At 37.8% G+C, this 288,358-nt stretch overlaps 1 protein-coding gene across 3 annotated transcripts; it reads left to right on the top strand.

The window, feature by feature from the left end:
• The first annotated feature begins 136,619 nt into the window (after window positions 1-136,619).
• Window positions 136,620-266,998, top strand: CBLB (Cbl proto-oncogene B). Of its 3 annotated transcripts, none has more exons than XM_071561638.1 (19): window positions 136,620-136,770; window positions 137,605-137,763; window positions 147,481-147,731; window positions 203,065-203,211; window positions 214,377-214,533; window positions 218,338-218,459; window positions 220,799-220,936; window positions 222,481-222,568; window positions 224,825-224,956; window positions 228,723-228,926; window positions 235,450-235,635; window positions 238,182-238,547; window positions 240,944-241,038; window positions 247,898-248,041; window positions 252,403-252,491; window positions 252,591-252,722; window positions 253,957-254,094; window positions 256,632-256,751; window positions 263,186-266,998. In XM_071561638.1, exons 2-19 carry the CDS (start codon window positions 137,617-137,619, stop codon window positions 263,446-263,448), a joined length of 2,919 nt encoding a protein of 972 aa, XP_071417739.1. In that variant the 5' UTR covers window positions 136,620-136,770; window positions 137,605-137,616; the 3' UTR covers window positions 263,449-266,998. The 3 variants fall into 3 exon arrangements, with proteins under 3 accessions (XP_071417739.1, XP_071417748.1, XP_071417758.1); XM_071561657.1 differs by lacking the exon at window positions 136,620-136,770 and adding an exon at window positions 137,377-137,432; XM_071561647.1 differs by lacking the exon at window positions 252,591-252,722.
• The last annotated feature ends 21,360 nt before the right edge of the window (window positions 266,999-288,358 follow it).

The raw sequence follows: 288,358 nt of genomic DNA, 5'->3' as shown, positions 1-288,358 counted from the left end.
ATATAATTTTAAAGAAAAACTATTACAGTTGATATACTTAAAGTTTGTGAAAATGTTGCTTGATTCCATCTGAAAAGCTTATGTTTCTTGCTACTGTATGTCCCAACAACTCTGTATAACACAGCTCAGTACTCTAAGAATGGTGCGTTAATTTTCATAACACATTACTATCTATTGAGCATTTGTGCCACACTGTACTTTATTATCTCAGACTTTAAATACTACAGCAGTCCCTAAGGGCCCATTTCTTTAGCTATGCCTGTCAGTACCCTTTCCTCACACATTTTGTCTCATTAAGGCCTGTTGGTTTAATTTTATGGATAAAAGTTTGCAAGATGAAGCTAGATTACTAAAGCGATGACAACCAGCACATGGAGAGCTCAGAATATTTACAAAATAGTCCAAGCTGAACATAATTGCAATGAAATGTTTATCACTGCTGGAACAGAAGAGTGCACTGCTATTGCTAATTCTCCCCGTTCTATAGCTAAACAATTTTACTCTCCAGGACAGAGAGTAAAGAAATATTTACCAGCACAACATGCATGCACTAAATACACAACAGAGCTGCAAGCACACCACATGCAAGATACTAAATGTCAACACTGCAGCCTGGAGCAGGTGCTTGCATTCAAAACCAAGCACACTGATAACCTTTCTGCTACGTGTATTCGGCAGAAAGCTCAATGTTCAAATATGAGCTGCTCTGTAGCCTCAAGAACGGTTCCTCTAAACATTAACTAACATCAGGGATGTAGAAAAATGTAAACAGCTTCCTTAACCACTTTAGGCAGATACTGCTTTCCCTTTGGAAATAGTGTGCATATAAAAGAAAAAAAACACACCTTTTTAATATTAAAAAAATAGGAAGGTTCAAGAAAGAAGTACTACCTGATGGTTGAAAACAGAAAAATCCCAGTATCTTCAGTTTTATGTGTCAACACCAGCGATCATGAAATACCTGCTTTTTGCATATTCCTGGCTGTATTCCCTAACTTTGGTTTGCTCATGAGTACTTGGTCACTTGACAAAGGCAAACACCTTTTTCATTTGCTAGTGTTTCCCCTTCCCTATATCCTGTATTTGCTAACCACCTCCCAGTTTGTTGGCAAACATTAGCAAAATCCAACCAAGTCAGACAGCTCTATGCCCAGCCTCTCAGAGAAGGTCTTGCCTTGCATTTCTGGAATATTTTATTCCTCCATAACATTTTTGCCTTGTGCTGTATCAGTCAGAAGATATGATTCAGTTCTCTCTAACAGATGTCAGGATTTTTCCTCTTTTAGATTCTTGCACCTCATCCTACCTCACTATTCTCATGAATGATGTCTTCACATAGTCCTTTAGTAAACTTTTCTAGATGTGCTTTGGACCTGTCCTTAGGTTTAACAGCAATAGAGCCAAGTTTTCCTTCTCCTGACCAAAACTTCTTGTAGCACATATAAAGGAGAAAACTGATTCAGATTCCTATCAGATGTAATTTCTATTGTGATCAGCAGGAAGGTTCATTAGCATTCACAATCCTGGTATACAAGTAACACCACAGTTAATAATCAGTACTACACGTGGCTTACCCTTGACGCTTTACAAAACTTGACTCAACATATCTTCACTCACAATGCTCTCAATGCGATTACGTGACCTCTGATATCACACAACAAAATTAATATTAGTCACAGTTTATTTACCCATATACCTGAAATACATGGGAGGTGCCATTTCAGTTAAAAATCACACATAATCTTTCTTCCCTCTGCTTCACCAACAGGTGGTGGAAGACAGCACCTTATTGGTGGGGTCCAGACTACAGGCTTTCCTGTGGGCATGATTGGAAAACCCAGTTAGGCAGAGAGAATGTGAAATAGCAATGCAATTTTCTTCTTAAGAGTCTGTATCGATAAACACTGCTTCAGACTCTCATGGGGATATGTGACTTCACTGTGCCTGAGAGATGAGGCATCCATACACAATTTACAAGGTAGAAGCTTGGAAAATTTTCTAATGGAGCAGTAAGTCCTCTACTTCATCAGCGTGTGACCTAATGGTGCTAGGAACATCTGTGGAAGAACATTGGGGAAGTATATTTGAAAAGCAGATCCTCAACCTAGAGACACATTCACAGAGTGAAGAGTTCAGATTTCAGTACTTAAACTGACTGCTTCAAAGACACTACACTCCGAGATCCCTCTAGACGTGGAACAAAATGGGGCTTTTTCAGCTAACCTAAGTACAGACAGGATTGTATGGCTGTGTGTGCTACTTATGGGTTTCTGCCCTGAACCCTCTACACAGTTTAGAATAAGATCTTTTCCAATACTGATAACTATATCAACTCATTTTATAAGCTAAAAGACTCTCAGAGACCTGGGCATCTGAAGTAATAATAAATTATATTAAGCATTAATATCCCAAGAATATAAAATAGTTAAGAACTGTGGTTACCTTTTTGTTTCCAGTTTTCAACAAAGAACAATAGGCTGTTTTCTCACTTGGTAGTCATGAGTTACAACTCCTTAGTCACAGAGTAAAACCCAGTCCACTACATTTGAAGGGACTGGAGCATAAGTCCTATGGGGAGAGGCTGAGGGAGCTGGGGTTGTTTAGCCTGGAGAAGAGAAGGCTTAGAGGTGACCTCATCCCTGTCTATAACTTCCTGAAGGGAAGTTCTAGCCAGGTGGGGGTTGGTCTCTTCTCCCAGGCACTCAGCAACAGGACAAGGGGCCACGGGCTTAAGCTCTGCCAGGGGAAATTTAAGTTGGATATCAGAAAACAATTCTTTCCAGAGAGAGTAATTAGGCATTCCAATTACTGGAATGGCCTGCCCAGAGAGGTGGTGGATTCCCCATCCCTGAAGGTTTTTAAACTGAGATTGGATGTGGCACTGAGAGCCATGATCTAGTAAACAGACTGGAGTTGGACCAAGGGTTGGACTTGATGATCTTGGAGGTCTTTTCCAACCCAATCAATTCTATGATTCTATTCTATGATTTTCTTGATGATTCAGGCAGACCTCCATGTATTTTGCTTCACTTAAATATTTTGAGTGATGATAAGATTCATTTCAATTTATAGTTTCTTCCTCCCCTCCCAATAAGTTTCTAAAACTGGTGTTAAGGTGAAAAATCATGACAATTCATAAATCCCACTTCTTATTACTTGTTAAATAGCTCCCATGTGACTGTCTTGGTTTTTGTAGAGTCATCATCTTTCACTGCTTTTGTATCCAATAAGTTCCCCCAACCATACATCTACTACTACCCCTGCTATATCTTCTATCAGTTTGTCATCCCTCCCATACATAATATGGTAGTCTCCACTTTTTCCATCCAGTGCCTAGTGACCCAGCATGTGTTTTATTTGTGGTTTAAAAAAACCAAAAAAACCCAAAAAAACCCAAAAAACATCTCCCTCTGAATAAGGGAGAGTCACAAGGTGCTGCAGATGAGGGAACTAAAGATATACAGCCAAAATAAGGGGAATGTATTTCCCCAGTATCTTGAAACACGCACAAAAAAAGCCTGTACTGCAATGGAGTGTCCATTACCACCCTCCACTGTGGAATGCTGCCTTCTGGAGGCTACAGACCACTGTGTCATAGGACGTAAAGAGCATGACAAGCTCAGCAGATCAGCAACTATGCAGAGTAAAACGGATTTTCTCTTTTCAGTCTGTCATCAACTTGCTTTCCAGCCCCAAAGCCACTCAGCTTTTATGGTTTAGCACACACTTTTTTGTAAAGCAAGTAAAGCAGTGCCTTTGTGAAATGCTTTGAGTAGGAAATATTTGGTAAGTCTTCTCTAGAAGACATACAACTAATCAGAAGCCCTCCCTTTTGACTTCTGACAATCAGATTGTACACTTTTGTGTGCAAAATCATTGGTCTACTAAAACCCTGTACAGCTACAAGTACACTGAGGCAGCAATCAATGGTGACTTGCAGGAAAGTATGGTTTTGTTTTGTGTACTCTGCAAATACAGCAGTGACCAGATCTATACAGACAGTTTGAGAAAAGTTTGGGGCTCAAACTCTCTATTAGAGCTTCTACTGCTTCCAGAGATTCTCATAAGTTTATTCTCATCTGTTCTGTGAAATGTTACATGAATCAGAAGAATATAAGGGTAATGATTTTTGGTGAATTCACAGAGTAATTATGCTTTTATTTTCAGAATAGACAATTCAGTCATCTGTCCCATTAAATATTCCCCTCTGAATTCAGTTAGTATCAAGGGTTTTTTGCTCCCAAAATCCACTTTCTTCATTCTCATCCCTTCTTTCCTCAGGCACAATGGATTTCTGCTTAGTATGGGAAATGCAATCTCATTTTTGTCCAGGATGATACTAATGAAGCTCACCAGAGTGATTAGTTTATCTTCTTGATATATTTGCTCATGTCAACTTCAGGAAGGATTCTGTCAGTCAGGTTAATGTTAACACTACAGTATCAACTCTTCAAATCTTTAACTAGATCAGATATGATATAGGCATGACATGGGGAGGATTTTCATCTATCTGACTCAAGGAAAGTGAATATCAGGTGTAGAAGGCTTACTTTCTTCCTCTGTCTTTGTATGTCCATTCACTCACTCTCTCACATACTTTCAGACAATTTAGGAATACGCCCTGACAACTGGGAATGCACGGGTTTCTCAGATCCTCTTTAAATTGCCAAAGTGAAAATGTTTTGTCCCAGCACATCCATTGATCTTAGAATACAATAACATTAGAATGGCTAAAGAATGAAGAGTGACATAAATGATTTACAGTTCTTTGCAGGCATACCCAATGGTAGAGCTGCTATTCTCTTTAAAAGCAAATATACTTCCCACTTTAAAGTGGCAGGAGACATACAATGAAGAGCAAAAATATTTTTAAAAATATTAAAAAATATATATCCCTGTTTTCCCCAGGCATAAACATCCTTCTGTCTTCTTATTTGTGTTTCAAACATCTGCCTATAGTTCATTAGACTCCCAACACAGAAGGTAGCAATCATGGAGAGCACCAGCCAGGAAAAGCTGCTTCTTCAGCTAGCTACAGATACAAGGTTCAGCAAGATGAAGAGGCAGGATGCATGCTTTAAGAGAGAGGCACATACAACACTTAGGTGGGCGCAAGATAGAGATCACGTAAAAAACCCTAACAAATAAATCAACACATCCCATCTCTGTCTCCCCTCCCAGCACCTCTTATCTTCCTCTTCCACAAATCAAGTTGGGGTCTGTGAACGGCAGACATTTGATAACCCTTCATTTAGCAACACTGAAAACTGTATCTCCTCTTCCCTGCTATTTCCTAGTTGTTATTACCTGCTGCTGGAAATCACTCCCCAAAAATCACAAAGTGTCTGTCACAAACACACGCTTCTGCTGGCAGAGCTGCTTCATAGGAGATTTCTCTAATTCACCTCAGAAATACACAGCAAGTTAGTTTCAAATGTTAACTGGGTGTTACATCAAACTCATCTAATGTTCCCTAATGTGCTATTTAGGGAGTGCTCACACTAATCCCTGAGCTAGAGGCAGTAATTTCTCATTTTTGGGGTAATGGTGAGAAGCCTGAGGCAAATGCCCAGCTAACTGGGATGGGACTGAAAGGAGTCTTTTGTCTTAAAGCAGAGACAAGGTTTAATATCTTTGAGATATGTTTAACAGATCATGGTCAGATATTCAACACTTTCTGAAGTGAAAAATTCAAACCATATCTGAGACAAACACAAAAATATTGTCTAAAAATCATTGACTGGAGTGTACAAATTAACATACCACTTTCTTTATCTTGACAAAGTTCAAGACTGTCTTCTGCACTAAATCCCAGGGTTCCACACACCCTCCCCAGCTGAGTCTTCCAGAAGCATCTGCCATCATTTATCACAGTACTTTGGCTAAGAGTCCAATGCATTGATTACCTTAAATACAAGTTAACTCAGTCTTTTTTGTGTTGCCTTCACCCTCACAAGGTTTGTCCCTTTCTGAGAGAAGTTAGTAGAAACAAAATTTTGGAATGGATTTGTTAGTTTGATTTAGAAAGAGAATAAAGATATCTGAAAATCCAGGAAGATGCTAAAAGATCCTTGCAAACCACACTGAAACACTAGTCCTTTTGTAGCCTCATCTCATCTACAACAGAGAAATATGGCATGAATCTCTACCAAAGATAGCAACATTCCTGAACAAGAGAGGACTATAAAGACCCTGTTTTGGATTACCTAGACAGTATTCCTACCACAACAAGCAGTAAAAATACAACTACTAAAAAATTTATCGAAAATGAACTTAGCCTTTTAATCATGGTAGTGCATTTTAAACTGCCTCCTCCATCATCGCAGTTAACACAAATGGTCAAACTCTGTGTATACCTCAACAGAAGTCAGTAGCACATCATCTTCTGGGTCAGCAGCACCATGTCCAGCAGTATGCAAAATCACCATTCCTTCTATATTAAGATGAGAACTAGAGCTGGTTTAGTGGTTGGTGAAGGCTGCTGAGACCAGACTCCTGATTATGCTTCCCTAGAGACCATGGGAGGTTTTGTGGGATAAAGGCTGGTTCTATTTAAGTTTCCTGCACAACATGACACCACAGCTGCACTGTCATTATGCAGCGTAGGGTCTCAGGTCTAAATGACACTTTGAGTTAAATTTTATTTCTTTTTTTAAATCTGTCTCATCTTGTATCAACAATCTCAATGAAAGAAAAACTTGGTTTAAAAATGAATTTTCTATTTTACAAATTGTAAGGTCAAAGGATGTCTTCCAACATACAGAAGAGGGATTATGTCTTTACTATTCAGGAGCTTTGGCCACTGAATAATGCACTGTCAAAATCAAAATACCTATACAGCACTGAGAAATGGAACAGAATTTTCGGGTTTGAGTTTCAGCAAAGCTCCCAACTGAAAACCAAAATTCTTGTTGACAAACACAATGGAAAAGCGAATCTTTTAGGATAATTGTTGTCCTACTACTTATAAGGTGTGGTTGCATGTTTTTTTCCAAAAGGGGAAAGTATTTTTTTCTACACGGTGCTTTAAAATGCAGTCAACGCAATACATACAGAATCAAAATCCACTGTGTCCAGGATATTGAGGAGGGTTGAGACTGTTAGGGTTTGTCTATCTGAAACTATAGCTTAAGTCTGTTTCTCAGAGTTAACTATTTCCAGGTAACTGCTTTCAGATCTGAGAATGTCACACCAGAGCTGCAATTCTAATTTGAAGTTTATTTATAAAGGATCAAATGGCAAAAAAATAGAAGGTGAAATCAGCAAAAGTTACTGTTTCCAGTGATTCAGGGAACACTTGACTTTGAGACTAATTCCTTATCTGTGTCACATGGATCCTTAATTTATCCCCCTCTGAGCACGAGATAAGTCTCTGTTTTGTTCCTGGAATGTAGGGAAATCGCGATTGCTGTGTGACAAAGGCACACATGAGCCAGCTCTCTGCTGACCAGCTCATAGGAACAGATGACAAGCGCAGGGAGCTATCGGTCTATCGCTTCTGGTGGGCGGCTTCCAACACTGTATGTACCTTACCTTAGAGCAGAAATTGCAGCCTGGGCATACTTTTAGCGTGTCTCAGCACGAACAACCCTGGGCTACACCCTCAGGTGTGTTGCAGATGGATACCGATAGACTGCGGAGGCGGTGACACTAGAAGGTCTTGGCAGAGAACAAACATGACGGCAAGGCTGGGCTACTGCGGTTCCTGCAGCCAGCCCACATTAACTCTGCCCTGTACAGGCGAAGCTCCAAATGCTGCATGGAGAGGTAATGGAGCTATGTCAGGATGCCCTTAGCTTACTACTGACAAAAGCAAGGGCTGCCCAAATCTGTTTCTTCATCGGAAAGTTATTTTCTTGACTCTTTGTGTAGCTAGGCCAACTTAAAAAAAAATAAAAAATTCAAATGGACAGATGGCAAGACCTGAGCAAATTAGGGATCAGTTTAAATGTACTGTTAGTACCTACTGGTGTTTTCAGTGGGAAACTCACCATTAATCACTATGCATGGCCTGAACATTTGTATGCAAATCTTGGTTATTTTAACTACTTTATTGATTTCCCTAAGCTGTCATCCTGAAATCTCAAAATGAAGCACAATGAATTGCAGAAAAAAATGCAAAGTTTGTTCTTTGCAAACATAGGTGTTTAAGAAACGACTCCCTGAATATCCCAGCTGTAATGAGCACAGCTAGGTGCACATCTGTGTGTCTATTCACATGTGTTTTCATTAATCTGTGCTCTTCTACAAACATTATGAAAATACTAAGTACTGTAGATTTATGAAGCTTCTAGAACAACATACATGCACACTTGGTATGCAGCTCAAGTAAAGCAGCCCCTGACCCAGCAAAGCACTCCAACACATGCTTTATGTTAAGTCTGTGAATATTGTCACTGAAAGCAAATGAGACCACTTGGTGCTGGAAGTGTTTTGCTGGATTAAAGCCTAAAGAAAGAGGGAAACTGAACAAAAGACTTTTTATGACAAGTAGGAGAGAGAATTCCCACCAGTACTGTCAGAAACAAAAAATGTGTAGACACCTTCTCCACCGGTTACTAGGATATGTAGCTTCCATTTACCCATGTCACATAAACTACAAATTCCCAGGAGTGAAGAAAAAAAATAAATTTAAGTTTTAAAATCATAAAAGAGTTAAGGAAAAAAGGAGGAAGCTATTTTCCCTTAAATCATGGTGAGTACTCCGTGACTTCAAGACAAAAACCCTACTTTTGCAATATATCACTACACTTTCAGATGCCTAGAAAACTATGACCATAAAGGAAAAACTCTCACTAGTTATAGAAAGCTTTAGAAGAGTGAAGAGCTTACAAAAAGCAAAATAAAAGATAAAGACCTAGTTCTTTCTAAAGCAAATGATCTTATATATTACCTTGGTAGTGTATAGGCATCTTGGGAAAAATAAAAACTAGTCCAAAGTTACACAGAGGTAAGTACATGCAAAACCCACTAGCCAGGTTAAGTTTGCATTTAGAGATATACCACAATACCAAGCAGCCAAGCCAGGGAGAGCAGGTCACAGGGATGTAGCAAAATGGATGTGATTTTAGTGCATCTCAGAGCAGTAAAATTGTTCTGGTCTCCTGAAATGCAATCCCCCACCTCTTTTTTCAGAGATGAGCAGATCTGTCCTGTCCCTTCCACTCCCACTCTGAGACATAGGTAGATGTCAGCAGTCAAGCAAAACAACATATCAACATGTCTCATTCAAAAATGAAGAATAAAGAGTGGAAAAAGATCAATCTTCATATGCTTCAGCTGCACTGTATCTCAGCTACCTCAGTTACCATGTGTAAATTGAGAGTGTGAGCATGACTGCATCATCGATTATACCTAAGGAAATGATTCTGCAAACAGTGGCCTTATGTCAATAGTTTTTAGATTTTCTGTGCTGAATCACAAAAGCTTGGTATAAAAACATAGTGAGAAAAACAGCAAAGATGTCTTGACCAATTTGGTGATTAAGCCCTGGTGAAAAGTTGCTCATCCTAAATAAAATCTTGCCAACGACACTCTCCCCTTCTTCTGTCAGAGTGTTCATCCATTGGACTGCTAAAAGTTTGCAGGTTTTGAGTAACTTTGCATTGATGCATTCAATACTTTATTTCTCTGCTTTGATTCCCTGAAATATACTTGTCACCTATCATTTCACTCCCATGGAACAAAGCCCTGGGCTGTTGTCAGAGTCCCTCAGAGACATAAGTCTTTGATGTGGATGGAAGCAGTAGCTGGTATATTGGCAGCTCATGTTCATAGCATGCTGTCTGAAGCTGGTTTGGGAGGTTTTTTCTTCTCATCTCATTTCTATAGCCTACCAGTAAAATTACTTTCACTGCGAGGATTTATTCAATATTGCATCAGAATGTGTTATTTTTTTCCAGTAGGTCATTTTCAGAATATTAAGGAAATTTGGAAATAAGTGATTTCAAAGATGCATATTTGGTACAACCCATACCCCTCTGAGGTAGATTTCATGCAACTGAGGGCAGTGTCTTGCACAGAGTGACATGCACCCCTCATGAGAAACCCAACCACAGGCACATCTTGACTCATGTGCTGGAGACTCTCTAAGCTTCAGATATCAATCTCAGAATAATCATACTGAAAATGACAACTTTCTTGGTGTCAAAGATTACTTCCCTTGAGGCTTCTCAGTTCCTTCCTCTCAGAATATTTTCCTTCCTTCATATTCACGTCTTATTTCTCACCTACCTCTCCCCTTTCTCTTTTTTCAACTATGTTTTTTCTACTTTATTCTTTCCCATCCTTCTGTCCTTCTTTTCCCTCTCAACCCTTCAGCAAAGAGAAGAGAATCTATCTCCACTATTTGTTTATATGTCTCCAATTAGACACTCATCTGGGACTTGATTAATGGACATTTCTCTTAAAATTCATACTGACACATAAAAGGGCAATAACTACAGCAACAAACTGGTTTCATACTTGCAAGGAAAGATTAAATAGTTTTTGAAGGTCCTTCTCAGAGAATCACCAACACTTTAGACAATGAGTTAGGGAACCAATTAATTAAAAACATCTTTATTTCTGTGATTAAGGGGAAAAAACCAAAACCCCTTAGTGCAATTATTGCTGAGAGTGAATAGTGATCAGTTTGAGTAAGGGTGAATAAAGATGATGGGTTGGGGTTTGGTTTGTACATATATAAAATTGGTTCTCTTATCTCAGGACTGTTCTCTTACCATTAATCTTTTCCATGTATTGTGTGAATTATTCTTTCTTTGGGCACTTTTTCACATCAATTTTGTGTGAAGAAAGAAAGCAGACATATTTTACTGCTTAGCTATCCTGTTGAGTCCAAACAAACAGTCCCATTAGGTGACATCACCCTTACTAACCTTTAAGTAATTCCACCTACACAAAGCTCCTTCAGCAGCACTTCCACACAGTGAAATGGAATGTAAAAAAAACAAAATCAGAAAATGTTGCCAGTTGGATTGAGTCATCTGTACTTGTGAACATCGCATGAACTATAATGCAACTCCAAGTTGAAATGAGACACATGAACCTGCACAACTAGAAAACTATGCACAAACAATTAAATCTCTTCCTATAGATACATCCTTGCCCTCACAAAACCATCCTGTGTGACTGCAGTGACATTATGACTATATAATACATAAACTGAGCAAGTAACCAAACAGCAGTGACCTCCTTAGAGAAGTTCTGTGAAAAGGTTACATTTTGCAAAGTGATTTGCCTACGTACCTCCACATATACAATATTTAAAATTAAGATACATATTCCACATTGGTTTCTCACATCACAGTTGCTGGATGTTGGCATCTCCATCATTGCTGTCTCGAGATATCTGCTGGTTATTGTAAAACTATTTATGTGCATAAGAAGATGTGCATAGGGTCACCAAAACTGAAGGAGAAAGAGTTTATCCTTTTGTCATTACCTTAGGAGAAGGTGCCTGTAGAAGAATCTTCAGATGCCTCTTCCACTGCTGCAGTTACTGCCTTTGGGGCAACCCCTACTTTTAGAGAACTTAATGAAGATGTCCTTAGTTAAATGAAATCTAAATGAAACTTCAGTATTCTTTCCCCTCTGAAGTACAGTACAAGCATGAATGGAGATATTCCAACATAAAAATATGAGCATTTCTATTTCTGCTCTTATGTTGGCTTCTTACACAAGAAAAAAATTTGAAAGTAAAATTCTCAAATGTAGTAACTTTACTTCTTTAAATAAATCAAAATATAAGCAGTTTCCTTGAATTCTCTAGTAGTCTGGGTTTTTTTAAGAAGATGATATATGCTAACTGTAATGTACTAGGACACTACAAAGTAAAATAAGACATAGATAAGAAGTCAACATTCAAGAAATGTTAGAGTACTGAAAAAGTAACTTTGAAAATGAGGGGGGGAATAGCATTTTCAGAAGATTTTTTTCTTTATCTTTTTTCTCTTTTATATTTTGTTTTTTAACCCAGCAGATTTTTTTTTTCAATTTTTATTTTTTTTTCAATACAGCTCTCATAGCACAATGTCTTTTGTCATTGATAACCTGACAGGGCATCACAGAGATGCTCTTGCTACATCACTGCCTTGCTAAGAAGAACATAGCAGTGATAGGAATTCATGACCACAATTTCACTACTGGGCTGTCTCACGTTTTTCCCAGCTCTGGAATTTTGCTTATCTAGTCACCTGTTTGTTTGCAACACATTTATACAACTCTCTTTTCTGGATTTTCTGAAGCTCCACATTTACAGAGACAGTTAAACTAATATAGATGGAGATAGGCTGTTAGGCAGTTGAATTTTTTTTACAATGTCCTAAATATCTAAAACAAATTTATATTTTCACCTTTAGGCACTTCAGCCCGTTCCTATAAAGTCCTAAGCATTTTATGGATTAATGACTCCTTGTAAGAAGGGGCAGACACTGATCTCTTCTCTGTGGTGACCAGTGACAGGACCCAAGGGAATGGCCTGAAGTTTTGTCAGGGGAGGTTTGGGTTGGATATTAGAAAAACCTTCTTCATTCAGAGGGTGGTTCGGCACTGGAACAGACTCCCCAGAGAAGTGGTCACAGCACCAAGGGTGACAGAGTTCAAGTCACCTTTGTAAAATATTCTCATGCACACAGTGTGATTCTCAGGGATGGTCCTGTGCAGGGTCAGGAGTTGGACCTGATGATCCTTGTGGGTCCCTTCCAACTCACCATGTTTTGTGATTCTGTGTGATTCTGTGCCTTGAATACATAGCTGTTAAACTGCTCTTAAATCTGCTCTTAATCCATCTAACCTCAACTGAAACACATCGCTCACATACCACACTCTTCCTGTCAATGACTTTGTAAGTATTTAGACAATATTTGTTAAGATCTGTATGTAAGGTCAGCGCAAGTTTGCTGGAGGAAACCAAGGTGAAGAAGAGTTTATTAGATGGCAGCAATACTACAAAAGATAGGTTGATGAGGACGCGGAAATCTGAGACCCTGTCATCCTTAATCAGGAGGCCCTGCAGCAATTCAACAAGGACTTTAATGGTTTTAGAAGTTACATTGATGTTTCCCCTGTTTAGGTTTACACATGTTAAGATGGCTACCCTATGTATTTTCCCCGTAGTCATCCTGCCCAAGTTTCTTCTTCCCATAACCCCCTAGGGCATTTTCCCACCACTCCTCCCCTGATTGGCCCAGTTTGGTGCAGTGCACCACTTTCCGTATAAGGATATCTTCTGATTCCAGCTCTCCATTGGTCCCTTCTCCATCCCTCCCCTCAATTTGCATACCAACCAATGAGATGCCTTGCTCCTCCCTTTCTCCGCCCTTTACCCCTCCCATGTTCTAGAAAGTTCTGCTATACTCTATATAAGGCCGGGCATTCAACTAAATCTTGCTTCTCCTCGTGGACTCCTGAGCTGTGCAGTTGCCATCCTTCGGGGGATCAGGTCAGGAGCGGGAGGAGCCATCCTGGGCTTCAAGAGGCTTGGCCTAAGAGAGCTGATATCATTGGAGCTTATCGCCATCTGCCCCTTGGAGCCGAAGACCCGATCCACTGTATCAGTGGATATCACCCATCCGCTGACAAGTTTCTGCAGTTTCTCAAGCCATCCTAAGCACAGCTTGCTGTTTCTTCAAAAGCCTCTAAAAGTATGTTTACACTGCAAGTCAAGCCCAAATCTGAAGCTGTTCTCCAAGTCGAACCTGCTCGCTCTGTTTGTTGCTTATATGCAAACATACACCCAAGTACAGATTGAGGATAAGCAGTCTCAGGAACCTCCTAAGGTGGAGCCTGAAAACTGACAGCAAAGTAATACAGGCTGACCCTTCTGTTCCTGGTAATGTGGGTAAATCTTCTATACCCATGACCAAGAAGGCTCATCTTATTCTATACAAAGCTCTTCCCAAGCACAGTCTGAACATTCCAGGTCCAAGGCAGAGCCAGTCTGTTTAGATGGATTAAGAGCCAGCAATGGGGAATCACATAGGCCACAGAAATCACCACGATTAACCTCCTCTAAGTATGCTCTTAGTCTCCTAACGCATTTAAATCTAAACAATTTAAAGGCAATAATAAATCAGGGCAAAGGTCCTTCAACATTCCCACCAGAGTTTCAAAATTATACAAAAGTAAATTCAGAGATCACGCTTGGGCAGCCAAGAGGACTTCCAAACAGAAAATAACTTTGCAAAAACTAAATCCATGGCATGTCCTCCTTTTAGGTAAACTGGCTTAACTCCGCTGTGCACACACACCTATTGAAAAAAGAGCAGAACTTGCCCTTTTCCCTGTTTTAAACCAAGCCCTTTAAATTCAATTTGTAAGTGACCCTTGCAACAGTCCTTCTTGTTAGCTGTTGGGAACAAAGATAAAATACAAGGACGGCATGGTCAGTGTTCTCCAGGAATACCTTCTTCCACCTACCCTGTCAAATGTGAATGAGCTCCAGCAACACAGGACATTCCAGATGCTGCCAGCTGTGTGAGATGTACCAAGCAGCTCCAGGGTCAGGGAAGAGCACATACAGAGAGAGAAACAACAAGCATGTGTTTATTAACCCCCTCTCACTCATCCTAGCATGAAATTCAATGAACAGAGCTTGAGGCAGAGTGCTGTAAGCTTAAGATCTTTAAAAGCAAAGGGGAAAATCCAAGAACGTTTACAGAGAACAAGCAAAATCAGGCAGGTGCCCATTCTGTGGGGGTAACCAGATGCCTAGCGGTGATTACTGCAGACTCTTTCATCTAAATAGACTGCAGGAAAGGAAAAGATTAAAACAATTTTACTTCATCCCCTTATTTCAAAAACATAAATGCAAATGGATGAGGTGTGAAATATTAATAATAAAGCCCCCACTCAGACTGCTCATAGGATGTCAAAAAATCCCCAGAAAATACAACAAAACAAACAAAACACCCAGTCTTTTCACCTGTCCCTTTGATGAATGTCTTTGATGCTATTTTCCAGGCAAGGAATTGACAATTCCTTGCTCAAATTCTAAGATATTTATTTAGCGATGTAAGATTTCCAGTTGAGCCCTGCCTGGTAGCCTCCTCACCTCACCTAAGAAAGACAAAGACAGGCAGAAAAACGGAGAGAAGAAATGAACTATCTTACTCGGATTTTAGCCTCCACTCACTCCCTCATCTGTCACTATTTTTTTAAATCTCATTGGTTTCCTCTTACAAATTATCTCCTTATTATAGTGCTTCAGTTCAGAGCTACCATAGCTGAGTTTTAAACACCATCATACCAGCAAGGTTAAGCACATTTTAGGAAAACACTCACTTTAGACAAGATGAGTTAATTATGAGGCTGTTTACAGTGCTATTCATTCATTTTGAGAACATCCAGTACATAAGAGTTTTCTCCTGGAGGGAGAAAGTCTGCAAAAGGGTATGCAGATAATGCAGCACTTTTTGGCTGCTGAGAAAGGCTTAAGGCCAAGTACTGCTCTGTTACTTCCATACAGCTACTGTTTTCAATAGGAGCAAACACACAGTTACAACAGAATTTAACCCTTTGCTCTTCTGTTGACAGATTATCTGCAGACTCGGGTGACTGATGCTAGCCAGGCAGAGTCCTAGAGGCAATGCTCCTGCTGCTAAATTTATTTGTTTAACTTTTCAATGACTGTGTTAACAGAATACACAAAATTCCAGGACAAGAAACAAGTGCTTTCTTGAACTCATTAAAAATTGCTAAGCTGTTAGCAGCATGAATCATTACTACAGCAGGGTTTCCCAAAAAACATTGAAGGAGTAGGGGAAAAAATAAAAAAAAAGTATGCCTCTCCTAATCTCATTGGATTTTAAATAGGAAAATGAGGCAAGTGGTATCAGATTTTTTAAGTGTACAAAAGACAAAACCATGTCCAGCTCCTTGTTTCTTGAGCACATAATCACTTTATCACAACTTGACAAGCACAGTAAGAATTTTGTATTACACTTCCAGACAGCTCTTCACATGGTTTGTAAATTATCTGTACCTTTGCAGCAGGCTGAGCTTCAGAGAGGCTGAAAAGAGTAAGTACAGACATTGCTAGACAGGCAATATCCCTAGGTACTCGACCAAAGCTAAAAGAACTAGACGATATGGTAATTGGCAATAGGACTTACACACAATATCACAATGTTGTATGACCTGCACAGACTGAGAACTACTGTTGGGCTAAAGAGACAGTAGGTACCTATGGTGTTCTTTGTTTTAATACTATTCTTACTTCTTCTCCTATGAGATAAATACAATAATAATATGATTGCCTTGGAAAGATAAATTGGCTGTACACACCCAAAAGAATTAAAAAATCAGAAAGCAATTTTAGAAAACTGTCACAGGAACTGCTCACCAGAAAGAAATCCATGTGGCACAAACTGAGCCCTGGAATTTGGCACTGGTATGTTCAATGACCCATGGATTAAGAGGGATAAAACCTGCCAACTATATTGTCTGGTCATTGGAATGAAATGAGAAGTAAATAAAACTGGAAATCTGTGCAGCGTTGGAGGGAAGGGAGAGGGGTCTCTGCTTTCACCTTTGTCTGAGGGGGCAGAGAAGGGATAGAGAGACAAGGAGTTCAGACAAGTCCAGGCAAAAGAGCGTTTATTCAAACGTTCCCTGAGGTTTTTTAAGATCTCGGGGGGGGGGGGATGATCCCAGATCTGGGACTGGATTGGGTGAAAACTTAGGAAGGGGGAGGGTCTAAGGTCCATTAACCAATGGATTTAGGACGGGGCAGGGCCGGCTGCACTCCCGGCCCCGCCACCCCCCCAGCCGCGAGGCACAGGAATCCTACACACGGGGTCTCCCACCTTGGAACTGCAGGGCAGAGAGGGGAGAGGAGGCGTGGCTGGGAGCCGTAGGAACCCCGGGACTCCTGAGTGAGGGCGGGCACCCCCAGCCCAGGATGAGGCATAGCAGCTTATTGGGTACTCATCAAGAGAACAAAGAAAGCTCCACGGATACAATAAACAGGGTGTGGTGCTTGTCAGCACAGCACAGACGAGGTAACAGAACAAGGCAGGGAATTGCAACAAAAAAGACCTTATTACAAGTAAAACTACACTTTGAAACTTCAACAGCAAGTCTCTTAGTTGTTTCAAGGTGTTTTTCCAGTGCTGTTCTCCTTGGGATTCATTCCAGCATTTTCCTACAGAAATCATGTCTTATGATTTTATTTATAACTTCTTTTTCTTTGCTACATATATTTGGCATAAATTTTACCGTTTAGAAACGGAACAAGTCTTAATAGACCCTCTGATACATCCTTCTGTAGTTTCCTAATTGATGCCTGTGAAGCATTCACTAGTACACTGGCCTCTGTCTGTCTTTATGTGCATGGAGTTTTCCACCATTTTCTTTGAAAATCATCCTACATCTAATACATAAATTATACAACCTGGAGCAAGCTGGGTTACAATCTGTCTGCCCTTCTTACCTGGCCTCTTCTCTTTTTCCAGTCTGTTCTTCCCAGGAGAAGAGACTGAGATGCTAGGAATTCCTAGTATGAAAAAAGTTGGGACTTGCTGATCACGTAGCTCTTTCTCTTCATAACACTGGCTGCTATTCACACTAAATGCTTCCTACCTCCAGGTTTGTCTCATTTCACATGCCCACACTGATTCTCCTCATTTGTCTTCATCTGCCACTTAACCAGCTGCTACTTAGCCAAGTTAGGTGCATTACACATTTTCATCTTTCTTTGTAAGCCGTCATGACAACCCCTCTAATCAACTACGTTGCTGTGTGCTGAATTTCCTCCAATACGCCTGTATCCAAACATCAGGAACTTCCAAACACAGTATCTGAGACTCCATCAAAATCTTATGCAGGTTTTGAACTGCACTTGGGCAAAGTACAGAAGAGGGGAATACACAAATTTAAAATGGCCAATTACCTCAGCAGCTGCATTCAAGGTCCTCACAATTCCACTCCTACAACATACACATCTGAACCCAAACTACCCCCAAGAACTGAGGATGGAAATGATCAATTCAACAGAGCTCTATACACTCGGAATATCAGAGGCAAGAGCTCCCTTTAAAGACCAATAAATGAATATCTGTACTCTTGGACACACCAAGAGATCTCAGATGTTGCAGGACTATCAACTTTGAGCTGAGCTTCTAAATGAACTGGAACTTCATTCAAATACCAGTCATGCCAGCATTTTCACCCTGTAATAGACACAGTGTTGCAAACAGGCTGTTTTCTTTCCTTTAGGTGGTGCATCTAGTAAGTCTTAGGTAGAAGGCAGTGGGGTGGATGTCTCCAACTGCGTTTCAGCAAGACAGAGTGGACACAGTAAAAGCATGGCTCATTCTTTAGAGGCTACAGCTTTAAGAAAATGACTGAATCTCCTCTCACCAGCAAACACTGTCTTCAGCCTCTTTTTTAGATCTCATTTGAAGACAAATGAGATCTTTGGTTCATGACAGTGAAATTCTGTCACTGAATTACTGAGAATAAAAGAGCATCTTAGCTGGTGTATGATGAAAGGCACATACATACACTGAGAATATTTTCCTGTGTCAAGACTGAAAATAATTCTTTTAAACCTGCTTAAAGTGAATAGAAAAGGAAAGGAACCTTGTAGTTTTGAGCATTTATATGCTGTCCTCAAGAAATGCTCAGCTCAAATAATGTCACCACAGCTCAGAGATGCCAATGAAAAAAAAACCAAACTGGCATATAAATCTTGTTGTTTTATGGTAGTAGCAATTTTTTTGCCAAAAGGTGACACTTAATTTTCTTTTCTACTCCACTTGTGAATATATATGCTTCTCCCCATTAGAAAACACTAAAACAACATAGATGTCAGAGTGTTCCCTGTGAGGAACCACACCCAAAATCCTTGGTGATTTCCTGCTGGCTTATGTTAGTGTAAATATGCGATAACAGTGCCAAATCAGGTCTCACAGCCAGATCCTCAGTGAATATAAACTAACACCTCAACCGACTGCTGTGACTGAGAATAGGTATCTGTCAATAAATTACTTTCTATTATGCCTTACAGGGCTCTGCCACAGAGTCCCTTTAAAGCCCTGATTAATATGGGACTTTGTTTTCCCTACCTGTGGAAAAAACTTATCAGCATGAAGCACAGTAAGCATACGAACACATCGACCACTTCATGCTTATTATTCAATGGCATGAGAAGGAGCACAAGGTTTATACAGCTGTGGTTGGAATTGCTTTACCACCAAAGAAAGGATCAAGAGATAAGCTAGACTGAAACTAATCTGACAATACTATTACCAGTGTCATGTTCTATTAATTGGCTGCATGAGCACATGAATTTCACAATTAACACCAATTCTGGTCTGTTCTGAGTTAGCCTTATCCCAGACCTACTCTATTCCTAAATATTCCAACATTACAACATTTTTTGTAGGACTGTAATGCCATTTATTGCATTTTTTCTTGCAAAAGAGAAAAGGGATGTGAACTTTGTGCAGGGCCTGCTAAACTGTCGTAGTAATTCTGGAATACTGCCTAATGGAAATATTTCCTATCAGCCGAAAGATAGCCAAGATACTATGCGAAGCTGACTCACCTCACCGTTTCTTTCAGAGAACTATGATATCTCCAGCATACACATCCACGAGACCTTTAACACACTCTTCTTAACATGATCTTTTTCAGCCTCTTACCTCCTCCGCTCTGTCCTCTCCATCTTTCCTCTCGCAACTAAATTTACTGTTTTCTGTACATTCTACACTCCTTTGAAGGCAAAACGATACTCGCAGGCCCAGGAAGGAGGTGTGGATATTGCAGGTATCCTAAGCAGAGAAGACACCTCTTCCAGCCTTTCTGCTCTCCAGAGGTTTGTAAGGGGAAGATAACTGTCAAGGACTGTAACACTTTTTCCATAGTTAGCTTTTTCTTGCCTGGTTTCTCCCTCTGTACTGGAGATAAGCTCCCTTAGGATTTGCAGCAGACATATTAAGGGACATGGGCTACATGGCTCTGTGACAGTCCCCAGGGATACCCTAGGCCTGGGAAGGTGAAAAGGGAATCTTCTCCAGTCCTTCTGTGGGTAAGCAGGCACAAACCACCTGGGCTGTGATTTACACAGACACACCTCATTCAGGGAAAACACAGGCTGTCCTTTACCACCTGGCTGTTTCCCTGTGTCATCCCTTCTCTTTCCACATCAGATGGCAACAAACTTTGATCAAGAATTTGGGTGCCTGAGATGACACATTAGTGCTTTCTGATTTATTACTTTCCATTCTTCTCATTTTCCCAGCACTTTTTTTTATCTGCACTCTTCTCAGTACTTACCTTTCACCCTTTCTTCTCACTACTTAGAGCACAGCCTTATTAGTGTGAATTACCAGTTTTCACAGATTTTATGATTTAGGTCACATAGACAGTGGCATAATGATTTTAAGAGCAGAAAAGATGTTTCATGTCTTTCCTATGAATTTTCTAGAGTTCTTACTGTTTGCGGGAAGAATGAGATAGGGATAGAGAACAAGCAATTTCTGATTAGTGGTGACTTACTTAAAATCTGTCCTAAGCAATTCATTAGGGCCTGTCCAACCTCTAATGAGGAGACTTGAAGAAGTGGAAAGAGTCTGAGAAACCTCAGCATCCTATTGTTTCCCCTGAGTGTAGGCCAGGTCCAGAGACCTAATGTCTGATGTGGACGCTTAGCGTTCAGGGATCAGACTCCTGGCAATCCTCTTCTGCCCTGTAAGACATAAATTTTTATTTATGATTTTTCCCAAGCTTTCCCCTTATTTTCATTCTCTTCATCCTGCTGCTAAACAATATTTAACATTCTCTCTTTAAGCAGAAGTCCATGTAAACAGCCTTCTCCCAAAGTTTTCTCCTTTGCTTTTCTCCTCAGTGTCTTCTCAGTTCAGCATTTTTCTGAAGCCTCTTCACTCTTCAAAAAAGGCTCAATATTTTTGTTTGCCAAAGACTCTGTGAGTCATAGAGAACATGACTCCTGTGATATAAACAAAGTTCAAGGCTGAGGTTACTTAGTCTATATGAGGAAAACTCCCAGGCAGTGGAAACAATGGTAGGTCCAGCTGCCAGACCTCCCTCAGCAGACACTGTCCCAAAAGCCCTGCATGCAAAAGAGGTCACATTTCAGCCTCCTAATCTGAAAACAGCATGGTTCAATTTATAGTCAATATTTCTGGCTATACAGCTTTTCTCTCAGAAGTAAATGTAAACTAAAGAGTTTACATTTTATTAGCTAAGAATTTAATCATGGCAATAATTTTTGGTTTACCGCATATTGCTATAGGTTCAAGACACATCAGGGTTGCATGAGTGGTTCTTGGGAGGCAAGGGAAGTCAATGGGAATATCAATATGAATATCAAGGGAGGTGGTGTCTTTTGTTACATGAATACATGTGATAAGATCACACCAGCTGTTTACTGTCAGGAGCACTTACAGCATGGGGCCCTGACTGCAGCAGTTATGAGATGTGATTGTTCCTAACAGAAAGTTCTAGACAAAATAATGCAGTAGTGTATTTTGCCAACAGAAATACCAAAATACATTTTTTCCTCCCCATTTTCCCAATAGGGTTTCCTCAATATCAAGAGGAAAATATTAGCTCAAGTATTGGGTAGGGCATTGGGTTCATTATGATGCCTTGTACATATTTTAGTGAAGATAGTTTTCTATGGACATATTTTAATCTTGAAACTGGCAACTTAAGCATATACCAAAATTAAACAAAAGAGATCAGCTCTTTTCCAGTAAGCTTTAAGCTGGTTTCCTCAAGGATATAATTTTAACATATTTTTGGGATAGATGCCAATGAGACTTACAGAGAAAGCTTTCAAGGCAAATGAGCAAAATGTCACTGCTAAATATTCTGTATTTAAAAGCAAATATTTCAGGAAAATGTACCAAAAATATCAATGAGAATTTTTCAAAAGGGAGAGAGCCCACTAATGCAAAACCCCCCCCCGCCCCTATTGAAAAATAGCACACTAGCAATGTGGATCAAGGATAAAAAGCTTTGTTCTGAACACTCCCTTGTATGTGTTATGGCCATGGCTGTAGCTGTGACATGGCAATTATAGCTACATAAAACCCATTCTGTAAATTGTAGAGGTTATGATAATTTTGATCCTCAGGCCAGCCTGTGGGTTTAGTGGAGCAGATGGGATCTGAAAGACACTGGTTAACCCTTTCTCTAGATTAACATGTAATTAAAAATTAAAGAACCCTTGTGGCATCTCTTGTGGACAAGGCAGATCTGTTTCCCACTGACTAGTTTGTGACAGGGCAAAGCTCTGTCATTCACTTTTGTTCTGTTTCTAGTGTGGATCAGAACTGAAAGCTTGGTAGATTGTTTGGGTTTGTGGTGGTGATGTTTTTCCCTCCTATAACTTAAGAGGAAAAACACAAGATGCAACTTTTCTCTAAATTGGAACCATGGGCTGAGTACATAACAGGCTCTGTTCTCTCTGGCTTAGCTATTCATTAAAATGCATTATTTAGATTAAGACAGAATCTCTCACAGTAATTTTTTTTGGTTGAAAAATTGTTGTTATGGCCCCCTAATATAACAAAAAACTTCCTTTTAATTATCTTTTTGCCATACCAAGTTGGAAGCCATTGAAGAAGTACTGAAAGTGAACTTGAAGACAACTAATCAGGTCCTAATGCAGCTTAACTTCCCTTTTCTCTGATGCTTACCTGACCTGTTCTTAAAACCCTTTAACTATATAGAGACTCTATAACCTTTGCTGTTGATTTGTTCTGGTGATTCACTTATTGTAAGGAGTTTTTTCTCATCAGCTAAATTAATTTCTCATACTTCAACTCAAGCACATTGTTTCCTGCTCTACCTAAGCTACACTATGTAAGAAAAATATTCCTTTTCACTTCACAGCAGCATATATGAAAAGTTGCTTTGTCCTCATCCTTCCTGACTCAGTACTTTTTTCCTCTAGACTAAGTTACTCCATTCTTTCAAACTCTTCACACGGGTCATTTCTTCAGAAAGAAAAGATGTTGGAATTCCCTCATGGGAATATAAAATCTCCATTGGCAAGGATGGTTGAATTAGTAACTCTACATCTTTTTTCAGTAAAGACGGCTTCAGAAAGCAGTCTTTATCCACAGATTTTTTGCATTTACCAGTAATACAGTTTTCAAAATAAAATCAAAATGAAGACACAGCTTTTAGACTTGCTCAGCATGTTAGATTTGGCATCTTTCTCTGCCACTGGCTAAGCATGGTTATGTTACTGCTTGGCTTTGATTATGTCTAAGATAGCAGTAGCTCTACTACATGAAAAAAGCAAGAGTTTTTAGAGCTCCACAGCATAAATATATCAACACTGGATCAATCTCCATCTTAGAAGTAGTCCTGGATTCTCCAGAAAACAGTAAGTTGGTCTTGGTACCATCCATGAATAACACTTTATACAATCTCCAACTGGCTGGAGAGTCAATCCCAAATGGACAAATGCTTTGACTCTTCTTATCAAGACTGCAGTACAGGGACCTGGCATCAAGCCACAGTCCTTGAGAAACTCCAGCTAAGAGAACTCCATGTCTCTCCAGCAACATAGCTGCCAGGAATGCATCAAGTCTTCAACACATTGCCCTGGGAAGCTACACAAAGTTCAACATTTCCTTCATTGACTTTGAGGTGGTCCACTGACACTGGCAATTTTAGAGGAAAGATAGAGAAAAGCAATAGGTGCAGGATGACTGGGCATTCTTGTATGTTTGTACATATATGAACACAGTGCCTCCAATAGACTCTGAGGAGAAGAAAACCCACCACTCTTCCCTGCTTATGTCACTCAGTGACTTTTAGAGTGAACAATTTTCTTGGCAAGTATTTCCCTCAGCTTCCTAGTAAGTACATTTCTGATCTCCCCTGCTCCAGGATGTCTCCATAGATAATTGCAATCCTTTGGAGCAGCAGTGGGGGTAATTGTGCACCCTCACCTTCCCATGGCAAACATCATAAATACACCTTCACTCCTCTACTCATACTGGGTGAGTACTGTATGCTTTCTTGTTTTGGAAATTAACATACCATAAAATTTTGATGCACAAATCAGAAAAGTGAGTGCCTAGCTACAAAGTCTTAAAACAGTATGTCTTTTGATAAGTTGCAAATACTGGTTGTTTCCATTTTAAGTTATGTCTTAAGTTGATACTTCCAAATTGCTCCTTTTGCTACGGAAAAAAAGTTGGGGCAAAGTAAAAGATTCATTTCACCTATTTTCTTCCTGCAACAATCTCCAACTTTGCTACTAAAGTCTTCCTGGACAAACAGCCTGCCTAATGAGGCAATCTGGGTGAAGAATACTGGAAACTAATCAAAAGAAAAGTAAAGGAAATGTTCTGGTTTATCTTAAATTTTGGACAAAGACTTTAATAAAACTGCAGTCTCACAATGAAGCACATTCCAAAGGGATCTGCTAAGCCTGAGCATGCCTCTTGGAAAATAATCTGATTTAGAACAATTACAGTTCTACTATATTTTTCCAGAGTTTCTCTTCTTCTCTGCCATGAAAAACTCCAAGTTTCTTCTGAAGTTAAATCATCTGCTCCTGTGGCTTAAAGAATATCTGAAGTTATAATGCTGTAGTTGGTAGTTGCACTTAAAAACACAATTTGGGCTCTTTAACAGTCAGCGCGATCAAGAAGTGGAAGATGTTCAGGGTTCATAAAGTGACTTTCAGCCCAGTATAAGCACTTACACTTCCCAGGCACCTCATGGAATTCGTGGTTGGCAGTGTTCGCTTGACAAGCAAAAGCCCAGCAAAATCAAACAGTTAATACACCTAATATTGCATCTTCTAGGTCCATTTGGAACAGGAAAGCAAATGCTCCTAGTACCTCTTCTTCCCTGGCAAACTTTTTGTGGTTCACAGTGTTAGTGGCAAAGGTTGGTAAGACATCTTCACATTATACCCTTGGGGTTCATTATTCCAATGAGGCGGTCCTGTGGTGTAATGGTGAGCACTCCGGACTCTGGATCACAAGGTCATGAGTTCGAGTCTCAGTGGAGACCGTACCAGGCAGTTCCCTGCCATCCGATCCCGTCAGATCTCGGATGCTCAGCAGGGTCAGCCCTGGTTAGTACCAGGTGCTGTAGACAGTCCTGGGGATTTCACTGTCACTGCCTGAGCTTGCTCGGCCGTGGCAGATGGACCTCAGGACTTAAACGGTGGGGCCAGTTCTGCGCACGCTGTGCCTCACCTAAAAAATCCACTGCGCAGGCAGGAAGGGCACACCCATGTGGGGAGAGCCCTTCCCAAATCTTCATTCACGAAGTTTGGCTATATATATATATATATATATATATATATATACACACAGATATATATATACACACACATATATGTATATATATATATATATATACACACACACACACACACATATATATATATACACACATATATGTATGTATAAATTATTCCCATGCAAAGTCAACCAGCCTCTGCCTCTGAGTTCTCTGTAGAGGCCCATGTAGAAAAGAGCTTATCATCTCCTGTTATAGAAGGCTACAGAAGAAATGTTTCATTTATTAAAAGGTTTCTTTTACAACTTCTCTTTTATCATGAAGAGAAATAAAACTAGAGTAAGGCAATCAATTATAACAGTCTGTCAGCATGTAAAGCACTTCACAACAGACCAAGATTCCTGTTCCTAGGATTGCCAGCAAGGCTATGGTAATGGAAAAACATAGCTGCAGAAGTAAGATTAGCCCAAGTAAACATCTAATGCATAGGAACATTTTTAGTTATATATTTTGTTACATCTTTTGTATTAGTAAAACTTACTGAAATGCTTCTAAATTATACTATTTTAAATGTTCCTTTTCTTTTATGCCTTCACAGGAACATGTTGTCTTGGAACTGTAAGACCTCTGATCTCCCACTTGTATCCTAAATGAAATCCGCTTGTAGCAAGCATTATTTCTCCACAACACAGCTATTAGAATTTGTAACCAAATGGACAAAAACCCGTTCAAGAAATTCTTGATTACATGACTATCCTCTGGCCAAACTTTTCTCCAGGTAAGCCTGCACTTCAGTAACGTCAGTAACACAATGTTGCTAACTTTACAATAATTAGCTCAGGATCCTACCAGTGTAGCCATGACAGAGTGAGCCACAAAATCCAAATTCAGTTAACCTATGTGTTCCATGCTGCTGCATTAAAAAAAGGGTGTGGTAACAGGAAGCTATTTTGAGTAGGTCTACACCACTTTCAAACTTACTGGGATAGTTTTGGCATATTCTGGACTAGCCTTGATTTTTCCCAAACACATAGTCCTTAAAGAAGACTGGAGAGCATGCAATTTATATTTTAACTACATATTCATGCAGAACCCAAGCACTTCTTTTAGGTAGTGTCAATGGGGAATCTCAGTTAATGATTTAATGATGGAAGTTTTTCAGGCTTTTCTACATATAGAAAGACCTTTCCTGTGTAGGAGAATAGAGCTACAAGATGTGACCTGTATATCTCTCCAATATCTTCTCTAACATTTTTCAAGAGCTGGCAGTGAGATGTAAGCTCATCTTATCACTCCTTCAGACAAAGTTATGTTGTCATAGCAGGAAGCAGATGGGATCTCTAGTGAATTTTTTAGAGGTCAGTGCATGGAACTGCAGGTCCCAAGCAAACTTTTTAGCATAACCACATGTGGCATTCATGCCTGAGTCTGCTGTTAGCAAGGTTGGGATCTAACTGTTAAGCTAGGCTTTGATTGTTTCCATAGATCCTTAAAATTACATGATCTGGCAGCTAACATTCAACCTGGGAAAGCTCAGAAGGAAAGGGTTTCCCCCTTGTTTGCTCTTGTGCTCTCTGGGCAAGCCTACAAAATTGTCATTCTAAATGAAAGTGATTTGCAAGGGTGCAGGACTCTACAGACTCATTTGAAACAACTCACAATCTAAAAATGGTTCAGACAAACAGTAATTGAAACATTCAGAAACAAGATTAAGGCAGGGGTAACCAATCGGCAGAATTGTGAGTTCTTGCAGCCACTAGAAAATAGTCAAATACAAAATACCTTGGAAAAAGATGCTTTATGCTAAGCCAAAGGTCCATGCTAGCCATCAAGCAAGCTCTCAAAGCACAGCCATTATCTAGTTTGATCATCATTCTTTTTATTGAAAAAAACCCTATAAAATTAAAATAATAAAATTAAGAGCATATTAAATTTTAGGAAGAGGGATGGAGCAAAATCTATATTTATGTAAAATTGTCACTGATTTCAGAGAACTGCATAAAGGTTGAGACACCTACTCGGAGAACTACAGTTTATAACACTATCTGAAGGGTCAGACCCTAATCCCACACTCTTTCTCGCCTGTGCTACTGCTGTGTCCCAGCATAAGGGCAGAGATTTCCTTCCACAAAGCGATTCTCAAGCAGTATAAAAATAATAATGTTCCTACCTAAGAACAGTTGCACTGGATGTGGTAGGAGATTGGGAATAGTTTGAACATGAAGTATTTGAGAGCAGAGCACAGGGCACTGTTTCAGCTGATGTGAGATAAACAATACCTTTTGAATGCTCTAAAATATGCCAAGAACCAATGCAATTTCCAAGCTGTCCCAGAAAGAGGGGAACAGACTGATTACCCCTCTCCGCCACACTGACTGCTGTACTGGGCTTCATAAACCACAGGATTTGGCTTCAAGTCTACGTGGGAAATTCCAGACAGAAAGGTAAGTGTGTCCTGATGTATCTGACTTCGGTGAAATTGGGAAATCATCAAATTAACAGGTAGTGTCTCTTAAGTTGGACTGGTGATTTGTGGCCACAGGGATCCCAAAGCTTTTGTGAGATCCATAGCCTTGAACAATGCTTCCTGTGGTGATGCTTTCTCCAACAAGGGCCAAAGTCTCAAATCTCAATTGATCCTTAAAATAGAAATTAGAATTACTCTCATAAAATGAAGAGCCTTTACCCATAACTGAGACAATTCAAATGAAAGGCAGTATCTTTTAACATTTCTTCTAGACTTTTAACTTCTTTGTATCACACAGCCTAAAAAAAATCTCTGTGTGAGAAAATGAGACTTGTGCTTTTGTCTGCGATGCCTTTTATGGTGGCATTCAAAGCCATGTTCTAAAGATCAATAGCAAGGATGATTAAGAAGATTGCTGTCTGTGTTTGATTTCTTTTTTCTGAGGAGAGGGAAATCTAGACTTGGATGGGCATTTCTGCCATTATTTGACAAAAAAATCATGCCAACATTGGCTTCTGTGTACCCCAAACACAGACAGCAGTCCCACCTTAAGGCTGAGGACAGACTACAAGCCCTCAGAACCACTCTAATAACATTATGCACTCCCCAGGTTTTGCTCCTCCCAGTGTAGGTTGGTGTGGCAGGTTCTTCAAAACAGAGTGGTTTTTAAAACCACTGACATAGTCTTGTTTCCAGTTTAAGCCTGACTGAAGGCTCTGGTCCACAGTGGGCACTAGTGCCTTCCTGTACAGGGACAGCCACGAAAGAGAACACTTTCCTTCAGTCCATACACAAACACATGCAATAAAAAAAAGCACAAAGCTCCTCAGGAAAAAACAGGCAAACTCTACTGTGGAACCCACTTGCCCAAAGGGTGGAAGGCCAGTAAGTCCTCCTTACAGCTTGTCAGGCTTTCCATAGAGGGAAGAAAAGGAACTCTGGGAAACAGAATTGCTGAGAGCAAGGATTTCATGCACATTTCAATAAGGAACTTGGGTAGGTTTTGGTGTTGTTTACTCTGCATTTGCCTCCAGAATTTCACCATGGGAAAAAGCAAAACATCAATACACTGGTAAATTGCTGCTCAGTGCAACATATCTAGAATGATGAATTTTATAGTAGTTAAACACACCTGCAATAGGAAATTTGAGATAGTGTATGCAACTAGTGGTGTAAATGTATGTCTTTGAAACCAAAGCATCTATATGCAATAATGGCAGGTTACATAATTCCACTGTTCCATTGTGAAGGTGAGCACAGGTTGCAGGACAGGTAAATACAACTTCTCTGATCCCTGAAACCTTAGCTGACACCAGTAGTTCTTCAAACCATACAGGCATACACTCTCTCACACAGTTAACCTGTGAAAATCACCCACTCCTTGGATTAAATGACCATCTATCAGACAGATTTCTTGATGTCCTTTCCCCCCTCCCTGCCCTACCTTCTATTTCTTGTTGCATTTGCTTTCTCTGGGTGAGCTGACCTTGTTGGGGCTGCTGTACCACAGAAGCACCTGCTTTTGTAGGGTTGTACCAAAGCTCACCGAGAGTCTCACTTTCCATTTAAGAATCCTCTCTCTGTGTTCATGTAGCCGTAACAGAATCTATAGGGCCCATCGCTGCCTGAGACAAAGCTGTACATGGTTCATAAAAGAGGGCAGAAGATGAAACAGAAAATCACCAAAGGAGCAGAGAACAAAGCTGCAGAAAGCCACAGAGTATTATGTGATTTACATGAGGAAGTAGGAAAGATGCAGCTCCTGTCCCCATTTCTCAACCCTCACTATTACTTCTCCTGCTGCTCCCTTCAGCAGCACCACAGCCTGATCCAAGACATGACACTCTCTAATCCTCAGGAAGACAGCACACTCTCAGGAAATGTGGCCCAGAGAAAAGCCTATGAGGAGAAAAAATCCAAAACACACTCTGATGAGGGCTGGCTAGGAAAAAAAGTTGAATTATGAACAAAGCCACCATGAATATTCATTGTAAGCAAACAGGATTATATGCAAGGAAATACCTCACTTCTAACATAAACTTTTTATCTTACCCCAGATTGCTGTGAATTTTGACAAACTGCCTACTCAAAATAGGTTAGATCATTTCTCTTTTTATTACAGGAATTCCCTATGCTTCTTGAACTGCATATCTACAGAGATCTACACTTTCACACATTCAGACTTCCAAGAAAATAACTCACTTCAACTACTTTGTATGCAATTTCTACCTCACCAATATGCCACCCTGCGCTCTTGCTTCACTCCACAGCATGCTCTTGGTGATACCGATCCTTTTCCAAAAGCAGGCAGGAGCAGCTATTTATGGCATGTGAACTCTTACACAGACCCATCTTTAGCATTCTACCTACCAACCGGATGGTGACAAAAGGTAAACAGAAAGAAATGAGATAGCTGGCAAAAAAACCCATCTTTTTCATTTGCATGCATCTGACCTCACTGGTATTCGCAACTGATTAACGTCAACTGCCATGGTCAACACTTAATTCACACTGAAAGCCACTGCTAGTTTCAGTTCATTATACTGACATCTGAACTCTGTAGCTACAGTGTATTACTATTAATAATTATTTATGAGCAGCGATTCGCACAAAGCATGCCTGTCTATTGCTGCGGTGATGAATCTTCAATTCGCAGGCTGTCCAACTCTGCAGCCAGGTAATGTGCTGCTTTACCTCACCTCTGTCATGCTACCAACACTCACACTTGTCCTACCACCAGTGCAAAGTGTTTTCACATGTAAAACTCACAGTTCTTTCACACTTCTGGTTAGGGTAGGAAGCTGTAACAGGCTAATATTCCTTCTTGGATGAAAAATGCCATGACAGGGATGTGAGAAAAGCTAGAAGGTAACAGTAAAGGTCAAGATCGTAAATATGCAGGTGCAATGCATTTTATTACTCTAGGCTTCTGGTTCAGAAAGACACCTATAAGTCCAGCTCCTCTCAGATGTGTAACAAGAAAAACTTCACTTTTCCTCTGTACTTAAAAGTGGAGCTACTGAAGTTTTATGCAGGGTACAAAGTCTTTATCCTCCCCCTTCAGCAGTGAGTGGAGCTGAAAATTAAAATTCACACACATACTGAAGTGTTAGGCTCAATTAAGGCACCTTTCAAGGTCAACTTGATATGCACCATGAAACATCTTGAATCTACCATCACACACAGCCCCCATGAGCAATGCAGCCCTGGGTGATTAATAAAGAAATAAAGCGACATCGGAGGCGAATGCGGTTTTTGTACCAAATCAGACCTCACAGTTTCCAGCCATCATTACTCAGTTCAGGCCTGACTAGCAGTGTCCCACACAGCTCTCCACAACTCACAAGTGGAAAAAGTGAACCAATTCCCTTCATACCCATCCACAAATTGGCTCTCCAGTGCCAGAGACTACTGCTGCACTGCCAGTTATCTGGCACTGCTGGGGGCAGCTCCGTCAGAGCCACTTCTCGTGCAACTGACTTGAAAATTACTAAATAACTATGTTTTAGTGTGCAAGATTGCTGCCTATTCTCTGCATCTTTTAGTTGCATTTTAGTTTGATTTCTCCTACAAAACTGGACAACCCAGAGATGTTGACAGGAATGGCCTAGTGAAACAGAAAGGAAAAAAGTGGAACCTCTGGCACTAATGTGGTGCCTGTGAGAATGAAGTCCTTAGGACACTTTATAGTTCCACAGGTCATTACTTTTCACTTTGCATCCTCACACTGTCTTCCAGATGGTGAAAATCCTCAGTTACAGGAAGCTTCAACTTGCTTTTAATATATTTTCTTTTATAAACCTTAGCCAAAATTAGGATTATTTCCCCTTAACAGTGCACTTTATTCCTTCAATGCTAAATATATTGAACTGAGATTAACCAATTTTCAGTGAAAAAAATCTTCCTTCTCCAGTAGAGAAATTCAGCACATCTTTGTTATTTCAGTTTTCAAGTGACACTACAAAAATTAAGTTGCTATCATTGCACCTGTTTCTAAAGCTTCAAGAAAGAGAAATCATTGTATTTTAGAAGATTACAGTGCCTTGCATTGTCATCATCACTTCTTTGTTACATACAAGACCAAATCAAAGCAAACTTCACCCTGTTCAAGATTTTGCACCTTTAAAATTTCTTTTAGCATGGACTTAACACTTGTTTGTACCATAAAAATCTCCAAATTGCAACAGATCTTTGGAATTTGGGAAAGGAAGGAAAGAAAGAAGGAAAGAAAGAAAGAAAGAAAGAAAGAAGAAAGAAAGAAAGAAAGAAAGAAAGAAAGAAAGAAAGAAAGAAAGAAAGAAAGAAAGAAAGAAAGAAAGAAAGAAAGAAAGAAAGAAAGAAAGAAAGAAAGAAAGAAAGAAAGAAAGAAAGAAAGAAAGAAAGAAAGAAAGAAAGAAAGAAAGAAAGAAAGAAAGAAAGAAAGAAAGAAAGAAAGAAAGAAAGAAAGAAAGAAAGAAAGAAAGAAAAGGAAAGAAATACCCGAAACCCAAAACTTATTGAAACTTGCCATGTCAATGTTTTTCCTCTCTATACATAAGTGTTCCTCACTGTTACAACTCCATTAAAAAAATCTAAAGGAAGAAAAGAAGAATGCATTTGTACAGAAACACACTTTGAATTGAGTTGAGAAACAAAATCCTGATAACAGTGATATACTTATCAAAGCATATGTTTCAATCAGAAGGAAAAAAAAAAGAAATTGGAAAAAATTAACTAGTCATCCTATACATGGGTCGGTGGCTGCATTCCCAGAATTTAGCAATAACATCTCTACAAACTTTTTCCCTCTCTCAGCATATATATTTTTAGATATGGAAATAGCCTTTTCAACTCATGTCCAGTGGCATACATAAACATACATACAAAAAGATAAAAGTAATCAAGTTAGCATTCTTTAGTCTAAAAAGTTTGCTAGACCTCCATCATAAATTCATTAAATATAAGGTATAAATTATGTATAAGGAATTAAACATGTTGATAGCTAAGAGTGCTGAGAAAGGAGACTCCTTATGGCCATAATGGTTCATTGTGGTAGCAATTACAAACTAAAATTGTGATCTACAGGAAATTACAGCTTTCTGAAATTTATTTTTTCTTCTGAATCATAAAGAAACACCAATTTCCTCATGAAATCTATATTGACCACCTCTGGGCTTATCAAAAAGCTCTGCTTTGTTCAAATTTAGAAGTTTTTCCTATATTTCTCTCTTTCATAGAATACAATGCAAAATACATTGTAAACAAAAGACAAATGTCAAGGCAAACAAGGCACAGTCTTACTAGTATTTGCTTTACAATATTTTTTGCATGCAATAGCACTGAAAAAGACAGGTGTTTCAGTTAAATAGCATGTTCCAACAAGAAAATGTCTTGTTAATTTTTCTAGAGTCTCAGTTCTTTTTATGACACACATTTAGGGTGACAAGGATAGTAATTTATTGCATGTTTGAAAAGGCAGAGGCTGAGTTCTATCTCCTTGCCTCTCCCTTTTCTGCTTGTTCACAGGAGGACAGCTGCCTCACAATCACTGTGTTTTTAAAAGCCAGGATTAACTCCTCAGCCACCAGATCACAAGCAATGAAAATCTGGTTTCCTATCACTCTTTGTCTTGTGATTGGCTTCTCTCGTGTCTAAGGAGGTAAAAACTGACTGAGAGTTTCCTGATGTTTCTCTGTCTGTATCATGTAAAGTCTCTGACATCCCATGGAAAACCAGAAAACTTACAGGCTTTCCCTCAGTGGAAATAGTAACTGAGTCTGTTTCCTGAATTTAGTCTCTATTTCCCTAAAATTCTGGGGAAATTTGAATCTAGTGCCATGTCATAGTTGGCTGAAAGTGCCCTGACATTATTAGGCAGGCACACAAATAGAGATGTACAGTGTGGTCACAAAAGCATCATCTCTTAGGGACACAAGATAAAAAGGAAATTGCAATAGCTGCCTGTATGTGTGACTGTTGGAAAGAGCCTTGCACTCTTTCACAGCCACATTCAGGCAAGGAGCTGTCTATGTTATGAGACAATTAGCAATCTGATGAGCAATTCATACATGGAAAGTGCTACATAAATCCCAACATCATTTTAGCTAAGAACAGGGTAATAATTACAGCTAAGACTCCCTGAATAGTTTCATTCCCAGTTTGGAAGATTATTATTTTTTCCCTAAACACTCGTAACTCCACTTAGACCGATCCTACGCTCTTTCCTCTGGTGAAGTCCACTGCAGTGAGACCACTGATGCAAAGTATTTCCCCCCTGCTGTCTGCCTGGAGCTGATCTTGTAAAAGACTCAATTAAAGAATTCAGCTGCTGTTAGGAGGAGTTTATTGTGGTGGGTGCAGCAGAGAGCTACATGTTCAGCTTTAAGAAGAGCTCTTGCTTTCCCCTATAATAAAAAATGGAAACAGATAAAGCATAGCTATTGTAAAATGTTATCTGCAACCCACCCTTCCAGAAGAATATCTCCTAGCCTTTTTTCAGAGAACAGAGTATATATGAAGGTAATTTGCATTACAAGCATAACAGGAAATGAACTTTAAAATACAAATCAGGAATACATCCAGTATGCAAATCAACATCTTTATGAGCTGTAAGAGGAATAAGCAAATTAGTACCATCCTAAACTACCTTTTAATGCTTTCTGCATTCTCTTAGCATCAACAGATAAACAGGGCTAAAGATCTCACTAATTGCCACATACAGCAGCACAGTCAGTATATACATATGACTTAAAATAACACAGTTACTACATACACCATTTAACTTCACAGAGGCTACCTGATTCTGACCTCACTCTTGTGCAAATTACAAATTTCCTGAGCCACATACACATATTTGGTTTCACAGTGATGTAAAGCTAGTGGAAACTACACCCTCACCAAACCCACACCACCATTTAATGCCATTCACAATTTAAAAATGAAGCAATCAAAACTCAGCAATTTTGTAAAATCAAATGCAGTGGTCAGGAGCCATCTTTTAAGTCTTTCATCAAGGACTTTCATCGGCACATCTTTTGCATTGCTGCGCACAAAACTCAGGCTACAGATTTATTAGATTTCTGCCATGTGCACAAGGTACCATGCACCAGCAGCTGGAAGGTTTTAGTTGTAGCAAGTCAAGGGTTCCCTGACTTCTGTCCAGGTAAGGCCAGACTGCCCCAGCTTTCTTTCACTTACTGATGATTGTTGAGAATCAGAGCATGCACACAGACTGTTTCTGTGGAGGAGATGATGACAAGGTTTTACCCTGTGCCCACTGAGTCATGTGTCACATTACTTCAATAATGTCAATGCCAACTGCTGGTATGAAAGGTGTTCTTGCTGTGAAAATTTAGCAAAAGGTGGTACTTTGCTGCTCACCCATATTATGTAAAGCTTTACACAGAAATGCTGGGGTTTGGAGATGAAGCTGTGCATGCTACTCAAGAATTAGATTACCCTGTAAATTCAGTTTAGAGTCAGTTCTTGAACCAGACTTGCTTACTATGATCAATTTGGAGCTCATGTTTCTGAGAAAGTGCTTGCACTTTTTTATGTCTTCTAAGAGGGGAACTGGGCATTCCTCAGGCAGACAGTCTATACTATCTATTCTTGGTGCTTGTGAAGTCCCCAGCTGGTAGCTGAGATACATCTGCAAAATCATGCTGAGGCACTAAAGCTGGCCAATGGATGAGGTTTTCATCAGTATAGGAAGAAAATCATACCTTGTAATACTTTGTAAGGTCCTATCTAAAAAGCTCAGTGCAAATTTAGAGGTCAACAAAATAATTATGGCACATTTACATTTGCAAATAGACTAAATATCACACAATCGGTTTAGGAATGGTGGAGGTTTGCTACTTGATTTTAAAGCCAGTTTTAGAGACCTAAAGGAAACCATGTATTCTATTAACTCATTCTTATAATGTAAATAGGGATAGAATGAAAAGGACTGGGAACTGTATTGTTTTTTCATGAAAAGATGAAGCATGCATAAAGCTGGTATTCCATCCTCTCATCTACCGTAATTATGGTAATACATGAAAAAAATACCAAAAAACCCAAACCAAAACACAATAATCTTATTCAGCCCTGATTCTTCAGACATTTGACCAAAAGCAGAATGTGTCAGCTGTCTTCCCCAAAGCAAAACATACTATTTTTGTCAAGTATACAAAGGTCCAGGGGTCCCTGTGTCCTTTGCAAATTTGCAAAATACCAATAGAAAAACTTGCTCAAGTCAACTACTCTCAAAAATAAGGTATGTGTGTGATGTCTGCATGTGGGTATTTCAGATTTACAACACATTATGTTGCCAAAGGCCCAAGAGGATGATCTAGTTACCCCCTTGCCTGAAAAGCTGCACTTTCCCTATCGTGGGAAAAGCAAAGAAGGAGGTAATTTTCAGAGAATGGTAAACTTTCATTATGATTTTTCAAGGCTATAATTATTACTATTCTACTGCTAATTTTTAATTATTTTGAGTAAACAAATTATTTTTTATTTTTTTATATCAGACCTTTTTAGAACAAAGTAATATATCAGCTTGAATCTTAACCTCCGACACCAAGGACAGATAGATTGGCAGTAGCACTGTTCATTTTAAGAGTCTTAAGTGGTTTATGAAGTTTAATATAGAGAAGATTGTGAAAATACTAGGGTTAAACACCCAAGGGACCTTGGGGAAGAACCAAGAACTGTGACCTTTTGGATGTCTGACTTTGCAGACAGCAATTGTTTCAGTGGTTTTCTTTCTCTTTCTCGTCTTTGGTTTTTGGTTGTTTGGGGTTTTGGGGTTGTTTTGTCTGCTTATGTCTGAAATTTAATCAAGACAAGCTTCCCAAATGCTACTGCTTGGAGCTCATAGCAGAGACTCCTGAGAACTCTTCTGATATCTTACAGCAATAGTTTTATGTGTAGCTTGAAAACAGTCTTCTACAACGTCCTGTAGTTAACTGCAGCTGTTCAAGACTCCTTTTATAGATAAGATGACCATCAGTAACCTTATATTCTATTGCTTGGTAAAATTGCTTTTCTCAGAGCTGACAGGAAGTATTGTTCAACAGTTCTGGACAAGTCAGTTTTACTTCTCTATTTTAATGTTTTATTACAAGTTTTGCCTATGTTTTTAAGCTCAGCCCTTGGGTCTTGCTGCGTGACTCCCCCATGAACAGACTTTCGCTGCCTCCTTTCACAGTTCATGCTTTTAAAAGGGTTAAAAAGTTCTTATTTTACCTCTTTAACTAGAATCATCTGAAAGCATCATAGTTAGCCTAGAAGAGCTAAAGAAAAGCAAGCAGTGAAGTTATTGATTAAATATTGAAATCAATTGTCTTCTTGCCCTGTTTCCCTGGGTGCCTCTAACCTCCTTTTAATAAACAGAGAATGTTCTTTCTGAGCAGTGCCTGCACTGAAAGCACTTCAGCCACCTGGGAAGTGCAGCTCCCTATTACAGTAATCATTGAGCAAGTAAAGCTTCTCAGAATGCCCTCTCCACTCCGTGGTCAACATGCTAACCAGGAACCCTGTCCTAAATGCTCTCTTACTTAGCCCAAATGATTGGAAGCCAGGTTTAGAGACATGATCTAACTACCTCCAGAGATGACACCATCAATGGACTAAGCCTGAAATATTTTTGTAAAAGCAAGAAGGAAACTCTGAGCAAGTTTGGGCACATAAACACACAAACACAGAGCATTTGGAGAAATTCCAATAGGCATTACCTCAGAGACTTAAGCTTTTGCTTGGTGTCAGAGGAAATTAAAGTGCCAGTGAGGATATGGGACAACAGAGTAGAAGCTACCACAACAACTCTCAACACATTTAGTTCTCATTGACAATTTTGATAGGCATGATCTAATTGCCATTTTATTGCATTTTATTGAAACGTGGATTCCACAGGGTGCTAAGCTACTAAGCCTGGTACTTTTCTCTAGTTCAGCTTCACTGAAATCCAGTGAGCTTGAGCACAATTTTAAGTTCTTACTGCCCAGGACAACAATTGCTTAGCACTCCTTTCTTTTAAAGATGCAATTTATACTTGTCTGCTACTCATGAATCATTTCTCTCAGCTTGGCAATGACCAACAAGAAAGTGATAAAATGAAGAAATGTAACTTGTAATTCATTCAATATACTTTGTAAAGCTACAGCTTCACAACTTCCTTTCTTCATGTAAATAATTTGAAATAGTATGAGATAGCATAAGCAATGATAATGGATGGAAACAGAATCCCTCAAAGTCCAGCAAGACTAAAAGATACCACAAGTAATGACGTATTTTGTTTTAAATCCCCTTTGTCTATTTTCAGACAGTTCTGTTTGTGCTGGCTTACCGGCAGCTTAGTGAAAAGCAGTGAAATACAGACAACATCTGTGCAGGTAATAAAACTTCCACACAGACTAAAATACCGGTGTGGTTGTATACCTACACATAAACCAAAAACAGTAATGTGCACATTAATGTAAGCCAAGTTTTTATTGCAGATGTGCCTCTGATCTGTGGATGTTTGTGAGGTTTTAATTTAAACCACACATGCTCACACTTAAGACCTGAAGAACAAGAGAGCTGAAATCTCTAGCACGATGGGTTACAATGCTGCCTTTCTCAAAGTACGGCTCTCCATAGAAATATTTGGGGCAAGAACTGTGTCTTAATAGTTCCTAATGTAGCTAAGTATTTACCCCAAAATGATGTATATTAAGGAAGGATACTCAGAACATACTCAGATTCTTGATTTCTGTTCAGTTTTGGGTTTTGTAAAATGTTGTATCCCTTTAGCTGAACTCCTGTAGGTGATAGTGTTGGTATAATACGTTACAAAAATTTACTGAGACCACTTGGGACACCACCCAACCCTACAGAAGGCTTCAAACTAACTCATATTGACTCTTACTGCCAGGTTATACTTCCTGTAAGGATGGTATTCCCTAGTCTTAGGATCTATAACAGTTAACTAAATTACATTTGTATTCATATTTGTTCAAGAGTAAAACCTGTAGTGTCAGAACAGGTAAGGAGGAGAATACAAACACAGTCTATAACCAGGACAGCCTGATTATACTTGAAGTTTAGCCTACATTTCTTAAAACAGTGAACAAATAATGATGCTTTTTTGTCTACCTCGGTCCTCTACCTTTGGCTAAAAAAACAAAAACCTGCAGAGAGTTGGGTCATCTAGATTTGCTATGGATTTTTTTTTAAAAAGTGAAAAAAATCCCAACACTTTTCAATTAAGAAATTTAATTTCAATTTTCTTGAAAAAAAAGAAAAGCAAAAGTTAGGGCTTTACTCAAAAGCAGATGCAATTGTTTTTGATGGAAAATGTATTAGCAAATTGATAGTTTTGTTCTTTGCTCGGATAACTCCCATTATTCGATGTTGAGTCAAACACACAGAAAATATCTTTCTGTAGAAATGTAAAACTCAGTTTCTTATTCTGTCATAAAAATACTTGGTAGTAATTATAAGTATACCAATGGAACTAAGCTTCAAGTCTGGGTCATGCAAATAATAAGAGAGGTTTTTCCAGAGGGTAGGTAAGAAATAGTCATTCAAACAACTATGAACAGATGGAAAATGGCATTAAGAATTCCTTATCCCATTAGAAAGAGAAGGCTTAGAAGAAAACCTCTCTGATAATAAACCAGCCTAAAAAGTCCATCATAAAAACTTTAACAGGGTCAGTCTGAGATAACATGAAAATAAAAACATGTCTCAGGAGGTGTTTGGAAATCAACAAGCCAGCAGAGCATACATCAGCACCTCTGGCTGAAAAGTGGCTCCACTGCAATGATCTGAGTTCAGCTCAGCACAGGTTCCTCTGTTGCTCTTGTCGTGCCCAATGACTATCCAAGACAGCGTCACTAAGCAAAGGTCGTTTCAGGCTCACTCTGGATTTGTCTCTTTGGTGAGCCCAGTAAAGGCTACAGGCCATGTCACCTCTCTTTCTTTACCTGGATGGTTGCCACTGCTTGGTCTCCTTAGCAGTGCAAGTAGTAGTGGCTGTTGCATCTGCAATTACTTGTTCCAGCTAAAGTTGTCTTTTAATTTAGAAGGAAAGTCAATTTTAGTTGCCTTTTTCCCCTCCCTCTCTTTTGGGCAAATTCAACTGAACTGTTAAATGTCAAACACAGCAAAGATAAGCCAGTTCCACAAAGCAGCAGAATTAATCAAATGCCTTAGTTTCACAAGATTAGGCTGGCAAGTCTCTGTTGAAAAGCCCACACAGTAAATTTAGAGCTTGTCTTTTCCTCTGCTAATGAAATCAACTGTTTGACAGTATAATGTCTGTGCCAGAATAATCCAAGAAGAAAGAACTGCCTTCAGATACATTCATGAGACCTGAAGATTCATAGAACAAAAATGAAGACAGAGCTGAATATCTACAGAAATCTGTAAAACATTATTTTAGGAAGTGTTAAACAACTTCTAGGTTTCCAAAATTCTGCTTCACACAGAAAAGTACTGCAGAGTCTATTCCTTGTAGCTCGCTTATGGTTTTGAAAAATCTAGTCCTTGTATATTACCTGACAAAGCACAAAGAATGTAAACCTGGAAGGAAGGAAAGCTTAAAGTTAGAATTAGGTACATATCTCTGCCCACCTGTCTCTCCAAATAAAATTCAGTATTCAGGGTTTTTTTCCCAGCTTTTGTATGCAGGTCAGAAGCAAGCCTAGCACTTCCCCTGCTTAGAAGTGCCACATTCCTCATTTTACATATGAGGTTACGGCATGCAAAACCTTACCCTCTATAATCCATAGTTCAGCTCTGATTGGTGGTAATTCAAAATAATATTTTTCTGACAGAGGATTTCACAGCAAGTATAAAATAATTCCATCTAGTGCTCAGAGACCTGGCACAGACATCACAAATGGTACTTGTTACCTGAACCGTTGAAGCCATGGGGTCCTAACTACCCTTCTGCAGTAGTGGCAGAGTTTTCCCAGAAGAAGAAAAGAGAAGAGAAATGTTATTCTGAGCTTACCCTGAAGGTTATTGATATAGGGAACCCTAAGTTTGAATCTACAAAATGGAGTCTCCTGAGGTGAATTGCTATTAAGGAAATACTAACAAGCCTCTGCTGGAAAAGCAAGAGTGGGATGGGCATTCCTTGAGATACATGTAATGAATTCTGTTCACCCTAGATTGACATACTGCCTAGGAAAGATTATAAAACATGTGGTTGTCACTATTAGTACTGAACTTTTGTGCTTTCAAGACTTTCTGGGAAGCTTTAGCCTATCCATTACATATAAAACACTCAGCAATTTCTCTTTCATAATCTCAGTCTTCTAAAGAAACAAATTAAGTGATAGGTCAAATATAAGCCTAACAAATCACTTGAAATCTGAATTAAAGATCCTGCTGCTATCACCAAAGCAGTTGGGTATTGCCCTTCTGTTTTAAAAAACATAAGACTGTGTGAAACTCAAGGAGCAGCAGAATAGCAGGAAAATAATATCCAAAGATCTAGTCATGCATTCCCAGTTCTAATTTGTTCTGGCCTCCTTTATTCCCCTTTTGTTATTTTTCCAGGAACTTGAAGATGAGTAGTTACTACACATGGAAACACTGAGCTTCCATTATTTGCAGGAATACTCACAGACTCTGTATGGAAAGTCGTGCCTGAAGAAGGCAATATGCTAACAATTTCAAAAAGCATTAAACATGCATCCAGGTAAGGAAGAGGTTCAGTCTAGTGTTTGTTAGGGAAATAAACTACAGAGTGGATGAACACAAGATTTATTGAACAAACAATCCATCCTTAACGATTTGCAGGTACAACAAACAAATTGTTTCTTACAAATTGAATGGATACCTACTAGCAAGATCACTTACTCAGAATTAAATTGGGGGAGCGTGCAACTTAAAAATGAAAAAACACATCATAAGTAGAGCTGCCTAAGTAGAAAATGTTTTCAGCAGCTAATTTCTTAACCAATTTCTCAGTTGCTAAATAAGTGGTCACACTTCATACATATTCATTCAGCTGCAAATGTGTTGTGTGACAATTATAATCAAGTCTAGGAAAGTATTGAAAGATTAAGGGAACTACTAAAGGAAAGCAAATCACTTCATCTCTGGTCTGATGGTTTGAAACCAATCCATTTTAGCAGACATGAAGTTGTAACCCTCCAGCATCTGACTGTGAACTGCCCCATGTGAAATGAGTTGGCAGACTTCTCCTGTACTTCTAAAACCTGTGAATGCCTGTATGTAACTGACTTCTGAGCTCTTAGACATCATGAACACAAGAATTAGAATCAGCACAGCAAAAATACAAAACCACTGTGTATTTTCCTGTGTACTCTGTTCCTTACTACAGTTTACTTGCCTGGTCTGACCATCATTTTCCTGTTATTACAGAATTACTGTCATGCTTTGAATGCTAATATCTGGCCAGTTTCTGATTAAGAATCCAAAATAGTATTAATCTCTCAATTTCAGAAGCATTAAGAGTAAATGCTGAACTAGAGAAAGATACCCTGTCCTTCCATAACTAAAAATGAAGGAAAGCTGTAATATCTAACATTAGAAATATTTTAAATTTTTCCAACAAAAAGAGTATTATAAGTTTTGCACTGAAAATTTGAAATGAGCTTTTTTCCCTCTCAGGCAAGTGTTAACTGGCTACAGTTTTCATAAGCTCTGTGAACATATTTATGGGACTCAGATCCAGCTTTAAAATAGCTATAAAGTACTCTAATTTGGCATCAACCCTTCAAAAAGACAGAAGATATGTACAATTTTCTTTGCTGCAATAATCATACAAGATTATATTATTTAAATGGCAACTGTAGTCTAAAGCATGCAGGTTCAATGTTAAAGACACGTGCCAAGCAGAGTCTGAATTTGACTTCATGTGCTGTGAGCCAGGAAAGTTCAACATGAGCACAAGTTATGACCCAGTTCTGACGACCTTAGAGTACTAAAGAGCAGAGCACACTTAGTGCTACCAGTTATCAACATTTCTGCCTTGTCAGAGGCAGTAAAACACAGTTTCAGTATAACTCAGTATTTCATGACACTTTGGAACAAACTTCCAAGATCTGCTTTCAAAAAGAAAAGACAGGAATTAGAATTAGCAACAACCACTTGCAAAAACAAGTTTCCCAGTTTCCTGATAAAATAAAACAACAGGAATGATAAATTGCACTTACATTCTGTCTAGTCCTACCTTATTGCAAAGGCCTTCTTGGCATGCCAGGAGGAAAAACTGAAAAAAACTCACTCGTCCAGCACCAGCTGAATGGAATTCATTGAGCCAAACACAAAGTTATTTTTTCTTGCTCTGTCTTCTGGCAGTACTCTCCTTTCTGTGAAGGAAAAGACCCAAACAAAGCAGTGGTGTATCTACAGAATACACACATGTGAACAACTGCCAAAATGCAGCAATACAAGTCTTGCTAATTTGGAAAGTGAATCAGCCCCAAAGTGTCTGGATTAGTTTCCACCACAAATAGTTTGGTAGCAAGATTCACCTTGCTGAAGAACAATGGTTCGTGCAGCAGAAGCATGGGTACTCTGGGATGTTTGAGGATTTTGTAGGTTTATTTAATTTGGTAGGTTTTTTTCATGGAAATCATTACAGTCTATTTTGAGATTCACCCTGCTTCTTCAGATGCATGAGCCCTCAGTGAGGTTCAGGGATGCCAGAAAGGCAACAGCTCAGAGTCCCTCTGACCTCCAAGTCCTGCTGCTCAATCTAAGCCCAGGTCCCAGCTTCCTTTTTTTTCACCTTTTTTCACACTGGCTGCAAACTAAAGAGTTGATTGAAAAATGATTTAGTTTGCAATGGCAATACTTGACCAGTTTAGGGAAACTAAGTCAGTACAGGCCCCTTCTGTGTAGCTCTCGTAATCCATTTTTAAAGTGTCACATAACTGATAGAGGCTGAAGCTAAGATGCCAACAGAACTTATGATTAAAGACTGTATTGCAAGTGCTCTCACGCACCAGTAGTCTCCAAACTAATTTAGTCACATCAGTAGCATTTTCATATTGGTAGTGGCTGACCTTGTTTACCCAGTGTCATAATTTCTAAGGCAACAGCAGAATTCAACAGCTTGTAGACCTCCCTCCCACACACATCTCATTGTGTAGGTGTGGAGGACTTGGAGGTGCAGAAGCAGGAAGGAGCTGCCTTCTGCCTTTAATTCTCCCACACTATGATGGTTGCTTGGAGAATTAAATCTTTACACACAAACTACACACTCCAGCCCCTCAGCTCTCCCCTGCTCATATCAGCATGTTTCTGCTCAGAGAGGGCTGTAAGAGAAGCATATAGTATCAAGATATAAATACATTAACATTACTGCTCCATCACCTGACATCACATGAAACATTCAGCCTAAGCGTGTAGATTCAAGTGCTTTGAAATGAGCCACCAGAGGCTGTGAACCTAAAGAGAATCCACGTGCCTAACCACTTGAATTTGGTTTTGGCTTGTTTTTTCCTCTCCTTTTATCTTCTTTAAAATGCATATGTTTTAGCTCCTTGAGTCAGTCTAGTTTTCCTTGCAGAAAGTGTCTGAAGTAGGGTGAAGCCTCTCCAACCAAGACTTAAAGCTTGTGTGTAGAAGGGGGAAATGAACTGCAAAGGCATCAAATTTTTGCCTGAAGCTGGAACATGCTAGTCTGTAGGTAGCAGGCTTGGTGGGACACACATTGCCATCATAGTGAACAAGGAGACATTTTTGTATTAAACTGAGATGCAGAAGATCTTCAGAATAGTCTTGGTATTTAAAAATATGGCACAATGCTGACATACCCTGCGTTAGGTACTGGACTAAAAATGATTTCAGTTTGTCTTCCAAAAAATGCATTGAAAGCAGTTTGAGGATTGGCAAGTTTCTGCCAGGACAGCTTTGCTGGAAGGGTTGAGGAACTTCCTGAGTACTTTTGTCTAAAATAAACAAGAGGCTTTCCAGGAAGTTCTGAGTAATCATCTGACCTTGTGTGTAACGTAACAGCTACAGAGGGAAAGAACTATCCTGAGATGGAGAGACAAAGATCTAAGTAAACAAGAAAATGCAACAGCCTGCTTGGGGAAATTAAGAAAGAACAGACTGGAACCTGCCATGGGAATTTTAGCAAAGAGCCACTAATCCTGTGAGACTCATGAGAGAACTCTAAAGAATGAAATGTCATAAAGACAGCCTACTGACTCCACACAGGGGATTTCCTCTGGTGCGTAACACCAGGAGAGGCTTCCCTCCCTTCCAGAGTTTAAAGTTCTCCCTGTCTTCATGTAGGCCTCTTACTGCTTTCCCCAACTAAACCAGCTTCAGTCTTTAGAGACAATGGGGGTGTCTATATTCTCTACAGAGCCCACTCCATCATCTTAACATAGAAGAATTAAGAGACCCTGAAACCTTCATACTTTCAACAGAGATCCAATCACAGCCCACAGAAGTCAAACCAACTCCTGATAGCAATACTATTCTGTAGCAGCTTTTCCACTCAAACCTAAACTAACCAGAGATAACAACACTATGACTTTTCCAGTTAGGCAATCCTGCTTTTTATGCTTAGATTCTCTTGCACAAGGAAACTAAAGGTACTAAAACAAAGAGCAAAACAAGTCAAAAAAAGGAGATGAGCAGTTGCAGAGAAAATGAGCTTTATCATGCCTATGAATAGACACTGTGGGAATCTTAACACTGAAGATCTCTCCAATTTAATTACAAATACAGTGTCAATCTTTATTTGTTTGAGGTATATGCATGCAGATAAATACATGCCGACAAGTGTCTATTCATGTGCTATAGCTCTCTTCTCAGGTCTTAATATTGGCCTTCGTTATTTTAGGAAGTATTAGTATTAGGAAGTATTATATCTTTATAGCTGTGCAAATATGTCTACACACCACAGGAAACAGAATTACATGCCTGGAAATTTAAGGGGACATACACATAAACACCCCATTACAGGTCTCTGCTGTTGCTCTATCATTACATAATTTATAATAGCAACATTGTAGGTTAGCAATACTTTTAGGGCTACAGACAACACAGCATCTAGTCCATCCTGAATCCCTCTCTACCACTGCCTGTGAGCCATCAGTATATCTATGTAGAAAACTTAACTGATGCAACATGTAGACCACACTCATTGGGTTGACCGGCAAACGATTTGTCATGCTTTCAGCTAATTTTGCCTTGTGTGCCAAAAAAAAATGAGCACACATCCTGTCACTGAGATAACTTTATTTAACCTTTTATATCAGCACAGGAGTATTTCAGTGGCTCCTCATGTCCAACACAATCTACTGAAGGATATGAATAAGAGATGAAAGAAAGAATAGATTACAAATATGAATTTAAATAGTAGCATTCTGGGCTTGTTAGAACTTAGTATTTGTATTTGTGCAGATGTCTGAAAATACATTTTTTTTCACTTTAAAGTGGTAAATACCACCAATGATTTGGTTTTTTTCCAATCTGTAAAATTTTTTAAGCTGAACTGATTCCAAAGTATATGTTGCCCATTGTTCAAGACTGCCAGCAAACACAGTTTTTGAGTGGACTGTGGGGCCTGTTTATTTTTAGACATTTAAACCTAAGATTGCAAACAGACACATGTACAACTACCCCATCCCCCTCCTTTCCTGCAGAAGAAAAAATAAACAACCAATGTTGATGATTTCTTTAGAGCAAACATCAAAATGCTTGAGACAATAGAAGTTCTATTTCAGAGTCAAGCTTACAATCTGCAAAACACTCAGTCTTGCTATGCTGAGGAGGAGGAAAGGACAGCTGTGTGTCAGCATCAATCTCCTCTGTGAAAACACAAACCTAATTCTGTGCCCTTTGATCTTGATGGTGATAAACAGTAGAATGACTCAAGATACCACGCTTTTCCACTACAGCTTAAAAAAAAAAAAAAAAAAGAAAAGGCAGCAGGAAATATTTGTAGGCTACATCAGTACTAACACCTTAGCAGACACAAGCATCTGCTAACTCTTAACACTGGTCTTTCTGTCCCTTCCATTTCCATGTTTGTATTTGGGTTTATATTCATACAAACATCCGCCTTTTGCACAAGTCACAGGCATTATCCTGGGGAAAACAAACTGTAGACTGAAAGGTAGGCTTGATTTTTAATCTCATGACTGCTAAGAGAACAGTCAAACACAATGATGTTGCTCCAGTGCAAAAAAGAGAAAGATGTCCAGTCAGGCTCAGGACTTTCATGTCCTCTGGCTTATGTCACTAATTTGACAAACTGAGAGCTAGCCAGGTACTCAAGACAAGTTACAAGTAAAGGAACAGGATTTTTTCTTTTTCCTTTTTTTACAGAATCTAAACAAATATAATGTATTTTTATCAATTATATATTTTTGTATAATACATTCAGTGTTGATACTGCAAATTGGAGAAATTCCATTGAAACAAACTGAAAAACAATGCCAAGATAATTACTTTTCTCCTTTCCAACTCTGGAGTTGGAATACCAACACCTGTGATAGCACAATTGGAATGGATTATGATCTATCAACAGCAAATACTTTCATCTACCAACAGCAACTACCTTCCATGAAGCACCCAGGGAATATGAGCTCATGGCATGAGGGACTCAGTGTCAGGCCAGAGCAAGGAACTACAGTTCACAATGTAACTCTATGATCCTCCAGATTTCAGTGCATCCCCACATGACAGTGAGTATGAGCCACGGGTACTATCGTGATCTAAGCACCACTAACATATGGATCTTCCTTGAAAAAAGCAGTTGCATGATTATTCTTGAGAATGGAGACTGGAGCAATCTCTGAAGAACCAATTAATCAAAGCTATAGATAGAGTAAAAACCACCTTGAATTTTATCTGGAAAATGCATCATTCAAGGATCACGAAGTATTCTGTACACAAATCATACATTGCAATACCTATGTAAACTGTAGGCATGACTGTGTCCATTGTACAAGATAAAACCAGATCTATAGAAGATAAAGGCGGCCTTCTCAAAAGTGTCTATTAATTTTGGAAACTGTGGGGCTTAGGGACTGCAAATCTCTCCATATATAAAAAGTACAAGCTGCTTTGATACCTTTGCTCCAATAGTAGTTTTAAAAGTTCATAGCACTTCCAAGAAAAAAAAAGACTGAGATTTTTCAGATGTTGAGACCTTCAAAATGGACGGATGTTCTTTGAAGTGTTAACCTTATGACTGCACTAAGAACATATGCTGAGTAACTGACAGAGTTAGAAATGAAATTTCTAGGTCCTTACTGCTTGGGAAACTAAAGAGTTGTGCTTTCCCCTCTCACCCTCTTTGGAAAGCATATGGATTTGATCTATCATCTAGGCTGACCAACTCTATAACCCAGCAGCTGACCTCCAGCCAGCAGGCAAACTTTGAGGCCACATTAGAAATTGGGTGCGTAGTTTTGTCAGTCTGATTTAGTGCACTACTATAGAATGCAGATAATAGACACTACAGTATTTTTCTTCTCAAATGTATTTATTCTCAAAAAGAAAGGCCTCTCAAATATATTTTTTAAAATTCCAAGCACAGACAAGTACAAGTCTGCAACATATGCCATTCCGAATGTCTGCCTTGGCCTTTTCACTTCCATTGCTTTAGACATCCTTTTCTACCACACCTGTGAACAAGACTGTAAACAGGGTAGAAAGGCACAGGCTGGTAGACAATCCCACATAGCCCAAGGAAAAATCTGACGTTAAGTAAAATGCTGCTACAGACTGCATAAGACAAAGATTACTGTTAATTCCTAAAATATAAGCTTGCAGCTCTTACCTTTAATGGACGCTTTAAACAAAACATGAATGGCAAACACAGCCTACAGCAATAATGAATATGTTCTCAGCACATTAGGAAGGAATTTTTTTTTCACTTTATATTCAGATCCTTTTTAACTATGCTTACTATTAGGAAGAAATTTATTAGCACAGTATGAGAATTTTGTATAATAAATAAGTGTTCCACAGATTATTCCTTCACATAAATGAGTTCAAGCCTGATGAAAATGAATGTGGCAACTATACTGTATCCTCTCCAAAAAAGTTCTGAGACAAAACTGAATGAAGAAAAATAGGACACTTTATAACACAAGTGCAAGCAGGGACTTTACCCTGTCATAATCTGACAATACTCTGGAAGAGCAGAAGCATGCAAACTAAAGCTGCCTGAGGGACTGCTCCATCACATGCTGGCCATTTACATAGGGTCAGTTCCAGAAAATTGTTTTCCATTTGATATTCACCCTGAAAATCAGAATAGCACGTAGCTTCACACAAAGGATTTTGATGAAAAAGAGTTAGTGAAGGGGCAGTCTGTCTATCCTAATTATCTGAGAAGCAGAAAACACTGCTTCTGTCCATGGTCCCTTGCCACTCCTTCATTTCCATTTGAGCCTCAGGTCTCAATGCTTCAAAGCCACAGAGGGGTTTCTCAAAGGGCAGTCAGCGCCACTCTATTACAGTGAAGCTTCTGGCTAATGGTAAGGGAGATTTACCTAATGGGAAATCCCATGTGCAGAACACCTTTCATCAGCTGTAGTTGTGCTGTAGTTGAATGTTTAATGGGGAAGTGTCTGGACTCCCCTCATGAGCAACAAATGGAAAATTCCTTCACAGGAGATGGGAGGAAAGCCGGCACTAAAGTTGGGTGAGTTGTCCCTGTAGCAGAAAGCCCTGTCTCTACTACAGTGGAGGTCACATGATGTAAAGTAGGGATTTGGCTTCCTGCAGGATTCCCTGCAGGCCATTGGGAATACTGGCAGCAAAGCCAAGAGTCCATCTGCTCTCTTCATCCACACAGATCACACACAGCTCACCTGCTGTGCCAGATCCCACAGCTTGTGTTAAACAGCCTTTTGTTGCTAGTTTTCACCAAGTTGGGTCAGTCCTGAAAGAGAAGAACATTTCCTATCACAGACTCATTGCTGTCTTCACTATGAGTTTCCCTGGGTGACACATCATCCAAAACAGATGAAGCTAAACTCAACAGCTGACAAAAATCACAGCCTGCAGTAGTAAAGCTGCAATGCCACTAAGTAACTGAATAGCAGGATAACATGATATGATTGCATCCTCACAGTTCTTGTTTCCAGTGCTGTAAGCTCCAAAACTAAAATCTCACCCTACACTTCAAATATGAAATATTGTTCCCACTGCCTTGCATGTTCCTTTCTTATTTTCGTGAAGCTGGGGAAAAATCTCACTAAAAGATCAGAATTTGCTAATTAATTGAAATCTGTTGGCATTTTCTATCTATCCACTCTGTGCAAATGTCAACAGCTACACATGGCTGCAGAAAATTAAGATCTTCCTACCATAGTTCTTTAGATCACAAGCTCTTTCAGAGATAGCACAGCTTTTGTGCCAAGAGAAGCACTCAGCCCAACAAGGTTCAGATCCAGAGGTGGGCCTCCAGTAAGTGTAAATGAGAATTTATGTAGAATTAGATAAAAGCTTTAAAGAAGAAAAGGAGTGGAGCTACAGACAATACTTATTCAAAATAAGCAATAGTCTAATATAAAATTGATGCACTATAACTGAACTCCACTAAGATGGGCACCTAAAAAGCCACTAATTTTCAAAAATTTAAAGACAACTTGACTTCCATAGTTCTGAGATTTATTTTATACATCTCTCTTCCATGATCCTGTCTGTTTTGCTACAGGCTTCTGGAAGCTAACATCTCCTTCTAAAATAGCAAATCCAATTTGCAAAGCAAAACAAATGAGGAGAGTTTGAAGTTTGGAGTCTGTAAACTGTACTGTATTGCTGACCAAGCCTTTTTCCCTTCTGCAGCACTCCCCACATATATTACATGCTTTCTCTGACTAAAAGCATAAAGTCAATGCTTTTAAATTAATAAAAACGTGCTTGGGAGAGGCAGGTGAAGGACGATAAAGATTTAATCATCCTTGGTCCCATCATTTTGAATATCACACTATGCTGAAGAAGAAGCTGAGATGTATCTTATACATATTTTCTGCTCTCAACAGTGTGAATAAACTCATTGTAATTCATTATATACAAAACTGCAAAACTTAGTTTTCTGTTTAAAGTATGAAGTTACAAACAAGTGTTCAATCAATTCTAAGAGTAGTGAATTTAAATACTCTATCAATTTTGAAAGGAGTTTCTTTGCGTCAGATCAGGGCTACAAATTTACTAAGCATGCTTTTACTCCCTTTCCCTGGAGTAGATGTGTAGTGTAAATCTGAGACTGTCTCAGTCAGAAACATTTAAAGTTATCATCTACATGTGTTCGGCAATTTTCATTTCACATTACTGGAAATGGAGATGCTAAGTCACTCAGTGAAGGTCACCCAGCACATTAGCTGCATCCCCTCCTACTCATCTTTTTGATCACTGGGAAGTACAGCTAAACAACAGTCTAGGTCACAGTGCCTGCCCTGTTTCAAAGTTCGCCTATCACAACACTCACTTCAACTGAGGCATTTGGGACCTGAGCCCTTGGTAAGAAGCAAACTCTCCAAACAGGAAGCACCAGGGAAGGGGACTGAAGCGACGTAGGCTGTGGTCAAAACTTCTCAGCCTCTTGCTCATTGACTCACTTAACATCCTGTCACTAGAAGTGTCCTTCAGAACTCACCATTACCCTCTGATGGCCAGACCTCTGCCCTTCATCTGTCATACACATGCATTGGTACTTTCTGGTCATCACTTTCAAACTGGAGCATGAAATCCAAATTATTAATAACTTGGCACAAAGAAAAGCCATTATAGCTAGGTAGAGAAGAAAATCATCCATCCTGATACCAATGGCATATGTCTATTTCCATGATGTAACATGTACCTAAAACCTTTAGCAATAGCTAAGTTAGTCTTTTTTAATGGCTGTGTTTTACTCACTTTTCCTTTCAGTGACAATAATATTATAAATTCCCAGCCAGCTAGACTACAATAGAGTGGTAACTTGCTGAAATAGTTTATTTTTGCACTGTTACCTATTTATCATACTATCATCTTTCATTGCTTCCTCAGTGATGCTTGGATTGGTATCTTCCTAAGGCAGCAACACCCATTTCGTATGCACAAGGTGCACGCAAACTGGGCAGTTATCTAGTCAAGTATGGTTGGAAATTGTAACATATGAGTTGTGCAAAGTGGCAAAGAGAAAGCAGAGGAGTGTGCAAGACAGTAATTTATATCTAGAAATACACACATGGCTGCATACAACTAGCTTTGATTTCCTTTTCTGACATAAAACATTTTATAACAAGGATACAATTATTTTCAGCATCCGAGGATCTGATTCATGGGAAGAAATGTAATAAAGCAGGTTTAAAGCAAATACATCACAGGCCCATTACTTCATAGAAAAACAGTCATGCAATGACCCTGCCATTTTCTGTACACTGAGAACTATTACCATGAAAGTCCACCAGAAGAACATAATAGGAATAATGTACCCATCTGCTGGATCTTAATACTAAAATTATTTTCTGGCTACTTTCTTATCCTCCTTACGCGGAAAAATTGTTGAAATATGAATGTTCTGTCTCTCAATTTTTTTGTGTGTGTTTGCTGAAACTGAAAAAACAAATTCTCAGAGCATTATGCTTCTAGATCCTTGTAAAGCCAGTATTTCTTTTACAAATTGAGTGTCAGAGTGATGCTGAGAAAATACAGATGAGAACACTAAAAACTTATTGCTCAAAGTCTGTTACATATCCTTCCTGTCATAACTGCCCAACTGAATGGGTTTTGCTACAGATGAGGGAGGCAAAACCTTCAAAATAGAACTCAGAAGAGGCTATTTCAAGATATTTGCTAATGGACTCTAATGCGATTAGGGTCATGCATAAGTCACTTCCCTCATTGTGTTCTCCTTTCCAAGGAAAGCCATCAGGAAGTCCTCACATTCATTAGGAATCTCCTAGCACCCCACCGTATTAGTTTGTTAATTTCTCAGGATGTTCCAGGAAAAGATTGTCATCACTTATAGTCTGGTTATGTTTGTCATAATGTAGCAAACAGAAAAAAAATGACAAAAGATGTCTGTCTGCCTGTTATCATTATGGACCTTTTTGCTTTGGTCAAGAGGTACAAAATAAAGGAACCAGCAAGAGGTGGAAGGGTAAGAATGTTTCTGATAAATTCAAGTATGGTACCTGCAATTAGGATAGCTCATCTTCACATCTATCCTCATTTCTACACAAAACTTGATTTCTGATGCAAACCTAGATACAAGTTCTCTGTTGCCCCCAGCTCACCCAAACTCTTCTCAATGCAGTACTGTCTTTGATTAACATGGGCTTATTTGGTCACTAAGGCTTCCCCAATCCAATAGGATCATACCTGCTGTGCTCACCCTCACCTGTGTTTGCCTTCTGAAAATTCATAATTCCCAAGACGCTCTTTTCTCCTTAAACACCCACATGACATTTTTAAGAATGTTTCCTTTGTTTTGGTAAGGGTGAGGTTTTTTGTTTTGCTTTGATTTTCTATGTCTTTAAAGCCTAAGGCTGAAATAATGAAGGAAGGTCACTCCAGGGCAGCACCTGCCAGCAACACTTTGTGCTCTGGGATCTCTAGAGTATCCCCTAAGTGAGACACGAGTCATTGAATCTTGAGTCTTGTTCTCTGCTGTGGTGTTTTCTGGCTTCCATCAGGCAGAGCTCCGCTCCTGGTGTTCAACCTCATCAGTTTTGTCATTCCTACCCCCTGTTTAAAGATAACACCTGTGCCCAGAGGGTCAGGAAAATTGCCAGCACTCCTGTAAGGCAAGTTTTATTGCCTGATATTTCAGGAGATGGCTTTGAATGGAAAATCTCTACAAATTACTTGAAGACAATCCTCAATCCTTCTGTGTTCCTGTAATTCATCACTCAGCACAGGAAGTCTGAGAGACACACTGTCTTATGAGGGGTCTCCCTTTTTCTTACTGATGATTCTGACATCACAGTGTGTCTGCAGAGAGTTTGTGTATGGAAATTGCAGACATGACATAAATCACCTCAGATTTCCTAGCAATAACGTGACCCGAAGGCAACATATTCAGTAAATTAAAAATAAATTACGTGATGGCCTGATGTGACTTCAGCAGACCTCATGTCAGACCTAGCCTGAGGGAAGAATGTGCCTTCTAGCTTTTCCATAACAACTGTCTTTTTACAATGAGTTAATTATCTACAGATCTTGTGTGTTTAGAAGACATAAAACAAGACCAGCTGACTTCAAATACTTTAAAATAGACTTGGAAATGCATCTCCTGGGCCTCACTTACATGAGTGTGCAACACATGAGTCTAGGTGACATCACTGCTTACAGCAGCCATGAGGGGACAAAAAGGATGGTACTGTAAAATCTCTGAGGTGTTTGGGAATGGTCATATTGCTTAGATGAGAGCTCACAAATGAACAGTGACACTGCAAAGCACTTCCAATCACACTTGTAGGCTGTGTGTACACCCCATCTGCCTTCATTTCTATAGCACCGTGGGGGTCCACCAGACAGAGCTCCCACCTTCCAAAGCGGTCTGCAGGGGTTCGTGTTGGCATCTTTACACTAAAGAGATGGATGATGAACCTAATCAATCAGCCAAAACAGATTACTTTCTGATAAGCCCGCTGCTACTCAGTTATCCCATTAGAATGAAAACTACACATTTGGATTTAAAATCAGTCAGTGTCTCTGTTTCTATGACGTCCAAAATCAGAGTCCCAAAACTTCAGCTAATTTAAGTCAGAATGGCAGTTTTGATCCTGAACTTTACAAGATAATTCTACTTTTTATAATGCATATTCAGCAACCCTTTAAGATCACAAGCTTCTTGTGGAGTAAAAAAGGGGAAAAGAAATTTTGGACTTTCAAGCTCTTAGATGTGGGTGTTCAGTTCGTTTCCATATCTAGTTTCTCAAACCAAGTAAGAGCTTCCTAAAAGGTAGAGGACAGCTGTAATACAGATGTGTGGACTGAGCTGTGGAACTGAGATTTACATGCAAAGTCTGCCATAGCACTGTTCCTCCTCTTATGCTTGCATCTGTGCAGAAAAAAAAATGAAAAAATATTTACAAATCTGCATTATACACCTACTCATCTTTAGTATGCACTCATAATTGTACAGGTGTATTATGATTTCACAGAAAACCAAGGGTCATAAATTCATATGCTTAGTTTCTTTTCTTTCAAGATAGATGACAGAGCTCCAAAAGAATAGGTTTGCATCTTCTAATGATTTTTGGGTGGTATGGTAGTTTATACAAAGGTGAAAATAAATAAGGTTCAGCTTCCTCAGAATAAAGATAGATGTCAGCTCCAGTTCTTGTTTATTTACCAAACCTCTCTTAAAAATTATTATGGAAACTTTTTCAAATGTGCTGCTTCTCTGTTTCTAAGCTTTTATAGAAGCAACTGAGTTTAAAGGGGTCAGATTCAAAGTACGTGTTTTATTTTCTGAAAATGTCTAGCTGATGCACCCAAGAAAGTGTGTTGTCGTTATCCTCATGCCAGGTATTATATGTCTTCACACATATGACAAACCAAACACTCTTACCTTAAAAATGTAGCTCACCTATACTTTGAAAATGCTCTGATACGGTCTCTACAATACAATATAAAGTGGAAATAATAACCTCTTTGCCCTGGAAGAAATTGCTTTATATCTCTACCATATAATACAATCAGACAGCTTTTGCAACATTCAGTTTAAAATGTAGTTGTCCCCTTCTTTTTTCCTTTCAGTCTGGTCCCCAGAGGAGTCTCTGATCTGCTTGTACTTTGTATTTGTACCCTTCATCACAGCATCTAATTCTGTCCTCTGTTCTCTATACATTGGCTCCTCGACCTCTCCAGTGCTTCCACAGGACTCTCTTTCAGGCAAACATCTCACACTAAACCACTGGCCCAAATGGATCAAATATTCTCCTTTTATACTCTGACCTATGATTGCATTGTCAAAGCACCAGTGAAATTCAGCCCGTCTTCTGGTAAACAGTAGGTATTTAACCCCTTCAAGGAAACATTTTGACACAGTAGAGGAAAGTATGAGAAATGCCATCTTGAAATGAGATGCAATAAAAAGTCTATACAGTCAGGAAGATGTATGCACAGACTAGGTAAGTCATTGGGTTTGACCAGCATGTCACGATGAAAAAAAATGTATACAGTTGGTTAAGACCTGAGATTTAAATTCCCTGTAAAATCTAGAGGAAAAAAATGGCAAATTGTTTCAGCTCAGACTTCAAAAAACCCTTTTGCTTCTGCCTTGTGTTTTAAGAACAATGGTAGGAAGACTACCTGAAAATAGGCCTAGCACAAGTCACATGCAGGAAGAGCACAAAAGATTCCTTTAAGAGGGCATGGAAAATTCCTATCCACAGGACATACACACAAAACTTACATTATCAATTGAGTTTATGGGTGAATTCAATTCATGTACTTCTGAGTGCAGGACTCCTACAAACAAAAGTTATAACAACCAAATAGTTAATAGCTCTAAGGTCCCTCCAATTAGCATAAACTCATACTATTTTTTTTTCTTTTTCAAAACAGTGTAGTTCTGAGTCTTCAATAGGAGCAAAAAGCACTTTTCCATGAGTTGGCCAAAACAGAAGAAAAATCAAGATGGATAAATTTGACTTTCTACACCAGTAGGCTCAAATCAATTCTTACCTTCACCATCAAGACTTTTTAAAGGTGTTTGAAGGAGGTGAGGTAATGGAAACCAATAAGAGTGAGGAAAAGTTTACCAGAACTTGCAGACTTTAAGGAGAACTTAAGCTACTAAGCAGGTTCTCCTTATTTTCAGGTTGATAAATTTAACTTACAGTTCATAGATTAGAAAAAAACCAACCAAACAAACAAAACAACAACAACAAAAACTTCCCTTGTTGAAGGAAAGAAGGTGGTGTTTTTCTGCCTAAACTTTTTGGAAGTCAATTACACCAAGCAGGCGTCAAACCCATCAGAGCAATGCCCAGCCCTCTCCTTCCTCTCATGAATGGCCTAATACAGGCAACAACACACCAAAGTGACTTCAGCTTTCTCCTGAATGCAAAACTGCCTGACACTACATTTTAGCAGAAAGCAGTTTTGGACTGAACATTAAAGTGATTCCGATGTTAATCAATACATTTTTTGTTTGTTTGTTTGTTTCAAAATCCCTTCCCCAAAAGCCATTACCATTTTTTTCTGCCTGACTACATGCCCCAGACTACCTATCTCTCATTCCCTCTCTCCATACCCCCTCAATAAAGGAAATAACTTTTCCCTCTAGATTACTATGTCATCACCTTAGTACCAGAATTATAAGCTGTTGCTTTAAGTGCTGGGCAAACAAGTATTTCTCCAGAGTTTCTCAGGAGAGCCAGTAGACAGAAAGCTGATCCAGCTTCAAAGTTCTGCCAGCAACTGGACTTCAGGCTGTAACTATGTCTGGCTTACTGCTTTATCAGGCCCTTCTCCAACTAAGCAAAAGGATACAAGTGTCCCATTTGAAAAGCTCTCCCACTGAAAACCCAGAAACGTGGACTGCAGTGAGGCAGAATAACACATAGCAGAGGAATAGAAGAAAAGAGTGAAAAGTCTGGAGAAGTGGAAAGTTTTCAGCCACACCAAAGTCCCCCTGAAATCCAGGCAAGCTGAGAAGACATAAGGAGCTAGTTAGTTTGCCTGCTCTTTCTGCAATTCAGTGAACTTAAAGGGCTAATTTAGATCCTCTGAGCAAATGTCCTTACAGGGTCCAACACCACTGGAAAGTTGCCTGTGCAGAGTGTTGTTCTGCCTAAACAGACAGGTAGGAAAGGTTAAAAGTGAGCCAGCTGGCCTTGACCCCTCCCTCAACCACACATCAACAGGAATTTTCCATCTGTAAGAGGACCAATTCTCTGCCTCAAGCCTTTCTGTCTATTGGACAAAAATGGCAGCAGACTGAATCTACCAGAGAAATAAGACAGAAAGAAAAGGAAGAGGGGAGAAAAGGAGGAGAAAAATGAGTCTGACACAGCAGCAACTGCTATTCTTCTTCCTGTTGTTCTGTTCAGACAGAGGAGATGATACGTCTGTATCCTACCACAGCTGAAACAGAGTCACGCCTACAGCTGCTTTGATGCTGACAGATTATTTCTGGTTGGCACTGGTTAGATCACTGCCTCCTTTGTGTCAATTATGATCACCATGATATTCATTTATGCAATGACAAACCAAGCTTTCCCGTGCTTGTAGCTCTATCCTAATACTAGTCATGTGTTGCAGTCTTTGTGAACAGGGGCTCTGCAGGGCAAAGATTAATGTAACAGAGTCTAGCACAGTGAAGCCCTTATTGAAGCCCTTATCCCTGGCCATTATCACCACTAAATATGACAAAAGCAGGTTATACTTGCTTTCCTGCACAGACTTATTATTCTTTTGCCTGAAGGAAAAGAGAGGCTGGTCTCTCTGTTCAGCTGTAACAGAAGACCTCACTGATTTTTGTTTTAACAACCTGCAGCCTAAAGAAACGTCTTGAAGGCAACTTTCACCCCACTGAACTCAGAGTGCTTTCAGAGGACTCATGGAAAGGACAGTGAAGTCAGTCATACGTCATGATATTAAGGAGGCAGCAAGTACATTCTTTCCCTTCCTCTCAAGCAAACTACTGCCTATTCTCAGACAAGTCAGCCTCTGGAAATGGCTTATTTTCTTAAAGCTGTCACAGTCCTGGGCTGATCTGAGAGCACATGTTTTCTCTAGGAAAAATAAAAAATAAAAAATATGGGCACAATATCCAAACTGTTGAATACTAACAGCTCTTTCCACTTCCTGAGATTTTTCTCAAGATCCTTCAGTCAATCAAGATTAAAATCAGCTTGTCTGTTCATCATGCAAGAAATTATACAAAACACAGCATCCAACTTCCAGCTGCATACTTGTATACTGTTCATTTCACCAGACCCCTCCCAGACAAGGCACAGCCCATCCTTGCAACACACAAAATGCATGGATGCTCTTTAACACAAGCCTCAACAAGAAGTCCTCTTACATAAAGCAGGAGAAATTCCCTGTATTCAGATGCAACGTGCCTCAGTCGTCTTTCTGTAAAGGTGTTTCAGCATGGCCAAAACTCAAGTTAGGCCATTGGATTTCTAAGTCATGACTTTGGTATTCTCATTTTCCTTTTAGCTTTTGAATGGTGGAGAATGCAGAAACATTTGTCTCTACTTCACCTGTGGCCTGAAATATCAGTTTCTTAAAGAATGAAAGAGATTCTCAGATTGTAGCAACAGCTTTGAGACCCAAGGCTTCATTCAAGCCTCCACAAAAATCTGAAGACCTGACAATACTACTGCTTCACTGCCTAATGGTGCTTAACAATGTCTGTGTTAGACTTCAGCAGAGGCACTGGTAACTTCCACAGGGACACATTCATGAAGAGTGCCAAAGGACTTACTCTGCTATGCCCAACACGGACTTCATTTTTTGGGTGGGATTTGTTTGTTTGATTGATTTTAAGCTGTTTCAGAAGCAGCAGAGATAAATAAATGGAAAACTGTAGATATGTCAAGTTTTGCTGCTGTAAGAATTCAAGTCAATACATCACATTTCTCCCTCTGGTTGAGAGGACAGAGCCCGGTGTTTTTTCCAAATTCCTTCCCTCTCTCTAACACTTTATGTTTCATCTATTAGATAAAATCTGTTTCTTCATGTATACCCCTGTAGCATAACAGTGACATACATTAGTCTTAGCTGGGCTAGGGGAGCACTGGTCAGGAGAAGTTGCTACCAGTTTCTCCTAGAGGAGGGTGTTAGCTGATATAGCACACACATGTTGCTCCTGCTGCTTTTTCAGCCATGATTTGTTGACAGCCTGTCCTATGACATTGGAAAACCTCTCTTTTCTGGAGTAATCTCTTCAGAGACATACTAGGCTCAAGACCACACTGAACAACCAAGAATGGAGAATTTGGGTTTGACTGTATAATCTATAGGACAAAGTAAAATTTGTGGCTGTTAATAAACTTTTTGGCAGGATCATGGAATTCTGAATACATACATAAACACTTATTACAGTAAAGGTTAATCAAAGATATATAAAAAATTGGAACTGTTCTGAAATAGATTGTCTGCATCTCTACTTCCAATACTAATGTAAAGATTAAAAAGAGGAAAAACTTTAAAGACTTTCTGTAGCTGTTTCTTCTCAGTTTTAACTCATGGTTCTCCATATCAGAGGACTCTGCAGAGTCCTTGAAGTGTCTTGTAAATCCTATTGCAAATACGGATGTACTACCCTTTCAGTTCCTATAAAAACTTGTCAAATCTCCAAGTCCTAAAACAGTTACATCTATTATCTAGGTCTCTTCATATAATTTCATCTATAAATTCTTCATGGCAAGAATTCTCTTTCACTTAGATTGTTTATAGAAGGGAAAACACTAGGGAAGTAGCTGTTTATTCTGTTGACAAAGGAACAGGTGACTTCAATAGTTTCATCAGTGTGGTGCAGTCTAATTTGGGAAATCAAGACACCTGGTCTCAGTTCTCTGCTCTGCTATTGAATCCCTAAGATGGGACATCCAATTCTTCTCTATGTTCCTGCTTTCCCCCATCTCTAAGACTTCTTTGTTTATTCCTATTCACCTTTTTACAGTGCTTTCAAAGCTGCAGAAGTATAAAATTCTATTATTCTAGAAACCATGGGTAAAATAAAATCAGGGTCTCCTGTAATTTTAGTCAAAGTCAAATCTCCTTTGGTTCCAAAACAAGGAGATTTTATTCTTTTTGACTAAAATTTACTTCTGTAGTCTTCATGACAATAAAGGTAAGTATTCAGTGTATGCCTCAGCTTTTTGGCAGGCCTAGGCCTTTGTTTATAAATATAGGCCAGTAAAAAGCAAAGATAAATGTATGTATAAAATTAGGTTAACATTTCTTCTGTGCTAAAAGGATAACTAGATGTGGAGAGCATTTTATTTTCTCCCTAAACAGCTATTTCATTTCCCCAAATTACAGTATATCTTATTTCTCTTTCTGCTGAATCTGTTTGTTATGAAAGTGCATGCAGTGTGTAACAAAGTCTCAGCTCAGTCTGGGCAACCAAGGAAGGGCTGAAGGAAAGCAATAATCTGCCTTCAGTAAGGATTAACTCCCCCCTATTGTTTCTCTCCCCAGGCGAGATCAGACAGAAATTCCCTGCTTTATGCAAGGTAGTAAAATACAGGATCTGCACTTATTTTACTGAATTCAATATAGATATAAGATGACTTGGCTTCCCCCAGAAATTCCATTTTATTTACTTTAAATAGGAAAAATCTTAAAAGAGGATATTATGATTAATCACGTGGACTGTTTAGAAATCCTTTGAGTTGTTGTGCTGCATATTCACTAAGTAAGTCTTGGGATCCAGTCCAGTTACTCTGTGGCTCTCTGAATTGCTTGGCAATTGCTTCTCAGTCTCTGCCTTGCTGCTCTGCAGTGGAGAATATCAAGCGAGACCAGAAGGCAAGGAGTGTTATCGGCGTGCTTTGTCCTCAAGGGAAGCATGTGGTAAATGCACAGTTGCGCTCGTGCAGCCCTGCAGCACCCAGGGAACTGTTGGAAAAAAAGAGCTCTGCACATTACTGAGAGTCTGACACATCCCTTCAGACCTACATAGAATGCATCACAGATGATACAGGCCCAAATCCATGAAAGCCAGTGAAGATGTGTCACTGTCCACAAAGTTGGATTAAGTTTAAATGACAAAAGTAAGTTTTTGAGGACTAGGGAGTAAAAAACAACAAAACAAACCCAAAATAAAACAAAACCCCCCACGAAAATCAAACCCAACACACACAGACAAAGGCTCTTGAGTCTCAACATTTTTAGTGATAGAGGCATTAATTCAATTTACAAGCAAGATCAGCCCTTGAAATGATGAAATATGCTGCAGTCCAGGTCAATAAACTGTTGTGGACTGAGACATGGTCATGTTTCCATGCCCTTTTACTTGTATAAAACACCAAACTTATGGGCACCGTCTCACCAAAAGCACACTGTGAGGCAGCAGAAACTGCTGGGGTAATGGTAATGAGCTTTTCTCTCTCCAACAACACTCAATAGCTTCACCATACCACCCTCAAGGCTACAATAGCAAGTCTTCCTTTCTGTTCCCCTCCTATTTCTAGCTTGCCCTCTCCTCCCTTGCAAGAGGAGCTTTATCTTCTGGCAGTAAAATTAAATGTTGCCTGTATGGCTGAAAATTTTATTCTGTTAACACCTTTGTGAATTACAGAAAATGATGGTATTCTACTTTGAATATTGTTAAAAGAAGAACAAAGGTGGAACAAGGTCACCCACAAACTTCATGTGCCAGGGAAAAATTCTAAACCTTTGCAGACCAAAATATGTAACATTATAAAAAGAATCAAGCAAATGGAGAATCTGCAGTTATGTTTTCTCTTTTACAAAAAACATATAGTATAAGCCTACAAATATTCTGGTGTGTAGGATGATATAGAACATATTGTCATTTTGCTTCTCCAGTGAATAGACCATAAAAAAGCTAAAGACTTGACTTCCTGAAACCAGCCAAAGAATTTGTGGGGAACAAGATGAAGAACATTCAATCCATCTAGAGTTCATAGAACGATAGTATGCAAAGATCTGTCTTAAAGCATGGGACTGAAGCATGCTGGTTTCTGAGACAGTAGACAGTGTGGCAATTCTGATTCCATCACAGATTCATCAATGCAAATTCTAAAGCCTGAAAAAGCCTGCAATATTTTTCAGCAACTGTAAGCTGAGCTGCTCAATGAACAGTCATCAAGAGACCAGCAATATGCAGGCATGTCACAGCTTTGTATTATCCTTCACTCTATACAAAGGCATCACTAAGATGGTCTCGTACTCCTACAAATGGAAAAACAACATGTCAAAGGAGGACTTAAGGTGTGCTCTTATTTTCTACTACCTTTGATCTTATATTTTTCTTCTGGCCATATGAACACAGTGAAGAAAACTGAGCAGAAATCTGAGTGTTAATGACAGAAGAAAAGTTGGTGAATGCCAATTTGTCTGTCAATTAAAAAGTTTCTCTAGGCCTTTACAAGCTATTAAAATGCTATATTTTGCCACCAGGAGTGAGTCAAAGCAGTAATCTATTTCACCAGTGCAGTAAACTACTTCATCAGTACTCAGGTAATATAAACATAATTCTTTAGAAATATAACAGCAGAATCTGCCACTTTTTCATAGAAGAGAATACTGCATTAAGAAACTTTCTTAAAAAGCAAGAATCCTTTCAACTAGTATCTGTCAATCACCACATCTTAGGCAATTCAGTACATACATTTATCCAAGTCCAAATCTCAGGAACACAAGCCATTCCCTTTCCCAAAAAGCACATATGGATATCTATAATGGAAATAAGCCAGTGCACCAGACAGCCTTCTCCTGTCACCTTTCAAAATGAACTATTGTGACTCTGTTGACAATAAATCTCTGCATCCCCACGGAATAGTATGCTTATTTCTATTTTGCTTTGGAAAACAGTTCACTCCAATTTTGGTTTCATTTCAAATTCAAAACCTCTCTTCAAACAAAGCCTCAACCCTTCACACATTTCTAATAGCAAGCACTACAGCACAGCATTTGCGCACTGCAGTTTCGTATTTCCTGTGGTTGCTGTCTTTATGCTACTTAGTGCCTGTAGCCTTTTTCTCCCCTGACTACTGAAGATTTTAAACCATGCGTTTAAATGACTTGCTGAAATAAGGCCAGGAAGAATGAGTAATTGAGGTTTTCTTCCCTCCCATTTTGCCACTGTACTATTAACATATAATTAGGAGTCTAATTTTTAGTTAGGTGTTTAAAAAAACTTGAAGCAAAGGGTTTTAAATTATTAATGAACCATTTTTTAAGAGGCAAACTGAAATAAGCGTACCCTCCTCTTCATATATTTAATGATCATAATGGTTTAACACATTATTCTTCAATTACTAAGGACAGGTTTGCAGTGAAAGGCAGTATTTGCTCTAATTAGAGGTACTAAATTTCCCTTATAGCCATGGTGGTCTACAGCTACAAAAACTACCTTCACTAAATGTCATTCTTAAACTGCACAGGGGAGGACATTTTTCAAAAGCAGAAATGTATCATTAAGTCTGTGCTAGTGCTTTTTGACTCTTTGTGCCAGGGATGCTTCTTGTTAAAAAGATCTTGTTATCAAATATTTAATTACTAAGGCATTTATTAAACACAAATCTGACAGAGACACAGATCAAACACAAAAATATTTCATGCAATCCTAAGAGGTTGCTTGTTTGATATCCTGTAACCAGTTTGGCAGCTAAGTACTCATTAGATTCTACTGGCAGCAGGAAATTTCATCATCAAGAGAGGGCCTACAAAGTCAACTGACGGCTGCTCAGCAGGACTTAAGGCCGACTAAGGACAGTGATCCAAGAAGTTGAAAATATTTCAGCCTGTAAGCACATCACGTGGTTGTTGGCTGTGGTACTTCATGTGCTCAGAGGGTTTGCTATTTGCTTAAAGCACATGACACTCCTTTCTCAGTCCATCCAAACCTATGCAAGTCTTCTTGCAAAGACCTACCAGCTTGGGTGAGGTTAATGGAATCTCACTTCTTCATAAGGACACTTCTTGCAGATAGGCATCAGATGCCAGTTTTCATTAACAGGGGTTGCAGGCCATTTAATAAAATGCAGAATAGCAAACTTATGATTTATTTTCTGTATGTTTTGAGTCCAAGACTGGTACATGGCTCACTCCACACACAGAGGTTATTCTGCACCCTGACACCATACTTAAAAATACCTATAAGATGAAACAAAGTGTCTGCTTTTCCAGCATCTTTCAGATCTGTACTTAGACAACATCAAGGGTGCCTAATGTCTGATTGTACCAAAATATCAGCTTTCAGTTAAGAAGTGAGGTTTTAGCAGCAAGCAAAGGTAAACTTTGAAGTCTCCCTTTGGCTGACCTGAGGCATCAGTGTCAACACGTATGGAATATGGACAGGTGTATGCTGCTGATTACAGACAAACCAGAGTAGTTGAAACAGAAGCATGAGTAAAGCAGTGTACACATGCGAATTGGTTGGAAACAACAAGCCTATGTCCAGATATTGACAGTCACGTGGCATCAAGCCCAGCTAAATAGATAAAATTTCCAGTGCTGCTTTCAGACCCTTACTGGTAACTGTATTGCACAGTACTGGATGGATTTATTACATCAGTGTCCTCTGCCTTTTATAGTACCTGCATGACTTCTGGTAGTCATGGCCCCTTTAATGAGTTGTGAGAGGTGATTATTTCCATATTTGCTTCTCTGAGGCTCCTGAAAATACATTCTCTTGAGTTTCTCTGAGTACAGCAGTAAAAAAAATGAAAAATAACATCCTTCCTATCCAACAACTACTGGAACTCACTGAAGAAATGTTATTAGCATAGGGAACCCTGCTAAGGTAAGTGGAAGATCCCTCTGTAAAACAGCTATTCCAAGTTCAGAGCAGTTCCAAGCCATCAAAGAAGAGTCATAAACACTTTTATCATCATCAGCCCACAGGACCGGGTGAGCATAAATCAGCCTAATTTTACCATCTGTGATGCAGCATGTATAATTGCAGATATTAGGGGATTTTTTGATATCATTGTCACTCTTGTAGATAGAAGCATGCTTCTTCAAGTGTTCCCTTCACTTGCAGTGTCCTATGACCAAAAGGGCCTTGCTATCAATCTTACAGCTGGTTGTGTTCTTAGAAGGTAAAAAACCCAAACAAACAAACAAACAAAAAAACAAACAAACAAAAAAAACCAAGCCAAAAACCATTCCAAAAACCCAAGTAAACTTCTTCAGTCAAGCAAACTCGAGAACTAATTGTTAAGGTAGTACATTAAGTCATGAAATTTATGAGGAAACCACATATTAGAGCTCCCAAAGCAATATGAAAAGTAATTTCAAAAGGTTTATTAGCCAATATGTATAGTTCATTTTGGGAACTGATCTTGAAACCATCTTTGGAATACATGCCACAAGGTTCCACAGGGACCTATCCTAAGTACAGGACTATTTGATGATTTCCTTAATAAATTGACTGATAAAAAGGCAGTAAGATTATTAATTTTGCAGGTAGATCTAGCTGGGAGTGATTGTCAGTAAGCTGAGGATACAAATAGAATTTAAAATGATCTTGAAAAAAATGCATAGGAGAACTCTGCAAAAAAAAAGAGAATGCAAATTCAGCTGATAATGCAGGTTAGCGAAAAAACAACTAGACAAATACCTAATGTGAATAAATGGGTTAAAAGGGCACTGAGGTACATTTCTGAGCAAAAGCATCTCAAGCTCCAGATGGCTCAAAACACTTAACACCCTCCTCCATGATGGCAGAGACTGCCAGAAACAAAGTAAACTTCAAATAAGTAATGCAAAGTAGTCATCACTACTTGCTCAATTACACCTTAAAGCATTAGATTGTGAACCAGATCAGGCATGTGACACCCTTCAAGTTACAGTCCTTGGCTGTGAAACATTCAGAGGTTAAAATATGGTTGTTCATGGCTTCCTTAGAAATACACTGAAAAGCCTGCCATTTTCAAAAACATTCACCTAGTGACCAAGACTTCAAAGAGCAACTAATAGCTAATCCCCGCAGATGTGCCATTAGAGAAAATTCTAAGTTATGTAGCAGAAATAAGGAAATCATGGCCAGCATAGACAAATTCTCTTCTGGATCTGAACCTAAGACAGCAAAACATGTGATAAAAAACTGAGATGCTGCTTAAGGATGGTGTGTTTCTTTCTTTTTTCTTTCAACTTCCAATTTTAAACATAAAATAAGTTAAAAATACTAGAATTTTTCCTTCTTCACTTTCTGTAATAAAGAAATGTACCATAAGTACCATAACCTGGCAAGCATACTGATTTATTCTGTATGGTGACACAATTCTAGCAAAGAATTAGAATTCCTAGTAAACACAAATTACGGATGGAGCGATGATCTACTCATCTCATTGTGTGGGTGTTTGAGATCAGCACCAGATGTCATCTCTCTTCCCTTCTCCAATATCTCAGCACCACATAACACATGAAGGACTAACTTAATCCCTCCCTCTCTCCCCCCTTGCTCCAGGAAAAGCAGCTCATACCACATGCATGCCCTAAATCTTGTTCTTGGAAAGATGAGCTGGTAAAATATGAAGCATTAACCAGCAGTTGTTTTAATTCTCTCTCTCCTCTTATTTACAGCTACCATGCATTTACAAGGAGACTCTATGGCACATTCCTGCAGCAGAGCACAGTCTGGCTCACTTAATGATGAATGAGTGGGATGTCCCCCTGCTCAGGTCCAGACCCATCCTCCTCCCCAGTTATTACTGTAATGGTATCCTGCTGCCTTTATTTTCAATTCACTCTACTGTAAACTATCTTCATCGAAACTATTTTTGCCTCATTCCCCTTAAGCAAATGCCAGGAAAGAAAGTCACTAATTCTTCAGAAGCCTGGATTTCAAAACCACACTTGTCACCTTCTCACAAAGATTTATTTTTCCTGTAATCAGTGTCAAGTAATTTCTAGGCACATTAGTACAGAAGCTCATTGGGATTCATATGTTAAAGTAATGGGATGTTTAATAATTTAGTTAGAGAACCCTGTCATCTCTGTAAATGTTTCCTGAAGTCCTTGATTATCAACATTTATGTTGTTGCAATTAACGATAAACATTCTTGAGGGTTTTGCTGACATAAATATGAGCTGTTTAAGCAAATTACTCCCCAAAAGCAGAGATTTCAATGGTGAGGTTTTGTCCTACAGATGTTTTATCTTGGCACTAGTCAAGCATTCACCACTTTCTGCCAGCTTCAGTGATCCAGAGCATCTGCTCTCAGCTTTTGGCACAAAAAAAATGTATAACACTAAAATTCACTGGGAATCACAAAACTGTGTTACCAGCTTTGAAAGGTTAATGTTATATTAACAGTTGAAGGTATTCCACTATTTTGGGATATTGCTTTGGCCTTACACCTCCTCAGATGAACACAATTTCTATTCCAAGTAACAGCTGCTGCTTCATTTCCTTGAATGAAAAGCACTTCTATGTAAATAAATTCAGCAAAATCATATAAGGTGAGCAAACACATAAATCTTTTCAGAACCTCAGCAGCTATACAGTGTTCATCCAAGTTCATGTTCTTGGCAATCGAGAGACAAGAAATCTAACCTGTCTATGTACACCTGTGGGTAAAAAAGTGTGAGGCTTATTACAGTGGTTACTAAAGTTCATCATTCTTCTATAAACTATGATTCATTCTTTAAGCTGAGTTTTATTACAGACAGTAGTCTAATCAAATAGTAAAAGGTATGATGCAAGACAGCTATTTGACTTCTACCAATTTTAATACTCTGAAGTAGGGAGGGAAAAGCTTATTTCTCCAGAACACTGGTGGTTAATGACATTGCAGACATCACTAGAAATTGAGTAATGGTCCCAGCCCTTCCCTCTTTTCAATTCTCTAGCACAGTTTTAACAAAAGAAGCACCAGGCACAACATGTGGACCCAAAGGGATCTGTTGGAAAATGGACACACTGCTTATTTCACTGACTGTCACATGCAAATAAACACAAGCATCAGTTGGACCTTCAGTTCTCAAAAAATATAACATTTACCTCTAATCAGATATATTCTGGTAGTTTATACCAGTCAAAAACATGCATCTACAGTAAATTCATAGCAATGCAACTCTTAGTCACCCAAAGTTCTACTGAGGTATTTAAAAGGCTCACATAATTTCTAAATTCTATGCTAAAAAGTCAACAGTCCTTTTCATATATTATAACAACCAAAAAAATTATAACAAACAAATAAAAATACAGCTTTGTTTGTAGAAACAACAAAAGTACAGCTACAAATGTAACCCAGAATCCTTAAAGAAACTACCTTATTCAAGCTCTTTCCTGGTTTGGCATCTTACCAGCTTAGCATCCAAACTGCTCTCAGTTCTTGGGACTGTGTTCAGAAGAAAGCCAGGGTGTTGTAACTAAATGAAACTAAAGATGGATTTAATAGATGAGCTCTAGCAAATCATGCTGTTGCAGTTCACAATGTCATTTTACCCAGCAGTCCACTCATCCTTAGAGAACAATGGGAAGAAATACAAGCATGTACCTCAATGGTTTCATTTTGTGCTTTGGCATCTTAGGTTGAACTTATCATTTTCAAGCTGTCAGAGTCGTGCATAAGGATATTCAGCTAAACATAACGTGGGGACGATAGTCTCTAGCAGAGAGCTGGTGTAAGCACCTGAAGATAATAACTCCCAGTGACCTCTTCACAACTCTACATCAAAGCTCTAAGGCAACTTCAGCTGAGGTAACAGGTCACAATTTTGAGGTTTGCTCCCGTGTTTCCCGAAATCCATACAAAATCTCACTGGCTTTAAGGACAGGAGCAACCCACCAGCCCCTAATATTATAACAGAAGTTGTTCAAAGCCACAGAAAGCAGATGTGATTTTGCTTAACTGTTGATCTTGCTTGTGCTGCTGCTCCCCTGCATGCTTTGCATAAATAAGTCATTATAAGAAAGTCCCACATAAATTTAACTAATTAAATAATAAACTTGCCATCCCAAACTTCAGTTGTGTCTCAGGTATAACTACATTGTCCAGTAGAAATAATTGGACATTACTGATTGAGGAATAACAAATTAGTACCATTACTGTACATCATATTCCTTCATATGGTAAGTATTGCTTTAAGATTTTATCTCTCACAGCTTAAGCCAACATTTTGACTACTGGAGTCACTGAATTTTCCAAGAAAGCTGTTAATGTTTCTCTGAATATTTAAATATATGACTTCCATTGCAGCTCAACACATTGGACTATAAGACTTCAGTATTTCAACAGTGGGGTGCAGCTTTTCTGGAAATGAGTTTGGAATTGCATACACCATAGTAACACTGTAGTTCACTAGCCATGTAATTTAAACTCCATCAGTCATTATGCTCATTCAGCAATGTGCACTTCCTAGGTGGTCACCAGAGAGCTCAGTGCTTGGATCCAAGTAACTGTGATACAGTTTAACAATGCTTATGTGCTCAGCTTGATGTTTCAAATACAAGCAAATATGTTGGAGGGAAAATGGGCAAAGAGCTTGGGTAAAATACAGACACAAATCTGAGTTCTGCGTTTGGCCTTAGATAGGAGCTGAACCTTGGATGTTTATATACAATTTTGTTGATCATTCCTGTCACAGCATTCATGGTTTACTTTCATGCATCTCTGTACCTGCTGTAGCTGCTGATTCAGCTGGGGGAAGGAAATACAGCCTTCAAATGAGAGAACACACACACACACACACACAGAGGATTATGTCCTGGTTGCCAGTCTATCTACTTTGGTTGTAGTGATACTGTGCTGTTTACCCATGCTGTGCTGTTTACCTATGTTTGTTACCACAGAAGTTGCAATAGATACCTTAATATGCCAAGAGATCACTACTAAGACTTTTACTGCAGGACTTTATTTTAGAAAGAGAGCATAAACACAGGAGCCTAGCTATGCAAAGATTTAGTCATCAGAAGAAGAGTTAAATAATACAGTCACTGTGTTTCTATGTCAGAGGAAGCAAGGTCACATAAAATGAGTGTATATTTCTTGATGACGCACTATACAAATGTCTCGGTTTGAGGGGAAAAACCAAAATGTTTTACCCACAAGCAGGGGAGGGGCCTCCTCCTCAATAATCACACCACTCTTTATCAAATTTAAGAAAAGGAATTTTAATACAAGAAGGATAACTGCTATATATATATATATATATATGTAAACAGACTAGTGCAACCCACTTCCCCAACACCATAAGAGGAGAAAAAAAAAAACAACAACAAAACCCAGCAGGTTTTCCTCCGGGAGAAAAGGTTATACTTAAGTGTCCTTGTCACAGCCCGCTGGCTGCAGAGTGAGTTTCAGTCCCTCTCCAGCGAAACAGACGAGCAGTGGGCTTTCAGATGGACTCAGTCTCTTTCCCTTGTGTTCCCCGTCCAAGAAGCAGAAAAGGTACGAGCGACCAGCAGCAAATCCAAGGCAGGTAGCAGCACGGCAGGAAAAAGTAATCCGAAGTAGGCAGCGGCAAGACAGCCAGGGAAAACCCCAGCAGTAACCAGCAGGGCAGCCTGCCTCCTTGGAGCCCCCACTCCCCCGTTCCGCCGAGCCAAGACTGAGGAGAATATCCAAACAAAAACCAAAAGAGACAAACCTGCCCCCACCCCAGCGATCACAGTTAACTGCTTCTTTTGTCAACCGCTGGCCTGGGCAGTTAAGTGGCAGGGGAGAGAATTTACATAATAATCCCAAACTACAACAACAAACAACATTGTGCTCGCATGTTAGTCACATTTATGGGATTCCTTGTGTTAGTGGGAAATTTTGTGGCTTGCCAAAAGATATTTCCAAAAGATCCTCCTCCCAAATCTTAGATGCACACTAGGTAATTCATCCAGTGATGTTTTTCATTAAATTTCATCCTAAAAATGACTCATGACAAAAAGTACTGGAGCAGAATGCAAGAATTACAGCTGTAAGGAACATCCTGGAACTCATAATAAATTCATAGGCTATATTCATAACCTGATGATGGAAAATAAAAAAAATCTCTTTAAGGAAAGGGATAGAAGACAAGAGTCATATCCTGTGTGCATTTATTTCTAGAAAGGTTAAAAGTAAAAAAGTAAGAAGTTAACAAGAAAGCTTAGGCAATTACATAACACCTTTGAAGTGTTTGTGTATGTAAAGGGTGAATAGGAAGACAAAAAAAGTGAAACAAAGAACTGGTGTAAGTGATGGGACACTCCAGTCAGCAATGGTTTACAGTATGTGAGACTCCAATCTGTTCTTTCAGCTTTGGAATCAAAGAAACCTACTACAGGTACTGATTGAGAGTCTCAAGACTTACCATACATGCACTAGTGCTGTAACTGAATTCAAGACCTTGTGCCTATTCAAACATTAGTGACACACCTAGAAATGAAACTCACTGTGAATCACTGCTTTTTCCTGTAAGAAATTCTAAGATTTTTTTAATGAATTGGAATGTAAACTTGACATACTGCTAAGAGAAAAGGTGAAAATACAGAATATTTCCAGAAATACATAAATAAAAAGATATGCCAGCATTTCAAAATTAACTAAAAGATTTTTTTCAAATTAAACAGAAAACATATGTTTTTAATAGGACACAAAATTCCCTCCACCAGATCTACTGCACTAGCTTGAAAATTTATTTTAACATTATTTACACATTCCTTCTGTCTGACTCAAAGTAAGTAGATAGGGCTTTGATGTATACATGTAAGGATAGATAGAACCAAGCACAAGCTGGTAAACAAAGGGTCATGAATATTGTAGTTCAGAGGGAAAGCCCAAAACATGGGGTTAGCAGGACTTTCCAGACAACAAAACCCTGTCTATGTGCTGCAGACAGCTCTAATGGTGTCTTAGGCTGGAGACCAGTTTGGTACCAAACTCAACTTGTCTGTGATTTTTGAAGCCATATGTTCAGACTTCACTTAGACCAAAATATTTCTTTTCAGGTTTCATAGCACACAGTTTCTCAAACACAGAGTTTGAGAAAATGATTGCTAAATATGTTCTCCAGTTGCAAATTTTCATTATACAAGAACTTCAGAAATTTTGCAACCAACTATAAATTAAAGTTACAGTATTTAATCCCAAAATAACTTTAAAATATGGCAGTGTAAATGATGTATAATACATAAAAACCCTAACATTTTTTAATTTTCAATTGTCCTTTCATTCTAAAATTAACAGTTGTAAGCATATTAAAGTTTAAATGATAATTAATGTTGCAAGAAATATAGTCAATTTTGTAGCTCATCTACACTTTATCGATGTTTTACAGTGAGTTAATGTGCTGTTAGGGAATATCTTTAACATGAATTTGATCATAAAAATGATGCTACTCAAAAGATCTGAAGCTACTCCAGCTTGTTCTAATTAGCATAAGATCCGGTTAAAGTTTCTGCCACACAAAACCCTTGACAGTTTATTACGGTTCATGTTGTTTGAAATGAACTGACAGAAGACTAGAAAAGGAGAATCTGAAGAAAGTTTTATTCATGTATCGGTGAACATCCACTTATCACAGGAGCGGGATGTTTGTGTTTCATTCTTACTGTCTCTGGCCTTTGGCAAATCACTTCACTGCTGTTGACTTCCAGAAATCCACTCCATCCCCATCAACTTATCTGCCTTAAGCTCTATAGATCAGGGATATGACCAAACAAGGATCTGACTGTGCAACATTTGACAGCTCCTGCAAAGTTGTATATTTCTAACCCTTTCTGTTTGATTTTACTCCATGGCAAACTTCTTGAACATGCCCTATCTCCACTGTGATATAAATTCTCAGTAAGCTGCTATACTAACTGGGATGTTTGTTGAAACAGTCAAGGATTTAACTGTTGACTCAAGGGGTCATGGCTCCCATTTTCTCTCTTTTGGCATGTTGAACTCCATTTATAGTGTAATGGGACCTGTTATTCATACCCATGAACTGTTCTTCCTTCTCCTTGACAGTTGCCTTGCAAAATGAGGGATGCACTAAGTCAGGGCCTCAAAATACTGCTGCAATGCTACATATAAGCAGTGCTAAAAATTCTCACTCACCCCCATCTTCTTGACCCACCTACAGAATTCCTCCAAAAATTGGTAAGCTTGAGTGGTTCCTGCATATGTCTGTAGTGACTGTAATCACAAACCATTTGGTAGCAGTTTGTTGATACTGTATGAAGATTAAACCATTAATCATCAAACTAAACCAGATGACCAATAACAAGCATTTCAATAATGATCTGAATTCCCACTATGAATAACTCAATCAGAAAGTGTTTGTGTAAAGAATTGGTTTTAAGCTTGCAAATATTTTTGAATCTGTACAAAAAATGGACTCAAATATGCTGTATCATTTCCAGACAAAAGCTTGATTTAATGTTTTTATTTTTCTTTTAATAGAAAGCTAAAGATTTTTGCTCTTTATTCAAGAATTCCACTGGTGACAAGAATATATTGGGGGTACAGACTTCAGCTGAGGAAAGGCCTTCAACAGAGAAACATGGAGTGAAAAAAAATAAGATTAAATAGTGCAATATAAGTTTTAGGTATAATCCAATGTTGATTGAATATCGCAGAAAGATTCACCTTATGGGTACCTTCTTTTCCTTTTGATCTCAGATGGAACAAATCTATTCGATTTAATTATGCAACTGAAAGCTTACTATCTTAAAGTATTTGGTTTATAGCCCTAATTCCCAAGCCTTTAACAGATTTGTGAAGTATTATCAACACTTGGCTACAGTTTCTATCCATTCATTAGTTTGTCTCCTGTGGTAATTTGTATGCAATTACTAAGAAAAAGCACTAGATGCTCTTGAAATGGCAGCAGACAAAAACTGAGGTCAGAAATTATTGGTAAATATGAAAGCTGTGAAGAAAGCATCAGTATGAGAGAAGGCGTGAAGCGATAGAAAATCACTCATACACAACATTCATCAAGGTTGTACTCTAAAAAGGACAAAGAAAGTAATTCATCTTGGTAAGAACATAAAGCAAGAAGGATGTAAACTAAATACCAATAAACTAAATTGTGATTACAAAATCTGGACCTTGGAAAATAGCCTGTTTGAGAGATAAAGTATATCGAAGCATGACTTCTGCTAAAATCTAGAATCAAGATTTACAAATCAGTCACATAAATCAGTCCATTTTGATTAATAAAATAGATATTTACATCCAAAGTATAAAGTATTGAATTTCAAACCATCTCTATGACAGTAATGCTACTTATAAATCAGGTAGATGAACTATTCATTATTTTCTACATTTATAAATCCATCATAGTCACAAAGCACTTTCCTGACTGGAAAATCATTCACTTGATTAATAAATCAGGTGCCACCAGACACATATATTACTGATATGAATCATATATCTTTTGACCACTAGGCCCATTTAATAAATCAGAGACTCGGTATATACCAAGTGCTCGTAAATGCTCAATTATGAACAATTTAGCAATCCAACACCAACATAGCATCCTCTAACACAGACACACACAAAACTGTAAAGCCATAGAGATATGATTTGTTTGTTTGGTTGAGTCTTTTATTAAAGCTAAAGCTTCACTCTATCCCCTGTTCTACTTGCCACTGTGTAATAAATTAGGATTTTGTTTACATAAAACTAGAAAGTCATTTCATGCATTGTGGGTTGTTGAAGGAGGGTGGGGGGGGGCAGGTAGAAAAGTGACGGAGATACTAAGAAAAGTTCTTGTTCCTGCTTTTTTATAATTCACACAAAATTGGAAGTCAAAATCTCTGCTACCTCATTATAAAACCTCCTGTGGATTTATTTTGCCTTTGTCCCCCACCTTTCTCTGAACTGTTGTATGAAAGATATCTAAATTTTTTTAAATTGCTATTATGACTGTGTTATGTTGATGCCTTAAGGTTTTTATATATTTGTAGATTTTAATATTTTATTTTGTATATTTTTACATAGCTGCATATCTTCTCACACTTGAGGTAGCAGCTAACAGTTTGTAACAGTTTCTCACAGTTTTTGCCACATTCCTGAATTTCTGTTTAACTGTCTTTTCAATGGACAAGATTGCAGCAAGAACTTCTTGTTTGGGACACATGCACCTGAACCAGAATAACAAGGCAAAACAAGATAGAAGGCCCAGAACCCTTGGAAGTGCTCCAGTAGGGCAGTTCTGATGATGATACCAGGATGGTGCCAGGGGCAAGAGGTTCTTGGGTTGGATAAACCCACTAGACATGATAATTAAGTAATGTTATTAATCTGTAATACTGTGTGTGGACCTATATGCTTTGTGCACCTGAAAGCTTTCATTAAAGAACTGTTCTCTACTTTACCTATGCTGTCTAAAAAGTCTTTTTTCCTCAATTTTAGGCAATAATGTCACTAGAAGAATTCATTTAGCTACCACTGCATTACGAGGCATTTATTTTAATCAGAATTAAATATAAGGGGAATAAGTTTCTCTAAGCTTAAAGAAGGATGTGCTATGACAAACTGTACCTCTCTGATGTCCTCAGCAGAAAGGTGAAAAGTAGTTCTTAAACTGAGAAGGGCCTCTGTTACACTGCATTCATTTAGTAGATCTCTATTGGGTCCAAGTTCATAAATAAGGCTGTTACCATCACTCTACAAACACTTGCAACAAGATAGAATAATAAAACCAAGTAAACACATTATTTGATATATTATGAAAATAAGTAAAAGTGTAATTTGAAGTTGTTAACTTGAAGTTTACAATAGCAATTCCCACAGAGAATTACAACAGAAAAAATAAATGTCTACAAATCTAAATGCTGTGTTCTAAAAAAAAAAAAAAGAAATAAATGTCAAAAAGATCTTATGTGATCTAGAAAAAAAATCAGAAAACCTTTTAGATTTAGGTAAATGGTGTGCTTTGGTAGATTTGAAATTATTTTATTCTAATGCAACTTGGCCACTAAACTAGATGAATTATTACTCACACAGGCTCATTATCACACTCAAATCCTTTAGATGAAATGCATGGATGTTGTTATAATTACTAAAATAAGAAAAACAGATTTATTATGTGATAAAAGTATAGCTAAAAATCAGTGTTTGCTTTTCCAGCATTTATTTCTGCAAGAATGAATAACCGTGTTGGTGACATCATTAAATGGACATATTCCTACAGATGCCACCTGCAAGAGTATGAAACAACTTCTGCTGCCTACATTATGCTGTCCATAGATAGTAGAATGCAGGCATAGAACATAGCACTATATACATAGACAATGGGAGTATGGGTAGGTAACAGAATAGATGGGAAATACAGCTGAGAAATAAGGGTTCACAAAAGAACTTCCCATTAAAAACAACCAGTGTGTTTACCTCTACATAGAGTTTTGCAGATGTGAGGAAAACATCTACATACCATGGTACAGAAGAAATATTTCACAGCCATCTGCAGTGAAATAAACTGCAGATTTAACCAGGTACCAGCTTGCAGTAATAATAGTTAGTAATTAACTCATGCATTTCTGTGAAGTGCTCAAGAGTAACAGTTGAGGTTACACATTGAGTTTTGGCTGTTATTGCAATGGCTTGGGAAGAAGTCTTTTCCATGCTAATAGTTAAGACTAGTGCAAGCTTTTGACCACATAAAGAGAAAATCATACTTTACTTCTCAAAGATAAGAAAAGCCATGTCCCCACACTGCATTTGGCTCTGCCAGCCAGGAGGGATGGAATCACAACCAGAAGATATAAAACAGCCATACTTTCCCTTGGATTTCTTTCCTCACCAACATCTGAATATTTTCAGTAGAGTTCTGAAGAAGGTTCAATGTGGAGGCACAGCAAGGACAGAGCCACAGAAAATATAAAGTATCTACCTGTAAAAGAAAAGCTGTTAAAAATCTTCATGAGTTGGCAGAAATTTTGAAGACGAGAGAAGATTAATTAGGCCACAGCTTACAGGTGTCACACTCAGAGACAGTTTTATTTAAGAACTCCATGGAGAGACAAAAGACAGGTAAAAAGCCCTAACTAACTTGTAATTCCAGAGTATATCCTAATTTCCTTCCCACCCATAGCTGCACCCCATAGGTTGAAACCACAGTGTCCATTAAACTCATCACAGCTTTAATTGGATGACACTTTTAGCACCATTGCCATGATCGTGCTATTTTTCAAGATTCCTTTGCCATGAGCAGAATAACTCAAATCCTTCTTATTTTCCTTGGTTTTGCTAGCAATTGGTCTCTTTCCCACAGAATTAACTCGTACCTGTTAGGAGGCCCCAAAACTTTGTCTGTTATTCTATAAACCCTTTTTCTTAACTCAAAAATCTCTTCTTATTCCTACGTCTACCTATGGTGGTGTAAAAAAATACAGTTTTAACCTGTTGCCCTGAATCTCTGGAGGGCTGAGTTTGAACTCAGTGTCATTAGCCATACAGTGAAAGGGTGCCTGCCTTGAAGAATGATTTTGCTGTGACTGCAAATTGAATCAGCTCACTTTCACAGGGGAGGACAAACCTTGTAACACTCCCATTCTTAAGGACACGCACACAAAAGTATTCTTACGGTGCTCTTTCTTAAAGTTATGATCCTACTGGACAGTTGTCTGTCATAAGTACCTGTCTATGGAAAAAAGGCCAGAATCATGGGAATAAAGCCCTTTCTGTTTCAGGAGTCTTTTATCTCCCCTGTACCCAACTGCCAAACTCTACAATAACTATAGCACAATCACAACAGAAACAACTATGTTCTTGTCTGCTTAGAGAAAGATCTTTTTGCCTCTGTTGACACCCCTCCTGCCCTTTTTTTAATGCCTTCAATTTTACAGAATCTGTTTTCTCTGTGGAAACCAAGGTATTAAAAAATGAACATTTTCAAAATCAAAACTTATAAAATGACTGTTGTGATAACTTTTACAGATAACAACTATAACAGCTATTAGAGAAAGCACAACAAAACTAAGACATAGTGGTGCATGAGGCAAATAGCACTAATTAAAATAAAAAAACAAAACAAAACAAAAAAATATGTGAATAAAAAGAAAGTCCTTTTTTATGTGAGGGTGATCAAACACTGGCACAGATTGCCCATAGAGACTGCAGAGTCTCCATGCTCTCCAGCCATGGAGATATTCATGTTCAGCTGGGCAACCTGGCCTGTCTTGGAAGTTTTTTTAAAAAATTCTTTCTATTTAAAAAACACTCTGCCAAATTTGAGGGAAATCCTCATTAGCAAGTAAATAGTTTTGAAGCTCTCTCAATATTGAATAAATTTTACTCTTTCCTATAATACCTATTTACTCACAGTCCAACGCAGGTAATACTCTCTCAACAATTTTGTAGGAGTTTGGAGTTTTTCCAAGTATTCTACTTAAGAGTATGTATTAAATTATTGACATTTTCTGAAGAATACATAAGAAGTCATAAAAGTGTGGGCTGCTGTGGGTTCAGATTCAACTAGAATATTCTATTACAGTAAATTTGGCATTGTATAATAAAATTTTGTATAATAAAGGCACATGTTTGGGAAAGATTAGGAGAGTCTGACACTTGCCACTGGATCTAGGCAGATATTTAAGACTACATGACAGTTTTGGAGGACAATACATTTCCTGAACCAAATATCTCTGTATTGTAACACTTTCAACTTGTTCTAGACAGGATGCAAGTTTTTTGCCAAATGTATAATTAGAGCTACGTTTGCTTACAGACATGCTGCAGTCTAATTCATTATTGCACAGCATTCTGCAGTACCTTGGATACAAAAGGCAATGGAAAGAAGCAATTTTCTCCCAGTTAAGTACATCACAGGAATACTACCTCTGAGCAAATTACTTTTTCCCTGCTGGCAGGTACATTACCATTGCCTCTTGTAAGCTATTCCAGTCCTATCCAGGCATAAATCCAAATTTATTTATTTCTTCAACACTTTGAAGCTTTTGTTCATACTCTGCTGATGAGAGGGGACAGGATTCTGAGACCTGAGGAAGATCAATCTATAATGACTTTCTCCAAAGACTTTTGAATCATAATAAGGACAAAAGTACTGAAGATGGTCTATGACCCTCACAACCTCCCTTGGGAAGCAAGTTGAACTTATTAAATCTTCAATGTTGCAGATCTAAACACAAAGCAGCTCTCCCTGTTGCTCTCCAACAGCATCCTACCACAGGTCAATTGAGGATCTGCCCACAAATTCGGCAATTGCAATCTGGCAGCAGGATACCTTGACCTAAAGGCCACAGGTCAACAAGCCTCAGATAGGAAAAACATGCCAGTCTCTTGCCATGGTGTTTCTTGCAAATGTCATTCAAAACTGGTCCATGGTTTATTGTCAGCCAAGCTTTACTGAGCACCTACCACAGATTAGAGTCTCACTTACAGTCATAGAGCAGAAAGCTCAAGGAAAAAAATTAAAAATTCTTCTTTTTCCCTAAGAGCCAGCACACAGCTACTGCCTTTCTTAGACTCTGTCCCCTCCCCAGTTCAGTGAAACACAATTGTTCACCAGAGGACTGCATGGTTTGCCTGCATAGAAACAATTTCCTTCTTTATAAAAAAGTCTACAAATACTGACAGATGAAAAGTATTAAATGAAGTGATATTTTACTATTATTAGTCTGAAATTTGATTATAGATGTCAGTTTTTTGTTGCAAGAACCACACTAAAAGATAGTCTCTGTCAAAATAAGGGACAATAATGGTTAAAATTGTGGAGGTTTTGAAAGCTTGGAAGTTTATTTGACTAAGTATGGAAAAAAGTAAAACAGAGAGAATGCATAATTTGAACATTCAAACTGGGATTTCAACCTAGATTCTCCATAAAAATTAAAAACTATTGTCATGTGGCCCCTTATTAGAAATAGAATCTCAATCTGCATCTCCAGGTGCAGAATAATCAAGAATGAGGTTGCATGTTGTTCAAGTGCTGGATTTCTGTTCTGTCCTGAACATGTTTTGTATTAAAGAAAACCCCATAACTGAGTGCATTTATTAAATTGTTCACTAGAATGATACCATGAAACAAAACAGATAAAAGAAATAGAAATTGCACCTGATTTCCCAGACAATAAGGATGAAACATTGGCTTATAATCAGTATGATCAAAGAATTTTCCTTACATGTGAAAGATGACAGGGGCAGCAAGCACTGTCAGCTTTCTCTGTCTGAGCTGTGAAAGAGCCTATGAGCTGACCTGTTGTCAGAAGGCATCCTCTAAAGACCTACCATCATATCTGTAGTGCTTTAGGACCAGATATTGATATCTTCCTTGATTGTGAAAAACACCTGATTCCACATTCAATTACCTTACAGAGAAATGCTAAGAAAACAAGAAAGAGACTCTATCCAGTTGTTTGTGCAGAAATTCAGCATTGTATCATCTCATGAACAGAAACAAAGGAAGCAACAAGAGCTAATTCCTCCAGAGTTATTAGCACAGCATTTCATCCTGTGTAAAAAAGCTGGCAGAGAGGAAGATATCATTCTGCTTTCAACTAACAAAAGAGAATAGTAGTTAATAAGGACAAGAAAATTCAATGAGAGACTTTGTTCCAAGATCCAGCTATTCTGTACCATTTCTGTGGCCAAACTATTCTCTATCAGTACAGTGACAAATGAGAGTAATACTATTATACCCAATGTTACTTCTTCCACAAATGTAAAACTATACAGTGGAAAGCAGAGATTGGTCCTGGAGCATGCAAATTCCAGAGGGATTTAAAGAGAAAAGGTTATGAGTTTGCAAAGCAGGAGTATTTTTAAAGAGACTGAGAAATGTCGGAAAGAATCTGCAAGTTCTATTTTGTATTGGTCTTCCCTTTTGTGTTATGAGCCAAACAAAATACTACTTGTGCTCCAAAACAAAGTTCGGTAATAGAAAACACTAGAGGTGTTCATCCCTAAAAAGACACAAACAATCAAGTCCAGGAACATCAACAGGAGTCAGGCATCAACCCATCACTGTGAAAGATGGATTTTCTGACCAAGATAACATAGGACCTCGAATGGTTGAATCTTGATTTTGCTCCAACAAAGTCATCAGCAGATTCGCAGTTGAAATCAAGAGAAGAACCAAGGCTTTAGACTTCTAAAGGCACAAGTGGCAACAAGACAATCAAGTTATCAAGTTACCCGTGGCTTTTGGGAGCACCATATATACTTGTTTCTTTTGCTCCATGTCTCTTCCAACTGGGTTGTGCCCAAATCCACTTTATCTTCCTTTATCCCAGATCCTTTGTTTCTTAAAGCTGTTGTACAACTTTGTTGCTTTCACCACTTTTATTTGAGTCCGTAAATTTTCCTTACTGAGCATGCATCAGCTAAAGCAAATTAGGGCCAATAAGATAAAGGAGGGTCAAACCAATGAGGTGCTGTTAAAGCTCAGGCTGATACTTTTGAATTTTAAAGTCAATGCAGGATGACCAAGCATATTGAATTCTTCACACAAATCTATAGCAGCTGTATAAAATATTTAAAAGTCTGAATTAATGGCCTGATAAAACTCAGTTGTTAATTTAGGTAAGATTGGAGTTTCAGAGTGATTTACTGAACATGCAGATTTTTAAAGAACATAAAACATTGTGGAAAATGAGTCAGCAATTTCCATAAGAATCATTCATGGCCAGTGTTGGAAATCCTGCCAAACAATCTGTGCTTCTTTTTTATGATTTAGAAGTGTTGGATGTTTCTTGGAACTATAAATGGGATATATATTTTCACCTCTTATTCATTAGCTCAAACTTCTCTTAGGCCATTAATAGGAGAGGCAAAAAATAATTAGTCGAACTATCTTTTGATGAGCTAGAGGGCTCTAAAATTATTAGTCAATTAATTATCTCAATAAACCTAAAAAATTTGGTAACCATAATCACCCTTTACTGAAAATGGAGAAAACAGAAGTGGAAGGACTTGTTAAAGATCACACATTAATGGAGCAAGAGAATGAGAGACTTCCTTAACCACATCTTCAACAGACCAAAGATCCACCACTCATTTCCAGATATTAATCCATTCTTTCCTGAATTCATCAGGAATCCTGACATTAAATCCAAACAGAAATGTTCATTCTCAACTGTAAGGGTAGAAAAAGACTCAGGTTGAGGCCCTATAACTTTAAGAGATGTTGTCCTAGTTCAGCAGGTTGGACCAGTTATCACTGTGTAGGGGTCATCAAAGCTGTGTAATCTACCCCCTCTATTCATTCCCCAAGGACAATGGACCATTAGCAGCAGCTGCCCAGGGAGTCATTAGCACCTTCTCACCCAGCCTGAGTGGGTGTGGCTGCTAATGGGCCATCAACAGTTCAGGGATACCCCATGACTCCCAGAGTTAATCACTCATTGTGTGAGTCCCCGCCCTGGGGGAGGGACTGGGTGCTCCCTGAGGGTACATAAGTGGTGGGTAAGAAGACCTCAGGAAGCCCTTGTCAGATCCAGAGTAGCAGCAGGACCTTGACAGGAGGAGACCATCGCTCTCGACCAGACTACAGCCATCACCTGCACCCAACAGGTTTTTCACTTCCTTTTTGGTTTGGACTTTGGGGAACCACGCAGGTCTCAGCACAAGGGCTAACAAACCCCTTTGGGTTTGTGCCCCAGGGCACTGGGTTATACTGCTGGGTTTTGTGGGTTAAAATCCATTTCTCCTTGTACCATTGTATTTATTGTAATATTGTTATTAAAATTGTAAGTCTGACTTATAATCTCTTTTGTGTAGAGTTCATTTCTCTTGCTGGTTTACCTCTAAACTAGCACAGATGTGAACTGTGATAGCCATGAATACTTTAATGAAGCTACAATTTGAATTTGAGCTTTCTGTCTACTCTCCGTAGAAGAGGAGGTTCACTAGTCAAAGCATACTTCATGTTAATAGTATTTTGGACTGAATAATTTGGCAAACACTATTATTGGAAAAATAATGTGGGAATTTTGCTAACCACAACTAGGCAGAGGGATTTTGATTCACACTTCATACAAAGACAATTTGTCATCAGCAGGAATTTCTTTAGTAGTCAGAAAAAATAAAATCCAGTAAGCCAATACAACTTTTAGAAAGGCGGGATCTTCTAATTAAATGAGACAATGGTGACATTCCATGGAAAAATGGTACTTCCAGTAAGTTCACAATCATTTACTTGTTTGTGGAAATTCAATCTAGGCTACAGATGAAGTTCCACAAGGTTTTTAGCCTGAAAGTATTCAAATTTCAAATACTCAGAGAATTTAGTATCTCTGCTTTACTTTTCTCAGAAGGAATTTTTGTAAACCCACTCTGATTCAAAATTATTATCATTAGAGAGATCTCTTTAGTGAATCTTCCTGAACCTCTCCCACAAGTTGAACTCCTCAAAATACCGCGGAAGTGTTTTGAAAACTTGGAGCATAGGCTTAAATACAACAGTATATTCATAAGACTATATAGATACATGTAAAAAAAAAAATTGAGTATAGACATACTGTAACAAAATATGCCCATCTTCCGGTAGGAAGGATCCCTTTTTTTAAAGTGTGTTCCCTTTCCAACCATAAGCTCACTTGGATTTTTTTGCTGTAGCAAACTCTGTAAAGTCCTCTTGAGGATCCTGTGAAAAATATCTTTTTTTTTTTTTTCCCCATCTCAAAGGCCTAATTTTCACTTCACCAGTCCCCCTGTCACTCATGCATGCTCTGAGCTGGGTATACCTCTGTGAGAGACAGCACACCTTTCCTTCCTTGGTCTTCCTTCTCATGCCTGAAAGGTGCATTTCTGTCCCAAAGATGTTTGCTGAACACCAGGGGAGGAGACATCTTTCTTCCTTCCTTATAGTCCTTTGTAACTGAGTAATCAGGAAATGTGTTTTTGTGTGATCTTAAAAATACATTCTCTTCTCCCACCACTGTAATTTGAAGCAAAACAGTCCTAGCATTTATGCAGTCATGTTTTATCCACAGGTTTTTGAGTATGTTATGGAAAAATGGATATGTATCATTACCAGAGTATTGCCACATTATGAATCAAGCTTAAATATAATAGAAGCGAGGTTGCCAAACCCCATTTGGTTTATCCAGTGTATTTGGATAAAGTTGAGGTCAAATGATCAGCAGTCAAGAGAGGATGGAATTACAGAGATTGTTTATAAATGGAGGTTTGAATAACTGGAAATTTACTGTATGTAACCATGCATTAGTCACACAAACAGCATTACTAAATATGTAAGTTCACTCTTACATAGCAGTTCCAGAAAACCAGATGTGGAGGGGATAGGTGCTCCTCTCAGACTTGAAGGCATGTCTTGACCTTCCAGCTGGTTAGAACAAAAAATAGTAAGAATTAACCAAATCAATATCCAGATGAGCCAGTAACAAGCAAAACCAATTTTGCATTAATATTCAAACTTGATGAGGGTATGAAATTGCTTAGAGTCAAAGTATTGGTGACAGTGGTAGAGACACAAAAGTGTAGAATTTTCCCCATGACATGAGAATGAGATGTCTTACACCTATAGGAGATTTCAAATTAGGAAAATATACAGGAAGGGAATGTAAGAAGAAATCACATTTCTGAGAGGTGGAAGATGCAAAGCTTAAATTCTGCAGCAGAAGAAGGAACAAAATATGAATGTCGTAAATTTATTAGTGCAGACTCTTACTTATCTAAAGCCTATTTTAAAACACATATATTACCATTACTATTTCCAGATGTTTAAAAAAAGTCCAGAGAACCCTCCTTGAACACATAGAAGAGCCTCACAATTAAAAGGATGCAGACAAGAAAAGTCACATTTTGATACTTCTTTTTGCAGACAATGTCTTTATGCAGTCATACAGAAGAGATTTGGCTCCAACACCACTTCCTTTCCCCATATCAATGCCCACAGATGCAGAAACATCTCTGTCTACATGTGGCCAAGTATTTAAACCCAGCAGTGTGGCCTAGCTCCCCAAGTAACCTTTTACCTCCTGCAAGGAAAACTACAGACACAAGAAAGTGTCCCTGTGACTAGACTCAAGACAAGCATCACCACGTTGACCATGCTGACCAAAATGTTGGCACATCAGTTGATACTAGAGTGTCATGTGCATATCAAACAGTCCTCAGTCCATGATATGCACATGAAAAAAATCAAGTTTAACATTAAATTTATTTTATCACCCATTATGTGATACATTGTTTTAATTCTTTTGTTTTAACTTCTCTTGCTATTTTCAAAGAGCCTATAATGAGAATTTCTGCTGTAGCTACAAACGAAAAAAAAATCCCTAATGTAGGTAGGATGTCTCTGATGGGGTGGAAATTTTTACCTCTTGTCTTCAAAGTGGTTGCAATGTTGCCAGCTCTGCAAACTATTCAGTCCATCCACAGGCACACATTGGGACTCAGCTATTGACAGAAAAATCAGGATATCTATTCATTCTTAAAAGTATGGAAACCCCATCATTTAGTTTTATTTATAACTTTATGTTAAAATGCTATGAATTAGTATAATTTTCATGAGACTTCAGTGGGGTTCTGGTTCCTATGATGGTCATATTTCATCTTGTTCCTGCACATTTGGTCTCTGTATTCATCCTAGGCCACCTGACCTTTTGAACCTTGTGTTTTTTTCTGTTGTATGTTTAATTTTATAAGGAGATTGTTGTTCATCCAAACAAATTTCCTACCAGCTTGTCTTGGTTTGAGCTGGCAAAATGCCAATTGCCCAATACAGAGTCAAAGCCTCCCTCCCCCTGCCAAGAAAAGGGAGAAAGGGAAAAAAAAAACCCTGGAGGCTCAAAGATTTAAACTTAAACTATATATATTTATGCAGAAAAGAGAAAATTAAAAGAAAACTACAATATAACACACACTTACACAAGTTAGAAATAACAACAATTTTCTACCTTCCACCAAAAACCAGATTTCATTACTCTAGATCCATAAGCACCCCAATAGACACGCAGCAAGGCAAAAGAGAAAAATAACAATAAAATGTTTCTACTTCCCTGAACTTAAACACAATGCAAAGTAGCTGCAGATGCAGCAAGGCCCAGGACATCAGAACAGCTGCAGGGTGTCCTGCCTCCACTGCAGACCTGATGGCAACTGAGAAACTCCTTCTGCTTATCTCAGGTTTACGTCACCTGGTATGAAATATTTCTTTGGTTACTTAAGTCAGCTGATACCTGTCTCTCCTAATCTATGTAGATTCTCTGAGCTTGCTAATTTGAGGCCTAGCTAAAACTACCACACACCTTTACTTCATTTTTTTGTTTGCTGGAATGGATTATTCTTGAGCTCAAAGGAGAAAATCCTTAATAAGAAAACAACAACAAACCACCCAAGCAGCTCTTCTGGACTGTATCTCACAGCATTCTTCCAAGGAGACTCCTAAACAGGACAAAATCTGCTTTTCTAAAGTCTAGGGGTTGTAATCCTGCCTTGTGTCATTCTCTCAAGTGCTTGAATTCCAGCACCCCATGCTCCGTGCAGTCAAGATTGCCCCTACCTTCTTATTTCTAACAAGTTCTTCCTAATTTGTAAGTATCAGATGCAGCAAATGTCACCTTTTGTTAGGGCATACAGCAGCTGCATCAGGAAGTTGCCATCAATGCTTCCAGAAACTGTGCCCTTCTGTGTTAACCACTCAGTAGGTGTCAGGATGGCTAAAGTTTCCATGAAGATTAATATCTGTAACATGAAGCTTGTTTCAGTTGTTTGAAGAAGGCCTTGTTTATTACTTCTTCCTCCTTCTAGACTGCCTGTCCAGATGAAAAATACCAACATTTTCATTGATAGGCACACAGGGTAGTGTTCAGTATTGAAAAGGTTCTTCACTTTGCATCTTCAGCACCTTCTATCTGTGGTTCACAGAACACTCTCCATGCCTTTTATAAAACAGACATTTCCAAGTATTACTTACTCACACTTTAGGCAGAGGAGAGAATTTAACTTGTCACCTCCAAGTACATTGGTACAAACCATGGGGAGTGGGGGTGGTGGGAGGTACCGGTAACTAAATCTTCCTAATGGGAAGGAGTTATTAAAATAGCCAGGCTGATGAATTACCTTTCAAGAAATACAAGATTTAAAACATGTATGTGACTTTCGGATGTAAAAAATTAGCTACGTGCCAGATATATAAAATGTCTTTTCCATCTGATCTGTCACTCTCATTTTCTAAGCAGCAGAAGGGGTCCAACTGTGGGTGGGGAAAATAACTGAATAAAGAATATATCAAATCTCTCATAATGAATCTTTAACTTATGTTACATATACAGACATATTCATAGGTTTTTGGAAAATTTTTACTAGTCAGCCTTTATGAGCACCCCAAGACACCTGCAGTTTTAGAGCAGCTGAGAGACTGGCTGTTACACTCTTGCCAGATGAATAGACGTGTATCACAATCCTACTTACTTCCTGTGCTTTACTAGTATTTCACTCCTGAAGCAGTCAGGTAATAGCCATTTAGTCATTTCAGCTTAAAAATATAGTGGCAGGACAAGGAAGTGTGGAGGTCATGAGGAAGAAGAACTGATGCACTGTCCACAGAAAGAAGCAAGTCCTCCTTCCTCCACCCACCCTCTCTTAGTTCCCCCTAGCCTTCCAAGGCATTCATCTTAAAAACAAATACCTATAGCAGTGGTTGCATTAACACCTCTCCAAACCTTTGTATTAATCTCGTCCCAACCTTTACTTCTCTCCTTCCCACTACTCTAAGACAAAAAGCATTCACTTTCTGTCTCTATTGTGGTCCTGTTTTGACAGGACAGCCTGCAGGACAATGACCACCTCTGAATAGCTTGAAGCTTTGTTGTTCAGACAGTTTCCTGTGGGCAGGACCTTTAATTCAAGACCTCTTCAGAATCAAACATGGTTAGATTTGATTTCAAGTTTTGCACAGCCTAGAAAGCTGAATGTCATGTGCAAATCATTACTTTAATGAAGAAACTCAAATTAGGTTTCATTCACTTTCATTCGCAGAGGAAAATCTATTCACACTTCTACTGCCTAGTTTTTTCCCCTTGATCTGAATGCCAAACTGCTTCTCTAATTCAAGTATCATCTAGGAGAGTTCTACCTGCAGTTGCCTTTTTTACGCTTGCAAGTTCTTCCTTGTGTCCCACCACACTGAAGATTTCAGAAGTATTATCTAATTTCACATGCACTGTCATGAAAAATTTCACTGGTGCATGAAGCAGGTAAGTGAAGATTACTCTTGCCTAGCATTGCCAATATCAAAAGCATTACAGCGAAAAGAATAAAGTTTTTCATTTTCCAAAGTTATAACCCTGAAACAGCAAAGGCAGCAGAATGCTCCCCCCAACCACTCCCTCCTTCTTACAAATCTGTTGTACCAAAACTGATTATAAAGCCCCGGGCTGTTATATAGTTTATATATCCTGTTTTCTTACTGCTGAGAGCGGAGATATATTCTAAAATAAATGTCTGTTTTCTTGAAAAAAGTTATGATTACTTTAAGATACCAGGGAAGCACCCATGGTTTTATTCTAGCACTTTTCAGAATTCATTATCTTGTCCTAGCTATTCAGTCATACCCCACGTCACATATGTACATGCTGACAGCAATAAATAACAGCATGAGTTTTAATGCACTGATAGCTAAACTTTGGCTATTACATGCATTTAAGGTACCTAATGACTCGGGGATTAACTATAGAAATTCCATTTTTTAAAGCCTCAGCAGCTTGTAATTGTCAGGATTATGGCAAAAGAGTCTATGGATGTCAACAAGAGAATTGGTGAAAGGCCACACAACAGAATCAACTCCAAATTTGTGTCACCTTGATTTGTAGCATACTTGCAAGTCCATACTCCTACATGTAAGAGGGGGGAAAAACCCTAAATTAAAGCTTTATCAAGTTTTAGAGAAATCCAGAGCTATTTACTGCCACAGTACTGTAGGCTTGGATTTAGACCTATAGCTAGATCTACTTATTGGATCACTTCATTTAAGCAAAGAGAAGTGTTGCTATGTCTTTGTGGGGTGCATTAGGTCTAAATTAAAGCAGAGCAACTTAGAACGAGGATAAGGACTGATTCCAAAACTTAGGCAGTGATGACTAGTTGCATTATTTTCATGTGGTTTGCTTAGTTAGGAAATTATCATTGCTGCAAAGAACCTCTAAGTAAATGCAAGTGCAGAAGAGTAGGCATGTTGCATGCACAGGCATATGACATAGGCTTGTAGTTTCAAAATAGTTCTCAGTTTTGAGTTACTGAGCAAAGCATGTGATGAGTACAACCTCCCTCAGAGGGCAGTTTGTCTTGAAAATTCCCAAATGGCATATTCGTCTTCCCCCCAGGCTTCCCCTCTCTCTGATTTTCTGCTGTTTCATGAACTTCACTTTCTTTCCCCTCTAACCCTGTCATGAGCCTTGTTAAGAGCTCTGCCAGAGCTATTAAAAGAGTATGCAAATGAGACAGCAGGGTCAGACACAAGAGTAAGTCCTTGGAAAGCTTTCTTTCCTCAATATATAGGATAAGGCAATAACAATTGTCTGGTACTGCAACCCTTTTTCGACTATGTCAGTGATACCATTCCACCAGCACAGTGCTGCATGAAGATCTTTCCGTTTCCAGTTATTGAAGCCAAAACTGCTGATGTACAAATTTAAGCAACACATGAGCAATATCTGTACTGCCACTATTCTGCCCAGAGCCAAATTGGTGCCTGTTACGGTTTAGCTAGGTAGGCCTAAATTTAGGCTTTTGATTTCAGACTAGGCCTGAGACTATTAGCTGACTTGAGCTGGGCTGGTCTAGCTGACAGCTGACTATGGGCCAGTAGTATTCCATACCATATTCCAAAATCATCTCAAAGTGTAGGAGCTGGTGTGAGAGTGGCTTGGTCAGTTCCTTCATGGCTGTGGTCCCAGGAGGATGCACCATGCCATCCCAGGAGAGACGGGAGGCCCAGGCCCAGCACTGGCTCATCACCATATTATCTTAGGGAAGTAAAATGTTTGTTCTTAGTCTTTCTCTCTCTCTGCTTGGGTCTGTCTCTGGGGAATTGAGTTCTCTAGAGTGATTTGTAGTTAGAATGCTGGGATTTGTGTTCGATGGAGAGTGGGGAGGTATTTCTTGTTATTTGTAACTTGTGTAGGTGTATTATATTGTAGTTTTCTTTTAATTTTCTTTTTTCTGTATAAATATATATAGTTAGTTTAAGTCTAAATGAGTTTCTAGGTTTTTTCCTTTTTCCCTTCTCTCAGCCAGAGGGAGGGAGGCTTTGACTCTATATTGGGCAGTTGGCATTTTGCCAGCTTAACCCCTCCTCTTTCTCCTAAGTCCTTGAAGAATATAGGGCTGAGAAAGAATAAAATAAAAATTCACTCTTGATTATTTCAATAAAAATAGAAAAACCCAAACAAAGAGCATATTTCTCTTTCATTAATGTTTTTCTATACACGAACTCCAGTAAGAGACCAAAAAGCAGCATATAATTTACCTTCACCACTCCACTCAGGAGGACACTCCTCTATTTATACAGAAAAAAGCAATTCCAGGCACAAATAGTTACCATGCAACAAAGAACTAACACTACTTTTGCTTATGACCAGCTTCATGGCTACCATAACCACCTCCTTCTGGCCTAAGATATTCCAAGTGTGTTTTGGGATGGCTTTGTTATATTTGGTTGGTTTGGGGGGTGGGGGTGTGTCCTAGTTCAGCAAGTCAGGACCAGTTTATCACTCTGTGCATGTGACAAAAGCTGTGTATTCTACACCCTCTAGTAACTTCTCATGAACTGTTAACAATAGACCATTTGCAGCAGCTGCCCAGGGCACACCAGACCCATCAGGTTGTAAGCTCTATGTTAAAGAAGCCTGTGAGATACAAGCTGTGATAACTCCCTTCCAGGAAGTTATTAGAACCTTCACACCCAGCCTGAGGGGTCATGTCTGCTAATGGGCCATCAACGATTCCAAAAATATCCCATGACTCACAGAGTCAGATCACCCATTGTGGAACTTCCCATCCTGGGGGAGGTACTGGGCGTTCCCACCTGAACCAGAGGGTATATAATCTTGGGGTTTGGACAATTAAATACCATTTGTTGGATTCAGAGGAGGACCAGAACCTCAACAGGACTGTGACCACCACTCTCAACCAGACTGTGACCGTCATCTGCACAAACAGGGGTTTTTTTTCCCCCCCTTCCTTTTATACTTTGGACTCAGGGGAACCACATTGGGCTCAGCACAGGGGCTAACAAACACCATTGTGTTTGTGCTCAGGGATGCTGGCTTATACTTCTGGATTTTGTGGGTTAAAACCAATTTCTCTTTGTATCATTGCATTTATAAAAATATTTTTACTAAATTGTGACCCTGACTTAAAATCTCTTTTGTGTTGGGTTAATTTGTCCTGCTGGTTTACCTTTAAACCAGCACAGTGGGTTATGTTGAGTTGGTTTTTTTGTTTGTTTGGGGGAGTTTTGATTTGTTTGGATTTTCTTATTGTTTTTTGTTGTTGTTGTTAGGGTATTTTTTTTGAGGAGGAGGATTTTGTTGGTTTGTTTGTTTGCTTGTTTTACAAGGAGCAATTCAGAAGGTACAGATCCTGAAGCTAACAATGGAAATGTTTTTTTCAATTCTGTCTCCTTTGCACAAATCAGGACTCTACACATACTTCCTGACTATTTTAAAAGAAAGGGACATAGTCTGGCAGCTCAGATACACAACTTCCCACACTACTGTGCAATCAGAAAAAGAGCAACTCGAACTGAACACATGGCATCAAAAGCCACATAATGTATCTGAAATAATTATACGGGGCTTTGGAGGGTAACAAAAAACCCCAATCAATGAGTATATTGATGTAGACAAGGATTATCACACTTCCTCCTTTTTGCTGCATATATATCTCCTTACTGCTTAACCTGCTTCAGCTGTTTCCCTGTTTTTCCTTGAGGCTTTCATGTCACCATCTCTGAAGACTTCGTGCCTAAAGCTGAATTACCACAGGGATCCGACAGGAACCAAAACTCAAAGCTCTGTAATGAGCTAGTTGCAGCTGTTACTAAATCCACCATCTTTGTTGCTTCTCACTGCTCACTTCCCCACCCATAAGCCGCTGCTTTGCCTCAGTAAAAACAGTTTCAGATTTTGTAAGGTATTAAATGCTTTGCTGCAGTATGTTGAGTTAGAAGAACCAAAGACAGCAATAGCCAGTGGCACTACAAAGAAATAAAACTGTCAAGTCAAGCAAGGAAATACAAACTTATCAAAATGATTTCTGAATCTTTTTGAAGATATTCTTTTTCCATCTTCTACTCATGCTGCCTCAGGCACCCCACTGGAGTCTAAAGATGGAACCAAAAGCTCAACCCACTTTGGCTGTCAAAAGCAAACACAAATCATCCTTACCACCTAAAATTCTTTCCTTTAAAAATTACAGGCAGATAAAAAAGACACAAAGAAAAAAACATGTGGTTTTGTTTATTTTTTCTTAAATATCTACTTTATGGCAGTGTGGAAATCAGGAATAATTTACCTTTAATCCAGATCTAGAGCTTGGCGTTAAAACCACTAATAAACAGATGACCATTAGATTTTATTCAGTTAAGAGAACTTTGGGGGGGGGGAGGGCAGAGCGGTTAACACCAAAAGGACGAAATTTTGTTTTCAGATACACCAGTGAACATGCATGATAAATTACACCACTTATAGACGCAGCTAATTTCCAGCTGCTCAAAGTATGAATTTGACTATGTATCTTTGTTTCTCTCTTAAATATTAGAAAGCCAAAAGAAAAAAATTAATTGCGGCTTGCTTCATAAAAAACCACACATTTAATGCTATGCTTTTGATTTTGAGCAGTTAGAACATTATTATAGAATGATACGGTGCCTTGTTCCACTCCTACCTGTATAAACTATTTATTGCATGGCCTCAGGCAAGATGCTCATACTATGACCCAATTTGTTCTAAAAGCAGTAGAGATCCTTCTTGTTGGCTTTAGTAGGGATAGCTTGGGCTTTTTTTCCCTCTTTTAGCTTCAGTTTATGGATCAATAAAATAGGTAAATGTATGTTCAAACTGCAAAATCAGGGGCTAGGTAAAATTACCTCTGACCATTACAGATACATATAGTGAGTGTACAGCACTTGGAAAATGAAAAAGGAGAGAGGTGCTTGTATAGCATAGTTTACTAACTCTCTCTAATTTCAGTCTATGATTGCACACGGGCTTATAAAATCAGTACAGATGCCCTGCAGATTTACTACAGGAAATAGAAATCCATCATCTCCTCTTACATCTTCATTTCAGGGATGGGGTCATGAAAAATCTATATTGTTGTTTTATCCCATCAATGACATTAACTTAAAAGAGCCTTACCTGTTTTGATACTTTATCCTTTAAAAAGGCAAAAGGGGAAAAGGTGGTTTTAGCCAGACAGTCTAAAAGGACAAAATGGGGAAGGGCTGTAGGCAATCAAAGATGACCCAAAAACACCTCAAAAGAACATGGGCATTCATTTAAATAAAATGCATTATTTGTGTTACCTGCTGTTGTTCAGGGTCTTTCTCAGGAGCTCATCAGTCAGTAATGTCTGTTTTAAGTTTTACATCACCACCAGGTACATCCAAGAAATGGATGGGTAAGGGTGGCACTGCCTTTGCTCTCACTCATTGCTTTGTTGAAAGATATATGGCACAGCAGAAGTGCCATGATCTCCTTATTAGTACATCTGTGTCTGATTCACTGACCTTCTACATTGCCTATCTATCCCTCACAATAAACAGATTTTTTGGGGCTTTTTGTTTGCTGGCGTTTTACACACCAAAGAGACACAAACAATACATAAATTCTTAGCTCTTGATGGCAGGTGGGAGAGAGAAGAAAATTATAACTAACCTCCCATGCAGTGGGTAAATCTACACTGAAATTGGCAGGCAGTTATAGAGAGGGTATTCTCTTACAGTATAAAGTCCTAATACAGCACTTTATTTCCTAGAGGTGCTATCATAACATGACTCATAAGTGCAAGTAGGACAAAAGTTCAAAAGATACTGAATGAATTTGTAATAGAAGGTTTAAATATCAGGTCACACTGGATTTTCTACCCTTTATTAGAAGTAATATAATATTCAGCAAACCTTCACCAAATCACACAGATAAACAGAACTTTTTTGTATATTTATAAATAAAGTAGAACTGTTTAGAAACAGTTTTAATTTCAACAGCATGCACTGATCCAGAAATCAGATTAGTATCTTATACAAGTAATTTCAAACAGTTTGGCATCTTATACAAGTAATTTCAAAGAAAGACTAAGGTTAAATGTTGGCATAGCCAGGTTTTCCTTGTACTCTAGGAGTTTTACCACTGACTTTCCCAATGGCAAGCTAAGACGAATACCAAAAAGATTTTTGCAACCTCTCCTCTTCATTCAGAAAACTATGCTATTGCTTTTCAGATGTGAATCTGTCCAACGTTCGAGGTGTTTTGATTCCCATCATTATTCATCCCTATCTTTCACAAGGCTGACCACAGAAGAAGGAAAGAGTGGAAGACCTTTGTCAAAGAAATAAAGTAGATACTACACCTGGGGAACTATATTGTCATTTCATGAAATGTTCCCTTCGAAATATATTTTCCTGCAGCACAGATGAGACTGGAGAGAAAAAATGGGCACCTTAAACATTCATTAGTAGAACCAGCTGCTATTTTGTCAAAGCCAGCAGAAACAATAGTAGTATGAATAATAACTCCCCAGCCCCTCTGCAACATGAACACACACATATACACATGCAAAATTAATGTCCCCTTGAGTTTTATACCAAACCCACCCACTTGTATCTACTACTAGGTAACAGTTCAATTTTAAAGTGGATGAGGGCATTTCCTATGAGAGAATAATCTCCAGACAGACATTCACAAAATCATGGCAAATCAGTTATTAGCTCTAAAAGACAGTTCACTCTCCAGATTTAAAACTGTCATAGGAATGAGAAACCAAAAGAGAATGATTAGATATGACATTTAATTACTCTAGAAATTATGGTTTCACCTGGTATCTTACCATCAGATGTCCACTCTCTGAGCCCACTTGTCCTAATACAGTTTTTGACTGAGACTGGAAGTACATACTCAGCACCAAAGACAAAATACAGTGAACAGTTTTACAGGCCGGGTGTGGAAAAGTACCATGTCAGGAATAAGTATGCAATACTATTTTTGATATCCATGGTTTCCTTATAAATGTAAAGTTGTGCTGCTAAGTTCTATATTCAGTTGTGATGGTTTTCTTTTATTGTTTGGGGTTATTTTATTTCCTTCCTTCAAGAGATGAGGGGGAAGCTTATTAGAGAGACATCTTGTTGCTTGATATTTAAAAACACAGAATGTTCTTTTAGATCAGCCATATAACACCAGAGACTACTATCACTATCAGTTTCAAAGGCAAAGGTTCAAACTTAATTTTAAGAGATTGGGAACAAGATAATATGGAACCACTACTCTCCAGAGTAGCAGTTTTTGACAGAACAGCAGTGGTAACAAGCAGAAGCTGCTGGAGGTGTCTTTAAAATGTAGTTGATGCACCTATCACTGCCTTAAGGAACTCGTTCTATTCAGCTGCCTCAGGCAGAGCCCTTGTAAGTGCCCAGGCACAGGTTCCGAATTCTGTACCTGCCACTAGATGTAATTATACAAATACATCACTCCATTATGGCTGTTTAATGGTTTGAAATATGTGATATCCTGTGACTAATGCACCTATTTGCTCTAAGCACAGAATAGCATATTACAGTATGTGTTATTAGCCTGCAACTCTGCTTCAATTTACTATTGCCAGTTCTCCTAGGCTTAACAAAAAGTGCTGTAAAGGATGCACATCCTGAATTATTCCCTCTGGGTAGGACCTAACATCTGCTTCTGCTGTGATCAATCACACCAAAGACAACAAATAAAAATAGGTTGCAGCTGGTGTTCAACATAACAAGCAGCTACTTATCATAAGATGTGCATTACCAATGGAGAGGATAATTATTCCCATATTATAGATATGGAAACTAAACTCCATGCTCAACACATTGTGTAGATGGCAACAATGGAAGCAAATCCACAGTCCCTGAATCTACACAAGATCATAGTTAATCTAGTGCTTGAGCTTTTATTGCTATAGCAGTGTTAACCTTGGGCAACCAAGACACTCTTCTGACAAATTCTTTATAGAATTTCCTTTACATATACATTGTTATTAAGTAATTTATGAAACATTTATTTGTATTGATACTACTAGATCATTTTATTTTTCTGCAAGAAAACAAAAGCTATCCCTTAAATGGTGTCTTTCTAACAAGACTCCTCCTTCTGTCTGACAAGGCTCTTAGGGCAAGGCAAGAACAGTAAATCTTAGCTAAGGACACACACACAGAGACTCACAGAAACTGGTTACTGAGGTATATCCCATACAAAGTAAAATTAAATAAAGTACAACAACAAATTCATTTCTACTTGCAAGGATTCGCATGTACACAGTAATTCCTAAGAACTACTTTAGAAATTAACCACAAATTCTTTATGCACGAGCACTCCTTGAGGCGAGTACTCTACAAAGTAAAGGAATTTAATAAAGAAACACTTCAATGTCTTGAATAAACAATGACACAATAGATCAAGCTAAACATAAAAGACTTGGATTGTTACCCTTCAAATTATTTTAATTAAGCAATACTCACTCTAACCAGTGTGCGTTGTCACAGTCTGATATAATAAAAACACAATCTTTTCCCCCAGGTCTGTACTCATTCATACAAATGAAAGAAAGGATTTGTCACTGTAACGCCTTGGAAATAAGTAATTTTTAGCCCATTGCAATTACTATTCTTATGTTACTTTTTAATGGCAACATTTTTTTTATTTTTTTTAATGTTATACAAACAGAAAGTAATGTAAACACAGGCTGGATTTCCTATCACAACTGAGCAGCTATGTAAAAGCTACCTAGTGTTCCAGGAGCATCGCTACTAGTGGCTCAAAACACAATTGATGGGATGCTTGCTTTCATTTAAGATATTTAAGCATGTTGTATCCCTCATAACCCAAATATTTGAAAACAGCTTGTGAAGAAAACAAAACCAGTTTGACTACTAATGAAATAACTATTGTGGCCCCAGAAGCTCACACTGATAAATATACAGTTTTTATCTGATACTTTCTAACTAAAGATAAGTTCTAGCATGTTTTCTACATTCTACTACTAAAAAATTTTTTAAATGCCAAGAGGATCAAATAGCAGTGACTGTAACTTTTTCCATCTCAGAACCCATTCTTTTTTGTTCAAATTTTGGAAAAAACTTTTGGAAAAAAATCAAGTTTTATCACTTCACACTAGCATATTACAAAAATAGCAAGGTACAAGAAATCTGATAAAAATCCTAAAAATGACACATTGTCTGTAGAAATAGGATACTGATCTACTTACATAAATTTCTAAAGTGGTAGATTTAACTGAGGAAAACAGGTGCAGGTGACAGATGACTGCAAATGTAGACTAATTGTGGAAAAAATACTGACTCCCACTTCAATACAGTGCCCCATTTCAGTGTTTGGCAGTTCTGATTTTGGGAGTGTAACACCAAACATACTAAAACTCATTTAGCTGCTGAAGAACTTTAAAAGACAGTAGTTTGAATATGCCTTCATTAGAGTAACATCAGCAAGAGGTAGAACCATGGGGTGATCTATACCCCTAAAACATAGAATTTGCTTGCATTCTCTGCATCAATGAACTTTTGTTTGGATTTTCTCACAAGAGAATAATTAGTACTGAATGCATTTTACACGCACTCATATTGCTTCTGGACTATTTCAATAGAAGAGATAGTAGGAATACATGGCCAAGAGGAAGGACTGGAAGTAATTCTCTAGTTCTGCTCTGTCTGAAAATTTTCCTCTCTACCTTCCAGTCAGAACTTACAGCATAACTTTGTTGTTATTCTGTTACATTAGCTAAAACTTTGCCTTTGTACCTTGCCTAGTATGTACCTTCCAAAACAGGCACCCAGAGAAAAAGCAGGAATAAGACTTCTTCTGACTCTTCCTCTGACTTCTGCAGTGGCCCCAGATGAAAGTCATCATTTAAGCCACAGTGATGGCCTCTGCTTTTTTTTTATTGGCCTCTGGACATCTTTCAGTATTAAAAAACCTGTGTTTTTTGTAGCAAGCTGTCAGAGTATGTACTGAACTGTGCTGTGAGATGGTAGATACTGTCTGGTTTGAAAAGAACAGACCAGATTCTCAGCTGATATGTTGATTGTAGAGGATGCATTCACTGATATTGAACTTTGGGTGTTTTTACAAATTTTAAAACAAGATGAAGGTCTTGGGAAAATGCAACATCAATATTATCCAACAAATGCAACTAAAAGGGATGAATATGCTATAGAAAAATGCTACATATGCAATTTTGAGTTTTTGTCAGAGAAGAATATCAAGCTGGTTATAAATGGTATAAGGGACTAAAGCTGAACCAAATTTGTAAATATTTTGAAAAATAATGAACAAAGACATCTACGGTTTCATTCTTCTTAGTGACATGATTACCACTTGGAGAATTAATATAATTTTTTAAGTTTCTTGGCTTTTATCTTTAATGCACTTATCCAAAAACTGAACAGGTCTGCAAAGAAAAAGCAGGTAGCTTTGATTTCATCGAGAGAGATATTTTTATATTTTTTTTAAGTATTACATAAATCACAGACTAGCTCTAGTTTGGTACATTTAATAGTTTTCACTGTGATGTGTTCTACTTCAGATCTCTAAATGTACAAATTCAAATATTTCCTCATTCCCTTCTGAATCAGCTTAAATTTTTTTTTACTATTTTGTGTTACTGACTGCCAATGCTCCTTTTCCTGATCTGCAACTCTTTGCCCTACATTAGCATTCCCAATCAAATTCCCCTACTATGTGCTACCCCAATCTTAGTTCATTGGTGTTTAAAGGTGTCCACCTTCTCAATGGTATCTGTGCAATAATTTCCAAGTTATGTGAATGAACACAGCTGACAACTGGTAGCAGGGACCTTTCAAAATCTGACTCTATGACTTCTACCTACAGTATTTATTTAGGTTGCATATCAATTATACATATCATCATCATGGCTAGGCTCTGGGAATGAAGATTTGGGAAGGGCTTTACCCAGGTGCATGAACCCTTCAAGCCTGTGCAGTGGATTTTTTAGGTGAGGCATAGCGTGCATGAAACTGGCCCCACCCTTTAGCTCCTAAGGTTCATCTGCCATGGCCAAGCAAGCCTGGACAGTGCCAGTGAAGTCCTCAGGACTGGAACCTACAGGCCCCGGTATTCCCAGGAGTTCTCCCATCCAAGTACTAACCAGGGCTGACCCTGCTTATCTTCTGAGATCTGATGAGATCGGGCATCAGGGTGGCAATTATACATATACAAACATACAAACTTCTGGGTCCTGTTTCACCTATCATTCAGGTAAAGAGCCTGGATAGAAAGTTATAGCTTTTATTTGATTATGTGCATACATTTCTGATTTGTCAGGCCATGGGAAGTTTGACTGGCTTGTGTGCACCAGACTACTAGATTGCAGACAAACTTTTTATTTACTATTCATCTGTATCTGGAAATTGAGGTGATCAGAGTCTGCAAGTTCAGATACAGTTTAAAATTCACTGTCTCAACTGATTTTTGTTTTCATCAAATTAACTGTTCTTTTGCCTCTCTTCAGATACAAGGAATGCATCTCTCACATTTCTTCATTCATTTCTTCATCTGGGATAAATTTAAGTCCCATTCTTCAAGTCAGTAAGATTCCTACCTTGGTTTGAGTGAAAAGCACAGACCCTAAAAAATGGAGGTAGGCAGTGGAGTATAATCTCATTTCCCTTTTGAAGCTTGACAATGAAGTAAAAGATAGTACCTGAGGCACAGGCTATTCTGAACCTGCAGCATACCGTAATCATGGATTTATCACTTATAACATACATATAAGTATAATATACATAATGTGAAAACATAGAATCATTAAGGTTAGAAAAGATCTCCAAGATCATTAAATCTCACCTTTGACCAAACACCCCCATGTGAACTAAACCACAGCACTAAGTCTTGCATCTAGAGATTTCTTGAACACTTCTAGGGATGGTCACTCCATCACTTCCCTGGTGAGCCCATTCCAATGCTTAACCACCCTTTCAGTGCTGAAATACTTCCTGATGTCCAACCTGAACCTCCCCTGGAGTGGCTTGAGGCCATTTCCTCTTGCCCCATTGCAAGTTTCTGGGAGAAGAGGTTTGACTCCCACCTTGCTACAACTTCCTTTCAAGTATTTAGAGTGATAGAGCCTCCTTTCCTCCAGTCTAAACAACCCCATCTCCCTCAGCCACTCCTCATAAGACTTGGCTCCAGACCCTTCACCAGCTCCATTATCCTTCTCTGGACTTGCTCCAGCACCTCAATGTCTTTCTTGTAGTGAGGGGTCCGGAACTGAACACACACATCAGTGCCGACTACAGGGGGAGAACCTCTTTGCTGGCCCTATTTGCCACACTATTTGTGATACAAAACAGGATGCTTTGGCTTTCTTGGCCACCTAGGCACACTGCTGGCTCATGTTCAGTTGGCTGTCAACAAGCATTCACAGGTCCCTTCTTATTGGGCTGCTTTCCAACAACTTTGTCCCAAGCCTGGAGCTCTGCATGGGGTTGTTGTGACCCAAGTGCTGGACCCGGCACTTTGCCTTGTTGGACTTCATATCACTGGCCTTCACCCATCAATCCAGCCTGTCCTGATGACAGCACAAATGATGTTCCAGTATGTCCTCTGTATCCAATTGCCCAGAACACCATGCAAGCTGCTAAAGGCCAGAGAAGGCCAGAGAAGTGACCTTCATTTTAGGACTGTATGGCAAAAAAACCCAAAACAGTGGGGTGGAGAAGGGGGGGTGGGGTGGTGGGAAAGAAAGAAAAGGAGAAAGAGCTTCTCAACTAGTTTGGAATTTTGTATTAACTACAAATCTGCAATTCTTTCTGATGTCCATAAGGTACTGTGAAAAAGGAAGATGCTGTAGCAGGTAGACCTGGACTAGTCTTCCAGTCCAGGCTGAAAGATATTCATCTTACTGAAGTACAGCAGGGACCACAAAATACATACAAAACACCAAAAAAGTTTATTTACAAGTTAATTTGACATGTTAGCATTATTTACCTGTCTGGTCTCATGCTCAGTACTTAATCTATTTTGGGGGTAACACATAATGCAATGAATGATTGATTAGATGACTGACATCATAACTCTAAAAGTTTGTTTGTATAGAAGTAAGGTACAGAACAGCACATTCTCCCCAAATATTACATCAAAACTACCTACTGTTTTTCAGGTTCTTTCCCCACCCCTACCTCACCTTAAAAGGTTAACATCAGTGACTTTAATATATTTGATATGTATGTTACAACATTTTCCTCCCCAGCTTCTAAGTAGGAGTACAACAGTTTATTATAGAGTTAGATCAGAGTGCTAATTCTAATAATGGTCCTTAATGCAGATTTACAGTGCAAACAGAAGCAAATCAGGCCTGTCTGCTTTGAATGACATGCAGGTAGGAAACACAAGTCAATGAGGAAAATAAACCATTAGGAATACCTTCGGATAATTCTCATTATCCAAAAGCTTTACATTGGTTAAATCCTTAAGTTAGTTTATGTAAACTTAGGCTGCATTGCTGATTTTGAAATAGTGACATGGGCTTGCATCATTCCAGAGCCTCAGCCATGGTTTATATTGGCACTGCCTTGACCTTCACAAGCGTTAAAGAGAAAAGTGTATTTTTCTGCCTTGTTTTTGGCTTAAGGCAATGAACATCACTGAAAGCATTTTTTTCTTTTGGCTGTTACTCCTGGATAGCACTGTTCCAGTACAAATCAAAATATGCCTTTGCGGGTGTGGATGAGTTATGCTAACACAGGCTACGCACGGGGCAGCACTAGGTAAATGTTTCCTTGCTGCATTCACACTGAGGAGTACAAAGAGAGCTTTCGTAACACAAGAATTTATCTTATGAGGTTCCTTAAAATGCATTTCTTTTCTTTTTGGTCTTTCAAATGATCAAATCTTCCTTGGCTGCTAGGCCTCTACAGATAAACAAGGACAAACATTCACCTTGAATTTAGGCAGCTATATAGAGCAGTTCTGCCCATCTCAAAAAGAGTTTTCCCAAAATCTGACTGACATTGGAAAGGAAGACACCTTATATTAATGAGAAATTATATCTAGATTGCTTTTGATATTTCTATGTTTGTTTTGTATGATGCCTTGATAGACTGCAAAAACAGGACTCTCAGCCAACTTGGTATGGGATAAGATAAAAAGCAAAGGTCCTTTAATGTCCAGGCCTAAGGCCCACAGGAATACATATTCGATGCGCATGCCCGAACCCTGGTTTCTATGGTTTTTATATTGTCCACCCAATCCCCAGTTCACACATCCCCTCGGCCCAGCCCCATTCCACCCCCAACACACCCCATCAGGAATTGAGTCTTGGGGAGAGTGGGACCCTCTTTTCATCATCTTTGTCTTCCTCAGCACACGTAGGGCACTTGAAGATCTTCCAGTGGTCTGGCTTTGAGGTCAGTATGCCCATGTTTCTTGCACTGCAGTCTTTGAGATATTTTTCAGCCTTCTACCTTGAAAAGAAGACTAAATAGCTAATGGAATTTGAGGCATTGATATGAGATAGGGGCTAGAATGCATAAACATTGAACTTAAGTGCTAGAAATACTAATATACTAAAATCTGCATTTTCCTACAGTTACTAGTACTTTTAAAGTCTATAAAAATATACAAAAATCAAAAAAACCCACTATAGGCATCAGCCCCCCCCTTTTTAGAAATGACAAAACTCAAAACTTTGTCTAGTTTCTACTACTTACACTTAATATTACATTAAAAAGAAACAATAATTATAGCATTAAATTATACAGCTAACTTATGCAAAACACTAATGATAAACATATCTAAACAGTTCTTTTATCCAGGTTCAGAAACCATGAAATAAGTTTGTGGAGACATTTCCAAAGCTTAATGAGACATTGATATAGAATTACTTGATCTAGAATTTGAGTTTGTTTCCAAATTGCAGCCAAATCTTTATTAATTCTTCCACTTTGGTCTATGTAAGAACAGCAACTAGTGTTGATGACCTTACACACAACGCCCTGTGAGGCTGGTAAGAAATTGAGGGCTCTTCGGTTTTGTAGTACCACATTAGGCAAACTATGGACTTCTTCTTGTGAAGCTGCAATTGCATATGAGGTCTGATTTTGGATGATTTCAATGGCAGCCAAGATGTTAACAATTGCTTTTTTAAATTCACATACTCCTGGAGACAGGATCACAGCCCCGACTATACTGTGGAAAAGTGTGGGACGATCAACAAGGGGATTGTTGGTTCTTTTTACCCTTTTTGGATGTGTTCTTTCCCATTCCTGCTGTTCATCAATTTGGTCGAGGACTGTTTGGGATTACCGCCCCCAAGGCATAGGCCCGATCTTTATCAAGGGGCAAGACTTTCTAGGCTTCATTTTCACAGATCCAGTACCACCCTGAACTCCGTTGAGGAGCTATTCTCCAGGGTTGCCCTGCCATTTTTTTATCATACTTGGGGTTAACCCTTTAGTAGATGTGCTTTTATCATAATAGGAAGGAAGAATGATCTTTCCTGAAGCATTAACAAACAGGCAGGGAACAGCATGAAAGTCTTGATTAAGGATTACACTGCATAGGGATATTGGATAATAGCCTTTCTTAACTGGTCTCCAGGTCCCTGGGATTCCATAGGGCTCTTCAAAGTTTGTCTAATTCATCAAAATGCCAGTTAGGGGCCAATTGCTTTCCTCATCATCAATAGCTGGCATTCGAGTACAAATCCAGCAGTCAGTTTTGTGAAGGGTTTTAGATATATTTTGGACTAGGGTCACATGCAAATTTCAGCTAAATTTGTAATACAAATTAAACAACATTTTGGTGTTCGACTAAAGCTAAATGTAACTGCAAATTCTGGTTCCAAACTTAATTTGTGGTTACTAGCAAGGCAAACAACGCATACAAAAGAGTAATTTAAAACACATTATCTATTTATAATAGTCTTTGCTGGTTGCCCTCATTCCAAGGGTAGAGGACTTCTGCCCAGTAGTAAGTCCAGGAAACCTGCTGTGCAAAGAAAACAGTCTATTTTGTTGCTTAAAATGACATCAGGTTGCTAATCTTCTAAGTGTTTTTGAAGTGTGAATCATAGGGGTGCACCCTTTGACTATGGGGTAGTTAGTTCACAGTACTTGAAATTACTCTTTCCAGTTAGCATGTAGGGGTCAGTATCCCATCATCCAACAGTTTTTAGTCTGGAAGAGGAATGTTCAATTTTATGGGTGGTCTCTGAAGTTTCTGCAAAGTAAAATGAAATCTAGAAATTTAATAAATTTTGAAAACCAAAATTTTCTTCTGTGAATATGAGGAATCAATGATACTGTTGTCCCTCTGCCTTAGCTATAGGCAAGGCTTGAATACATAATATAGGTGTCTCTTATGTCTCTTGAAAAATTTTGCTTATTGGTGTTTTAGGGGTGTGCAATTTTGCATAACCTTAGGCAATTTTCAAAGGAATCTTGAATTTTGTAATTCTTGCATTTTGACAATATAAAAAGGATTCAGCTTTTATAATATGAAGCGGTTGACTGCCATCCACAAATTCATGGTCCTACCAGGAGCTTAACACAGGCAAGGTGTGTTTGGAGTTTTTGCAACACCAAACAACATCTTGGCTCTACCAATTGCTCCCCACAGAGTGCTTGCATTCTCTGAATAGATTTCAGGCCTCATTGAGGATAGGCTACCCTGCCCTAGTCTGCCTTCTGACTGCAGTCACTCTACCTCATGAGGTGGCAGTGCAGGAGCCTCTTGCCTTCATGTATAAAAGCATTTTCCTTGCTGCCAAATTGTATATGTTTATGTTAACATGTTAAATAAGAATGGCTTCTTCACATATCATTGTCTTGGTTTGAGATAAGCAACTGCCAACCCCTCCAAGCACAGAGAGAAAAGCCTCCCTCCTAACACCAGGGAAAGGGAGGAAAAGAGAGGGGAAAGAAAAAAAACACTTCAAACTGCATTTATACTATATCTACATATATTTTTCACAGAAAGAAAGAGACAATAACAATTAGAAGAGAGTACAAATATACACTCACACAAGTCTGCAACAACAAGTTCCCCACCTCAATTTCTTAACGAACACACAAATTCTACTGTCCTAACTACACATTACTTAAGAAGAAGCTTATTCCCCAGGGAGACAAACTCAAGCAGAAAGGAAAGACCCAGAACAACACATTTCACTTTCCTGAGGTACCCTGTGAGCCAGTGGTGGGCCTGGTCCTCTCCATCCCCCCTGGGACAGCATCGTGCGTCCTCCCAAGAGGAGGGCTGAGAAGCGACTGCCTTAACCACTCCCACACTGGTTCCTACTTCCCTGGAGATGATGTCATAATGTGGTATGGAGTACAAAATTACTGGCTAGAAGAGATCAGCTGTCAGCTCAGCCCAGCTCAAGTCAGCTGACAGCTTCGGCCTAGTCCAGACTTCAGAGCCCAAATCTAGGCCCACCTAGGTGAACCCATAACAATCATGAGCCATGTTATGGGTTCCTAAACCAGGGTTTTGCTGAAAGAAATCAAAGAAACATAAGAGCATGAAGAAAGTATCCAGGACCTGAATGAAATTCACTTGATTCGGTTAAATAAGGAACAAGCATCATTTAAACAACTTAAACGAGATATCCAGCTAGGATGGTTATTATGTTACCAGTTCATCTTAATGATTGTAGGCTAGATATTAGCCAATGTCCATGAGAGAGTCCATCAAATCAACCTTTTAGCTGCATTGTTGTAAACCAGCTACCTTCTTGTCTTCTAACACAGGACTTTTTTCTTCCGTGAGGCTCAGTACCTTACACACTGTGACAGAAACTAGATGATAAGACATGTTAAAGACAAGTTCAAAATACACAAGCCCCTGGGTAGAATTTTCAAAGCAGATCTACAGAAATCTCTCTCTCATGCAGCAGAAATCAGAGAGGAGACATGGTCATTCTAGAAGACTAAATAGCTAATGGAATTTGAGGCATTGATATGGGGTAGGGGTTAGAATGCATAAACATTGAACTTAAGTGCTAGAAATACTAACACACTAAAATTTGCATTTTATTACAGTTACTAGTACTTTTAAAATCTATTAAAATTATACAGTCAAAAATAAAAAAAAAAACACCTTAGGCATCAACTGAAAGTAGTAATGTCTTTTTTATCCTAATTTCAAGAACAGCTTTTGCATATGCAAGTCTTTCTCTCTGTGCAACACAAGGCTTAGGAAGACAATGGTCACAACATTTTGCATCCTTTACCCCAGGTACAGTAAAATAGACAGCCAGATAGGGACTTCCACAGTCCGGTCACACTGAGGGCAGCTTGAACTCCTTCAGGAGCTCTAATTTGAAGAATTTGGTTCCATAGTAGCAATAACTGCTGAGACACTGAAGGCAGTATGGATGCACATTATTCTTAGTGCATTTGATTACTTGAAGGAGAAGGCAAAGGAAAGAGAAAAAAAAATTAAAAAGCCATTTCCTGATTCTTCCTGCACCAGAATTTGGGGTTCATTAGTGCCCTGGTTCATTCACCTACCTTGTTCTCTAAGGATATCTATTTGCCTGGTCATTTTGCCTTCTCTCTAGGCATGCAAAAATTCCCTTGTTTCTAATAAAAATAACCCTGAAATCACAGAGGGGAAAAGCCATAGCTTACACTCTTTCCTGTAATTTCCCACTTCAGCTTTTTTTATTCCTTATGAGTCATCATCACTTATTACTTCGGTTGCCCTACAGCTCCTGGAACTCATGCAAAAAACCTCCCAAAGTTACACTTAGGCCATTTGCTGATATCATAGAGACTTTAACAACCACTTCAAGCAGCAATTTGCCTGATCCAATGTGCATATCAAAATAAAAACAGCTACTAGTGGACTCACAAAAAAATAAGTTGTTTAAATTAAAAAGCAATGTGTCATATTAGGACGTTTCACCAAACATGTAACATTTAGTAGCAACCAGATTGCAAAAGAAAAGCAAGACAAAATGGCTCATGGCATTAGCATGGATTTCATTTTATTTATATCAATGAAGGGACAATTGAGCACTCACTTTCTGCAATAATTTAAGTGCCTGGCACCTGTGACAGCAAAATGGGATCCCCATATCAGTTATGGGGAACGCAGTCACTCTCAAAACATGACAACCTGTGGTTCAGTATGAGAGTCTTGAGACCAGGTAGCACTGAAACCAAATGAGAAGGGAGGAGTGTGAGCCTCATTAGATAAGCATGTAACACATCTGGCCACAACAAAGATCCCTCCCCTGGGCTCCTTCACAAAAGAAAACTAAAGTTTTAGCCTGAAGCAACTGTTTATAGAGACAGACCGGGAACTAGTTCTTTTTAACCCAGAATCCGTTTTAACAACATTTTAGCTAAAGAAATGGTTGACTGCTCTGTTGAATCACATAGCATGAGAAAAACCTTTCTTCAAATTAAAAGAGAAAGTATGTAACAAATAAGTAAGTAAAAACCAACAGACTCCTTTTAAAGGAGAAGGGAAGTGAGAGAGTGCATGAGGTTGCAGATACATAAAAGGGCAAGATACCTTCCAAAAATTTGCTGCATTGCTACAAACCCATTTTCTAAAAGGTATTCCGGTCAATGCACACTGTTTTGAAACCACCAAAAACTAGACATGCAGAGTTATAAAGCATGCAATTTGCCATTTAGCATCTTCCTGCAGACTTTAAACTTTGAGAGCCAGACATGCTGAGATCAGAGTTTGAACCCAAGCTGTGGCTTAGTATATGATGTACACCACAGAATTTAGGCTCTGTAAGATATCTTATTTAGGAAATATGGGCTCTGCAACCACCTGATTTTTAAAGTCTTTAAGTTCCCATCTCAACCTCTATGTTTGGTTTAATTTATTTGTTTCAAAACAGACAGTACTAGGCAGCCCAAGCATTCAATTATCACAGAGTTTTATTTGAAGCTGCCATTTTTAGTAATCAGTTGCAAGAATGAACTGGCTTTTGTTGTAGGAGTATTCATGGGACGTACTTCCAAGGTGTTTCTTTGCTGTTGTGACAGGAGCTTCTTCTAAAAGTGAATTCAGATGTTCCTGAGGTAATCACATGAACGAGCACAGCTGGACCTCAGATAAAAGGAATGATAGAAAAGGAATAAAATTAAAAGAGAAGACAATACTGCTCCTTGTATAAGCAGGGAGAGATCTACTTTCTCGCCCCCCCCACCCCTCCCCCCCCCAAAAAAAAAAAAAAATCAGACAGGACTCCCTGTCCTGAGAAAATGCAGTCTGACTTCTACCAAGTAAAACCAAATGCTTCATATGTTGCTATTTCCTTCCTCTTACCACACAAATTAGCCAGGGTTTCTGAAGATTCATTAGTGTTCCCTGCAATGGACAGTATGATACAGTCCCTAGTAATTTTTAAATGGGGAAAACCAGAAATGTGAAGTCACTGTCCGACAAAGGATGATTCAGAGGATTTGTTTTAAATCTTTTTAATCTACTTTTAAAAAATCATTTGAATTTAGGGCAAAGAATATTACAAGGGTGGAGAAAGAAAAAAAACTTCAAAACCTCCCTAGAATGAAATACAGTTGCTGGGATGTCACTTAAAAATTCCTGTATTAAAGGATGGAATGGCATTTAACTAAACACGACCTGTAATATAGTCTTTTTATTACTCTGATGGAATTAATTCAGATGAAAACCTTTAGTTTTCAAGGCATTTTTATTATTGATACTGGTTGAAATACATTTTAAAAATAAAACTTGAAAAACTGTAAACACTGAATTAGAATTGAAGTGACAGTCTAACATAAAATGTAACTATGCAAGTTTAGTATAATAAATTACTACAGATAAATAAGTGATAATGTAAGTCACTAGGTTCTTTTACTAATGAAAACCTAGCACAGCTTAGAAATGATCCTTTTAAACAGCTTGACTGCTTTGTTTTAGAGAGGCAGTGATAAAATACTGTTTTTTGAGTAGCTTCCTATCTGTTACTGATGCAGTTTGATTCATAAATTTTCAAATTAGGAGCAGCCTAACTTCTCTATGTACACAGAACTGCTGTGAAAAAAGTATAAAGTTGTAAAATTTGAAAGTTGCAGGAAATAGAAATAACAGTCCACACTAGCAAAAACTTGTTGGTCAACAAGAAAGAACTCATGACCTTATAGGGTGCTGCAAGTAACTACTTTTTCAAGGAGGTAAAACTGTAAAACTTTTCAAATTGCCAAGTGACATACTCACTTTCATGGCTAGGAAGTCTGTCTGCAACAAAACAAAACTTCAGGCTCAAAGCACTAATAGCATTTTTGCTTCTTTTTCCTGTAAATATTACGAAGGAACTAAAATATACTCATTTACCAAAAATAGCATTAGAAATCTACACCACATGGGAATTAACCACACTGCTGGACAATTCCAAATGCTTAAAAGTTTGAGAAATTACTTAGTTGTCTACATAAATGGAAGCTTTAATTTTATGTTCAGGATGATTCATTACGAGCTGGAATACATACAGGGTCACTTAGAATATACTAGTATAGTTTATAATGAAAGTGCTTAAGAAGAAACAGGATTACTGTAAAACCTGAATTTCTGCTGTCTTCACATATTATTCTCCAGGAGCTCTTAAAACTATACATACTGGTAAAATGAGTTCACTTGTATTATTTTACTAAATAAATTAAATGTTCATATAGCACCATAAGCATTCATACCTGTTACTATCTATTTAAGACTAGAATCTGACTAAGATCCTACATTTCAATAGAAGAAGCAGACTAATATGACCTAAAGTGTATAAAAGTATGCCAATACTTTTTCCAATATTTAAAAGTCTACCAGTCCTCCAGAGCTTACAAAGTCACTGCAGATTTACTTACTGCAAAGGAGTTAAAGTGATGAGGGTATAGATAGGTACTTAGTGACTTCTTTATGCTGCATCTTTACTCAAAAGCACTAGAGACTTGTACAGTGTACATATTTAGGAAGATTAATCTACTTTTTACTTCTTTGTTACAATTCAGAAAACTAAATGAATGTGTCCAACTCCCCTTCTTCCTTTATTTGTTAGAAATAGGCACTTGTCAAAATTAAGCATGAAATCGCCTCCCTACACCACCAACACCAGTTATTCTAATACCACCACCAATAATTCTAAATTAACTTTTAGATAAGCACATCAATATTGGCATACAAAGCATTTCTACCCAGAGGTCACTAGTTCAAATTTCTGCAAGTCTGAAAGAAAAAGCTGCTGTATGTAAAGTTGGTGGTCATTGTTCAGTTTCAAGTGATTGGTGGCTGCTATGACAATGCTGCGAAGACATTTTGCATAACCTTAGAAAAGAGTCCAAGAATTGTGTAAGTACTGACACCAAGTTCTCCACGTTCCTAAGTCAGTGGTCCCCAAAGGTCAGAGAGAAGTATAACTTCTGGAACAGTCACAAGAAAACACAACTGCAGCTGTCTGTTATATCTGCTGTGTGAATAACCAGAGGTTGAATTTCAGCATCCAAGCCTGTCAGCAGCATAAAAAATTATACTGCAGCAAAACAAAGAAAGGCCCTTTGTAAGCAGCTTCATGAAGAGCACTAAAGACTGAACATAGATCTTAAATTATCTTTGTCTTGTTAATTTACGAAGGATGTGCACCAATGCCTCAAGTTCCCATTTCCTTTTTCTGAGTACATAGAAAAATGAGTTTGCTCCTGCTGTCATTTTGATGCCAGCTACAGAATTTAAAAAACCAAAACAAAAAACCCACCAAAACCCCCAAAACTAAAAACAAAGGGAGGGAAGAAAGGAAGGGAAGGTTTGCAGTTAATTCTATCTGTGTATACAAACTTGTACTTACTCTCTTCCTGCTTAAATTTGGAAGGAAGTCCTTTTATACACATCATACTTACTTACAGCATTACCAAAGAAGGAACAAAGAGATATTTTTATTGGAAAAGCATCAGTTCTGTTTTCCAGGTCATATTATGCTTAAGGTATTGGAGCACTGTGTAGTCCTTGAAAGAAGCAAAGACTTTAGCAATGGAAATGACTCATAAATGTTGCAGATGGATTGAGTTTGGAGGTACAGGCTGCAAAGTTCCTTCACTCACCTCTGTCACAGAGAGACAGACATGCTTTGTTTTACTGGATGACTAGGAGAGATAGGCAACATTCACTTCACTGTAAATCACATTGACATGTTAATCTATAACAAGAGCAAACCAGCAAAGAGCTAGAATGATGTTCACATGTTACCAATTTTCTTTTTCCCTCTAGATGTCAGTCCTGCAAATACATTAGTGATTTCCTGCATCTAAGTCTCCCAGTCTAAACTTATGCACACAGTTGGAATACAGAAGATAAAACTGTTTTATAAGGTTAGCTAGTAACACCCACTCATGAATTCCTATAAATAACCAAACAGAAAGGACACGATAGGGGCTTCTAACTTCTATTTGTTAAAGGAACCTGAGGCTCTGACATTTAAGTAAACTCTTGAAAACCAACCACAGTCATCTTTTGGAATCTAAGTCAAGATCTTTGTGAAGCCACACTGCCAGAGAGTGATGAATTTCTTTAGAACATGAATATACAATGACTACAATATTTATTAGGGATACTGTCCAACATATGTGGTAAAAGAAAATATAAGATTTCCACAGCTGTCAGATATTTTAAGATTTTCAGAGTCTCCAAAACACTATATGTCTATATCTATCATCATCATGGCTCGGCTTCGCGAACGAAGATTTGAGAAGGGCACTACCCACGCTTGCTGCAAGCGTGCTGGTGGCTGAAAAGGCCGATACAGGATAGGCAGGTCCGGTCACAAAAGGCACAGTGGAACGTCTCCCTAGGTGACACTGGCAAGGAACGGTTCTTTCTGCGTTGTCTTTTCTCCTCAAGACTGACTCTCCGTGCATTCTCAAAGGAAGCAGCAGCGTCGTGAATGGTGTGTCTCCATGAATCCCGATTGGAGGCCAGAGTGGACCACTGGTGGCAGTCAATATGGCCAAGGCTGAGGTGTTTCAGGCAGTCCTTGTATCTCTTCTTCGGGGCTCCTCTCTTGGCGGCAGGTGGTGGCGAGTTCACCACAGAGCACAATCTTTGGAAGGCGGTGATCCTCCATCCTGGAGACGTGCCCTGCCCAGCGCAGCTGCGTTCTCATCAGCATGGCCTCGATACTGCTGACCCCTGCCTGTTCAAAAACAGACACATTGGTCACGTAATCAGACCAGTGGATGTTTAGGATTGAACGGAGGCAGCGCTGATGGAAGCGTTCGAGAAGCCGCAGGTGGTGGCGGTAGATGACCCAGGATTCAGACCCATATAAAAGAGTAGACAGTACAATGGCTCTGTAGACACTGATCTTTGTACTTTTCTTCAGGTGTTTATTGCACCAGACTCTTTTACGGAGTTTTCCGAAGGCTCTGTATGCCTTTGCTAGCCTGTTGCCTATCTCTTTGTCAATCTTACCGTCTGAGGAAATGATACTTCCCAGATAGATGAACTGCTGGACTGACTTAAACTCTGAATTGCCTATGGTGATGTGAGGATGATGGAAGACTTGCTGAGGTGCAGGTTGGTAGAGAACTTCCGTCTTCTTCAAGCGGACTTCCAGCCCAAAAATCTCAGCAGCCTCTGCAAAGCAGGATGTTAAGGGCTGCAGAGCTGCTTCTGTGTGAGCAACGAGGGCGGCATCATCAGCAAAAAGCAGCTCATGGACAAGGTGATTCAGGGTCTTGGTGTGGGCCGTCAGTCGCCTTAGGTTGAATAGGCTTCCATCAGTACGATATCGGATGTAGATGCCGTTTTCTTCATCAAGGTCTGCTGTGGCTCTTTGGAGCATCATGCTGAAGAAGATTGTGAATAGAGTTGGTGCAAGAACGCAATCTTGTTTCACACCATTGGTTATTGGAAAGGGCTCAGAGAGTGCATCGCCATATCTGACTTGTCCATGCTGGTCCTCATGTAGCAGGATGATCATTTTGAGGAACTTGGGGGGACATCCTAAACGTTCCAAGATCTGCCACAGGCCTTTTCTGCTCACAGTGTCGAAAGCTTTGGTGAGGTTGATGAAGGTTACATAGAGACCTTTGTTCTGTTCCCTACACTTCTCTTGCAGTTGTCTGAGAACAAACACCATGTCTGTGGTGCTCCTATTGGCTCTGAAACCACACTGGCTTTCAGGTAGAAGTTCTTCTGCAATAGTGGGTAATCTTTTCAGAAGTATTCTTACAAGGATTTTACCAGCAATGGAGAGCAAAGTAATACCTCGGTAATTTGAGCAGTCTGATTTTTCTCCTTTCTTCGTATACAGGGTGATGATGACTGCGTCACGGAGATCTGGTGGTAGTTCCCCTTGTTCACAGCAATGCACAACAAGCTCGTGGAATTTGGCATGGAGTGCTTGACCTCCATGCTTCCAGATTTCAGGTGGAATTCCATCAACCCCAGCTGCCTTGCCAGTTTTCACCTGTTGTATGGCCTTGAGTATCTCTCCCATAGTAGGGGCTGCATCCAATTCATGTTTCACGGTTTGTTGTGTAATGTGCTGAATTGCTGAGCCTTGGACTACACGGTTGGCACTGAAGAGAGTCTGAAAATGTTCAGACCATTGGTTCAAGATGGAGGTTTTATCTGTTAGAAGCAGTTGACCATCTGCACTGAGTAGGGGGCTTTGAACCTGGTGTGTGGGTCCATACACTGCTTTCAGGGCCTCATAGAATCCTCTGTGGTCACCCAAATCTGTGCATAGTTGTGTCTTTTCTGCTAGGTTGAGCGACCATTTGTTCTGGATGTCTCGAAGTTTCTGTTGGAGCTTGCTGCATGCAAGATGAAAGGCGGCTTTTTTATATGGCAAGTTGGCTGAGCAAGGTGTGCTTGGTGAGCAGTTCTCTTCTTCTTCAGCAATTCCTGGATCTCTTGATTGTTCTCATCAAACCAGTCTTTGTTTTTCTTGGAGGAGAACCCTAGGGACTCTTCAGAGGACTGCAGGATGCAACTTTTAATGTGCTGCCAAAGCGCTTCAGGAGAGGGATCTATGGGATTATCTTTAAGTCTAGTTTGAAGGTTTACCTGGAAGCTGTCTCTCACTGTGGCTGTTTGAAGATTGCTGACTTGGAGCCTCCTCCTTGGAATGCCGCCTCTCTTAGGTTTGGGCTTGAAGTGGAGGTTAAGTTTGCAGCGCACAAGGCGGTGGTCTGTTTGACATTCTGCACTCGGCATCACTCGAGTATGACGGACATCACTGACATTTCTCTGTTGTACTAAGATATAGTCAATGAGGTGCCAGTGCTTGGATCGAGGATGCATCCAGGTTGTCTTCAGGCTGTCTTTCTGTTGAAAGATAGTGTTGGTGATGGTGAGCTGCCATTCTGCGCAAAACTCTAGCAGGAGGCGTCCGTTGTCGTTGCAGTTTCCAATGCCATGCTTGCCCAGGACTCCTTTCCAGGCTTCAGAATTCTTACCTACTCTGGCGTTGAAGTCACCAAGGATTATGATCTTATCATCTGCAGGAACATTTTGGGTGAGGCGGCGCAGGTCTGTGTAGAATTTGTCTTTTTTCACTGGGTCAGCTTGGAGAGTTGGGGCATATACGCTAAAAAGAACAACATGTTGCTTGTTGTGTAGGGGAAGGCGTAAGGACATAATGTGATCGGAATGACCTGTCGGCAGATTTTCAAGTTTGGAGGCAATGGAGTTTTTGATCATGAAGCCAACTCCTGAAAGGTGTCTTTCGGTTTTGGGTTTGCCTGACCAGTAGAGTGTGTAGCCAGCACCATGTTCTTTAAGGCTGCCTTCCTCATGAAGACGAACTTCACTGAGAGCAGCAATGTCAATGTTGAGCCGTGACAGTTCGTGGGCAATTAGAGCAGAATGACGCTCAGGACGTCCACTATCCCCAGTATCAAGCATGGTTCTGATGTTCCAACATGCGCGCGTTAGTTTGAGCACACCTTTGCAGGCAGGTGTATGCCTTTGAAATCTCTTTGTTTTTTTGACCGCATGGAAGATGCCAGTTGGCCGCGGTTATCCAACCGGGTGTGGAGATGAGCTTTGTTTAGGCCACCTTTGCTAGGCCCCTCTCCGTGTGGAGCAAGCAGTGCTGTCCCTAGAAAAGGCTGCTTGGTCATTCAGGATGCTGCCGCAAGAGACTGTCATCTCCGGGGTCAAGTCTCTAATGACCAATATCCTGAACCGCCTGCATGCAGGGTTGGGTCTGCGGCTTCCAGCTGCTTCCTATCACCTGCCATTTTCGACCCTCGCCTGTCGCTACAGGGCTTTGCAATGTGGGTGAACCCTTCAAGCCTGCGCAATGGATTTTTTAGGTGAGGCACAGCGTGTGCAGAACTGGCCCCACCCTTTACTCCTAAGGTTCATCTGCCACGGCCTAGTGAGCTTGGACGGTGACAGCGAATACCTCAGGACGTAGGTTTGGTTAGAGTATCCTTCTCTTAGATGGATGGCCTTACAGGACTAAGTGAGCTCCATCTGCCTGGGTTTGGGTTTGGAGTTGTCCTTCTCCTAGGATGGTGGCCAGACGGCTAGCGAGCCCATCCTGCCCGTGGACACACTTTGTCTGACCCTTCAGCTGAGACCTGTCTGGCATGGGAGACCTACTGGCGGCTCAAACCACCTCCAGCATAGCTCTCAACCTCATGAGGGCACGCAAGCTCCTCCCCCGCAACAAGGAGGTGTCCCCGGAGAAAGTCTATATGTATATATTTTAAAATATGAGCTACCGTTACTTTCAATGGATTACTGTTGCCACTTTTTAATTATTTAAGATCAAAAGTCACCTCTGCAGAGACTTAAATTTCCAAATGTAATAAAAATCAGGGTTTTTAAACATATAGTTGTATTTACCTATCCTGAAAATGATGCATCCATGATGAAATAGTTTCTAGTAGGTAAGAGTTTGTCCCAAATATTTGGTGGATCAAATCATGGAGAAAATCATGCATAAGCTCATTTCAAAAGCACATAAATAAATTATAGAAATAATAATAATACAAACAGGAAAACATGCTTGGGCATTGAAAGTACTCTTTGAACCTTTGGTAGAGCAGAAAAATATGTTCCTATTGAGCTGCTACCATTTCCTGCTTCTGAAAATAATTCCTTCATCCATTAATGGTCTATGTAATGTAGATTACAGATCCTGGGAGGCTTATTTGAAAGTAGACTGGTCAGAAGGCAGTAAAAAACGTATTTTTGAGGTGCTTATCAAACATCTAAATTATAGTGGTAAATATCAAAAAAAGGGGAAGAGAAAGAATGGGCTATCAATCCCACTCCTACTGCTGGTTGATGCAGCTCTTAGTTTAACAGAGGGTATAAGCTCAGGTGTAGAGACAGTCTGTTAATAATACAAACAGCAAACAGCAATAACATAGAAGAAAAACTATTAGAAATAGCTCGATAAAGGAAAATAATCTGATAAATTAATATATTTATGAATATCCAAGTAAAATGTATTCTTTGACTCCTTGTAACTGAACCACACTCATGGTTTATGCTGCACTTGACAGAGTTCTTGCAAACTCATTACTCACCTGACAGAAAAAGTTCTTAGGAAGAGGTTACAGATGATAATGATCTATAACTACATGTCACTTGCCATTAGTATTTCCACCTACACTTGAAGATTGAGTATGTTGGCCTTTAAATTAAATGTAACTTAAAAAAAAAAAACAAAAAACAAACTCAACCCAAGATAAAACTAATGTAATGACTACTCTCTTTCTTCCTCTGAATTTATTTCTGTTTCACACTTTTTGAGTAGCTGGCCTAGCAGATTTTTATGGCTTATGGCAAAATACCCCAACCAAAACCAAACCAAAACACTCTTGCCTATATATAATACAAGGAGGTAAGAAAAGAGTTTCTGCAAATGCCAGGAGCTTCTCATAAATATCCATTTTGATCATAGAATGTAACTCAGACAAGTATCTGGTAGTGGACTTACACAGAATAAAGATCCAAACTCTGTCCGAAGATGGAAATACAGCAAATTATATATATCTGTAACACATATTACCCTGTTTTTCTTGCTGCAGTGCACAGTTTCATAGTGCACTGAAAGCCTGTTACCATTAGCAAAAGTGCTGATCTTTTGTTAGTAATCAGATTAAGAGGCTTTTTTGAAAGCTTTCATTGAACGTCATAAAGATGTGACTGGTATCCACTCAAAGAGCACTACAGGAGTAGACAGTTTGCTGCATTACAGAAACCACTTTTGCTCTGGGATTTCTAATAGCTAAATCTTCTGGCCTTTTTACCTTGAAAACATGGTAGCATTGGTTTATTTATCTTGAGCCTCTTCAGTGTGTGTCATGGGTTGCAATTACCCTGCTTATCAAGTTATGAATAAACTGTTTAAAATGAAAAATCTGCCAAAGCTGTACTCTCTTAATCTGTATTTTGAACAACAGCCAAATTCAGACTTGGTACTGAAACAGGATCAGAGTTGTTTCAGATCTGCCAGGACCAAACTCTCAGACTGTCAATACCAGATTTTGGGTTAGATGACAAAATGATTTCTTGCTTTTTTTAACAAGATTTTTGCTCTCTTCATCTGACGCAAAATCAGATCCATAACATATTCTTCTTTTAGTTCTGGTTTCACCTCAAATTTAAATGTCTGTGTATAGCTTAGAATCCAAACCACACTAAATTTTTAGAAATTAAACTTGCCTAGAACTCTCTGATTTTGTCCCACTATTCTCTTAAAGCATTTTAACACCCTTGCTTCTTGTTCCAGTATTCCCCAGCTTGAAGCAGTCTGTGTTCAATAAAAGGAAAGCAAAAGACAACTTCTGCACAAGGTTTGACACTCATGTTACATATGCTGTATTATGTTATAGAGCAGTTCTGATAAAAATTTAAATCTCTAAGAAGTTTCAGCAGCTGTACTTTTGAAGATTTAGTCCAATTGTCATTGTTCAGACATAACAGTCTCCCATATTTCCTTTTTGTGAGCAGAACAACTGCAGGACTGAAATAAAAACTTGCAAAGGAAAATGATTAGTGGTAGATATTCCTGCTACTGTTGCTTAGGGGTTGTCCCCGTCACATCTGAATAAGCCTTCTAAAACTTGATGATTACTTTTTTGTAGCAAAGGAAGTGATCAAATTAACCACAGACCATTTGTTTCTCCTGTTGTTAACTCATTTCATTTCTTACTGATGTCTAAACATATTGTAGGCTGGACCTTTTTTTTCACTTATTAGATATTCTGTGCATCTAATTAGGTATCCTACCATTACAATAATCAATGAAAAGACATAATTTTTCTTCTGAAATTATTTCTTACTTTAGCTATGCAGCTTGAAGGATCTCATCAAAATAGGTAATTCAGCACTTCTATCAGACCCCCTCAAAGAAACTAAGGCAGACAACCAAGAAACAAAAGCCCCAAAATAAATGGCTCATATTTTTTAAAAAATAAGCTTTTAAGAGGACAATAAAAATCAGTAACAAATTGTGCTCTGAAAAGTAAAACTGTAAAGCAACAGCAGAGCCCCCTGAACACAGCACAAGTGCCTGTGAAACAAGAGGAAAGGAAACTAATTTAAATAAACCACACGACTATCCTCCAGCAAAGCAGCTTGTGTAAGAATCTCCACTGCATTTAAGAAACATCTGACCTTTGATTTTCTTCAGTCCAGTTCCTGTTTATGTAGCTTATGACCTGGTTACTTATCAGTTCAGAGAAAAAGAGAAGTCCCTTTATAATTCTTTATTGTCTACTGAAATTTTGTGCTCAGGCACAGAGGAACAGAGTACTTTTCTGACTGTTAGCTGGCTTTTCAGAATAGATGAGTTGGAAGAGGACAGTAAGAGACAGCTTAGTTTCACTTCTGCTGCCTGTTCAGATTAAGAGAGACAATGCAGATGCTGAGAACAGCAGCAAAGGTTATAGGTGAAATAAGAGGCAAATTACTACTACCAGGCTGCAGGAAGGAAGCCAAAGGAATTCTGACTCACAGGTGTGTCTGAGTCAGTGTTTCTTGTGACGATGGCTGGGAGAGGTGGTAAAACTATGCATTTCCCTTTGCTTGGGCTATGATTTCAAAACACAACCACAGCACTATGATGTCTCTCCTCCAGCTGCAGTGGGAAGACTTGCAAGCACCAGGACTGCATTCCAAATCCTTTACAAATGTGTAGGATAAAAGAAGAAACAACCTCCTTTCTCGAAGCCCTGGAGTTACAATTTAAAATTAAGTGAAATGAAAAATTGATTTTAATATTATTCTTGAACAACACCCCACGGTTATCCTTTCCAGCTGTATAAAGATCCATCCCCTTTTCACTGCTTTTGCATCCCAAATGACTTCCCAATTACTACCTCTCACCCAACATTCCTCTTAAATACTAAATTTCAATCATGAAAGTATGTGTGCTTCTTTCACAGAGGTAATTAACACATGCACTGCAGTGTTAGTTCTCTCTCAAGGGAACCACGAATACACTTGGGAACCTTGTTGAACTGAGTCATTTCCACTTTTGGTATGCACTACATATAGCTTAGCCTTATTTTCCAGCTGTAGCTGAAAGTTGATTTTTAAATATTACTGTGTGGGATTCTTGTAGTCTTTTGAAGAGGTCAGGATTGCAGGAACTACAACCCTCTTCCCAGAAGCTGGAGACTAACATAAGGGTTCTCCTAGAACAATAAAAGCCAAGTGATTACAACCCTTATACCCCATTTCCTACATGAACAGAGTCAAATTGTTTGCATTACAACATAAATGCACTGCATATTAGTAGTAGGATCCTTCTGAAAAAATAGGGAATGCTTTTTATGTTACTAATGACCTCCACTTAGTTCAAAATTGATCCAGAACTATTATACATATAAATATTCAAAATTTTTATACCTTCATCTAAAACCTAACATGAGGGAAGAAAACTTTTGGACCATTAATTACAAAGGATTTCTGCCTTCAAAGCTGCATGAGTCCATCTTGAACAAGAGATTCTTTCAGGTCATTTGGGATCTACCTTTGACTGACACGTAGACAAGAATACTCTTAGTGACTATCAATCAGAATAACTTTGCCCTTCCCCTTTTCCTCTATATGATAATGTACTAGACAGCTTAAATATTTTCATGATGTCTCAAGGCTGGGAATTGCCTCTTAAAAGTTACTGGAGAGAAAGCCTTTTTTATTATTTGCTGTATGCTCATCCTTTTATTTAAAGGAGAGTCATGTGAATGGACAGGAAATACATCTGGAGCAAATAAAAATATCTGCTCCTAGACCTAGGTCTGATGCCAAAACAAAGCATCAGAACTTGGACTGACAATTTGAGAACAAAACACGAGCAGAGATGTCCACTAACACTTGTATTATGTGCTCACTCTGTAAGGAGCAGCACTTCACTCTTAGAAGCAATGCTACTTTTCATACTGAAGAATGATAGTTAACCAAAATACTCAAAACCACTTTTGACCTGCTATATGTCATAGTCTGACCAACAAAAGATTTCAGAGCCACATGAACCATCTGATTACATGCAGTAAGACATTAAACAGCGATATGATACAAATAGTATTGAAACTACTGTGGAAAAGAACTCCATGGACAAGAAAGCAGCAAACACTGATGAGCTGAGCTTTACCAGTAAGTATTAGTGATTTATTACAAAACAGCTGCACTGTGACATTCAAACCACTTCCCCAGCCCCCTCTTCCCCCTTGCTAGCTGTCTATTACACACTGGAAAGAGACTCTTGGTTCTACTTGCCTGCTTGGCATTTAGCACCGTTCTCCGCCCACACAGCCTACTCAAAATGGCACCTACACTGGAAATTTTGCGCTTTTCAACTTCTATTTTCCATCTGTATCAAATTCCACAACACTCCAGCTGCAATTCCAGAAGTCAGCTAAATTTGTTGTCTTCATGCCTGCCCTGCTGTTCAAGTTCATTCTCTTCTCTCTTCTTTTGCCCTCCTTTTAAGCAAGTTGGGCAGTTTGAACACTGGCATCCTCATGGAGGTTAAAAGTTAAACAGATTGCATCCAGTATGCAATACTTGAAAAAAAAAATCGAGCAAAAACCACTGAAAAAGTAAATGCTGGCAAGTTCCTGCATTCAACTTTTACCAAAGTTGAGATTTCACAAGGTTAGTGTCCCAAATATTTAAGAAATTTTACAGCTCTGGAACATGCACTGCATAATTCCCTAATTTGGGAATGCACTTTATCCTTATTTATAGTCTTCATAAAAAATAAAATAATTAAAATCAAAGATAGCAGTTTAGCTTAGTATGCAAACTTCAATAAAAAGCAGGTCTCTCAAGACCATCTTCTGTTCTATTCCTGCATAACTAGGAGTGACAACACTGGTAAACAAAACTGAGCACCTCTCATACCCACTCTTTGCCTGTATATGGCACTAGTTCCTGTCAGGGATAATGTGTTCCAAAAATGCCTTCCAGGGCCATCCAGTTGAAATCACACCCATGTAGGTACCTTACCAGGGGCTGCTTCCCTCCTCACAGAAGTCAGCCACCCACACACCAGCCTTTGTTACAGAGCAGCAGTGATGAAGATAGTTACTTAGAAAATTCTTGCCAGCCCAGAAGGGAGTGAAAAAAGGCTCTCCTGGAAGTGAACTTTGCCACAACTAAGTGAATAGAAGGCACTCATATGTTTCATAACTGCAGGAACAGATGCACAGCAGACTAGCAACATGATGCTAAGTATCTGGGCTTTTTTCATTTTTGTTATCAGCTGTGGTTTGTTCAAAGATCCATCACCCACAAAATAAATGGATTAATGTTGAAATGAGCAAAGAAGTTTTGTTCCAGGAAATACTGAACTCATGCTGGTGGAGGATTGTAGAGTTTTACAGGAAGGAGTTCTGGAGCAGTTCTCAATGGACAACACTGTATTGGCCTTGGAGGGGGACACAGTGCAGAACTGCAGACACAAACAGAAGAGCCGTTTTTTGTTCCTGTTTTTGATCAAGTCATAAGGTAACAACTAAATGGACCAGTGAAAGCAGCAAGCAAGAAAACACAAGACAAGCACCCCCACCTCAGGCAATCTATTTACAAGCTCTTTCAAAGTCAGGAAATGGAGGCAGACCTGTTTGAACATGGCTTAGAAATAGCACATCTATACAATCCTTTTCTATTAGTAACCACACGCGTTAATATGGTTAGATTATATGAATTTCAACAGTTCTTGCCTTCAACGTGAAGGAAATTTGTTTCTAACTTTATTTTATGGACTCCAACAGACACTTTGCTGTGACAGTTTGCCTTCATGTTTATAGCATTTATTTCCAATGCCTAAAGTGCCTGGGAAAGAGGTTCAAAGTCTAGAAAAAAAAGTGGTACTTCCAGTCTCACACAATAATAAGCAACTTCTGGATCCAGATGCTTCTGTATGATGCAACACCTCATCTTTGCATATTCAACTGTATGAAAATGTCACCCACAAGGATAAAAAAAGGTCTTTCATTGCCTCTGAAGCTGAAGCATTCACATTGGAACTAGGAAATACTGAATAGAAATATATGCCCACTGAAGAGACCAGTATATTTTGGAAGTTTTGACTACACACAAAAAAATAAGCAGTAAATGTTGGACATGAAGAAAGTTCCCAGAATGCTACAGTAAACATCTTTTGTGGACTAGATTTTCTGTCTAAGTTGTCCTAATAGCAAATTGATCTGAAATAATCAGAGACGGGAGGCTTTGCAGAGTGAAATTCTCACACCAAGTTTGACCATCATCGCTTGTCAGTCCACCAGCAGCATACGTTCCAGCAGCTGCAAGCACACAGCAGGGCTTCACCCAGGAAAGGTGCTCCAGATCAGTGCTCCGTAGGAGAGCTCAGTTCTTCTGCTTATTCTTGTTTTTCATTAGACATATTGCTGTGGAATCCAAAGCCCTGTGAACACAGAGAGACAAGTCCATCCACAGAAATGTCTTTGGCTACAGTTGAGTCTCTTGCTTCCTATTCAACATTATCAATACAGTATCTCCTTTTCAGCAGGTGCACAATTTCATAATGTAGTTCAGAGAACCGAAGGCAGGAAGATGATAGAGTAGAAGTAAAATCTGAGAACATTTCTCCATGAAACATCAATAGGAACCTGACAGGGACTGTTTCAACATTCCGTTTTTTCTGAGTGAATTTTTTTGTCACCTTTTGGAAACAAGAAATAACAGAAGCTCAATATGGCACATAGGTTCCTTTTCTATCACATTTGTCCTTCCAAGCCTTCCAGTTACCAATAGCAAGGTTAAGGGAAGAGAGCTCATAAATCTGTGTGGGCACTAGGAACTAAGATTACAATTGAACTACTGTATTTGCTTTTCTGTGATACACACCATGTCACTATCACACTGTAAGCAAAGGCCTCTGGGGAGCAGAGAAGAAAAGGGCATAGAAGGAAAAAAAGAACGGTGACAGAAACAAAGGGCAGACTTTCCTTCTGTGCCTTTTCCAATTCTTCAAAATGGATTTAGATTTTTATTGGAAGTTTTCTCATCTAAATAGTTTAATTCTTTGTTGCCGAGTCTAACTTTCTTAAAAAAAAATCACCTTGATGGGCAATTATTTCCCCCTTGCCACTTGCATAGTCAGGTAAAATAGGTTTTACTAAAATCATGAACAAGACAACCTAAGAATGCTGGTGGGGATTTGACAGAGACTCAAGATCTTAGCAAATTATGCAGTTCAAAAGCATATGCAAAAATTAGATGCACTTTAAACAAGGTATTTTTCTGATCTGTGTAAAAATTAGGCATGACTGTATAGTCAGTGAAGTCATCATAGAGAACACCGGGCAAATACAGGAATACAGAACCCTCAAGATACACTTAACCTCCTCACCTTAAAAACAAGATGTGCATAGTGATGATTTCCATTCTTACATGATTTGTATATTTATAAAAAAGGTTCATTCATCTTTTCATGAGTAAAGGTTTTGATGTCAAGAAGTATCAATGATTGGTTGTTAAGTCTGATAAGTAAGGAGTTTTTAAAATTTAAATTTAATGGTGAACACACAGACTCGAGTTCTCATGCCAAAATAATGTGGAACAAGGACAGAATGTAGGGCACTACCACTAAGACTTTTATGCCATGGTCTAAGTAATTTTCTCTTTACTGTAAGTTATCACACTACTAGTCATTGTTGTCTCTAGTCTTTTTCCCAATTAATTTCTTTGATTTTCCTCCATCATTCACCCTTTTGCAATCATTATGACTTTCATGGCTATTTAAAAAAGATCATTTCTTTCTGTCACACCAACTGCACATGGAGATGAAACTGACTCATTTGCCTGTATTGGTTAATTTTAAGGCAAAAAGAGAAAAAATTCAGAGACATGGAACTGTTTTTATTTGTAGGCAGTCCTTAGTGTCTACTCAGTCCTCATACACATAAGTGGACAGAGAGACCCCAAACAATTGAGGATTTCCCATGGAAATCATGCATGTTTCGCAAAGATATATTTTTACATTTATGCTGGTAACCACCCTTGAAAATTTAGCCTTATTATAGCAACACACTTGGATACGGATGAAGCTTAAGCATACATAAGCACTTTAAAAATGAGAGAATGAATACAGTACTAAACAGAGAAAGTGATTAAGCACCACTGAAGACATAAATCCACAAAACTAAGTAAACTTTATAATTTAGAAGATGATCTGGAGAGCTATATTTCACATTCTGGTTTAAACCAAAACAGTCCCACTAATGTTAATTTATTCTAATTTTGTATCTGTCACAAAAAAGGCTCAATATATTTTAAAAATATTATACTGTCATTACATTATAAGACCATCTTTTTTAAAAAAAAAAAGCTTTGAGAACAGATATCTCAGACTACATGGTGCTTTAATGCTTCATGCAATACAGCAAAACATTTGTCATAATTAGTGCCAGTGGTTTTCTTGCTGATTTTACAAAGTTATCATTCTGAAAAGTATCATCAGCTGAGTGAAAACCAAAACTCCCTAACAGTACTTGCACTACTATGAACCTGTACTAACTTCACCTAAAAGAATATTCCTTATTTGTTTTAACTAATCTGACATGATTATTTCAAAGATTACATTAAAATTCCACTAAAAACAATAAAATTGCACAAGCAAGAACCAAATGAAGCTTCACATAACAACTGCATTTGTGGGTACATCACTTCATAGAAAAGTTGTAACTGCAGCAAATTGATTAGATTCTAAATTATTGCCAAAGTTCTGACTAATTCTTATCCTACTTCTTATTCATAAGCAGCTCATACAGAGTATTTTCTAATTTTAAATTCTGACTGGCAGGTCCAATTGGGAAAAAAAATGCAACAAACCAACCAAAGAAGTCTATGACATTTTTCTATTCTACTCAGTTTATGAAGGAGTTACAATCAAATATGCACAAAGAATATAAAATTTTTTGACATCATAACTCACCTCCCAGGCATTGCCTCCAGTATTCAGTCAAGTTTCACTATTTCAGCAAACAAGCCTTCTTTAAAAGTAAACTGCAACTTCTTTAATGCCAAACACAGAAACTGTTCAATGTGAAAATTAAGAAAGCTTGAGTGAGCAACAATGTAGAGTATCTTGTAAAAGAAGCTCAACGACTTGGCAGATAAGCTATGGAAGTAATTGGAAATAGATCAAGTGCTATTTGCATAAACAGTGAACACAAATTTCTTTCATACAGAAATAAATATCTTAGTAAACTAACATCTTAGTATATACAATTTAGTTCTAACTGCAGTACCTACCAGGAAGGGCTCAGAAACTCTGGAAAATGTGATAAATACATTTGATTTAACTACATATCGTCTTCCACAACATATTGGTTTCAAACCATTGCTTCTATCAGCACAGAGCTGAGATATAATAAACCATTCACATAGACCTTTATAAGAAACAGGTGCTATTTCATTTGTTTGAAGACAACTCTACCCATTTAGTCTGGCTGAGGAAGGGAACCCTCAACTCATCCAAAATCATGGACACAGGAGAGTGATTTGAATAAAATCCAAGGATGATGTTTGTATGACAAAGTCACTGGAACGAAGGCATTTAACTACAGCCACAACCATGTATTTTAAACAGATTTCAACCTCATCTTTCTGTTTAGAGCATTTTCTGACTGCTCTCTCTGATTATTTTGCCTTGTCTTCAACTCCTTTCTTCCACCTTCAGAGGTCATTGGTACAACTCCATATGAAGATAAAAGCCTTCTGCTAGTTCTGCCTTTACACATAGGACCTGGAATTGAACATATTTTCCAAGAGGGTGCTTATATAATCACTACATTCCTTGAAGATTTTTAAAATATTTTATTTACTGTCCAAGTGGTCTTATTTCTGAGTAGTTTACCTGCTGCATTTCTGCTTTTTTTGGCTCAACCAACTACACTCTTCATAGGCATCACTGCCTTTTTTCATTTTTTCCAAAGAAAAAAAATTATAGAAAGCCAATGAGTCAAGGGAAGTAAGTTCATGAGAGAATATTTTCAGCCTTGACCAAAGGAAAAAAGGAGATGCATGTTATGATTTTTTCCCCTGTACAAAGTGTTCCACATTTTTAAAATATTTGAACTGGCACACACTGTCACACACATCACAGTACCTACCATGCTCTGCTCTCTAAAGGTGCTGATTTGCCCAGTTTCCATAAAAGTCACAACAGCCTGTAATTCCAGTGCCAGTAAGTTAAAATAGATATTCTAAACAGGCAGGAGATATGGCAATTGTACAAAAACAGACACTCTGCTGAGCTAAGCCAAGGTAACTCTGTAGACTTTACCATGTCACAAGACTGTGCAAGATTAAGAAACAGGGTTGAAAAGCTTTGGGAGTTAAGTGTCTTTGAATTTAAAAGTAGCAGAATGCACCTTTATTCAGGGTCTACAAAGTTAATTACTCCTGCCATTATAGTGCTTAACTGATTACAGACTTAAGAAGAATGATAGTGAGAATTCCCACATATCTCTAGAAGTTGCAATGAGATTGTACAAAAAAAGTGACACTACACTTTGCTTCTGTTTGTCACCAGAAGGAGAAAGCTCCCTGAATATATTCACTTTTCTATTTTAAAGCATTCATCTCCTTCAGAAGATGCCTTTTAAAGCTCTCTTGTGTAAGCCAAAGACAAGTTTCAATCAAGCCTTACAGCATATAGTCTTTGTTCCCTGGAAGTTATATAATCTCTTCACCTGTATTAGTGAAGCCAGACAGCAAAGAAAGGAGCAAATAAGTTCTATCCACATGAATAGTATGGGGAGAGTGTTGCTGAGGCTCTGTGCACATGGACACAATCCCCCCAGCACTCTCTCACATGTCAGTACTGCAACTGAGCCCTCCTCGAGCACATCGCCAATTATCAGTTACAGTCTTGGGTTAAAAAGATAATCTAAAAGCCTATTGACAGTTCAAGTCCAAAGCCAATTCAAAAAGTAGAACTGGGAAGTTAATGAACCTATAATATTTCCCTTCAATCTGACATAATTTAAGTATGTTTCATATGAAAAATAACCAGACTGAGACACACCTATGGCAAAAGTGAAGAGTTTATTCCAGATCAACTCCAGAAAACCAGGCACAAGAAGATGAAAGAATTCAGAAGCAGATGAAAGCAAAGAACTCTGCAATTCAATGCACCTTTAAAAAGAAAAAGCTTCACACACAGTAAATTTTCAGAAATTACCGAGTATCTGCTTTTACAAGATAAATCTACCTTTTCAAAGATTCATGAATAGGCATCTAATCAGTTAATGATTTTTTTTCTTCAAAATTCCAGATACATTTGCGATAGATGAAAGAAAAACACATGAAAAAAATTTCCAAGACAGAGGACTTTCCTATTTCCTCCAGCCTTTCTTTGTAGGCTTGGACAAAAACATCAAACATTAAAAACTCAGTAGCTGATATTCCCTTCTAACATGACTGAGTAAAGCCTGACACACTCTCTGCACTAATATGTAAGGATATTAACAATATTTCTTGTTAAAAAAGGCATTTAGACACTCCTTCTTTCAAAAAAACAGTAAAATAAGTCAGCCTTCAAAATTAGGGAAAACATAGGAAATATTACAAAGATTATCTCTTTTTTGTATCTATATAGAAAAACCAGAGAAATTTTCATTTAATGTGGCCGAATGAGCGCCAACCATGTATTGTATCTGGTGCCAAAATTATACAGTTGTTCAGAGATACAAGGCTTTAATCATGAACACTTCATTCCCTCAAAAGTGAGCACTGAACAGTCTGGCTAACTTGCACAAAAGCAGGATAAAGCCTATGAAGAGCTGTCATTGAGCATGATTAACTGGTGGATAGGTAGAGAAACTGTCTTAGCATCGTCGGTTCTGATGAAGAGTTTGAGAAGTACTGAACTACGTAAGAAGACATTTTTGTTATCCCCTATGGTACTACACTATTTCAAGAAAAGTTGTAAAGTATAAGATCCTTTTTTTAAAAAAAAGAGCACAGAAAGGAGAGAGGAAAATACTGGCATGACAGGCTTGTAAGCCAGTATAGCTGGTTTTGCATTTACCAAGAAGTGAATGGGTAAGTGAACAACATAAAAACACAGGTAAATAAAACTGCAGAGGTAAAAAACCAAAACCAAAATAAAATCACATTTCTAGTCATTAAAACTTCTTTTGTGCAGTCTGATACAAGGTTCATAATGTTCTGCTGGACATTTCTGAGTGCCTAAACAATGGAAGCATCCATGTAAAACTGGGTACACTGAAAACTAAACAGGAAAATGAAAAATTCAGCAAAATACGTTAATTCAAGGTTCGCTTCATTATTAGTTTCACTTTGACTTCTTTTTATTTCATTTGATACAACATGCCTTAATCTGAAACTTAGTAGAAACAAATGTTATACTCTCCCACACAACAGAATTATTAGCATAATGAAAAGCACACTTCATTGTAGTATTCACTGTTGCTCAAAATATGACTTCTTCAAGCACTAAAATTAACATTTCCAAATGGCAAAAATCACTTATTCCTCTCTCCAGAAGTTTGATTCACTGTTTTTCATTTTCCTCTTAAAAAAACCCAAAACAAACAAAAAAGTAGTCCTGTAATGAAGTAGAAAAATACAGTCATCAATTGCATTATGTAGAATGAGCAACTGATGCAAAAATCTTACAAGCTCAGTCTGAGAATAACTGAATGCTTTGAAGCATGTAGGAAATAATTACAAACTTCAAAAGCATCCACTTTGTGTTTGCAAATGACCTATGCAAAAGGTCAAAAATTACTCAGTTTTATGAAAATAGGGACTCGCCTTCTGAAACATATGGTGTCCTTTCAGTGTGGAAAAAAATAACCTATTTTAATTAAGGTAAGTAAGCAGAGTAAAAAAAATAATCCAAACATGTTTACCCATCAAAGACAAAAGGTTCCTGTCTTTGCTCACAAACAATATCGGTAGACCTTGAAGTATACAGGAAACACAAAATACATCACAAATTCACAGTCAAGAAGTTGAACAGATTACAGCACAAAAAGTCTTGTTTTAGGAGGATGGACAAGAATATTAGAAGCTCCAATGAGTGGCAGAGAAGAGTTTCCTAGCACTGCATTATTTCCCTGTTTAACTATAAGACAATGTCTTACTGAACTGAAAACATTGTTTACTGAAAAAAAGCCTATATGACAGCATCTCATTTGACTATTTCAATTAAAGCTGTTAGCAATACAGTTCATATCTCCTTTAACTGAGGCTATTTCGACTTGCAGAAGTTCAGAGGAAGTGTTTTCTATGCTAAACCGTGTTCAATAGACACAGGCTTGTTTCCTGTCAAAGCATAACTACTACTCCAGAGAAAGATGGCAATGCAAAGTTCCTGGGTGTATTTTACAACCACTTACCACAATTTGAAAAACTTAGAAATTTTAGTGAAAGCAAAATTGAAAAGAACAAAATGCTCCTAATTTGCAAGTCAAACAAGAAAACCCAGTTGTATTTTGGCAGAATAGTATATAAGATATTGGAACTAAAGGTTGTTGCTATTATTTTATCAAGTCAAGATTGGGAAGAACTAAGATCAGGGCACTTAGAAGGAACAGGGGAATAATAATAAAAAAATGAAAAAAAAAGATGTAGACTTTGATTTTTTTTTATGCTATCACACAGTTGGAGCAAATTCAAGAGGTAGTGCTAAAATGATAGGACTTAGTTAAAGCCTTTGCACCTGCTCTGGCAGATGGATGCAATTAATAACAGAAAAGAAACAGAACAACACAAGAAAAATTGCTCCCTGAGGGTTAGGTTGTTTTAAAATTAAGCTGACACACTTTTTTAATACAATATATTAAGGTGGAGACGTGTTTTGAAGTGGGCTGTTTAGTTTACAGAAAATGAACTCATTAGTGAGGTGTACAGACAAACACAGGCCTGGCCCCACAATTAGTTTTCATACTCATTCTGCAGACAGATAATGCATTTTTTAATTACTCATAGTCAAGCAAATGTTTGTGCTATATTTTGCATGGGAAACAATATCATACTTGATTTGCTCCTAGTGCAAATGAAAGATTTGAAAACGTGAGCATAAGAGCCCTAGTCAGTAAAATTCTTGCCAAAGTGCCCTTTAAGGAGTTCACTCCTTGAGAAGCCAGTTGAAAGTAGACTCATAGAATCTTAGAATCGATTGGGTTGGAAAAGACCTCCGAGATCATCAAGTCCAACCCTTGGTCCAACTCCAGTCCCTTTACCAGATCACGGCTCTCGGTGCCACATCCAATCTCAGTTTAAAAACCTCCAGGGATGGTGAATCCACCACCTCTCTGGGCAGGCCATTCCAGTGCCTGATTACTCTCTGGAAAGAATTTTTTCCTGATATCCAACTTAAATTTCCCCTGCCAGAGCCTGAGCCTGTGCCCCCTTGTCCTATTGCTGAGTGCCTGGGAGAAGAGACCAACCCTCACGTGGCCATAACTTCCCTCAAGGTAGTTCTAGACAGTGATGAGGTCACCTCTGAGCCTCCTCTTCTCCAGGCTAAACAACCCCAGCTCCCCCAGCCTCTCCCCACAGGACTTATGCTCCAGTCCCTTCACCAGCCTCCTTGCTCTTCTCTGAACCTGCACCAGAGTAATTGCATTATTTGAAGCCCAACCAAAACTAATGAAGATGAAACATCCCCTATTGCACCGTGCATGTGCACCTGTGTGCTCATTTACACACACAAACTCCAACTGTATCAGTGTAGTTACCACAGCCATAATGACCCAGGCACACCACCAAAAATGGTGTTAAGCTTATTAAGATACTCCCTAGTGGTTTTGGCCCATGTCAGCTGGTGTTTTCCCAAACAAATCCCAGGGAGGTCCAGGGTCAGCACGGGTCACTCCTTGGATGCAGGTGTTTCATATGTGGGGTGTGAGGGGGTGGTGAGGATGGTGCAATTGCACTAAGAATGGTGGCCACAGGCCCTAAGCCAGCCTGCCTGGCCTCAGGGCCTGAGAACAGGGCCTGGCTCATTTTATTTACAGGTACAGACAGAGCTAAATTTAGCTTGTCTTTCCAAATCAAGGATAAAAAGAGGATTTAATTACTCAACAGAGGGAACTAATAACAGCAACACTGTATTATCTTCACTTCTACTGCAATAGCCTGCTGGAGCAGTTATGGATTTTTACAATGCACACAAACTTTGAAAAGCAGTCTTTTTTATTATTTTTTACTTCTTACAGTAGTTCAACAGTAGAGTGGGTTAAACTGTAAAATTATTCAGATTTCATGAGTAAAAATAATATTTTTTCATTTTGAGAAACCAGTAATAAAATCTTTAAAAAGGTAAGCTTGACTACTTGATGACCATGAAAAACAGATGCTAATAGAGGAAAAATAGTTAGAGGTAGCCAAATTAACCAGAGAATAATCTGACAACAAAATGCCACTGTTATTACCAGTTCTCTGTAAGTAACTATCCACTAAGGCAGGAAAAACAACTATTATTATAGCAACTTAAATTCTCAGGAAGAGAATACCTAGTGCCACAGATGATTGGTTTTCCTCTCTCTGTTTGCTACAATAAAAAAGGTAAATATGTTGCAATGTACTTTAGACCTTCCTCAGGATGGTGGCTTGCAGCTTAACAACTGCTGTAGGGTTTTTTTGTTTAGATCTGAAGAGGCTAGCATCCTTGAGGGCACTGTGAAATAATACCACCAAAGGATTTTCCATTAGCTCCACTTTAATATTCTTAACTATTACAGGTGATTATGTAATAAGTGGATAAAGGGGGAGGGGAGTATGAAAAAGATGTATATATCTAAAATGGTCTAGCAAAAATGTATTTAAGTAAAGAGTCCTGGAACTTAAAGTTATCTGTTGTTACAATAGCTATATTTTCTCTTTGTCTGGGTTGTGGTGTGTGGCTTTCTTGTTTGTTGGTTTTATTTGGTTTGTTTGATGTTTTTATAGACCAGACAAAGGTAGTGCCTCAAAATGCCAGCAGGTTCTAATGGCCCTTACAGCCTCAGCTTCCCAGTAAAGAGGGATCAGCTGCTTTCTGCTGGGGGACTGCACATTGTGAGAAGAGGGTGACCTTGTCAGAGCTCAGCCATTAAACTACTGCCTGACACACTGCAGAATGCTTTGCCCCCTTTTCATCACATATGTACATATTCAGTCAAAACACAAAGAAATTAAAAGTTTAAGGACGGAGAGCGCCAGGGTATTGTGTTAAAATTAGCAAGAAGTCACTTCACATTCAATTTTTGAAACAGATGACTTAAGCTTTTACAAGCATTACTACCATATCCCTTAACTCAGCACATTGTATACTATATTCACCTTATCTTGTTTATGGTGCTATAAATAAAACCTCCATCTCACCTTTTCACTGTTCTTATGTTTCAGTGTATTTGGGCAAAAAGTCACTTGTACTATTGCAAAAAAAAATCTCCACAAATGACAAAAGCTCCCAAACCCCATGCATTGACCGACTGCAGAAAATCAATAACATTTTAATAGCTGGTGAACAAAGAAAACCAAACCAAAACATCACTCTTGCTTCCAACTGCTGTCAATTGCTCTTTGATGGAATTCATTCAAGAGCAGCAACAAAGTTTCATTCACAAGGCTGTCTGACAACTCCAGAGGAATGAGAATCATCAGAAAAGTCACAAAAAAACACACACACCAAAAAACCACAAACAAAAAACCCCAACCAAAGCCCAAAAAAACACAAACCACTTAACAGATAGGAAAACACCGTAATGGATAAATGTAACTGTTGGCTTAATTTTGATCTCATGTCTGTTTTCTCCCTATCAAGTACCTGGGCTTTTCAAGAAGTCACATGATTCTGCCTTCAGCAAAATGCTGAGATCTGAAATTCCTGCATTACAAAGGAATTTAGAGTTCAAAACAAGGCTTCTTTTACACTGTCTTGATTTCTTTATATCCTGACACACAACCACCTTAAATCCACCACTTTCACTACAGAATCTGACCAAATCCTGGATGACATCCTAATGATGTCATCATTACATGATTGATTAGTACCTTAACTAGGCTGAGGATTAGTCTCATGTAACACAGAATTATCAAAATCTGTTGCCTCCGATTTACCTTGTCTCCACTGTGTACTGTTTTCACACTGATTCAAACTGCCATGATCTTTAGTATAATAACAAGTAAAATAAACATTCAGTTGAAGAGGTTATGAGTAAATGAGATCTGTGAAGGCACTTTAATTGTACATACATAATTTTGGGGCCTGAATTAGACACTAAACTTACCTATGCACTTTACATATAGCCCAAACAGAAAGATGCTCCTTCCCAGAGAAACAAAGTATCTGACCTACGTTTCTCCTTTGAAACCCCTTGTGGTCTCTCAGAGGACCTATACATAGGAGACTAGCTTCTTAATTTAGGGTATTAGAGAGCCTGAAGCTGGGCAGGAATACCCTCATGTGTCCTGCTGGACAGCTACATTAACATTGGTACTGGCCTGCATCACAATATTCCATGTGGGCAGTACCTTCAGTGACCACCCTTTATGCCTATGCATCCCACAGATCTGGTGGGCAAGCTAAGCCTTTATGTTCTCCACTCCTAAGAAGCACATGCCTTCAAACAAAGCAGTTGTTTCCTCCTCTTCTCTCAGCCTCACCTCTCAGTTGACTTCTGTTAAACAGCCCTGTCACCATGTGTGCTTGAAACCACAAAAGCAATGCTGCATCTTCTAGTCCTTCCACAGCACAGCATGCAAAAGCCTGACCCATCTTTCACAGCCTTGATACTAAAGCCGAAGGTATCTCTTTCACCCGCTCCTCTGAGCTGGCTTCCTTCCAACATGACCCTCTGAGGAATGCAATTCCCAGAATGTCTGTATTTACTGTACAGCATTGGCCATGAAGAAACACTGTTTGAAAACCACTCACTTTCCCCATCAAAGTGGCCCTTCTCTTAGTAACGCAGACAGATGCAGAGGGATGCAGGGAACCAAGCTGCTCCCTCCTGCTGGCTCTGCACTCAGATGAACTGCAAGACAACATGACTCAGCCCCAGACAGCTACCAACTCACAGATCATAGCTCTTGGCAGAGTGCGGAATATGAAGCAAATGACATAACAACAATGGAAACAAAACAATAGGGAAGAGGAACCAAATATTTTACAAGTTGAGAAAAAGCATCAAATCCTCTGCTTTACTCACAACCAAACCACAGACAGCAACAGAGTGAACAGTCACTACCAACTTAATCTTATGAAAGCTGAGCTCCAAACAAAAAAGGGATAGGGATACCTGCCACAAAAGAATTTTAAACCAACATTTAAAACAACACAGGGAAGAGAGCAGTTTACAGAGCCTACAGTTAAATGAGAAGCTTCCAATCCACTTAAGGCAAGTAACTGCTGATTCCTATTTTCAGGCTATAGGTGAACAGCAACCTTTGAGGAAGGCATTGGTACGATTTTTTTGTTGCATGTGTACCCTAAAAGAGAAACATTTTAAATCAATAGGAAAATATCTGCACTAAAAACACAAATAAATTACATTCTAAAGAAAAGAAACACTGAAATACTCTACAAGCTTTTCTACTATTTTTCTTGACTTCTATTAAAAGTCAAAAATCAGAAAAAATAAGAAAAATCAAGAAAAAGGGCAAACCATTGCAAAAAGAAAAAAAAACACACAAAAAAGACAAACAAAAAACCCCCAAAAAACCTTATGAAGAAAACTACTATGGAAAACACATCTGCTGGTATTCTGAAAACCAAACCAAAACCATTCCTTTAATGCAATTGCCTTTTAGAAAGCAGCATGAAAGTTTTTAAGTGTTGGATTTTTGTTTCCTTTTGTGATTAATAATTAGAAGACTAACCCTTGCAAAGTATAATTACCCCCTGGAATATTTTCAGAAGAATCTGAAGGCAAGTGTCTTGTACCCTGTGCAGGTATGCTTCACTCTTTCCAGCTTTCACAGGCAATACACAAATTTGAGTGGAAAACTTGCCCTAAAATAAAAGCTTAACAGACTAATTATTTGGGTTTTATTTACCATAGGCCCAGGGCAAGAGCTCATATCAAAATAAACATACCTGAAGGGGTGTTTTTAACTAGAAGGTGTTTACATATTCCTTCACCACCTTTGGGAGCTTCAAGAGGCTCTCCAGCACATTTCCAGCATGGAAATATCGGCACTTGCTTAACAGCAAACCTCCCTCACTCTCAAGAAAAAAAAAAAGGAAATAAAAATCAAGAGAAGAACCTAGACACATAGAAGGTAAAGAAGTTCCTGTTCTTAGTGGCCACAAAACCCCCAGCTGCCAGAGACACGTTGGGAAAGGCGGCAAGGGCGCTGGGAATTCTGAACGGGCACGGAGCGCTCCCGCAGGGAAGGGTCCCACAGCCCCATTGGGAGAGGGGGACGCGGCCCCTGGAGACTCAACAGCCGGGGACAGTGTCAGCGGCCCTCCGGGCCCCCCTCGCTGCCTGGCAGAGCTTCAGCCACCCTCTCAGCCCCGCAGCGAGCGGGACTAACTTATGCCTCAGCCCCCAAACCTGACCCGCGCTCCCGCCACTCCCACACCATCCCCGAGCCCTCCGCCCCGCCTCACTCACAGCTCATTTGCTGGCAGGCACGTCAATCAAGGGTATTCCCCTTACGATTGGCTGTTCCGCGGTGGCCGTTCCCGCCCGCGGGAAGGGGGCTGGGTTCTCGCGGCGCTCCACGGCGCATGCGCGGGGAGTGCTGTGCTGGGGGTGGGATGTTCCGAGCAGAGGAGCGGCCGCCCGCGCGCCGCGGGGAGGGGGCGGGAGCGGGACCGGGAACAGGAGCGGGGACAGGAGCGGGGCCGCCGCCGCCGGGGAGCCAGCCTCGCTTCCCAGGAGCGCGGGGGGACCAGAGCCTGCCGGCGGCTGCGAGCGGGGCCGCGGACAGACCTGTGCGTGTGCATCTCTCTCTCTTTCTCTCTCTTGCATGTGTCCGTAGGACCCTTCACACACGCGCGCACGTTCCCCCCCGCCGGGCGGGCAGGGCTGTGGTGCGGGAGGGCGATGCGGTCGGCGGGGCAGGAGGTCCGCACGGCTCCCCGCGGGGCAGCGCTCCCGCCCGCCAGCAGCGGCTCCGGCTCGGGCAGAGTCCCGCGGAGCCGGGACGGGGCGCGGGCGGGATGCGCTCCGCCTGCCTCCCGCCGCAGAGAGGAGAGCCTGGTCCCTAGAGCCGCTTCGCTTGCGCTCCGCCGCCCCAGGCTGAGGACGGGCGAAGCGGCCGCCCCGGGGGCTTAGCAGCCTCCCGCTCCCGGCTTTTCCCGGCGGCTCCTCTCGCCCTTGGCACGGCTGTGCCGTGCCCGCCTGTACGGGTGTGTGTGCCGGGAGCCAGGTCCGCGCTGCCAGCCGCTGCCCCCGCCTGCCCTGCGGGTTCCTGCCTGCCTGCTGCCCTCGCTGCTTTGCCCTGCTCCCTCCTCCCGCTCCGCCGCGGCCTCTTTGTTGTGCGGGGCCGGGCATGGGCGCACGGACCGGGGGCGCGGCGTGTCCCCCTCCCGCCGCCCGCTCCGGGGTAAACAATAAATCCGGGATCGCTTCTGCCAGTGTGAACCCGGGCCAGGTGGGTTTACGCTGTTTGTCGTGAAAAGTTAAGCTTGTTCCTAAACATGCCCTGATCTTGCCCTTTCCTGCCCGTGGAGAAGGAAGCGTTGCCTCACAGGCTGCGGCGGGTTCTATGACAAGATGTTTTCGGAGCACCTTGTGAGTCTGTGTTTCTCTGTCGTTGCGGCCAGCTTGGCTCCCAGATGGCCAATTCCCTCAACGGCCGGAACCCGCGCAAGGGACGGATCCTGGGCTTCATCGATGCCATTCAGGATGCTGTGGGCCCCCCCAAGCAGGCAGCTGCCGACCGGAGGACTGTCGAGAAGACCTGGAAGCTTATGGACAAAGTGGTGGGTGTCTCTGTGCGTTCGTGTGTCCACAGTGAAGAATGGGGCTATTTAGATAGGTACACATGGGCAAACAGCTTCTTCCTGCAGCTCTGACTGCTGTGCTGTGTGTGCCTCGGGAAGTAAGGGAACTTATGTTTTAGGTTATTTAAGCACCATTTGTCTTTTTCATTTATTTTTTTGCTTTCCAGTAGCCTCTGGCTATGTTTTTTTTAATCTTGGTTTGTGGAGGGAAAACAAATGTCTGTGTTTGCCTTAGGCTATTGTTATTTTCAGATCCTTTAAAATGACTCAAACTTGAAGAGCTGTCCTAACCAAAAGCTGCTTACGTAGACTTGTAATCACATATTCGATGTGTTTCGTGTTGGATCATGCTGTTAGTCTGCAAACAAGACCTCTGAAGTATGAAACTTCAGTTAAGCTAATCGTCCTGTGAGACATGTTGGTGATGGCAACATAGATGTGTTTGTGCTTTTAGGAATGTGCGTGGGGACTGGGGGATGTCACTCTTGTCAGTTTAGTAAACAGATTAGTATAGCATGCCTAACTTTTTAAGTATGTGTTCTGTATTTTAATGACTTATAAAGACTTCTGCTCTTAATTTTGAAACTAGAAATACACTGTACTGAAACTCGTTTTTCAGGAAGTGAGGGGACAGACTGTAGTTTTTTAGCTCTTATACCTCTCTGCACCAGCCTAATACATTTTGTGTAGTATTCACAGGTGGTATGGTAGATTGTCTAGGAGAGTTCCTTACCAGTGGTAGGAACAGTTTGAATATAACATAGATTGCTGTTCAGGAGATGCAGGCATTCTGCTTTTCACATGGGGTGATACCTAAGAGCTACCTCTTGAAACTGCTGAGCTGTGAAGATTACTACCTGTTGGCCTTGGGTCTGTATGGCAAGAGAGTTATGACTTTTTAATTCAGTTTTTCTTCGTGGTTTAGTTAACTGTTTGCTTTTCCTATGGCTCTTATAAAATAAGATGTTTAATATTTCTTAAAGTTCATAAGTAGTTATATTGACATGGTGGAGATTATTTCATGTAATCGGCCTCTGTATTTCCACTGTATTTTCTGATGATGATTATAAACTTAAAACCCAGCCTTGGCAGAAATTATTATTATCACAAAGACTTTGTTGATATTTTTCTGTTAATTGGGATGCTATTAATAGGGAGCATCTTCTAAGAAGGACTGCAAATATAAATCTTTGAGAGGAGGTACTTTTCCTCAGCAGAAGGAAGTTTTCAGCTTGGAAATTAGGAACCTGGTTTGTTGTTGAAACCACATAGGGAATGTATAGCTCTAACTTCCCTTTGTGTTAGGCATTTTACGGATCTGTGTAGTAAGGTTGTGCCCTGATTTGTTTGTATATTCACAGTTACCAGAAAAGTCTCTAACCCCACTGCTTGGACTTGTGGATTGTTTTCATTCATCTAATATAGGATAACTGTACTTGTACAACACATCAGAACAGGCAGTAAGGCCTGTTCAGTAGAAGTCACTAGAAAGGCTGGACATAGCTTCCTTTTTCATTTTACTGGATAAGTGTCCTCAATTTGGATCTTTAATGTATCCTCTTTAAGCTTCCCCCAGTTAATCAAATTTTATTTCCAAATTGTATTAAAGTATACCAGACAGGATGATGTCATAGTGTGAGAATGCTGTAGCTTGCTGCTTGAGTTTTTAGCATTTGGTACTTAGAGTGAAAGGATGTGTTTAAGCAAATTTAATATGCTTGCAAACAAATTTAAATATCTTAGCCTTGTGTGGCAGTAGGTGCTGGAAGGCCATTTTTTCCTTTGCCTAGATCAAAGCCAGGGATTAAAATCAGAAATAGAAACCTACTCGATTGACTGTTGTTTCAAATCCCATTTCTGGAGTGTGTCCTCTAACTGATTTCTGTGGTGGGTCACTGATCAAGTTAATACCTAGTCGGGGCAGTAGCTTTGCCAGGTCAGTGTGGTGCCACCCATAGTAAGGTTATGGCTTTGAGGCCTATTTTACTAGTTGTAATAAGAGCCATTATTCTTGTTTATTTTTTAACTATAGTAGCTGTGATAACCATCTTTTTGCTGTAGTAAGGTAGCCAAAGTTTTCTCCCATTCTAAAGATGTTAGGAAAATGGAGAATGAAAACAGAGCAAAGCTATTATATTGACCAAAGAATGAAAGGAGAGCAACCTTAAAAACTAAGAGCAGAACTCAATAATTTCTGGTTTAAGTTTTTTTCTTGCTTAAATTTGCCACTTTACTGGTCCTTTATTTCTTTCTGTTATTTCTTCCTCTGACAGATGAGATTTTCTGTATGAATTATTTGTTTGCAACAATAAGGGATTAACCAATTCTACAAATATTCCTACCCTGTAAGAGCTATACTATGAGAGTGGTTTTATGGTATATGCAAAAGTATTGGCTACATAGGCACCATGCAAACCCCTTTGTGTAGAATTGCTTTAGGCTGGAATAGGGAGAAGGTTGCAGTTCTGCTTAAGTGTTTTCTCTTTGAACTGTTATTATCAGTTTGAAAATAACCAAGAGTTTTGAAAAAGAGTTCTTTAGCAGGACAGAACATTGCAATAGTGCTCCTGCTTAGAGCCTTGTTTGCAAATGTTATTGTAAGCAACATTCTTGCAGTGAATAATATAAAAAAAATTGCTTGTCGGTATCAGAATAAGAATGTGAATTATCTATCTCTATATCTTAAATCTGCATTTTCCTTTTTATACATCATCCGTTGGGATCCGTGCTTTTTGTGTTTATTGGTATGTCTTTTTTGATGTGAATTTGCAATACTTAACTGCGTTGCTAAAGGGACATCAACCATTAACATCAATGTCTAGTTTCCCTGCTGCTTTTCTCATGGGTAAGCAGTAGCTTTACCACTAAGAACCAAAAATACTTTGTTTAATGCCTTTGCAATGCAAAGGATAATATTCCTTTTATGGTTTAGAAGTCTAGCCTTGCTTTCCAGAGCTAACATTGTATAACAAGGTTGGCCATATATCTCTGAACTTGTAGCAAGCAAATCACTGTTTCTAAAACAAGTTGTGTATTGTAGCAAATTTCTGTAAATAAATAAAAAAATAATATTGTTAAAAAATAAATCTTCCTTTAAACTATGTATAAATTAGGTTTGCTTTTTTTTCCCCTGAGGTTGTAAACCTAACAATATCCATGTATTACTTTTGGAAGATAATGATTATGATGAGACCAACTTTGGGAGAGAATGACTATTATGCATGCATGGGAGTAGCTCAATTTACTGCTTGAGCTATTTAGAATTGCCAGTACTAGTTGCTCACACTTCACTTCTGTGGGTTTCAAGCTGATAAAATTGTGATACATCCTAATTGGGACTTTTTAAAACAGGTATATTTCAACAACTTGCAATCACTTTTCAGTACTTTTATGCATTAGGGATTAAAATTAAAGTTTGTACTATGAAGATTAACAATATTCCCGAAACTATTTGGGTACTCTGTCATGGCCTACTCAGTTTCTTGACTCTGACTGTATAAATGGAGGTGGCAGTCTGATTTGTTATTAAGTAATTATTCAAGAGCAAATTAGAGTGCATCTCCAAAGGTCTTACTGTTGAGGTAGTGAGTAAAAGCTGTGTTACCTCTGCAGTTTACAATTATGTTTTTTCTTTAACATCTATCCCATCTAAGTGAGTGTAGGGAGCATGGTAGCCGAAACTAAGCATACCTTGGTTATTCTTTGCAACACTGTATGTGTTACATTAATGTGCAACTCTGAGTCAATTAAATGTCATTGTTTCAAAGGATCTAGGAAAGACAATCATCAGTCACCATCATGGTATGGTGCCAGGACCTGAGGGAATGGCATGAAGCTGTGTTGTGAGAGGTTTAGGTTGGATATTAGGAAAAGATTCCTTTCCAGGTGCTCTGGAACAGCCTCCTGGGAGAATTGGTCACAGCACCAAGCCTACTGCAGTTCAAGAAGCTCTTGGACAATGCTCTTGTGTCTTATGCTCTTATGTCCTGCATACACTGCTTGTGGAAAAAGAATAAAAAATTAAGCAGAAATGAAAGCTCTTTTTCTAATTGGAAGAAAGTAAAATCACCCTCCAAAGTCAACTGTCCTTGTGTGTATGTAGCATCAGTGTTGTTATTTGTTTATACCTCCAATATGGAAACGTATGGCTCAGCTGCAGTGTGGTAGCTGTTGAAAAAGAACTTACTGTGTTCTCAGGCAAAAATACTGGTGATTGGGTCACCTCTGCTTACAATCTGATGAGGAGGCTTCTTTTGGAAAGAAAAGCTATCTCTCTCTCTTTCTGTGGAAAATAAAATGCATTGCAGTTCTGGTAAATTCAGGCAGGAAGAAATCTATGTTGAAGAAGCATAATGTTCAGACTTTGACCATTTTCCTGGTTAGCCTCTTCTGATTAATTTTTTCAGAATTCATTGTTGGTAGTACTGTGTTGTGGTTTTCTGGAGAACTGCAAATGTACCTTTGTGCTGTCTTTGGTGTGTCAAAGTGTTTTTTAATTCTTTGACAATTCTGTACAGCATGGCAGAAGTCACTTGTTCAGTTGAGCAGTTTAGAAGTGTAGTTTTGGGCATCTGGGAGCACTGATGCTCTGTTTGTTCTAGTTCATTCTGAAAACGGTGTTTAGCGGATGTCCTACACATTAGATATATGTATTCTGTTTTAGCTGTTACTTTCCTTGTATTGTCTTTGACTAGCATTAGGTGTTTAAACAGATTGTGTTAAGGCTGCTGTAGTTTGCTTGAACAAAAGTTCTTTTGTCAAACAAGTCCAGGATTTTCAACTTTGTTTGCTTTAAAGGGTTTTCTGCAAGAAATTATTTGTCTACATACAATAGGGGCCTCCATTACTCTCATCTTTGATGATGCCATGAAATCACGCATTATAATTTAAGTCAAATATATTCAAAAATATGACTAGTGATATTTATTTTAGTTAGTGGTGGGGGAAGAGAGAAGGGAAGAGGGAGTTGATTTTTTTTCTGCAAAGGAGCTAGAGTGAGTTTGTCTGGAAGTTCCAGAGTTAACTGTTTCAAAATCAGTTTCTGGTAGATTAGGATAAATGCCTTCATTTTTCACAGTCAGAATTACACTCTGTTGTTTCTGTGATTCTGGATTAAGTTCTTGGGTTTTTGCTGAGAGAGGTAGTGGAAGGAGCTTAGTTTTGTCTGTTTACCTCAGAAAGAGACATTTCTTACTAACTGGATGACTGGCTGCTTTTAACTTTTTATACTGCTTGATAAATATATACATGCTTACTTCCAGTCAAAACAATACAAAAATCACAGTGATATGATTCATGTCCGTCCTAAAGTGTTGGTGAGAGTTGCTTTGTAAAGTACAATATAGAGGTCTTTATTTTTGATGTCTTTTTTTGGTTATTTGTTTTGTTTTGAGTTCTATTTTCTTTTGAAGAGAGGTCTTGGTAAATCTTTTGCGTCAGCACATGTCATTTCTTATTGCTTACTTTTAGTTGTGCACTGCTGTGGTATGTGTCAGGACATCCTTACTCTGGAAACCATATGGTTTACCATCTCGTTACAAACTTAATTCCTTTGAACTGAAACCTTGTGTATTCTATAAAGTAAAGAAAGCCTTGTACTACTTCACAGGATCACTGACTTGAACTTAATGTTAGAATTTTTTTCAATTAGACTGTATAAGGCTAATTGAGGTGTAAAAGCATTTTTGTATGACTTTCTTGAAAGCTTGTTCTGAAATTGAAGATTCTGGTAATGTGCTGTATTTATCTCTGTGAGTTCATCAGGAGGTGAAGCCTCATAAACTATCTTGACCACAGGATCCTGTTTTGATGTGTATGTGACTGTATGTATGGACTGAAGAAAACTTTCTACAACTTCTGAAAAGTAACTGATTCTTCCTTATAACTGGATGTTCTTTTTGTATAGTTGAATGGATTGACTGTTGAAAATACAACCACTGGCATAAGCAAGTTGCTTTTTCCTGTTGTTTTTATATTTTAATGGTATTTCTAATATATGAAACCACTTATATTTTGTTTGTTGACACATCTGGTCAAAAACATGGGTTTCAGGAAGATAATTAATTCTTTGTTTGTGAGATTAAGTTAGAATAAGTAAGTAATTCATTGCTGACTTTTTCCTCTGAATAAACATCTTCATCTTTCAACTGTTTGTTTTCCATTGTGGTTGCTGCTTTATAAAGTTGTGTGACCTAATCAGGGATACATATTTGTGTCACCTGTATTTGACTTTGTGAAGAATATCAGTCTGATTTCAAGTTTTCACTAAATCAGAAATTGCAGAGAACAAAACTTCAGAGGGAAAATATCTGTACTTTTCATAAAGGTTTTCACTTCTGTATTTGAGATTCCAGTTCTTCTTATTCTTCTACAAAAGAAAAAGAAAATCATATATGTCTCTGCATGGGTGATTTTCAGATCTATCAACACATGCAAAATTCTTTGCCTGATGTCTGAAATTTCCTTATAGAATTCTGTCAGCTTAACTTCAGTGTAACTAACAGAAAATATTTAATCTCCTTCCATAAGTCTCCTGTTAGCTTCTTTCTTGATCTTCTGGGGTGATGCCATCATCCAGCCTTCACTTGGGCAACTCCTTTACTTGAATTGCTCTTTTAAAAGTTGTGACTGAATCTTCCAGGTCAATTCATTCACCTCAGTCCCTCATCCCATCCAGGCTTTGTTTACATTTGAACTATGTAAGTAACTTCAGCTTTGCTTTTCTGACCTTTATTTTTTGAGAATGCTGCTTCAGGCATCTCCTAACCCAGGACTTGGGACCCTGTTGTCCCTTTGTTTATCCTGATGACCTTATCTTTATCACATGAAATATAAACTAGTTCTTTTCACTTTCAAAGTCTCTTGCAGTAATGGATTGCAGTTCCAGACTTTATTACTTCTTCAGGAGATGACCAGGTATCTTCATCCTTTACTCTTTTTTGCTTCCTTTCAGCTTCTTTCTCAACTTAGGAGTTCTTTTATGAGCCACCAAATTATTTGAGACTTTACTGTGAAACTTTGCTTTTTACATCTAGAAATACTGAATTGCTATTGCTCAGTCCCTGAACTACCCTCTGGCATGTTCAACGGTGTTATGCTCATATATTCATATTTGCTTTCTTCCCTTGCCTCTCATTTCTCCTACTGAGATTGTAAATTTCTCTGCGATAAGGACTGTTCTGCAACACATCAGAATGCTTCCTGATGTGTTATTTGGTCTAGTAGTTGAAAGAATAACTGAAATTGCTAAAATAACAATGAATCAGTGAAATGAGGGGAGCTATTGCAAATGTCCTGTTTTAAATACTATTTTGAATAAAATGCATTTCTGTAGTACTTAGGAGTTTGTGCTGTTCCAGTGGTGCTAGGCTTATTTTTAAAACTTGTTAGTGCTTGACTTTTGTTCACCTTATCTCCACTTTTCTAACTATGACCCCAGTTACCTAAGTCTGTCTGGTTGTGGTTTTGTGTATGTGTTTCAGAGGAAAAAAAGACTATGATATGTTTGCTTTGCTGTTTGTGGTACATGAAGGTCTGCTAGTGACAAGTCTTATGGCAGTAAATTTCTTAATGGTTAGATCTGGAAATTGCAGGAGGGATCAGCAATAGTGATACAGCTTTGAGTTTAGAGAGGTGAGTGTTATAGGATACATGTTTGTTCCCCCTCCCCCAGAATTGCTCAAGACTGCACTTTTTTGAAGTTAATACATTAGTAGGAATAGGAATCTGGTTTCAGCAGTATTAAGATGTTTTTACAACCTCGTTAGTTACCTCAAAAGAATGTCAAAGTCACTAATATATAATGTGGCAGTCTCCAAATGATGCCTATAAAACTTTTATACCACATGGACTTAATTTTTTCATAAGTATTTGCATGTGTACAGCTGCATACACATGTCTAGAATGTGTCCCTCTGCAATGTTTTAGCTATCATGGATAGCTCAGTGCAATAGCACTCAAAACCTACCTGCTAGTTTTGATCTCTCTTGCTTTCTAGAACAGAACATTACAGAATAAACTGTAACAGAACTTGGGCAGCCAGGAGACAATTCTAACCTTGTAAATGGTCAGGAAACAAAAAAAGTACCTTTCTCTTCCAGAAAGAAATCCAGCAGAGACTAGATTCAAATAAAGATGTTCAAATAATCAAAGCTTATTCTTTAAGTAAGATATATATTATTCAATTATTATTTGTGCCATTTAGGAACATGAAGACTCCAAGTACATTAAGATGCTCTTGCATTTGGTTTGTGCAACAACATTTTAGTCGTGGAGGGGCTATGAGGTGGCATCTGCGAGGAGCTGCCAGAAGCTTTCCCTCGTCTAATAGAGCCAATGCCAGCTGGCTCCAAGGCAGACCTCCTGCTGGCCAAGGCCATCAGTGGTGATGGTAGAGCCTCTGGGATACCATATTTAAGAAGGTTGGAGAAAAGGTTACTGTTGCAATAAGAGAGAGCAGTGAGAATATGTGAGAGACACCAAGGACAGTGGAGATGGAGAGGGAGGATGTGCACCAGGCGCTGGAACAGAGATTGACCTGCAGTCTGTGGTGAAAACCTGGTGAGGCAGCTGTGCCTCTGTAAGCCTTGGAGGTCCGTGGTGGAGTAGAGATCCACCTGCATCTCGTGAAGGACCCCGAGATGGAGCAGGTTGGTGCTTGAAGGAGGCTGTGACACTGTGGGAAACCCATGCTGGAGCAGGTCTGCTGGCAGGACAGTAAGCTGTGAAAGGGACCCATGCTGGAGCAGTTCATGAAGAACTGCACCTTGCAGGAAGGACTCATGTTGGAGAAGTTTGTGGAGGACTGTCTCCTGTGGGAGGGGTCCCATGGTAGAGGAGGGGAAGAGTGTTAGGAGTCCTCCTGCTGAAGAGAAAGGAGTGGCAGAGACAGTGAACTGACCACAGCCTCCAGGCAACATCCCCAGGTGCTGCTGGTAGGGGGAAGGTAGAGAGTAGAGGATAAAATTAAGCTCAAGAAGGAGGGAGTTGCTGCCCTAGTCTGATCTGATTGGTAATAAAATTAAGTTCCTGAAGTCGAGTCTGTTTTGGCTGTGACAGTAACTGGTGATCTCTCCCTGCACTTACCTTGACCCATGCACCTTTCATTATATTTTTTCTCCCCTGTTACACTGAAGAAGTGAATGATGGAGAAGCTTTGGTGAGCACCTGGCATCCAGCCAAGATCAAATCACCGGACTTCTATTAAAGCCAGGAACTGGAAAACAATGGGTTTAAATTCCTCTAGGTTATAAAAAGTTATGTTCTTGGATAAAGAAAAGAAAGAGCCAGCAGATGACAAAGTAATTTATAATGTCAGTTCTTGGTAGATGCTTAAACATCCATAGGTACGTTAAACAGATCTGTATGAAAGTACTGCTCTCGGCATTAGTTGCATGCTGTGTTTTGATAATATGCTCCTTAGCATATATTAGGCAGGCAAAGACATTCTTACTTTAAGGGCAAAATGCTAACCTTGGTAGGTGAGCTTGTTGGCTTTCTATACATGTGACAAGATTAAGTCAAATTTTTCTTCTTTTGACATTGGGATGTTGGGATTTCAGAGAATATAAATGAAGTAGGGTTTAATTGTTTGTGCCTGGAGGTTAGAGAAATGTGTTAAATCTATAAATTTTAACATGACAGATCAGTTTTTTCCCAATGTATTTCTTGTCTTTTACACTCTTTTTTTGCTTATAGGTAAGGTTGTGCCAAAACCCAAAGCTTCAACTGAAAAACAGCCCACCGTACATACTTGACATTCTACCTGACACTTACCAACATTTGCGACTTATACTGAGCAAATATGATGACAGCCAGAAACTTGCACAACTCAGTGAGAACGAATATTTTAAAATCTACATTGACAGTCTTATGAAAAAATCAAAACGGGCTATAAGACTCTTCAAAGAAGGAAAGGAAAGAATGTATGAGGAGCAGTCACAGGACCGGTAAGTGAAATATTTAAATATGAAGTAGATTATTTAGTCTGTCTGCATTCTTAACACTGTTGTCTGCAGCCATTGTGTTTTGACATTTTTAATTATTTAAAGAGCAGAAATATTTATTGCTTGGATTCATTGACCCTGCAGGTCAATCAGGAATTTGCTGGATTTATTCCAATGTATGCTCTTATCTGTCACTTTGTGACCTTTAAAACCAAGTGCATGTCCTTCATAAAACATTCATTTAGTTGTAATTACTTATTCACAGGGCCTTACAGTATGTTGTTTTTCCTGTGGTAGATAGAGTGACTGTTAACTTGGCTTGATCTTAACTTCCCTACCCCAGTTCTTAAAACTGGGGGAGCCATGATGGATATTGACTTTGAGCTTTCACAAATTTTGGAATGAAACAAAACAATGTTCACATTTTTAAGATATTATGTCATATTAGCATAAGGTGATGATCGTGTAAGTTTGGTGCTGAGAAGCCTTTTCAGAAACTTAATCGATTTTTGATTTCCAGTGGTTCAGTTTTAATAAAAGGAATTAAGATCTGCTTTGTCTGTGCTCTTGGTAGTCGCTAAAGAGGTTTTTCCTACTATATTAGCTATTTCCTACTATATTACCTAATATTTTTTAACAGTATCTCAGGAAATTCTATGCAAACTCTATAGTCTTTTCTTGGGAAGGAGGGACTTAGTCTTTGTCATGTGTGGTATAACTTCAGATCTATTCAAATAAAAGAAATGATGCTCCTTCCAGGGTCTCCCCTTTTTAAAGGAGATAGCAAGCACTGGGAAATGAAGTGAATGGAGGATTGAATCCATGCTCTTCTGTCTGCACTTGAGCTCTGAGGCAGGCATGGTTGCAGTATAGTTTTACTATAACATGTTGGTAGAAACAGTGAAATGTCTACATTCTTGTAAATGTCACTGCTGTTATGTTTGATTTATACATATGTTCCTTCCAGATCTTTAGCAATGACTAGAGCTGTTCAGTATACTGTGATAGGCTCCTGTGCTTGCTAGGGTGTCTGAAGTTTGCTTAATATCTAAGGAATTTTTTTTAAAGTAAGTAAAGACTCTCCACTCGTGAATATACTTAAAGAAAATGCTGAAAGAGGAGCAAAATACACTGAGCTATTTTACTAACAAGTACAGATTTTGATTAATGCTTTTGCATTTGAATTCCTAAGTATGTAAAGGAACATTTTAATTGTAGATGCATTCTTACCAGAACCCCTGGAGGAATTGTTCAGCACTGCACCTATGGCTGCTTTTTTAAGTATCCCATTTGTTGTATGTACAGAAGTCATTGTGTTGCAAAGGAAATGACAACTTTTTATGGTGAGGGGAATTTGATCTAAATGGTTGCATTATGTAAATAGGTTCTATTTTGACTTACCTGTGTTGTATGAAACCCCCACCTACTTATGATTTTGCTTACAGTTAGCAATAAATGAAAGCCAGTGTCACTTTTTCAGAATATCTGCTATTACTGCTTGAATAATTGTACAGAGCAGTTGCTAGAGTTGCTTTCTTCTTTCCAGTTACTGGCTTCATTTCCTGCACTGGGGTAACAGTGGTGATGTAAGGATGTCTTTTGTGAAGCAGAAAGATTTTGAGGAAGGTGCAGTTAGCATATTTATTGTCTTTTTATTTAAGCTGTTCTTGTGACATATTTGGAGAGGAGGGATTTTAAAGTAAATCATACTAATGAAGTTACTGAATCACAGTAACTATTTCAGGCTTTTGAAATTCGTATTTCAGAAAGTGACAGCTATGTTATTTTGCCTAACTGGTGGAGTCTGAAGCTTGAGGGAAGGAGTGCAATAGAAATGTTTTTCCTGTGTTCAAATTTTTAGGTGTGTTTTCTATACAATCTGCATTCTGGCTGTGTCAAAATGCTTAAACAAAAAAATATAAGCATTATTTCAGCAGCTCATGCCATTCCAAGTTAAAGTCTATATCTTCATGATTTCAGAGCAACCTCTTTCATCTACTGGTGGTGTTTAATCTGTATGTGTGCCCTAGTTTAAAGCTGACTGAAGGTATAGTTGTTTGCTGAGCCATATGACTAGGTATTTGAGCACTGCAAGGCAGAGTTTCAACATACTTAATCATGTCAATTCTTGGTAACCAAGTAAAAGAAGTTAATGTTTTTAGCTTCTTTGCTTCCACATATGCTTGCATTAACCTAAGTGCATTATTTGTTAGCATTATAATGCAATCATAGGAGTGACCATTTAAAGATATGTTTTTGAAGATCCTTCTAAAATGAATGTCAAATCGAAAGAGTCAATCTGTAGTAGAAGTATTGGAAAGTAGTCAATTTTAAAAAAGGCAGGAGAAATACTGACACCTGGACAGGATCTGTGTGTTTCAATCTTACCTCTGTTTTGGTTTCTGGATTAAAGGACATTATGGAAAAGGAAACTGGCTGTGTTTGAAGCATTTTTATATGTATTTGATTGGTATAATTTTAACCTATTAGCATTATTTAATTATCTTTTTACTTCTATAGTAATGGTACCTTTAGGTATATACATGTGACTTGATTTGTCTGTTGACACCAAAATTACTCTATTGTGAAAAATTTGTCATGAACTTTAGTTCTGAAAGATCCAGTGGATGAAACAACATAGTGAGCTTGTCAGATTATGTATAAATGGCTAAAACAAAAGCTTACACTGTGTTAGTGCTGCTTCCCTACCTTATTTCCATATCAAATGCATGAGCCTAAGAGTAGTTGGTGCTGTCGTTCATACTCTATTGGATGAGTCTTGCTAATCAGAGAAAATAGGGTTGGCAAGTTTGTTTATTGTGTTTGAACTGCACCTACCTTATGGGTATGGTATCTACAACAAAATTATGTCCTCTTGCTTAGTGAAGTAAGAGATGATGTTCAATAAGTTGTTCTGTAAAATGTACTAGATATAGACTGCACAGAAATTTTTCTATGAATGAAGTAATTTTAAGATCTTTCTGTCACAGACTTTATCTTTTAAAAGTTTATTAACACAGGTTTATTAAAATTACTGGTTCAGGTATACATCTGTTAAAAGGCTTTCTGTGTCTTCGAGGGTTTTGTGGGTTTTTTGTTTTTTTTTGGTTTGTTTTTGTGTGGGTTGTTTTTTTTCTTTTGTTTCCTTTGTTTATTGGGAAGTAAACTAAAGCTGGAAAACGGTGAAGTCCAACTTTCCTTGCTTTTTGCTGCATTCCAGAATTATGCATCCAGAAAAAGTAAAAACTTTGTAGCATGACAGTTTTTCAGACAAATGTGCTAGCCAGGTGTAGAAATCAAGCACATAAGTTATAGTGATAAGACTAGAGGAGGAATAAAGCGTCAGTGGGGAGATTACATTTGGACCAGTTGGACATGGTCTTCAGGGCTCACACAACCACTTCTTAATAATGGACACAAGTGGGAGGTTTCCTGGGCTTACCTGTAAATCATGTCCTTGTAAGAATACATATTTTGATGGAACTTATTGCTGATTGTTTTAATGTTGCACATCTTTTGCTGCAAGCCCTTTGTTTGAGGAGAGGCAGAAAAGTATAAAAAAGGGTGTATAATTACCTTTAACAGTATCTTCAATGCTCCTTGGTTCAGCCAAAGTTAATTATTGACTGTTTTTAAGTGCCATTCCAGAAGTGGAAGATAAAATGAAAGGTGGATATTTCTTAAGTAGTGGGTTGTACGTGCATGAAGGTGGCAAGAGGAGGAGAGCTGAGATCGTTGTGGGACCAGTGTAGAAACAGGTGTGCACGTAAGGAAAGGCAAGTCAAAGAAGTCTTTTGAGGTGATCACAAAACTACTCCTGTTTCTGTGGAGAAAGTCTTACTAAATTCTCTTGTGCATCTGGCAATTTGGTCATGATTCAAATGGCATGTTTCTAAGTTGTACAGCTTCTTTTAGTGTTTTGTTCACGCAGAATTCTTATTTTCTCTGAAGTCTTCTGGGGAGGTCTTATATCTGCAGGTCAAGCAATAGATCAGTTTCTCCTTTGTTACTATTCAGGTCTGTTAGTGGGGTTATAGAGTATTCCATTTCTCTTCCTTAAGTCTGCATAGGCTATTGAGATCAGTTAATGTTCTTGTTTTAAGTCCTTGAACTGGATCATCATAGTACACAGCATTTTTGGTAGAGACCTTTCTACTGCAGAACTTTCTCCTGTGTTCCCTCCTTATCCTGAAAATACAGACTTGATAAGAAGTTAAAACAGTTAACATCAGAATGGGTGGCAGGTAAGCTAGCTGTAATGCAGTAACAGCCATTTGTACTTCTGTCATGAGTACATGAGTACTTCTGTCTGTGCTGTGTGAGTAGCTTACCTACCTCTTTGAATTACCTCATGTTGTACCACAACCTTGCTGTTTTATTTATAGGAATTTAGGAAGTTTATAGCTTAGCTAGCCTCACAACTTGTTTCTGTCTCCAGGCAGAGGAGGTTTTGTTGATTAAAAGAAGGATCAGGAAGAGTAAAGTTTTGATTCAGGACGATTTTATTTGGATAAGTTTAGATTGTTTTGGCTGATGGTTTTCTTGTTTGACAAAAAGAATGTACAGAATCACAAAAAGATGTTCGTGCCTCTTTTCATAGAGCCAGTTTTTTGGCTATTGGTTGACATCACATAGATAACTTAGTAATTCTTGATTAAAGTAAATGTTATGGCCTTGGAATCCGGTGATTTGTTCCATTTTCCAAGCATGTAGTTTTTGGTCTTCAGCAAATTCTGAGCTGAACAGTTAGGTTAGACATACCGTTCATTTGTTGCTTAACATGATATGTAAATCTCTCTACTTAAACTGTGTCAACACATTTTAGAGATGAAATATATTGACTGTTTCACTCTAATCTTGCTGAAGCTAAGGGAAAGAATCTAGTATTTGTTTTTCACCCTCTTGTATTTATCTGCCTGGTTTTATAGATGATTCCTTTAATAGATATTAGGAAAGGAAGTTAAATTAATCTGCTTGAAAGTTGTTATTGCTTAAACTCCTATGCTGTCTAAAGAAAAAGAGCATGCTTCTCTTTCAATGTACAGCCTTTAATAAGGTAATTGGGAATGGAACTTGGCTACAGTAAATAGCTTCTAATAAAGAGGCTTCTTCTGAGGAAAAGAGAGTGCATGACTGATTAGGTGGAGTTGCATGGGAGGAGGAAATGCAATGAAATTTTTTTTAAGCTTTTATGTTATGGTGAGAATTTCCACCCTCTTCTCCCCAACATGTTCCTTAAATGTGATGCAAAATCAGATGTGGGGCAAACAGCTTCAATAAACCCCTTGGTGTACCTGAGTCACATGAGTAACTGAGCTTCAGTGCAGACTGGGTGAAGCACAAGTCACTTCCTATTTTTGGTTCTTGTCTAAATTAAACAAAGAATGTTACACAAACACACTTCTTAAACAAAGAGACTCTTGTTGCAGAGAGCAGGTGAGAACGGGTGGAGGTTACAAATGGTAAGGCGGTATTATGACAGCTTGTTCTCAACAGAAATGCAAACAGCCTGTGTGACTGCAGTTGTTGTAAGGCAATATTTAAATTTTTAGGATTTGGGTTTATCTTCTTTACTGCTTGGGGGAGGGTACTGCCAAATGAGAACAAAGGAAGTAATAGTACCAGAGTTACTTAAAGGCGACTATTTATTCAGCTTGCCGAGGAAGACAAGGATTTTAAAACCACAGAAGATCCTAATGAAAAAATAATGGCTTCTAAATTCTTATAATTGATTTAGATCCTTGATCCATATCTAATTGTGTTGTGAAGAGATATGTGCACTTTGTCTTTTACTTTTTACTCTTGTAAAATCAGGCAGCGTTTTTTATGTTATGCAAGGTCTCTTTCAAACATTGTCTTACAAATAATGTGGTGTTGATAGTCACTTTTGAGTAGAACTGACCTGGTTGTGAGGGGATATACACAATCTGATATCCTCTTTGTTGCCCTTTTTATTATCATCTATACCTGTGAAAAGTGCACATGATAATGTTGCCAAATTTTAAGGTGCCATAGGATTTATACCTATTTTGTGTATGTGTGAAAGCTCTCAAAAAGCGCAAAGTTGGGGGAATCGTTCCTGCAGACTTCCCATGTGTTTTATATTAGCTTCCTTTATGATAAACCTAATGACAGTTCTACTTATTAGGATTATACAGTATGATGGATGCAATGTCTTTATGCACATAGTTTTCTACATGATTTCATTTCTTTAGAATACAATGTAGGATGACAAAATGAGCTGGGGAAAATACGTGGTTTTCTGAAAATGTAGTGCTCTCGGACAAAGGAGTCTGGAAATGCTCTAATGCACATGGCAGTGAGGATCCTAAGACCCATTTCTGCTCTCTAGCAGCTCAATTTCTCACATGCCTTTACTGTACTTGTCTGCATGGTCTCTATAGGGAACAGCTGTGCGTATGGAGGCTGGCCATGGCCACCAGCTATAAACAGAGCTATGTTCTGGGGAATGATAAAGCCCAGCTGATCATATCAAGAGAGCAACTTTAGGAAGTTTTTGAAGAAGAGACAGCACTGACTCCTGAATTTACCATGAAGAAAGGTCCTGTAATGGACCTGAACAGATTTTTCATGATTCACTTTTGAATGCATGCTTGATGTTTAGAAAATTTGCTCCTTGCTTCTCTGTTCAGAAATATTCTATATTCAGTGGTAAAGTATTTGTTTTAGGATGCTTTCAACACTAGCCTATGGGATGGAAAGTACTTAACAATGAAGAAGAAATGCAGAGACAGCTTTTAAAAGAAAGTATTCATTTTTATGAAATGTATGCCTAAATATATAAGCACATATAACTTTATTTTTGGGTTATAAAAATAAATGGTTTCCTTTCCCTAATCTTCTGTGGCATTGTTTTCCATTAAAAATTAGACACATGAAAGAATAAAAGTCTGCTTTTATTCTATAAAGAAATGAAAAGGAAGTTGGGAATAATCACTTTCAAGTGGTACACTTGCTGTTTAGGCAATAGAAGCTCTTTGAAAGTAAAGTAAAGCCAGTTTATAGAAACAGACGTGCTGTAGTGGTAATCTTTTTATCCAAATCAGCCTAGAAGACATGCTCACCATGCATCAAAACCTAGTAAAGACCATTTCTCTAACTTGTGCAGAGTGAGAAATAACCTTAATCTTAAAAAGGGTGAAAGTATATGTTTTGATTAACACAGCTGAAGTTTGAGTTCAGAGAAAGAGAGACAGAGTGAGATATTGATGGAGAAGACAGTGGATGGAACTATCCTGTTCCATTCATTGAAGTCTGCTGTGGTAGAATGAGAGAACTTTGATAATTTCATGCAACTTTTAAAATACTTTGTAATCATTTGACTAAATTTTTCTTCCTGCTCTGTTCTTTCCTTCAGTATTAATGATGTGAATTTACTTGTGTCATACTAAAAATGATAGTTAATGTAATTATTTAGTAAGTCTTTTTATCGGTGCCTGCATATTCTCAAGTTAACTTTGTTGTTACGGATTTACAATAATACCATGCATGCCCTGGAATGATGCAAAGCTATAATATTGTTAATTATATTGGAGGAATAAGGATTTGTGGTTAAAAAGGTAGGTTTGTGTTGTCTGCACAAAGCAGTTTTGCTACTTGTAAGATTAATATGTTGACATATTTCATTCTTTTGTATTGAACTATTCCACATGATTTAACAGCATGTTCTCTTGAGAGCCAGTTTAGGAATATCATTTGCTTGATTTGAAAGAAAATGTAATATTTACTCAAGACTGTGTAATGAATGCAACTATTAAAAAAATCCAAATAAACAGAACATGTACTATACAGAAAGGACCAAGAGTAAACTGTATCTGAACAGAAGCACACCTTAGCACATAGCACAAATGGAAAAAGAAGTCAGGAAGTGAACTTATATGAGGGTGAAACACTCTGAGCAAGCAGCCAGCTCACTGTCATCAGTGTCTATGTAGATGACTAATATATTTTGAATCTTTCTGTTTTGCAACCAAGGTATTCATTATTGAAGTATTTTTATATTTGTCTCTAGCATATGATAGAATACTGTGTGCTTTCCCCATCATTTCCTCAGATTTCACATGTTGGAATTAAAGAGCTATTCTTTTTTGTAATGGAAGATTTTCACCATAATCAGTTTATTAACCAATTCTTAATATTTTGTTAAGTGAGATACATATTGAAGAACACATTGACTTTATTCTTGCAAATACCTTGACAGATCAGAAAATTGGTGAAGAAATAATTAATTATGTTTGTTCATTTTAGTAATATTTGGTCATAATTATGACTTCACTTTTTCTGGTATGTCTGATGTAGAGGTAGATTTAATTGTATTTCTTTCTATTGTAATATAAGACAAACTAAAGGGGAAACATCAAAGTATCAAGGGTGTAAGAAACACATTTCTGGGGTATATGATGAAATATTATAATCAGTGGTAGCATATGGATGGAGCTAAATTTAATTTGTGTATGGGTAAGGTTGTTGTGATGTCTCTGTAAGAGGATTTTTATTTTTTTATTTTTGAGTGGTCAAACAGTGGAGATTCATTTCAGCATAATGTCATATATTTTATATATCAGGACTCCACTGGGAACCTGAACATCCCATTTAATGAGTTAGTCTTTTGCTGTTGTTAACTGGTCTTTGGCAAGCTCTATGACTGTACAATGGGGGAAAAATAATTAAATTTGTTTTCCTCTACTAGGTACCATTATGGGAGGGTTAACAATGGTCTTGTTTTCCCCTAAGATAAAATAGTGATACTATATGGCTTTGAGATTTGAGGCAACAATAAATAGGAAAATGATTCCTGTCTTCTGTACTGAAAATATGCATGAAGATTGTTACTTATTCCACTGTTCTTGAAGTTGTTATTAGTAATAGTTTGTTCTGTCTGTGATACCAAACAGATGGGTCTAGAGAAATAAAATCCACCACCGTACCTCCTTTTAAATATTAGCCCCAGTTTTGCATCTACCTTCCATAACGTAAGCATGTCTTCTGGTGGGGAGGAATATTGAATGATAAGCTATGGAAGTCTTATCAGTTCCTGATTAACTGTTATCTTGAGCTCAAATCCAAAGTATTGCACAGTGTCTGTTTATGTTGACATGACCAAGAGGAGAATATGTAGACTCATGAGAAAGTACTTGACATGTTGCAGAATTGGATTAAACTCGGCGTGCTGATAGGAGAAAGAAAAACATCTGTGGGCTTCTCTGTAAGTGAGTAAATGATGTGTCTCTTGCAGATCCTGATTAGTTATATCTGGGGCCCAGTGTTCACCTTGTTTTTCTAGTATCTGTTGACTAACTTGTTCAAAGAACTGAAATCTACACACTTAGCAGAAAATCTGTGATCACTCCCTAGCTTGAGTAGAGGATTATTCTATAACAAATTCTAGTCTTGAATATGCTACAAATGATGAAACATTTTAATGAGATTATTTGCTTTTGTTTTTTGTATGCATGTGCTGGGCCTTATGATATCCTAAAGGCTTTGCTAACCTCTTTATTTGTCCTGAAAAAACTCCCAAACACCTTTGCTGGTGGTATATCAGAGATCCTGTTCTTTTTAAGAGGAGCTAAGTCGATTTTTTGTTAGTTATCACTTTTAAAATAAGACATTTTGGGAAACACTGTATTGTTTAAGAAATGACTGCATAAGAAAAGATTTGCCTTTGGTTACAAGTTAAAGGGCAGTAATAAAAAACAGACAAACATATTAGCATCTGCTGTCAAACTGTTCCAATGGAAAATGGTCCTCAGCCAATAGAATATTTTGTGAACTCATCTCAGAGTTGATTCTGAGTCATGAATGTCTGTCATGGGAAGGATGAAATGCAGGGTCAGTAATAAAACATCTTGTACCTAAGAACATTTGTTGGAACAATATTTAATTTTTTTAAAAGCATTCATTAGTTGGTGAGACCTTACAGGTGTATATCCAAGACCAGGCCCTTAATTCTAACTACTCTCTAGTGGAAGAGTGTGTAAAGATGAAGAGAGACACCTTCAGATGTTTTCATGTCAACATTTTAAACAGTTTATGGGGCTACAGAGAATTAGTCATTACATAACTTGTAAAAAATGAAATTACTGTGTTAGTAGATTACTTTGGGGTTTAATACCAAACTCCCTAGGTGCCATTCTTATTTTTGGAGAATGCTTAGTTTCGACAGAAGAAAAATAAACAGTTTCTTTAAGGTCAAAGTTATAAGTTTCAGCAAATAGAGTATATAAGCCTTCCATCAGTATACTTAGAGCTGTGTAAGTTGTATTTAATACTCTATAAATGTCATGGATGTTTAAGGAAGATATAATGCAACAAACAAAGCCTGAAAAAATTTCAGCTTGGTCAAATATGCAGCCTGTTGTGAAAATTCTGAAGTGGAGAACCTGTGTTCCAACTATTGTTTGTCATTAAAAGTCATGACAAACTCTTAAAGAAATCTGCTTGCCTAATAAGCCAGCAATAAAGGAGGTGTCTAGTTATAATTTAGCTTGTTTTTGTCTCTTTATTTCTAAGTATCTGATTTTAAAACATTAGACAAAGACTAGTGTTTTTATAATGAAATATTGTTCTAACTTTCAGCTCTGAAACACTTAAGTAGGAAAAGCACATATTCAGTTGCTAGGCCATTCCAATGATGCTGAGTGGGTCATGATGAAAAGGCTGTGTCTGTAGTTTTTGCTGTAAAAGGGTTTGAATACCTAGACTTTATTTCCAGTTAGGTTACTTCTTACTGGTTCCCTCAGTCATTGTAGGTCACTAAGTGTTATGCTATTTAATCCATAGTGCAGCACATTCAGGCCTTCTTAGAATTAAGAGTAGTATTTATGGTTACACGCTTTTTGGCTATAGCAGCAGCGTAATGGTGGATTGGAGCAGTGACAAAGACTTGTGTCTGTTCTAACTTCTTAAGAATTTTTAATCCACTTCATAACTGTATTGTACTGACAGCTCGTTCCCAGTGGCTAATGCTTCACTGCAATTGGGAAAATACAGAAAATGTATATATAGGCAATTTTTTTTGTCTTGCTGAGAAAGTCATATGTCAGCAGGCTGAAATCGTCTCATCCAGTATGTTTTTTTAATGGGCTTCTTCAGGATAGCAGACTGGAAGCCTTTATTGTACTATTTTGTTCGGATCTCTGCATATCCTTTTTACTCCTTAATTCATAGCTGTAGCAAATGCACAAAGATTCAAAGCAAAAAAAAAAAAGTATGTAGCATCCTGTTCATGTGTTTCCTTTTACTGTTAATCCTGATAATTAATGCCCTGTGAGGAATGGGCTCTAATGACTTGCAGAGCACTGTAAGAAGACAGAAGACAGTGCTCATCTGGGGGGTGTTCAGTAGGATGGCTCAGTGGTGACCCAGGCGGGGCACAGCTGTCCTCCAGTCCCTGCGTATGTGGTTTCATCAACTGCACACATGTGTGACTGACAGGCCCATAATGCTTGTCTGAAAGAAACCTTGCTTTATTAAGCTGTCTAAGTGCCACTGAGAGAGTTGCTTGTTTTCTCACATTTCTCTACTCTTTTTGGGAGGAAGAAAAGAATGGGGGAGGGAAGATGTTCTGTGAGATCCCAGCAGTCACTTTAAAATAATCTTCAATGAATCCCAATCCCAGGAAGAGACATGTTTGAACACCACAGAGGAGTTTTTAGCATGTTAGAGGAAATATGAAGGGGCTAAGGGTCTTTCAGTTTTCATTTGTTTGTGCTGGGTGAATTCAGTATTGCTAATGCTAAATCGTAATGGGCAACCTAAAAGATAAACATAGTTTTTTAGAATATTAAAATATATTTTTAATGTATTTAGAGGACAGACTGTTGAGTATTTGTTTTAAAAATCAGTCTTTTATTAGCCGCTTTCTAGGAATGCAATTTGTTATTGGAGTGAATGACTGAAAGGACTTTTGACATGCTTTCTCAAAACCAATAAGCCCAACTCACCCAGCTACTGGAAAGGGGATAGCTAGGGACGTGTTAGAGAAATAAATCAGTTTGTTTATTCAACATAAACAAAGCAACAAAAAAAGAGCAAGACCTGTCTTTTAGGATCTATTGTAACACGGCTAAATCCTTCCAGTGTGATGGAACAGAAAAGTTGTTTCTGCTACAGAACTTAGAGGTACCTGTTGGGAAAAGAGTAATTGTACTATTCCTTAGTTATTTGTTCACAATTGTTTTAAGCCCATTAAGGAGTTCTGTCTGCCTTGGGCCGAATGTGCATAAATAAGCTGGGAGGGAACAATGACAAGTAAGCCTTACAGTAAGATCAACTGACAGCTGTGAAGATGTTTGAATTCTGGATATCCATGGATATGAAATTTAAGATAACTTTCATATCCTTCTGTACCCTCGTGTAACACCAGTTCCATCAGTGCCAGCCATTTGCTGTATTAACAGGAGGCAGAGTATTTGGCACTGGAAAGTTGGTGCATGGGTTAGAGTTGCCAAGAGGAGGACAAAAAAAATGTCTCAAAGGACATTTTATGTCCTACTTTACCCTGTATGCTTATATCTGGAAGCTCTTCTGACTTTCCTGTGTGGTGGCATTTTCATTTTTAAAAGCTTAACTAAGACTCTAGAGTGAAAGAAAATGGAAAGGTAATGCTGATTTTAGTACAACTCCCATGTATTCTATTCCTGGGTTTTCAATTTGCTTTGTGTAACAGCAGATGGTTCGTCTATTGTTTCATTATTCTTTTGGGAGTCTGATCCTCTGCAGTGGGTGTGTGCCTTAGTGGAAAAAGAGCAACAAAAGTAAGTCTTTCTGTAATGGATGCAACTCGATTTATTAAACTGTGTTTATGACCTCAGCAGGTCTAACTCTTATTTCGCTTAATATTGTGTCTAAATTCCATCATCAAGGTGGGATTTTTGGTTAAAGAGTAGTTTTGATTCAAAAATATTGTTCATTATCATAAGCACTGTTTTGTGAAATGGCATAATTTTACCATATGCCTTAGGTTTCGTTTGAGGTACTATGAATAAGCAGTGTCAGTGCTTTCAAAGAGGCATTCCTGCTGTCCCACATCAACCATGTGGGCTTTCAATTAAGCTTCCCAGGAAGACAGCAACATATGTGTACACAATGTGTGTATTATATTGGCGCCCACTCACAGTGTTAAAGATGTGTCAGCATTTCCAGAATAGTTCCCTATTTTAAGAGCCTTGTTTTAGCCTGCATATGAAAGTTGTCTGCATTGGAGCATTACACACAGTCTCAGCCATCGTAGTTTTCAAGTGTGACTTTTTGCCAGGTGAACATAAGCCAGATTAAATTAATGCATGCAAATTCAATGGAAGATCTCTCAGTGTCATGATAGACTCTTCTTACTTTAACTCCAAAGCAGTACCTTACCATTAAGAGTACTGAAGCTATGGTGAATGCCACTATTTTTGAAGAATTGTAGGAGATTTGTAGTAAAGAAGATGGCCTTGTGCTTGGACTTGTGACTGTTGCCTAGATGTTTTTCTAATAATAATGTTAAAGTGTGAATACACTCTGCTTTCACTGAATTTCTTTCAGCTGACTGAGGTTCTTACATTGTAATAGTCTAGAATTAGTTGGTGTCTCCCTGATATGTCAATTCAGTCTTATTTTATGTACTGAGAAATGGGGTCTCTGGCATATTTTCTTACATTTAAACTGTGTTCCCCCAAGTTTTAATGTTTTCTTTCTCAAAGCCTTTCTGTAATCAAGAAACCATCTTGTTTATTAGTATGTGCAGCAGGACAAACCATGGGGCAGGACGTGCTGCTTCTGTAGTATGTGGGTGGCTGTGTAGGAGCACAGTTCAGGTTGGATTTTGAAATACAGACTTCAAACATTTAGTTTGTATGCTGAAACAACTTGCTACCACAGTTTCAAAAGCTACATGCCGTAAACAAAATGTTGTTATAAGCTTGGGATTTACTTAGGTGTGATTACATTTACTGGAAAGAAGTTTTATTTTTAATTAATGTATTTTCAGCCCTGTTTGGTTGAATGCTATCTAGAGGCCTCCATATAAATGGCAAATGGTTTCATTTGAGCAACAGCAGGCCAACTAGACAAGCCTGCATGTTGAAGATAAGCAAATCAATGCTCTTCCACATTTTGTAATCTGAGTTGAGAACTGACACTCCTGGAAAGAACTCGCTGTGCATCCATGACAGGTAAGTTGTGTGTGAGTAGGACAGTCCTGTAAAAACAGTTCTGTTGTGCAGCTCTGTTGGTCATGTTGGGACATCCAGATAGGTGGTCCCACATTTCTGCAATGGTAGATTATTCTTCTAATTATTATTTTGTATGTGTGAATCCTGCTCATGGCTTACTTAAACCTCTTGAGAGGAATTAGATGTGCCGTATATCAAGTAATGTGCATAGTGACAGCAAATATGCAACTTGCTAACTTTTTATTTAGTATTTGTGCCTCCCTTAGGAAACACCAGTAAATATTAATACCCATTAAATAAAATAAATAAATAAAAGAATATCAAATTGATGGCAACTCGAGATTTTGTGTTTCTGTTCTGAACCCCCTGTTAATGCACTTCCGCCAACCAAGCGTAACTCCTGCCGAAACTTCAAAGTGTCTTGTGGAACCTGAAACACTGACTGCGAAGTACAATGTGCCCAGGTGTTGCAAGAGCTTACTCTCCTTCATGAACTGGAGAGGTTAAATCCTGAGGCAAATAGTAGTATAACCTTTTGTCCCTTTTTGGGAGTGGGTGGAGGCTGGAAGGGAAAGAAGGATCTAGGTGATGACCTGGGCTTGGATGTAATCAGGTAGCAGGGCTTATGGAATGTTAATGCGTTGGGTACACAATCCAACTACCCTTGATTAGATGAATCACAGTAATCTGAGTTCCTTTTAATGTTTAGTCCAAGAGAATATTGTCTCATGAAGTCTGTGGATCACTAAGGCATTAAATCTTGTGTAAAGGTCTAGAGTGCAGTAAATATGTATAGATGGTCAGCAACTACTGTGTTCTGCAATAAATAGCTTTCCAGGATGGTGACCATAAATGTGATTGGAAGGTCTGTGTCCTAATTTGTCCATCTGCAAAATCTTATTGTTTACTTAATTTATTCAAGTTTTTAAGTGCTTCTGTCTTTTTAGCATCAGACTGCAGTGATGCCCGATTAAATTCCTGATGCCTTTATTCATATTTACATGTTTCCTCTGAATGATCCAAATCAAAGATGGAAGCCACTTGCAGTAACCTGAGATAAAATCAAAATTTCTTCTAGGCCTTTATTTTTTAAGATACTGTCTAATAATCCTGGAATGGTGATGGGCGTATATGACGTCTGAGTGTTGGGAAAGATTCTGGAAGTTTGAGAGTAATTTAAATTCCATATAGACTTGATTCTACTTAATAAAATTTATTTGATAGCGTACTGGTTTTGTGTATCCTTCTGGAGTTTTTCATGAAGACCATACATTTTCTTGATTTTATATTACAAATTTTTTTTTTATTTATAATGACATACTCCATTCAAAAATAACTAGACAGATGATAAAATACACGCCTATCATGATAACAAAAAAAATGGTGTTCAAATAGCCTTGGATGAGTCATGTTTCTTACTTTGCAACTACTTTCATTTCTGTGCAAATCCTACATGCCCTGGAGCTCCCACTGTAATAGTTCTGCCTCATTTTCATAATTAGCCTTCCCTCCCCACTGCTGTGTTGCTAAAATCTCCCTGGGGTTCCTTCTTCCACAAGGCTTGATTCCCCTGTGAATTTAGGATGAATGTATGGCCCCCTGGGGAGGAAAAATATTACAGTCAGCAAATGCATCTGTCCATGACTGCAGTGTTATAACGTAGTTTTACACTTACACATTAGGTTTTACATACTCTTTAGCTTAGAATGGAAGAACTAGGTGGTAATAATTCTGTGCCATCAAGGACTATTCACACAATCATATGCATTTAAATAGATACCCTTTCATCTTTGAATAATTAGAGGACATTTCTATTTTGCTAGTCCAGCAAATGTTCACCAGACCTCCTCAGAAAGCTTACTTTATTCTTTATGATGTCATTAATATTTGAGTGGCAGTTTTATTTGTATAGTACTTAGAACTCTTCAAAGTGGTGTTACAAAGGGTACTTAGATTTTTATGTTCGGAGAGATTTATTTTTAAACAATCATACTTTAGCTTTTTAACTTACATACTTGATTGCACTGGGAGTTTTGCTTTGCCTCTCAATTCAGTATGTGCCCTGTCTAGTATAATTTCTTTGGAGAAATCTGCAGATGAACCACTAGATCATAACTACTGATGCAGCCTAAATTTGTGCTTTCCAAATTAAATAGCAGAAACCTTTTCTCACTGTTCTACTCTGAACAAAATATTAATAGAATATTAGCTGCAGATTGATTTGAAATTTTATTTGTGAAGTGTGTGGCAAAGCAATGCAATGAAGATGAGTGTTAAAAGAAGACCAGTTTACTTCTACTCCTTAAGTAAGTGGACTGAATTTGGTGCAGTCAGAGTTGTGATATATTATATTTGATTTTGTGTTGCTCTAGTGTGTAAGAGTCTTAAAAGAAGTTAGGTATAGCCAAAGAGGGTCTGATGATAACCTTGCAAAGGAAGAGTGAAGGAAGGGGAAGGTACACAAGTCCTGACTGACCCACACTAAACATGGTGTCTTTATGGCCTGTGACTTTTGACAAAACCAGTAAGCATGAAATTAATAACATCATTCTGTTTTCTGTTGTAGTACTATACATTTAGTAGCCCATGATCAGTTTATTAGTTTGTATAGAAGCAAGTAGCTCCTCAGATTTTCTTTGCTCTGAATCTCTTTTTAGGGATGGGGCATAGTCATTTAGAATAGTTTTATCAGATTTTTAGACAGAGTTCACGAGGAGAACACACAAAATGCTATTTATGTGACTGGACATTTCTTAATTTCCTCTTGCTATATGTGACATCATTGTTTTGTTCCTGAAAAATCAACATTCACAGTCAGTAGCTCTCTCCAAGGAGTACTTCAAAGTGTGTAATGTAATTTGATTCCGTTTGGCTTATGGTATATATTTAATCTGGAATTTGAGGGTAAATTGAAGAATGACTTAAGTTTATGCACCTTTGTTAAGTCAAAGGTACTTTGAGGGTTTGAGTGTTCTTCATAGTGAAGAATTAAATAAGATTAATTAGCAGAATGTCCATTCAAATGTAATTTACCCACAAGTAAAGTTCTAATTCGTCATGTGTTCATTTTAACTTAAAGTGGCCTAATTAAAGTACTGTGGTTTCGTTTTCCCTGTCCCACACCATAAGTTTTAGGGGAAATGCTGGACAATGGCTGTCCAGAAATCTGAACAGTGAGATCTTGCCCATCCGAACTGCTGACTCTGCTGCTCCTGCCACCATTCGTTCCAAAAGCTGTTTGCTGTCAGTGCATACTTTTGGAGGCCAGCACATCTGTTTGCAGGATAAAACATGCTCATTTTCAAGGCAAAGCCTGCCTTGGTAACATAGCTGAAGAACAAATGCCATCACAATTTGTCAACACACAAAGTTTTGCTTCTTTTAAAGGTAGTATCATCCCAATGTATTTGATTTAGCAATGTTATGTTCTACCCATAATACTGACGGGGAGGTCAAGTTAAGGGTGAAAGAAGTTGAGCTTTTGGTTTTTTCATTATGGATTATTTTGAATTGGAGTGTGCGGGGAAATCACCCCAAAACAATATTATTAACAGAAAACTGCATTCTACAGTTTGTTATATTACTCATCTCACTGTTAGAGATGCAATTGCTCTGAATTTTAAAATTTGGGTTACCAAAATAGTTTTCTATGATTAAAGTTTTTTGTCAAAGAAACCCCTCCTGTTCCAGTTTTGCATAATTTTTAAATAAGCTTATATAAGGAATTAATTATGCATCTCAAAGTTACATACGTATTTCCATGTCCTGATCTAAAACCTGACAAAAGATGAATGCACGTGAAGACTTCAAAATATTATTTTGAAGTAATTGTTGTGTGTTTCTGAAAGCTGATACAAAAGCCTATCTACTAGTCCAATATGTAGACAAGGATTCGTAAGCATTTGAGTCCCACCCGCAGCCCCCAGTCGTTTATGTATATTACACAAAGGTGCACCTGTTATTGTTATGTATGGAAAAAGTAGAAGTGGGATTTTGGTCCTATTCCAGGCTTTTATCTGTTATCTAATTATTTACACGAAAATGCTTTGAGATTTTTCTCCAAATAGAAAATGTGGAAATTGAGATGCAGAGAGGTGTGAAAGTAATTTTCCTAGGATTATGTAACTTGTTCATAGCAGTGTCCGGAACGGTGTCCTCAGGCTTCTGCTTGAATTTCTGTATTAGTGTGTCATGGCAAAGATTTTGCTGCTTCCATAATTTTAGTAGAAAGGAGAGGATACATAACAAGATATTTGCCTTTGTTGAACCTCCTTCCGGTTTAGGGATTTTGCTGTAAGACCAGGACAATCTTTCCCTTAGAAATTAGGATGTTTGATGGAGAGTCACTAGGACAGATTTGCTTTTCATGTGAGTGGTTGCCAAGCTAGATTAAAAACTCTTTAGACGTTACCTGACATCATGCATATACACAATGCATACAATAAATAATAGTAGAACTACAGTGCATCACCAAATTTGCCCCAAAATGTTAGACTTTTTCTGATTTTATTTATTGAACAGAAAACGAGTGAGTAAACTTAATCAGTTTTAAGTACATCTTTTTAACTTCTTGAAAACAGGACATATACACTTATTAATACACTCAGTTTCTGCTGCAGTGACTGGAAATAGAGCATTTTGGAGTTAGTTATATGTGGTGTGTAAGATGCAATGTTTTGTAATAGCATGTGAAAAAGGTGTGAAATTGAGAAACAGGTGTCAGTGACTCACTTATGATTAAACCTGTATTCGTGTATCTGGGTATTCAAAAGGCTACGAAGAGGGAATAAAGTTTTTAAAACTAAGTTGAACAGGCCTTGATTATTTTTTATTTCCAAAGGTCACACTGTCTTCTGTCTTCAGCAGTACTGAATGAAGACATGCTGTTCTCAAAGTGATCTTGCCCTTGGAACAGAATTGGTTCTCCTTGAGTTGGCTGTTGCTGTGCCTGCCTGAGTGTGGGGAGTGCTGCAGTATGTTCTGTCGAGTGTCTCCATTTTCAGTGGAGAGATGCTCCCAGCTGGACTGCAACTCCTAAGCATACAGTACTAGAGGACACAGCTGGGGATACACAGAAGGTAGTTTTAAACTTCAATTCACACAGCTTGGAAACTGGATCTCGTGGGAGTTTTATTCATCTCTTACTTTTTTTGAGCTGATATTTATTCAGTTCCTTTTCTATAATGGAAATTCAGTCTTTATCTGAAAAAACAATTGGTTTTAGCATTGAAGAGTCAACTCTTCAATTTTACATCTCAACAGACTTGTGTTTCCAAGTGAACATGCTGATTTTGGGATTTGTATCACTGAAGTTGGAAGGGACCTCTTGAGATCATCTGGTTCAACCCCTGTGCTCAAACCTGCAGCCACTTGCCCAGAGACTGGGGGTGGAGACGGGAAGAGAAATAATTTATTTTCCTGACAAGTTTGAGGGGAGGTCTATCTCCTGTCTTTTATTTTGGTTCTTGCAGAGAGCAGGCATAGCGACATATATATAACTGTCCTAAAATATTACCTATTTTAATGTTGTAGCAGCTGCATCAAATAGATTTTTTTGAATAGGCTCTGGTTTCAGTTTAACACTTAACTGAGTATGTATCACACAGACTAATGTGTGAGTGAAGTTAACAGGATGTCGTCTATTGATAACAGAGATTTCCTGTCCCTTTCCCCCAGCCTTCCCCTCACCCTCTCCCCCTTGCTTTTTTTTTGTGGTGAGCTTGGAGGTGAGGGTAGGTCTGACGCTGCCTTTGCTAAACATGTGTTTAACAGATACCAGGTGGATAATAGTAGTACTGAAAATGCAGACTGGGTAAAGCTCACCTAGCCACACAGAGAAATTTAGGGCTCATTTTTAAATGACTGGAAAGGAAACATCTTAGCAAACTTTAGTTAGGGTAATGTGACTTATCAGAAATGAGTGATGTCGGGATGGAGGAGAAACTTAGTGTGGGAGAAGGTACTCTGAAAAAAAATGTTCCCTGGTGATGAGGAAGTGGCTAAGGCAGCTTGACTTCTATTCATTCTTTAAGCTGTAAAAGTTGAACTAACATAATTCCATTTTGAAGGGAAGAAGGCGGCTATCATGATGCATGGTTAATTGATTTTGTCTGCTAATTTATATGTATGTTTTATACAGAAAGGCATGTAAAGTTGAGCTGCAAGGAAACAGATTGTAGATGGAGGACCAAAGCCTTACCAAAATGATGTAGTAAAAATCAATATTCCAATTTTCTTTTTTCTCAACCATGAAGTGACATAGGCTATTGGGCCTGCTTAGTCTGAAATCAGCTTGTGACTTTCAAAATAAAAAGAGCAGAGCAAGATCTTTGAGATACAGCAAAATGGCTTTCTTGCTCCTGGTTTGAGTAGGGAAGAACCATGAAAGCAATGTGTGGTCTGGATGGGTTTCAAGAGACAGCATTGTTAATAACATTTAGATGTATGTAAGAAAAGGTATAGTTGCAGAAAGTCTGGAGAAATCCTATGGCATTTCATGGAAGCGTATGTCTGAAGGTGGTAGAGCTCTGACTAATAATATTACCCTGACGTCCTGCATTGTAAGTGGCCTGTCCATGTTGAAGGTCAGTGTGGTCCTTCTAAGGCTGTACTTCAAAACTTATCAGCCATGCAGATGTCTAAGCTGTAGGATTTAGTTATGCTTGGAGGAGCAGAATATTAATTTGCTAGACTATAAATATAACACAGTGAGAGACTGACATTTTAAAGCTCAGGTGTATTCTGATGTGCAAGACATGCTTATTTTCTTGAAGGGCTGCTAATGAACTCAGGTCTGAAATTCACGTGTACTTCTACTGATTTGAAATAATTCAAAAGATATTTTTGAGCAGTCCTGTGTCTTTACTCACAGGAGTTTAGTTCCTCACTTTGAGTTTTGAAGGAAAGTGTATAATACAGTCATAAAGGAAAGGTGATTAGTGAGGTCTAGTTACCTGAGCTGATCCAGCTGATTATGCCAGCTGACATAAGTGTTTGGAGTGCACTAGATTACAGATGTGAGTTTTTAGCCTCAGTGATGCAACTTGCATGTACGAGGTTGTTAGTACAGTGTGTATTTGTCAGTAAAGTACAGAAAAGCTGGCTTTAAATTTAGGCAGGTACATATAGATGTAAATTTCTGAGATACTTCTCTTCCATTAAATGTATTATTTTGTGTTTCTTTTTAATACGGCAAATATTGTAACTCCTTCAGGCTTCAGTACTCTTTGGAATAAATTCCTTGCTTTTGCTACAAGTTGTTCATAATTTTTGGCCAACATTTGTAGATATTGCTATTTCTGCTTGAGCAATTGCCAGATGTATGTATAGTTAAGTTCTCTACGTGCATGTACTTTGTTATCATGCCTGCTAATGGTGGGGGTTGTGTGTGTTTATTTGTATGTCAAATTTATTTTACCACATTTAGATTTTTACAAATGGATAAACTTGTCTTGGACAAGCAATATGTGTGCAGAGAGAAAAAAATATTTTCTAAAGGACTATGTGTAATTTTAAATAGGAGTCTTCTTTATATAGTTGAGTTTGGGTGTTGTCAAAATGAATATAATGCTTCTAGACCACCTTAAAAGTAGCTTGAAGCCAATTTGTAGTCTTTCTAGAACTATATAGGAATAAAATATCTTAGTTTAGGTTTTCTATTTAAAAAAAAAGAAAAAATCTACAGAACATAAGCATCTGAAGATAAACAGTTAACATCTCAAATGTAAATGTTTATTTTCTTTCATTTCCATAAAATATAAGTTTTGAGTCACATTGTATAACTTCTGCCAATGAAAAGCTCTATTTTGAATAGTCATTACTTCTGGTCTGAAGCTGCTATTGAATTGTTTTATATCCTAACCTTGAAAAATGTTTGTGTCTATGTTCCTTCTTGTCTAGTGTTATATTTTCTGGTTTTTACTGTAAATGTTATGTCTGTAGTCTTCAAATTAAGTTCTTCCATAGGGTAAAATAGTTTTAAAGGCCCTATGATGAAAGATAACTCTTCTAGCAATAGCATGAGGTTCTAGTTTTATACTTTTTAAACTTGGAGACTTCAATGTATGAACTTCAAAACTTTTCATAACTCCTTTAACCTAGATATTTCTTTTTTAAAAATTTCTTGTGGTTCAGTAAATAGAGGATTTTATTGACACTGTGCCTCCCAGAGCACTTGACTTTTTTAAAAAATTCAGTAGTTCCCTCACTGAATTTACTTGCTGTCTGAGCCATATGAATAATCATCACAATTGTTTGTAAAGCAGTTTTCTGAAAGGGCTTTCCACATGAGCTACAGTAAGCAGACCACTCTTGTAAGCAGGCTGTGGGGGAATCCATGCCTTAAAACAAAAGGTGAATTAAACCATTGAGGACTGATCTGTGGCTGTCGATGCTCTCTGTGCTCTGGAGCACGTGGCTGTGGAAGCAGGAGTGCAGACACTGGTTCAGCACCCACAGCTGTGGGAAGGCTGTGCCTGTGCTCCCTCAGGTGGTTCTGCATGTCATCTCAATATCCTCTGCAGCTTGTTCACCATAACTGTTTACCTTAAAGTCACATTTACTGAATTTTCAGTTTATTACACTTTGGCAAACAGTTTGCCATTAATGTTTTGGGCTATGAAAGACATATAGTCAGTTTAGAGAATCTGTAACAGTTATACCCTTCAGTGTGGAGAGAAGGCCAGCTTTCATGAAACTGGAAAGTCTGGTTTGTAGGTTCCAAAGTTGCGCCAAACAGCAGCACAGAGCATGTCAGTTCAACAGCTTCTACTGTCAGAGAGCTCAAAGAATGACTGTCCTGGTTTTGCTGAAAATAGTAGGCAGGTTTATACTTCACTGTAACAGCTGTTCGTTTCTATGTATAGTGCCAGTAAAAAGAAATATTTGTCATGGTCTGCTTCCTCACTGTGAGATGTTTGGATGAATTCTGCTAGCACAGCAGTCTGAACTACATTTCAAGTACTGTTGATTAAATCTTGCCTTGACAGGGGCAGCCTCTTACTAAGCTCTTACTGAGTATGTGCTGAGCAGGAGCCCCTCCACAGTTCCAAACTTCCTCTCCCCTCACACACCCTCAAGACAAAAGTCAATGGACTGCAGTGTATGGGAGGGTATTCAGAGTGCCATTGCATTACAGAAGTCTTGCACAGGGAGAAATTTTGTAGGTTTCTAACTGTTTTAAAGAGAAATTTAAATTAGTAGAACACTTTTGTAAGATTTATGATTTTTTTAATCCATGCTAAATGTAGTATAAAAGTTTGTAAACTGTGAAAGTTTAACCTTTCACTCCCCTTTTCACTTCTAGAGCAGTTATCTTGTGTCTGTCAATCTAACTAGTTTTTGTCTGTGTCTATAAGGAAGTGTTACTGGAATTCAATTAGGATATTTGTGTCCTGGCTTGACTAGTGTATTGTTTTGGGCATCAGACATGCAAATAACCAGTTGAGTCTTTATATACACAATCAGTAATTTACAAAAGTGATGCTTCTATTTTGTTTTAAATCTATTTTGTTGCTAAATCTAGTGTTTGAAGCAAGTAACATTTTCTGGAAAATGAGATACCTATCATGTGACACATACTGATGAAGACTGAGCTATTAATTTGAGAGTACTCAGGCATGGCTTTAAGTTTATAATAGTAAATGACAATCAAAGTGAACCGAGGCTTTTTGGTATAATTAATTTTCCATCTATAAACAGTGGTTAAAATTTCCTACATGCTCTGGTTTTCTTCTATACTATTGCCCTGTTCTTAGATTTTTAATATAAATGGATATGTATATTCTGAGACTTCCCCCAGTTCTTTCACACAGTGACTTGGGATCTTTACAGGATCAGCTAAAATAGCTATAGCTACTTGCACCTTTAAGAATTAAACGTCTTGGTATTGCCTAATTTTTGTTCTTAGATTACTGTCAGAGTATGATACTACATGCACTTATTCCTGGAATTAACAAGTCATAAGATTTCTTAGATAATTATTATTTATGTTGAATTGAGTCTGTAGAATAAAAAACAATCACAGAATTGCAGAATGGTTGATGGTTATAAGGCACCTCATGACCTCATCTGTTCCAACACCCTGCTCAAACTGGGCCCCTTAGAGCCAGTTTTCCAGGCCCATGTCAAGATGACTTGTTTGTGTCTCCATTGATGGATGTCCTTGGGCAACTGGTGCTGGTGCTTGGTGGCCCTCACAGGAGTGTTTCCTGATGTTCAGAGGGAAGCTTCTGTGTTTCAGTTTGTAGCAATTGCTTTTTCACCACTGAAAAGAGCCTGTCTCTGTCCTCTTTGCACCCTTCGCCATTTTTACACATTGGTGGGATTTCACATGAGCATTTTCTTATCCAGGCTAAGTAATCCTAGCTGTCTCATATAAAATGCTTCAGTCCCTTGTCTTTGTGGCCCTTTGAGGACTTTGTGCAGAAGCTGTCTTTCCCTTGTACCAGGGAGCCCAGAACTGGATGCAGTGCTCCAGGTATGGCCTCACAGATGTTGAGTAGAGGGGAGAATCACCTCCCACAGCCTGATGGTGACACTCCTCCTAATGCAGTATAGCATGCTGTCAGCCCTCTTTGCTGCAAGGACGAGTTCCCAGCTTGTGTTCAACTTGGCATCCACCAGCACCTCCATATGCTTTTCTACAAAGCTGCCTTCCACCTGTGTGGCCCTCAGCAAGTACTGCTCCATGGAGTGGTTTCTCCCCTGGTGCAGGACTTGGCATTTCTCCTTGGATTACCTGAAATTCCTGGCAGCCCATTTTCAAGGTCCCTCTGGGTGGAAGCACAACCCTGTTGGGTATCAGCCACTTCTGCTGGTTTCTGTGTCATCTATAGACTTGCTGCCTTGTTTGAAAGTCTTTAGGGCTCCCTGTTATGGTTTGTACAGAGCCTGACAAACAAAGTCCTCAGTTTGATTAAGGCATCTCTGTGCTAAATTAATATAAATAAGAGCTTCTGCAGAAAACATAAACAAAGGTAGGTAAACAAATAGATGCAATCTACTGCTAGTGATTCTGCTAGTGAGCAGAACTGGCCAACAGAAGAAATCCTTTTAACTAAAACAGGGTAGCAAAGTAAAAGTTTTGGTGTTATAAGAACAGAAATGGAATTGTAAGGTAGTCTGATATATTTACCAAAATATTTTACTGAGAGATTACATATTATTGCCAAAATAGTTTATTCAGGGAACCTTTTGGCCACTAAATTGAGTATATTTTTGTGCTAGGGTTCTTCAGGAGCACTTCTTTGCTACTCTGTCCCAGCTTAATTATTTTATGGTGGGTGAAATTTTTTAAAGCATTTAATTTTGTTTTAGACTAGTCTGTTTTTTTCCAGACCAGACTGTTGTTTAACAAATCTTTTAAGACACATTTGCATTTGTAATAGAGAACTACAGCTACTGGCAATTTCTATAAGTGTTTCTGATGTCAAGCAAAAACATCAGTCAATTAAGATGAGTATTGTTTTCAAACTATCAGGGAAAGGTTTTTCACGCAGAGGGTTGCTGAGCACTGAAACAGCTCCCCAGGGAAGTGGTCACAGCATCAAGCCTGACAGTGTTCAGGAAGCATTTGGACAAATCTTCCAGGCACATGATGTGATTCTTGGGAATGGTCTTGTGCAGGACCAGGAGTTGGACTTGATGATACTAACGGGTCCCTTCTAACTCAGTATATTCTATGATTCTCTGTGATAAATGAAAGTTGTCTTATTTGACGAATATGAATTGTAGCCATGGCTTGAAGCAGATGCACTAAGTGGAAGACCCAAACATTGAAGTTGGATCTCTTAAGTGCAGTGGACTGCTTTGTCAGACTTTCTTTAAGGTTATACTAATATTTCAAATTATTAAAGGCACTAATATTGAAAAAGGAGAAAAATTAAATTATTTGGGTTTGTCTCTGTAGGAAGGACACAGTTTTAGGATCAGTATTTATACAACCTCATGACTGAATGCTAAAGAAAGAGGTGATATTAAGCTCAACACGCTCAGGTGAGATGCAAGACAATGAGAGTAAATTATTTCTTTTTTAGTGTGACATTTTTTCTTTTTTATGATTATAGTCTAACCAGTAATGTAGTTGAAATATTTCTCTATTCTACTCCTGTTCCAGTTCCACAAATACAGCCCTACAAAGTCTACTGTTACCCTTTGCTTCATAGACTCTGTGCCAGAATAACAAGAATTTAAAAAAAAATCAAGTATTTAAACATTAAGAAAAACGAGGATAACTTCTTTAGTTATTCTTATAAATTTGATACAAATAATTAGAAATATGTGCCACTTCTTTCAGGAAAGGCACAGGAAAGGAGCCTTTTATTCTGAGGATCTGCTTGATAAAATACCTCATGACCCCTTTTGTATATATACATTAGGATAAAGTTTTCATTTATATCATATTGAGCATTATGCGTTATCATGGCACACTGTAAGCTCAATATTTCCTAACAAATTCAGAATAATTTGATATTTTTTATTTGACTTAGACATTGTGTAGTCTCAAACTTCTTCCTGCCTATTTGCTTTACCCATTACTGAATATTAAACTAGTAATTTCTACTGTGGAATTGGTGAAACTCATATCACAGTAGTGTCTGGGTGATTTGCAATAACAGTTTTTATTCAGGGCATTTGCCTGGAGATAGCTGCTAGTGGAGAAATCGAAAGAATAACAGACAAGTTAAGCAGCCATTGATTTTGTTTTTCCTAATTGAGACATATCTCAAGGTTTCCACATCAGCATCAATTCAATCAGGAATTTGATAGTTGCAGAGAACTTTGTGAATGCCAGGTGACTTTCAGAGGCACTTCCTTCTGTGTCCTGAAAGAGCAGGACTCTCTGGTCAGATCTGCTGTGAGGTTTTGTTTTCTGATTCAGGAATGTAAGAAAGGGAAAAATGACTTTAACTTACACAAAACTTTTTTTAAAATCTTGTGTAACCTCAGTAGAGTACTGCTGCAACATAAAAATAGCTGAGCAGGTACTTCTGGGAGCCTCTTTAAAGTTTGTCTTACATTTCATATAGTGGAATTAGTTATAGACATCTGAGATATGGTCCAAGGAATAGGTTTGTCTTATTAATTGCTTATGCAAATGGCAGAAACCCCAAGTATTAGTGTTTCTTTTATTTGGACATCCTTCAGTAGTACCACTGGGTAAGGAAGAGCAAGAAACAGAAGGTGCTCCAACTGCTAGAAGATTAACCATCTAAAACAAAGAATTGTACAATATGTTCTGAAACTCAATTGCTGTGTTGCCTGAGCACAGGACTGATTCTTTACCTATGCTAATTGACTGTGGGAGGCTGTAACATTGCTTTTATAATATCTGTATTTGCCATGTCCAAATGCCAATAGCCCTTTCAGTACTTCTGACAACAGCTGCTGGCTGCTGAGGAGTGTCCTCCCTTATTTCTCTCCCATTTCAGGCAGTGCCTTGAAATTCTGTTTTTCATCTTACTTTTCTCCAATGCTGATTTTTGCTTCTGGATAGTAAACTTGAAGCTTGCTAAACAGTTAAACTTTTGTGGTTGTTTGATACTACTGTCCATAGTTATGTGGCCATGACCAACTGTTAGTATTATTTCTACTGGTATTACTAGGAACTTTATCATGAAGTATTTAATCTTTTTGACTCCGAAGGAGAGGATCAGTCTGCAAAATTAATATAAAATCATGTGCCTAAATATGGGCAAGAAAAGCTTTTTTCTGATATTGCTAGCAAATGTAGTACATGCAGAGAGAGAATGCTTTGAGTGTTTCAGAGAAGTATATCTTCTCACATGTATCATGAATGTTCATTAATAGCTTACTGGCTATCTTCTAAGAAATGTATTTAAAGTATGTTTGTGTAGGAGGTTCTATTTTTGTATGATGTGGTTTTTCATTTACTAGGCAAAGGAATCTTCAGTGTTCCTTTTCTGTATGTGCTTACTGGTCATAAAACAAATGATTTTAAGCTTAGAGAAAAACAACCAAATAATTAATAATTCTTGAAAATTATTAGAGTGAGGAGGAAAAGATTTCTCATTTGGATTAATACAAAAAATAATCTAGTCAACTTCTAGACAGAATAGATAAAAAACCCCCAAAGAATGGAGTGTCTTGAATAAAAAACAAATAACCTGCCTCTTGTCTTTGTACCAGATTAATTCTTAAACAGGCTGCATTATAGTAATCATCATGATGTTAATAAACAAAACAATTAGACTTATATTGTTAGCTTTTGTTTTCTCCATTCTCTGTCTTAAAAAATTCTTAACTAGTGTATTCCAAGGATGGAAGTTTGAATTACTTACAGGTGCTTTTTAATCACAGTTAAAATCCCATTACATTTAATCACTTCTCAAAAATTAATTTTAGCCAAAAATGAGATGAAATCGACTTCTTTCTATGTCTAAAGATGTAATTTGGAGTGAAAACTAAGCCCCATCTCAAGGTAAAAAATGTCAAACACTGTATCAAAAGTAGGCAAATAAGAATCTCAGACCTTGTATTTGTTCTGTAGAGAAAACACTTGCTCCTGGTGCTATAAATAATGGACTTGATAATTTTAGGAAAAGTAAGCAATCATAAGGAAAACATTGTTTTCTTTGCAAGGAGCAAATAAATAATGGATGAAGGAACTGGTGGGTGATGTGTCTGAGACTCTCAGGAACAGACAGGTAGACTTGCACTGTGAACTTTGAGATGTATAATCGGGGGGAAAAAAGGGGGTAGAGCGCGGCAAGTTATTTGTGGGAAAGAAATTTATGACTATTAAAGTAACTGTGTGAAGTACCCAAGAGATGTCATAATGATCTTAACATATTGTGAAATAATCTGTTTCAAAAATAGTTTTGGATGTCAGACTTTCCATGTCGTGGCAAAAGCTGCTGCTGTAACATTTCTGTGGCCAGCTTGAAGTGCTTCTTACCTTGTAAGAAAGTCAGTTCACGTCCGAGGAACACCCATGCTGAGTTCTATGTAGCATGAAGTTCCAAAAGCAGGTGGCACTGGAGGTGTACAATAGCAAAAGAAATAAAAGAATTATTCATAGAAACTGCTATTAGAAAAGGGTGAACTTGATGAAAATCATTGCCTTAATTGATGTTACCTTATTACTCTAATAAATGTTCGTCAGAGCTTTCTTGAATGTTTACATATTAAATCAAATTTAATCAACTGTAGTAGTTTTCAATGCAAACAGATACATGATTATTTTATACTTGGGATGATGGTAGTTGTCACTGACAAATTGCGAAGCTTTGAAGTAGCAGGTTTTCCTTGTTTCCTTTTTCTGTTCATAGATTATTATTCCTAGGAACTGTGCCAGTAGACTGATGTTTTTACTGTCTTGGGTTATTTTAAAAAGGAGTAGAAACACTCATTACTATGATGTGAAGACGCTTACTGAAACAAAGTATTACACTTAATGCATAATAAAACATTTTAAGAGTCATGATACTATTGTTATACACTTTTTCCCCTATCTTTAATGCCTCAGAGCTGGCAAGTACAAGTTCTTAAAAATCTGTGTCAAACAGATGGGGAATTTTCTGGCACAATATCACTTTAGGAAATGTTGTACAGTTGAAAATCCAACTTTGTATTCTATCTGTCTTCCTACAGTCTCATGCTTGTGTTTATCATTTGGAAGGTAAAAATACCATGATTATTGCAAGAACGAACTTTACAAAGTATTCTTCAGAATCCCCTTGTCCTGGAAAGTTTCCTTATTAACTAATACAAGAAGTCATTCATTTTCTCTGTCAAATTTTTATCTAAATAGTTAAAAAAATAAAAAAGAAAAAATCTGTAAGCCCTCATGCATATAGGAGGATTTCTAATGCTAATAAAAAATTTAGTTCTCTAGGTCAAAATTAATTCTCTGCCTATGGTATGATTTTAAAGTGTTTGAAGTGTCCTTGGTTTATGAAACGGTTTATTTGCAAACACCAAAATATGCCAAAACAGATATAGACAAGGAATAAGTTCAGTCATGCCAAGATATCATTGGTGTAAAGTGGTGATATTGGAAAGCAATTAAGCATTTTCAATAGTGAATATAAAGCAGCCATAAGTGTGTTGACTTCTCAGAGTTTTCTCTTCTGCCTTCCTCCCCTCCTGTACTCATAAATACATGTGAATCACGAGCTGATGTTGTTACATCTCAGGAAGCAGAGTCAAATTCCAGTGTTTGATACTATTTGGTAGGGTTCGCTACAGCAGCTTTAATTGGTGTTTAAACAGTAGTAATAGTCCTTTGGTAGCATTACTTGAGTCACGAAAGTGAGTTAATTAACCTAACTTGGATTAATTGTTTTGCATGTTTAATTTGGAAGGTTACTTCTGATACTGTGTTAATGATGATATATGGGAAACTTGAAAGTAATAGTGCAATTAATGTAAAGTTTCAATCCTGTCTTTTGTAGTGCAACTTTTGTGGAAGTTTGTTGCTATAAAACTTTTCATAGGCAGTCCAAAACTTGGAATCTACTTAAATATTCCCATTATTTTTGTTCAAATGAATGGTCATTGTCAGGGCTCTGAAGGGCTGTTTTTAAAAATAATTGTATGTTTTGTACATGATTATATTTGCTCACAGAATGAATAGTGCACTGTTTCTGATTACGTGCTGTCTACTGTTTCACAATAGAGCTAAATGATCAGTATTTTGAAAGCAAAGCTAAGTGGTGTTCATTCATGTGTTGAGAGAGACTTTGCTATTGTGTGATGGAAGTTGTGGACATTTCTGACTGTAGTCTGACTTCTTGGTCATTGCACTGGAATAAAAAAATAAACTCAGGGCAATAATTTGGAAAAAGATTATAACTAGTTAATACAACAGAGTCACAAAGAGAAGGAAAAGATTCAGAGAAATTTTGCTCTTTGGATAGTTTAGATGGAAAAGAATAAATAATTATAAAAAAATTGAAAAATATTATTGAGAAAATAGTCAAAATATTGGCACAGAGATAGAGAATGTTTTCTTACAAAAGTGTTTGAACAAAAAGGATTTAATTAAACTGATTAGCTGTTCTCTCTCGTGCATGTAACTTCTCTCATGCCCTTCCTGGTGTGTATTCCTCATCTGCTTGCCCAGCCTATTCTACCAGATTGTGTAACCCTTCCACATGCCAATGAGCAAGCCTTCATTCCTGAGACATCTATAAAATAATTCCATCATTAACTGCTTCTTGGTTGCAGAATACAGTCCTTAATTTGTCACTTATAAGTACTTTCCCTGTTTTGCTCTTTCCCCTTACTCGGTGACTGTCAAGCTTCACAACAAGGTGGCAAAAAAATAACCATGTAGTTTATGTGGCTTTTTAATTAAGTGGCTCTGATTCTGCTAGTTTGCACTTCAGCAAAGTGAAAGGGTAGTTGTTCCTTTGAAGGGAACTCTATGATGGTTTGACTGGACTATTTTTACACAGGATCTGTGGTTATTATCGTCAAATAAGAAAAAATCTGGCATTGCATTTGCAAATGTAGTGACTGACCTGCTTTGCTCAGGAGAGTCTGTGCACTGATAGACCTGTTTTAGTGGTTATTTTTCACTAATACCACTGTAGAGAAGAGCTGGTTGGGGGGGTGTCTTATGGTCTGTCATCCCTGTCATTCAGTTTTACTGTGGTACAAACTGGGGAAGACAAAAAGGGTCTGGACCTTATTTTTTGCAGCATCTGTTGAGAAAGTGGGTGCATAGAGCAGAAAAGCTTCAGAGCTGTTTTGATGATGGTCCTGACTTGGATAGGTGGGTTTCCTTGCCTTTAGATTTTGATACTACTTTGTGTTTGAACTCAAGCCAAGACACAAAACTAAGCTTGGGCTCTCTGCCTATTTCAGGCTTTACCTTAATAATGTTAAATTTAAAGAAAATTGTGTAGCTGCCAAACAGATTGCACTTTATAAGTCGAATGGGGAAATGAAAATATATGAAACATGTTTTAAATATGTGAAATCAGAAATTAAAATGTTATCTAAAATGACAGGTAAAGATACTGAGAACAGGCTCAGCTGTTATTAAAGAACTTGAAACTGTTTAATAAGTGAGGAAGTATCTAAGTTATGTGAACAATATGCTGTATTAGTGTCAGACCAAAAGTACTTACTTCATTTACTGAAGGGTCTTTGGCAAATACGTAAGCATTTACTTCTGCCATGGCAAGAATAGTTTACATGAAGTTACAGACTGGGAGGTGGGGGAGGAACTTGTGCAGACTGTATCAGAACTTCACCTGCTCTTAAGCAGCTATGCAAATACCTGTGGTGTGCTCTGGCTCAAACAGCAGGGCAAATGCCGTTTTCTTTCCTAGCTGATGCCTTTCAATGGATAGAGGAAGGGCCTGGAGCCTTGGTTTAGAGCCTCCATCTAGCTTCATGTCAGCCCCTTGGACCACTTTTGGTACACTTGTTTTGACTTCCTGTTGCTCTGTTTTCTGTTTATAAAATAAGGATCTTGGCAGAGCTGCATTTCTGAATTCTGACAGAATACTGACAGAAAGAACTAGCTTTTCATAGTAAGAATTTTCATTTGTTGACTATGAATATGGTATAGATAACCATGCAACACAGGATGCATCAAGCTAATTGATTTTTATCTAAAACATGTGATTTCCACTTGATTAATTTGCAATGTGTAATTTAGAAATAGAGGCATATTTCTTTTTTAAAGCAGTTAAATGAGATGCATCTTTTTAGGATTGGATGCAACTTAAAAGGCCTTCATGGGCTTGCTTGTACAGGTCACACACAATAGTACTTTGCTACTTTGTTTTTATTACAGGAATGAGGACATACATTTCTGTAGCTGTTTCATCTCCAATTGCAAACTGAAAATTCATTAGGAATTGTTTATCAGCTCTGGAGGTGAAATGTCTGCTTAGTAAAGTAAACCCGAATAAACTACTTTCTGTATCATGTGGTGTAGGATAACTTTGTACCACTTTGGCAGAATGATTCTGCTCCTGATGATGGTAGTTTCATTGCTATTCATGGAAGAAGAAATTGTAAAGAGACTTGTAAACAAGTGCATGCGGTAAGTGAAGGGCATGGGGTAAGATCGTGTTGAACCTTTTGGGTTTGCTGGTTTGGGGGTTTGTTTTTGGTGGGTTTTTTTGTTTTGTTTTTGTTTTGTTGTTGTTGTTTTTTATTAGGTTGGGGGTTTTCCCAGACAGGAAGGAAAGAAAGTGGAAAATAATGTTTGGGTGGGAACTGTGTATTTTCAGTACCTCTGGTCCAGTGATGAGATAAAACTTCCAAGCATTTTTCCATTTGTTCTGTGCTTGTAGAATTGGAATTTTGTTTCAATTAATGCTCTTAGTAACTTTGTCTCCACTTTCTGTTCTTTATGAAAGATAAAAACAATAATTGAAGCTGTAAACATCCTCAACCTGTTTACTGCTTAGTGAAGGTGAACTCTGGAGCTTTTCTGTTTGCTGCATATTGTATTGTATGTATGGCCAGACTTCTCGAACGAAGATTTGGGAAGGGCTCTTCCCATGTGGGTGTGCCCTTCCAGCCTGAGCAGTGGATTTTTTAGGTGAGGCACAGCGTGCACAGAACTGGCCCCACCGTTTCAGTCCCAAGGTCCATCTGCCATGGCTGGGCGAGCTTGGACAGTGACAGTGAAGTCCTCGGGACTGTCACAGCACCTGGTACTAACCGAGGCTGACCCTGCTGAGCATCCGAGATGTGACGGGATCAGATGGCAGGGAGGCATTGAACTGCCAGGGGATGGTCCCCACTGAGACTTGAACTCAGGTCCTTGGGATTCAGAGTCCAGAGTGCTCTCCTTTACACCATGGGACCACCCTCTTGCTGCATAACTATTTGGTCATTTGTGTAAGACAAATGCTAACACCTTCCATACTCAGAGTGTAAATGATCCACTTAGGGTGCACTAGAATACTTATGTAGTGTTAGAGGAATTCCAGTCTTGATTTGTTGAAAACACAACTGGGTATTCGTTACTTCAGTTTTAATGATCCAAAAAGGAAAAAAAAAATTGTTGCAAAAGTGAATTATGGTCAAATCTTATAATGTTCATGCCAGAGTCAGTGGGAAGACAGGAACATAACCATTTATTTTTTTCCATCAAAATATAAGCAGAAAGACCTGCTAACTCTCCAAAAACACTTAAAATGCAATACTGCTTTTGGCACCGAAGTATCTATACAAGTCTATACATCATATGGCTTTAGACTGACCAATTACCACTGGCAAGCCTTTTTTCTCCCTTACTTCAAGTAGCTATTTACATATGTCCAAAGTTGTTTCTGCTTTCTATTTTCACTTCCTACTTTGACTTGGCAGTGTTTCACATGTGGTAGATACAAAGTAATTAAGTGGTAGAGGTCCAACTTCTCTTAACTGTAAGAAAATGTGTTCTGTTTTTTGCCCCCCAGAAATAAGGAAAAAAGCCAACAACCTCTGTAAGGCAAGAGTACCTCAGTGATTTTATATAGGGAGGAAAAAGCCATCCCAAATACAGAATTTTACAGGAAAATCATGTATGAAAAAGTAAAAGGCCTGTCAAAGGAAAGAACTTACACAAACCAGTACTGACCAGAGTGGCTGTAACTAAATGTGTGTCAAAATTAGATACCATTAGATACCACATTTTGCAGCCTGGTAGGGAAAAACAATTTGCTCATATTTTTTTCTGAAAAAAGTGTGTAAAACTGAAAAATTGATTGGTGTTCTGAGTGTTATGTTGAACAAACTAATGCCAACACCAAAACCCCAAACCACCCCCTGCCTCCCAACACAAAAGGAAATGCCAAACCAATCACCCCAAAACCTAGACCTTTTTTCCTCATAAGATCTGTGATTGGGCTGTTCCATGGGCAAGCAACCTGTTTTACATCAGCTCAGACTTCTGAGGAGCCAAATTATGAATCTGCACCCCAAGGTATAGTTACATTAAATGATTTCCAGTGTGGCATATGCAAAAAGAAAGCTACATCGTGATTTTAAACATTGTTTTGGAACTTTAATACCACCCAATAAATCAGGCATGGGAGAGTCATTATATAGAGTTTTGATGAACTTTTTTTCTGATGGATTTGTGTCCTTTCTTCATGCAGAAAGCAGTTTGGTGATTGTTTGCTTATGTTTCCTGAAGGATCTGTTGTTTCCTATCAACTTGAATTTTGACCCTATTGAATGGGATAGAAATTGCTATGCATTCATTGGGGTGACTAATTATCCCTATGGAAACTGTTGTTGATTTTAAAATAAGAAAATTTGCAACAGGATGTTCACTAGTAAGGGAAATTCAACACAACTTCCACTTGAAGGAGGTTCTTTGGTTTTATCACTTCTAGAGGACAGATCTTTTTCCCTGTAAGTTTCACTTGAGCAAAAATCTTCGTGGTGTGAGAGTTCAGCTGAACAAAGTAGGTGCAAAAATTCCACACTTTAAAATAGGAAGAGGTTATCCAGGTGATTTCAACAGGTGTTGGATATCAGAAGAAAAAAGTATCAGTTCTTCCTAAAGTTAGTCTATCTGATAGGTAATCTTAGAGTATGTAACATTGTTTCCTTAGTATTTCGGGTTATGTTATTTTAACATTTATGGTCAATTCTGAACAAAATATGCAACTTTGTAAGGATATTTAAAGGAGAAATTCTTTTTTGCAAACTCACTTGGTTTTGTATTTTGACTACATGTTTCCACCTTTCCTGTGAAATGAATCGGAGTGCTGGAAATTCATGAAGTTTGGACTTCATGAAGTTTGACATTTCTCCCCTTTTAGGCTAGGAACTGGTTGCTCTCTTTTTAGAGCAAAATTTAATGCCATATAAACCCTAGAATATCTCAACCTTTAACAGAACCTGATGTTTTCCGTCTGGATTTGATGTTCTCATGCATAACATCTGATTACTTTAGATAAAAGCTACAGATGTAATTGTATTTATTGTTCTGTATATTTGTGTCATAGTTACATTCTGAGATAATACAGTGTTTTCAACAGATGCTGAAATGGCTTTGTGCTTTTGAGAGTGAATATTCAGGTTTTTACACTATAAAATTTCTGGTACAGTTTTATTAGAAAAGGCGAATGCTGAATCATTTCTTGCCCTCTATTTAGAAACACAATCTGTTCTTCCTTTACACCTTTTTTTCTTTCTTGGAGATGTTGGTATTTACAACTGAAATATTTTCTTCAACAGAAATTACAGAAGTTTGAGTTGGATCACCACCAACTTTTTCTTATAGGTTAGCTCTGGTATTTTTAGGCTTCCTTTTTAATTGATCAGACACTTTGATACTTCCTGACTTTCACTGTTGTCTGTGAGCATTAAGAATGTTCCTGAGTCAGATCTCTGGTTGCCAATTCTCCCCAGCTGTCATTTCCATTCTAACACTTAGAGCCATTTTTGTGTTCAATAATAAAAGGGACTCATTCTCCTTGTGTGATCCTCAGGAGTAATCGTGTGGTATGACATGTATGTGTAGAAGGACGTGCCTTTTTCTAAAGACAGGAGAGAACTGATCCATATTGGAATGGGATTCCTGATGGGAATGGGCCCCCACTGGAGCTGTCATCCGAATGGGTGTTGTGTGGCAGAAGTCTCATGGGTCTGGGTCAGAGCCATGCCTAGGTACCTGCCTCCAGGCAGGAGTGCTCATGCCCTGGCCCTGTTTTATGTCCTAGTAAGAGGAAATACACACAAGCCACTGTGATCAGGTCTGTTGAATACATGTTAAAAATGTCTGTGCCTTTTTCACTTTTTCTTAAAATCAAGGAAGCAAACATTAGCCATATATCTGCTATAGGATATAGCAAAAACCTGTTCATTTTAACACCCTATTTAAAACAAATTGTGACCCTGTTGTGACATGTTGCAGCTCAGAGACTCAGGAACCCCTTCAACAGGTTATTTGCATAATAATAGTGTTTGGTGAAAGAAGGAGCAAAGATACTGTGTGTGGACTCCAGTGCTTAGCTGGAGCTGGTTTTTCTCCCTACATGGGAAGCACTGCCCAGGCTGTGACCCTGTTGGAAGGCAGTGGCAGCAATGGAACTGCTGCCTGATCCTGCCTTCTCTTGGAGGTGCTTTGGTTGCACAGAGCATGAGCATAACTTACGGTTTGTGCGAGGGAAGGCTTTTCATTCCTGAGGGAACAAAACGTGTGATCTGACGCAAGGTATGTAAATGTATTGCTGGTGTCTGATTGTAACATATCATGTGCCCAAGAAGCCTTACTTGCAAGTGAGAACATGAAAGGAATGTGTGGGACTGGGGACAACACTCAAAATGTGTCTGGACTCTTAGATTCTTAACAAACACATGTCCAGTTCTGTTCGTTTTACAGTGTTGGAGAGGAAGGGGCTTGCTGTTGTTGTCTTACAAAAACATAGGATAGTTTAGGTTGCAAAAGACTTCTAAGGTTATCTAGTCCAACAGTTAACCCAGCACAACCTCTTCAGCTAACGTGTGTCTGTATATATATATATATATTCATATATAACTGTCTGTGTGTATCTCAATGCCTTCTGATACCAAAGGGCACACAGGAAAGAACTGATTTATTGGTTACAGAGATAGGTGATACTTACCTCATCCCTACTTGTAGCTGAATAAATGTTAAAATAAATGCAAGTAATCTATAGAAAATACCAAAAAGTAGAGGTGAGTGTGGTACTAGGCAGATGATATAAAGTTAGAAACGGAAGAGAATGTTATTTTTTTTCAGATAATGTGCTAATGTGACATTTACCACACAATTTCCCACATAGAAACAGAATGCTGTTTTCATGACATGGATTTCAGGTAAATCCCAGCATATATTGCCTATATTCTTTGTATGCTGATTTGCATGAATTCGGTAATAAAAAGATCATCTTGTCCTGTGCAATGAAGCATAACTAACCTCACAGTCTTTAGTTCTCTGTTGAAGAGAAGTTTTGCCAAGCTGCACTATCTCCACAGGGGGAATGATGGTGCAGAAGGGGCAGTAAGTGCCCCGAGGGTCTTTCAGAACAAACACACCTGTTCTGATGGTGTTTCAGGATCCCCTCCCATCACCACAAGCTGAAACTTTTTCAGACATGGAGAAATGAATAGTGAAGGATTGGATGAGGAATTCTTAAACTGAGGAAATACTTTTTGGTTTTGGTTACTGGCTTTCTGTCACTATTGCTGTCTCAATTGATTGTAATGAAAGCTAATTGTTATAAAAGTTAATAGTTAAGGATTAGTAATTAGAATAAGAATTTATTACTCATTGTCAGAAGACAGATAATAAACTGTGGAGTAATACTTCTTGTGACCTCTCTCTTTTTAATCCCCATTGTGCAAGAGGGACAAGATTTCAGTCGATAGTGCTGGGTGCTGCAGACTGTAGCCATTCATGAAAAGAGGATTTCTGGGTTTTGTCTGAATCTACATAGATGGCTTTATTGTTGAGAGAGATGGTAGGGGGTGCTAATAAAGCTGATGGAAAGTTGATGAGAGTTATTTGCTTCACATAAAGCTCTGGTGGAGGCAGAGTACCTGCAAAGAAATTCTTTGTTGGACAAAATCAGCCTTATAAGCCTTGCATGTGAGTACTTATAATAAAATAACTAATGCAATTTAATTCATGGATACAAGGCACAGTCTTTTAGCATTGGAAATGAAACCTTTGTTCCTTAACCTGTTATACTCACAGATCTTGTGGCTCCCATTAAAATGTTGTCACTTGGAGTTCTGGATCTGGCAATAAGTCCTTGTAGTCTGATAAATGTTGAGTGATCTGTATGGCCTAATGCTTTAATAACATATATTGATGTTTGTAAGCTGTTATTTCAGAAGATGTACAGTGGTTTATATTTTGTGCCTTCCCATTATTTCCGATTTTCCTGAATTTGCAGGTCTTGACTTTGTGGTGTCACAGAATGGCGTCAACTGTGAGTCAAGTTCCATAAGTTTGATAAAAGCTGCTTTCCAGTGTTTTCCTTACAAATATTTAACCCAAAACTTTTGAAAATCTTCAATTTATAAACAAAAGTCATTAGGTTGGCTTTTTTTGTAACAGAGAAAGTTGTAGAGCAAGCAGATGGAAATTTCTCTCTTACTCTTAAGTGGAACTATTTGCAGTTCTGTAAGTTCACATGATAATATATATCTGAAGTCATGAAGTGTCAAAGACTATTATTAAAAAATGTGTGCTGATAATTCTTGCAACAAAGCATAGATGCCTATGATTTTTAAGTCAAGGGAAGTATTTTTCTATGATAATCCTATTACCTGGGGAAAAAGCATAATTTTAGATCAAAGGCATTTAGAAGGGAGTATGTGCTGCCCCCCCCTCCCCCCCCCCCCCCCCCCGAGTTGTAGGTTCTCAATGAGCCTTATGTTTGTGACTTTTCAAAAATAAGCAGATAGCAAGCTAGGTGGAATTTAGGCACCAGAATATAGCACGAGATTTATAGTGGGATGAACATTGTTTTCAGCCAAGACTTGTTTACAGCAGAATCTGCTGAGTTATATGAATTGACTGTGAAATTGATTCATTACAGCTTGAAAGTGGGCTTAAGTTTCCTGTGTACAAATGGGATGGATGTTTTTCTTTAATGCTTCCAGGATCTCCTCCTTGGTGTCTCTCCACAGCCATGATGATAAAAATAACAATTGTAAGTGCTTAAATATCTCCTGTAAAGGTTTTGGCTGTGGTCTGTATGAGTAAGAAATGGTGTTACATGGTCAGGACATCAAACATATTCGCCTTGAGTCAAGGGAAGCAGCACCTGCATGCTTCCTTGCAGCTGTACAAAGCTGGAATTGGTGATGTTTTACATTTCCTGGTGGTTAATGTGCACATGTGGGAGTGTGGAAAGCTAGAACACCACATTAGAGGTCCTAACCTGCAACAAAATGTGACCTTACAGCACCTGCCTAGAGGGTCACACCTGTTCCAGAGATCCTTTCCAGTGTTCTCTGTTTTGACTGATTAAACTTTGTGGCTGGGGGCTGAGCTTTCGTCTGCAGGAAGTGCAGTCCCTCTCTTGAACACGTTCCTGTTGCTTCATCTTCATTCAAATTTACCGTTAAGTAAACTTAGAATTTAGATTAGCAGTGATTTATTTAGCATTGTCCTTTCTATGAGCTGTATTGTCCCAGTGGCATTTTGTTTAAACATGATCTTTAAAACATTTAAGAGAAGCTAGAGCAGACTTTTCAGAATTAAGTACTTCAAAAACATTTTGTTACTTCCACAGTTGTGATTCTTTGAGTAAATATTGCAAATTGAAGCTGCTGCTTAGTACAGTCTCAATCCAAAATTATTTACATTGTTCAAAACATATACATTAAGGGCTTGCTTTTGGGAATAAATAGCTTTCATATTCTCCTAAGAGAGTTATATACAGCTAGTGTAAGTTGTTGATGAACTGCTTAGTGTTAGTACATTGTTGCTGTTATTTTGTAATGACTCTTTGCAGCCAGACTGTAGAAAAAGCAAGAAATGGAAAAGTCAAACTGAGAGTTATTCTTCACATACTTGTACACTTTGACTGAAATAAATTTTTCAGACATACTGAGGTCTTACTTAGCTACTGAAGTAAAAACTTACGGTGCCTTTTTAGTCATGAGTCTTCTGTTACTATCAAGTGAACCTGCTGTGGATCACAGATGCAATTAAGGTGACTAAACTTGGAGAAAATGTGAACTATAAAGTTCTGAAGGAAGAATTAGAAAAACAGATTTTCCTTTTTCTACCTTTTTATCCTTTTCTCATTTTCAGCTTTCAAAGGGTTTTATTGTATCCTCCTTTAATCCCCACCTTTTTAAAAATGCATTTTTTAATGTGCTGCTCATTTCCTTCTTTTACCATTTTCTCTCAATACCTTTTCTAGATCTCTTTACCTTTTAATTAACATCACTTGAGGCAAAAGAAAAGTTTCTTCTGGCTGGCTAATCTTTTAATATTCTGGACTTAAGTGATGAGCCACTATGACAATACCAGCCAGGCCTTTTAATCCTCAGGCTCTTTGGAAAAGTATTTGGGAATTTTTGTGCTCAGGGGATTAACAAAGAATAAGGTTCTTTCCCTTTCTAAATGTTTACTGTGATCTGGTGGGATTTAGACTGGTATGAGAGCACATGAATGCAATGCCCTGGGTATTTCATGTTTTCCTTCAGTCTTTTCCATGGGTGAACATTCTCTAAGAGAAGGCTTTGTGTCAGATACTACTTTATCTTCTGTATTAAAGAGGGGCAATCTCTCCCTTGTGGGGCTGTGGAATGTGGCTTGGTGGGTGGGAAGCAAGAAGCCCCAAGAAAACTATTCAGCCTTTGCCTTCTCTATTTCCCCTTTCCTGTCTGTCTGTCACAGTCTTTCCTTTTTCTTCTCTGGGAGCCAGATGAAAAATTTATTTTCAGCCATTGGGGAATAGGAGGAGTGAAGAAGTACTGTGGGACTTCTGGTGGAAACTGGTGCACAGAGCGTTGCTTTTTCTGGGAAGCTGTCCAGAGACAGGCAGACTGTGCAGACTAGGGGCACAAAAACTCTCAGGAACTTTGTGCTGGTAGAGATTGAGATGTTTTTAAAGTTGGCTGCACAAGCTTCTCCAGTATTAACTCTTGTAGTTAGCTGTAATAGTGCGTATTTTGGTAATGATTTTTTTTCAGTCTCTATTGGATAGAGGCTTTGTAATTTGTTGGTTGGTAAGATCAAACAATATTTATTGATCACAAGTATTTCTTATGGTAACCGAGGTATGGCTTATAACTGGAATAGTATTTATGGCAGCCACCATGTGTCAGATGTGTGTTATGTAGGATGAAAACTGCTGGTATGGGTGAAAATGGTTTCCAGCACCAAATATACCACACCTAGTGAAGCTCTTTATCATAGCTATTTCAAACTGTGCCAAACCTAAGCAGGCCACCTGACATGGTAGCTGGTGCTTGGAGCTTTCCAGAGATGAAAGGAATGCACTTTTATTTTTCTAGTTCTCTTTCACTTCACTTCAGATGTAAACAGTTGTCTTATTGTTGATAATATAAAGGACAACTGAATACATGGTATATGTTGAGAGTTAATGCTCCTTCCCTATCTGAGGATGACTGTCTGAAAAAACAGAAATGGGAGTATGTTTTTGACTATAAATATTTTAGCCAGTGGTTCTTAAGAATATAAACACATATTTGAATTTAGCTACAGAATTCAAGCAATTAGAAAGATTGAAATGCTGGGTCCACAAAATAAACCATACTAAAGATAGGATACAGAATTTCATGTAATCTTAATGTAAGTATTTTCAGGTGTTGAGAATTTGCCAGGGTATATAGTGCAGTGATTATAAGGAGAATACATGAAAAAGTGATTAGAAATTTACAGCTGGATTTTTTAGTAGCCCATGATTTTGGTTTGTTCATTTCAACTTGTGTCTCCTGTTCTTACTTGCTTTGGTATTGAGAGTTGGAATGCTTCTGTGTTTGAGAGAAGAATACTATTGTCTTTAGTTTTACATTCCTCTTTCAAAGCAATTTGTTTTCAGAGGCTGATTGATAGTTCCAGAAATCCATAATAGCATAAAGTGTTTACTTTTGCAAGTAGCAAAGTGAACTGTATTGCTAGGAAAAGCTGCACAAGTGTTTAGTCTCAGGGGAATAAAAATCGGGTGTGACTGTTTGAACCTTCATGCCTTAAAAAGTATTTTTACCAGAAGGAATTTTAGTGTATTTTATTTCCAGTTGTGATTCTGTTCATGTGTGTTGTTTTAATAGCTTGCATGTGATAAAATTTAGCAGTGAGTAAAACATAGAGATTTTCACATTGATGCTTAGAATTGGAAAGTTTCCATTCCAGCTGTGGTGTAGTAACCTTTTCTTACCCTCTTTGGACTCTTGCCCTCCATGAGCCTTTTTTTAGGAATGCTATCTTGGCTCTCACTGTTGAAGCTGATTGCCTTGGAAGACATCTGTGATTCAACTTCACCATCAGCTCTCTTAACACTACTCGCTTTTTGGTTCTTGTTGCACATAAAATTTTAAAACACAGAATAGGGCTCTGCTTCTAATCAACCCTATTATTTCTCTTGATCTTTGCCTAATGCAGTGTTATGCCATCACCTGCCCTCTCCTCCTGCCAGAGCTTGCAAGGCCACCCTCCTGGTGGAACACAGACACCCTTGTGATACAGGCTGTGTTTTGGGCAACTTCAACTTTTCAATCTCAGTTATGGGGGTGAAAAAGAGTTATTGTCAATTTGTAGGATGCTTCCATTCACCAAGGCATCCAAAATTAATTTGTGAGTGATAAGATATTAAAAGTTCTGTGCAATCGAATTGTAGGAGTGAAATAAGTGAATTTAAGAATATAGAGGCTAACTTATGAACCAAGTTGTTAAGTATAGTGTCCTGTTTTTGAGACAGACTCTGATCTGAACCAGGATAGTCATTCTTGTTTTCCGTGATGAGCATAAGGAAGATACCTAAGGAAGAATAAATGGAGCAAACATGTATAATTGAGTACATTTCCCTAGTACTCTCCCAGCCTTTGGCCATTTTTAGCTAAGGGATTTCCTGAACGTGTTGTGCTTTGTTACTCTAGTAAACTTCAGTGACGCTGCTCTTGTGTTTTCCCAGTTTCCCCTCAAACCAATTTAGACTTATCTCCACAGTATCCTTAGCCAACAACTTCTATGGATCAGGGATTTTTTTGATCTTGCTTCCCATCAGCTTCATTAAATGTGCTAGTTACTGTCAGTCCTCATCCATCTTCCTTATGCCACTTGCAACTCTGTCAGAGTTCCTCTGTGGTTACTCAGAGTCCCAGCATACTCAGTTCCTCCTCAGTTTGTAGCCACTTCTTACCTTTGATAATTCTTTTTGTCTTTCAGCGTACCTCTTATATAATCTGTTTCTTATATATCTGATTTGAAAGAGATAACTGTAATTCTTTATGGTGGAATAATTATGTTTTCTGGTTTTTTCCCTGTTCTTTTGTTAATAATTCATAATACTTGATCTGTGTTTTTGTTGCTGATGAGCACTGAGCTGATACTGTCATAGAGTTACCCATCATAGTTCAAAGTTTTGCTTCTGAATGGCAATGGACAGCTCAGACACTGTCCTTTTGCATATCAGGTCAAGATTATTTTTTTGGATACATTGTTTTACCTTTACATATATTGAGCTTTATCTGCCGTTTTCATTGTTCAGTCACTCTGCAGTTATTTGTTGGGGGTTTTGTCAGCCTTATAGCCTTTGAATAGCTTAGTGTAGTTTGCAAACTTAGCTGCCTTGCTTTCCCAGCTGATCCCTGTATAACTCAGATGGTCCTTGCCTCCATGTTAAGTTCAAACTCTTAATGCCTGCCCTCTGCTTCCAGATTTTTTTTACCCCAATTATTTATTTATGCCAGAGCATCCCTCTTAGGTCATGACTATTTAGCCTTAGAAATGTTTGTCTCCCATATTGAAGTGCCTGTGTATGAGAGTACTGCCACTGGTTGAAAGCAGAGGGGGATGACCCATGTTCGTAAATGTTGTCATTTAAACAGGATAAGATTGTTAATGTTGAAAGGGGAAAAAAATTTAGCCAGCAGATCAGGGTATAAATTTCGCCATTGATTACTCTACTTTAGACTGAAAAAAGCAAAATCATTTGAGCACAAGTCCTATGAGGAAAGGCTGAGGGACCTGGGGTTGTTTAGCCTGGAGAAGAGGAGGCTCAGGGGAGACTTTATCACTCTTTACAACTACCTGAAAGGATGTTGTAGCCAGGTGGGGGTTGGTCTCTTCTCTCAGGCAACCAATAGTAGGACAAGAGGACATGGTCTTAAGCTGTGCCAGGGGAGGTTTAGGTTGGATATGAGGAAGAAGTTCTTTGCAGAGAGAGTGGTCAGGCATTGGAATGGCCTGCCCAGGGTGGTGGTGAATTCTCCGACCCTGGAGGTTTTTAAGGTGAGACTGCATGTGGCACTGAGTGCCAATCAAAGTGGGGTTGGATTAAAGGTTGGACTTGATGATCTCGGAGGTCTCTTCCAACTCAACTGATTATATGATTCTATGATTTTCCACAAAGAACTTCCAAATTTTTTTCATTTTTTGCATAAGGAGTGAAGAAGCAAAATGCTTTATTTTGATTTGTATGGACAGCTTCTGTTAGGAAATTTGACATCAGTACTTCCTGAAGGTAAAGATTCTGCCTCAGTTTTCATGAAAAATACACCTGCCTGTTTAGCTATATCCTTACTTTTTTTAATACCTGCTTTTACTCAGTCCAATTTACTTATTCAAATATTTCAGCCACTTTTATTTCTTTTCTGGCTGGTATGAGATCATACATCTTGTTATATAGAGGAAATCCATCAGACTTTTCCCCAGGTCTTTGCTGTAATCCCAGCTGGTGCCAGATTGTTCCTAATTGTCCTGTTATATATCCACTGACCATGATCCTCATGGGCTGTAAGTACATACAGCATCATAAAACTATTTCAGGTAGCAATTTGAAGCCAAGTATTTGATTTTTCTTTCATTGCTGTTCTGTACAGATAAAGTTCCTAACACAATGTGGCAGCAGTGTATCTGGATTTAAAAGGGTTAGATATTTGAGAGGACAGGAGGCTGATTGCCTCCGGGTATATATGAAAGGGAATAGGGTAGATTTGTGTTGTTTACTGTTTTGGCCAGAGATGTTAGCTTTCTTCTCTCAATGCAAGTCACTACTTTACATTCTATCAGTAAATAAAAACATAGTGATTATTCTGAGACCCACATACAGTTTCAGTACTTCATATATCCTATTTTGTATTTTTCTGTGCCATATGCATTTATGTGACAATGCTTAGCTATGCAACACAGATTTTTGTTATCTGAATGTTGCAAACAAGCTGCATCTCAGCACTAAGTAATGTTTAAATCTTTTTCAGTGAATGATTTCAGGTGGATTTTATTAAAGTGCATCAGAGGAAATGGAAATTTTTATTATATGTTTGATAGGAATTCAATAACTTGAGATGTGGTTTGAAGGCTGATTATTGTATTTTGGTGGATTATGTAGCTCTCACTTGGATTTCCATTTTGATAAATACCATATTTTCATGTAGTCTAAAATACCCTTAGAATGCTTTAATAACATTGCTTAGAATGCTGTAATGAGAGTGTCTGCCTACACGAATCTTATTTCAGGGCTTAGGGTCAAAATTCTTATTTGTATATATTTGAAGGTCTGTGAAAAAAATATATTTGTTAAAATGTAGAGTAGAAGAGTTCCTCTGCTCATTTAATGATGATATTTTTGACAGGAACATACATGAAATGAAGAGGGTCAGTTTTTTTAAAACAATGGATTCTTCTTTTGGTGAGGGATTCCTACCACTGCCACAGAACAAATACCTAGAAGAAATTATGTACAAGAGTCTCAAAAAGTAAAATCCAAGAAATTAAGAAAAAGTTGATTTCTAGGGCAAAATGTACAGCTCAGTATTGTCTCTTGGTCGATTCTCAGAAGCAGCTCAACCAGGACATTTTTGGGCAGTCTGAGAAGTGCTAGAACAGCTTGTTGACTTGCAGAATTATTGACTTGGACTCAATGGTAATCATGTGCAACACAGTAAGTAACAGGCACTGCTGAAGTTTATGGCACTTTTAAAAATTATCTGAAAAAAATACAGCAGTTTGATACTTCTATACACTCCTAACGCATGGAAATGAATGCTTAGTTATTTTAAAATTTCTATTCAAATCAGTTATCGTATCAGAAAATCTCATCAGTAAAAACACTATTACAGTTCTTGTGACTGACAAAACCAAATTAAAATCTATCCATTTAATTAAAAACCATCTATTTCTTTCCATCTGGCTTCTCTAGCTCCTGTCTTCTTTGCTCTTGAATCAAGCAGCTTGTTTTCCTTTCTGAGTTCATTGTGGGCTTCACAGAGAGAAATGGAGAAGAATTTTCTTACCCTGCCCTCTTTGGTATTAAAAGCCCTCCCCTTATCATTTAGAGTTGTGTCTCACAGCTGCAGGCGAGCTCAGACTAAATTGTTGTCTGCCAGTGTTTCATGTGTAGTTTAGTCAAGTACACCTGAGCTGAGAATTAGGAGCTGAGCACTTTGAATTTTGTTTGGGCCCTCTTGGGTAAGATTTCCCTGTTTTATCATTTGGCCAAACTATTGTAAATATTTAAATAAAGATTACTGGGAAGCACATATGATCCAAAGACAATTTCTTGTTAAATATCAAAATTAGATTTTGCAAATTACATGTATGAAAAAAGACATATATGTGTATTAGCTTGCCAAAACTTTTTAATATCAGCAAAAACTATTACCAGTCCTGCTTTCCTGAAGTGGCTCAATTGTATTGCAGACCTTTTCCACAGTCATTGAGTATGATGGGAGCAATAAGCCTGAAAAATTTTGGATTAACTCTTTTAGCAATCAGAAAGATTTATCTTCGTAAGAAATCATACTGTTGCAAAATGCAGTACGTTTTGAATTTAAGTACTTTTTATTGCCTGTTGCTAAGCACTGTCATTTTTGTGGTGTCTCTTTTTAGTTTATTTTAGAAAACATCATAGCAGCATGTTATAAGGTGAGGTAATAGAGTTTAAACAGAAAATTCTGAAAGAACAAGCTTGCAGTACTGGACTATTTCTCTGTAGGAAAGTTGCACACCACGACCCAGTACAGTGAAGCATAATCAATTCTTTGCTGCTCAGAGAGGAAGCCGATGAGATGGTGTGCTGTATGGCACGCTGGTTTGTTGGTATTGGCACCTCACAACCACTGAGTTTCTTGCATGACAGCAAACTAGATGAAGCATGACGCAGAACTAAACCACTTTCCTTTGCTCATGCTAGATTGCTGTAAAGCAGATAAAGCATTTAATCACATCAGTGCCTCCTTGTGCCATCCTTGGCCTTTGGGCTGCTGCGTTGGCTGTGGCAGCATTTGTGCCAGACTCAGCCCCGTATCCCTTCCGGAGTCACTCAAGTTGCTCCATGTATAGAAGTGTCCCTTTTTGCAGACAGCTTTGCTTGGCCTGGCACAGTTGTGCTGTACCCATGGCATGGATAATCTCCAAACCAAGTAATTCTTACAAGTATTAAGAGTATGATGATTATGGGAGGAAATACTAACACTTGTTGGTACTATCAGTTGCACTTCTAGTACAGGGATAATATGAATTATAAGTAGTGGTCTCACTTTGCAATGCAATTCAAGATGTTTACTGGCCTAATCAGATACTAAAAAAATTATACCAACCACAGCATTAAGACTCTTTATTTTGGCCAAGTGTTTTTTTGAATATTCCTTCCACATGAAGAAAGCTTTGGAAGATGGTCAAAGAATGCTAATTGAGTGGTCCTTGTTTCATATTAATTCACGCATGTTTTTAAAAAAGTTTTATATATTTGTGTTTTGGGAGACTTAATTAAACTTTTCAAAGACAGGGTTTACTGTTCCTGAAGAATTCTGTGACAACTTCAGTTTCATTTATACACACAGATATTTGGCTTTACACTTAAGCTGGCATTCAGTTAGTAGCATTGGTTCTTGGTAGACAAAGATGTCTGAGGAGGAGGATGGAGGAAGTAGAACAGAGCTTGGACGACATGTTGATAATGATGAGTGCAATAATGCAAAAGCAACTGACTGTTAAAAAGTAGCAAATAAAACTAAACAACCAGTGTCTAGTTCTTCTTTTAAGTCTCTGTACGTATCAGATTAAGTAAGTTAAATCATGTATTTTGTAAGGATGACCTAGTAGCTCAATTAAAAGTTTTGGTAGTAAAATCAATAAATCTGTTAGCTCTTGGTTTATGTTGCTACTTAAAATGTCATAGGATTGACTATCATTCACAAAGTGTACTTGTAAATATTCAGATCAGTTTTCTGCAAATTTATTTTCAGAGAATAGCATTCTCTAGAGGCTCTTTTTGGGTAATCTCTATCCTTTTGCTTAGTAATTAGAAATAACGACCATGGGGATAATTATTAGGTCTTTGTCAACACACCTTTTTTCATTTTTGATGACTTGCATTCTGCTTTATGCAGACTGTTTTTCCTGTATTTCTCATTCCTACTAGCACTCCTAATGTTTTCATTTCATGGGTGTATTTGTTATCTCACATACAGGAGTACTAGTCAGGAAATAAATGAAAGTGCTTTAGCAGTACCTTGAGGCATTCATCTGTGTGGATAACAGTCTGCTGGACAGAACTGCAAGTAGTGAGGTTTTCAATACTTGGGCTGTAAAGTCCAACTGACGGGAGCTGTTTATGATTGCTGCTGTAGGGAGTGTTAGTTTAGCAAAAAGGAAATATAATCCTTGGATAGAACTTTGCTTAAGAGATTTTGGTGGCAGAATGGCATGGTAGTTCATGAACAAAAAAACAGACTTATCAGCTTGTAGAGAGTGTCATAGACCCTGGGAGAAGCCTTAGCCATCTTCTACTCTTTATATTTATATTCCATTTTCTTTTCTAAGCTATTGTATATTAAGTTCATTCTGTGCTTTTGCATAAGTCAAGCATCAGATACTTACTGTAGAAGCAATGGCAGCTGATAAGCAGTTTCAAAAGATGGAATGAGCTTCTGAATTCTTTGAGCATTGCCTTCTTCCATTTTGATACTCTTCTGATCTTTAAAATACAAGAATGAAACAAAGTTGGTGTATCCATGTAAAATGATTTTTAAGGAAGGGAAAAGATGTAGGAAAATTCAAGGTGACATTGTGATCATCTCTCTTTGTTTTTCCAAACAACCTTGCCCAAATTTTACCCAAAGTCTGCCATTTCTTCCTTTTGATATCCATTGTGAATAGCATAGCTGGGATAGACTTACTCAATACTCCTTGAATCTGTAGATGGGAGGAGAGGCATTCAAGGAAGGATACTGCTTTCCTACTCATAATAAGCTCAGCTCCTCCAGTATTTAGGGAAAAGCAGTAGTTGCCTCCAGCCAGTTTCTTGCAATTTTATACTTATTTTTCATGTCTAACAAATGATAAATATTAGCTGAATCTCATCATGTTTAAGGCAGGTTTTTAAGGTTTTGTTTAAGGGGAGGAGGCTTACAGATGAGAAATACCAAAGCACAATGAAGTTATTAGTTGTGTTCCTTCCATGAGTCAGCAGCACAAGTAGGAAATAAAGCTCATGATTATTCTTAATCCCAGGGATATTTCATCCCAAGAATAGACCCATATACTTTAGTCTCTGAACAATACCCTGTGCTTATATAGCTTTTAAAAATAATAATTACACAGAAGCAGAGTTGAGCTGATTGCCAAATATGATGGTGGGCAGTTTTTTCTGTGCAAGCATGTTGACCGGAACCTTTGGTTTCCTTTGCTTCCTCTGAAGTGTAAGCTCCATTGTTAGTGCTCCATTATCTGACTGTCTTCTACATCTGTAGGTTTCTAAAAAAAAGTGTTAGGGAGGTTTTTTTGAGTTTATGTTTGGTTGGTTTCTTATTGTTATTGTTTTGTTGTTTGTTTTTTTTACTGCTGCTTTTTCCTTTGTTTCCTGACTGTGAAAGGGGAAGTTCTGGAAGAGTAAGGGGGATAAATGGGTCAGGGTTACTCTGTATTATCAAGAGTGAACATACACAATTTTTAGACATGTTCCTATGTCTTCTAGAGGTCTTCAAAAATTTCACGTGTTTCTTCAGAAATTTTTCTTTTCTGTGATTTGTCCTGGGCTTAGTGCATTCTGGTTTGTGTCTCTTGTCAATAATTAATGCTAGAAGTATAATCTGTCAAGGGCTTTATGGCAATTATGATTTTCCTCATGGTGGCAAAATAAAAATAGGAAGTAATTTTGAAAGTGTTTTTTTCACACAATGGAAAACGTGGGTCACAAAATGTAAATTCTGAACTTTGGAAAGCAGAGTGACAGAGCTCAGAACATGGATGTCTGCTTCTGTCTTTTATACCTGAATTAGAAGACTCTATTCTACTTCTTTGGATTAGTAACATGTATTTTGTAAGATCTTTGAATTTTACCACAATTCGAGCATATGGATCTGGAATCTGTTCTGAATATTACTAATTAGGTGAAATGAGCTCTGTACATATGCTTTGGATTTTGAAGGTTTAATATTTGGGGGGATGGATTTTAGTAGTTAAAATAAACAACTCACCTTATGAAATTCACATTTCAAACTTTGTTTTATCTTGATTCCTAAGCAGTTATGATTTGCAGTTTTGCCAGCTGGCAGAATTGTCTTTGTCCAATTATTCTAAATAAGAATTAGAGAGGAATTATCTGTTATTTAGTAATAGTTTGGTGTATTTTTGTGTCAGATCTATCTGAAAAATAGTTTTAGCTTTCAGTTGGATTTTATTTTAGATCTGATGACTGTTTTTCTGTTCAGATAATTGAGTTATATATTATGATTTTGGAAAGCTGATATTCTGTTTATTACAGCAAGTGGTTGTTTAACCAAGTATATCTATGTGGATGCAGAAAGATTAAGCACTTACTAGAGCAATGAAGAAGAAAATCCAGCAATAAGCTAATTTTTTGAATGACAAATAACTACAGACATATGCAGTCAGACTTATCTTCCAGACTGTTTTCCCTAGAAATGTTTATAGTTGTAAAATAATTTTTTCATGGGCATAGTAATATACAGGCATGAAAGTAGCAATGATACACACATGTAGTGTGTAAGTAGGTTTATGCATTTTTAAGTTGTTGCATGAGTTACAAGTATTTATTACTACAGTGACTTTGTCTTGGTTATTGCTGTGTACTCTAGTAATTCTAAAGGATCAGGGCACAGATGTTTGCTTTACTTTGTATATTCATGTGTAGGCTGGTTCTGCCAAGTGTATTTGGAGCTCTCTGAGTATTTTGCTCTGTTCATCCCCATAGGTTGTACTTAGGCAGTATGTGCTGGACTCAGGTGTTCCACCCACCTCGTAATTAAGGCCAGTGGCAAAAAAGGTGACACTGCCTAATTCCCTGTCCAGTCCTGTTTCTTAGACCATATTACCTTCCAACAAGTAAAATTATCTTCCATACAGTGATTACAAAATTGACACAGAACTCATCTGTGTTATTGCATACAGATCATGCTTCACTCCCCGGTTCAGCAGATCAAGGAGAGCAGAACTGCTTCAGGCCTTCTCCTACCAAGTGCTGCTGCTCTGGTTTGGCTGAAACATTGTAATATTGTCGTCATTAAGCCCTGTTTTCAAACTGCACGTGACTGGTTATTTGAAAAGTCCTTCCATTACTAAATCTTTACAATATTCTCCAGCTTGGTCCCTCCCTGCATTTGAAGAGAAAATCAATTCAGAATAAAGTAATTTACTGAAAAGTGAATTAACTTGGAATTCTTGTTTTCAGACTTTACTGTCTGTATTTCAGAAATCTTACTGATTAGGTATAACTTCAAAAGACACATTAATTTTGTAATTAAAAAAGTGTGTTTTTTCTGGTTAGCCGAAAGATGTTTATTGATTCAATAGACAATTACAAGTTTACACTAAATGAAAGTTAATTTTTTAATTTTTTTGTCTTAGGTGTTCTGGAGTTCATTAAAACTAGGTTGGTCCTTCAATAAATCTGTCACATGCAAGCATGTTTGTCAACAAATCATGGACTATGACTGAAAAACTGGTACTTCAGAAGTACAAAGGGTTTGAACTGTATGGCATCAGTTTGACTTAGTGAAAGGAAGGTAGAAATCTAAGCATGAATCATAGAAAGATCATCAAATAGTAGTTGGTGGGTATGTTGCAAGTAATGTGGAAGAGATCTACACTATGCAGTTGGTATAGCCTCTTTTTCTGTTAAAAATATTCTTGCTTTACCACAGTAACTATTTGCTACTAAAGAAGGACTTGAGATAATCATCTGGTAGAGTATGAAACAAAGTTAAGGAGAAAAAAAAAGATACTCTGCATATAAATTATTGAGAATTTGGCATTTTCTGCTCCATGTACGTACTGACATATGTTCAAGCACAGATAAGATTCTAGTTGGTTTCAAGTTTCACCTTTGCAGTCAGACAGAAAAAAATGTATCTTAGTTTGATATTGCAACATTTTTCTTGCTCATACAAATGGAAACAAAAATTAATTTTACTTTTTTCCTTTCTCTATGATGTTGTATAATGGATACTTGTCTGTACTGTGCATTTGCTGTCCAGATCCTGCCAGCTGTTTGTTCTGGTCGTGTACTGTGCAGTTACACCAACAGGCAGTGCATCTGCACAGACATGTGCTTACAAACACACACGGGCTCCCCGCCGGGCAAGGAAGTGCCCCAGATGGCACCTCTATGTGACTTCATCCCTTAATTCACTACAGGGCTCAAGCCTCTTGAGTCCATCAAGCTCACTGGGTGAATTTGTGCCTGAAAAGAACCCCTGCAGCACTGTACATTAATGAATTGCAGTAATTGTACCAGTGGAGAGAGAGCTCTGTTCAAACTTGCACCGAGTCGTGTTCCCATCTGTCCTGAGTACAGAAAGCTTCCTGTTTAATCCTGGGTTTAGGGAAGGCTGAAGAAGACATGTTAAAATAGCTGTTGATTGCTCCTCTGAATCGGGCTTGAGTTCTGAGGAGTAAAATAATAAGGAAGACGTGTGTTTAATTAAAGTACAGAGGAAGTAGGAAGGGGGGATAGCTAGGAACAAATCCAGAAAATAAGGAACTACTGAGCATCATAATTATAGACATCTGATTATACTGGAGGAATTCAAGGAGTCTAAATTAATTAGTCCTGTAACCATTCTTAATCTTGAGGAGAGGGAGACTATATTCATCAGGGGTTGCTTTGTTTGTTTTAAATTACTTATGTTTTTATAACAACTATCTTTATCATCATTTTCTTGGTAGTAAAACCTGTAGTCAAATCTGCAACACAGATTTCACAGGAATCTCTATTAAAAGTTTTCACATTTAGTTGAATTAGTTACTGTTTCAGTGCTATATTGAGTGTTCTTTTAGGGAGATGCCAGGAAATATGTTCAACTTTTTTTGAGATTTTGAGCATTCTGAAAGCTGTTTGGTGTGCACGTGTAAAACAATGTGTCTTAATCTGTCCATGTGGCTAGGGACTTGTGAATAAGTTTGAATTTATTTAAACACTGTCTTTAAGCAGTCCATAAATTGCACGATTGATAAGCATTTTGTCATGGTTTTAATTGAGTTTTTTGAGGCGTTATTAAGTAGTGCCTGAGATGGTGAAAGAAAATGGGCTTGACATATGTAGAACTTCTAACTCAGTAAAATACTACATTAAAAACATACAAATCCTTCATCAGAAACTGCTTAGTCTCCATGTAGTGTCTGTTTCATATATTAGATGGGGAAATACTCCTTTTTTACTGCAAGTGACATCTAAGGAACCTCCATGCATAAATTCTCATAAAGTTTGCTTCATCCTATTCTCATCACCATCTCCCATAGATTTTTTCCATACAAAGGGATTATTTGCATTTAAGGATTCTGAGTTCTCTGCACTACACTAAATGGGATTTCTGTGTCAAAAACTAAATAATTTTTGATTAACTGATACAAGTCTAGAAAGCTTATGGAAGTGAAATGATAACAAAGTAGCTTGACTTTAGTTTATCACATGCCAGCAAAAAGTAAAAACAAGTTTTAACTAAAGAGAGAAGATTTAAAAGGAGAATAGGAAGTAAGTTCAGTAAGTGAAAGCTGGGAAAAATAAAAAGAATAAAACTGTCATAGGAAAAGGGAATAAATCTAGTCTGTGCTGTGTTTGTATTTCTAGAAACCTGTACTGAAATAGGTTTGATGTCACATACAGGACTATAATTTGAGGTTTTTAAGTGCATGGGGCTATTTTATTTGGTTGCTGGAGTTTTTTTTAAATGTATTTGCTGTCTAATTAGTATAAATTTCTTGGTTCTGCAATGATGAAATTAAGTAGAAACGCAATGCTTTAATGCACAAGAAATGTATCTGAATATGCAGTTGAGAACTCAAATCTGTTCTCTTGCCAAGAAAAGGATTCTGTATTCATGAAGACTTATGATAAGTACATCTTCAGAAGTGTATGGAAACGCGAAGTACTGATTCATATTTCTTTATGTTTTCAGATGAAAGCTCAGTGTTTTTCATGTGTCACATGGTGATTATTAGACAAGAAATACACAGAATGTACAAAATACTGAAAGAATTATTAAACTTCCTGAATTCTAAGGATTTTATGTGACTTTTTTTTCTCCTATTATATCCACAGGAGAAACCTAACAAAGCTGTCTCTCATCTTCAGCCACATGCTAGCAGAAATCAAGGCTATTTTTCCAAATGGCCAGTTCCAGGGTGATAACTTTCGTATCACCAAAGCTGATGCTGCAGATTTCTGGAGGAAATTCTTTGGAGATAAGTAAGTAGTGACATTGTGAAAAATCCTTAATTTTTTCTAATCTTAAGTATAAAAATTAATGAACTTTTCAAAAACACAAGTAATGATTCTAAGTATGTTGGTGAGCACTTTAAAGATAACGTCTCTTTAAATTGGCTGAAATTGCTAAATTAATTGTTATTAATTTCTTTTTTTCATTATTGTGATGCACTCAAAGGATGAATAAAAACATATGGGCAGTTCTCTCAAGGCTGTTTATGCTCAGTCTTAGTGCATGAAGTTTATTTGTTCCCTTCTGTAGTGAAGAAAGTACATTGCTTTCACAAAGTACATGGTAAATCATGTCCTTTCAATATATATTTATTTATTATACAAATGAAAACTCTAAAATCTGAATTAGGAACTTGATATGAATTTTATGGACAGTATGCTTCCTTATCCCATCTTTGACTTTCTAACTACTATAGTATTTAGTGGAATGAAGTGTGTGAAGTGTAGATATGTTATCCAATCCATATAGCAAATGCAATAGTGAAAATGTAGAAGTAGGCAGATGCAGTTGTTTTAGTTTGTTTCTGAGAAAAAAAATGCTTTTATAATACACATAAAGGCTAATAGAAGATGTGTAGTTGTTTGCTTTATCATATGGAGTGTTTCTGAGTGTGACAGTGACAAAAGAGCAATGCCAGAGGCAAGATATGGGTTATTTTATGTTATAATGGAGCAGTCATTATGGTCATCAGGTCTGGTATCTTGCACAACGTAGGGAGAACAATTTCTGCAGTAATATATTGCATTTTCTGAGCATGAACAGCTCTTTAAAATAAGTCTTTCATTCTTTATTTAGGATGCCAGCATAGTAGGTTGGCACTTTTGCGTATCAATTCTGTGAGTGTAAATTTACTACAGTTTCACTTCCATGTCTTTTTTGCTAGTCTAAACACACCTACTACTAGCTTTCCTCTTTCTAGTTTCACGATAGTGTTATCTCGTAACTTTATTCTTTTAACAAATTTCTTTGCCATGTAAATAATGTTAGAGTGTGATTAATTTGCTATAGCAATCTTTTTTGTTAGAGAACAGGAATCTGACCGTGTTTTGCGTGACCCATTTTAATGCGAATATAATTTTCAAAATACTTACAAAAGTTCAGCTAAAGTCTTCTGAAGGATTAACTTACATGACATGTAGGACTCTGACAGATGAGGCTTTTAAAAAACATGTCAATCAAAACAAGGAAAACAGGATCTTTGAAAAAATGACTAATGATCATGTTTGTTCAGTGTTTCTATTTTCTCTTCCTCTCTTTTCCCCCTTTGCTTATCAACTTTCAGGATTTAAATTTCCTTGTGGACCTACTCTTTTCCTGTTGGTCTCTGTCCTTGAATGACCTTTACCAGCTGTCTTGATGACAAATTGCATTTCTGTCACTGAGATTTACAGATTTCATCTCCTTCAAGCTGCTATTTCTTGCTGTCATTTCATCTGAACCAGTTTTTTCAGCTCCACTATTCACTATGATGTTCCTCTTCAGGTTTCTTGACTAACTTCTACCATCTCTGAGAGATTCAAGTGCTTTTTCACATTTTGTTCCAATGGGTCTGCCAGTTTCTGCTGCGAGATAGCACAATAAATGGATACTTGAGGTGTCACACAGTAGGATACTGTAACTTATTAGTAAATTTTTATCAGATCATGATTGGTAAGAACAATTTTTCAACCTCATAGGTTCATCTAAACAACTCAGCTCTACCCTTGTCGTTTTCTTGTTCACACTTAACTCTTGTCTTCCCTGATTCATTCCCTGGAGCTCGTATTTCTAATACTTTTCATAGCACCAGAGCTCTTGCTATGGTTTTTCTACACTTTGTTTTTATCCTGCTTATGTCAATTTCTGTGTAGAATGCAACTTTAAATGTGAAGTTTCAGTACTAATCCTCTGACCTGCTCATTTTTACCCCCACCCCCTGTGTACTTTGATGAAGGGTTTTGTGGGTTTTGTTTGTTTGGTTGGTTTGTTTTCATTTTGACATTGGGGTTTTTTGTTTGGGTTTGTGTTTTTTTTCATGGGCAGGGGGTGGGGGCGACACCTGTGTATGACAGACAGGTGGATGTTTGGGTTTTCTTGATTTTTTTTTTTCAGTTGAAACATCCACGCATCAAGATCATTTAGGAATCAAGAGAGTTTGGGAACATCTTGTTAGTTACATATGTAACCTTGGGTTTGGAATATAGCCTGGAAGTCTTTTGAGTTATTTCTGCTCAGGTGCTTTGCTTTCAGACTAGGTAAATAACCACTGTTACTGGTGTTCCCAGCTTTTGTCTAAGAAACTGAAGCTGGTTTAGCTACCTGTCTTCTAAGCACTGAACAACAGATCTGTGCTTGGCAGCCTTGCCATTATCTCAGGTTTAGTTAATTGTCCTCAAGTAACTGTAAAACATGTAACAACATGTATGTCAAAATAAACAGATGAGGAAAAGGTTTATTTGGCATTCTGTTTTGTCTCTGTTAAACAAAATACCTGAAGCTTTTTAAACATTAATTTTCTAATCCTTTTAGAAATACAGATAGATATGCCTGCAGGCCACAACCATTACAATGGGCCTGGTATGACAAATGAGTTTGCAAATATGCCATTATCACTTTGCTAGAAGCAGAGCCTGCAGAAAGATTTTGGGTGTTGCAAACAACTGATAAAATAGTTTTCTACCCAGGGCATCTAAAGGTAGGCCCCTGGGATTGTCTGACACCTCCAACTCCATTAGGTGTGAGGTGCAAGGAAGGAGTACAGAGAGGAACTATACTGTGTGTTCTTTGGCTGCATCTCTAGTTTACAGGGCAAATCTGGACTCCTCACTGGTTTGTGAAAAGCAGCCCTTGCTTTTGGGTCACTAAGTAATGCTGCTCAAGATTACAGCATAAATAAAAAGTAAGTTGTATTGTCATGGCTTCTAATGAGTAAACTAGCACAAGATATAATTCTGATGCAGTCTGAACTGATTGGAAGAAGAGAATTTGAACTGTAAGATTAATCTTTGCTTTTTCTTCAACATAGTATTATCATGAAAACAGTCTCCCTGTTTCTAAATGTGATGAATTGAAAGCTTTTATGCAGTCAATTTTCTTTACTGATTTCTTTCTGAAATGCTGTAATTTTTTCCTTGTTTTAATTTTAAATATTCTAAATAGCACGAAAGTCGTCGATAGTCAATTATATTTTTAAGTTGACTGTTTGGCTTTCAATTTTTGAAAATGTGACATACAGTTCCATTTGCAGAAAGCAGCATATATAATTTGCTGAGGAATAAAATCCAAAAGATACAATTTCCATTATTCCAGTTTGTAGTTAAAAAAAAAAACCAAACAACCCACAACCTGATTTCTTCCATTGCCCTTCTCCAGTGAATGGGAACCATTTAATTTTGTTGGTTACATTTGTCTGTCTGAGCACTTGTAAAACTGTGCAGCTGTAACAAAGTTTATTCATGCTGTTATTAATAAGTGCCATAGAATGCAGTCCTTTTTCTGTTTAGAGCTAGTCAGGTGTATGTTCACATGGCTTCAAACTCATGAGCAAAATAAGGGTCTAGGCTATTTCAGGTCTTCGATCATACATCTAGCTGCTCTTTTAATTTCTGTAGAAAACAAGAACTAGAACTCAGCAAGCTATTTGAATGGCTCCCTCAGAGTAATGTGCGAAGATAACCACACATTTTTGGCCTTCAAATACCTCCTAAACTTTCACATTTCCAGAACATTTCTACAAAACTTCTAAATAATGTCAGTGATTACAGAAACTTGTCTGGGAGAGAATGCTACATGAGAACAGCAGATAATGGAAATCAGCAAAAGGAGCAAACAGCCTTTTTTTCCCCAGTATTGCAAGTTTCAGAGGAGAGAGGGGGAATCTTGGAAGTTATAGCATGTTTGGAAAGGATCTGGAGAGACTAATGTGGAGTTTAGGAATGTGTAAGGAGAATTGATAAATCAAGTTGGGAGATAATGAGATTTTTGATTATCTGGTGATAACGGTATAAAGAAGGGAAAAAAATGGAGGAATTGATTTCTCTGCAAGGACAAAGTAGAGTATGTATCCAAATTATGGGGTATGTGAGGAGTCATTCCAAAGGCTGAATGATTGGAATAGGCTGTCTCTGGCATTTTCACAGTCTATGAGAGGAAAAAGGGCCTCTTGAAGAATATAAAGGAGCTAGCTAGCTGAAAAAGAACAAAGGAATAAATTGACACAAACTTTACACCATGATGGTCAAGGTCAAGAGTTTAGATTAAGACCTATACCAAGAAAGAGAGTGGTAGTGTCAAGAGCAGGAAAAGGGTGAAATTGGGAAGATGTGATTTTTTTTGAATCTGTCCTGATTGCTAGGGTACAATTACTGGAGCAAGCGGTTTTAGTGGAATGAATCTTCTCCCATGGTTTACCATTATAGTTGCATTGAGGCAAATGCTAGTTAAATGTACAGATAAACTGTAATGTTAAATGGAACTGTGAAGTTGTAAGGCATATAATCAGCAGTTACAGTTGTTTACAGATACTTTAGTAACCCCCAGTGGGTTGTAAATATGCATATAAAACAAAATCTGATAGCATCTTCATTATCCACATTTTATTACTGCATAGTGCTCAATGATAATTTCCCTTGATTCCTTGCTCACTTTAATAGCACCTTACATCTTTTACTAGTTTTCTGTTCTGAGTAAAATTGTGCAAAATACCACTGGGAGCAATCCTGAACTGAGAAGGAGAGTGGGCGAGATGACCTAAGAGATCTTTCAGCTTCTGAATTTGAAAGCTACAGTGAAGCCATGCAGGGCTTGGTAAATATTGAAATTTGTGATTTGTGGCTGTCTTCATGTTGCAGAATGAATCAGCAGCAAAAGTCAATGTTCTTAGATTTTCAATTCTCCATAGTTATGCCATTTATTTTAACTTTTAAGCCTTTGTTCTTCATTGTGGAACTTTAAAAATTTTAATGCCTTTCTGTTATTGTTGCCAGATAAATTGATTTTTTTGCACCTTTAAGTTTGAGGAAATAGAAATTCTTTCACTCCTGGGGTCAAAGACAATACTGTTTTAATGTTCCTATACTTTTTTCAGATGAGGCCTGAAATTATGTTTTTTATTGGAATTCATGAAAAAATGTGGCTATTGATTTCTCAGTAGCAGTTAAACAGTGTATTTCAAATTGATATACTAGACTTTGAGCAGTTGTGGTTCTGCTGTGGTCAGTGCTTTTTCAGTCAGGATAGAACAGACATAGCCTCAGTAGCTTGGGTTCAGATAACACGCAGTAAAACAGGCAGACCACAATGCACAACTTCTGTGACAGCTATGTATTTTCAAGTTTTTACACCTTGTTAATCCCCTTTATTTATTACTTGATTTTCTTTTCTTGCTGCTGATAGTGCTCAAGAGCCCTACTGCTGCCTGCAGACTGTAAAAATACAGACTGAAGAGTTGGTCCTGGCCCAGAGAGCTTCAAATTTGAATATGAACTGAAGTGTAAAGGGAAGCTGAAGAGGCAGTTATTCAAATACTGTCAGCTTCATCACCATTAAGACATGTGTTTTGGTGACAGAAACATTAAAAAAGGAGGAAATAAACAGGAATGGGGCTTTTGACATGTGGTTCCTTCTTCGTGTGGTTCCTTCTTCGGGTGATCAGTAGCACTGGAAATAAGCATATTGCTGTGCTTGTTTAAACTTGAGCTAGAGACAGAAGGTACTGTTCCTTGGGTGCTAGTAAGACATAAATCTCTAGAAAAAACGTCTAGTGAGACATAAATCTCACTAGACCTTTTTCTACAAATGTGAGATGAACAAGTTTGAATAAGAAGACAGATAATATAGAGATGAGCTAGTCAATGAAAAGTTGCAAGATAGGATTAGAAAATGGAAAAGAGTGACAGTCTTCCCAGCTATTCAGAGTGCCTAAGAATTAGGCAAAATTGCATGTACAAAAGGTAGCAGAAACAAACTTTTAATACTGGGCATACAAGATGGTGAGACAGGAGAACAGATTCTCAGTGGATAGGCAGGAGAGGCAGTGTTGTAAGTATAAAGGATATGCAAAAGCATGGTGGTGTGCTTTCAATTTGCGGTTAGAGATCAGAGGTGGAAGTATATAGATAAGTGTATCCCTTTGGGGACACTTTAGGAAATGCAGACTTCCTCCATCTCTTAAGGAACTTGCTATCTCTCCAGCAATGTCCAGTTACGTAGCTTTGGAAGTGGATTTCTTTTTTTGTGGTGTATTTTCCACATTTCGTAAGGCTCATTTTCTCTCTTTTACGTTCTCTTCTCTTGCTAGAGTCATCTGTATTTGTTCTGAATGACATCACTATTTAATGACTGTATTGGCACAATATGGCAGAATTCCTTTTTTCCCCTTAGGACTGAACTGCTCAAGCCTTCTGTGTGTCAATTATTAGCTCCACAGTTCAGAAGCAGTGAAAACATGCGGCCTCTCACTTAAAACTGAAGCAGCAGTTTTAAGAAAATGCTCTGTTCAGTGGTGAAAAATCAAAATGCACGTTGCTCACTCCAGGCTTACGAAGAATGTTGTTTCTATCTGGCTCAGTATTTGCTTGAATATTTTTGAGTTTGCTCCGTAATGGCCTTTTCATGTTGTGTTTTCTGGCAACATTTGAGAGAGTCTCTTGCAGACTGAAGTGTTCACTGTAAGTTTAAGTTATACAGGTATGTGTTTACTTTCGTAGGCATTCTTGTGGTCTGCTCTGGTTCAAATGGGAGCAGTGTCACTTGACATTCCAGAATAGCTGCATCTCTGTAGTTTTACTTAAGTGTTGTACTCTGCATGCTCAGAAAATATTTGCTTCCTCTCCAGGTTTTTTTAATAATATAGCAACATTCAGGGAACTGAAGAGAATCCTCTGTACACATGATCAGGACAGGAGGGAAGAGATCACCTGAATTCTTTTGCTAAATTGCTTGAAAATCACATGCTAGACACCAGTCCTTTTCCTTTAAGCATATGGAAGGTGTGTGGGTGGTGTTTAAAACACTGTATTTGAGATTATGGAGTGACAATGATAGTAAATGTGACAATAATAGTAGCTACCATCCTGTGTAATAGTATTTTAAAAAAAAACTTGCACTTTGGTCACAACACTTTTGAATTCATCATTCTTCAAATACATTTACTAGTTTTACTACTGCATAAGAAATGGGGAGTAGTGTCATTTTGAGATGCTTGTGGAGAAATGGCTTATTTTAGGGGTTTTGACAGGAGAAATGGCGTACTTCAGGGTTTTTGACAGGACTCTTTAAGAAGACAATCCCAAGGTAAATACGAAGATCCAGATAGTTTTGTTGATTGGTGTGGTGCACAGAAAACCTAGGCAGGAAATATTTTTTAGAATAATTTGTTTTATTTTGTTTTCTTTCCTTAAATTGTCATGAGCTTCTACTCTAATGACAAGGAAAAACATTAGGAACCCTGTACGGATAAATAGTTTCCTAGAAGTTTGGAAGGTGGAAATTATGTTTTCCTTGTGAAAGGTACTTCACATCCTTTTTCTGCTGTACATGTCTATTTCTGCTTTCTTCATATTTTTATTTCTTTCTGATGTTATCTCTCTGAAGATTTTTGAACTAATAGAAGGTTGCAATGAATTAACATGCAGCACAGTAACAGGGTATGCACATGTAAGTTAGACAGTTGTTGTTTTGGTTTTTTGGGGGTTTTTTTGTTACTTCAGTGTCCTGTTGTTTCTTTTTTTTTTTTTAATTACTTCAATGTCCTGTTTTGTTGTTTTGTTTTGGTTTTTTTTCCAAATTGTACTGTAAAAAGAGAAACTTACCAAAGCCCTGGAAGTATTTGTTTGTAATGTGTCCATATGTGGCAGGGCTCTAAGCTTGGGTCATCCAGCCTTTGAGGGACGTACAGTCACTGTTTAGTATCATCGTCTCATGTGAGAGTCTCCCCAGAACATTGTCTCAGCTGGAGTCAGTGATGGGCACTTCTACCACAGGGGACAACTTATGTAACTGCAGTTAAATACCTGAAATACTCAGACACTGCACTTCCTCAACCTGATTCTATAGAGAACTAATGTTACCAAGACGTCAAATCCCATCTTTGATGAGCTGTAGCAGAGCTGACTGATTCATCTCCTCCTGGACAAGTGTCCAAAGGTCAGCCTAATAGCATGAGGCATGTGCAGAATACCTGACAGCCTCCGGTCCAGGATATCATTTAGGGCATGATGCAACAAACATTACAAGGAGATAGATCCCTGAAAATATTTATAGAAGATACCTTCTGTGGTTCAGGAGCTGAATGCAGCAGGCAGTGTTTGCTTCCTAACAGGATTCTATCTTTTTCTTTCTATAAGGGCAAGGGTTTTGTTGATACATAAATAACAATCTAAGCATGCTATTAACTAGGACAGTCCCAATCTCAACCTTGTTTTGCTTGGCCCTGTTTTCTTCCCCCCACCACTGCCCCTTGCCACCTCCCTAAATGATTAAAATAACTCTTTAGATTTCAGTAATGAACAGGTGTCTTCAAAGGCTGTATATCCCCTAAAACACAAGACAGCAAGAGCAGTGAAATGTTAATTCAAATAGAAACTCGACTTGCCAGCCATCTACGAAAGCCTCTTTCACCCACTCATCACTGTGGGAAGTATTCTGCATGATCCCTCCCAGATCTCTGCCAGAGGAGGGTGTTTCTCAGGGTGCCCTAAAAGGTCACCAGGTTTCATTGATGTAGGAGCTGGAGGAGAGGGTGTTGCAGAAACCTTCACCTTGTGAAGACTCGGTAACACCCTCATTTTGAGTGAGTGTGTGTGGTCTACAAGGCCTCTGAAGAGCTCAGCAATATGTATACATAAACTGGAGAGACACACTGGGGGAGAAATGATTCCTGGCTGGTGCTGTTTTGAAGTATTTAGGAATGATAACTCTATAAAAGTAGCTGCTGAGAAATAGGAGTTGATGTGTTTAAACAACCCATTCTCACCTTTATTTAAAGAAAGCAGAAGATGAAAGACCTATTCCACAAAGCTGCAGGAAATAAAATCTGCTGAATTTAGTGGATTTTAAGTTTTTCAAACACTTATTCTTGAAGAAATCCCACAAAATAACCTTAGACGTTACTTCATTAATTAATCACTCACTTCCCAGTATCTGGTTTCTATCTTAGAGAAAGTCTTAGCCAACAAAACCTTAAAAACATATTCTTCTGAAGACTTTTGTTGTTTCCTCTGTTTCTGGTGAAATTTTGGGGGTGCAGGGTGTTAGTGAATAGATAGCTGAATATCCTAGTTATTAATTGCACCTAATGAATATGTCTTCATGAGACTGTCTCAGACAAGGAATGAAAAACCAGTTCTTAAGGTACAGTATGGCTATGATAACACCTGATAGATTCTCTATTGTTTTTTATTTAAGGATTATTGTCTTTACCCTTAACACACACATCCCCCCAAAAAAAACCCCAAAGCAACAAAACAAACAACCCTTCCCCCAAAACCCCTGAAAACAAAACATCAAACCAAAACAAGAAACAGCAAACAAAAAGACCACAAAACCCCAGAAACTTTTCTAAATACATTTTAGCATGATCCCAATGCTGCAGACACTTAGGATGGTTTACAAAGAGAATCAGAAACATTCAGAGCCATGGTTACAGGAGCTAAATAAGCAGTAGGCACTTGAACTAAGACAACTTTACCACAAAAGCACTGACATTTTTTAGGTTTTTTTGTCTGAATTTAGTGCAGTGTTTCACTCTCTTTACCGTAATGAAAATTGGATGTGCATTCTTTCTTAAATGACATCTGATGTGGTATCTCTTCAGCTCTTTGTGGTTTCCTGTTTTTCATACACAGATGAAAGTATCTGCTGAGATCTATTAACCTTCTCATTTTGTTATTTATGACTTTCTCAATATAAGCCTCTCTGTAACAAGTAGATTTCTTTGCACTTAAAAGTGTACTGAATGTCTTAACACAATAGAAATACAGGAATGTCTCTTTAGTGTTGTACTTCAAAATACTACTTATTTTAATTTAGGTTAACTGGATACTATTTGTTATGCAGGACCAACTTAATACAGTCAGGCTTCCCCCTACCCTTATGCTAAGTGATATCCTTTCTGCATGAAAAAATAGAAAAACTATGGCCATTTGAATTAATAAAATTTGCAAGAAGTATCAATGAGTTTGTGAGGCCTGTGTCTGTTGTTGATTTAGCAGTTATTAGCCAAATATTACTATGAATGTATGAGATCTTGGCCTGAATAGTTATATTTTGATTAATAGTTATATGTTGTTTATATTTTGGTTAATTAAAATGTTTTTAAAATATCTTTTAATCTGATCTCAGTGTGAGGCAGAATATTTTTAAGAAGTGTTATGGCTTTGCAAACTTTGGATTTGACCCTAGGGACATGAGAAGAACTGCTGTTATTAAACAATTTCTTGTAGTTTGAGAATGCTGAAATACAACACATTCAAGTGATCAACCTCATGTCAGATTCTAAATACAAGTATTTGGTTGATAAAGTAACTAACCTGCATTACCTCCAGTTATGCAAATAGAAACTGAATTTGGCAGAATATGGTTTTGTTCTGCCAAAGAGGATGATTCTAATTTCCTGTCTATTAAAATTCGTGTAACTGCCATGGGCTATGACAGGGCTTCAACCACTGTCAGTGCTATCTGGTTGTTTGCAGTCATGTTACTTGACCAATATTTAGTTTAGGAGCTTTAGCTATAAAAAAAGAGTCTCACCACAGCAGATACTTAATTGATGCTTATCATTTGGAGAAGAAAGGTTGTGAAGGAAGGAGTTTTTTACCAAGCACAGAATTGGACCTTTCCATTACTTTTGAGAGTGTGAGACTGGTTGCTACACCTGATTGTCAGGGTATTCCAGTTTCTACAGTGTTCTTCCTAAGGAAGCATGAATATTTATCATTGTGAAATAAATGACTCTTTGTTTGACTGTATTTAAAGGGAGGTAAACCATTCTTGTATTTGCTTAGACTGCTTTCAGAAAATGTAGGTTTTATTTTTTTTTGTCTGTAGAGAAACCAAATTAATGTTCCACTTCTTTAAAAGTTCAGTTCTGATGTCTGAGACATCAAATCATAAATATGTGATTTTATTGAATTTTTTATTTCTATCCCTCCCACAGAACTATAGTGCCGTGGAAAGTGTTCAGGCAGTGCCTTCATGAAGTTCATCAGATTAGCTCTGGTTTGGAAGCTATGGCTCTTAAATCTACTATTGACTTGACCTGCAATGACTACATTTCAATTTTCGAATTTGATATCTTCACTAGATTATTTCAGGTAAGACTTGAAAATTTAGGTACTTGTGTGAATTTGAGAAGCTTAATGCCCTGAGACAAGGAAATAGATTAAAAAAAAATCTGAAAGAGCTGAAACACTATTGCAGAAATGAATTGTGCATTTCTTTTAGTCCTTCACAGATGTTTGGGCCAACAACACCTACATCTGAAAAACTGAAAACATTATCTTTGTGTTTGCTACTTACTTATTTTTCAGGATTTTTAAATACATTCCCGGAATTGTAGACCTTCAGGTAATTTAACTTTTGGCTGTGATGGGTTTTTTTGTGCTTTTTTATCTATGTAAATTTAAATGAAGTGTTTCTACAAACACATAAAGTTACACACTGCTTCTTTTTAGGATAAATGTAGGCCTAATTCTTTTCTTTATGAACATATTTTTGCCATTAATGCATTGCTGTTTATTTACAATAAGGAACTATGTTTGAGAATAGCATTAATTATATTTTTGTTAATAGGCAATATTTATCTGAAATAAGCTTGCTATATATGTTATGTGCCTCTGTTAACCTTGTGTCCCTTCTGCAGAATATACTTGAAGTATTTTAGTCAATATAGAAGGTTTGCATTAGATGTATTGATTCTAAATTTGTCACTTTAGATACTTCTTTGATATACAGGAGTTATTGAGGTAATAAACTATTTATTTTATCCTTTAGTTTCTTTACTCTGTACAGTGATGACCTTGTGCAGAGCTTCAAGTCGCACTAGGGAAAGTTTAGACTGAATCTCAGGAAAAAAAATCTTCACTGAAAAAAATATCAAGCACTTTGGGACATGATTTAGTGGGGAATTTGGCAGTGCTGAGTTATCAGTTGGACTTGATGATCTTAGAGGTATTTTCCAACCTTAGTGAGCCTGTTGGAGATATGTTCAAAATACCAATTTTATGTCAAAGCCTGGGTCTGTGTTTGTTCTGTTTTCCATGTTTTTCTGTGTTAAGCGTTGTTTAACTGTCTTTGTTTTGCCGTTATGGGAAAGGGTGTTATTATGAAGTTGATGCTAAAATTTGGCAGGGGGTGATTAATGGTTTTAGTATACAGTTTTGTATTTCATCCTCTTTGGGTCCAAACTATCACAGTTGAAAATGTTAATGTGTCAGTAGTCCTTCTGTTTAATTTAACCACAAACATCTGTCACTTGCTTTCTTCGTGAGGCCATTGGTGGTTTGATTCATTGTTTTGTCTTCTGCTAGAAAAAGGGGATCAGTAGTACAGATACACGTAAGGAGAGAAGACTCATAAAGATTATCTTTTAATTTAACAAGGAAGCAGAGAGAGATATTTTGCCAAACAGATTACCAATTGGTGCAATAGCTGCATAACTGTTGAAGTGAACTTGGACTGAACTTGGTTTGAGAACCGATCCCAGAGCTTACATTTTGCTTCTCTAGTTTTTAAACATCTTCTGTACCTATGCATACACACACCCACAGGGAGAAAATCCCAATTAAGTAATCCAAATACTGTTTTTCCAACTGTGGGTTGTGTTACAGAAAAGCTGCATTTGTAGCTGCATTTGTAGCTGCATTTGCTTGCTTATTCACAGAAGAAAGCAAGACTATTTTTTATGGAGATGCTGTAAAAGTGAAGTTGCTCCCCCTGCCTCCCCACTGTATGTATGCACAGCTTCAAGTGCTGTGTTCCCTGACCCAAGAGAAAGCATGGCAGAATATCTAGATGCTTTGAAGGAAAGGAACTTCATTCTGTTACTGTTAACATGTTCAGTTAAGTTGCCCTTTAATGCAAAAATATTTCCATAGAAGAGAAAGTGTACAAATGTTTTCCCATTTAACACTTCTGTTTTTGCACTACTCTGTATGCTTGGCTAGCTATGAGTTCTTGCCTTTTGATTTTTCAGCCATGGTGACACATTCACCTCCTCAGAGGGGATAATCAGAATGGTTTGTGTTGGCAGCGACTGTAAAGGTCATCTAGTTCCAAGGTCCCTGCCTTGGGCAGGGAAGCTTTCCACTAGACGAGGTTGCTCAGAGCTCCATTGAGCCTGGCCTTGAACACTTCCAGGAATAGGACAGTCACAATTTCTTTGGACACCTTTTCCAGTGTGTCATCACCCTCACAGTAAAGAATTTCTTCCTAATTTCTAATCTAAACCTACCCTATTTCAGTTTGAAACTATTCCCCCTTGTCCTATCACTCCACGCCTTTGTAAAAAGTCCCTTTCCAGCTCTCTTGCAGGCCCCTTTAGGCACTGGAAGGATGCTCTAAGGTCTCCCTGGAGCCTTCTCTTCTCCAGGCTGGACAATCCCACCTCTCTCAGCCTGTTTTCATAGGAAAGGTGCTCTATCCCTTTATCATCTTCGTGGCCCTACTCTGAACCTGCTCTAAGAGATCTATATTGTTGGGCCCAAGAGCTGGATGCAGTACTCGGGTGGGGTCTCACCAGAGGAGAGTGGAAGAATCACCTCCCCTCGACCTTCTGGCCATGCTGCTTTTGATGCAGCCCAGGATGTGGTTGGCTTTCTGGACTGGAAGTGCACATTGCTGGCTCATGTCCAGCATGTCCATCACCAGCACCCTCAAATCCTCTGGGGACTTGCTTTCAATCCCTTTGGTGTGCAACCTGTACTTGTGCTTGGGATTGCCCCAACTCAGGTGCAGGACCTTGCACTCAGCCTTGTTGAGCTTGTTGGAGGAGCTGGCAAGATTGCATCTAGGATTGAGATTTATTTCTTTTTCCTTGCTTTTGTACAAATTTGAACACTTTAGGTGTCTTACAACCTCTGTGCTGAAACCTGTCTTCTAATTCATGTGTCTGATGTGAAGAGGTATTAGTTTCAAATAAACAGGTATTCATCTGGGTTTAAATAGTGGTTAGGGTTTGCCTGGGAAATGTAACATACTCTCAAGCAGAACTATTAGGATAATCTGCTTAAGCATGTCACACAGGCATTTCATCTCTGCCTGATCAGCCCTTAGAATTTCTTTTAACAGGAATTAGCAAGGCACATAAGAACACAAGCCTCTTGTTTTGTGTTGCTTAACATCACCTGCCTTGATCTTTTGAGGAATAGATTAAAAGTAAAATCTCCAAAGAATTCAGAGGCAGTTTCTTGACTTTCTAAATGGTGACAATGGACATTTAGATATTTTATTAGTCCACTACTTTAAAAATCATCCTTTATTTACAGTGAAGGACTGTTCCTTATTCTTCAAAGCAATAGCATATCAGGCATGTTTCACTGAGGTTTTTGAAGCATTTGCTATTCAAGTCAGCAAAGACTCTAGTGAAGTGCTGTCAATATTTGTTTTGTTTTCTGGCTGTAATACCATTGCAGTGACTGAAGAAATCAAGAAGCAGAGCATAAAAAAAGGAGTGACAGCTCAAATTAGTGTCTTTATTAAGATTCATTTGTTAGTGTTACTTATCATTAACTATGGAAATGCTTCAGGACCTCTCAAGAATAGGCTTAATTGTGTTTTTATTAAATCATCATGGAGTCATACTTTCCAGATTTTAACTAAGCATGGTGTTTAATATTTTATGTGGCTATGAATAGAAGGTCTCGTAAAATCAAGGTCTTCGAAATCTTTATCAAAAAACTTTTGCTTGATTTTCTTGAAATGATTCTTTTGAAGGAACACTTGTAGCAAAGCTGGGTGTATAGGACAGTCCTTTTTACTATTTAGGTCTTAACCAAAAGTGCATATTTTTCAGCTGAACCTAAAACAGTCCGGGTGTCTCTGACACACAGACTTGAACTTTATTAGAAATACACAACTACCTGGCTGCATCTGTTTAACTATTTGACTTTTCTTTTTAGCCGTGGGGCTCAATCTTAAGGAATTGGAACTTCTTAGCTGTGACGCATCCTGGATATATGGCATTCCTGACATATGATGAAGTGAAAGCAAGGCTGCAAAAATACAGCACTAAGCCTGGGAGGTGAGAGGTTTTGCTGCTTATTGCTTTCCAAATAAACTTGTTCTCTCAGAACCTACATAATTATTCTGGGTTCATCCTTCTATATGGCCTGTTATTTAACACTCACTGCAGTATTGAAGGAGTGAATTTTTGGCGTTCTGTTTTGTTTTATTTGTAATTGAGTGAATCAGAGAAGTGGTAGACTTCTCTTTTACTCTTGTGATTTTATTTATATAAAAACGCATTCTTGCAAACAGTTTAGTACTAAAACTGAACTCCACATTTAAGAAATGCTGACCTTTTAGATTTTAAGACAGAGGAATTTTATAAACATTATCTGTTTGTCGGCCATAATTCTTCTGCAGTGCTATGAAGCAAAAAATACCGTATTAGCACACTAAGGTCTAAGTACAAATAAACAGAAAGAAGTTGAAAATACATTGCTTTTCCTTTCTTCTCCTGAATTAGGCATAACAAGCAGTACATTCTTGAAAAGTATATTTGAAAATATAAGTTGCTTTTCAAAGTTTACATTGAAGTTTTCCTTAATAGTAAAAATCAACTTATCATCTTTCATGATAGCACATTCAAGTTATGAATTTAATCAGTGCTTATGTGTTCCTTTTTTGTTCATATTTTTTTCTTTGCCAGTAATCATCCTCTATCATAAACTCTTCATGTAGAAAAGATAAAAGATCATGATGTGTAGAGTTTTTAAATAATTTGTGTGGGCCACTGTACATAGGGCATTATTCAAACGGAACTTTCACCATTTATGCTACTGTTGTCTTGGTTATTTTTCTTCACTCAGAGTTGAGAAACAAACATTCATTAATGGACTTAATCCTTTATTACTTACTTTTTATTTTGCTAGTTTTATCTTATAGTTAGGAATATTTTCCCTAACATCTACTTCTCTAAGTTTGCTGCAGAATCATATGTAGACATGTTTCAAGTGCATTGTTTTGAAACTTGTTGGAGACATCTAGCAACAGTTACACCCATGTTCTGTACTTACTTTCTTTTGATTTTAAGAAAAATTATACTGCATCTTGTTAAGTTACCCAAGTGATCAAGTGCATATGTACAAAAATCCTGTGATTCTGGTGGAGTAACACTGATTTTTAGCTTAGTACACATGGACACTACTACAGAAGTCAGATAACATAGGTTGATTCTGAGGGTGATTGTTATACTTAGTATTTTATCTGTTATTGATCCCAATTCTGTAATAGAGAAATTATCCAAAGTTGATTTATATTCATTGTAAATAGAGATTTGGCTTTAAGATAGCTTTCTATTGCATGTAAGAAAATTACTTTCTGAATTGCTTAGGTGAAATGCTGGTGTGTGTAAAGAGGAGATGTGAAGTGAAATTGCTTCTTTATTCTGATTGAAGCAACCTGGAAATTACAAGATTCTGTTAAAATGAGTAGTTACTACTTCAGTGTGATGTGGGCCCTATTGAAGGTTGCAAGAGCTTTGCCAAACTTCAGGGAGGCTTAGATTTCTCATATTAGTTTGGAAGGAAATAAAATATTGATGTGTGATTAAGAAAAGCTGCTCTGTAATACCTTAATTGTGTTTGTAATATTTCACTGTGGAATGCTTTTCAGAGTGACGTTTTTGCATATGAGATGGTGTCTGACCTGAAAGGGGCTAGTTTTTATTATGAAACATTATACATGCACAATACTGTTGCCTATAATCTTCCTTTTCTTCTGACTGTGCTCTCTGTCTACATTATGTATACTCCCAGCTATCACCTGTAACACACAGAAGTATTTAAATCCAATTTTGTTGATAATATCTGGTATTTTCCAAAGTAGAAGTGATTTCTTCTGTGGTGTTCACCTCTACAGGTTCACACAAAATTAACTTTGCTGGTAGTGAAGGTTTTATCATTCGTCTTTACCATTTCTGTTGCATCTAAAGATGCTTTATATTTCCCATGCCATTCATTAAGGTTGTTGGCCTTCTTATGCACAAAAGTTGTATGTTGTAGCTATGGAGATTTAATAATATAATACACTTTTCTTGAAGAGTTTTATGAGCATGTCTAAATATGACTGTTCACAGTGAATGTGCAACTTTCACTTTGAAAACTGAAAAGCAAGATGGTGAAAAGTTGGGGGTTAGGGAACTGCTGTTACTTTATTTCTGCCCATGAGAAACAGGCAATGTAAAAGATGCAGGTTTATTTAAGGTTATAGAAAGAACACATGGCAGAATTGGGTATTTGACCCAAATCTTCAGATATCTAATTCAGTATCCTAACCAGAGGCCATCCTTGCTCTCTCAGCTTGTTGTGCTGAACTTTTGGTTTACACTGACTTTTTATTCATCCTGTTTTCCTCTAGCTACATTTTCAGACTGAGTTGCACTCGCCTGGGACAGTGGGCCATTGGGTATGTGACTGGTGATGGGAACATACTGCAGACCATACCTCACAATAAGCCTCTGTTTCAAGCTTTGATTGACGGCAGCCGGGAAGGATTGTAAGTAAAAACTTCTATAGTCACTGTGAGTGTGAAACCCCGATTTCCTTGTTCTTCTAATGCTGATATGGGTAGTTAATGATCTTTAAAACAGAGAATATGGATATTGTGGTTAGCATTTGTTTGGAGTTTAAGGACCATCCTTTTGGTTCATTTGAAAAACACTTGTTTCTAGTTAATTCCATTAACCAAATTTAATTAACGTTAACCAAAGTCATATAGCAAGTAAATTCTATAAGAAAATGATGCTGTTGCATTGATCCCTCCTTCCTCCCACCTCCCTCCCCCAAGAGTCCCAAATGCACTTAAGCTTCTTGAGCAGCTACTATTGCCAGTTACTCTTGTGTCTAACTCTTCACAATGATTTGTAAGCTATGTAATTGCTTTTTTATATATTGTGGAACCAGGACATTATCCATGTTCTAACAGTTTACTGTAAATATTTATAATTACTAAAGAATATAAATTTATAGGAAGAAGTAGTACATTTTTACTGGGTCAGCTGTGGACAAATCTTTGATGTCAGAATCTTTAATACATGTTTTGGTATATCCAAAATTATATATCTATACCTAGATATACATATATATATATATATATATATATATATATATATATATATATATATGTATAATGTGAAAAAAAAAGCAATTGATGAATCCTCAAAAAAAAGATTGAGAAATCATTTGCAGTCTTGGAGTTTTTCTCAGTCCTGCACAGTCTAGTATACTTTTTCCAGGTATTATGGTTTCATACCTATAATAAAAAACACACTTACATTGGTAGTGTTTCTCCCTGACAAAAACTGAGCAAGCAAAAACTAGGGCTGAGAATATTGCAGACTGTAGTTTTTGTACCTTCTGTAAATACAACTTTCTTGTTGAGTGACTTAACATGTGACTTTCAAGAAACTGTTTCCAAGTTACAGGTAACATAATTCTGAATATAGAACAACCTGCGGTCTCTGAAGTATCATTTAACCTATTAATTTCCCAAATGATGGAAATGGCCCCATCAGTTCTTGTGTAAAGACCAGTCTTCATCATGGATTCTCAGTACAGATTCTTGTCATAATATACACATCATGGCATATATAATATTATATATATCATAATACACATAGATACACACAAATGTGTGTGACCTTTTATTCTGCTGCTTTACTAGAACTAGTCTGTAGCATTCATGAACATGATGCCTTCAGTAGAGAAATCACTAGGAACATATGCAAAAATAAGCTCACAGTGAAACAAAGATCTTAAATAATATTCTGCTAATCAAAACTCAGATGCATTCTGGTGGTAGCTATGCATTTTATGTCCAGATTTTTCCTTAGCTTTTGTAAGGGTTCTTGGGCATGTGTCAAAACATATATGTAGCAATTCAGCTGTTCCCAAAAGATGAAAAAGATGGCTGAGGAAAGATGATTCATTTTAGTTAATGTCTACTGGAACTTATTCTATCCCTATTAAATGTTATGGATATGATTTAGCTAATAAAGCTAAAGAAATGTGCCTATTTATAACAGTCTTCTTGTGATGCAGCTATCTGTTCCCAGATGGAAGGAGTTATAATCCTGATTTGACAGGATTATGTGAACCCACACCACATGATCACATAAAAGTCACACAGGTATGTTGCAGAGTTTGTCAGTTACTTTGTAATCTTCACTTCCTTTAGTATCTCATCTAGAAGTGATAATAAGCATGCATTAAAATTTCAATAATAAATTTGTAAGAGTGAAAACTTGTTGATAGCAGAGTTTAGATGAAGAGCAGGATAATAATCCTTTAAACTGTCGAGCTGATGGTGATACGGACGGCTGTCTTGCAAAGTTTTGTTTATTGTAAGCCTCTTCCAAGTAAGAAGTGTTTTAACAGTTATGAAAGGTTTTTCTGATATTTATGTAACAGCTTTTTATGCAGCTTCTTTCATCTACCCTAATAGCAGATGGGAATACAGAAAGAAATAGAGGATCAAATAATATTTTTGAAGCCTGAATAGGAATTGTACAGTTTGTTGACAGGTCCAGGAGGAAGAGTATAGTTCATCCATAGCAAAGATACCAGTTCCAGGGTGTCTCTCCTTTCTTCTGTGTCTATTAAAACAGAGATCAGGGAAGAGCAACCGAAATAATTGAATGCCTGAATGGAGTCATTTTACAAAGAATTGCTGGGAAAATTAGAATATGTAGTCGTCTTTATAGTCTTGTTAAGTGATGATGTGATTAATGTGCAGATGTGCAATAGTCAAATAGTAGGAAGCAGCCACCACAAGACAAATGCTTGATTAAAAATGGTGCTGAAATTAACACTAGAAGGTGAAGGCATACTGTGTAGAGCTTTTTTCCTGACAAAAATGTCTGGAAGACATCAGACTAGATGCAGTCCATATTTTTTCAGGTGGTGGTCTGTTTCTTCAGAGCAACCTTGATGACCTGCTGAATCTTAGGGACTTTTGAGTGTCTTAATGTGCATTCTACCTCTAGAAATATTTTAGGAAAGAAATATTCTTTACCATCTATTATTATCAGGAATATCATTATGAAAATATGTTTTGTAAGCCAGAGAATTCCTAAAAACAATTGCCTGAAGAAAATCTGGGTGCTTCCACTTCTCAGATTTCCCTCTTTTCTCTTCAGTCTTAAAATAATAAAGAGTAATGCAGAGTTATCAGGTATCTGTGTTGCAGAGAGCAGTGTTCTAGCCCCACATCTTCACGTTTTCTCAAGGAAAGGAGAAGCAGCACATTTTCTGTGATTACCTGGTTCTTCGCAAGCCAATCACGTTTTATTTTGAATGCATTGAATTAATCCAGTTGTTTCTGAACTTGTAGTTTTGAAGACATCATTAACTAATTCTGATGGTACTTCAACAGAGTATGAATTATGTGAACGTTGCCTTAAAAAATACATAACTGAAGCAGTTTAGAGCTGTCACTAGAGCTGCTTAAACTGTGAAAAGAGGACATGAAAGTGTCTTCAGGGACAGATTGATAAAGATGGGCTAGAGCTCTATCATAAGCATCCTTAGTACATACTGACTGCAGCTGCAGATATGAGCCGTCTTTTATTTTCTCTTTTTCTTAGTCTCATCTCCTCTCCCTTTACTTCGCAATAGATGTATATTTTCCTGTTACTCAGATCCTACTTATTTTAATCTTTCAAAATTTGATTTTTCAAGACTATGCATTTAATTGCCTGTTCCCCAATAACACCTAATTCTAGGAAACTGTTCTGGATTAAAGTTCTATCTGTTATTTATTACTCCTGAAGGTGTTCTTTTGCCTTCCAATCAGTCTTATAAGGATAGAAAGTACTGAATAATCTGTGCATGACTATTACCATGGTATCCTGGGGTGTATTCTTTCAGTACTTCCTTCACAAGGGTTGTGTACTTAACCATGGTACCGTGTTAAGTTCTTGTAGTCAGAAAGACCTCTTGGGTGTCAGTTTTCAATCCAGTATTTTCTTAGTCCTAAAATCATACCTAGAAAAGGAAATCCCAATTTTGTTTCCATTCATCACTTAATTTCTCAGTTAAAACCATTTGTTCATCATCGTCTCCTCTTAAGTGTAACCAAGGAAAAGCAGGATGTGTGCCTTGCATGGCAGTTACATGTGAGAAGTCTATACAAACCCTAATAGGCGCAGATCTTTTAAACATTTTGCGCCATGAATTATAGTATCTCATAGATCTGAAGGAGCAAAAATGTAACCTCAGTGTGGCTTTTGAACATTTCAATAGCAAGAGTTTCTTTGACTAATAAGAAAGCAATTTGGGGAACACTGGGTTGGGCACTTGGAGCAATCCTTGTCATTATTAATGATTAAGTATATTTTTTGTGAACAAATCACATGAAAGAAGTAACCACTTTCTTCTGTTACAGGAACAGTATGAACTGTACTGTGAAATGGGCTCCACTTTTCAGCTGTGTAAAATCTGTGCAGAGAATGACAAGGATGTGAAGATAGAGCCTTGTGGACACCTTATGTGCACTTCTTGTCTTACAGCGTGGCAGGTACTGTCGTAGTTCAGTTAGTGGAGAAGAGGATGGGTATCTCTCTTGCATTTCTGTTTACAGTGTGGATATGTGTTTACTCTTCCAGGTACAAGGATGTATACACTTAAAATTATAAACCTTTTCATTCTGCAGACCAGAAATCTGTGAAAAACAAAGCTCCAGGAGTGTTTATAATCTGGACTTGTAGTCTTGCCAAGGTTATTTGCTTACTTCTGCTGATTGGAAACTGTTTCCTAAATGCAGTACCTATTCAGACAGTGCAAGCTGGGCTTGTGGTCCCAATTCAGTCACCCAGGTTGCTTCATAATGTATTCAGAAGGCACAAAGAGGAGAGGCAGCAGCTGGGAATGGATAACTAACTAGACTGCATTTTATAAGGAGAAGGGATGTCTTCAGCGAGGGAAGGATTCAGTCAGTAGTAAAAGTCATGGAATGGCCTGTGAAAAAATAAGCTTAGGATCCCTATGTTTCATGTTAATAACAATCAAAGCACCAAACCACCTTGCTTTAGATGGTTGTTGGACTAAGACGCTGAACAGAGGGGAAACTCCATTCTCTCAATGTCATTTATCCAAAAAACATGGAGACGTCCTGGTGACACAGTGTGTTTTGTCCATCTTGTTCATGAATATACCAGTCTGTGGGAAATGGGAGGACTGGTAGCTTTAGTTCAATGCAGCTGACAAGCATCTGACCTAAACAGTAATACCAAAAGGTCTTTCCTCTTTACAGGTTTGACTTTCCCCTAATAGGTGCTCCTCAAACCGCGTCAATTGTACCTCTCCTCCCTGCCCCTTCCTTATGTCATATCTGTATTTTCTAGAGAATAGTAAGGGTCATCAAATTCACAGAGAGGACTCTGTTTCACAGTTAAGCACCAGTCTTTGCTTACAAATGTAATGAGAAGAGTAAATAGAATCCTTGACTCTAGTCCATTTTTGACCTGGTTTTAAATGAGTTTGTCTCAGTTAATGTGTTTTCATTCTTGTGTATGAAATATGTCTTCAAGTACTATAGTTTTTCTTTTCTATTTAAGAAAATTTTCTACTTAATTAACGAAGCGTCACTGGCAAACCAACACAATATATCAGAAGTATCATTTCAGTTTTTCTTCCATTAGCAATAAAGCTGGCTGAATAAGAAGCACTCTCAGTTTTCAGTTTTGTGTTCTTTGTGATACTTGAATGTGATGCTCCAAACCACAAATCTTTCAAATTGCCTGTAGATCAGAAATTCTGAGGAAGTTCCATTTGAGGCATACCCAAATAAGAATATTTATTTCACAACTAAACCACTGCTGAGATGGAACAATGTTTCTCATTTCAGGAGCACCCTTTCTGTCTTCTTTAAAGTTTCATTCTGAATGACAGACATAGAGATCTGACTATGTTAATTATTGGCTTAAAAATTCTGAGGTCTATAGATCTTGGGTCTTTTTGGCTCAGCTGAAAGAGCAGAAGGACTGAAATCTTTGGATTGATGGGTGTCTCATGGCACAATAGAAGCATGTTCTCCAGTTCTGGAGACTTGAGAAGTTATGGTCCTCATACTTTGGCTGATGACAAGGGGTTCGGGAAGAGGACAACAGAGCATTTTAGGTTCAGAGAACTGTCATGTTTGAAAGCATCAGGCATTGCTACCAGCTGTAATTGGTCAGGTACATTTCAGATTTCATTACAAATTTAACTTTTGTATAATTAGTGAGGCAATGAAGAAATATTACACTGTAACAGCATCAACTGTTCTGAGCTTCTGGTGGGCTAATGTTTAATTGGCAGCATAACGGCTCATTAGACATGCCTCAAGAGATTCTATACAGATGTTTTCACTAAGCCAAAAAAAATTGAGTATGCAACATCAGATCCGCATAGAATACTGAGGATGATTGTTCACCTTTATGTGGATCAGTCTCTCAAATAAGATTTGGTTTACCAGTTTCCTTTTTGTATTATGCAACATAAGTAATATCTCAATTTATTCCATAGAAATCTATTCTTGTCTGAAAACTGCATGTCTGGTCTTGATTCTAAAAGCATGTGGACATACATGCTGCACTGTATGGCTCACAATGTTATAAATAGCCTTTCTGTGGGCATGGACAACTGTGCACGTTCATAGAGACGTCTGGAATCTCAGTTTTATTTTCTCACTTGTGTTCATACTGTTGAATACAAGTCTTCTCTGTTGTGATTTGTTACCAGTACTTTTGAAAAGAAAGGACAGAAACTGCTAGTTGGAACTATTTTCCAACACAGATACAAGAAACCCTTGAAAGCTAAAAGCTCTGTTCCTCACTGATGAGGCTGCTTTTAGAAAATGAAGCTTTAAGGAAATGTACAGAGTAAGGGAGGACTTCTGTTCACGTGACAGGGGTTACTTCAAGGGCACCTTATAATTTGGAGATGCTCTTTGAGTTAGCAATATTGACTAACTAAGTGTAATTAGTGTGCTTAAAACAGAGTTCTTATACAAACTGAAAATCCAGTAGTAGTCATGCAAATAGACAAGACTGTCAGGTAATATCATTTGTACTTATCTGGCCTTGGAATAGAGTTTTTCCACAAACTGCAAAATCATTTGCCAAGTTTACTAAGGCAGGCAAGTGTCAAGATAAAAATAGTGCTAGACAAAAATTAAAGCTGTTTTTGCATCTGAGAAATGAAAAACCTGTGCTTGCTTGATTATATTTCAGCATAGGTAAGTTGTTTAGAATTAATTTTGGTGTGCCTATCTTTTTATTTGTACTTTCTACCTGACTCCAAATATGACACAATGTGATTTCTGATTTCACTTTGAATGATCTTGATTTCTCAAAGCTTCAGGGCTCTTCTGGGCATAGGTTGGATTTATGTTTTGTCTTTTGAGGCAAGGTGGTGTTTGGTAGGGGTTTTTTGTTGGTTTGGTTTCGGTTTTGTTGTTTAGTTTTTTTATACAATTCTACACTGTACCTCTTGATGGAAATATTTCTTTATAAATGCATGAAAGACTTCTCTGATATTGTTTTCATCAGTAACCAGAAATCTTTAAAGGCTTTTTGGTTACTTCTGATGAGGAAAAATACATTTTTGAAATAAGTAAAAGAAACTGAAGATGGCTGCTTGAAAATCATTGAATGCACTCCACTTAGAAATTAAAATAAAGTAGTTCTTGTTTCTGATAACATGTGAAAATAGTTCCTTGTTTATGTAATTTATGGAAAACATAGTTAAGTCCTGCTTTGTTAAATATGTCAAAAAATGTTTGTAGCTTTATGTATTCTGAATGCTGGTAATGTTGCAGCCAGGATGAACTGTATATGTTTTTCAGAGAATAAGAGCTGCATGCCATAAAGCTTGTCTTCATTCTTTAACTCCAAATGAAAAATAAATACTTTATGTTTAATATAAAAGATATATAATAAAATGCATTATTTCTGTCTACACACCTTGCCTTCTTTCTCTTGAAGAAATAGCAAAATGGTAAGCCCGAAAGACCAGGTGTTACATCCTGACCTGTTTTGGTGCTCTTTAGAGATAGTTGTTGCATTTTGATTGGTTTCTTTAAAGTGAAGCTCGAAGTGGAGAGAGAAAGCTTTAAAAGTGCAGTCATTTTAAGATTTACCGTAGTTGAATATTTGTTAATCTGTTTTCTGCTTAATCCAGACATCTTTACAAGCTTTTAGAGTCTGGTTAAGGATGTTTCTTTGTAGAAAGACGTTAAGTCCTACTTTTAATTTTTTTTTATATATTCTTTAAAATTTGTCTGCTTTTTTGTCTTTCTGTAGGAATCTGATGGTCAAGGCTGTCCTTTCTGCCGCTGTGAAATCAAAGGAACTGAACCAATTATTGTGGATCCCTTTGATCCAAGGGATGAAAACTCCAGGTGCTGCAGTATTATTGATAGCTTTAGTATGCCCATGTTGGACTTGGATGATGATGATGATAGAGAAGAGTCTTTAATGATGAATCGTTTGGCTTCAGTCCGAAAGGTAGGTTTTCAAACACTGTACAACAGCTAAAGTTAGATGTTTGTAAATGAAGCTGCATGTAACTTTAAACAGTGAGAGGTTGCATTTCATCCTTTGGGCTTCAGCAACTCACTGAACAGTTCTTGTGTTGGAAAAACCCAAAATGTATCAATTTTACAACATTAACCACTGAAGTAGAGTAGAAGAAAAAAAGTATTCCAATTCTCTGTTAACTTTGCTTATAATGGATAAAGCATGAGTCTGCACCAGTGGAAATTCTTAACCAAACTATACTATATGGACAACTCCCTGAGCTTTTATTTGTAAGGAACAAGAAAATTCATGTATACACATATTACTGGTTTTCTGCACATATGTGCATGCACATGTATAGAATGTTTTAGGATTAAACTTGAGTATCTGAACAGGCTATAAATATTATTTTGTAAAGATGACTTGATACCCAATTCATATTGCACACGGGTAGCATTTAATCATGTTTCATGTGGGCTGTCTGTGATGTTTTTTCCCTGTATTTTTAGTATTAGGTACTTTTAGTGGGAAAAGTGCTTTTGACATAATTCATATTGATTTTGTGCTTTGGATGTTTTTAGTCCTGAAAGTGCTCTATGTTAAATTTTGGGATCTTTCTTTGATCACAGAAGATTTTGCTACTAATAAATAAGCACTATCTTTAAAAAAGTTTATTTTATGGTGATTGTTCTCACTACTATATTTTAGCCTGCCATAGATATTGTCATAGGCCGTGCAACACTGATTTTGACAGTGCATTTTCTAGATGTTACCTTTTACTAAGGTCAGCTAGACAGAACAATTGCCTTGGAACTAATTCTGTAATGTCTCAGTCTTCCATTTCCTTATCATTTTATTTGTTAAAAAACCCCACTCGTGCTTCATCCTCATATCTGAGAGTATCTGTCAGTTAATATACACACTTCTGATGTCCTTCCTAACCTCTTAAGACTTCTGAATCGTTCTTGTGTTGTGTACCTAATACAACATGGTCTAGCCTTGGGAACAGTTTATCCTTTGTGCCTGGACTTAAATTGCAGTCTGCAGCCTGACCTCTGTGAGATAGCCTTGAATTGATGGGCTTTTATGACACTATCACTTCTATGATAAGGCAAAAATGCATTATGCCTTTATCAAAAGAAGGGACAATAGACATTACTATAAAAAGTCTTTGGTTTCCACCAAGTGCTTGAGTGCTTTGGTGCCTTATTATTTTTGTTTCATTAATTTCACTGTTCAGTGAAAGAAACCTACTAATTATCCCTGAAGTTTAGGAGCAGGGCTTTTCACTTTGTTAGACTCTTGAAGTCCTTACTTTGAATTGTTTAATTATTGGGTAATTTGGTGATTTTTCAGCTGCTGTTTTTATCTTAAAGCTGTTACTAGTGCTTGTGCAGTGATTCTCTTAACCATTCTTCCACTGGTGTAGAATATGGCATTTTTATATATTCTTCATCAACCTTGTCTTTTTTTGAATCACTGTTTATTTTTCCTGCTCAACAGTGGTTTTTTGGCACCTGATAAAAGAATTTTTTTTTCTCTCTGATATTACATAAAACTTTACTCTTTTTGAAATTTTCTTTTGTTTATTGTTAATGCTGGTAATATGAACGTGATACTGCATAGTGACTGTGCTGTAGTAACTTAATTTGTTCAATTAATGGAAGTCAGATGACAAAGACAACAATCTGGTTATTGCAGCCATCTGCTAATACTGTAGTTACCTGTGATCTCGGTGAACAAATTTTTCATTTCTTGCTTTGTTGCAAGGACTTTATGCTTTCTCAACATAAAACTGTTAATCCTTGAAAATCAAATGGGCTGTATTTGTCTCATATCATCTGACTAGACTATGTGGTATTCTGAGAAAAATTTGGCTAGTAGTGAGCTGGGATGTTAACCTTGCTAGAAGAGAAGAGTTTCAGGGACACAAAGTTCTTCACAGTGTGTTGTGGAAATAGTCACATCAATCAGATATCAGAAAAATACCATTTATACAGTTTATCACTATTATCGCAGAAGTATACTTAAAAGCTGTAAGAGGTTTCTGAATTAAGTCACTGAAGGACCTCAGACTTGAAATTGCTTCAAGGAAAAGGATAATCATGAAGCTCCTTACTCATTCTTTAATGGAATGAGTAAATGGATACACATGAAGAAAAATGAATCATTCCTGCTAGGTGTTGTGTATGAGTCAGCAGTAGCAGCAGTTCAGCTGTAAGAGAGGCTTTAGAGAAATCCACTGCAATTAGTCTGTTTATCTGCCTCATCAAGCAGCTTATTTTTTTTGAATTTCCAAGTTGTTTTCACATATTTTTTATGAAAGAAAGCTGACGAGTGGTATCAAAAGCCTCTGTTAATGGTTTCATTGCTGAGAAATTTCAAGCCCCATGGTATCAGATGAGCTAATGCATTTGTTGCCTGAAATGTTCCTTTTCTCACCTCTATACCATTTGTTTTAGAAAAGCACAATATTATGAGATGCACATTTTAAAAAAAGTACAGATTACAGGCTCAAGTAAATATTAAAAATTGCTTTTTTTAATTATTATTTTTAAAGTGGACATTTGCGTCTCTACTGTAGCATATGTTAATTGCTCCATAATGTTTAATGTTTCATTGTGCCAATGAATGCAGACTCCTTTGTCACTTTACCTTGTGCAAGACATAATTTGATATACTTCTTAAAAAAATAAAAAGGAAATAAGGAAAATGGATAGTACAGGGACTCTTCCTAAGAGCAAATAATTTTGAATTCATAAGTACCAAGGCAATTGTTTGATCCAAATAATATCCCATAAGAACAGAGGAGAGCCCTAGGAGTGTGGGGAAACTATAAGGTTTTCAACAGTTTAAAGTGAATTAATATTCTCTAGAAATACTTTTTTCTAAAACTAAATGAAGTTAACTTGTCTGGAAGTTACAGAAACCTCTGAAATTAATTTCCTACCTATCTGAACACATGAAAAACTGAGTTTGGTTCATGCTGTAACTTTAAAATAATTCTAGAAAGTTGTCAAAACTGAAAGACACAGTTTGTAATAATTAGGCTTTTTCCAGTGAGTGAGTTAGGTCAAAGTAAATCACAACAAAAGACCTCAATTCTCAAAAATATGGGAGGAAACTGTTTAAACTCCTCCCCCTCATTTCCATATTATTAGGTTGATTTCTGGTAGTGGAAAAAGGAATATATTACATCATAATAATGTTTTTAATTTATCATATAGCATACAGGTATATGTAAAATACTTCAAATATGTATCCAGGTATTCTACAGGCATCACTTTCATCAGCAAATTCTTAACTCACTTCCTTCTTAATGGTACACCTGGTTCGTAGGAATTTATTATAATCACATCACTCAATGAGAGAGTCCTTAACTGCTTTGTTACTAGTATTTGAAAGAGGTGTAAATGCTGGAAGGCATTTACAGTGTGCCTGCCATAGCCAGGATATATTTTACTGATTCCTTTGGCAGTGTGGTACTGACTCTCACAGGCTTAACTCCCTCTCCCTCCTCCACGTGCATTTTCTTGGGTCAGCAAAGGAAAGATCAAATAGGGAATAAACTTGTCTTTGTAAAAAGATCTTTACAGCCATCAGTGTTAAGTGATGTAACTTTATATCCTCATATAAATTTTAAGTCCAGATAATACTAATCTGTCTAGGTCACAGTTTATCTTAACTAGAAACAACATATATGTGATTTACTTTTAGCTGATTATAAATAAAGAAACTTCAAAGAACTACTTGGAAATGGAAGTCTGTTTCTGGTGTAGATCTGCTTGGACCTTCTTAGGTGTTTCATGCAATTTTTGAGTTTGATCCAGCAGTCAGGAAAATCTTCCTTAGTGAGTCACTTGTTAAGATTTGTGTTGAGTATGCTTTTCATATCTGCCTATCTGGCATAAAAGTATTTGAGTATTTGAAGCTAACCCCCTTGATTCAATAGCCTGACTGTTAATATTTCCATCAGAAAAACCTTGACTAGAAATTTTAATCAGTTTTGGAAGCAGGCATTTTCTTGAATTCACATCTGCTATGGGCAAACTGATACCGGTATATCCAGTAATAAATACATCTGATGAAATAATACAAGTGTGCTCCGTTCTGCAGTACAATTGCAAAGTAAGTCACAGCTGCTTTTCCCTTGGCAGCAGTCACGCCAACCAGATGAAGTCGATGTTGTTACAAAGGAGTCTGTGTTCTTTTCCTTAATTACATCTTTATTGCACAGGTCTGTGTGTTGCAGCAGAGCCCCTTTGTACACTGAAGGTCTGTCTTCTGTCACTGCCAGTTCATTTGAGTTAGTTTGTGTCTTAATCACTTGCTTGTTGTATCTTTTTGTCACTGTACTCTCATTGCACATTTATTTCCAGCAAATACAAAATACACAGAAATCTCCAGTAGGTGACAGAAATATTTTAAATTTCTTTGTCCTTAGAGAGTCTGCCAAAAAGGGTAGGTATTGTGTACATCTGTTAATGAATCCCCTCCTCTAGTCTTGGTAAAAGCTTTGGTTGCCTTTAAACTAGAACACCCTGATATCCACATGACATGCAATCATCTCGTTGGCCTAGCTGTCAACACACATCAAATTGATGCAGCTGGTCAGGTTAGATGGGAGTGGACTGTAAAGTATGGGACTTTCATAAATGAGAATATGATGGAAATCTGATATTGAATGCTAAAGAAAACCCTTTTTTTTTTTGCTGTGGAATATTTTGGGTTTTTTTTATTTTTAGTATCAATGGATCTAAATAAGGAAGATAATTTGGGAAATAAATTAATTTTCTGTCTGCTGAAGTCATTCCATTGAATATATTGTATTGCATGGTGCTAGGCCTTCAGGAACCCTTGGTGGAGTTATAACTAAACTTTGGAAACTAATGCTATTACATGATGCAATGTTTATTATGCTCTTTAACTGATAGATGCTTTCTGATAAGGAAAATGAATTGCCATTCATTTTATAGTAATTTTATAATTGTGGTTGCTCAGGCATGCTTGCAAGATACATATCTAACTCAGTTATTCAACTTTCCATAATGATCAGAGGCTAAGCACTTCGGTCACTGCTGTGTTTGTCTTTATGGTCTTCAAGTCAAGGACAGGGGCATTCACCTCTGAAAAGAAACGAAGACAATTTAAAGACTATATTCAAATCATTTAATATGAACATTACAACTAATTCTTCACTGAAGAGAGAAACTGTGAAACTTCTCGTAGCCATGAAGAGTACAAATCTTGAATAACTTGATCTCTTGCAGTTGAATGTTTAGTTGGGACACTGAGCTTACACGTGTAGATGAAGTGGGATGACCCTAAATAGGAACAAAAAAATCATCCTGACAATGGAATTGCACCTTAACCTTCTGGCTCTTCAACACCTCCTCACCCCCTCTCTTGCATTTTCTTGCGCTGTCAACAGTAATACTGTGGTGCCACCTGTTTTTGAAGGAATGTGGTGGCAGTCCGAGTTGTATAAACCAGGATATTAAACTAAGCTGTAGTTCAGAGCATTGATTATGGAGCCAGTACAATAGATCTTCCTGAATCTGCATTTGAACTTATGAAGTTTCCAGTTTCTTTAATATAGTCACTGTATGCAAAGAAAGATAATGTTGTAAGATGGGTGTGTTTTTGTGAGCAATTTTTTGTTTGCCTTAAGAAGGTGGCAGATCATTACCCTCTGTAGGTGGGCTATGGCACAGAACAGTGGGAGGCCTCAGTGCACAAGTGGCCCAAGGCTGATGATTGGTGTGAATGTCTTCTAGCTGCTCATGTCTGCTATCAGGGAGAGCACAAACATCCAGATTCACTTACAGTGCACTGAAACTCATACAGTGAGCTCAGAGAAACATCCCTAACTGATTTATGGAAAGGCCTGAATGGTGTATGTTAAAATGGAGCCAAATGAGGGTCAGGAAGTAGTTGCAAAAGTGAGTGGGACCAATATTGATGGTTGAAATCTCTGGTTCATGGATTTGAAAAAGCAAGTCAAGAAAAAAAAATCATAATTTGTCACTCGAAGGGGATGTTAATCATGTATATTATTAGTTTCGTATTTGCTAAAACTCTAAACTACATTGTTCTGAAATTATTTTTGTAATTCTTTCCTTATTTATTTGCTGATTTAACTTCTTTGCCTACTGACTTGCTGATGATTTTGGATAGTATGTTTTCAGAAGACATATGTTCTATTTTATATGCAAGTATGATGTGAAAATGGGCTGTAGTTAACAGACAATATCATAGATGTCCAGCTTTTAAAAGTAATTTACAGAATTTTAGATTGAGTACTCTCTGTTAATAAAGAGGTAATCAAGGGTGCCAGTACTACAGCTGAATTTATGTTTCTGTTTTTTTCCTCATGTTTGACAAGGATTGTTTGTTTGTTATACAAATCACTATTAGTAAGTATCTGACACATATGAAATGTTTTAGTTGTGGAATGGAAATATTATATTTGATCATCGGGTAAATAGTAATTTTTTTTTCTGTCTTGAAGTGCAATGAGAGGCAGAATTCACCAGTGACATCCCCAGGATCCTCCCCTCTTGCACAAAGAAGAAAACCACTTCCAGACCCCCTGCAAATACCACATCTTAGTCTTCCACCTGTACCTCCTCGTCTGGATCTGATTCAGAAGGGAGTAGCACGGTCACCATGTGCCAGCCCAACTGGGTCACCAAAGGTGAATCTTATTGAAACATTATTTCTTGATATAACAATATTGAGAAATAGTATTTATTTTTTAGGTGAACTTGCTACTTGTTTTGGAAGATGGACTGTTTCAAAATTTTCCATGTGTATTTTCTTTTCCAGGAGTTTGCTCTGTCCAAAAGAACCTTAATTCCCTCTACGTTAGAGAAATTTTAGATTAGTCTCTTGTCTCTTTCCATAGTACCTTATGTAGTTAAATGTTTACAGCTGCATATGTTGGTCAAATGTGACTTTCTTTTGTCTGATGATTATATTGTACTCGATTATGGTCAGAATTTTAAAGACATTGTAGTAATGGATCAGTTCTGTAATAAACTCCGATTAATGAAAATAAATAGAAACTGAAGTTTCCTGAAAATAGATTTAAAGATCATTAAAACTATATGTTTTCCTCTCATGATGATTTATGATCAATTTCCACAGTGTCCTTAGAAGAAAAATATGTGCAGACCCAATGCTTTCAGAAGCTTAAATGGCATATAATAGGACTCAAGTTTCAAGGGAAATAATAATGACTCTAGAGCTAATAAGTTGTGTGCTATGTTTTGTAAAACTAATGATACTAAAGTTTCAAAGATTTTTTGAGTGGCTAAGCATGAAGGAGAACAAATACCGTTTGTTGCTCTCCATTGCATATTGATTGTTTTGTTGTAATTGCTGTGTAGAGAGAGTGAGTTAGATTTAAATTTTTCATTTTTAGATGATGAATACAATTTCAAGTTCAAAACATGACTTGAAACCTGTGTGCTCTTAATAAACTTGTTTTCTTTTATCAGGTTTTTACTTTCAGCTTGAAAATCCAAGTGTTTTTAGGATTCTAGGCGTTTATAATTTAGAAGAAAAAAATGAAGTTTGAATAGTTTCTTTAATCTTCTTTCATAATTTCCTGTATTATGCAATGGAATTTGTAACACACTGAGGATATATACAAAACATATACCACATCCATTAAAAATTAATTTTACAATACCATTTTTACAGAGTTCATGGCTTTAAAAAACCCCCAAAACAAAAACCAGAAATATCATTAATGCTGCTCTAACATTTTGAAAATTCTCATATCTGTGAAACTTTTCTTCTGAAAAAAGTAATATTTGGGGAGTATAAGGGAAGTAGGATGGGGGTAGCAAATAATAATTTCATACTTAAAAAAATTCATATTTAAAATAAAATAAAAAGGTGGTTTAGTCCTGCCAGAACCACTACATCAGTCAAAAAAGTTTTCTATATTCCTGCAGTTAAAAACTATAACTATAATTTATAACTATCAGCTATAACCAAAAATCTACACCTAGCTATTATGTTCCTGTCTTGACAGTGAGAATAACTTTTTTTCTTAACTAGCAGCTGAATTAAATGCTTCTTTATTTAGTATAGTCCTTTTCATATGAATAAATCTGTATGCAGAATAGCTTTATTTTCAGTTCAGATAATATGTTATGGTGCTGCCTGAATAACAGTGCTGGGCTAACCAGTGAAATGAAAATAAGTGCTATTATTACTTTAAAACTTTTGTGACCTCCATTTCTTAAAGTGGCAATAATATATGCAGGCTTACCAAAGTCCAAGAAAATTATATGTTTCAAGGGAAATAATCTTCCCTGTATTTCTTCTGGTAGATGGAGATAAAATATTTGTAAAAACCTGGATCAACTGTTACTTTGTAAAATGCCATTAGTAATTGACTCTTAATAAGAGTGTTTTGGTTTTGTCAGATTTGTGATTTTAGAAACTATGCAGCTACCTGTAGAAGTGGGGTTTTTTTCTGATAATTTGGTTTTCAGGTTTTTAGTATTAGGATACATAATTTTAGAAAACATTTAACCACTTATGATATAATTCAATACTGAGAAAGGAAGTATGCTGCAAAAATTGTCTGCAGATGAGCTAACTGCAAATATAACTGCATACTAATTATGTTGTTACCTGAAAAACTGAACTGCAGTTCAAACAAATTGGGCACTCTAACAGTGCATGTCATGTAAAGATTGAAGTCATCCCTAGGTATAGAATTAAAAATGAAAGAATTGTTTCTTCTTCTACTTACTCCCTAATCATTGCTTTTTTGTGCCCATTTGCTGTCACCAAGTCATTCCTCTGGAATCTGGGTTTTATTTTGTTGTTGGGTTTTTGTCTTCCTGCATCAGGAAGTCTGTTTTTTCCAAAGATGCCTCAGAATACAATTGCAGCAGCAGAGTAAGTGATTCAAACAATCAAAGGAAAATATACTGGAAAAACGTATGGGTTAAATAAACCTGCTTCCATTAGTTGTCTCTTCTGCTTTCCACTCCTTCCTTGGGTTACTCATGCAACCGCAGAAATGGGGACATGCTTTCTGAACCGGGGCCAGTTTGTCTGCAGAATGCAGGTAACATTAGCATTTAACCTACTGGCAAGTACTCTTGGGATGTCAAGAAAATATCTTAGTTAGAACTGGTAAAGCCAAACTTGATCCAAGTCAGAAATACTCATGCTTATATATAACTTTTCTTTTTCTTAACTTACTGTGTTGTTTAGTCTTCTCCTTGTATGGTGAGGAAACAAGACAAACCTTTGCCGGCACCACCACCTCCTTTGCGAGATCCTCCACCACCCCCACCAGAGAGACCTCCTCCAATTCCACCAGACAACAGGATAAGCAGACACCTGCATCATCCAGAGAGTGTGCCTTCCAGAGACCAGCCGATGCCCCTTGAAGGCTGGTGTCCCAGAGATGTGTTTGGGGCAAGTCAGTTGGCAGGATGTCGAGTAGGGAGTGATGCTTCTCCGAAACCAGGACTGACTGCAGTTTCAAACATAAATGGAAGGCACAACCGTGTAAGCTCTGATCCGGGATTTATGAGGAAACACAGACGCCATGAGCTGCCTGCAGAAGGTGCCAAGGTATTTCAAATGAACTAGACGTTAAATCTTTACTTGGTGCCCTACTGCAGCATTGCCTTACACTGGCTAAAACACTATTTGTATTGGTCAATGTTGATCTGTGGTTTCTCAGTCTTTACTGTTGATACTTAGTAATAAGCCAACCATAGAGCAATGGTTTGTTAAATCCTGGAATTTGTCAAGCAAAAGTGCATGAGGGTCTAAGTTGCAGTTTTCACATGAAACCCTCAAAATACGTCTTGGAGAGAAAATTCTAGATTTGCTATATTCTTTCAGCAGATTATCCATGATGATGATATATTACTGTCCGCTGTAATAGAGTTGTATAGCATCTCAGGTCCGCTTTGGAAGTGTCATATGCCAAAACTGTGTATGCATTTGCTGATGGAATAGTAGATATTCCAGTTAGCTCTGTGATAGGAGAGGACTTGATAACCTCTTCAATCTGTACTGTATGTAATATCAACAAATGATGTATACAAATATACTTAAATTATCAGATGTATTGTGTGTATTAACATAAAAAGCTAAATATTCTAAAGGTTACTTGTGTTGCTCATAAGTAAAAATTTGTTTTCTAAAGAACTTTAAATTAGATGTGGTGTTCAGTATAGTCTCATGAATAAGATCTAACTTGCCTTGACCCTAAGAAAGAGAAGACAAATCCAGGCTAAATGTAGAATGATTTATTGTATCTTTACTATTGGCTATATGAGCAGCATCCTTGAAAGTGCTCAGTGGTACAACCTTTAGATGAACTTTTTCCTCCTTTGTACTTAAATCATAACTTCAGTTCCTGGAGTTGTACATTGCTATAACTGGTCTATAGCAGTTTGGCTTCTCTTGGACAGATGTCCAGTGTAATAATCCATTTTCAGTGCTGAGGACATTCAGAGCTGGCACTTAGAAACTTTCCACTGATTGTTTGGTTTGATTTGGGGAGAGAGGAACTGCTTGTCATGTACACAAGAAGTATGTTTTCCTGTCCTTGGTTACATGTCTATACTATGGTGTTTTTTCTATTAAGAAAAAAAGAAACAAAGAAATATTGTTTATATATGTTATTTGAAGATAACGTGGGAGGAGAGCATAGAGGGAGTAGTTCTGGCACTAAGCAGCTTTGCAAAGAGATCAAATGGTGATGGCCTAAGAAAAAATTCCTAGTTCTGCTCTAATCAGTTTTATCAAAGGAGCTCAGTAATTTATTCATAGAGGTTATTAACTCAAAGCTGCTACTCTTTTTATTTTTTTGCTTGAAGACTGCATGGCTTGTGCTAAGACAGATGGATTTGTGGTTAAGTTATGGTACTTAGAAAGCATTTTTTTTCTTTGTTTGTTTTTCTGCCGATCACAAGTTTTTTAATTTTTCTGTCTCCAGTTTAATGTTTTTGGTTTCTTTTATATGAATGGTTATTTTGAAAGCACATTACTGAAATTCAATTACTGAAATTCAGTAAAGAGTGTTGACATATATGATGAAAGGTGCTTAAGTAATTTATGATGATATATATAGTTAGAATGTCCTTTTATCAGCATTGAGGCAAACCACCAAAATTTTATTTAGAACTAGGCTGTTGTTTAACATGCTATAGCTTTTCATCTGATTTCAAAAGGATACTGGGTTTATATTGTCATCTGTACCTTCATGTAGCTTTAGCTTTCTGGTTGTGGTCTGGCACAGTATTGAAGCTGATGGAATGAATACTTCTAAAATTAGAATACTCAGTCAGTGCAGAAGTGCCATTGCATCCTGGAGAAGTTTCATATACACATGTTTAACCAAACACTGTTTGACTTCTCATCTTCATGGTTATAGAGCTAAGCCATTTGATTAAAGGGAGCAACAGACAGCTCTGAATTACTGTTTCAGGCTGTATTAGCATTTATGAGGGAAACATGGAATGAATTTTCGTCCTTGATTCATATATCAATTGTAATATAAACATTTTGCTATTGATAAAAGCCAAGAATTGGGAAGACAATCCTGTAGGTAGAGTATGGATTCTGACAGGCACTATATCAGAGAGTTTTCGAAAACATTAATGTTTAGCATGTTGTACTTGTTACTTTCCAATTGCACTTCATCTCTCTCTTTGCAATTTTGAAATCTTAATTGTCCCTCAAGCAGTTCAGCTGTAACCAAATGGTCCATCTAGTAACAGTGATGAGAAACTTCCTCTTTTGGTGAAGTTTTAAGCTAATGTGTTCTGCAGCTTCCAAATGGGGTGAGCTGAAGCAGATATGAGAGGCCCTTCAGATAACCACTCTGTAGTGTGAACTTGTAGGAAAGCCTTTATCCACAGTCTTCAAGGTCTATTGTGTAACACCTACCTGATGAATATCCATAATGATGGAACAGAGGGAGGTACCCATTGTAACACTTCTGTGATTTTCAGGTCTTTTCAAATGGTCATCTGATAAATGAAGAATATGATGTCCCTTCACGGCTTTCACCCCCTCTTCCAGCTGTCTCCATCATCCCTAGTATAAAGTAAGTTAACTTTATCTATCAAAGAGAAGTGTTAATTAGTGTTAGATAATAGCACCAATTCTCTGGTGTTAAAAGAAAAACAGGAAAATTAAAGAATTTAACTAATACAACTTGATGATATGCTTTTCATGAACTTTTATGTGGTTTTACAAAGGGAACATAAAGTGTATTGATTAAGTGGGAGCAGTTCTGATGTTAATTGAAAAAAGCATGTTTTTGTAGGAAAAGAAACTAAATTGTGGCAGGTCTTGCTCAAAAAGCTTTTGGCAGTGGGAGCAAATTCTGTCTGGTTTTGCTTCTACTACTGCAGGAGAAATGTGGTCAGAGCTATTTATCACAGGAGATGACAGATTCTAGAGAAAGCACTAAGGGTAAAGAATATGATTTGTCAGTGTTCTGCCCCTAATCAAGTCATGCTGTCTGCATATGGAGCTTTTTCCAGGGTTCACACCAGCATCTGTTCTTTGTTGTGGAAAAAAAACAAACACAAACTTTTTATATAATTTGAAATAGGATCAACCTCCCTGAGTTCTAGAATATGGGTTTGGGAAGTTTTGTCATTTCAAGCTGCAGACTACTTTTAGTTTTCCAGTAACGTGAATGTTTATTTTTTACCAAGGTGTTGCTGGCATAGCAAGTATCTCTGGACTCTGAAACACAAAGGATTTTGTACAGAACAAGATACATTTAAAATAGAAATCTTAGAGGTCCTGTAATATAGTTTGTCCATTTTTGTAAGGAAATTGGAGCATATAACAATGTTTGGTGTTATTCTACAGCTTCTTTCCAATGTACTACTTGTCATTCTTGCTGTTAAATAAAGTAATTGGATGACCATTGCATATTTGTACTGAGAACTTTCTCATTGGTGTGCACCTATTCCATTTTTGTTCAGTTAGCTTTAACATAGAAGACAAATATATTTCAGCATTTTATTAATCTGATGGTTTTTCTCTTCCTGAGCACAAAAATAAAGATGCAGTGGAGAACTGATTTTTATACAGAAACTTGTTTCCAGGTGGGGCAGTTGCTGAATGAAGTTTTCCATGCTTGCTTTCAGTTCAGAAGCAAATTTCAGAATGTTATCCAGACATATCTGTAATTGAATGCTGGGATGTGGCCTGGTAGAGACAGGGTATCACAAAATTACCAGTTGGATACCTCATGTAATCAAGTCCCCATTTCATAAAACGGTACAAAATCTGGGTTGTTCTACACTCTGTCTGTAAGAAAGAGAAAACAGTAACTCTGATAGACAAATTAGAAAAGCTTTCGTATGCCAAAGCAAATGAAACTCTGAAGAGGGGAAGATTCTTATTTTTATATTTCATACTGTGGAAAAACCATAACATTTTTCTTCATAAAAATACCATTTTTCACTCAGATATTTTCAAATGTAGCCTAAAGTCAAAGTACCGACTATATACAGAACATACAGGACTCATTGAAAAGTCCACAGCATATTGTAGCAATGTGGAGTGGCAGAAAATCTATGTCAAGCCAGTCCAAGGCTGGAATGTATGACTTCAGCTTGGTCAAAAGAAATGTTTTCACTAACTGAAGTCTTCTGAATAGAAAATTGATGTATTCCAGCAAGAAAAAATTCTTCTTTGCTAAAACCAAACTCCACTGACTTTTGAGGAAAAAATTAACTTTCATTTTGGTTTTGGGTTTGTACTCACACTTTTTAAAAATTACATAGAATATTTTAAATTTTGATTTTTAAAGTGTAAAATTATCAATACATTACCTAGGAATAAGAAGTTCAAATTTTCTCGTTACTAAAATGTCACATGGAATGACTATTAAAAATTGATCATTGTGTGTTGTTTGTTAAAACACTAATGTCTATTTTAAATTCATTTTAAATTAAGGTTTTGTTACCACTAGGAAATACCCCTGTAATCTAAAATGTTGTGTGGCAACATGTAAATGGAAAAACGGGGGAGGGAGGAAAAAAAAATTCCTTAAAAAGAGTAAGTTTAATAGGTTTAACATTTCTCCCCACCACAAAAATTGCTTTCAAAAAGTTATCTCAAATAATACCTAGCATGATTTAATTTGAAGCATGGGAGAGAATATTTTAGACTGTATTTTTCCTCCTGTTAAATTGACTATCTAAGCACGCATAAATATGTTGAGCTGTACTTGATTCAGAATACTTTTACTTTCCACAACAGTGCTACTGCAATTAATCTGGTTCAAGTTTCTCATTTTTTCCTACTCTTGAATCTCTGCAATGTTGTGGATTGAGAGTTGGTTTGTTTTACACAGCTCCAAGGCATTCTACTCTTCCTAGTTATTATAATCAGTATGTAATTTCAAACATTTGATTGAAGGATACATTGATCATGTGTGAAATGTAATTTAAATAACAAGAAGACAAAATGACCCTTACTTGAAACTTCACAGTTATAAAATGCCCCAACTTAACTTGTGGGCTCAGTTTTTTACTGAATTTGGTGTTACAAATATGATTTTTTTTATTTTTTTTTTAAAGAAGTGCATTAATAGAAAAGCAGTGGAGTTTTGGTGGTTTTTTTTGTGGAAACAGCACTGATTTTTTTTCATTTTACTATACCAATTATTAACTGTAATAATGATGTTTGCTAATCAAACATCTGTTTTTTATTTTCCACTCAGCTACTATGTTGCTGACCCGACATGTGAAAATAGTTATTTTTAATTGGACTACTGTAATTACATCAGATTTTTTAGCAGTTTTGATCAGATTGCTATTTTGTTCTTGAAAAACATCCCCAAAATTTTATGTCAAAGATACAGAACCATTCCTTCCTTTAACATTTTCAAGTTAAATAGTGTTTGTTTTATGCCAGTGAGTAGCTTCCATTTTGCTACATCAGTAGAAGATTGACATCGTTGTCTCAAAATGCTGTATACCACAGTGATATTTTGTGTGAGGGAGCATCTATTTTTGAGTGTGTAATGAGGTATCCAATTCCAAGTGCCTTTTGTAGTCTACAAATATATTAGGAATATTTAGTTGCTTTGAGGTAGCTGAGAGGGAGAAGTAGCACCAAGAGGTGTTTCTCTTCCAGCTGTCTCTTCTATCTTGCTAACAAAATCCTGAAGGTGAAATCATAGTTGCATAAAGCCAGCTGTGGCTTGGAAGTCCTGGCTCCCTTGAAATCAGCCTTTGGCATGGCACTTCTCCAGTGGCATTAGAAGGAGCATGGGTGACTTGCATGTTCCAGACATCTGAGAGATGATGCACTGGAGGACACAGCGTGAGTTTGGATGCTCAGTGGTTCTATCATAGTTCTCGTTGTGTTGCAGCTTACCCTGTGATACACAGGAAATTGTGTCCTCTACGAGCAGTTGGCAAGTGTTGATCAAGTGGTTGATATAACTTAAAATTTACTTTTCTGAAACAGAGTTTGCTTCAGGTCTTACAAGATTAATGCTTTTGTCTGCAATAGCAAGTAGTGCTCTGCATAGGACAGAGGAGTGTAGAGTAAGGAGCTGATGTCTGTACTGTATGTTGTGGGGCAGCAGTTCAACTGTCTGTAGAATTATTCCATGACTTTGAACAGTGCTTAGCAATCAGAACATAGTAAGGGCACACTTGGAATGTATCAGGTATTGTAGCTTAAGCTGAAAGGTATTCAAGTTGTGCACTCCTTAGTGTAAAAGTGTGGTAAGTGGGGAGATTAAAGGGATTAATTTCAAAAACACAGTCCGGACCAGACTGAAATACATGGACTGAAGTTCATCATGTCTAAGTTCTTTGAATCATTTTACTAGTAAATGATGGAACATGAGCCTTTCCTTGAAATACTTCTAAATAAGTGTGAGATGTTGGTTTCCCTGGTCTTCTGGTTAAAACTAAGCTGGACATTAAGTGGCTCAACAAAAATGAATTCTCACATCTTTTCCTGCTTTGCCTCTGGTCCTTGGTCCTCAGCAGGACTTTCGTTCAACAAACCAGAATATGATTCTGACTTTCAATTTTAATATTTCCACTTAAGGAGTAGAAAGAGAAACTAGGGAATATATAAATACTTTGTACTGATCAGTTTTGTATTCCTCGGTATACAAATCTTAAAAGAATGTAAGAGTAATGAAGTTCTTTAAAGTGTTATACAAAATTTCACCAGCTTGATAAACTGATGCATGTTTCATGTCTCTGCTTATAATGACAATGTTCACTGTTTAGTTACAAAATCCTGTTTATTTTTCTGGATGATTTTGTATAGAACAATAGAGTCAATCTTGAAACAATAGAGATTTAATAATTCAATTTTATCTTGAAGCAATTTCAGTAATCATGGGGAAAATAAGATAGACATCTAGTCGAACAATGCAAAACAGATTTGGAGTTAAATATCATTACTGCTGGAGTAAATTGAAAGAGAAATGTGCTTTTTTTTAATAACATTTCTGAAATATTAATAGTATGTAAGTGTAGGAAAATTTTAGGACCCTAATGAAGAGTATATTTACTCTGTATTAGTACTCTAACTCTTCTGCTGCTTTACAAATCTTTACCTTTCAGATATCTGGCAAGTATTTTCCATACTTGAAAGGTAGGGAAACAGAGACTTTACTGGTGTGAAGACCTTCTCTAGGGCTTCACAGTGCATGACTTGAAACTCACATCTTCAATAATAGCTCCAAACCCAGTAACTATTCCTCAGCAGAGAAGGGGAGAGTGAGGGTTGTGTGTTTGGTGTTTTTCTCCAGTAACAGTCTTTAAAGAGGACTTCAAACAATAGTACCAGGCTGGTTTGATCTGTATCAGATATTTATGATATTTGTAACATTGCTCTCTGCCAAAGCAGCAATTAATGATTATTTTCTAAAAAACACAGGCTTATATCTTTGTGTGTGTGTGTGTGTTTGTGTATGCATATACATGTGTATAAAAAAACCCCAACGCCTCCAGAACATGCTGATTTGCCAGTAAGACTGATTACACAATCACAGAAATTAGGTAATTTCTTCTTTGTTGGCCTTTCAACTGCCTACCTGAGAATGCTAGAGTCCTTGTTGTCCTGCTACATTTTTACATTCTGTTCCTTAAAAGGTTGAAAATCAGTGTCACAAGTCTCTTGTCCATCCAAGAAATCAAGGACATAAAAAAGCAATTTCACACTGCTTTGATGTTTGAAATTTTGCTCCCCCTGCAGAAAATGGTTGAAAACTGCAATATAGTTTGCAGTTCAGAGCTGTAAATCTTCTTTGTCTTTGGCTACTGTATCTTTGCAAAAGAAGTTGAATTACCATCTTTCCAGAGCTTGTTTCTGAAGGAAAGTGTATGAGAAGTTACAAGTAGTTAGGGAGCTCTGGGCTTTGAATATATGGAAAAAAACCCCACCAGAAAGCAGCATGTCTGCCCTCTTCTTTGTCTGTTCTTTTTCTTTCTCCCTTTTTTGTGTGTTTATTAATTTAGTGTCTGGCTAGTACCCCGGTGGTTAGTTATTTGGCTCTGTTCACAGGGTACATGGTTGTTCTGAAGTCACGTGGCATCATTTACAGGCAATAGTGAAAGACACGTGTTTGTATTTGTGGAGAAGAGTGCTCTCTGAGCCAGGTGCTCTTTGTGTTGAAAAAAATTAGGAGATAGGCCTGGCCTGTCATTTCAGCTCTTGCCCTTATGATAAAATCAAACTAATTAGACCACAGTAAGACAAATTTTGTCCTTCTTATATTTCCCTATAGTCCTTAAGAACTTCCTTAAATGATATATGAAGAGCATGTATCTTGTACTGTAGCATGTAGTTCAGCTCAGGGGCCATTAGCCATACTCTGAAGCCACAAATCAAAATGGCTGTGGATGCATTGCCCATCTTTATTGAAGGTCCTCTCGCTGTTGGCTTTTTTCTGGCAAAGCATAAAGGTTCTGTTCACTGCCTAATGTAATAGTCAGATGATATTTTATGTTCTTCTCTTTGTGTTCAGCTAGTACAGGAATCAAACTTCTGTTTGTGATTTTCACGTATGATCAAGCTGAAATTAAATTTGGTCCTTAGTGTAAGATTTTTTATTTTAGATGTTTTGTGAGTTTCTTACTTAATGTATTGGAGTTATTGCTATAAATAGAGGGTGTCAGTGTATAACAGAGTAGATGATGGTTGCTAGACCTATAATGTAGCTACTTAAATCTTCTGAAGGCCAAAATATATGTTTAGCTTGTTAATAGCTAACAAAATTACTTTCTCAAGACTGCTCACTACAGTTAATTTTTTGCCCATAGTTCTGTTTACACTCATATAGCAGAAAACCAGATAGGAGGTTTTCATCTTACAAGAAATCTCATACTCAACAGTATTCTCAACAACAGAAGTTGTTACCTGTAAATGGAGAATGTAAAGTCTACCTCTTGTCCTGGGCTTCCACTACTTTAAAGAAGTGGTATAAATCACTGTGAGGACAAATAAAGACAATTTTTGTCTGAATTAAAATGAAGTTTAAATACATGCAAGTTCTGGGAGTTTTATAGTGTTAGGGCTGGAACAAGACTTCACTGAAAGGGTGAATGTTCACTGCATCACTGAGCCCTGCTCAATGCTTTTTGCCCTGAATTAACTTTTGTTTAGTTCTTTTGATAAGTGCAAACAGGCAAGTGCCTATTTAGTTTGCCATTCTCTGCTATGTTGTGCTTGCTTAAAGTAGCTGTTTAACTCTCAGAAGGTCAGCTACCCTTTTCTTCTATGCATTCTCAGTGATATAAAAAGCCAGTAACCTTACAAGTTTCAGCTTGTCATGGTGTTTTTGTCTCCTTACATGTAGCAGATATTTATCAGGATGTTTGGGCTAAAGTAGAGAATTTTCTGTATTGTCTGAGGTCAAGTACATAACAGCTAAAGAAAAAATAATCTGTTTGTCATCTCCCTAGGTGCCCTGGTGCTTCAGCAAATTCTCTGTCTGATAAATCAAGGGATCGTACAGATGATGATGATGAATACAAAGTTCCTTCTTCACATCCAGTAGTACTGAGCTCACAACCACCTCATGGTCATAATATAAAACCTCTTGCTCGGTAAGGTGATTTAGCAGCCTTAAAAGCAATTTATTTATAAAACTACTGCTTTTTCCAAAATGTAACTGGATTGAATGTTTCTAATGAGGCTTAAACTTGCCTACCTTCTAAAATCTTTTCAGACTGGGATTACTTATGCTTCTGTTTCATTTGACCACCACCACAGTTATAAACCTGTGAAGTTCACTTTATTGTATCTTTCTTACGTAAGAACTGGGTATTTTTTGCTTTTGAATACCATTTCCGCAGTCGGTCCTTTTTTCCCCCCTAGGCTGAGGTTTTCAAAACGAACCAGGAGATTCAACCCCCACAACTCTTTCAAATTTAATTTTAAGGAGAAATGTGTGTCTGAAATTCCCAAGTCAGCTTTGAAAATCTTCAGCTTTCACATTTTATATAATTCATTTTATGAACCAACACTGTACTGAAAAGTATGTGAACTGACAGCTGTACGTACATACTTTGATTTTCTCTTTTTGTCCAATGTATAGGGTGTCTTTTTAGCTCTTTGAGCCTGTTTGGCAACATATTTTCTTTTTGCTTCTCAAGAAAATAACCTTTTTTTAAACACAGGTGGAATATATCTCCTTAGCTTTAAACATGTTCTAAAACACTATCTTCAAACTTTCACAATTCCAAATTACTCATGCATTATGGCAAAGAAATTTGGAGCCAAGGGACATGGCAACTGAAAGCACTATCATTCCTGGTGAATTTCTTAGACTTTGACTCGTAAAATAGTCTGAATGGCCGGAATTAAGTGCATAAGTCTTAGAAATAAAAATGGGCCAATTTTCTACTGGTCTTGTAAGTCAAAAGTATGATATAAAAATCAAGTATTGATCTAGCACCTTTAGACTCTTCTGTGATTAAAAAAATGTAGTGACATGTTGCCGTTTTTCCTTTCCTTGTCAGAATGTGATTCAAGGACCACCATCAATAAAGCCCAACATGCATATCAGCATAAAATTAACCAATTATAATTTTTAGACCTCTTTAATCAGAACTTAAAAGAGGTAGAAAAAAGGTCATAATATGATCACTCCTTTCATGCAATTTAACAATTCTGTCTTTATTAAAAATGCTGATCCAGCTTTACTGCCTAGACAAGAATATTACACAGTTGTCTAAGCTTTATGAACTTGAGTACTTAAATGTTCTTATCTACAGTATAAGACTTAAAAAAAATCAATGCTGAATAAAACTCTCAAGGTTGGCTGAGCAACAAAATAGGAAGTAAAAAAAATTTCCAAGATCCTAATCCTTTTTACCTATGCCATTTTTTATGGGATCGTGCTGTGCTTCTGCATGAGATTGTCTTTTTGTACCATGCAAAGTCCTCTGAGAGAGTCTGAGTTGCTTGTGTGACAGTTAAACAGGATGTAACCCTTCTTAGACAAGAAGCTGTATGCAACAGAAGAGAGCAGTATGTGGGCAGATTTCCTTGGTTTAGCAGCTTCTGAGGACCATCTGGGTTAGTAAATATTGTGATGTAGTAGGAGAAGGGACCACTTGCCTGCAAGGGCTCCACACCTACACTGTATGTTTTGGGAAGTTTCAGGTTCATACTAGCCCTGACATGGTCCTGTGGCTGGAGTACCCTTTAGTAACTGCAGCCACTGGATGAGCTCCTGCAGGACATCTTTTGAGTTACCACCATCCAGAACCACTTGGGTCTGCGAGCAGTGAGACCTCCAACAATGTAAAGCAAAGTGCTAAAAGGGGACGAATGACTTGAGGAAATTTCTTTCAGTTCAGTCTAGATGCAAACTGAAAGATTCTTGAGAAAATAACCAGCTGTAAAAATAGAAACTCATCATTTTTCAGTTGGATGGTACAGGATTTTACCAAGCCCATAGTATTAATAGAGTCTCTAGAGGGAAAGCTGCATTCAAAGTTTTTTCCAGTTTTTGCTGTGCACATGGTAGGGTTTGTTGACATAAATCCAGGACTTGGTACAGAAAAAATAACTCAGTTTTCCATTTAGGTTGCTCCATGATCAAAAACACCAACTCTTATTATATATTCTGATAAGAATTTTAACGCAAAACAAACCATGCTCCTAAGCATTAAAAAAAAAACAAAAAACCAAAAAACAAAAAAAAACCTGAAAACCAAAAACAAAGGTAAAGAAAAACTGGGGTTCCATATACTTAAAATGTCTTCTTTTAGCTAATGTCTGTGCTTAGTTGTGAAAGCTGAGATAAAGCTTTCAGGAAAGAATGTGGTTTATGGTTGATGTTGCATTCTTCTAATGCACTTATTTAAGTCTCATGGGGAGGAATTTTTTGTTTCAATAAAACTTAACTTCGCAATATTGTTTAGCAAAACTGTAAATACATTATTTTTAAATCATAAATTTTAGCACATTTCAGTTCTTTCCTCCACTGTCGCTTTCTTTTATCTCTCTCCTAAGTGTTACTACTTTACTTCTTGGATAATATTTGAAGTATTCAGTAAGCTAAAGAGCCTACTAAATTTCTTCTGTATGTTTTGTAATTTTGGAACTATTTAATTCTTCCATCCTTCTCCCAAATTTGTATTGCCTCTAAGACTTTTTACTCTTTTACCAGTAGATACAAGAATGCTGAAAGTATTACAAAAATAATGCAAAAAGTTATTCAATCTTAATTTCTAGCAGATCAGTTAATTGTCTAGTTTGTTACAGCTGATCAACTCTTCCCAGGTGTGGGGCAAGTTCAGCAATAAGCAATGGAGGGAAAGAATTTCAGCATTACTAATTAGGCTATTATTAGAAGAATATTAGTTTATTACATTCACTATCTTTTCCTAATAAAGCTTTTTCCAAAAATGAATAGGACAGAAATCTTGCTTGTTAGTGCTCATTTGCTGCCCTTCCTTTTGGTGTTTACTGTTGATGTCAACAGATATTTCAGTGTTGTTTGTAAACTGATCACTTAGCTGGGCTAATTATGAACTGAACACTTATGAAGAGGTGCCATGTGAAGTTATCTTGCTGCCTGTGGCTCGTTACATTATTGAAAATGCAGAATAGATTAAAATTATAGTAGAAAATATTCTTAATTACTTAGTGTATATGTTGAGGAACACTTCCTCTACCACTTCTCTGGGGGAATTAATTCATACCATTCTTACCATTAGGGGCTTTTTTTTTTTTAATTTTGCAGTCAATGTAAGAATAATTTCATTACTCCTAGTTGTAACTCTGGGGGACAAAAAGCACACTTTCACTTCCTCTTTCCTGTTTATATATTCTAAGTGATTCCAGACCTCTATTAATTCCTCCTTTCCATATGACCAAAGCTGACAGATTTATTAATACTATTGGTAAAACCCCAAGATCTGAAATTTTAGCTGTATATAACTCTAGCAGATTTCCAAATATTTAGTAATAAGGGTGGATGGTGAGTTGGGATTTTTATTTTAAAGCTGGAATTGTTTAGCATGGTGGCCTTATTCCAAAGAAACTCTGTTTTTTCTGAATATGTAGGGTTCACAATTCCAGTGACAGGAGTAATTTCCTAGTTATTTCATGTTTCTTTAAACAATATTGAGTATTATGAAAAGGCTCGTTCTGTGTTTTTCTCTGCCATATTTGAACATGAAGTCATATTGCAAAAATAAACTCCAGTATTTTTGGCAAGATTATAGGCACTTCATACTGTTTGGTTGGCTGATTTTCATATTCAATTTGATACTGTTGTTTAATTTTGAGGTTGTAATATGCTTCCATTTCAAAAAAAATCAGTAAACTGTGGTAGAAAAATCAGCAAGACTCAGCATTTTGATACAGAAATGAATAGATTCCTGCAAAGCATTTTTGGCTAGTTCAATTTTGTGAATTTTTGGTGGGTTTTTTTAATGTTTGGTGAAGAGTTTAGTGGAAATTTGTTATTATTAGTGGTGTGTTGTGGTGCTCTGTTCAGAATTTTTTTGTTATTCTTTTAATTTGTTTGATGGCTTTTCTGTGTACTTCAATCTGGATAATTACAAAAATCCACATTTCCCTTTTTCATATTTCTGCTAGGGAAAAATCAACATCTGGGAAGGCAAAATAGGATTGAATCTGGGAATTAACTGTGTGAATAAACTAATGACTTGAGCTCTGAAGTGAGGACTGTGTTTAATGTTAGTTCTTCCTCTAACTTGTGTTGCAGCATTAAGTTATTTAAGCCATGTCCATATCTCACCAAGAAAGCAGTATAATTCTTCAAAACAGTTTTATTGATGGGTAACTGGCATCTGCTCTCAATATAAAAAAAATGTAAATTTTAAAATTGGTCTTTCATTCATTTCCATGTAGCACAGGTATTTGGTCATTCTGGGAGCTAATGCTTGGCTAATTGGTTGATTGCTTCCTGCTTAATGTCTGTCTTCAGGGTATGTGAGAATGGTCAATGTGCTGGAGTAACGAATGGAACACACAGTACTACTTCTGAGATAAAGAAATCAAAACATCCAGAGTTAGGTATGTTTTTATTTTTCACTATTTATCAAGAAAATGTGCTTTGTGCTGTTCTAGGGGTACAGCAAGAAAACATTCACTTCTTGTGATTGTGTCATTCAGGAGATGTCTATGATGCACCTACTCTTCCGGTACCTTTGCCACCTGCACGACCTCCTACCAGAGACAACCCAAAACACAGCTCTTTGCTCAACAGGACACCCTCCGATTATGATCTTCTGGTGCCCCCTTTAGGTTGCAGACTTTTTGCTGATTACATGTAATAGTTAACATTGCCTGGATGAACTAAATGCCATGTTTACTGAAAAACAAACACTGTCGAGTATGCTAAGAGTATGTTTGTGTCAATGGTCTGTACTTGGAGTCTGTCTGTAAGCCCTCACATGAGACAGACCAAAAGGCATACTAAATCTGTATTCAAGCCATACAGAATGGTAAAACCATTTTCCCTAAAATAAATTTTAATTATCTCTTACTAAGAACTTTGAGCATTGCAATTTAATGTAATACTGGAGGGAATTTCCTATCGTAACTTAAATAATTGCATTTATTTTATCAAATACAAAAAATGTCAAAGAGATGGTATTTATGTAAAAAGCCAAACCACTAATTAATAAGTTTATTTCTGGTTTTTGTTATACTGCCAAGGGGCAGTTCAAAACTCACTGCTGTCTACAGTTACCAAAAGCTATTTTTCCAGCCCTGATTTCTGCTCTGTTCTTCTACACAAAAATCCTTGATCTCTACATAAATAATGGTGCTGTGCTTGGCCACCACCCGCCTTCACTGACAAATTCAGCTGCATGATCGTGTTTATGCATATATGTCATCATCCGATTTTGTGGTTCCATGACACCTTCTGAACATTTGCCTTGTTCCTGCACTATGCTCTGTTTGGTCCTTACTGGCTTGCTGAGTTGCAGGAGAATTGAAGGCAAAAGAATACATAAAAATCACACTGCTTGGTAACTCCAGTCCTGTCTGCGCTAACTTTGTGCAAGGGTTACATTCTTTTGCCAAGCTTTGGAAAATTCAGTTTATATCTGAAGCTGGAACTTCAGAACAGCAGATAAAGATAATAGACAGTATAAATGTAGCATATCTAATGTAGTCAGCACTGGCGTTTGTGTATAAATATATTTGCTTAACCACTGAAACACAGCTGTTACTCTACAATGATAGTCAGTGAGCTCTCCCTATAATACACTCTTTGCAATTGATTCTCTAAAAGCAATCTCTCCTCCCATCCCAGAAAAGAAACTGAGCTCTGAGTAAGGTCATTCAGAGCATGTTTTAGAGGAGATTTTGCATAGTTCAATCCTAGGTTTACAGTTTCATTACTGGAGTCACTGAACTGCTTAGATGAACCTGGGAGTAAAGGCCTCAGCAGTCAGAGAAAAATAACGTTATTTATTATGCAGTTGTTAATGAAGTTGTGCTCATCTCATAATTTGTTTCCAAAATGCAGGTGAAGACACATTTGATAACTCACCCCCTTCACTGCCACCCCCACCACCGCCTGCTCGGCACAGCATGATTGAGCACACAAAACCTGCTGGCTCAGGAAGCCGACCTTCTTCAGGACATGAACTCTTCCTTCATTCTGGTAGGAATACAGAGCAAGCAGCATAATTTATTTCGTTTTCATTTTCCTTTACTTCAGAAGCTTATCTGTTCAGTGATAAAGTTGTCATCAGGCTTCAGAATTAATTATACAAATATTAAAAAATCAATTCTTTTTAATGGTGGAGGTGAAGAAACTCAGAAAATAGAAGGACTTCACTTTTCATTATCACATAATAATAAAATAATGTCAATATTTCTATACCAAGTAAGACATTTTGGTAAATTGTACTTTTCTAATAAGATTTATAACTTGCACCAAATTTTCTATTATAATCTGTGATACTACTGATCTGTAACCTTTTGTCAACTCTATTGTTTTCAATAATAAAACATAATTCATGGAGTTTATTTTCAGGTTGAAACTTGAGGAAAACTAGAAAATAAGGGAAAATAACATTCTGCTTTTTTTGAGCTGTTGCAAAATTTTGCCACAGAACTGTATGAATCATGAAAACAGTTGCTGGGTCCTGAGGTTCATAACCTTTTTTGCTAAGTCAAATGACCATTTTACAAAGTCAAGTTTTCACCTATCTCTCCCTGTAAGTCACTGTGACGCTTTCAGTCTGTTATTTTGCTTGTGAAAGGTATAAAAGCTATGTTCACAATTCATGATTTTTTCTTTGAGTTGAAAAGCATTTGATTGTCAGGTTAATTAAGTTGAAACATTTGCTGATTATGATATGGTTTACAACAGGATTTTTGTGGGTTATAGTGCATGAATGTGAAATGATTTTTTTTTCCCCTTGTGCAAGGATGTTGGTGTCTTAAGTTTACCTTTTCTGTGAACATTTTCAGTGATGCTCTACCTGGTGGTGTGGTTAGATGTCATCTTCTCCTTATCCGTTTTTCATAGAAGCTGTAAGGAGAAGGATAAATTGAAATATTTTGGAGGTGGTATCACACATAGGCCAGAATGTAGATGACAGGCAATCATGAGCAACTCTGTAATGGCCTCACAGGTTGTCAGGGGTTTGGCTGACCTGTGTGAATGGTACTCACTGTGGGATGAAAGGGAACTACTTTAGGTGTTGAACTGCAGTGACCTTTTCTGGAATGTTCTTATTATGTATGTTTTGACATCAGTCAAGGCCTGACATTGAGTAATTTGCCAAAGCTGTGTATGTTTTATAATACAAATTCAGCCCAGTGTTTTACTTTCTCATATAAGCCTCTGAATTCTTCTAGGTAAAAAGACTTACCACATTACAAAATTTAGAGCTTGATCTTCATAAATACAGGACAAGGGAAATTAGTTTATCTTTTGCACTTCAAAATAAAAATAATGTAATCTTCAACAATCCAGTCTCAATGGGTGCCTCAGTTGTATCATTTGATGCAGAAACACACAATGCACCATTCAGTTCTAAGGGGAATGGAGGAAAAATAGAAGCCCTCACACATAGATGCCCACAAGCTCCATCTGTCTGTGTCCAGTTCCCAGAAACATGTGGAGTTTTACATTTTTAACTGTTACTTCCAAATAATCTAAGAAATGTCACTGAGAGTGTTAAAAAAACATGTAATAGCTTTTAAAGAGTTTCTGGAATATGTATCTACAGCCGTGTATTGTTCTTCATATTTGCACAGGGAATACAATCTTATAGCAGCAGTTTTCATTAGTCTTAGGGATGCATGCATCTACTTAGGCATGCATGGTTTGAATTGGTCTTTTTTTATTCATATGGTATTTCTAAAGCTGTATTACTCACTTTGTATCTTGTCACATAATCTGCTGTAGATGATTTATGATGAGCTTTTGATGATTGGTTTCCGTACAAGACTTGAGGGTGATTTCTCAGCTATCCATCAGAGCCTGTCAGATTAGAATAATAATCTCATCATCAACACCAGCAAAAAGTTGCACTCACATAGAAACCCTCTTATGAGCCCAGAGCAGAAGCCAGATCCAGGATGATGTTGCACTTGTTCAGTGCCACCTTTGGCAGCCAAAAAAGCCCCAAAACCCTCAAAGGAAAGGAAGACACAATATGCCAGGACTATGAATGTCTCTCAGTTTTTAAATTCTGTACCTGTAATATTTACCCTTGGCTGGGACTGTATGATTAGGAAATCTGTCTGGAGTCTTTGTGAACTGCAAAGCACAAAAATGTAATGAAGCCCTAACAAAACTGAATAAATGGGATATTTCTAACTGTGCTGCTTTGGGCATTACAATCTCTCCATGCCTTGCCAGCCACAGTTTTAGCAGTGTCAGTGTTGGGTTATTGAAAAGTACCTCTTGGATGTGAACAGAAGAGACATGGTCAGTGCAGGATAGACCACCTTTGACCTGTGCTCTTTGTGTTTGTCACTTCAAAACATGCTTATGTGTGTACTACGCAAATACTGAATTTGGATGTGTATGTGCCATATGCATGTACTGTGGAGGAAGACCTCTGGATTTCTGGTTCCTTTCTGTGGAGGAAGAATATTTTAATCATAGCTTCTATGCATCAGCCCTCCCTTATATAATAATTCTAATTTTTCTAAAACACCTTTTTTTTTCTGTTATTACAGACCCCCATTTTGATCCAATAACTGGTCATGTTCCTTTGCCACCTGCTCGTAGAGTAACTGGAGAAAATGTCAAAACAAATAGGACATCACAAGACTACGATCAACTTCCCCCATCTTCTGGTAAGAAAAAGCTATTCTTGTAGAAAATTACAACTTTATGAAGCAAATAACTTTCATTAGTAAAGCCCAATGACGTTTTTGTTATTCTGGGCATCAAATGGCAGTGGTAATACTGTTTTACAAAAGTGTGATATTATTAAAGGATAACAGACATTAAATGTTCTGCAGTCCAGGTAAAAGTGGCTACCTGTTGTTTGTAGGTGTAGATAGTATGGTATCAATTTTATCAGCATTCAACTGCCAAACTGAATGCTTATGTGAGTTTCAGTGTTTCTTATTTTTTGTGAAAGGCAGAGATTTTTCTGCCACCTTTAATGCTCACAGGAGATCAGAAGTCCTGCAGGGAGCACAAGCATCTCAATTCCAGCTTTGTTTCATTTCTTCTTAAAAAAAATAATGTAGCTTCACTCTCTAAAGTATTGTCGTTTTCTGGTCTTTATTGCTAATGTGTATGAATTTCTAAGAAAATTTTAAGGTATTTCTTAATAAAACAACAAAAATCAAAATCACTTCAAATTCAGTCTTTTCAATGGAACGGGTACAGTAGAAGCCAAAGAAATCTCCCTTATGGTTTTCACACAACTCAAATAGGATTTAAAGAAAAGCTGCCCAAATTAATTAAAATAATAACAGTATTTCAAAGTACTTTGACCAATTTTTAGACAAATTTGCTTTTCTTTAGGTGTGCATGGTACTTGGGAATGGGGGAGGATTGTCCCTCCTACATTATTTTGCTCTATGGAGAGACCACACAAAGAAAGAGCCAAGTGATGTTTGAACCATTAATCATTCCCCAGATAAGAGAAACTTGTGTATGAAGACTTTCTAATGCATAAGGAAAGGAAGAGACATTTCTCTAGGCTTACACTTGTAACGATCACTGGTGTTGCAACATTCTCAACTGGAAAAAAAGATATATTTTTAAGTAATAATTATGTTTCACTCTTAAGAGTACATAATTTCACTCTGCTGGAATGTATGAAATAAAGAATATATTTTTCCAAGTTAAATGACAGAAAATTTCTGTGGCACTCTTCAGACTTGCTTACTTTTTAATGAATAGCACAACTGAGAATTGCTGTGATGCCTTTGGTAAATACTGTTTCTTTTGAGATAATACCTTTACAAATATAAGAGTGTTTCTCTTTTTGTTTCCTATTGTTAGGGGGAAAAAAAGGTTTATAACACTTTTTATAAGTGACATGATGAGGCATCTATTTGTCTTACAATGCTAACCCTGATGTATTTAGGATGCTTTGAGTTTTCTTATAATATGAAATAAGACAATGCAACTACTTTTAAAACTATGGAGTTTTCCTGCAATTCTTGCAATTCTATGTGTGCTGGTTTAAAGGCGAACCAGCAGGGGAAATGAACTCACCACAAGAGAGAGATTATAAGTCAGACCTAAAATTTAATAATAATATTACAATAAAAACACTGACACAAAAGGGAAATTGCTTTCAGCTCGCAAAAACCCGGCAGTATAACCCAATGTCCTGGGGCACAAACCCAAGGGGGTTTGTTTGCCCTTGTGCTGAGACCCCTGTGGCTCCCCCAAGTCCACAGCAAAAGGAAATGAAAAACCTGTTGGTGCCGGCGAGGGCTGTGGTCTGGGCGAGAGCGGTGATGTCCTCCTGTCGAGGTCCTGCTGCTCCTCTGGATCTGGTGAGAGGTTACCAAAGTCTTCTTACCCACTACTTATGTACCCTCAGGGAGCACCCAGTCCCTCCCCCTGGGCAGGGACTCACACAGTGGGTGATTAACTCTGGGAGCCAGGGGGTATTGAACTGTTGATGGCCCATTAGCAGCTCCACCCCCTCAGGCTGAGTGTGAAGGTGATAATGGCTCCCTGGGCAGCTGCTGCTAATGGCTCATTGTCCTTGGGGAATGAATAGAGGGGATAGAATACACAGCTTTGATCACCCCCACACACTGTCAACTGGTCCCTCCTGCTCAACTAGGACACTATGGTACAGCAATTTTTATTTTTCCTAAATTACTGCACGGTGCTTGCTGCTTAAGAACTTGGAGCTCTGATGTCACTTAATAAATACTTTTCTATCTGTATGTTTCCCACAGCCATCTTCTGAAACACATATCAACTTTTATATAAATATCATTCTAAGTCAGCATGATATGCAGGAAGATATTCCATTTAATTTCAATTAGATGAAAACTATGTGATAGATCATGTCATTCTCTTAATTGGAAAGTTGTTTTTACAGTGGCAGTAATTCCAGAGACAGAACTGATGAGCTTCAGGATGAACTGGTTCACCTTCATCTATGATTTAAAAAGACAATGTAAAGAGCGTAGCTGTATTCAGAACTTTTGCATTTATTCTGAACTAAACAGTGCACTTAGGAAATTCTTCATTTCAGTGCTTTTGTAAGCTGATTCTTTGAACTAGCTGAAAAAAATTAGATTTCACTCTAAAATCTAATTATAATTTAGCCACTGGGGCCCTAGAGTAGCATGGGGAGTCCTTTAACTTCTCTGCCTCACTTTCACTGTTTTTAAGATTACTGTCATGATGTTTAACTGCATTGTTAACATGTAACAAGAAATTTATTCTAATTCAGCCAGGTATACAGTATTTAAGAAATAGTACTCAGCTATGCAACTTACTACAGTAAAGGCATAGTTTCTCAAACTTCTTATATAACTGTTTAAAATCATTACAAGAACAGTGAGAGAAGAAGATAGGACTTGAGGGTGCTGGTGGATAAGAGACTGGACATGAGCTGGCAATGTGTGCTCAGAGCCCAGAAAGTCAGTCATATCCTGGGCTACCGCAAGAGCAGGATGGGCAGCAGATCAAAGGAGGTGATGGGGTCCCCAGTATAGGAAGTACCTTGACCTTTTGGAGCAAGTCCAGAGGGACGGCCATGATTAGAGGGATGGGGCACCTCTCCTATGAAGACAGACTGAGAGTTGGAATTGTTCAATATGGAGAAGAGAAGGCTTCAAGGTGACCTCATGGCAGACTTCAAGTATGTGAAGGGAGACTACAAGGACGCTGGAGACTTTTTGCAAGGGCACATAGAGACAGAACAAGGGGGAATGGCTTCAAACTGAAAGAAGGCAGGTTTAGATTAGATATTAGGAAGAAATTATTTACTGTGAAGATGGTGAGGCACTGAGGTTGTCCAGAGAAGTTGTGGATGCATCATCCCTGGAAGCATTCAAGACCAGGTTGGATGGGGCTTGGAGCAACCTGGTCTAGTGGAAGGTGTTCTTGCCCATCTGTAGCAGAGGAGTTGGAACTAGATGGTCTTTAATGTCCCTTCCAACTCAAGCCATTCTATGATTCTATGATATTGCTAATAGTTAGCATATTTTACCCAAGCACAGCTAATGATAAGAGAGAAAGGAAAAATTAAAATTAAGCCTCTAAGATAGATATATTTGCTGAACTTAGTTATTCTGTAAGAAATGGATTCAAAAGGTTAGTTAGGTACATTTACAAGCTGCCTATTCACTCATATGGTCTCATTAAAACACTTCTGTGAAAATTTGAATTCCTTTACACAGAAATATTGTTTTAGGGTGGATTTCAATTAACATTAGGGGCAATAATGTGCCACAGTAATGCAAAATATGAAGAACATGCCTAACAGCTTGATGGAGCAATGTGTGCAGTGACTCCTTTCTCACTTTCTCTCTGCTCTCTGAGTTTGTACAGATGTCCCTTCGATGTGCTTTGTACCTGTGCCCCAGTTACATTAGATGTAGCTGCTTGGTGCTGTTCAGCAGAGGGCCTTGCACAACAAGCCTCTGTCACCTTCTTCTCTGATGCTTCTCTGTCTGTCGGTGAAACACTGTGGAACATAGAGGAGAAGCAACCATTGAAGAAAAGAAGGGCATATCACAGCAGAGAGGAATAGGCAATTGTCATCATTACAAATAGCCTCTTCCCACTGTGCCACAGAGCTCTCATTACCTTTTCCATGCTTTTTAAACACTTACTAAATGAGCCTGTGTCTGCCTTTATACTAACCTGTTACCCAAGGGTTAAATCTAGCGCTGAATTACAGAAATGTGAATGATAGAGGAAGCTCCTTGCTGTAGAAACCATTAATTGAATTACATAATTAGAAAATCTATTTGAATTTTTAGTTAGACTTCCATGGTGGCTGAAACATCAGAGAGGATAAGAGTGGGGAAGAAAAGTCCTGCTTAATACCTCTATCTCAGTGTCCAGATGGACATGCAGCTTAGGCTTAGTATCTTTAAGCTCAGGATCCAGTATGATACCCAGCTTTAGCTAGAATTTTATATGGATGCAAAGATATTGAAAGAGATGTCAGCACTTAAAAAAAAAAAGGGAATTGAGGGAGAGAGTGCTGAAGATCTTAAAGTATCTGTGCTATAGAGAGATGTCACTGTTGTGAGAATAAAATGCCTATGCTGCAAATCTGCTGGCAGAATTAAAAATGATCTTTCTAAATTGTGTGAATGCTTAATAAGGTTTGTTTGAAAGCTTCAGAAAAGTGAAGATTTTAAACAATAACTTCAGTTTTAGGCCTGTATTAGACTGAGTAGAGCAAAATATATCCTTACGAAGCAAACATACACAGAAGGATCTGATCTTTGCATGAGAAATTTCTTCTGTACTTCAAGCCCAGGGGAAAATGTAAAGTTTGTAAATTAATTTTGTTTTATGCTCTGTAGAAATGAAGTCCCTAATGAAACATACATATTAAAACAGTTTGAAATATTAGTGATTGTTTCTAACATGATGTGCCATTGTTTTAAGCATAAATAATATTACTCATTTACAGTCTTGAGTTTTCTAAAATAACTGAAATGAGAAATTTGAACTTGTTTCTGATTTGATTTTTGGTGATTAACCACATTTCCCCAGCTATAGTTAATTTCTCAGACCAGTTTGTTTCATTGATCTTCCACACCTCCATAGCAGGTTTAGATCTGCTTCAGATGTGTTTATTAGAATGCTTATCATTTACATAATTCCTTCCATCTTCAGAGAGAGAAAATATTCACAACAAACCTGAAATAGCCCTTACTATCTGTAGGTCATAGCCCCTTAACTGTAAATCTTTAATCAAATTTCTTTCATTCATTTGTTATATGAATATCACCATCTTACTAATGTATTGCTATCTTCTCTGGGTTAAGAAGTGAAATTAATTTTTATAGCAACACTCTCATCTGAATGGATGGAAAAACATGCACCTTTGTTAGACATGCACTAGTGTCAACTGTTTTCATTCATCTGAAATGTTTAATGCACTCAGTTGAATTCTAGTTCTCTCTATCTATCCAGTGTTATTATAAGGTAGCGTGTTTTAACAAGAATACCTGAAATACAAGATTTCTTCCCTCCCTAAAAAACTGTCTCTGAAGTACTTAGCACTGCAAAATGCCATTGCTGCCAGTGTAAGTAAACAAGAAGTATCACAGCCAGAAATTCCCTTAATTTATCTATCAAAGTCAATGTTGATGGGACTTTTTACAACCCTTTTTGAGGGATTAAAGGCTTTTTAAAATTTTTTAAATACTTTGCTCTTAGAAGTGCTTTCTGCACTATGCCTGCTTGTATTTAAGCCTCTTATTGGGGAATCAGTGAGGATAAGGAAGTTTCAGTAAAGTACCAAGTTTACTTGAGCATGAAACTCTTTGACTGAGAAGATTAGCAAGTTTGAATATTAGCTTTTTTTCACCAGCACATCAGGAATGTCAGCCACCAGCATTAACTGTGAAGGTAACCTTTCCATAGAAGATAAGAAAAGGGAGATATTTCCAAAGGGAGACTGGAGAGCAAGGATCGTGTTCTGTTCTCACCATGAGAATAATTGGACTAGAGGGTTTGTTTTACTGAGAAACCAGTTTTTTATGTACTTATATGTAGCTGCTGTGCATAAAATGAACTGCAATTGACTGCAAAGAATCTGCAAGGTGTACCAATAAGTGAAGAATTTTTCTCCCTTGGGCATATTTGTCTGGATTCCTCTTCTGCAAAACTTACAGTTCTCAATAAAAGTGTGATCAGATTTGTGGTTGGGTTTCACTCGTTTGTGGGTTTATTGGTTGGGGTTTTTTAAAACTAAGTGAAAGTTTTCAAATTGGGTTGAGAGTGGAAAGCCTTTAAAATTTTGACTGGCTATGTTCACCATCTTTGTTGTTCCAGCATACCTTTTTTTTCTTCTAACTTTGGATAATCCAGATTTTAAATTGCATGTTCTTATCATATTATTTTAGTATATTACTACATTATTTCCATTTATGATGTTCTTCAGGACTTCAGCTTCTGTCCAAATTTTAAATATACATAAATCAGTTAACCTAAATATTTCTTCATGTTTCTTTAGAATTTTACTTTTTAAACTGTTTCATGAGGCTTGGCCTACCTATAAAACAATCTTAAACCAGTTTATAATGATTTCTATCTCTTTTGTTTTTCGCAGATGGTACACAAGCACCAGCCAGGCCCCCTAAACCACTTCCTCGGAGAACTGCACCAGAAATACATCACAGGAAAGCATATAGCTCTGACAGTTCCATGGAAAATGTGGATGCAAAAATTGCAAAACTTATGGGAGAGGGCTATTCCTTTGAAGAAGTCAAGAGGGCACTTGAAATTGCCCAGAATAATGTTGACGTGGCCCGTAGTATTTTAAGAGAGTTCGTCTGTTTTCCTCCACCAGTCTCCCCACGTCTCAATCTATAGCAGCATCAAGATTTTCTTGGAGAATATGAATTCTGCATGTACACTTGTGGACTGGGGAATAATAAGAAGAAAAGAATGGAATATTTTTCTTTCATCCTTAGTAGAAGGGTGTTTGTTTCCAGCCGTTTATCAAAGGCTCATGGCTGCTCTGATCAAGACTTATAAATATGCTGAGGCTTATGTATTTTTGCTAGCCATACTTTTTTAAATCAGGGTTGAACTGACAAAGTAATTTAAAGAAGTTTACTTCTCTAGAACTTTTAATCTGTGAAATGCTTTTTCTTGTTTACAAGTTACAGTTTTCTAGTTTGTGCCTGTACCATGTTCCTGTTCCTATTCCCTTGTACTTGCAGTCAGTTCTGCTGTAGCATTCCCAACGGTTTCCATGCTGACCACTCCATCAACTAAATCCTCACTTTCCAGAAGTTCTGTGTTTTGTTTTGTTTTTCTCTTACAAGATGCTTTAATTGTTTTTTGCATTTCAGCTCATCAAATGCAAAAAGTATGTGGCCTTCACTACTGATTTTTTTTCTTCTGCAATTCCTTTGCTTTTGAGAGAGGAAATATCTGAATGTAAAATGCATTATTTTGTCTATGAACTGCCCTTTGAACTGCCTTTTTAAAGGTATTTTGACGGTAATGTTGGGCAGCTTTCTGTTTAACATGAATTCCATGACCTGTAGTCCCCAAGCTCTTTTATATACAGTTTCCACAAAAAAATCCCAAACAAATAAAACACTTTATGCAGCAGTGATACTGAATTCTCACATGTAAAATGCCTTTCAAATTTGAGTATTTGATTGCAAATGTTCAAAAAAAAATCAAATGCATATGATAATACTGTGTTTTGATTACACATTATGGCACCAGTTCTTTGTGATCTGAGTGATGCCAGACTAGAAGGGATCTTTTTCAATCATATTAATGTTATTAGATAAAGTCCAGTTCTAGTTTTTGTAAAGTAGACTGCGGTTAATTTTTCATTTAAGTGATTATCCTGTGGTTTATTGTGGCTTGGATCAGTTTATATTAACTTGGAAACCTTAAATCTTTGATGCACTGTTAATTTCTAATGCTACTGTAGCAATATTTTTTGCAAAGTTCTTTAGTAACCTCCTCCCTCTCCCGTACACTTTATAATTCTTAAGTATGTGTTTAATATCCAAATTCATTCACTCACTTTCCAGCAGCTTAGTTGGAAATACATTTTTGCTTTACTTGGTCAGTGATACTTCAGACTTTAAAGTTTTATTTTTGAGCCCAAATCGATGCAAGCCAAATTAAAAATATTTCTAATTTTAGTAAAGAGAGAGAAGACATCTCTCTTCTGAGTATGCTATAAGAGTCAAATATTTTCAGAACAATTCTTAAGATTGCTGCTTTCTTGGGGTTTTTTGAAAACTTTGAAATCTTCTTTTATTCTAATACTGTTGAAAAAATAAAACCATGTGGTAGTTAAAATATTTTTCACATTTTGAGATGTGATCAGTATAAGAAAATTTTCAGTGTGCCATGGTGGGTGTGAAGTATATATTCATTATTCCCTTTCAGCTGTTAGTGTTCTCCTTCACTCTGAGCAAGTGCTAAAATTGATATCATTTACAGGATCAGGTTTCAGCAGCCAATGCATTTGTTGTAAAGATTTTTTTAAAAGCCAGCAAGTGGCTGAATTGTAGGATTGAGAATAACTGAGAGCAACCATTGGAAATTACTCTGTTATCTCAAAGTCCATGATTTCATCAAAGAACTTACTCTTAACCAATTAAATAAATTACTTTGTGGCATCACAAAGTGTAGTACAGAAATCATTAATCTGCTTCAGTGATAAAAAATGATCGGGAGAATTCAAGGTGTAGGGAAGAGCTTCTGTTCCATTTTGATTTAAGCAAATGATTCTGAGTTTATGTTCCAGAAAAGGACATTTGCAACTTCCTTTAATTGTTCATTCGTCAAGTACAGCTTACAAAAAGTTTAGGTTTAAGTTATATTCTATGCTTTTAGTTCAAGTTAATATCTTTCCTCTGTTTTGGGAAAAAGTTTTTTGTAGTCTTGAGACCCTCTTGTTCATCTGGTTTGTTTACAACATCACTGTAGCATTTTAGCTAGCTATAAATTCAAAATTATTCATGCTATTAAATTATACACTCTGGTTGTACTGGAATAACTGAAATGAGGTTCCAGCATAACTGCCAGCATAGAAATGATGACAGTGAAAAACAGAATACTTTACAAGGATGAACAAGCAATCTGCAGATTGAGCTTTGAAATTTTGAATTGTAATAAAGACTCATTTTCTTTTTTATTTTATCCAGCATCTCAGTACAAATTATATCTTTATATTTCAATTAGAGACTGAAACTACTGCCTGATATTAAGGTTTTTAAACTTTTCCTTCTCCTTTCTGGTTATGACCACCAGTGACGCTTACTTTCTTATGTGTTAAAAACCCCAAAACTTGGTGAGCACTATTCTGAGTGGTAACCTGAAAAGAGTTCCATTAATCTTCAAATGAGTGTGCTAATAACACTTCTAAATAGTGGAACACGCAGAGTATTTCAAACCTGTTTTGGTTAAAAGTTTTAAAGCCAAACGGAATGAAATTGCTTTGCTAGAGTGTTGATGTTTACTCTGTAGGAATTAATAGGCTTAAATTAATCTGGCTGCAGTCTAGTTCTCTAAAGACATAGTTCTCTAAACATATTTTAACTTTGAAAGACTTCAGGGTTTGTGCCTGGCAGTTTGTTATGCACATGTATAACTGCAAGGAAGACTGACTTGAGTAAGAGTGCTTGGATGAACAAAGTTGGTTAAACTCAGAAACATGTGCTATTGTATTTCTTCCAATATTGCAGTCTTTAGACCATCATCTTTTCTCTTCTTCTGGTTAAATTACTGCATTTTGAGCAGATTGGCTGGATCGGAAGTTGAACAGAGTAAGTGGACACCAGCAGCACAGACCTTCTCCAAAGACTCTGAGCAGAAAAAAATTAAATTGTGATAAAAGAAATTCAGTATGATTAGACATGTTAATGACTTGGCTGGAAGCCTAAAATGGCCACTGGTAAAATTTGTTAATGTTCAATATCTCAAGAGTGCATCTGGCACAGATTTTTATAATGTGAATTTAGGAAGTTTTGTACCGGGATCATTTCTTCTGTTATATTTCTCTCATTTTCAGCTTGAAGCTTTACTTTGCACTGACAACTCTGACCTGAAAGCATTTGTGTCTTAAATATTGACAGATTTTGAGGCAAATGAACACCATATTCAAAGCAAGTTCAGGTACTGCCTGTTGACCTGGAATTTAGCGCTTTTAGGAGTGACTTCTTGAAAAAGGACTTCAGTAATTTCCATTTTGAAGGATTTTCTTTCAAATAACTATTTTATCTGAAAATGCCTTTTATAAAATTGTCTAACATGTGGCAAACTTAGTGATGTGTTCAATTAATTTATATTTTATTCAACATTCTTTTTAAATTTTGGTTATTATGTATGCTCAAGTTCTTTATCTGTTCATGTAAGGTATTTTATAAAATTAATGTTAAGAGAATGTTGGGTTGGTCTATGATTTTTCAATACTCTGTCTCTGTTACTGAATATTATCACTTTAAGATGATACTTTAGAAACATATCCTGTCCTGTGTAGGGGCCTTAAAAACCTTTGTCCTATAAGCCACAAAAACGAGGCCTTGCTCTAAAACAAAGTGAATCACTGCATTGGGACATTTGCTTTATATCCCCATACATCACCTCATTTCTAAATTTCAGTAGTAAAGATTTATAAATTGGCAATAATTTTGGAATGTGCACGTAATAGTTGTATATCAGGAAGTTGCTAACCATTAAATATTTAGAATCCAAAGTGGTAAACATAGAGTCCAACTGTATTCATTTACAGGATTTTCTTCTGAAGAAAATTGCAATAAACCCACACTGATATTTTTTTTAATATGCTGTGCATTTACATTCACAAGCACTGTACTCTTAATATAAAAATATTTTAGGCCTGCAAAATAATTTTTTTTTGTGTTACTTATTCCAGCACTCTGGAAAAATCCAAACACTCTAATGTGCATGGCAATACAACTATTACTATTTAAACCCCAACACTGTTCTGGGCAAGTTGGATTAGACCTTCATGGCAGAGATTTTCATGGTAGTTTCTTCAGTGTGATAAATCCTTGCTCATTATATAGGCCACTACTCATATTACTAATTAGAGAAATTAACTGTTTGGTATACTCATATGTAGTACTACAGGTGCCTATTTCTTTGATTTTTATCCCTTTAATGTGAAAATAAGCTGTCACTTTATGTGTTATAATCAAATTTTAGCAGATGGGTACTCCAGGAATGTTTCAGGAATTTTTGTTTGATGGACCCAGTCATTACTTCTATACAAAATACTTGCCTCAATTTCAGTTTCAGTGAGTCTCCATCAGGAAAATCATAAATTTATATTTCAAAACAGTGTGTTACTGTGGCATCTAAACATTCCTTTTGCCCTTAGTTGCTTTCATGTCTGGCAGTGGAAATTCTTATTCAAAATAAATTCTAATTCCTGAAACTTAAATCACAAAATAAATCTTAAATTTGTGAAACCATCCTGAACATTGTAAGGAATTTTAAAACTTTTGAATAATGTGAATGGTGACGGGATTCTTGCTTCCTAAACCTACCGGAAGCAAAAGCACAAACCCATTGAACCCATGTGAAGCTGCTTGCATCTCTGTTGATCTGTGAAGGAATCATCCAGTCCAACTGAAATAGTACTTATTGAAAAACATCTTTTTTTATTGCAATAACTACCATGGTAGCCAGTAGGATGGGAGAGGAGCAGAGAACTAGATAGAAGATAATTCTGTCATAACAATCCAAGTCGTTCTCTCCTGTTGGCATGCAAGATTTAGCTATTGTGAACTGCCTTTATTATCTAGTGCAAATAAAGGAGTATTTATTAAGATTATTCCAGTCTTCAATTACTGTATCCTTCTCCAAGGATGCACTTATTTAAAAGACACACAGTTTGTAACAGGATGCCAAGGTCTTAGCAGTGGAGGGAAGCATGCAGCAGCATTCCACTCAGGGAGTGTTTTGATACTAGCAAAACAACCAAAAGCTTTGTAAGGATTTCAGTGGAAACCTCTCTGTTTTAAAGGATTTGTATATATAGATTTATATGTACATGCTAGTCTGATGAAGCATGGAGGAGGGAATATTCCAAATGATGCCAACCTGTGGAGCTTAGAGGCCTAAACTATGGTACTCACATCTGCAAAATACCTGCTCCTTTTGGGTAGCTGAATCTGCTGAACGTGAATCTGCACAATAACCAAGCTACTACATTCGTCTGTGTTTTAAAAGGTGAGTTTTTCTCCCTGTGTAGCTAGAGAGGTCTATACATTTACTCCATAATAAATAGCTTTGTTCTGTGCATCTGCATAGTGATTGGGACACTGAAAACAATAAATTTTCCCTCACTTTCATTAGACCACAGTGCAATGGGTGCCCTATGAAGAACTCTTTTTTTCATTTGCTAATTGAGTATCACTGAATTTCAAATTCTTTACAAGTATAGGTAAGTCTACATCATCATACCCTCAGAAATACTTCACAGTAGTGACTGACATAGTTTTCTGAAGCTATTATCTTGCCTGAATGTGTGACTTTTAAGTGTTTCCTCTTGTTCACGTCTTAATTGCCAACTCAGTGTGGTCCATATAAAATTATTGCACCATTATTAAAAAGCTTTTATTCTTTTTCTTTATGGCTGTTATCAGTAGTACCTTTATTATCTAGTCACACACTGAAATTCAAATTATTCTGCTCTCCTACATCCCACCTTGGGCCAAGTTCAGCCCAACCTTTGTTCAATAACAGATGTATGACTTTACATCCTTGTCTGCTCCCTGTGTTTTTTGTCTTTTCCTTCCACTCCAAATCTCTTTTATGACATCACCTGCCAGCACATCCTTCGTCTCCATGATGACAGGCACTTGAAAGTTTCCCATCTCAGCTTGCACCCACATCCGTATTTTCTTCCATGATGCCTCACAAAGCATTCTGCTGGCCTGTCTGTCTCAATCATTAGACAGTTCTCTGTGCTGTATCCAAATGGCACCTGTGAGCACAGTCATCCAAAATGGATTCAGAATTCTGTGAGAAAGCCTGTTAATGTCACTGGCATTTTTTTCCTGTTCCCTTCTTGAACTGGAAATGGACTCTTGTGTTTCATGTTTTTCTTGTCAAGGACAGAGATGAAATCCACTTTTCGTTTCAGCAGATCCCTATTCTTCTGAGATGTTAAAAGAAATGAGTAAGACATCTAGTAACAGTCCTTGTGTATGAGGTAACTTTTGTCTCAATATGACAATTAAGGAGTTTGTCCAACAAATTTTTTTTGTTGCTTGGAAAGTCAAAAATCTATTTGATGACTTCTAGTACTAAGTGAGGTGCAGGTAGAAGGGATAAATTTTGTAAGATGTATCAATGAAGTAGGAAACATTTGCAGATAAAGATAACTGATTAACATGAGTTGCTGGGATAAAAGATTAACTCTACACCTTTGATGTCAAAGAATTATCATGCGACTTGAAAATTCTCACATAGAGAAGGTAAAGACCCTATGTCTGAATGATTCCACTAACCTAAAAGACGTTTGTTCTTAATTTGTCAGGTAATCTTGCCCACATGTTGGCTGTGTTGTAAAACACTACATTTTGTAGTGATTCAGGTGAACCAATATTTGTGAGCATGACTGTACCCAGAGGGTTCATGGGTTTGCATGGGTTGCTGCCTGGGGGGGGCTGGAGAGTACACATAGTTTTCCCCAATTCTAACAGAAATGGGTGGTTTTTATTAGATCTTATACAAGTGTATACTACCCACCTGGATGAGATCCTCCAGAGTCAAGACAGCTGGATGGCGAGGGAAGCGTTGAGAAGGTACAAGCTGACTGAGCAAGGAGCTGGTGTGCTAGAACTTTGATTCTTGGAGGAGAAAAGATGGGTAGGTGTTTGGTGCTGAAAAACAGAAGGGGAAAAAATCGTAAAACATTTTAGAAAAGTGTTTCAGTGTGATTGGAAGAGGGAATTGGAGTTATGATGTTCAAGGGTGTACTGAAGGTGGGGGAAATCTTACCATGTTTGAGGCAGACCATAGTTACATGAAATGTAATTGCATGTTACATGTTCCTGCACGTAGCCTTTTAGTGTTTACTCTCACACCACTACTCTTCCTTCAAGGCTTTTCTATGTGTTTTTAGGTTTAGTTTCAACAGAAAGACTATTATCAATAAACAAAACTTGCTTGGAGTTAAGCTGGCTTGGAGTTACTTCAGGCATTGGCATCTTTTCCTTTGATGTATTGGTGTTGCTGAGTAAAGTCTTCAAGATTATTAGGAGAGACAGAGTCTTAACCGTATCTGTGCTTTGTTTTTAGGATGCTGAGATACTGGCTGACTGGGGTGTCACTGCAGGCTGTGAACCTGTCATCAAACTGGCTCTTGGTTCCCTTTTTAACCACATTCCATAACAATTTCTAAGGGCCCAAGACCAAATTAAAATTGACTGTGGCTTTGTTCAAAGATGATGTGGGTATGCTTTTCACTTTTTGTGGCTGTGTAACTTGCTGTATTCCCATGAGGTGCCATGAGCATAATGCTGTAAAACTCAACCTATCCTGAAACCCATGTTATGTCCATGCTTATTTTATTGTTGATACGCTTTTCCTTGTGAAGTACACAAGGTTCCTTTGTTGGGGTGCACAGGGCGAAGGTTTATTTCTTTCTGGTGATGAGTGGAATAAGTGTGGAATAACAGCTCATACACAGAGACTTCTGTTGATGTACAAACTACCTTAGTGTGGATTGATTTTTCTTGGTTGGTTGAGCTGAAATTTCTTTTTCAATGATCTGCCCTTATGGGACCTTGTATTATTTATACTGTATCATGATTGTATTTGAGCTCTCTCCATTACAGCAATATCCATGTCTCTTGAGGCTGCCGGGTCCTTTCCCTTTCAAGACTGTAGCAAAGTCTGTCAAGAGAGCTGTATGAGATGTATGGAGTGGGTCTGGTTGCCTGACTTGTTAGTAGTATGTTTGTGGGATAAAAAGGATTTCAGGAGAAGCATTGATTTTATTTATTTATTAAGAGAATAGGTTTTATGGTGGAGAAGTTTTTGTTTTCAGTTTTTGGAAGCTATTACACATGCCTTTTAAAAAAGGAGGATGCTGGTAATCTTTATATTTGGGTTTCAAGTTACATATTGAACAGTGGATTTGAGGGAGGTGCATATTCTCCAACTTTTTTTTTATTTTCTTTTTCCTTAGTAAACAACTAGGAAAACTTATGTTTTCTCTATACTTTCTGAAATTATGCCAACCTACTAATGCTTGTTCAGCAGTTACACTGGTTGAACAAGACTTTGTTGTCTATCTCTTGTTGGCACATCAGTGACAAGAGGGTAAAAAGATTTCTCAGAAGAAATAGGGGAGAGAGGGATGTGACAAAGGTATGTGCAAAGGAACACAAGGAAAACAGATGAAAAAATTACTCTTAAGGGGGAAAAAAGAGAGAAAGAAAAGAGTTCATTTGATGGACATTCGTAAGAAGTAAATGAGAATTGTGAATTACATAATTAGCTAAAACAAAAGTGGTGATAGATAATACAACTCAATAATTCCATTTAATCCTTTTTTAATTTAACATAAGGTCTCAGAATGAATAGGCCTTTCTTTGGTTCTCTGTATTATAATGAAAATATGTTTAGTTAATATCTAAGTTTAGAAAATACTCATAAAATTATGTGGGTTGAAAATGGAAATGAGAAAGATCACCAGATCTTGCAAATGAATGACTAAACAAAGAAAACTTTATTTGTCCTTTGGCAGTTTTATATCAGAGCCCAGTTTTGAGAGCCTTTTAAATTTAGAAAATACCTTACAGGTTACTTTGAAATGGAAGGTTGTGGTTTTTTTCCTCAGCATTGAAATCTGAGTTTCATTTATCAATGCAGTGGTGGAAATAATTTTCCAACTACAGAGCAGTCATCCTGTGATTATGCTTTTTGCTCATCACTGGCAATAAATCACAGAGCCATCAGGCATGCTAAAAATTGTCATTGCACAAAATATAATTAAACTATTTGGGAGGAAATTGGGATCCCTCAGTTTCAAAAGTGACCTCCTGAACTTCCAGCATATTTTAAAATTTCTCAATTGGTGCACTGAAAATCTGTAGGTGCTTTTGTTTCACAATTTAAATGTATTTATCCAGAGAAACTCTGTAATATACCCTAGGTAGGTGTTTTAGTGTGTAGAAGGCAGAATAGGGGAGAGACAGTGGAGGGAGGTGCCCTCTTTCTATTTCAATGTCTCTCCATAATTAATCTCTCTAAACTGTCGAGGTTTAGAGAGATCTCTCTGTAATGTAGAGGTTTTATTTTCTTTGGTACTAGCAAGGCTTCTGTGAGTTTTGTCACTAAATAAATATAATTTATAAGTATTTCACTCAGTTCACATTTAGAGACTGCAGAAATTTGTGAACCAGGCCAGTTTAGGAGTGTACAAAGGAGAGCACTCCTGCACTTCTGTAAAAAACTCGGGAACAAATTGAACAATACTTCATTTGCATATCCACTGAATAACATGTAGAGAGAGGGAGACTCCCGGAAAAACAACCTATAATAAGCTTGGAAATGCTTGCCTGATCTCTGGGCTGCATCTCAGCTACTTTGAAGCTGCAATGGCAGTGGGCTTTCTTGGATTAGAGAATAGGAAGGGGAAAGTCCTTAAGACTTTGGCACTTTTTTACATTCTACATTTACATCAATGAATTGGGCTGTGTTAAAACCAGGGGATCAGTTTTACAAAGCCACATCCTGACAAGAGGAAACGTTGCTAGGACTTGCCTTTGAGTTTAGAGAGAAATTGGACTTTGAGGCTGAAACTGAAAATACCACATAAAAACAATGACAGGATATTTGATTGTCTGGATTTGTGTGGGTGTTTAACAATCATTTTCAAATATTTAAAAGTTAAGTGCTGCATCTTTTTAAACTCTGTTGAATAAAATTCATGGTTTCTGAGGTATTTGACTTTTCCCTTCGCCTCTGGGAAGAGGGGACCTTGTTTATTTATGAAAGCTCTATCAAATTAGTTTGGCGGGGGGCAAGTTCAACAAGACTGGTTTTTAAAATGCCTTGAGAGCTGTTTTAGGAATGGTGGTACCATAACTCACATATATACATGGAGGAGCATCGTTTGGGTGTAAAACACTATCCTTGTGGCAAGCAGTAAGAAATATATGAAGATGGTTCATGTCTCTAAGAAACAATCTCCATAATTTTGCTGATTTGTTTATGCTGCAAGACCATATTGTTCCTCGAGAAGCATAGTTGTAGCGTAATTGCATGATAATTGGAATTTAAATACACATCATAAGTGCAGCTCATTTATTTGTAATCTTGAAAGGGAAGGTTGGCACGATGCTGGAAATGGCAAACTGTAAGCTGCAAAACACCTACTCCTTCTTCTTTCTACAGAATAAGAAATTTTCCCTTTCTACAAATGTACTATGAGCAGTGGGAGATAGGCCAGACTGTAAGCGATGGAATAAAGCATTGCAGCGTCAGTTTTGTTGTTTCTCCAAGCTCTCTCATGTGGTGATTTTTGGTCGTTTTGCAAAGTCAAGAATTTGATCAGCTTAAACAGAGAGTCAAACCACCCTGGGTTCAGCAGGAGATTTCATGAAAAGTTTTAAGAGTAGGTGAAAATAATGGTGTTTGCCTCCCTGTGCTGGAAAAACAAAATTCACATGGATCAAGGAACAGAGCTCCTCATCATGTGGGTATCTACAGTTTGTTTCCTTTCTCCCTTATCTATTGTCTTAATCGGTTCTATTCCTGTTTATACAGATTTTCTGTATGTGATAGAAGTAGCATTGTTGCCTACATGAGCACAAACTTTCTAGCAGGATCTGTTGGTATAGGACAGGTGACAGTTTTAAACTGAAGGAGGATTGATTTAGATTAGATTAAGAGAATTTTTTACAATGAGTATGGTGAAATCCTGGAACAGGTTGTTGTGAGAGATGGTGGATGCCCCATCCCTGGAAACATTCAGGCCTAGATTGAACTGGGCTCTGAGCAACCTGGTCTCGTGGAAGGTGTCCCTGCCATTGCTGGAGAGGTTGGACTGAATGCTCTTTAAAGATCCCTTTCAACTCATAACTATTCCATGATTTTTTTGATTAAGGCTATATAAGAAAGGAAAGTTTCATGTAAAAGCAGGTCCAAGGAATTCTGTATTATGGGTAAGGAAACTCAATATTTCTAAATATATTTTGTTCAAGCAGTTGAGACTCCAGCTCTGTGAGCTTCTGTTTCTTAGGCTTCTATCAAAATGCTTAAATCAGTAAAGGCTGCCTTCCAAGTGACTCACTTTGAAAATCAAATTGATAGAAATAAGATACATATGTCAGAGACCTCATGATTTGAAATGAAAGGCAATTAAAAGTTGATGATCTGGGCTTAAGCCATTACAAGAGATTTATACTCTAATTAATGGAAACATATCTTGTTTCCATTAAGCTTTTTCCTAAAATAATGAAACAAAATTTTGTTTCTTATTCCACTCTGACTTTTTCTCAACCAAACTTCTACTGCCTTAAAGTCAGGAGTTTAAACTGCTGAGATTTTCGTTTTCTTCCCCTTCACCTCAGAACACACAGAGCTCCATGAAGAAGAAACTGTCAGGATGTTAAAGCAGTGGGCTTGGCTTGGTGTTTTTTCTCATATCTGAGAGATTAGAGAAAACATGGAAATTAAAGATATGCTGCTATCATTCTTGCTGTTTATCTGATGCTGAACAAAAAGTCTTGTTGCAGTGATGAGGCACAGCCCCACTGAAGTAGATGCTGGACAAATGGAGAACACAAAATCAAAAAAATCAGGTCCTATCTGCCTACCAATAATTTTGTTCCTAATGTGAGGCAGAAACATATATAAATTCCCTATTGAAATATAAAATAAGACAAGGGCATATTTGGGAAAATAGATATGTACAGGAGTACAAACAAACCTACACCTTGATGGGCACCATTTTTTCTATATTGGCAACTGTGAAAGCGTAGGAATTTCAACTAAGCAAAATTATGTATGGTGCTGAGGTATTTGCAGATATTTATGAAATTCAATTAGATTTCATTTGCAAACACCTGAAATATGGCATGGGGGTACTCTTCATACCTTCGTAAACCTTATTAGGGATCTCCATTCTCTCTTCCAGTCCCATTCTCAGTAAAAGCAGATGCACATTTTTAAATTATACTCTTGCAGCTCTCTTCTCAGAGTGTTTTGCTAGCTGTTTCTCCTCAACTTCTTTCAGTCTCAGGCTTCGTATTTTTCTGTAGTAAAGTGTGATAGCCAGGCAAGCTGTGGTGCAAAGCTGTTTTCCTGAGGTGAGTCAGAGGATGCAAATGATAGAAACTCATCTGCTTTTCTCCACAATGACTATTAACAACATGCAGTTTCACTTTAAACAGGAGCCCACTGAACCAGGCATGTGACAACCAACTCAAAAGTGGAAGAGTTTGCAGATTGCAGTAGTGCAGAGAAATTATGTTAAAGAGAAGGGACTCATTTTATAGAGTGGGAAAATGATGGAGTTTCTTACCTTTTTTTCCCTACAATTTTTATTTACTTTTTAGCAAATCTAAAGTTTTATATTATGTGCTATTTTTTTGTGCTGTGAAATTATCCAGTTTCTGCCTTGTGAAACTTGGTTGTTATTTGACAGGAGAGGACTCAAGCTGCTCAGTGTTGTTTGAAATGATTGTTTATTGGTTTGCCACCTCTTTTGTGTGACATCTGCACTGTTTTTTTTTCTTGTGTATAGTTTGACTATAGGGAGTTGATATCTTGACTCTGCCCTGGAAATTTAAAATTTACTGTAAGTGTGCTTTGATGGAAGACCAGCTCTGCAGCTGCTGTGGTTTCTCTGTTGCAGAAAGTGCTGTTTGCACCTTGGGTGCTGTCAGTCCTGACAACACACTGTTCATATTATCTGCTCACTCATTTGCTGTCATCTTTTTTTGAGTGTGTGAGTCAAGCAAGAACTTGGATACTTTCCTCCTCTTTTTGTCATATTACTTGTGCCCATCACATGCTAAAGGAAGACTGGAAGCCACATCACTATGCATTTATGACTATGAGATCAAAATCAAATGGGAGAACAACGATCACATAAAGCAGAGTTGAGATGGAAAGAAGGCAGATTTGCAGCAGCAGTGAGGATAGAGGATAAAATTATAGTAAATGTGTAAAGCTGGTGGGAAAGATTTCTACCCATTGAGATGCTTTGAAGGGAATTTAATGACAGGAAAAAGCCTTTTGCCAGAAGACAGATTTAATTTTTTCTTTTTATCAGGAGAAAAACTAGGTGCAGGGAGGCTTTTCAGGATGGAGATCAGACTAAAGATAAACAGGTAGGAGGCAGAGGAAAGGGGAGAGTAGAAAAAGCCTTCCTGCTTGTGCTTGGGTTTTTTAGTAAATGCAGAAACAAGTAGAGTTCAGGACCTACTTGATAGGTGGATACATAGCTCTTCTGAAGATGGCTTTATTGATGAAATATGGACTGTCTAGTGCACTTAACCTGTTTAAAGCCATGGTCTTTCCACACTTTTACTGCCTGGCATAGTTGCTGACTCAGTGCTGATGCAGTATCTGTAATGCCTGTCTGCAAATGTGGGCTCTCACTTCAGCACTAGTTTCATTCCATTCTTTCAGCTTTCTCTCTGTGAAGACTTTCCCATCAGAGTTCAGAATTAGTACAATGTATGGATAGTGATTTTTCCCCTTCCCTTCAGAGCTGTTTGACCAAAGTCTTACTAAGAGCCTGTGTCCTATAAAACTAGGGGCTTAATTCTGTCCTCTGGTGAAGGGTCTTCTGATAAGCTGAGTTGAACAAATTGGCATGGTCCAGGTTCTGTGTGTATACACAGCTCTGCCCAGGGCTTTTCTGAGAAACCCAGTCCCTGCATGTTCAGTCCACTGCTCTGTGCCTGTGCAGAGGAGGACATGAAGGGCAGACACATCCTTCTGATGTGAGAAGGGTTTACTGCATGTGTATTGTAAACCCTGAAATAAAATTGGTACTGAAAAACAAGGCTGGCTCTGCATGCAATCTTCAAATGTGTAGAAACACAAGAAAAAATGGACTTTCTGCAGGATTGCTTTCATGCACAAGGCATTTGGTCCATGCCTATGCCATGGCCAGCAGCACTGGGAAGAGGAGAGGAGCTGTGGGGCCCTTGAGAGGGTACAGCCAGAGAAGAGGCAACTTCGCAGTAGTGCTGCAGGGTGAAGACTGTCTCAGCAAGCTGCACATGGGCTTGGGGCTCTGTGCTGGTTTAAAGGCGAACCAGCAGGGGAAATAAACTCACCACGAGAGAGATTATAAGTCAGAGCTAAAATTTAATAATAATATTACAATAAATACACTGACACAAAAGGGAAATTGCTTTCAACTCACAAAAACCCAGCAGTATAACCCAGTGTCCTGAGGGGGTTTGTTAGCCCTTGTGCTGAGACCCCTGTGGCTCCCCCAAGTCCAGAGCAAAAGGAAATGAAAAAAACCTGTTGGTGCAGGCGAGGGCCGTGGTCTGGGCGAGAGCGGTGATCTCCTCCTGCCGAGGTCCTGCTGCTGCTCTGGATCTGATGAGAAGTTACCAAAGTCTTCTTACCCACCACTTATGTACCCTCAGGGAGCACCCAGTCCCTCCCCTTGGGTGGGGACTCACACAATGGGTGATTAACTCTGGGAGCCAGGGGGTATTGAACTGTTGATGGCCCATTAGCAGCCATGTCCCCCCAGGCTGGGTGTGAAGGTGATAATGACTCCCTGGGCAGCTGCTGCTAATGGCTCATTGTCCTTGGGGAATGAATAGTGGGGGTAGAATACACAGCTTTGATCACCCCCACACAGTGTCAACAGGTCCCTCCTGCTCAACTAGGACAGGCTCATACTCTGATCACCTTTGTTCTAATGCTGTTCAGTAGCAGAAGAACTCTGGCTGTGTGGAAACAGTGCTCTACAAGATTTTAATTTGAGACAATGCAGGCTTGGCTTTCAGAGACACCAACCACTCCTGTCTCCTCTTTTCTTAAGCCTGAGTTGCAGTGTTGCTTTCTCATTCATAATAGGGTGTCAAATTATAGGAGAAAGCTATATTTGTCATAAATGGCAGCCCTATGTTTCAGCAGGTATTTTGTGAGTCTAGTGAGCCTAAATCAAAACAGTGTGGATTAAACTGTCCCTCTGATTTTCTAGCTCACTATTGGAGAGTGTTTGTCAATTTAAAACTCGTTTACTGCCTGCAAAATATTGTCTTTTATTAAAACTCTTTTGAAATCCTTATCCATTATCTTGACATTTTGCAGAAGGTATGATTATGTCCCAAAGTTTGGTTAAACAAACCCTGTTAGATGGATGACAACTTCCAATCTTCTTCAGTAAATAATGGTTCAGTTTCTCTGAGATGTGAAGGTTTGGTTTTGGGTTTTTTGTTTTTTTTTTTTTTTTTTTGTTTTTTTTTTTTTTTTTTTTTTTTTTTTGTTTGTTTGGTTTTTTCTTCCTGATTCTCTTTCTGTTTGATATCTCAGGCCAGAGAGCAGTGGATATTCCTACCAATCTGAATTTAAATGAAGCAGACAGCTAGCTTTGATTTGCTTCTGTTCCTTCTCATCAGACAACTGGCTTGCATTAATCGTATTAATAAAAATGGCATTAAAATTACCAAGTTTTCAAAAGACACATGACCCACCAACTTGCAAGTCATTCTGTATGCATATTAATTAAAAGTTGTCTAAGATTTCAGTAAAAGCTCAAAGGAATGACATTTTTCCTGTATGTTGATTTTCATTTGGAAAGCTGTCTTGTAATGCAAGATGTATCCTGTTCTAATGTGTTTCTTTAATCATACTATGCTTTAATTTTGATAGATGACCCCCGAATGATTTAAATCCAGTAAGATTTGCAGTAATTAGTAATTTTATTTAATGCTTTTTTCCTGAACTATCCATGATGACATCCATCTATCATCGGACGGATTTATTTACTCATTCTTAAAAAAAAAATCAAGTAATTTGTATTGAGCTTATCTTTGCTGCTGTGTGGTGAGGAAGCATGTTATAATTTATCTTACTCTAGTCAATGCTCCCTTTTTTGAGAGATTGTGTTCTGAAGAAATGCACATTTTTCAGAAATGTTTGAAGCCTTTCCCCTCCCTCCCCGGTCTCCAAGTAGTAGCATTGCCCCAACAGGAGCGCCAAAGAATCACCTGACCCATTCTGATTGCTTGCCAATGGAAATTGAAGTAGAAGGCAGAATTCACTAGGCATTTTCCCCCCTCTGTTCCATTCTTCCCTCTTTTTTCTTTTTATTGTCTTACCCTGCAATATTTGTAAAATAATATATAATGCTTGTATACACATATCTACTGTATATCTTCAGTGTAGAATACTTTTTAACAGTGGTTGTACAAAACAAGAAAGTTGAGGATGTTAATCTCCTGTCATTGCCCCAAAACCTGTCTCTTTCTGTCCTCCTCATGTCACAATTCCTTGTCTGACCCTTGCAGAGCAGCATATCCTTTCTCAGTAATGTTTCACTGTGTTGCTGACGATTGCTAGTGTTTGTTCAGCCCCTTGTCCTGTGTTTTCCACCAGCCTTTCTTTTCCTTCTACTCAGTCTGCCTGTTTAGTCTGCTCTCTCTTTTAAGATCTCTGCTCCCTCCTCTCCTTTCCTGCTTTAGAGCTAATAGATCTTTCCCTTATTTTCCAGAATGCATTTCTCCTTCCTTTCCTTTTTGTCACCTGCATCCCTTGGCTCCCCCTGATGTATCTGATGATGCCTCCCATCTTCCCACCAGAGCATCTCTTTATAAGGTTTTCTCCTTGTCCCTGCTCCCTGGGCACCTCACTTTAGCCAGCACAGTGCCAAAGGGTAGGATGCAGGGCAGGATGTCCTGCAAAGCAACAGGCTGCTTGCCCTCAAATACACTGCAGCTCTATCAGCTTAGTGCAGGGAGAGACAGCGGAGCAGAGGGGGGGCACATCTGGCAGTGAGGAACAGCTGCAGCTGCAGAAGAAGCAGCAGGACTTGTCTCAGAGCAGACGGTGGCCAGAGGAGCAGGCAGTGATCCAACACATGCCTCTTCATGGCAGGCACATGTGAGAGAAGCCTGGAGCTCCATCAGACAGTGGGACTGATGTGAGAGATGCTCAGTGTAGTCCAGAGTGTTGTGGAATTGCTCTTGCCTTCCCACAAGCAAGAAGTTTTCTTGACTTTTGCTCATTCAAGGCTGGTTTTATCCTTTATTTCAGCGGTGACAAAACCCCACCCCAGCAAACAAGATGGCATGTCTGTACATGACACTTGCCAGTGTCTGGATTTAGACAGTCCAGGAGGATCTTGACTTCAATAACTAGGGGAAAAAAAATGTTTCCTTCCTGGGCCAGTTAATAATCAGATCATATTAACAAGTAAAATTTGATTAGGCTTCTGATTAGGAAAGAGTAAGCCAGGAGTTTGAAGCTTGTTGTGTCAACAGAACAGATTAGCTTCAGTCTGATGTTCTGCTTTCAATAAGAAACTGTTAATAAAATTACAGTGTCTGACTTCCTCATGAGGTTCTGAACATGATAAAGGACTTTGAGAAGTTGCTAAATATCATAGGATATGTACTGGGACTTTGCGAACAACCAGGCAAAAGACTATCAAATCATTGAATTGAAATAAAAAATTATAACAGGGGAGAAATCTTTGTCTTTAATGAAGGAGATAAAGGGCCCTGAAATCACTGTTGTACAAGGCTTTATGTGCAGAATAGCCCAGTTCAATGCTGAAAAAGTTCTGAACAATTCTGACACTTGAACATTTTACTGGAAAGCATTGAAGTGAGCAATGGCACCAGCAGCATGTGAGGGGCTCAGTGCGTGCAAGAAGCAACTGTCAACATAATGTGACCTGGAAGGGTAATGGCATTTGAGTTTTTGCTGCGAACAGATATTAGAAGAAAAGGAGAAAATAATTCCTGTAAATTTTTTATTGAGCCTTTTGTACCATTGTACTTTCAGGCAGCTCTGAGAAATGGCCAACAGATCTCCACATACTAAACCATTGCCATTTTGCCATACAAAGCAGCATCACAGACATTCAGGATACCGACTGCTAAAATCATGTTGTAAAGGCTTAACATTTAGAAATATAAATAATGCTTAGCCTACTTTTCTTATCAGAAGAGGATCCAGTCACAGTGTGATTAATCATATGTTGTTCAGCATCAGTAGAGGGAAATGAAACCTATTAACGCTCCTGTGCTCTCCAGGTGCCGAGGCTGTACTGGGAGGAAATGATCTCTGACGTGAGGGAAGACAGACTGCTAATGCAAAAAAACAAAATTCCACCTGCTGTCAAGAATGATTAGGGATCAGAAGGGTATGTTTGTGGTGATTGCTTGATCTTTGTGGCTAATGAAGTTAACTGTCTACAGTCAGGCTCCCATTAAAGTTGTGTGGTACTTTACATTGTACTTGAAATGTTCCCTTACCCCAGGTACGTTCAAGCAGGACAATTGCTCCCTTGGAGGTTACCCACTCACTCTCCCTCAGGCACCAGAAGTGTGAGAGGGTGCACATTGTTTTCAGCTTCAAGCATGAAAGCTCTGCTTCTGCTTGTGACTTCAGGCACTGGTGACTGTTCCTGGAGGCTCTGAACAGTGCTTTGCTCTGCTGTGTACCAGCATCATTAATAATGCTCTTCAACTTTGAGGGGGATGGGAATAAAAAATGTTTCTCCTACCTCTGTGAATTTCAGTATTGTGGATTTAAATGTGCTCATTTTCCATGCCAGCTTACAGCCAGGTATCTCTGTCGACTACACAAATTCATTTTAAGTTAAGCTATGGGAGGGAGCAAGATGTCCTGCTGGAATCCAGGTCTTGGGTTCTCATGTTTCTGCAGGAAAGCTCTAGATTGTCTGAAGGACACCCTAAGGGCAATGCACTGTAATCCATCAGCGAAGAGAGAGCAGGATGGTGTGTGTGAACAGAAACAGACGGACAAGTTGCTGTCATGTGCACATTCTTCACGCAGAAGATGGGAAAGTGCTTGTATTTAACTGGAACGAGGTAGTGGTATCAAGGCATAGGTATGGAATGATTTGTCTTACAGGACAGCTGTAGGGGAGTTTGTTTTGCAAGCCCCCCCTCAGAGAACAGTATCAGAAACACCAGGTAAAGCTGAGTTTGCTTCATTACTGTATAGAAACCACTGAATTTGGGTACCAATGTAGTAGAATTGGGACTGGTGGGAAAGTAGTAATTAGAAAGACATTCATTTTGGAGGACACTGACTGGAGGAAAGGAGGTACAATTAGAAAAAAAGGATTCAAAAGTAGATAAACATAAAGTAAGATAAAGATCAAGTTAAAAACAAAGGGCAGATTTTCCAGCAATAAGAGTATGAACTTTTTCCTACTGGCCTAAGGCTACCAGGATACCAGAGGGGCACAGTCAGTCAGGTCTGCTTTGGAAAGGACTGGTGCAGGAGGGGAGAACCAAGAGGAGTAACTTGCACCTTAATGTTGTGGTGTGGGGAGAGAAGGATGACAGATTCGTATTTCAGTAGTAGTTGTATGAAGTTAATAGGATTTAGCAGTGATAAACCAAAGCTTTGTAGCTGTGTGTGATAGCACGCCAAATAATGTAAATTGATAACAGTAGTCTGTTTATTATTTAGGCTATTTGATTTGTTAATTATTATTAATATATTGATTAATCAATAAGTATTATAGTCTGTCATGGTCAATAACATTCGGACTCCATCCCAGGGAAGAACAAAGACCTTTATTGTCAAAACTTTCAGTCTAATATAGGGCTAGCAAGATTGAGAGGCAGGGTTATTCTAAACCTGGGAGGGTTATCGTATGTTAATCATGAGGACAGTAGGTAACTAGAGCTAATCCATTATTCATGAACACAGCAAAAGGGGAACAATAGATGTTGCAACACAGGTTTCAGACAGAGCAGGGAATACACAGAAAACTGCAGATCTTGTCAAATGCAAAGACAAGAGATCGGCTGATGTCTGCAATCTGGATTGATTTTTATCATCTGGGGATCCTTCTGTTTTTCAGTTTTGAATCCCAGTAATAGTCCCCATCAGTTATGCCTCAAGCCTGCAATGTAAAGGAGAGTCAGATCCTGAGGCAACACCTCAGCAGGTGATTCTTATGAAACTGGACCTTGCATGACTGTGTCTCTGTAGAGCTCAAGGTGGTAAAGAAGTGTAAACGTATCTTAAATACCAGTTTGATTTCTCCTTTGCTTAGGGTGTCTTCTATAGTAGTCTGCAATCTTTTTAATTCCTCCTTATTGGTGATGCATTTAATTTAAAAGTTCTTTTATTCTCATTTGTAGCTCATTAGTCCCTACATTGTCAAAATTGTCTTGGTCTCTCAAATGTTCTGGTAAGTATTTTGGTTCCAGTGATTTCAGTTTATGGTTCCTGCTTTGGAGAAGGGTCGTTTGCAAATGTACTTGGAGCTTTATAATCATCTTCCCAAATCTGTCTGGACACTTTAAGCTGCCATTGCAGACAGCATTTTTTTCTGGGTAGCCTATTACTTTTTCTTCCTGTGAAATATAGTTTCTTCTTGAGAAAATTCTCGCTCTTGATTTAATTTCCTTTGACTATTTTCTAATGATTTTGGGTCAGCTTTAACGTTTTATGAGTCATTTCGTTATTTGCTTCGTCTTGGTTCCTCAGTGCCTGACAGTTTCTCTCTCACCACCTCTGTCCTGTGTGCAAGTTCTTGCCTTAGCCAGAATTTAGAGTTTTTCCCATGTGGATGAGCATCAGTAATACATAATGCGTGTGCTATTTGTGGTATCTTCACACTAAAATTCCCTTCAGGATCATGGAAACAGGCTGTTTTCACCCCTAAAGATTCTCTTCCCTTTGCTATTTACCATAGCCACAATCATGGTTTCTTCATGATGTCTCTGCCATATGCCCAGCCAGCAACAAATGGCTATGCCTTATATTTCAAATGGATTTATTAGGGATGGTGAGTAATGCATTTTTATGCTGGATTACTTATTATACTCATGTCTTTTGTCAAAATCTAGTTATATGAAATAACTGAGTGCATTAAAATACCATTTGAGAAGGGTTTATTAGTCTATAATTTCTTGAAACGCACTTGCTTTTCCTTATGTAAATTTATGTAAATGTTTTTGCACTGAAAGTTCAATTTTTATAATAAAAGCAGTATTATGTATATTGAGGAAGCTGAGCTGTTTGGGTTTGGTCACCGTATCTCTTAGAGTTGAAGAGGCTCATCCTGTCCAGCCTAATTATCTCCACAGATCCCAGGAAAGGTTTTTTGTTTTGTTTTGTTGTTTTTTTTTTCCTCTCAGTTAATCTCTGAGCTCTGAATTGAATTGCACCAAAAGGAGAAATGTAAATGTTTAAAAAAATTCTCTTGGTCCCTGCTGTTGAGGCCAGATTAGGGCTTCAGCAAGTTCTGTTCCAGGTGCTACTGCTGGTTCATCCATTGGACCTCCCTCAGAACTTTGGAAGAAAATATAACCTGTTTAATGGCAACTCTCTGCAACTGGAACTAGACATATTTTTTAATTTGTTGAATTCACCTCTGTCTGGTACTACAGGCTGTTCTCTCTCTGGACCTAGAAGGCGAATTGGTGGATTCCTCTGTTGGAGCTAAACATGCCCACTAAGGTTAGCAGCTTTATAAAGGATTGCTCTGACTGCCTTGGATTACCAGATCCAGGTGATAGCTGCTAGCACCTCTCAGATAGTGTAAATGTAGAAAAGCATATACCTAATGAGGAGAGTGCAAATGTTCAGATAAGCCCTTCAGGGAGAGTAGTAGAGGAAGCACTAGGATGGAGCACTGCACCTGCCCAAGGACTTCACCCTCTTGGAGCAATATTCCCATCTCAGATAATTTTTTTTTAAATTTGCACTTTAAAAATATTTAGCTGTCATTGAAGATAACTATTAGTGAGTTATGCTCCTATTACTGGCAGTTTCACACTTCCCTTCTCTCCCACACCCCCTTTTTGAAGGACCAAACAATTGATTTTTCAGGCAGAGGCAGTGTGCAAGTCCGCAAGTAAGACTTTCTCAAGAGAGCTTCTGACCACAGATGACTTTTGTTGCCAAATTTCTACTTTGTATCCCTGCCTCTAACATGTGTAAAAATTATAGTGGAAAAAAACTGCTTTTCCACTGTTGTTTGGATTAGGAAAATGTGGGTCTCAGTGCTGAGCAGAAGACACATCAAATGCGGACTGAACTGCAAAATGATTACTTCAATTACAGCAAATGGGGGTTAGAAAGACATTGCACATAGAATTGAAACTACCTTATCATCGATACTACACTTGATGTTAGCCAAAAGGCCGATTATTCCACACATTGGTGATCTTGAGAACTCTGATTTTATCAGAGTCTGATCTGATTTCCATATCATGTTTCTTTCTGTTTAGCAAGTGCAGTCCCTTTGGCCAGTTGTGTTTGCTGTGTTTACTTTCTTAAATTCATGGAAATGAGTGTGATCTTTCTTTATTTGGAGTAATAAAACCAGAGAGCGCTTTCATATCAACATTCTCGAAATTGAATTTGTGGAAATATTTTGTCTATATGAGCTTTATTTGATTCTTTAATTTGTTTCATTTCCTGAATTTAGATTCAATTATATATTCTTCCTTTTAAATGTATTTTGTTGTCCATGCTAGAATAGCTCTTCCTGTGGCAGATGCAAATATTAATGAAATCTCTGATCTGGTGTGGAGACACTATTGAAAACTAACAACACAATCTGAATCTATATTTGCTTTCTAGCCTGGGAGAAAACAAACTGACATCAGTGATGTACCCATTCAGGTGATTATTTAACTGCTCTGGTGAGAATCAGGAGCAGGGGGGAGCAAGGATTAGGATGTGAGTTTAAGCTGAGGGAAGCATTGTTCTGGATTTGTAATTGGCCTCTTTTAATATGTTTTATTTATATAGCTTATATAATTATTACCCTATTATCATATTCTATATAATTCCATAATTATTCTATTACTGTATTGTCAAATTTATCTGAGTGAGATTGAATGAAATTTTGTATTGAAAGAGGGATAGCTTTTTGCAAGAAAAAGTTAATGGGTGGAAATGACTGTATTTAAATGGAATGAATCTGTTACTTTTTTAGAGTAATACGATGTTACTCTCTTTCCTCTGCTCTCTCAAGTCCAGAGCTGGGTACCATGTAATAAATCCTTGCATCACAAATATGTGGACTGAATATATGGAAAACAAAATTACATCCTTAAACATAAGACTTGTGCTGGCATTCCAGTATCTAATTATATTTATTTAACATTATTTCTAGTTGTATGAGTGACAGGAAGAGGCTTAGACCAAAACAAAACAAAACAAACCCACCAAAAACCAAAACCCCCCAAACAAACAAAAAACCCCAACAAACCACAACTCCCCCCCCCCCCCCCAAACTAACAGGTGTATGTTATGATATTGCAGTTGAACCTTTGTAGTGTGGGTTAGACTTTTGTGCAGTTTTCCCAAAACAGGGAAACTTCATGGGACTCCACAACAATGGGTATGAACGTGTAAAAGCCCAGGCATAGGAAGTTTAGTCTGTTTCTAAATTTTATCCTGTTTCACAGTCCACTTCATGCTTATAGTTGTGTAATTGGTGGTATTTATCTTAAGGTGCTTTAGCATTTCTGAACTGCATGTCCTATAAATGAACAACTTATGGCGAGGGCAGCAGAGAATCAATCTATACTGAACAGAAGATGTGGAAATGAGCACTAGGACAGGGAACAGGGGATGAGAGAAGCCTCAGCTGTATCACCAGGTGGCGCATGAGAAGAGGAAAAACATCTGGGGGTGGGTAGGTGAGTGATGAGCGAAGTACATCAGTTTTCTCACTAAAGAACAAAATTTCCTAATAACTTGTCAAGCTCTATCTTTTCAAGCTGAAATTCATTACTACATCAAAGCAAATGCCTTACTGCTAACACAAAAAAAAGTCCCTATTTAGAATGTAAATGAGAAAAATGTATGAATTAAAGATATTTAAAGAATTGTGAGTGGCTGTGTAGATGAAATTGACTCTGACATAATTTGATAATAAGTAATAAGCTTCTGATTCCCTAATAATTTGAAATGTAGGAAATCATGATTGAATGTGTGTGCTGCATTGCACATGAAGCGTACACAGCCAAGGGGTGTGTGTGGTGGGTTGGTTTGCTTGCAGCCTGTCTGTCTCCCTTCCTACCCTCCCCCTGTAATAAGGCAATGCCCTCCTTCTCTGGCAGACCACCATGAGCAAAGGCTGAAGTCAGCCTCGCTCAGCACTGAATTATGCCAGCTTGAGGATGTTACCCTTTTCCAGAAGAGTTTGGTAGCCCTTCAGGGGTTAGATGCATGTAACTAGAAGATATGCACTGCCTGTGTTCCCTCCATCTCCTTCTGCCCAGAGAAGAAACCTATTTGAACTCCCTGTACTGGACAATTCTTGGAAATAGACACCTGAATGCAGATGCTTTCTTGTAAAAAGGAAACCAGAAAACATTTGCACAGATGTGGTCGACACAGGCGGTCATGATCTCATTTCATATGTCACTGCTTAATCTTAGCTGAGATAATTACAGACATATGGCTGTCTAAAAATGAAGTCAACAGGAAGGTATCCAGCTACATGTGGTACTACAAGTAAATCAGATTTAACTGCAACAGCCAGCAGCTGAAGCTATTAGGTGAATATGAGATGTTCCTTGACAAAATTTGTCCTAAAAATCAAATG

Source organism: Pithys albifrons, chromosome 1 (genome assembly GCF_047495875.1).
Source record: "Pithys albifrons albifrons isolate INPA30051 chromosome 1, PitAlb_v1, whole genome shotgun sequence".
Classification (NCBI taxonomy): domain Eukaryota; kingdom Metazoa; phylum Chordata; class Aves; order Passeriformes; family Thamnophilidae; genus Pithys; species Pithys albifrons.
The sequence above is the reverse complement of the archived record's forward strand: the minus strand, read 5'-3'. Positions and strand labels throughout refer to the sequence as shown.

Coding starts and splice junctions, on each gene's coding strand:
- CBLB (XM_071561638.1), top strand. CDS start 137,617: ATGGCCAATTCCCTCAACGGCCGGAACCCGCGCAAGGGACGGATCCTG. Junction 137,764..147,480: donor GGAAGCTTATGGACAAAGTG/GTGGGTGTCTCT, acceptor TTTTGCTTATAG/GTAAGGTTGTGCCAAAACCC. Junction 252,492..252,590: donor ATCAAAACATCCAGAGTTAG/GTATGTTTTTAT, acceptor TGTGTCATTCAG/GAGATGTCTATGATGCACCT.